Below are 288358 nucleotides of genomic sequence, written 5' to 3' on the forward strand. Positions count from 1 at the left end.
CATCTTTTGAATTCATGTATTCAGTGGGAATTTAACCCATGGCATTTGCATGTTCTCTTTGACCTATGAGCAGGTTATTATGTTGAGTTGGCCGTCTTTCTATTCTTCATCTGTGTCCTTTCTTTGAATTACATCATTCTTTTTATTTTTCCACCAACGGACCGAGGCCAGTAATACGTTAATACGGTTTCTAGCTGAGATATTACAAAGCATAATGCAATCAAATTCACACATGTATCTGCCACTGAACTATCCACTGTCCGACAAATCATGCAGTTTTAATTAGCTATAAACTTTAAAACAGACCTTAGTATTTACATGCTTTACATGCTGTTATGTTCAGTTTTCTCACTGGTATATGTCAAATAATTAATATTTGCTTTGTCTCAGAACTGAGGACATGATCTTCAAAACATTATCTCGTACTTTTCATAAACTTATAGGTTCCACACACAAGAACTTCATTATATACTGTATACACTAGAAGGGAAAAAAAAGTGGAGAAAATAATGCCCTTGATATGGATTTGACCAGTCAGCTATGTGCAGAATGTCTATAGCAGGAAGTGAACTATTTCCTGAAAGGTTAAATGCCTAATGTCTCATCATTATTCTAGAGGGATGACAGGCGAATCTAAACTCTATATTAGAAACTCATGTCAAACACATGCTCCATCACATGACAGAGAAACAATAACCCCAATTCTGGCAACAGCACTTGTTGTGATGCTCTAAAAACATGTGTGTGTGTGTGTATGTATGTATATATATATATATATATATATATATATATATATATATATATATATTCTTCTTTTCTTTTCTTTGTTGTTTGTCTCTTTTAGGAAAGTACAATCAGATTAATTAATACTTGCATAATGCTGACACCACAGGTCATGTGACGTCCATTGGGTGACCTGCTCCAAGTAAAATTAATTATCTTTTTCTAGAAGACCTCATGTGAATGTACAAGTATTAATGATTATTTTCCTAAAGCCCTGTTCATTTCTTTATTTTTAAAGCCTGACTAGTAAAACAAGTGTGTAATTTGCAAAAAAAAATACTAAATAAATACCGAATCCACCTTTAACCCAATAGAGCGTAAGAGACTGACCTACCGTGACTAAACGGCATTAGGACCGAGCGTCAGTTTATCAGGCAGGAACAGTAGCAGAGAGAGAGAGAGAGAGAGAGAGAGAGAGAGAGAGACGATGCAGCATCAGCATCATAATGAATCACAGCAGCTCTGAGGCGCGAGAAGCGGGAGACGGAAGACTGAATTGGAGAGTAACGAAAATACGCTTTATTTGTTATTATTGAGCTTTGTCCCGCGCCAGGAATAAAAGTGGACAGAAATTAGACTAACAGTACTCAGTACTTTATCTCCAGGATCCTTCCTTAAGGAGCCATGGATTATTTTACTCGACAAACTTTTTTAAAACTAGCTTTTTTCATCTTCACAGGTAAGTGTTTGCCACACATTCTGACATGCTGGTTTCTGGCGATGTTAAACATGTCCAAACAAGACGCTGACAGAAATGTATTCAGACTTTGATGGTTACAAATATATTCATCTTGATGTCATGAGAAACAGAATCGTGAAACCGCTAATTTCTCAATTGGCAAACACATGTAAGCGGATTTCCACATAGGCCTAATGCTTTTTAAGGATGGCATGAGATGCTAACCGCGCAGATTTAATCAGCACTTTGAAATTAAGTTAATTTATTCTGAGGCATTAAACTCTTTGACATCCCAGAAAATGCTGGCTAAATATATGGTGTCATACTAATTAAATAAAGTACCCTATAAGAGTTAGTGTATATGGAGAAGAACTAATTGTCCTCAGCTTTGAGCAGGCTTGGGGAGATTCATCTGTTCTTGGCAACCTTTTTTGAGTTAAAGGCAAACTCTCTGTAGTATAAGTTTCTCTTTAGAAATTAAAAGGAGCTTTAAATTGAGGACAAATAGCTATTTACTTTTCAAAATATTATAGTTTATAATTCATGTTCTACATGTGACTTCTAGGAAGCCATTTGAACAGTCAGTCTGAAATCAGAACAGATGTTTAGAATGCATTTCATGTGCAGATATAGGCTAGATGACAAAAAATATAGGAGAAACTGGTGCTAGTTGTCACAATGTTTATTCCCCTAGTTATATTTAAGGGTGTTTATTGTTACAAGCCAGTTTCTGTATGCTCAAGAAATGAAGATGCAGTTAATTAAATATGCTTAATTATTGATTTTGACTTTGTTTTACTTTTATGGTCTACGATTTAACCTGGTTTTAAACAGCTGTTACAGCAAATTCAGACTGTGGAACATTTATGAAACAATTAATTTTGGCCAACAAATATTGTAATGAATCAACTTAATATTCAAATCATGTGGCATCGTTGCCGACCTTATAAAAAAATAGAGATCCCAGTCCACATAAAGTCTACCTTCATTATATAGTTAACCTCTGTCTTACCGTGTCTAACTGTGTTTTTATTATATCCATTTATTCAGCCAATACTTTAAAAGAGATAATTCACAAAATGACTTTGATTTAAGAGGGCTTTGCATATGCTAATGTATCTGTTGGTTTGGGTCTGCGAGATGTGATATTTAATCAAACCCTTCTCATTAGTACCTCATCTGTCCTGCTTAGACAAAATTTCCTCATCAGCATCACAGATTATCAACGCGTGTTTGTTGTCCATTAGGCAGGAGTATGACAAGAGTATGTATGATTTATATAATGCGTGTGTTGCTTTTATAAGGTCATTTCTTATGTAATAGCAAACAGACTTCACTTAATTAGCAATCTGGAAAGAGTGGTCCACATGAGCTGATTTGGTTTGTGTTGGACAGTACGTCATTTCTCTGCAGTGTTCAGCAATCTGGCAATTTAGTATTCAGTATGTACATGATCTGTCTAACATATTTATTTCTGCATTTGTTTGTTTGTTTATTAATATTTTTGGCACACAATGACAATAAGTTGTATGTAATTCTGCACTCTTTAGTTGAGCGGAGCTTTTAGCAAAATTAAATGAGCAGATGTCAGTCTGAGGAAAAACTGAAACCCGCTTTCAAGTAACTCAAGGCACGTACAAGTATGTAGGTGAATAATGCCTCTAGCCTTTTACATTCCCTTTCTTTTTCTATAGTGGTTTCTCTAATCTCTTCTCAGTTTTCATCTATTTATGTTTTTTTTCCAAGCCAAATGAAATAACTTCTGACTGACTCAGGAATTCCCCAGAGTACGAACAACTACAGTATGTAATAATACTAATATGTTCAGCTTTTTTGATGAACATTAAAGAGAGAAAGCAGTTCTCTGATATCATGTATTATGAGTCTACCCTGTCAGCTTGAGGGGTTTTAACCATCTAGGGACCGTGAATGTCACTGTTTTAGAAAAGAAGTAGGAGTTATGATCCAAGTTCAGTCTTGTTCAGATGCATTGTCATTTATTTTACATTTCTTCTGTTGGCAGATTTTCTAACCATGCTGAATCAGAAGATAGATTATTATTGTGGTAGCAAAAAACCACCCAAAAGACATGTATCATGAAAAAAAAAACAGAATTTCTTTTGTTTTACACAGTGGATTTATGTGAAACATTTCACATTAAATACTAATGTAATAGTGAAATATCGGGGGGGGGGGGGGGGAAACTCAACGTTGCAGCAATGTTGGTCTGTGGCTGTATAAAAAAAAATAAAAAAACCTTCCCAAAAATTATTTGGAATGTGTGGAAACTTTACAACCACAGTTTCCATCAACCCAAAAGTACTGATTATTTAATAGGCATAAATAAAGGGAGACAGACTGGTAAAAGCCAAAGCTAGCATAAATCTAGCCAATCACATTACAGCTTGCCAGATCAAGCAACATGAAATATGCATTAGGCCGTCTCAAGTGGATACTAGCAGAATGTTGGACTGCACCCCCCAGATTTCTGATTACGTATTGTCCTAAATGGCAAGGTCGAACCGAGTTTTACTACATTTGTATTCTTACCGGCACTTTAAAGGGTTAGTTCACCTGAAAAATGAAAATCCATCCATCTTCTACTCACCCTCGAAGCATCCTAGGTATACAGTTTGTGACTTTCCTCTTTCAGAATAATCGAATCAAAGTTGTAAAAAAAAAAAAAAAATTGTCCTTGCTCTTCCAAGCCTTTCAATGGGGTAAGCATGTGTTTGTTGTCAACTGTTCAGAAGACGTGAAATAAAGTGCACACATCTGTTATAAAACGTCCCTCACACAGCTCCGGGGGGTGAATAATGGCCCCCTGCAGCGAATCGATGCCTTTTTGTAAGATAAATATCCAGATTTCAGACGTAATAAACACTTTTGTATGCACTGGTGTATGTGTTGTGCGGGCCTCTGGGAAATGTAGGAGCAAAGGAAACAAAGTTACCTTACTTTAGCAAAGGAAAACCAGTCTCCTCTTGGCTTATTTCGAAATCCTCAGACGTTTTTCTTTTCTTTTTTCTTCTGTATAAAAAAAATAAAAAAAAACCTTCCCAAAAAATATTTGGAATGTGTGGACCCAGGGTTTGGGCGCCGGATCTGGCTGATGAGGAAGGAGATAAGGACTGGCCCGTCTCCATACCCTCCGCCAGATCCACCTGCGAACCCACCGCGGGGAATGCTTCTTACACCAGAGATCAGTCTCGAGAGACTGATTCCCTTAGTACATTATTTAGCAGCATGGAAACTACTGCCAAATGTATCTCAATGGATCCTGCACACAGTAGAAAGACGCTATTGGATTCAGTTCGGCCGTCCACCGCCGAGGTTCAATGGGGTTACACTGACAGTCGTCGGCCCCCAGCAGGCTCTGGTGATGGAACAAGAAGTGAATACCCTATTAAGGAAGGAGGCCATATATCGACGATTGGTTGATTTTAGCTCAGTCAGAGCAAATGGCGGTTCGACATCGAGGTGTCGTTCTCGCCCATATGGGGGAGCTGGGTTTGAGACAGAACGCCAAGAAGAGTGTACTTTCTCCAGTTCAGAGAACCACCTATCTAGGTGTAGTGTGGGATAGGACCACGATGCAGGCATGTATGTCTCCTGCTTGGATCGAGTCAATCCTTTCCTCAGTCAAGAGAGTCAGAGAAGGCCAGTAACTCACTGTCAAGCAGTTTCAGAGACTGTTAGGGCTCATGGCAGCTGCGTCCAACGTTATACCTTTTGGTCTCCTACACATGAGGCCCCTACAGTGGTGGCTCAAGACCACGGGGTTTTCCCCGAGGGGAAATCCATTCCGAACTATCAAGGTCACACGGCGATGCCTTCGTGCCTTAGACATATGAAAGAAACTTTGGTTCTTGATTCAGGGCCCGGTGTTGGGAGCTCTTGGTCGCCATGTAACGCTAGCGACAGACGCGTCCCTCACCGGTTGGGGTGCGGTCATGAGTGGCAACCCTGCCCACGGTCTGTGGAGCGGTCGCGATCTGGCATGGCACATCAATTGTCTAGAAATGCTAGCAGTGTATCGAGCATTGAAATATTTCCTCCCAGACCTGAGAGGCCGTCATGTGTTGGCACACACCGACAACACATCGGTGGTCTCTTATATCAATCACCAGGTCTGCGTTCACACCCCTTATACAAGCTGGTATACCAGATCCTCCTGTGGTCCCAGGGCAAACTCCTCTCGTTAAGAGCAGTATATATTCCTGGGAGATTGATTGTGGGAGCAGACATGCTGTCGAGACAGGGGCCGAGGCCCGGGGAATGGATGCTTCACCCCGAGGTGGTGAAGCAGATATGGCAGATATTTGGCAAAGCTCAGGTGGACCTCTTCGCGACTCAAGAGACATCGCAATGTCCCCTCTGGTTCTTCCTTTAGTTCACCCAGCTCCACTGGGACTAGATGCCATGACACAGACTTGGCCGAGGCTTCGCCTGTACGCCTTTCCCCCCATCGCTCTGCTCCCGGGAGTTCTGGCGAGAGTACGCCAGGACAGGGTCCGTCTGTTGCTAGTAGCCCTGTTCTGGCCAGGCCGAGTATGGTTTGCAGATCTGGTCTCTCTCCTCGACGGCTCTCCATGGGAGATTCCGATCAGGACTGATTTACTCTCTAAGGGGCAGGGCAAAATAATCCACCCTCGCTCGGAGCTGTGTAAGTTGTGGGTGTGGCCCCTGAGGGGGCACAGTTCATAGCTTCCGGTCTCTCAATTGAGGTTGTTGAGACCCTCCTCCAATCCAGAGCTCCCTCTACGAGGAAACTGTACGCCCTGAGGTGGAAACCGCCAGCTTGACCCTGTTAACTGCCCAGTTGGTACAGTTCTTGAGTTTCTACAAGCTAGGCTCTCTGTGGGGTTAACTCATTCCACTTTAAAGGTGTACGTGGCAGCCATAGCTGCTTACCACGTCCCTTTCGACGGTCAGTCAGTGGGTAGGCACCCTAGTTACACGTTTCCTCTGCGGTGCACTGAGGCTGAGACCTCCAGTACGGTCCCGTATTCCCCCGTGGGACTTGGTTATGGTGTTAGAGGTTCTCTGTAAAGCTCCATTCGAGCCAATTCAAGATATATCAGATAGACATCTGACCCTTAAGACTGCCCTGTTACTGGCGATTACGTCTCTAAAGAGAGTTGGAGACCTTCAGGCCCTCTCGGTGGCCCCTAACTACTTAGACTTTGCCCCTGGTATGGCCAAAGCATTCTTATACCCTCGAGCGTGTTATGTTCCCAAAGTTCCCTCTGTTACACCACAACCTATCATACTGCAGGCCTTCTGCCCTCCTCCCTTTCGGGAGCCAGACCAGGAGAAGCTAAATTGTATGTGTCCAGTGCGAGCATACGTCCACAGAGCTGCCCTGTGGAGAAAATCTGACCAATTGCTTGTTTGCTACGGTCCTCCTAAAAAGGGTTCCCTTGCCTCTAAGCAGACCCTTAGTCGTTGGATAGTCGAGGCTATCAACGTCTCCTATGAGTCCTCTAGTCTTCCCCTTCCTTTGGGAGCCAAGGCTCACTCTACGCGGAGTATGGCTGCCTCTAAGGCCTTTCTAGCAGGTGTGTCCCTCTTGGACATCTGCATTGCTGCGGGATGGTCCACGCCATCTACATTTGCCAGATTTTACAATCTCGATATGTGAGCCGCTCCTGGCTCTTCTGTCCTCTTGCCTTAGCTGTGCTCTTCGGATACATTCTAGGCAGGGGATTGGTAGTCTGGCAGCGCTGGCACATCGTTCCCCAAAGCGCTCGATACAGCTCGAGTTCCTGAAGAGGAACGTCTCTAGGTTACGAATGTAACCCTAGTTCCTCGAAGGAAAGGGACGCTGCGTCGCAGAGCCATACTCCCGGCATTATATTGGAAGCCTAAAAATGTGTGGGATTAAAGGAATAGTTCTCCCCAAATCCAATTTACTTACCCTCAAGTTGTTCCAAACCCAAAAATATATTTTGAAGAGTTTGAGTAACCAAACAGTTGGCAGCAGCCATTGACTTAAATGTATTTTTTTTCTCGAAAAAATCTGAGAGGCAGCATACATTGACAAAAGTCAAGCTGTTTGTCAAGGAATGTTTTATGTATTTATCTTTTAGTTTCCTGAGTGTGCTCTACCTGAATTTGCAATGATGGGAAAAAAAAGCTCAGCCTTGTCATGTTTTTCATATCAGTTTCTCACATTCTGAATGAGCAATTTCATTATTACTTTTTGTTTTTTGCAATAGGACATATGAGACACCGCTGACACATGAAACCATAGTAACAGTGACGCTATAGTCTTAGGTGACATCATTGTGAAAGTAATATAATTTGTGAAAAGCTTCAGCATTATTTTGACAAATGTATGCTATAAGTACAGTGTTAAATGTCGGCACCATGGTTTCTGAGGAAACTGCATTTTATTATTCCCACACCATGAATTACTGAAATGACAATATGTCGACTTTGACTTAAAGAAGGTTTTAGTTGTGGAAGTGAAGTGGGTGCTTGCATGTATAAGTGCTGCTCAGCATGACTGTGTGTCTGGTGAAATTGACTTTTTTTGCCAAGGTAGCTGCATAATCGTCCAGTAATTACAGGTCTGAATCTCTAAACACAGATCAAAGTGTTTGCTTTTAGCATCAAACATTAAAGAGGCACAATAAGTGTGTTGTAATGCACATCACTAGCAAGCAGAGTATTTGTGCTCATGGCCAACATAAACGGTTCACAGTTAGTTATTTTAAGCTGTCAGATATTATCATCATCTGGCTCATGCCCAAATTGTGTTGATTGTCTGTTCATCTTTTGACCATATGCATGGATAAACAAAAATATGGCCAAATAATACAAATAGAAGCCAGAAACTTTTTTTTATGCTTAACCTCACAAAATCTGAAGAGGGCCTTTAGAAAAACCTCTGGAGGTTACACTAATTTATATAAAATATAAATGCACATGATATATTTTTATGTTTTATTTTCTATTTATTTTCACAGTAACAGAGTATGTAATATATTTTTTTTATTCATGTTTTTAGTTTAACCCTCCTTACAAAATTTAAATGAATAATACTGAACTTAAATATATAAACCCTAAGCTGTATGATTTTATTAAATAAAAAGCAAAAAGCGTGGGAAAGTGATAGAATGGGGATGCAAAATTATATCAAAATTAAACCCACTTTTTTGATCACTTTGATCATTTCTCTCAGTATTTTGATTTACAGATCTGAATAACTGAGCTTAGCAAATTCAGTCAGCACTAGTGGAAAAAAAATGGAACTGAGACTATTTACACCCTTCATGCTGTATAGTTTTAATGTATTTTACATTTTTTGTAAGGGGAGAAAATCGTAACAATATTGCACAAAAATCACATTTGAATGATTTTTAAATATTTATTTTTGTCATGGGAGAAAATCATGCTGTAGCGAGGTTGCACGAAGGCCTTAAAGGGGGATAAAAGTCATTTTGTTTACAACTACTGTCTTTCCATATTATGGTACATTTTTTCTTGCTTGTGGTTCAAACATTGGTTTAAATTGTTTAGTTCTCACTGTACAACAACATGGGATTCGTGCCTCTAAAAACGGGTCACCACCACGAAAAGTGGCAGATACTTGAAGTGCTCCTAAGAGTTACACAAGGTCCATCTAAACAGTCTCAAGAGGGCCAGCGACACACAATTAGCCTGTAATTACTGTGTCCCTGAACGTCTATCACACCTACTACATAATAATGAAACACTTTGATTCCCGTGGAGCAGCAGTCCAGATGGCCTTGTGTATGTAGACATCTCCTCTCTTTGATGCGGTCAGGAGACTGTTTTGACTTTGTCCTGTTGTTGACATTTGGCTTGTGACATTCAGTGACTCAATATTAAGGTGGTTTTAGACCTGTGGAGCAGCAGTTGAATCTGAAATGTTGTTTTTGTACCACTCCTGTTCAGTGAAGATGTGTTGAAATACATCCTTCACATCAGAAAAAAACAGAAAATCCCTTTGGTATGACTGACCCAAACATGGTAACCTTATACGATTAGTCCATGAATCACTTGATGTTTTTGACATCTGGCAGTGTAGATTGTTATCAGCAGCTCAGATATGGTCTAGTTAATGATTGAATGATTATAAGGAACATTCTGTGTCAAGTGATGTTCTCTCAATGGCATTAAATCTGATAAGGGTCCCTGAAGTAATTAGCGGTAACGTTTTTTATAGAGTTGTGAAAAGAACTGCAGTGTATTCAATAATTGGAAAAGGAGAGGTCGGAAGTAGTACAAACGGCACAACATATAAACTTAGAACATAAAAATGGCAAATAAATTAAAATGAAAATTCAGCTTTGCATCACAGAAATAAATGAAATTTGATGTATTATGTATGTGTTATTTAAAATTGGCATAATATTTCTCAATATCACAGTTTTTTTCTTTATTTTTAATCAAATACATGCAGCCTTGATGAGAATAAGAAACTTCTTTAAGAATATGAAAAATCTTACTGATCCCAATACATTAAAAATATAACAATGTATTAAAAAAGAAACAATATTCAGTTATTTATGACAAATATAGGCCTGATGTGATACACAAATATACATTGTTACAATATACACTAAGTTTGGGGTCGTTAAGATTGAACGAAAATTACAAAATGACAATAAAAACTATAATATTGTGAAATATTGTTAAAACTTAAAATAAACCATTTTTAAATGCAGTTTATTCCTTTGATGGCAAAGCTTAATTTTCAGCAGCTATTACTCCGGTCTTCAGTGTCACGTGATCCTTCAGAAATCATTCTAATTTGCTGATTTTGGTGATCAAGAAAGATTTTTTATTATTATTATCAGTGTTGGAAACAATTGTGCTACTTAATATTTTTTCGTGGGAACATGATGCATTTTTTTCAGGATTCTTTGATGAATCGAAAGTTTAAATGAACAAATTTTGAAATATATATTTTTTCGGTAATATTATAAATGTCTAATTGCCACTCTTGATTGGTTGTAAGCATTCTTGCTGAATGAAAGCATTAATATCCTTGTTTTTATGTGTAACACTTGCATACGTGTTCACAACATGTCTGTGAAGATACAGTGATAATTTTTTTCCTTGCTATCTTGTTAATAGTGTGCTATCTATATGCTCCTTACAATAACAAACAGTTGTTTCAGTCGGAATAAAGACTTGAAACATTTGACTTTGATGGATCTTCCCTTATAAATGCTAGAGAGTCTTTTCTGCAGTGATCTGGCAACAGGACAAAAGACTGAATGAAAACAGACTCTCTCCAAAGCGAAGGGACACAACTGCTCTCATGTGTGTTTAGTACTGCTATTTTTTTAATCTTCTAATTGATTTTAGTCCAAGCAGAGCTGAATCCCATGATAGATGGTGTGGGCCTGAACTGAATTATTTTAAAAAGCAAAATGAATGCTGCTTTCAGTTTGTCAGCATCAATGTCTGAACGTCATGTTTTTCCTAAATATGTTTTCATTTTCACAGACAGAAAATGACTTTCTTTTTCTAAGAATTCTTAGTAGAACTCAGTTTGATCTTTTCTCTCTTGAATTCGTTGGTCACTTTTAACATTTGGTGAGCCGCAGCATGTCACTGTTCCTGTTGTGCTGGCCCGTCTTTGCTAAACCCACAAAGATCGGTTGCGCTTTGCTTCACTGAGATACCACATTTCCATGTTCTACTGATAAAGCTGTAAAGTCCTGTGCAAAATTAAATTCATTTTACAGGTACCAAAAGAATGGCTACAGAGTAACATCCTGCTTTTTATCAGTGTCCCCTGCATAATAGAACTTTACAGACAGGAAATGAATGCTGAGGGTTTAAACGGGGGTAGGATGTTTCTCCACGTACTATGTAATATATCTTAAAACCCCTTACTTCTGATAATTTGACCCTAGCTGCAACCAATTACGAGAAAAATTCAATTATGCAATTATTATTGCAAATGCCAAAAGCCTGATTTGCCTCTTATGAATGGGGGCTCAGATAAGTGGGCTTGCATACTCTCACTCTTTATTCTTTAATACAGCTGTCCATATTTTTTGTTAAAAGTCAAATGTTCTTCATTGTAGGGCTCAGTTTGAACATAATGCACATCATTATCAGCTCATTTCCTTTAGGGATGCAGAACGAAACTAAATCTGTGACTAAAAGTCAGGGCTATAATGTCTCATATTGTTTGCAGAGGTGGATGGAGAGTTCATTTGGGCTTTTAACATTTATAATAATAATAAATTGGGCAACAAGGCAGCACATTAAAATGATTTCAGAAAAATCATGAGTAATAGCTACTGAAAATTGAGCAAAATAACAATAATAATAAAATCTTGCATTTTATATATTTAAATATAACAAAATACAAAACAGTTATTTTAAATTGTAATAACATGTCAAAATGTTACTGTTTTGCTGTATATAATGGTCAAATACTGTAAATGCAGTCATGCTTAGCGTATTCAAATCAGAAATTGATCAGATGGTTCTCAGTGTGTCAGATAGAGCAAATTATTTCCATGATTAGTTAAATTGGTGTCTCTTCTATTTACCTAAATAGCAACACATCTTCATGCTCTCAGCACTGCCTCAAAGCCCCAGACAAACCCAAAAGCATGTTCTGTGATCTTCGCTAAGTGCTACAATTAAGCTACATTTATGGAGAAAATATGTGCTGACAGCCTGGTTTAGTGTTGCAGTAGTGGCTTGTGAACGTTGAGAGAGGCGGTTGCTGATACATTCATTGTTAGCCTACATATATCTCTTCTTCAGGTTTTGAAACACATAGTTGCTCATTTGCACAGGCAGCAGTTGTATTGTTGGTAGGAACGTCTCGAAAAAGACTGTAAGATGTTTTTTTTATCTTTAACTGCCCCGGTTGAAAAAAACAGCATGATCGTTAGGTATGTTTTGAAGCATGGCAGCTGGTTTGAGCTGGTTTAAGCTGGTCAGGACTGGATTAAACCAGCTCAAACCAGCTGCCATGCTTCAAAACAGACCCAACCAGCATGCTATTTTTTTTTCACAAGGTCTCTCTCTCTCTCTCTCTCTCTCTCTCTCTCTCTCTCTCTCTATATATATATATATATATATATATATATATATATATATATATATATAAACACACACAGATACTATTAATGTTTAGTATTTGTGTAAAAAAGAAGAAGAAAAAAATTGCATGAAATACCTGAGCTTTATTAAGGATAACGCAATCAGATTTTCAAAAACTTATGTGAATGATTTGAAACATGCCACATAGACATAGACTTATTTGATTTCAGTTAAACCAATGTTAGCAAGTATCTAAGCTCCATGTAGTCAACTCTGAATTTTTGTTTCCCACCCTTTAGAAATGCTAGGATTTGAAAGGGTTTGATATTTTTTCTCTACATACCCTTTAATATGCAAATCAAGACCGTCTGACATAGTTCTGTCCTTGAATGTAGACCAACTACACCCCTGCACCAAAAACTCTGCATACACCTCTTAATTTTAAATATCAGTTTATTTTTAATGACATGCCTAAGCAATTTAAAGAGTGTGTTTTTTTTTTTTGCCTCATTTCACAACTGACTGCTTTGTTCATTATTCTCAATTTGTCTGTTGGCTTTTCTATATACAAATAAATAGTTCCTGTAGCTCAATTGGTAGAGCATTGCGCAAGGTTGGGGGTTTGATTCCCCGGGAACACATGATAGGTAAAAATTGATAGCCTAAATGCTCTGTTAGTTGCTTTTGATAAAAGCGTCTGCTAAATGCATACATTTAATTTTAATTTAAATAAAGCAGGTCGACAACTAGTTATAATAAAAGTTTTATATCAGTTTTAATAGTTGTAGTAGTCTTAACTATACACAGACAATAGATTTTTAACAAGGTAGAGCAGTTACCTCACTGAAACAGAGTGTTGCAGTGACTGTACTGTAGTTACATTGGTCCATTTTCTTCTGCGTCTGGTTCAAACATCTGCAATCTGTTACAACACTTACCATCTTGAGCATCAAAACATGTCACATGCTGTGCATGGATACAGTGCATTGAAGTTCACCAATCACAGAAGTGGCCACTTACTTACATTTCTCCGAGGTAACACCACTTGAAATGGAGTGTTTTTGTCAGAAACTGAAAATAAGGTAGAAAAATTATAATTATTACAAATATCTGAACTTTTTGGGTGCAGGAACTTTGCTTGCTTCATAAGCTGACTCCTAGATACATAATATCAAGATCTGAAAATGTGTGATCCCTTTAAACCCACATTGAATGTCTCCGCTTCTCCACAGCATCAGACATTAGTGGTGAGGATTGCCTGTGCCTCTCAGCTAAAACAGAGAGTATTAAGAGTCGACATTATCCTCTCAGAGGAAGAAAGTGTAGGATAAGGCTTGCGCAGACTAGGGCACTCTCTCAGCACAGATGAGTCAGCTGGGTACACTGTGGTGTGTATCATGTTGGTGAGGAGTGACAGCACTCTTCTGAGAGTGTGCGTGTAACGAAACCCAGCTGTCAGATGTTCCTAAACTGGGCGGAACAGGTAGACCAGATGCCATGCTTCACCACTTGGATAGGGATCAGAGGACTGTCACACATGCAAATCAAGCTCAGAGTGCTCTCCTGGCAGAGAGAAATAAGTGCAAATAAGTTGCTCTTGCTGATGGACGGACCCCCTAGATAAAAGCAGGTTAACTTGAGGTTACAACTTAAATCTTGAGCTTTTATAAATGAGTATAGAATTACACATGAGAGATTCCTTAGGGATTTCCATGTAATGCCTCAGGATTTCTTAGTTTTAGTCTTCACTGAAAAACCAGCATGGTTTACTACTGTTCATGGTTTATTGGCTCCTCACAGTAGTGCAGATATTCATTATTTCACATACATACTTTAATAAATCAGCAAACTGGATGGAAATTCATCTCACAGGGCCAAACTTATGAATATCAACACAGTTCAGGCATATCAGCATAAGTCTGGTCCACATTATATTTGACACTAAAAAACTACGGACTGTGTTGTTGCGTCGTGTTGTGTGCGCCTGGGCTAAAAAATTGCACTTGAACAAACTTCAGTGACTATAGCCAAGTGTCTAACTAGCAAGTCTGTTCTGCGACTGCAGAAGAGCTGAGAGAAAATGTAATAATCAGGTGTTGTTATGAAAATAGACATGTATTAAAATGCTTAAGTTAGTTTATGTAAAGTTAGAACAGCCTTCCGTGTGTCCTCTTGAGTTTATTTGTTCGCTTTCGTTACTTTAGTTTTTTTTCTCATGCACTGGTTCACTGAGCTGAACAGTCAATCAGAGTGATCTGTTTCAGTTCAACATGCTCAATCAGACAATCAGACACTCAATCAGGTGCGGAACACACTGAAAACTGCTGACAGAAACTCATTGACAGCCTAACATCAACCTTTAGTCTGAATTAAAACTCAATGTTTTTTTAATGAATTGGTTTTTTTTAATATATTATTTTTTTACTGTTTGAATATTGGTGAAACGTCTATAGTTATATTGTGGCAACTTGTATATTGTGTAACAACAAGCCCTAATATTGAATGTTGAGTAAAGTAGGCCTAGCCAGTGGCAGACATGTACTTTTTTTTTGTAGTACAGACTTTAAAGTATGTATCTCCACTTTGATATTCACTGAAGTAAATACAGTTGTTCTTGACAGTTGTGTTTGAACTAAACACTAGAATATCTTTCAAAGATTCAGTATCACTGACGTGGCAGAACTTGACAAATCTCTGACAAAAACAATTTCTTCATCAGAACTACGTTATTCAGTGGCAGCCTAGGACTTGTAAACAGTGTAAACATTTTTTTTTTCTTTTACAGTACTAATAGAAACGTTGGCACTTATACTTTATTAGTCAGTATTTGTTGACTAATTATACGTTCAGTTTAAAGTATTTGGGGATTTCTTGTATTTTTCTTTGATTTGCTTAGCCTGTGCTTATATTTAGTTTATTTCTGGGAGTGTGACTAATTCATCTGGTGAAAATAGACCCCTTTTTTTTTTGCTATTTACTGGAAATAGGATGTTCATTTGCAGTTAATTTTAATGAGGCTTGAAATTTAGCTAACTTGCCCATAATGATACTTTTGGCAGCGGCAGTCTGTTTGTATATTTAGCTGTAAATCACATGATTTTATCACATGACAAATTCCCCATGGGCTATATGGCTGTGATTGAGCATTTGTGAATCTTGACCTTTTGACCATTTGAGTCCACACACACACACACACACACACACACACTTGTAGTTGCCTTTGTTGCTAAAATTTGCCTTATTGATTTTTTTTAAGTATCTTCTCAGGCTGTTTATTTCCCTATTTCCAGATAAAAAGGAAGCCTTTGTGTCACCCATGTCATCGGTTATAACATCATCTCTTTGATTTAGAATGCCACTGTTTTTTGCTCTTGTGCAGAATCTACCATGACCATTGATTGGTCAAGGAATTTGTTTTTGCATGACTCATTTGCCATTTTATTGGCTTTAGAAATATTTTCCACATGCTCAAAAGTATGTTTACAGTATTTCAATTTCTCAGGGCTTGCTAGTAAACTTAAGTGCCTCAGCTGTTCACAAGACTGACAGATATTTCTAGAAAGATTGGCATGCTTATCTGTTATGACAAGCGTATCTTCTATTTAATAATCATAAATGTCACAAAATGATGGTTGTGCAGTATTTGGTTCGTCTGTTAACCTGAACATTAAAGTCAGTGATATGTTTTTGCAAATTCTTCTTCATGGCTTCCCATCTTCATTAGCATTCCGTCAGAAGCTTTTCTTGTTAACTCAATACAGTTGACACCATTGAAATCAAGGGAATATTTTAGTGGAAGGAGATTAAACCCCATCTGACAGATCTGGTTTAGGTCGGGACATGACTGGAATAGTGTACACCAGCGATTGTGTAAGTGTGGGTCATAATTGGCAAAGCATATTTATTACAGAGCTGATTTTGGCACACTATAACGAACCATTGCTGTGATAATGAACTATCATTAAATATTTTTGTTTTAATAATGGAACGGGCTGAGTTTTCCTTTTCTTTCTTTTGCTTTTCTATGGCAACCTCTCTAGATCTTGAAATAATAAAATGTCCTGCGGTAAAATGCCTAAAACCAAATGCTGACGATCTTCATGCCTGTTTATGGAAAATTATTATTTTTTCCCCTGCCACTATCTGCAAGAAGAAACATTGACATTTTATAATTTTTCTTTTAAAGTGCTGTTATAATAAATGACATAACTTGAAATGTGGCCTGACTTAGTCAAGTAAAAGTCGAATGCTTATCCGAAAAGTAACAGCTCTGTTGTTTTTGGGAGGCAAACTTTAGAGACTAAGGACTGAAGGAAGATGTTGTTTCAACTATGTCTTATGCAAAACAAGAAACTGTATATAATTTATAAGAAAAAAATCATTCAAATTAATCTGTTGCTAAATGTTTAATTTGATGTTTTATTCTATTAATTTATTTGACACATAACTATGTAGATATGTTAGGAATGTGTGCTGATTGTTAGAACACTGCATCTTGCTGTTCTAAATAAATGCTTCATTGATAAAACGTCATAAAGCTTCCTGGGTCTTCTTTGGCTACTAGCATAGAGATAATCAAGCCCAAATTATTTATTAAATCATCATGTCATAAAAGAACAAGGACTTTCTCTGATGGTGTGTTTGACCTGTATTCTTCTCGTCTCTCCTCAGTTGTCAGGAGCAGTTGTGCTCTTTTGGAAAGAGCAGCAGAAGATCCAGCGCATCCACATCCTCTCGACTCCAGTTCAGTAGAAGACAGTGAGTGTAAATCACTGATTATTTATTTGTTCCGTTTTCTTTCAACAGTTGTTTTGCAGTTGTTTTCTTCCTTTTTGTTTCACCGTATTTTTTCCTAAATGGAGTTTGTCACTTCAGTCACCACACTGTGCAGAGAAGAAACATTGATCTGGTTAAGTATTCCACCCAGGGCACTTCCCGAAGATGTTTCGGTCGAATGTCAGAGGGGCTTTTTGTGGTTTCCCTCATTGCGGTCTTTCTTCATCAATAGCCTTACATGATTCCAAAGACAACTTGTCTGTGTTTTTCCACTGGAATGCCTGATGACAAACAGAAAGCCCTCAAGATATTCCTTCTCTTGTCCAAACAGACATTATTTCATTTTATTAGAAAAGTTTAGCATTTTTGGACCTACTTTAGAGGAACAGGGAGCAAAAAAAAAACAGTTTAATTACATTCTCTTGAGGTCTTTCCAGTGTGATCCTACCACTGAACCCAATTTCTCCAGAATCTGTTTACAAACAGGGTTGCTTTATTCTTTCCCTTTTTAATTATTGACAGATAATATTTGAAAGGGCAATTTTAGGGAAATCATTGTATATGTATATATTATTACTACTTTTTTTCAGCAAGGAAGCAATAAATTGATCTGAAGTGACAGTATAATGCTACGGGAAAATATAAATTCTAATAAATGCTGTTAGTTTGAACTATGTATTTATCAAAGAATCCTAAAAAATCCTAAAAGTCTGTTTCCACAAAAATATTAAGCAGAACAACTGCTTTCATCATTGATAATAATAATAATGAAAAAAAATTACTAAATCAGCTCCAAATCAGCATGTTAGAAGGATTTTTGAACGATTTCCTGTGTTATTGTGAAATAAACAATAACATGAAGTGCATTAAACATTAAATTACTTCAAGGTTTCTCAAACTTGTTTTTGTAAAAGGAACAGCTGGGAGTTTACGAGTTTAATGAAAAGCTAATAATTAATGTTAAATGAAAACAAATAAAGGTGAAAATCAATCAAAATAAAATTTAACATTTTATTTGTTAATGTGCATGTCATGTGACCATAAACAATGGCGGGAAGCCAGGAACACACAAATGTGATACTTTATTATTAAAATGTGCTGTATTTTAAAATCTCAGGGGTACTTCAAATAAAATAGGTTAGGTAAAAGAGCATCAGATGACAAAAAAGGTGGTGAATTTATGAATTATTGCTGATAAATATGTATCAGTCTTTCTCTGTTTTGATTAGTACGTCTATAAAAAGCTGGTCCTGCATTTAAAGATTAAGTCATTATTTTTCCATTGCGTTTTGAGCCCCTTTAACCCCCTAATATAGTGTTACTTCATCCTTCCGCAGTTTCCTTCTGTGATTTCGAATCTCCATGTTCGTGGACGTTATCCAATCAGAGTGCTGGAGGGGACTGGAACGTCACATCACCACAGCAACACAGATCCAATGGGAGGGATGACCAGCTAAACAAAGATTATTCCACTGGAAAATTAGAAGGTATTGATAATAATTTCATTATAAAATAGCTGGTTGATTATTTTTTCAATGTATCAGTTGTCTCACTAATCACTGGCAGTCCAGTAAGAGTTTTCTATCTTCCAACAGGTCATTTTCTGTTACTAAAGCCCACCTCAACTCATTTCGCTGCTGGCAGATGTAGTTTCCACCTGACCAGTCCTGTAGTGCTCAGCAGTGGGCCACTGTGTCGTCTCCGTCTCGCTCGCTTCCAACCAGAACCACATACAGGAAACGTATCTGCCTTTGTGAAACACACCGACCACACCGTCATCAAACCAATAGCCCTTACAGTCAAAGAACAAGGAACTGGCAGGTGACAAATTTATATATATTTCATTAAGATATTATTACTGGGACCTTATTTGCCTACCACCTTTAAACCTGTCTTAATGACCATTGCCTGTCCATAGATGCATGTGTGAAGATTTCTTGTAGTTTATTGAACAAGTATGAAAAATATTGTTTAAACCTTCCATTTGTAAAGCTTATTCTGATTTTACAAAATGTATATACATATATATCACAGCAATATCTAAATATAATGGTAATGTAATGACAGATCTGATTGACAGATCATAAGATGGGAACATACTTTTGCAGTGCCTTTATTTGAAAGTAAATAAAAAAGAGCAATGACATATGCACTTTACTTTCGCACAGAATAGTATAAAGCAGCATTCTGTACCCACAAGAAATGAATGCCAACCAAAAGACTTTTCTTATGGAGATGTAGTTGGTATTGATTTTCTTATGCTAGGCACATCACGCAGAAGATGGATGAAAGCATTTAGTTTCTAAAAGTAAGACCTGATGTTTCTTTTGGCGTAATTGGTTCTGACAGATAGCTAGGAATAGATGGTGATGTAATGCAATTTGGAACGAGCCTGTATGATCATGACGTAGCTAATAAACTTTTACTTTCTGTATTTGGCTGTATGGATCTGAGCCTAATAGAAGTTACGCCATGGAGTGTGGTGTATTATACAAATCAGTCATATACTTAATAATACTATCCACCTCAGAGATCTGTGTATTGTACTGAATGCATTAGCTTTCCACTGTACTTAAGCTCCTGTACATTTAATGAAGCACTCTTACATGTAGCTGAGAGATTCGTATATTGTAATATGAGTTCCACAAAGCCTCTCTCTCGTAGTTATTTAGCTCAATATTCAGACACTACTAAACTGATCTTAGGTCAGTATACTCAAAGCAACTATGTGAAGAATAAAACAAAAATTAACCATAATAATTAAACTCAGTAATTTTTGACACATTTGTTGAAAAAGGTTTAATGTTAAGTTAATGTACATATTAATATAATACAATTCAATATGTAATACAATATTCTAGGAACGTTTTTTTATTATTTTTTTTTCCGGTTAAATAAATGTTCTGTAATAATGTTAGCACAATGCTGTGACATTGAGATATGGTGAGACATAGAATCAAATATGAGCTATATTCTGTATGCTTCTGAACATCGGTTAATTTTTGGTTGTGTAACGCCTGGTTGCCTGCACCACTGTGAGGCTTTAGAGGGCGTTCCTGTGTTTTGTGTTCTTGCCTGTTGTTCTGGTCATGGACTCCATTTCCCATCATGCTGTGCTTTCATTAGTGTCTACCTGGTTCAGCTGTGTTCCATTTCCTCTTTGGTCCAGTGTTTGTGTATTAAGCCCTGGTCTAATATTGTCTGTGTGAGTTGTTGATAAGTGTTATCTCCTGTGTTTCTTGTGATCCTTTCTCAGTCCTGTCATGTATTTTATATCTCTGTGGATTATCATTAAAGGGTCAAATGTGTGTAAATGAATTGCTTATAATAGGCAGGAGGGCCAATATTATTAGTCTAAAACTGGAGAGTTGCTCAGTTTAACAGAGCAGTGGACTGTGAATTTACAAGATTCATCAAATGATCTTTGAGGGGGTGCAGTAGGTTGTGTGCTCCTGTGGCCACGGAGTCCGGCCGACCAGGATTGCCACCATGCCACGGACTGATGATTGCAAGTCCAGTGGTCATCACCACTTCCATGCCACAGCCAGAGCCAATTCCCAAGATGGCTACCATGTTCCAGTCTGAGTCAGCATATGTAGGTCGCCATATCAAGGTCAGCTCCCAAGATAGCTACAGCCAGAGCCCCCATCTGCCAGAGCTGCTTCTTCACCTGCCAACTCATCTGCCAGAGGACTCCATTTCCCATCATGCTGTGTTTTCATTAGTGTCTACCTGGTTCAGATGTGTTCGATATCCTCTTTGGTCCTGTGTTTGTGTATTAAGCCCTGGTCTACTATTGTCGGTGTGAGTTGTTGATAAGTGTTATCTCCTGTGTTTCTTGTGATCCTTTCTGGGTTCCGTCATGTATTTTGGATGGATATCTCATGTATTATCATTAAAGGATCTTTAACTGCATTTGGATCCGCTGCCTGTTTGCCTACTTGTGCTCATTCATAACAGGTTGATTCTGACCTATGAACATTATAGAGTATATTTTGCCAGCAGAAGATTTCGACCTTGTATATCCATTATGTTTTGCATCCTTTGGGCTGATCTAAAATGATTGTTAAAAGCATTTCTTTTTGTGTTTCCCAGGCAGCAGTGGGAGGTGCTGGAGGCTGTTATTGGCCGCTTAGATGAGCCTTTTCATGTGACAGTGCAATACTCTTCCTGTAGCAGCCATGAAGTTGGATTTCTGGCATTTGATTCACTTGAGTTGAAGGATTGTGCCATGGGTAACGACTAGTTAATTATTCTCAAATAGTATCTAATTCAAATGTGTTGTATGTCTTACTTACATCTGTAGAGCATTTCTACTTTATCACAATGAATTTGCCTATTTTAGTATTTTACATTAAATTATTTAAATGGATGCACTAAACATTATTCGTCTATTCTTATGTGACACAAAATCTTTATGGTTTTCTACAGGTGATGATTATTTGGATTTGGGTTCAGACTGTGAGAAATACTCATCACTTCACTGTCGTTCTGGAGGCTGCATTGAGAAGCGAAGAGTGTGTGATTTTCATACTGACTGTCCTCAAGGGGAAGATGAGGGCTTAATATGCAGTGAGTAAAATTAAAGATTTTTAATATTTTATAATCCATGAAGATGCGTAGTTTCTGTTTACCAGGATGTCAGCAATTGTGAGCTCAACATTCAAAATCTGTTCCCTTTTCAAAGTTTAATGCAATCGGTGTTGTTCACTTCAGACCGCTCTTTAGTCTATAAAAAGACAGTATTTTGTTATTTTAAGTGTAGAGAACAGGCTGTGTCTCACCAATCCATTAATTCAGTTTATGATAATCAAAACATTTCTTTGAAAGGTGGCCTTTAAGCTCTAAATCCCTAAGATTTGTGAGATCAGTCTTGCCAATTTGCATTTCGTTGAGAGTGTTCAATTAAAGTATGAGCAGCAGTGTGACAGGGCGATATAAGAGGGTGCCGCTGACTAACTGGCTGGCTGTGTGTCACTCACATTAGCTGTATTAAATCTTAAAGCCGTGATCATTTTCTAATCCTTTCACTGGAGGCGTTGGATTAGCGAACCTGCTCTGTCAAAGCTTTTCACTGAGGAAAGAGCTGCATAAAATGCCTGAAATGCATGAGTGTTTGCTTTCCTCTAGGAAAACTATTTGCATATTTATTGATTTATTTAATCTCCATTAACATTTATACTATACTTAGCTGATTTATAATTATTGTTTGTGTACAAAGAACTTTGTTGATGGTCTATTTGGCACACAGCACTTACATTATAATCCAGTTCGATAAAAAAGGTGAGAACAAAGACTTGTAGAAGAAATCCATATTTACTGTTAAAATGTATTAAATATTTATTTGCTAAATAAATTGCATAAACATTCTTTTAATTATTATGGCATTAACAAAAGATCCATAAAAGGTTGATCAGCTACTCGTTTAGCATTTAAAAAAAAGCCCGTAACAACTATGTGATTATAAATGGTTCAAATTGCAATAAACAAAATTTTATTAATCATTTACAATTTGATTTTGTTCAGGTTTTATTATTTATTTAGCATCTTTTATAATTCATATTGTTATATATTGCTGTCATATCAACATTGGTAGTATAACTTTTTTTTGAGCAGCAAATCAACATATCAGATTGATTTCTGAAGGATTACTGTATGTGACTATAAAGACTGGAGTAAGTGATGCTGAAAATTCAGCTTTGCAATCACAGGAATAAATTAGCAAACCAAACTAGGTTTTCTTGTATTTTTGATCAAATAAATGCTGCCTTGGAGAAAATGATATTGTATACATTATACATATTGGCAAAAGTAATGCCGAAGTATGTAGAAGCATTCTAGCCTTATCTTGAATTGTAGACCAAGAATGTCCCCCCCCCCCCCCCCCCCGATATAGAATATGTGGAATGATATGTGGAAACTACTTTTGATATTATGTGATATCAAAAATAACTCTAACAACATCCTAATGAAGATGATCAAAGGAATATCAACTAAGCTTGTTAATTACATCCATGACATTATAAAGCTTGTCTTTTGTATAATGAACCTGTCAGTTAGTTAAATCTGTCCTAGCCTATACCTGATATCCAGAGACCATATTAAAACACGTTAGTTGGAGTCTTGTCATATCAGCTGTCATTTTAGGTAGTAATTATTTAAAGTGTAAAGCTAACTGAGGCACAATTTGCCTTATGGTGATTCATCTCTGTTAAAACCATACATTTGAAAATGCAATGAAAATGAAATTGGAATCATGTAATACTTGAATTGAATTGAAGCTTTGTTGATTTAGGCATCATAATGACACATTTAAGTGGACTTAATGGATACATAGAAGGAGAGAATGTAATATTTCTCTGATGAGCTGTTCAAGCTCTGCTAATCTTTGCTGACACAGTCTGTTGTATTTTGCGGAAACAGATTTATCAGACATTTCATAATTTGCTTAATGTCTTTGCAGACTCCTTACCTTTGGGCTCATACTGTTCATTTGAGTTGGGCTCATGTGGATGGTCAGTGGTTAATTCACCGTCATCTTGGAGACTAGTTAGTGGACTACAGCTGAATGAAGACTCAGATCTACTGGGGACAACTCTGCAAAACACTCAAGGTAAATGTGAAACCATCTTCTTTCAGTCATTGTATTGGTTACCCATCAGAGTTTCCATTCTCAAGACATCCAAATGTTAAAATGTTTTTAAAAGTGACAGTAAAAATGGTTTAAAATCACAGAAGATTTCTACTTCAAATAACGATGATGATGATTACAGTAATGGTTTCATGATTACATTAATAACAAAGTTTGTAATGTTAAAATGGAAAACAGATTTTCTCTCATTTGCTGTTTGATTAACATGAATGACAAACAACAGGAATATTAGACTGCTGTCACTTTAAGAGCTACCTGGATCCATATATTGTTACATGTCTTCTTTCCCATCTGTTTGCTTTCACTTAATGCCTAAATTACTGTGTTTATGAGGATACTTGTGAAAGACATCCATTTTAACACATACAAGTGTATGTTGAATCGTTCAAGGCCTAGAAAACTGGTTTTGCGCAGCTTGGCAATGAACAAGATGCGCATTAAATATCGCATGTGATTTATCTTGCAGTCCTAAAAAAGACATCCTTTAAATGTCTCTTCGCGATCACTTTAGTTATGAAATTCACCAGTGGGATTTTTTATGAAATGGGAAACAAAATGTTTGATGGGGAACTATTTTCATTATGTCTTAATAGCACCTGTGATTTTAACATGATAGAGAAATGCTACCTTTTTTAAAAAGCTTGTCTGCGCTTGGTTGGGAGACTTTAAAAGCCCATTTTTAAGATGATTTCCAGCCTTGCCTACTACGGTTCTTGACTTGTAAGCAAGCATATCAGAGCACTCTGAGCAGAATACTGATACTTTCTCGCCTCAGGGCACTTTCTTTTTTTAAGGGTCAGAGGTCGTGGTGATGAAGGTGAGGCATTGGTTCAAAGCCCAGCTCTCCCTTCAACTGTGTCCAATCAGGACTGTCAGGTAAGAGTTTATGATGACAGTCAAAGTCACAAAATGTGTTTGAAAGAAGTCTCTTATGCTCACCAAGGCTACGTTCATTTGATCTAAAATAGAGTAAAACTAGCAATGTAGTCAAACCTTTTTACAATTTAAAATATCTGTTTTCTATTTTAATGTTTACTTCAGTCTTCAGAATTTATTTGAAGTATAAATCTTTTGTAATATTGTCTTTTGATCGTTTTAATGCATCCTTGCTGAAAGCAACTTATTAGTAGAAGTGTATGTATGATTGTTCACATAAAATCGTGGTTTGTCTATGCCACAATATTTGGATTCTGAGACTTTATGGGCAGATTTCAAGTTAATTGTCCGTGAAAAATGAGGACACATTTCTACAGCTTCTCTACAAATAGCTTACACAGATTAACAACACATGCAGCCAAAGTTTCAATTTTACACTTGATTGTCCATGAATAAGATATTATTGTGGGACATCTGGTCTTGTAGCAGAATGCTCAACTGCAAATTTTTCTGTGTAGTTGCAGTTCTCTCTGTACCTGTGCGGGGATTTCAATGGAACAGTGCTCCTGTCAGTGGTGGAGAATGGAACGTCAGCTTCTCCACTGATTTGGGAGAGATCTGGACACTGGAAGGACGCTTGGCAAGAGATTGCTCTGCCGATTACAGTGATCTTAAAAGGGTGAGATGATTAGTTGGATGGTTAAACAGACAAAAAAATACTTTTATTAGTCCACAAGAGGAAATATGGGGTAAAGGGAGATCACCCCACCCCGCAAAATCATATAAAGAGACCATCCTGTCCCAGTACTGAGTTAAAAGGATCCCTTATCTGGCGAAAGGCATTGATCGTCTTGTGTGGAGGCGGTGTTTAGTCACACTTTTACATCATAAAGTGGCACATTTCACAGCCTGTCGTTTTGGCAGACTGGCTTCAATAAAAGTGTGTTGTTGTTTTTGTTTTTTTGGACTAATGAAATTAGAAAATTCTAAATAAAACATTTACTAAGTAAATGGGGAATCTCTGACAAAGAATATATCAAAACAGCAGTAAAGTAAAAAAAAAAAAATAAAAATTAAATACAAATTTTGGAGGAGACATATTCTTACCCTGTTTAGAATGGAATTGTTGACCTGCACTTGAATTAGGTTATTTCATTAAATGTCTAAATATACATTAATAAATCTGATTTCATTCTAAAAGAATTTGTGATTTGTTTTGAGCACAGCTTCCATCTTAAAGTGCAGGCCTTCTGGACTTCTGGATCTAAAGCTGACATTGCACTGGATGACATTTCATTGAGCGCAGCATGTTTTGACACAGGTAACCTTTCTGCCTCAAACATAAGTTTGCACCCAAACACTCAACAATAGGGCAGAATAATGGTTCTTTTGTTCATCCCTGGTGTAAAAGTTTATTGACCACACTGCAGACTCGCGATTGCATCCAAGCAATCAGTGATAGGGCGTTTTCAAAAATTTTCAGTATTTAGTAAGACAGACAGAAAATTTAAGATGTGATGCACACACATGATGTCTAACCGCTGTCTCCATTTAGCAGAGGGAGATGGTTCTTATCACGCAGTTGATATAGATTCTGCTTGATTAGTTTTGAAGGAAAAGAGAGCGATAAGAGGACCTCCTATCTCACAATCCGCAAATGTCGTAAAAATGCCAACAATAGTCTTTCTGCTTTTCTAACAAGCATTTACAGATCTTCAGAATCCAGTTTCTTGCCATGAACGGTTGACCGCAGGAGTTAACAAGCCCATTGATTGACATTCAAGACTTGTGAAAATAAAGATTTAGTATCCTCGTTAACTTTGTTTTCCAGGATCTGTGATTTTGAGAAATTCCTGAGCCATCTGTTCACAAAATATCATCTTTAGCTTTCTGTTTAGTCCTCCTGCTGTCATATTATCTTTGACACGGTCTGTCGTCTCTTAACACCTTTAAATCATATCCAATAAAAGCTAGTATTTAAACCCTGTTGAACGAATTAGTTTGGACCCATAATGGTCTAGGCTGGTTTATCCTGGCTTGTGCTGGTTCAGTGGCTTTCTAAATGGTAAACTAGCAAGAATCAGCTGTATCAACATCATTGTCGTAGTGGAGATGGTTGACTGAGGAAGCCATGCTGAATACGCTGGTTAAGATGTGTTTTAGTCAAACCAGCATTTAATACAATTCTGATCTAGGTAACCAAAAGTAAAAATGGCAAGTTCAAAAAAATAAAACTACACAGGGGTTGTAAGAGCCATATTTTCATTTGTGTTCCTTGTTTTCTTTCCATATCTGGTTTATAAGAACTAAATGAACTGCTTCTTGGACAAGGACTACTGCATGATTTAGACTCCTTCAGTCCTCTCCCAGAACCCTTAGCGTCAGGTATGCGTCCTTTCCTGTGCATTACACAAATACACTACTGTTCAAAAGATAGTAAGCTTGTAAAAAATGTCTTGTATGTTCACCAAATTTATTTGATCAGAAATACTACTTACACGGTAATACTGTGAAATATTATTATGATTTTAAATAACGAAATAAAATGCGAATTTAAAATGCAAATTAATTCCTGTGATGGCAAAACCAAAAGCTTTAAAACAAAACCAGGGTCTTTTATTTTCAGAGGCTTCCCTAATGACGTGGTGGTTTACGTCCTGTGGAGCAAGTGGACCTCTAGGCCCAACTCAAGCCCAGTGTGACAGTGCCTACCGCAACAGCAACGTCAGTGTGGTGGTGGGGAAGGAGGGCCATCTCAAAGGTGTTCAGATGTGGAGGGTTCCAGCTACCAATATGTACAAGTAAGTTCAGAAGCTTGAAATCATTCTGGTTTAGAGTTGTTCTTGGATTCAAAACGGGTACTATACAGGTACCTCATTGATTTGGTGGAGAAGTTGTTTGATACTGCCAACAGGGGATCTGTTGTCCAAATACCATGTAAAAGTGAATTTCGCATAATTGGTGCCCTTTAAGCTAGTTAATAAGTCAGGCTTAACCAGATTTCATCCTGTGATCACCCTATGCTTGCAACCAACATCCAAAATTAATACAATTTAAATGTATTTCTGTGAAATGTTTGGTGCACCTTCACGCTGGTTTCATGTCAGTGAAACTACATCGCCACTGCAGCTACAGAAAGTATTCACACTGGAAACATTTGTACAGCATCACTGCAGCAGCTCCACGGCTACATATTTCTTAGAAAGACAACTGTATATTTGTTTTAACAAGTTGGTTATTTATTAGGGTGTCCATATTTCAGTTTTCCAAAAAGAGGAAAGTGGGGCCAGATGGAGATGCAGATTACAAGCATTTAAGTAAAATGTAATTTATGCAGTATTTCATAACCTTTATAAGATCTGCTCCCTTTACACAGAGTGCGTGTGATCGCCAAATCAAAAGTGAAAGTGAACAGCGAGCACTCATTCATAAGAGATTTAAATACTCTGCATATTGATAGCCTGCATGAGCAGGCGGCAATAGTCAGAAATTCAGCAGGAGGGGGATTAAGAAAACAGTCCCACGCAGGGCTTTAATTTTAAAATGCACACAATGATTGGTGACTGTAGAAAGCAAAAGCTGAATCCTGGACATTTTGGGTGTTTTATTAATCCTGGCTGGATGCATTTATTCTTTTTAGGTCCAAATAGAGGATAGTCTTGAAAGTTTGTTAACATGGGGATTCACATATAAACACGGGGTCACATGTAAATAGAAAACCGCAAGGACAATCAAGAAAACAGCTCCGATCCTGTTGTTTCAGCCATACTTTGATATAGAACATGCTGTTTATAATGTTTTTTTTATTTTATAATACATCATACTTTCACCCAAACAAAATAATTAATAACAATTTTAAATTGGTAAGTCTTCTATACATATTTTTGATTCTTCAATTTCTTTTTGACATACTCCAAATCTTAATAAAATGCACTAGACGTGCTTATTCTGAACTCCTGCTTAATACTTATGTGTTGCTCCTGCTGCAGGTATGAATACACAATCTCTTTTAAAGGGGTAGTTCACCCAGAAATGAATATTCTGTAATGAATTACTCACCCTCATGTCGTTCCAAACCTGTAAGACCTTTGTACATCTTCAGAACACAAATTAAGATATTTTTGATGCATTCCAAGTACAGCCCGAAGCCATTTGTTTTGAGAATAATGGCTGGCTGATGAAGTTATTGGCTGGCTAGCCGGCTCAGCCAAAACCTAAATGGCTGCTGCAGCCGCCAAACTTTTCATAGCTGCAAATGGCTGAAGCTGCCACTTCATGTCTACAGATGTCTATGTTATAGTGATTAACTAGATCTCAATCTTTCCAAGCAATGCATGGCTTACACTATATTTCTACAAAATGCAATGCAATGTAATAAAGAAAACACCAGATTTTACTTTCACAACGTATGCGCATATTTATTTTGTAGTCTGTATGCTACTAAACATTTTCAAATAGCCTACAATGCATTTCACAATGCAAATTAGGCAATATCTAATTAAATATCTGCTAATTTGCATATATTTAAAAAAACGAAATCTGAGTATTGGATAAAGCCAGGTTAAAAATATTTTTTCATTGTGTTCACATATTAGATGGGAAAAATTACAGAGGTATTTATGGATATCTACTTTTGTTATCCTGTAAATCAGAATATACTGTCAATAGCCTTAAAAAATTATTTTCGCCATGTTTTTTGGAATAAAATGTTATATATATCAGGCTAGGAATAATATATTTACACATACCTCTGTAAATGTCTTCATAATATAACTAGGTACTACTGAAGTGGAGATTTCGGACTTTGAGTATGAGAGAAAGGTCATTTTGAGAAAACGGGCTTTAAAGATTTATCATCAGCCAATGAGATTGCGCATTCAGTCTTTTTACTTTCACGATTGTTTGCTGATAAAAAGGAAATGACCATATTTGGATCCAACAGGATTGCACAGAAGAGAGAGAGCTTCGTAACGGCGCATGTGATCAGCAGAGATCGCGGAGAAGTATGTTAAGAACGCAAACTTTTGTTGAATTTATGAGAAATCTACAGACGCAAACAGACGAAGTGTAGTAAAATAAAGTCCCAAATGTGTATTTTGGACTTTTTTTCACCAAAAGTCTGAAAGAGGACATGTAATTGAATTGAGAAGTGAGATCAAAATTACATTGCTTGCTTCTTTCCGCCATTTCACCTCAGTGCGAGAAAAAAAATGCATTGCTTCTTCTGTATGGAAAGCAATTTTAATTGGTCATCAATTCACTGTGAGTCTGTGTATCGTAGCAACGAGCACAAGACTGTGCTGTAATGAAACCAGTGGGAAAATAGATCTCGTGTATTGTTTATATATTTCGTGTGTGTATGTCTCTATGTGATAGAATTATTATTTGATGCAAATAATTTTAGCCGGCTCAGCCAAACTTTATTAAATGGCGGCTCAATTTGCCTTAGGAAATTATTGGCTGGCGGCGGCTGAAATTCTAAATGGCGCAAATGGCGGCGGCTTCGGGGTCTATTTCCAAGAGCTCTCTGATCCTCTCATAGACGGCAAGGATCCTTACATGATCAAGGCTCAGAAACGTAGCAAGGATATTGTTAAAATAATACATGTAACATCAGTGGTTCACCCGTAATTTTATAAAGTTAGGAGAATAATAAAATAATAATGACTTTATTCAACAATTCGTCTCCTCCGTGTCATCCTATAGTGCTATCTTGGAGAGTATCACATACGTGAACAACGTATGTATGTGGATACATTATTTACATTCAGATCAAAGCGTAAACAATGTAAACAGCGTATCCGCTCACACAGAAAAGCATAGATTGTTTACGAATGTGATACTCTCCAAAATGGCGCAGGGAGGAGACAAATTGTTGAATAAAGTTATTTTCGTTTTTTTTTGTGCACAAAAATTATTCTGGTAGCTTTGTAAAATTACAGTTGAACCACTGATGTCACATGGGTTATTTTAACAATCTTTCTACGTTTCTGAGCCTTGATCATGATAGTAACCTTGCTGTCTATGGGAGTGTCAGAGAGCTCTCAGAATGCATAAAAAATATCTTAATTTGTGTTTCGATGAGGACTGGAGGTCTTTTCAATTTTGGATTTTCAATTTTGTGTGAACTATCCCTTTAACGTGCATGCCAAACAAATAAGCACTGCTCACAGGCCACTCACGCTTGAGGTGTGAAACGGCCTTAGACTAGTTTTCACTTGTGCTTTCTCAACATAATCTTTGTAGTCTCAAAAGCAAAGATTCTCCCCTCAAAATCCAGTTGCGAGGAGGTACGTCAATACCAGGTGTAAACAGTTCATTACTTTCTTCCTGTGTCTCATCTCTCTCTTTTCCTCTCATTCATTTTTTTATAAGGGCAGAGAGAGGCATGACTCATTGGTTGTAGGCACAGATAAATCTCTTCCTGTACTCTACTTAATCTGGCCCCTGTGTAGTCAAGCCTTTGAACTGATTTACAGTGATTATAGAGGCTAGTCATGGGAGCTCATTAAAAACAACTCCCCAAACTGTCTGTGAAGAAGGGCATGCAGGAGAGGTGCAGGAGACAGGAAAACATGCCAGATAACTATCAGATGAACTTATACAACACTATGTTGTGCTTTTCTTGCATTCAGGGTGCCAGACTGAAATATAGAGATCAGACCCAGGCTATCCTTCATTCGAAAACTGAATTATTTTATATTGTATCCTTTTGTTTTGGTGCCCTAAGCACTGACTGGCTTTAATAACAACAACAACAACAACAACAAAAATATTATATTTGCCTTGAGATAGGAAGTTGTATCTTGTTTGGGAATTAAAGTCTTTCCTTTTACATTTTAGGATTAATTAAGGTTGTATATTCGGTATATTAAAATGAGAGTATAATCACAACTCACTTATGGCTTAATAGTTTACTATGCTATTGTCGTATTAATAGTATATATTAATACAGGGATTTTCTAATTTTGTGATGCCAAGGACTCTGGAGTATGATGATCCTGCTGTTAGTAACCCCCTTTCTAACATATTAAGGCAGCTGTATTTTAATGTATAAAGACTCGTTAATACTTTATTATATTAATAAAATTAAGCATGATATTAAGAAAACATGTTGTTTCCAAATTAAAATAATTTGCTATAGCCTAATATTGACAGTGTACTACAGTGAATGCAAATGATTGAAATATTTGCACCTTGGTCCTTCAGAAATGACATTTCGTTCTTTTGTATACTGTGTATGTGGAAGAATGACAATAAAGCAAAGTTGAAGCTGAAGTTGATTTTCCAGGATTTCAGCTTATGGAGCCGCAGGAGGCAAAGGAGCAAAAAACCATAACAAACGGTCACATGGAGTCATCATCTCAGCTATCTTCCCACTGGAGAAAGGTGACATACTCTACATCCTAATTGGACACCAAGGAGAAGACGCATGTCCAGGAGTGAGTGAAGCAGAAACTCAGACTTGGCCATTGGGTTGCCATGATATATGCAATGTATTTATGTATAGCTCCCTGTTTACATCTCTATTGTATTCAAATATTCACAGAGGAACCCCCTGACCCATAAAATCTGTCTTGGGGAGTCTTCTGTGATAGAAGATGGTTTCGACAGCGATGGTTCAGGCTTAAAGAGGGCAGGGGGCGGAGGTGGTGGTGGAGGAGCCACATATGTTTATCGGGTAAGATCTTTCTTTTCTTCCCATTCTCATGTCTCAGACAAATCTTTAAAAATATCCATCATAGCCTTGTGAGTGCCCTTAAGGGGAACCATGTGGACAGCAGTCGTCGCCTGATAGTGTCAGTCTAGACAAGCATTTTTGAGACATCCTGAAATAATTTGGGGTCGTCTGAATTGGAATACAGATGGAAGTGAAGGCTTGTCTGGAATCATGGGATGCTTTCTTTTTTACTTGATTGAAAAGTACGTCTAATGTTGTTTTTGGGATGCACGGGGGCAGATGGAGAACGGGGAACCAGTGCCTTTGCTGATTGCAGCAGGAGGAGGAGGAAAGGCCTACCTAGAAGACCCTGAGAGCAGCCTGGACCAGATTTTCCTGGAACAATACGAGAATGACACCTCCGCCCCTGGTGTCAATGGCAAATCCGGAGCAGCAGGTACTCTACCAATGACAAAAATATATATTATGTTATTTTTTAATGATATATTATTTCATGGCTCAAAATTAATTCAGTTGATTAGTTCAACAGTGATAAGTTCTTTCAATTAACTCTTTTAAAATAATGTTAACTACACTGAAGTTAAGCTATAGCTGAAATTGTGTCTCATTTATTGAGCCACTTAAAGGGGCAACATCTTTTTAAAGAGGTCATAAGACACGATCTCGTGTTCTCTTCGGAGTGTTACAAGCTGTTATGTGCATATATAAGATCTGTAAAGTTCCACAGATTAAAGTCTTAAACCCAAAGATATATTCTTTCTAAAAATTATTCAACCCCCTTTGTGCAGAATCTTTTATTACTCTTTAAAATCACCAATAAACGCAGTCTGTAAGTGTTTAGAAGCTTCTGTCACCTCTCTACTACAGTTTTGGCCCATTCCACACCTGAAAAAGCTTTCAGATCACTGATAATCTTTGGTTTTCACATTGCCACTGCTTTCTTCAAATTCAACCACATATTTGAAATGAGAATTAAGCCTTGAGACTGAACAGGTCACTCAAGTACATTCTATGACTGATCCCTGAACCAAGCAGTAGTAGATTTGGATGTGTACTTTGGTATGACTGGCCTGCAGGAAAGTCCATTGATCATCAGCTTCAGTCTTTGCACCAAAGGCATCACAATTCTTGTCAAAATGGCCTGACAATTTAAAGAATCCATGATGTCCTTCATACAGTCATGATTTCCACTTCCTTCTACAGTAAAGAAACCCCATGATAGGACTGATCCACCTCCAAGTTTGAGGATGGAGATGGCTTTCTTCTGCTTATGAGCTTTGCCTTTTTTTGCAGCAGACAAACCGCTGATCCATGGGTCCAAAAAGTTCCAGTTTGGTCACATCACTCCATAAAACATTCCTCCAGAGCTCCACAGGTCTACACAAATGAATTTTATCAAGTTCAAGTTGGCTTTTTGTTCTTCTTGATAAAGAGTGGTATTTATCAAGATGTCTCAACATGAAGGCAATACTTGTCTAGTGTTCTTCTTACACGCTGCATTGAAATGGTTTTCCTCCTTCCATCGGGTCATCTTGCAAGTCTTTGCAAGTCTCAGTTGCTCTGATTAAACATTTTATGATATTGTGCTTTTTCTTCCACACCCTCAAAGGTTTTCTGGTAAAACTTTAAGCTAAGAAATAAGGCTGAGAGCTGTGTCTCTAGGAACCTTTAATGTCTTGGAAATAATCATATAGCCTTAGCCTTTCTAAAGTAATACAACATTTCTTCTCTTTTGCTTTTGTGAGATCTCTGTTGAAATTTTTGCTACTCAACTTCAATACATGCATGGGCTAACTGTATGTGTAACGGCTCAAGCTAATTCTGTTTTTAATAGAGTTTCTAAAGGCTTAATTGTGTTTTGAGACTGTTTTATTCCAAAACATGTAAATAAGTGATTTACAAACAGCAATGTTGAATAGGGGTTGAATAATTATGACATAGCAGTATTATTAAAAAATCTTATAACTCAAATATATTACATTATATATTGACAATATCACTTTTAATATGCCAGTGAACTGTAATAGATGCAAGTTTTATTATATCCTGGATCTTCAGAAAAGCTTGTATTTGTAAAGTACTGCAGTCTCTAGGGGGTTGAATAATTTTGAACTGTATGATATTGAAATTACTTTCTTTGAATGCTAACAGTTACTCTGTGGTTTAGATTTGAACAAAGGACAAGTATGCCTATAATTCCAGCGAATTCTTGCTATTCCCAAATTTATGAGTGTTGTATGGGCTCTCTAACTTCATTAACCACCTACCAGCTTTTTCACAACAGCACAATAGTGTCAGTTCAGCCATCGGGATCACATTATCTTATGACAGTCCTGTAAGTCATGAAGTAAGAGTTGTGGGATTTGGCATCTGGAGGATACTTTTTTTATGCAGAACTGTCATATGTAAGCAGTTCTGGGCTCTCACTTAATAGACATATGTGTCTGCTAAAAAAGTAGAAGAGCGGACAATGAGTAATAATTAGTATCTGTAAGTTTGCTGTATTTTGCCTCCTCAGACCAAAGGAATTTCTCTGTGGAACAGTTTTAAACTAAGATGCCCAGCACTGAGTAAACATGTCTGTTTTTCTGTGTGTGTGTGTTTAGGTGGAGGAGGTGGATGGAGCGACCTGTCTTTTCTCGCCTGGGCAGGGAAATCTCTTGTGGAAGGAGGTCAAGGAGGCTCATCCTGTCCTGAGGCTTTGTCAGTGCTGGGGTGGGCTACATTTGGAGGGTTTGGGGGAGGTGGGGGCGCTTGCACTGCTGGAGGCGGTGGTGGAGGATACAGAGGTGAATAATAGATTAAAAACAATTGCAAATATGTCACAATCACAACCAGAAACTTGCTGAGGCTGCATTTATATGATCAAAAAATAAAAAAAAATTCTAACGTATTATAACATTCACCCATTATTCATCCTCATGTCGTTCCAAACTTGTAAGAGCTTCGTTCATCTTCAGAACACAAATTAAGATATTTTTGATATAAATCTAGAGCTCTCTGATCCTCCCATAGACGGCAAGGTTACTACCACGATCAAGGTCCAGAAACGTAGCAAGGACATCAGTAAAACAGTCCATGTGACATCAGGGGTTCAACCGCAATTTTACGAAGCTACAAAAAAAAGCTTTTTGATAAAAATAATGGAGAAATAATGACTTTATTCAACAATTCTTCTCCTCCTCATCCCTGATGCTGTGGCGTGCCGCCATTATCGAGATAGTATCACAACAAGGAAGAAAAGTCTTTATTTTTGTTTCCTCTGTGCTCTAAAAGCATTCTGTTAGCCTCGTAAAATCATGGCTGAAGTCACATGGACTATTATACTGATGTCCAGTGGCGATTCTAGGATTTTCTTTTTAGGGGGGCTCAACCGCCAATAAGGGTATGATTAAAAAAAATATTATTTGACTATTAGAGTAGGGTTGTAAACTACTAACCTTATTGCAATCCACTATTCACTATTCCATTGTATTCCCTGTATTTCATATATGGGAGTAGGAGTACTGACTGAGCCATATACAACACTGAAAAAATTTTTGAAAAATTTAGATGTGACCAGTCACTAGCAAATTTTGAGTTGGGAATATAGATTTTTTTTTTTACAATGAAGACTTCCTGATTCATTATTAGGACATTCATGTTTATTCTTTGATGATACCACTGGTTTTTCTTATGATATGTACGTGGAAATTGGCAGACAATTAAAACAACATAAAGGTTGAATGACTGCAATGAGTCTTAGGAACACAGTGGTATTGTGTGAGATTGGCTGTCTACGTTCTACTCTCACCTGACTGTTGGAAAAAAATTTGTATAGCCATCTACAATGAAATATAATTATTACTTTTTTTTTTTCTTTTTTTTATTTTTTTTTTAGCTTTTTAGCCTTTATAATCAACAATATGATTGGTTATACATCAAGTCACCCCCTGAAAATGTATTTCATTCAAATCAAATCAAATCAAAGTAACCAGCTAATATTCATTAAGAATATAGACAAAGCATGTATTAATGTAATTGTCTATTGGCAACATGTTTAATCTGTTCTATATTTATTTCAATTTATAAAAAATAACAACTGGAATGATAAATTTGCCACTTCTATAAATCAATTACTTAAATCAAAAATCTCTTTACTCTACTCTAACTCTAATATAAGTATCATGATACACTAATTATTCATCATTACAAAATTATATTTAATAATACAAAACAAAATGACTCCACATAATGTTTCTCTTTCGGTGCCATTTAGTGCTTTCAGACAATGATGTGTATCGTTAATCATTTCTGGGCATGGCTGCATAATGAAATGCCGTAATGCACAATAATATGTTTTAAATTTTAAAAAGTAAATTAAAATATATCTTGATCGTTTTCTAAAGTATGTTTTCATGGGTGTTAATCGCTTCATTTTGTTGGAAGATAAAACAACTATCACAATGTGATAAGGGCTGAAGGTGAACACAGCGAAGACGTATTGGCATTGGATGAGAAACCGAACTGTGTATTGGTCCAGTAACATTACTGTATGTAAACTGCCATTACAAGAACTGCACCGATGCAGATGTCGTATCATAGCAATCTATCAATAAATGCACACACACACACACACACACACACACCTTGTACTCTCTGATGTTCGCTCTGCTCGGTTCGTGAATCCATGCAGACTCAGATCAGGGGAAGATCCGAAACTTGCCGCAGCTTGCCGCCGTTTCATAATGACCAGTACATTGCATTATGCTGTAGAATTTGTATATCTTTTTATTTATAGATTTTTTCTGCAAAAGCAAAATATCTTGGTGTTGTAATGGAAGACACATGAGAAGCTTAACACTACAAGGTTTAGATTGTAGTTCAAATGCTCTGTTCATAGTAATTATTGACCCCTTGCTGTGAGTTTTTACTGAAACACACTTTAAAACAAAGATCTGTTGTTAGTTATCACAAAGAATGACTTGCTTTGCGAGGCAGATGTTTCATTTAAAAAGATTAGTGTCCAGCCGTTGTTAAATCATCACATGTGCATTTGCAGCCCAAGTCTTTTTTTCCCCAATGTGGATGGTTTGTTTTAATGACAATTTTTATATATTTTTTTTATTCTGATGTCACCTTTGCCCAGGCGGTGATGCACCCCTTCTTGATGGCATCACAGCAGATGGACATGACGGCGTCTCTTTTGTTCACCCCATGGGAAAGATATTTCTACATCCACTTGCAGGTCAGGCTTTATCTAATCCAGACTATCTATACTGATGTACAGAATGATAGTCTTAAAAAAAAAAAAAAAAAAGATCATAAAAAACCTGTTCACATGCATTTAGTTTTATTACACACATCCAGAAAACAGTCACTAAACTTGCAGATTATAACATTTCTAAGCAGAACTGTATTTACATAGATGTATACACAGACACACTCATGTCACCTAGAAAATATCTGAAATAAATCCTCCAATTGTTTTACTGTTTTGCAATACACCCAATATGCACTAGCACTGATTTCTTTCTCATCGAGGTTGGCTGTATTGAGAAAACGGGCCACGCACACATCTACTCTGATTCAGTAATAAACATGAAACTCGTGGTAAATAATAGAAGACCTTATGTGACTTAATGAAGTTGGCGCCACTGTTTATTACTGCAAGTGTGTTTTGAGTTAAAGGGCCAGAAAAGGCCAAGCACAAAGTTTTGACATTACTTCATGTTAATTTTCATTTAACAAGTCATTAACAAAATTATGTAGCATATATATATATATATATATATATATATATATATATATATATATATATATATATATATATATATATATATATATATATATATATATATATATATATATATATATTTATATTTTAATCCAGGAAGACACCCTAGACTGAAGCACTGGAGTTTTGTGGGAGTACTGATGTATTTGTATGTGTTCTAGCTATGGAGAGTCATGGGGAGGCTGAGATCGAGGTGTATCTAAACTGCAGCCACTGTCAGACCCAGAGTTGTAAGAGAAATGAAGATACCAGACTCATCCTCTGCCTGTGCGACAGCGCCGAGGTTCTTGCATCAGACAACGTCACCTGCCTAGGTACCTAAACAGCCGGTGTCCATTTGCCCTTTAAAATTTGTCTATAAAAGCCTGTTGGAAATATTTCTACTTCACCACTTCCTCTGTCATCTTCCAGTTGTCCCACTGGGCTCTCTGGCAGACGGACCCCCATCTCTGATATTTATCCTGGCAGTGATTGCGTCCACAGTAGTCACGGGTGTCGTTCTGACCTGTGCCAGCCTCACGCTCAGTAAGAGACTCTTCCAGTTCTGTGTCAATTCTGTGCCCTCCACATTCCATCGTCTCTGACATGCTTCTTCTATCTCCCTATGATGTTCCAGGACATCATTTGTCTTGTTAAATTCATTTAATTGAAGAGCAAATTCAGGGGAGTTCAACATCAGTGCTTTTAGAGCTGGTAGGAACAGTAATTATTAGGAAGAGTGGAAAATATAACTAGGTTTTTTTCATACCCACCAATTAATTTTGAAAGTACAAAAAATAACTTAAAACATTGGAGCCACTGGGCATTAGTGTTCCATCATTTAAAAATCAAAAAGAAGTTGCTTACTAAATGTGACATGAACAAAGCTGTGACACCAGGGACGATTATGTGGCCAAATTTCATACAGCACTTAAATACAGTGGGAAAGGGCACATGTAACCGTGTATATGTATGTACTTTAATCATAAAAAAAAAACATTAATTCACCAAATGTTACAGTAAAGACATTTAAATGCAATTAAATACTGTTCATTTGAACTTTGTTCATTAAAGAATGCTGAAAAAAAACAATTTTTTTTTACATAAATATGACGCTTCACAACTGTTTTAACACTAATAATTGTTCTGACACCAGAAGTTGTGAGAAATATTGCAAAGCAGCATTTCTGTAGGATCATGTGACTGAAGAAATGGCTGCTAAAACTTCAGCTTTGAATACATTTCATTTGAAAATATATTCAAATAGCGTTATTTTAAAGTGGTAATATTTAACAAAATTACTGTTTTCACTGTGTTTTTGATCAGATGAATGCAGCCTTGGTGAACATAAGAAAAATATATATATATATATACGTAAAAATCATAGTGACCCAAACTGTTGAATCATATTGTACACAGGCGGATGTGGATGACATGAGACTTTACAGCCCCCGTCCCTCATTTTTATGAACTATAAATGTTTATTACAAAAGATTTAAGTCATACTAAATAAGCCAGCTGTCAGTTAGGCCTCCAGCAATATTCACATATATTCACTTGTTTCTTAATTCCTATCATTCTGTGGTTGCTCTTGCTGTTAATTTCACACTTACTGAAAAAAAAAATTTTCTTTTAATATATCTTTTGTTAGATTTTGAACAGTGGGCTTTTTAATATTTGTACAAATTACTTGCTTGTTTTTTGATCTAACTACTCTTTATAGTGTTGCACAATACCCCGTAAAGGAATGAGGAGGGAACTAAAACAGGGACTGCTATTAACCTTAAAACATGGCCTTTGAAATTAATTTATATAAATAAACAATTAAGCCAAATTACTTTCAAAACTAACTGCAGCCTCACTTATGGGCTTTTTCTAAATGTGTGCAGACCAGTATCTTAATTATAAGTGCTGCTATTTAGCTTGTGTCTTTTTGTACTTGCAACAACATTTTATGCTTAAAAAGGTTTATTTTCCAGTACCGGACAGTGAGGGAATATTGTGGGTGTCATGATGCACTGTCCCTATAAATGTGAGCAATTAATGAGGATATCATTTTTCCTCAAGAATATTGCTTAAAATTCATAATACTTTCATCATGCTGGTGGCTGTCCAAAATACTGACCCTTGAGTTGAATAGGGAAACTAAAGAGTTTGTATATCAAATGTCAAAAGCAGTGACTTTGGGATGCATTGGGATTTGTGATTATATTGACAATTACTTTATTACATATAATCATTTAGGATATTTTATTGGCTAGGCTATAAATAGATAAAAAGGATATGGTAAAATAAATAATATATCATATATGTTACCATATCCTAGCTGATATTATAAATCAATCCAGTTGGCTTTTCCCCTAGCATTACAATTAAAAATCTTATGCTTAAATGAAAACTATAGCCATTAAAACATTATAATATGCAGTAGACGCTTTGCATAGAAAGAGTTTTTTTTTTTAATAGAAGAAGGTAATTACTTGCTTTTATCATCACCTTAATCTGGCCATTGTCAATAAATAAAGAATATGACACTTTACAAAAAGGTTTTAGTGATTATCTAAGATTAACCAACAATGAGCAATACACTTTGTTACCTGTAGTTAATATATAAAAAAGCTGTTCATTAATGTTAGCTCAGGCCCATTATATAATATTAACAGATAGAGCTTTTGATTTTAATAATGCATTGGTGAATGTTGAAATAAACATTTAGTAAGATGTTTTTCATTGTTGTTTGCTTAGTTCCCTCAAATGCATTAAATGTGACTGAGACATGCCATAAACAAACAGTCTGTCACAGTGCTCTAACTTTATGTATATGCTATGGACACTTATTTCTATAAATGCTTTATTTTTTTATTGACCATGCTTAATATCACATATGCTCCTTATGTTTGATTTAAAAACATATATTGTTTGTTTGACCTGTGCACTAACTGTAAAATGCTGTGCCATGACTTTTGTATGTATTTTTAAGGTAAATAAAGACGTCAAAACACAAATTCCCAACGAGAAGTGGAACTGACTTCTTAAAAGTTACTTCTTGTGTCTATTTCGCGGATTGTATTTAATTTTCTACAAGTTATGTGTACACAAAACTCAAATTCAAACAGCTGGGTCCTTAGATAGCAGAGCTCCACTGGACGCTAATTGTGTGTCTTCCCCTGAGCTCTCCCCCATGCAGGTTGGTAGTCTTTGCTCGGGTTTCCCCCCTCTCACCCCTAATACCTGGTCAACTTCCTGCCGGCTTCGCTTCGCGCCACTGCGCCAGCAGCCCGATGGCAAAAGGGGACCTCTCACCTCCATGCAGCGCCCTCCCTAGCAGACTACCAACCTGCATCAGGGACATGGGCAGCCTCCACTGAGGGTGAGTCCACCCTGCCCGATCGCTTGCTGACAGGCCCACAACTTTAGTCCTCACCTGACGGGCTTTTGTGGTTTTAAATTCAAGAAAGATGAAAGTTTTGTCATCTTGATAGAACAACCAAGTGCACTTATTTCTCCCCATGGAATTCTGTTTCTTTGAGAAAATTACCATCATGCTGAAAGCTTTAGGATACATCAATTTCATCGCACTCTGTAACGACCAATAATTCTACAAATTAAGCAGGTGGAATTATTCTTAAATCATGATCATTTTTGCTGTGTTTTTGTCTTTTTGCAGTCTATTACCGTAAGAAGAACCACCTGCATGCGGTCAGGATTCGACTACAGAGCCCAGAGTACAAGCTAAGCAAAATCCGCTCGTCCACCATAATGACGGACTACAACCCCAACTACTGCTTCGCTGGCAAGGCTGCCTCACTGAGTGAGCTTAAAGAGGTTCCACGCAAGAACATCACCCTCCTCAGGTATCTATATGCTGCTTCACACATTCTGTTTGAGGTCTGTAAGAGTTTTCAAATGTTTAGAAAAAAATCTCTTAAACTTAGCATGACTGCATTCATTTGATAAAAAATATTTGGTAAAACCAGTAATATTTTGAAGTATTATTCCAATTTAAAATACCTTTTTTTTTCTATTTTAATATTTTAATACCTTAATGTAATGTATTACTGTGATGGTAAAGCTGAATTTCAGCAGCCATTACTCTAGTCACCAGTCTTAGATGATTCTTCAACAAATTCTAATATGCTGATTTGGTGCTCAAGGAATATAAAAGGTATCTATGTAATAGTTTTTTTTCAGGATTCTTTGATGAACAGGAAGTTCAAAAGAACAATATTTATTTGAAACGAAAATCTTTTCTTAAAATTCTAAATGTCTTTAATGCATCAATGCTGAATTAAAGTATTATTCCTCAAACTACTTAACAGTAGTGCATAATGGATCATTCTGAGACTTTCGAAAGCTACTTTTTCTGATTTAGCTTTTTTTCATTTTTTTTTTCTTCAAGACTTTTTGATCTTTTTGTTAATCTAGGTTAATGTTATTTATAAATATGCTAATATTGTCTAATGTTTATTTATAATACAGTAATGCTAATTTATATAAAGCAAATAAAAAATAAATTGGTTTATGTCTAATAAACTTGGTTAATGTATGAGATGTTATAGAAGATTTTCCATTTTCACTTCTTGATACCTAATGCATTAACTGAAGGTTAAATTGGTTAATATCTGAAATATTGCTTCGTCAGTTTCTACAGTAAGGAAACTGTGAGTCGTCACATGTTACTGTACATTCTGGGAATTCTGCAGAATTTGATTTGAAAGTCCAACACAACCAATGTGCATTGTATGTTTACATTATGTCTGTGCACTACTGTATGTTTTATTATGGCTAATTTGTAATGCTTTCAGCTCCATTTAACACATCACATTTGCATTCATTCTGCAAAATTTCTCAAATTGCCTTCAAAGTTAATGAAAATATAACCCCAGGTTATGCAGGTCCTGTTATTAGTTAAAATAATGTTCTGGGTTAAATACAAGTTGAGCTCTGTTGACAGCACATGCGACGTGCTGTTGAATAAAAACGAGATTTCAGGTTGACTTGTACTTAACTTAAAACAAATTTTAGTCTGGAAGTCTGCTGAATGTATCCCATTCAACCCACAATATTTCTTTAATATTCTTTGATGACATACGAAAATAATTTCCACATTTAAAACATGTGAGAAATGATGCTGTCTTGCATTTTTAACTATAGGGCTTTGGGACACGGTGCATTTGGGGAAGTGTACGAAGGACAGGTTTTGGGTATGAATGGAGAGAACACAGCCATGCAGGTTGCTATAAAGGTGAGTGTTCCCAGATCTGCCTTTCCCTTTGAAACTGGTTTCTGGCTTGTCTTAATTGATCCTGTGTTTTATCTCTTTCCATTCTTCTGACAGACTCTCCCAGAAATCTGTTCTGAGCAGGATGAGATGGATTTTCTAATGGAGGCTCTGATTATGAGGTATGCTTGGCTGTAACATACACTCACAGCACTGCTCTGGCCGCACATGTGTGCCACAGACAGAAAAAGACATTGTCATTCCAATCCTCTGCTCTCAGTCAAACTAACTGTAGGCTATGAAATCTGTTCCTTTCTTTTTAAACGTTTGTTGCGATTAGCGGGTTCACATCTGTTGTTTGTGTTTGAAGGTATGACATCCTCTTTAGTCAAGCAGCAGATGTTTTCTAGTGATTCATAGTCTTCTGAGCAAACCATACTTTAGTTAATGAACAACATCTTATCCTTCATTTGCATGGGCTACATCAGTGGTTCCCTAAAAGCGGATATTCAGATTTGGCCTTGTAAAACTGATCATTTAGGCATTTAAAAATAGCGTATTATATAAAATAATATTATTCTATAAAATAAAATTATTTCAAGTAAAGTTGTTTATAGAAATAAATTCATCAACTTTATTAAACAAAAAGTTTTAAAATATATATATATATATATATATATATATATATATATATATATATATATATATATATAATAAATATATATAATTCATTAACAAATTGTTCCTTTTTAAATGAAGTCCAGTATAATATTAAGAACTATTATATCGGATTTATTGATGGGATTATGGGGATATATACTGTAAAAGACAAAAAATGTTTGAAAAAGTAGCCTAAATAATGCATTTAAAAATGTTATGATATATTGTAAGAAGAAATAGTTAGTGTATTTTAGTAATATGTTGTTAATGTGCCACAATAGGCAAAAAGTATCCCACTGTTCAGTACAGCAGTTTAACATGTTCTCAGAGCTTTGTTGCCATTCAGTTCAAAATTATCCAGTTGGGGGTTCGATGCCTTGCTCAAGGGCACCTAAGTCGTGGTATAGCCAGCCCGAGACTTGAACCCACAACCCTAGGATTAGGAGTCAAACTCTCTAACCACTAAGCCACGACTTCCCTTAATAATAATAATAGTCAACAATGTGCATAGTATTATTAATAAACCAAGATGAACGCTCTTTTGTGTGTGCAGTAAGTTCAGCCATCAGAACATTGTGCGCTGTATTGGCGTCAGTCTGCAGATCCTGCCTCGCTTCATACTGCTGGAGCTCATGACAGGAGGAGACATGAAGACTTTCCTCAGACTAAACCGCCCCAGAACTGTGAGTGTTTGCGTGTGTTAGCGTGTGGAGACATCATACTATCCCTGGTTTCTCAGTTAGCACTCATTTTTGCCAACATCTGTGGAACACACTTTGCAATAGAAAACAACAATTATAATTCCATTTATTATGAAGAGAAGTAAGATATGCACACTTTTAATACTAAAAGAACTTTCAAAATGTAATCTTGCCTTTTCACAGAATCAGCCGTCTTCTCTAAGCATGCTGGAGCTTCTGCATATGGCCAGAGACATTGCACTTGGCTGTCGTTATCTAGAAGAGAACCACTTCATCCACAGGTGATTTCTCAAAGCCAAACCTGACTGAAATTTGCCCTAAAGTAGCCTTCAAGTGGAAACCGCTCTTCAGTCAATATAAAGATGCCACTAACTCACTGTTAAAGTTAGTTGTGTATGTCTGGTGTGTGTTTCAGGGACATTGCAGCACGAAACTGCCTTTTGACCTGTCCTGGTCCAGAGAGAGTGGCTAAAATTGGAGATTTTGGCATGGCTCGAGATATTTATAGGTGTACTTCTTATCTCAAATACATTTTCCTGGTTTAATACCTGTTAAGTATAATAAGGAGCACAGACATTGAATTTTGATTAAGGACTGCTTTGCATTGCAGGGCGAGTTACTATAGGAAGGGTGGCCGTGCCATGTTGCCGGTGAAGTGGATGCCACCTGAAGCCTTTCTAGAGGGCATTTTTACATGCAAGACTGACACCTGGTAATAACAGTTCTGCTTTACTAAATTATCATTTTTTTGTCAGCAATGTCAAGTTGTAAAGGCGTTAAAGAATCGATTTTTTTCATCAGTGATTAGTGCTGCAGAGACCAGAGGCCAGACATTGCAGTTATTACATGCAATTTGTCTCCATCTGCAGGTCTTTCGGAGTACTGCTGTGGGAGATTTTCTCTCTTGGATACATGCCTTATCCATGCAAGACCAATCAGGAAGTGCTAGAGTTTGTAACAGGTGGAGGTCGTATGGATCCTCCTAAGAGCTGCCCAGGCCCTGTGTGAGTAACAATAACAGCTTTGAGAATGGATCTTGGGCCTGACTTGGACTTAAATAAATGTAAATGTAAAAAATGTTACTTAAAATGTAGAGTTGTAAGCTGAAACCGTGGATTAATGATTTAACTCGAGCTGCTTGGCAAAAGTGTAGGAGAGCTGAGCGCCAATGGAAAAAAACATAAGTTGCAGGTATTTTATGATATCCTAAAGGACTGTTGGCGTAATTATCAGAGAACTGTTAAAACTGAAAAGACTAAATACCTCACTGATGTGATCGATAAAAATGGCCATAAACCTCATGTTCTTTTTAGAACAATTAATTATGTTCTTCATATCCCCCCAAAAAATTCCTCCACTATTAAGATTACCACTATTAGAGCTAGCATTTCACCTCCAGCCTTTGATCCTTTCATTTCCATAGAGTGTGCTGCAGTCTTCATTGAGTTTGAGCCTGTTTACATCCTGGCCCTTAATGATATTGTTACAAACTTAAAAAAACGTCAATTTGTCCCACTGATATCATACCACCACGTCTTTTTAAAGAAGTATGGAACACTATTGGGTCAAACATCCAAGCAATTAAAAATAGTAGTCTTACTTCTGGCTGTGTATGTGCCACTTTTTTTAAAAGAGGCTGTGGTGCAGCCCCTTATCAAAAAACAAAATCTGGACACTTCAGGGTGAAGACTCAATAAATAGGCTCTTAGATTGTTTTTACGACATTAAAGCATGGATGGCTTTAAACGTTTTACATTTTAATGAAAGAAAAACTGAAATTATGATTTTTAGACCTAGCAGTTCTACTAGCACCTCCAAATTGGACCTGGGACCTCTGATGCCCTACTTCAAGTCTATGGTAATGAACCTTGGTGTTAAGATGGTAATCTTCAACTAGAGAAACAGATGAATTCTGTTGTTAAAACTAGTTTCTTTCAACTTACCAAGGCTACTTACCAAATTGAAGCCTTTTTTATCTTTTAAAGATTTTGAGAGTTTTATACATGCTTTTATCACCACTCGCCTGGATTATTGTAATGCTTTATATATAGGAGTTAACCAGGCCTCTCTCTCTAGATTGCAAATGGTTCAGAATGCTGCCACTCGACTCCTTACAGGAACTCTTCATTGGCTACCAGTTTGTTTTAGAATAAAGTTTAAGATTTTATTGTTTGTATTTAAATAGATGAACTACTGAAGACGCATACTCCTCTGAGGTCATTAAGGTCTGCTGACCAATTATTCTTATCTGTCCCTTGAACACGGCTCAAAAATAGGTCAGAGTAGCTCCTAGCCTTGACATTTTTAAATCACGACTCAAAACTCACTTTTATTCATTGGCTTTTAAGCCAGCCTGAGAATTTATAATCTGCATTTTAATCTTCTAGTTTGTCACTTGTCACTTGTGTTTTATACTCATGTCATGTGTTTATAATTTGCAGCACTTTGGCTAACCTCGGTTGTTTTAAATGTGCTTTACAAATAAAATGTTATTGTATTGTATTGTATAAGCTATAAAATATTAGTGAAATGTTGGATTTTGTTCTGTTTTAGTTATCGGATCATGACACAGTGTTGGCAACACTGTCCAGAACACAGACCAAACTTCTCGACTATTTTAGAGAGGATCAACTACTGTACACAGGTATAACAGGGTCAATATAGTTATATATATATAGTTATATATATATATATATATATATATATATATATATAGTTATAAAAAAAAGTGTCTGTTATGTTAACAACTCTGAAAAAAAACCCTTCTTTTTCTTCAGAAAACTACAAAACTAAAATGTCATTTTATTTCTTAATCTTAAAAACTTGAGATGCCAACAGAATAAAATGATCACAATTATTATATAAACAATAATGATAACCGCTCACTTACATCACTCGTGTTTACCCTTTTTCCCACCTTTTTCTCCATTTCATCATTCTTCGTCACACATTCTACGATCTCTCAGGACCCTGATGTCATCAACACCCCTCTGCCAGTGGAGTATGGTCCAGCTGTTGAAGAAGAAGGTGGCACTGTGATCCGTCCTGAAGGATCAGGCAGTATGACCCCTCGTCTAGTGGCCCACCCTATGTCCCAGGATGCTTCCCCTCGACTGGGCATCACCGGTGCTGCCCCACAGGCCCTCAAACCTTCAAAGCTACAAAGACCGGTCCATCTCACACAGGAGGTGGGCATGTACCGAGAGACATTGGAGACTTGTTGGGCTGAGCCGGTTCCTGCTCCTGGAGTCTGTCCAGGACAGTGGCTTCAAGTTCCAGAGCACCGGCCGTGCTCCAGGAGTAGTTCATCATCAGGCAGCCAGAAGCTAAAGAACAAGACAAAAAACCTTTGGAATCCCACCTATGGTTCCTGGGTCCTGGAGAGTTTCGGACGAGGGAAGACAGCCCTGTGCCACACCCAGTCCATGCCTCTGTCTTGCAACAACACGTCCATGTCTGTCCCGTCAGAGTTCAATGACCCTGGAGTAGAAGTTAACGCAAATGTCTCAGCGTCTCCACCTCCATCTGCTGCATCCTCCCAAACTGCATTCAGTCCGACAGGGACTTCCTCTCAGAAGGGTTCAGCAGGGGCTACGGGCGGCTCGATTACTGCAGTTATGGACTTGGCAAAACTCCAAAGCTTCCCGTGTGGCAACGTAAACTATGCGTATGATGAGCAGACTTACGAGACTGAGAGTTTGCCTGTAGCTGTGTCTAAATCTGTGGAGCCCAACACAAGCTCTTCAGCTACATCTTCACTGGCTGCCCTCGGCCTGGCCAAAACATTTACCCACAGACCACAGGTTAAGCGCCATGCTAGCTACGGACATGAGGACATAAGGAGGTACACCCAGTCTGAGAAGCCCACGAGGGACAGAGATTCTGGCTTTTCCTTGTCTGAAGACCTCAGTGTCACCCCTGTGTAGAGTTGAACGGTCCAACTGAGAAAATGCCTCATTTCTGGTGTTATTTAGTTTTTGGCACATAGGTATTTTACTGCAATAACTGCAGTGGATTAGCTAGAGGTGGAATGACAGGTTAAAGCTGGAATACGCTTTACGACTTTTGAAATCTGAATATATTTTAAAGCACTAGGCAAACACTAGGTAATTAAAATTCTGTCATTAATTACTCACCCTCATGTCATTTAAATACGTATGACCTTAGCTCATCTTCAGAAAATTAAGATATTTATGATGAAATCCGAGAACTTTCTGACCCTGCATAGACATCAACATGACTGAAACATAGTAAGGACATCATTAAAATAGTACATGTGACATCAGTGGTTCAACCGTAATTTTCTAAAGCCATCAGAATACTTTTTGTGCAAAAAAAACTCAAAAACAACAACTTTATTCAACAATTCTTCTCCTCTTCATCCCCTACTCCACTATTATCAAGAAATAGTGATTTAATCAAAAAATATCTTAATTTGTGTTCTGAAGATGAATGAAGAACTACAGTGAGTAATTAATGACACAATTGTCATTTTTGGGTTTACTGACCCTTTAATGATCGAAGATGCGATCACATTTTTTACCCCCTTTTTTGTTTCCTGCAAACAATTTGATTGTCAATAGTGTCGTAATGTATGAAGCAGAGCTCATACCAAACTCACTTTCAAACCAGGCAGTTAGGTGTTGGTCAACATAGCAAATCTAGGCGATAAACTTGAACCTGCTACAAAATCTGATTGGGGAAATCTTTTTCCCTTGTGTGAAATTCCTGATTGAGTGGACTCATATTGTAATTCACTGGACTTTGCCTGCTTAAAACCTTGCAGAACAACTCCAGGACAGTGTGACCTCACCCTGAAGATCACAAACTATCAGACTTTCAAGTCATTCCAAAAACAACAGAGATTGATGGAGAAGCATGACAAATAAAAACAACGTGTTCTAAAATCGCCTTAAAATCTCAAACAGGTTTGATACTCTTCAGACGGATTGGAATCATGCTCTGAAGCTAAAAAAAATCAGTCTGTATCCATTTTACACTACGCAAATTTCTGCGAAATCTGTGACTGCAGTCTTTCTGTAATTTGTGTCATTCTCGTCCAGATGGTGAATCAGGGCAAAGATCTGAGAAAAAGTTGTGCAGTGTATTCCAGCCTTTAATTACTGCCAGTTGGAAACTATGTGCGAGTGACTACATTATTTCTGTGAGGTACCAAAGACATGAGGAGTTGTAGCTAATTTGCTATCAAGAGGCGACTCTCCTGTAAATGGCTGATGGTTTCTATGGAAACTTCCACTTGGCTAATAGCAGCCCTTTTACACTGGATTCTCATCTACTGTCAACACTGTGAAAACACGTGATGTTCACTTTAAGGACCACATGAAATGAGAAGTCCTTTTCTACTGATTAGTCATAATTAGCAATTAATATATATGTAGGTTTAGATGTGCTTTACGAATTAGCATTTTGTAGCTGGTTTTAAGTGTATATTACAAGAAGATCCAAAGCATGTTCAGACCCAACACAAAAGGAAAGTCATACTCCATGCCACATAACAATCAGTCAAAATCTAGCAAAACTGATTTGTTTAAAGGTGTCATATGATGCAATTTCAAGTTTTCCTTCTTCTTTGGAGTGTTACAAGCTGTTTGTGCATAGATAAGATCCCTAAAGTTGCAAAGACGAAAGTCTCAAACCCAAAGAGATATTCTTTATAAAAGTTACAACTCGTCCACACCCTCTTTAAACGCCTCGTTTAAGCATGCCCCCACGTCTATGTCACTGTGTGGGAAGACTTTGATTCTCGCTCTAGTATTTTTGCTGCCGCCACCATGTTAGACGTGGAGACGCTGTGTGTTTCATTGTGAAAGCAAAACTTTGTTTGGTCTTCCAAAAGAGGACACAACTAAATCGGGTCATTGGTTAAGTTGTATTTACAACACTGTTCCAGAACAGTTAAACCCAAATATTCAAATGTAGGCAGTGCATTTTATGGAGGAGTGTTTTCTGAACCTGGGAAGGCAGTGCACAAAGGCTGTTTCTATAAAGTGGGGCAATTCCAACTTTGCAAGAACAGTCTGGTGCTTCTGATTCACAGTCTCTAAGTACGTTTAAATATATAAAACAATTTGCCACTGACTATTCAAACAAGAGTTTTGAGCAGTGTAGAGTAGCGCTTATTGTTTGTCGTTTCTCCAGTCACAACATGGTTTTATGTTTACGCGGCGCAATACGCAATGCAACTTGTGCAAACACAGTATAAATCATTATAATCAGTAATTATGTCCCCACTGGATACGACAAACGTCTAATTTTTTATGAGTTTTATCGCTTTTGTCTTGTCGCCTGGGGACACACGGCATCGCTGTATGTTTAGGGGCGTAGCATTTCCGTCACACGCTTGAAGTATTTAGCCAATCACAACACACTGGAGAACTGGCCAATCAGAACACACCTTGCTTTTCAGAAAGATGAGCTTTGTAAAAAATCAACAAGTTTCAGAAAGGCAGGACATAGAGGAGCAACAGTAATGTACATTATGTGGAAAATAATGTGTTTTTTGAAACATTAAACTGCATAAACACATTAATGTTCTTTTTAGCAACATCATATGACCCCTTTAAAGTAATTGTCTTTAAGTTATTTGAGTGACTTGACGAACTTTAAAAGAAACAAACAAAAAAAAATGGTTTAAAAAAGGCATGGTTCACAAAAAAAATTAAATTGTCATTATTTACTTACCCTCAAGTTGTTCCAAACATGTATGGCATTTATTTTTCTATTATTTTTAGAGTAGTTTCCATACAATGAAAGCCAATATGTTGTCTTTATTTTAGAAAAGTCATGGAAATGCCATCACAGATTTTTTTCTTGTGATATTTACCAATATCCACCTTATTATTTCCATAAGAGAGGGCACTGCTATTTGTAAATTAAATATCTAGCTTCCTTTTACATTCACTTCCACCTATTTTTACCTGTATAATACAGCTTTATTTTTAATTATGAACTCGTGCAAACAGTTTTACTATACTTTGTTATTCTTTGTGACTAATGAACCAAAAGTCTCATACATTCACAGAAAACGGCTTACTTTCGTGTTCTTGGCTAGAAGTTTGCTTAACAACTGTATGACAGCTTCCGTTTCTGAGAAACCCTGGAAATCAATTGAAAGGAGGTCAATTGAAACACAAAAGTATCTTCTTTTGTGTTCTGCAGGAGAAGAGTAAGTCATATAGATATGGAACGACATGGAGATGAATAAATGATGACACTTTTTTTTTCTCTCTTTTTGGGTAAACTAACCCTTTAAAGATTAGCACTATCACCAGTAACTCAGAGGTACATTTAAAAAGGTGGCAGTGTGTTGCAAAGTATTAGTAATAAAGAAATGCTGGCAGAAAGCACCTGTAATCTCAGATCAGGTGGACTTTAAAGGGTGTTTTGAGTAGAAAGTAGCATCAAGGACCATTTATTTTGACTAGATTTAATGTTTTGTCCTTTGTTATGTCTGCTGTTAGCTTTGAAAAATCATTACATTTAGAAACAGTATGTTGCCTTTTCACTGATGGTGTCTTTTGTGTGCGAAACGTTGAGATAATTGTGAGGGCTTCACAAAGGTGTTGCACCAAATTTGTTGAAAGTAAATGAGGTGTAACTGTCATAGTGGAGATTGTATTGATTTATATCTCAATGCACTCCAATGGGGAGCCGTCAAAAGACAACCCTTTTTTTGCTATTTTTAAGTACCTTTCCCTCTAAAATAAATAAGTATAAATAAGTGAATTTTATCTTTAGCTACCCTATGTGAACTGTGACTATGTTAATCACCTGCAGGCAAATTCTAAGTATAACAGCAAACACAATCACGAACCGCATAACACCTCAGTGTGGTAATATGATGCATGAGAAGTTTGATTTCGAGACTATGCTTAGGTATTACTAATTATTCTCAAATATTTTCTTATATATTGTAGTTATTAGGTAAATGTTTTTTGTGTGACAATATTTATTTGTGTGTGCATTTATTAGTTATTTTAGGCTTGAAAGCCTTGTGCAAATTTAGAGACAAATGAGACTGAAGTGTATTAGCACAATCTTACATTTATTTTTGTTTTGTTTAACCATTTAAAAGTTGCATATATTGACAGCCTGTTTAGGAGCTTTTTTTGTTGTTGTTCGTTTGTCTTTTTTTGTAGGATACTGCATAGAAGGGTAGAAATAGTTTTACTTTAGTCAGGAAAATGAGTGCTGTATTTTGGATTAATATTATTTTCACACTGAACTAACCCTTATGATATGTAGCTGTACTCATTAATCTGTTTTATTGGTGTTTGTTTTATTATTATTATTATTATTATTATTATTATTATTATTTTTGTTGAGGTTATCACTGCCAATGTTCTGCATGTGTCTTGCTTTTTATGGAAGACTTTGCAGGGGTTTATTTCTAACCAGCCAGACTAGAGATGAACCATCATATAAAGTGAATTTTAATGTACTTGTATTACCTGTAATTTTTATGTTAAAAGATGGACATTGCTGCGTAATAGCAAACCTCAAATAAATTTTTTTTGACTATCATCCTGATATGAAAGACTAAAATGATTTTCAGGAATACAGAATTATTTTTGAGCAGATGTTTTATTTGGCATAAATGTACTGCACAGGCAACACTGTAACAAAACTCACCTGCCCCCATAAACAAAATAGTGTTACAAGGTTAAGTTTGTCTGATAATGAAACACTTTCAGTGGTGTGTAGGTATAGAAAAATACAACCCAAGTTCTGAAACCATAAAACCAATACAATATATTCATAAAATCATCTGAAGAATTTACAAGACCACCCTTGATTGATCACTGCAGTCCAAGCGATTAATATCATCCTGTTGTATTATAAATGCACATGTGCTGTGCATTATTCACATTGCATCGCTGTATATTTGTTCTACAACACACTTGAGTGCATGTGCTGCACCTACTGTACACTCTAGTTTGATGGTACTTTAAAAACAGTCAGTTGTGCAACGTCAGTTTGACCCTTCGCCACGACCTGCCCCCTTAATTACTTTTGCTATGTCCGACATGGCATGCTGTTTCCACGCAGTGAACAATAGGCTCCATCGCGGAGAAAAGAGGAAAGCTGACAACTTGCCGACAGACAAGACAGAGCAAGTTACTTTACGCATGAAACAAAGTCTCAGCTTTCAAATTTTGTCACTTCCAAAGAAATTCAAACAATAATTACGGTTTTGTTGCTCTTTGATGTGTCGTGACAGATCACTGTAATGCTTCAGATTAAGCAGCATATGAACCGATCATCTTGTCATATTTACTAGTTAACGCATGAAATAAACATGAATGAACATCAGAAGGTATTTTGTTTCAACCGCGGAAAGACAACAATATACACTGTTTTTCAAGTTTTAGTCCACCGACATTAATACTCTCCTGTCTGGTGAAATGAGCTGATTCGGCGATATGATTGGACAGATCGCCTGTCAATAAAGCTACCTGTGAACAGTCAGTTGTTTGACTAGTGTTTGTTGGGCCCAGACATGGAACAATGTTGCATACAACTATGGTAACCTTGATTCTGTGTTATATTAAGTGCGCTGAAATAAACAATTGATTTGAATACATTCCAGCATGCAAACCCAGCCAAAAGAATTGAACAAGTTTGACTGATTTTGATTCTCATAATCGTAAAAAGTTTGAATGAAAGGTCTATGCTCAAGTGCTTGAATTTTTTTTAGGCAAATAAAAATTGTACTCTCATGTGGATTTCTTTACCAGCTGAATTTAGTTTTCAACCTTTTTTCGCTGGACTTTAGGGAAGAGCAACTGTATAATGCATAATGACAACAAACAAATCATCATTTTCAAAACCATGATCATGGTGAAATGCTTTTACAGCTTAATACTGTAAAGTAATGGACTCTGTCACTTGTAGCCTCCTTATAATGCACTGCAAAGGGTTTATAAGTGTCTATCAGCATGCCATTGCTGTTACTGGGACAGTCAGAAGTTCACAGTAAGAGGGTCACTCCCTGGCCAATGAGGAAAGAGTTTGCATCAGGTTGTCCAGGCCCCATAAGTATCCGTCTTCTCGGTTGCCCTCCTCCCAGGGTCTGTAGTGATCCAGGTTCTGTCCGTCTAGGAGAGGTGTGGTCTTCCCAAAATCAATGAGCCAGACTTCAGCTCTCTCTGTGTGATCATGAATGAAGAGAAGCGAACTCCCAATTACCTTAAAGACATAAAACATTTTTGAGGTGAGCCATATCATACGTTATGTAGCTTTTCTATTAAAAAGAACCATTGGGGACCCTTTTGGGGTCTGTAAGATTTTTTTCTATATTCAAGAAAATCTTTTATGCTTAGCAAGGCAATTTTTTAATACAGTAAATATACAGTAAAAACAGTAATATAGTGAAATATTACAATTATTTTTTTTACATATTTTTTAAAATGACATTTATTTGTTTGATGGCAAAGCTGAATTTTCAGCAACCATTTGGCTTTCAGAGTCAAATGATTCTACAGAAATCATTTTAATATGCTGATTTGCTGTTTAAGAAGCATTTCATATTATTAGCATCGCTAAAAACAGTCATGCTGCTAAATATTTTTGTAGAAAGGACTCAATTAATGGAAAGTTCGACACAACAGCATTCATTTGAAATATATATCTTTAATAATATTATAAATGTCTTTAAAGTGAAGTGAAATGATGTGTGGCCAAATATGGTGTCCCATACCCAGAATTGTGCTCTGTATTTTACCCATTAAAGTGCACACACACAATAGTGAACACACACACACTGTGAACACACACCCGGAGCAGTGGGCAGCCATATTGCTGCAGCGCCCCAGGAGCTGTCACACTGATCAATATAACTACAGTACAATTAAGCATGAATAATTTAGTACATAATAAATCAAATAAATACATTTTCTCAGACATTAATTACGGTAGCTTGAAACCATTTTTGAAAATCATTAAAAAGTCAATACTTTTATGATAACTAATTAGATATTAATTGTAAATATATTGCAGTACAGTACAGAATTAGTCAATAATAAAGTAAAATATATAGTACATTTTCTTGTTAGACAATAGTATTAATTGGAAAATTACACAACTTAAGGTAAGACTCTACAGAACAAAACAAATCTTGTATTTTACCTCATGTTTGTTGAAGAACTCTGAGGCCTTAAGTGCCTGTTTAATGTCTTCAAGCCTTGTAATATAGGAGTTCTGTTTGGGAGATGAAGGAGAGGAACACAACATTGATATTAATTCAACTAGAATTATGCTAGAAGTTATTTTGTCAGTCTTTTTCACTGGAGTGAGACTCAAACAAGACTACCTTGTAAGTGCAATTAATTTTTTTTTTTTTTTTTGGTTTTATATATTCCTTTGCTTGCTTGTTTTAAAAATAAATGTATCAAATGTAACGATCTTAAACCATCCATAAAGACCCTATACTGAACAGATGAGCATTTATGATACGGTTTTTACTGCCTAATGGGAGCATCACAAAGTAAATGACATCTTGCCTTTTAACATAAGACATATATATATTCTAGATACATAGTACTCAAGGTGTTCATTAAGCCACAAAGAGAACATTGTTCCATTGAAATGTAGGTGTGCATGCATTATATCACAGAACAGGTTGGTCAAGTTCTCAAGAACTCACGCACAATTATGTTCTTATTGCCTTCGGCGAAATCCTTAAAGACCTGAATGACGTCTTCCTTTGACTGGGTCTTTTTGAAGTCTGTGTTGCAGGTTTCTCCTCTCTGAAAAAACAAAACAAAAAAACTATGTATTGTATTGAATGTAAAAGGAAAAAAAAGTCAGATGAGGAGCTTTTACCGAAAAAAACAACAACAAAAACAGCAGGTTGAGGATAATACAGTTCCCATAGTCATAGAAAAACATGGAAATAACTGGAAAAACTTAAACCTTGTTAATGTCCATATGCTCTCCGAAAAGGTACAACAGCAGTAATGTAATTCGAAATTACATTACATTATTATTTCATTATTTTCTATATGAATAGTTTAGTTATTATATATGTATTAATTTTGTATTTGTCACACCATGTTTCTGTTCAGACTTTGTTTTCAGTTTGCTAGTTAGTTATTGTTATTGTCTTTTGAGTTCATTTCGTTCAGGTGTGTCTAGTTAATCATCCTTGTTTGGGGTGTGTATTTAAGCTTCTGTCGTTTCAGTTTGACTTTATCAGGTACTGTTAACATCAACATTAACGTGTGTCACCAACCTTCCTCTTTGTGGATTTACCTTTATTGTGTGGATTTATTAATTACTGTTTTTCATCATTTTCACCTTGCGTGTTCATCGACACCTAAACTGTGACAGTATTATTTTATCCATTTACATTTACATTATAAATTAATAATAATTCATATTAATTGTAATTAATCATTTAATATTAAGCTGTGTTATTATTTTATTAATAATATTGAATATTAATAATATTTATGACTGTACATTCATGTATATATATACATTAATAATAAATAATATATATATATATATATATATATATATATATATATATATATATATATATATATATATATATATATATATAACAATGTAGCCTTGGAACAAGTTTCAGTGTCTGATTTTCAGCTGAATGCAAATTCTGCTTTCTGTGAACAAGCAGGCTGTGATTTTTAGGCACCGTGGCTACCTTGATACCCTCAATGCGGAAGCCCAGAGTGTTAGTAGAGCTGAGACTTTCTCTCCACTGCATATAGCGTGGTTTGGTAACAGCCTTCTGTTTCTTCTCCTCCTCTGTAGGAGCTTCACTGTCCACCTCCAGCATCTTATTATACAAGTCTTCACGCAGCTTCGGCTTCACCCTCGCCCGCACCAACTCCTCCTCCAGATATGTCCTGAAAATAAGAAAGACAGAATGTAAGTAAGAAAGAAAGAAGGTAAAAAGAACAAAAACTGAGTTGATTTTTAAATACTCTGCTGGAAAGGTCAATTAATCATGTCTGAAATGTTAATCTAGTCATCAGCATTTTTTTTTTTTTTAGCAAGCTTGAACTTTACTCGACTTCCTGTGTGAGTAGAGGAAGTCACCAAGGGACTCCTTGCACAAAATGTCTCTCAGCGTGTAAAACAATGCGTGTGAGAAGGAAGCCCTCAGGGACGCCCTGTGTCTGCCTCGCTAAGTGTGCATCTAAGTTTTGACTGCATGTGCAAAGGAAGTGGTTATTATTGTTGTGCGAGGGCCTCTCTCTCTCTTTCTCTCTCTCTCTCTCCTCATGAGCTGCACCCATCACCCTCACAGGATGCAGGCCAACAACCAGAACAGGTGTTTCAGCAGGCACAGTCAACCTGCCATGCACTATATATTAGCATGACTAAAAAAAGGAAAGAATTACATTTAATTCTTTCTATATTTAATAAACGATCATTTGAATATATTATTACTAGATTAATAGTATATTTAAATATTTGCACTGCTCTTTCTATTTAAAATAAATGCTGTGACCTTTCTGTTATTAAAGAATCCTGACAAAATGGTTTGCACAAAAATATTAAGCAGCACAATTGCCTTTAAGCATTAATAATAATGAAAAGAACAAATCAGCATATTAGAATGATTTTTGAAGGATCATGTGACACTGGAGACTGGACGTATGGCTGTTGAAAATTTAGCATTGCATCACAGGTATAAATTACATTTTAAAATATTTTAAGATAGAAAACGGTCATTTTGAACTGTAATACATTATATATATATATATATATTTCAAAAATGGAACAAAACAAAAAAAACAGCCTTGGTGACCATAAGCGACTTAAAAATCTTACCAGACCTAAACTTTTAAAACGTATTGTATATCACTAATTTTATAAATGAACATGAAAATATATTTTATTTTTAAACGTAGGTAGTTAAGTTTAAAGGGATTTGCATAACTTATTTGGTTTGCATTTTATTTGATTTGGTGGTTCTGTGACTATTCTTTTAAAATCAAATAAATGGTTTAACCTGTTTTGATTTATCATAAAGAAAAGGTCAGACTTATGAAGCTTTAAATATGTTTTTCCACATGCATTCCCTGCATCACTTGTAAACTTTATAAAATACAAATACATCATAAAGAAAATAAATATATATATATATATATAAGACAAAACCAAAATAAAATAATCTGAGTGTCCATGAAAAGTAGCACCCATTACTCTACCTCACTCCCATCTTGCAGTCCATGACGTTGGGCAAATCAAACTTGGCCAAAAGGTCTTTCATTTTGAGAAAAAGCTCTCCGTCTCTCTCAACCACACCATAGTAGCTGGGCACGAAGGAATGCAAGGCATCCTCTTTCAGCCTCTCAAAACACAACTTCTCATTCTCTGAGAATTTCTTCAGTATGGAGCCCTCATCCCCGGCTTTAAAGCTGCCTGAGCAGAAACACAAACACAGACAAAGGACGACTGGAGTCACTGGAGCACATATAACACTGAGCCGCATGGCCAGTCAGCCAGATCTTAGTCAGGATGTGTGCCTTAATCATCTGCTACTGAATATGAATACTGCATGATGACTGTGCACACATGCATAGTGTTGAAAAGGCTAAATAATTGATGTTTGAGATCTGAAAAATAAGTTAATACGTACACTGTTTGGGGTTTTGGCATGTGAATATGCATGAGTCAAGTGTCATCGCACAACACTACACATAACCACTTCCCTAAAATGGTATCAAATCATTGTACTTCCTCATGTATTGAAAAAAAACTGTGCTGTTAACAATAAAACAGCCAGAAGACAAGAGCTAACTTCAGTGGAGTTATTGCCAAGGAAGCAATCTGATGGAGACGCTTTCTGACAGTACAGAAATAAACAATACATACACAAACTATGCATTTTACCCTATTTTTAATTTGCATACAAAATAACGGCTTTCTAAAATAATAATTATAGAACAAAAAGCATATTCAAGTCTGATTTGGTTTTAATAATTGCTTTCTAAAACAATAAATAAAAAATATACATGTCCGACTTGAGATTAATTATTAAACCATCATTTGATCAACAACATAAAGTTTTAAATAGAAATATTGAATTAATGGTTGCTTTTTGATAGTCACGAACATTGTTAATTGCTGTCCCATATGCATCTACCCCGGAAACTGTGCGAACGGTGTAAATATGGAACTGAAACATAAATTTACATTGGACTAAAATGGTTTACATGCTTTTTGAGGGGAGGGTTTACCTTTATGTCCTGCTAACTGAACCCAGGACAGTCGTCTTCGCTGTGAGGTCAGTAAAGGGCAATTGACAATCGTCTTCAGCTTCCACCAGGCATTGCTTTGCTGGAACAGATTAAAACATAATCATCCATGACTATGGAATAAGTGCATTCAATATTTCAAATACTCTGCTGTAAATACAACTCGACCCTTGACCACCTGACAATAAGTCTGAGATAAAAGAAGCGTGACCAGGCACCGAAACCATCCCACAGTGTTTTTCAACACTGCACAATGTTCCTTAAGTGTGTGAGACTGAGTCATACACACATGGTCTCAGTTGGAGCTGTGAAACTCTGTAATCTAGCACTTCATCCCATAACATAGACGTCTGATTTGCTGCCCATTTCAAACAAGCATTCTAAAAAACATTTCTATTCATTTGACGAGTGAGGTTTGCATAGCATGCTGTCTCTTCGCATACTGTTCAAAGCAGCTTTTACATTGACAATGTGACATTATTCTGATTGAATCAGGTGAACCAGGAGATCCAGTTTTATCCACTTCCAAATATAGTCAATTCATATTTAAGTTTTGATTTTATAGTCATGATGAAACAGAATTAGGAATCTTATCTTCTATATTGTGATGTAAATCGGATTAAAATAAATTAGTGCAAGAAAAAATGTAGAACAGGACATGGCTCTATCTTTTGCTTGTTGACTGGATGGAGGCAGATCTAAGTATAACCTTATAGTCGTGATTGTAAAAGTTGTTTTACCAGAAAAAGTTGTTATGACATTTGACTAAGAATTATGGAGGGAAAAAAAATGCATGGGTGATTTGTTCACCATAATATGAATAACAAAGAGCTGCTCGACTATGGGAAAAAAAAGTATATAAGTTTATGCTTATCCAAGCTACATTTATTTGATTAAAAAAAAAAAAACTTGTGAAATATTATTGCAATGTAAAATAACGGAGTTCTTTCTTAATTTTTATTTTAATATACTTTAAAATGAGAAAAAATTCAGTGATGTCAAGCTGAATTTTTTTTTTGATTCTTTGATAAATAAAAAAGTTCAAATGAAGAAGTAACATGATGCTATTCTGATGCTTTTGATTGGTTCTCTTCTTTGAATTTGAAGCGCATCACATCTCCCAATTACATCATCTGTCGCTGCAAGCCTGAGGCTTCAACCTGTCTGAGATCCGCCACCATGGGGAGTGATGAAAATGTGTTCCAGTGCTGTGATTTTAAATTAAATGATTCAAATCTTGATTCAAGTTATGAAGGATTTTGGAAGTCTGACAGTAGTCGGTGTTGAGTACTACTGTAAGGTTAACCCTGTCTGCTTTAAATTTTTGAAAATATTTAACAGTTAAAAACTTTCATGAGAAATTTAGAAACGTAATCAAAAAGTAATCAAACGTAGTCAGTTACAGTACATTAATAACACAACTGAAATACTTGTTACATTTTAAATAGGGTAACTTGTAATCTGTAACCTATTACATTTCCATAGTTACCTTCCCAACACTGTGCACCTTACTGAGATAATCACCTATCACTGGAATATTAGCAGTATTTTTTGTTACTTATAGAAAATTATAAGTTTTTAACAGCAGTTTCTTATGTCTACTTTGATTCTTCAATCAAAAAATGTTTAATTAATTAAAACAGAATATTTTTTATGTAAGAAAAAAAACCTTTAGGAAATGAATACTGCAGGTGTTGAAATGTTCTGGGTGTAGCTGAAGTGCAGTGTGTGTTCTTCCACTTGATATGGAAAGAAACGAGTGTTACTTTCTTCCTCTGCTGATGTGCTGATGAAGCAGATGAGTGAAGTTTGCCAACATATGTTGAATTCACCCTCAGGTACAAAAGCTGAATGGAAAACCCTTACAATACAGCGTGCAGCAATTATTATTAAGCCTTTAAAATGGATGTAGTTCATAAAACTTTGCTTTGGGGGGTTGGACAAGATCCAGAGAGAACAGAATATATAAAGTCAAGGAGACTGCGTATGGCCCTGTATACATACAGAGGAAAGCCAGAAACCAAAGGCTATGCCCTGCACTTTGTGAAGCTGTGCATACACACATTTTTAACACACCCATAACTAAATATTTAACTGGATAGTCATGCAGACAATTCAAACAGCATAGTGCCAACTCTCAAACAACTACCAATCACGTTTTATAAAACTGTGACACGTTTCTACGAAAACATAAATATCTTTACCTCAAATAAACATATACTGAACCACAAAGAGTCAACACTCATCAAGTTTGTCTCTTTGCTACCAAAAATTACATTTTCAGTAGTAAAAAAGTGAAAATATAAAAGCTTCACATGACTTCCTTGGTATCTTTAGTTAGACAAAAAGACACAACTCAGTTTGACCTACATGTTAAAGCACATTTTTACTACAACAGAGGATTGTCAGTTTTTACACTACCAATCTTCTTTTGTAGTTAGAAGAAGAAAAAAGTCGATATCATTTCAAATATGAGTAATAAAAATCTGTTTTGTTATGACAAGAGTTTATAAAACTGACCTGAGCTGCTCTACCTTCGAAGTGCGTGTGGAAACTTGTTTGTGACACTGTGGCTTCTGCTTAAATGTCAAACGGCAAGGAGTTTATGTTTTGATACAGGCTGATAAAATGAAGTGTTTGTCACTGTATGTGTTTTCCTTTTCCTTTTTCAGAATAGGTGTCTGCAACAGCTCTGCGCAAACATTAAATTCATAAGCAATGGGGTTTTTTTACAGTGTCAGTGAGCTTGACTTTTATTGGGCCAAAAGGAGATGAACATCGATCAGTTCATTCAGTGCAAGATGTGTAACTTTCTGAAAATGAAAGAATAGATGCTACGCAGACACGGCATCCAGATTTACAGAGGCGAAATGTTTAAAGTATAATGACAGCGCTGGCCTTCTATGGCTGCTGTGAAAGAGCTCGAGGACCACAAAACATGAGACATCCATTCAGAATCATCACATGGCAGAAGTGAGAAACAAAACAGAGATGATCGGTTAGAATTATACTAGGCACTTTGTTGAATATATATCTTCTACTTTTTTATTTAGTCCTTAGTCCTTTAATTTACATTCACCCCAAGTCTATTCGAAGTGAGTTTTAATTAGGGGTGGGCGATGTGGAAAAAATATTATATCAGTTTTTATTTTTTTTTGTAGAAGTATCAAGATTCACGATTTTATCACTATTCTTTGTCATGTTGGTTTTGCTATTTTGCAAGTTGTCTGAGCATTAAAGCCAAACTAATTTTAATATTATAAAGACAAAGCCTTTCAGGGAAACTAAAAAAGAATGGCAGATATTTAGGCCAAAGAGGGTGTTGATAAAAATCTTTGTTCTTATTTTTTAACAAGATTTTGACAAAGATACAAACTACAACTACACATATTATACAAATAAAACAAACAGTGCTTTATTTTCAGGTGTAATAGGTGTATTTAGCTGGAGCATTCAAGTAATTGAATGAACAAATATAAAAATAAAACACTAAATAAACTGATTCCTAAAGCAACTGTATTAAATCTCTTCAGTCAAGAGCAGTGAGTGATTTTTCTCTTTGTGTTTTGTTGTTTTATTAACGTTAAAGGAATAGTTCACCCAAAAATTTAAATTCTGTCACACTCTCAAAATTCTGTCATAGTGTTTTATTTTTATACCACCATTTACTCGCTCAAAAGTGGTTTTAAACCTGAGTTTTTTTCGTCTTCTGAACATAAATGCTATTTTGAGGAAGATGGAAAACCAATCAGTTTCTGGTCCACAGTGACTTCCACAGTATTTTTTGCTACTATCAAATTCAGTGTGGACCAGCAAATGTTTGGTTACCCACATTCATCAATATATCTTCTATTGTGTTCAGCAAAAGAAATAAATTAATACAGGTTTGGTACAACATGACAGTGAGTAAATAATGGTAGAAATGAAATTTTAGGGTGATCAATCATTTGACAGTAATGACAGTAGGCTGTGTGTTTAATAGGCCCACTGTCCCTTTAAGACCTGCACACATCTGATATACAGGCACATATACATTTTTCACTCAAATGTTTACTTTCATTTTAGATATAACCAACTTGAGTCTACATGTAAACCTGTGTGTTTTGACAGTATTAGCGCAAAAGATAAGTTATATCCAATAATCAGGCGCTGTTTGACAGCCTTAGCACGCGCGCGCTTCGGGTGTATGCGGCGCTCAGAAAAAGCACAGGTCAGATACAGTCTATGGGTCAGAGCAGGGCTCGAATGAAACATTTAAAAGCACATGCAAATAATGAGAGAGTAACTGAGTTAACACTGCTGTGAATGCATGTGGCGTTGTACAGTATACGAGGAAGGCTCCAGAACTGCAGCTGATAGACTGTGGGCTGCAGCATGATACTATGATGTTTCTTCAAAGCAGATTGTGGAGACATTTTTATCATCCACGATCAGAAATCATCATACTGCACACCCCTAGTTTTAATGTATTCGAAGTTACTTTCCCACCCACTAAAATATTTTTTTTTTAATTAGGAATGTCTTCACTTTAGATTCACTTTTGTTACAGAAATTACAAGCATATGAGTATGTATATGAAAAAAAGGCTTTTGCACGTAGCAGTTAAGCCTGCTGAGCTTGTTATTTTAACACTCACAGTGATGCCAGGTTATTAAAGATGCACGCCTGTGATATTTGCTCAAACTACATTGAAAACGCTTAATGCAAACAAAAAATAAACAATTCCGATAAAAAAGCTTTCCGGAACAGCCTACTTTGTAAACAGTAAAGGAGAAACATATCGATCTGCTATGGATGGATGGATATTTCTGATACATTTTTTAGCTACTTACTACTGTAAATAGGCTATGTCATCAGAAAGAGCATACAAGCACCACCTGATACAAATCTACCCTCAAACACCATGTGTAGTTTCACAGTAGTGTTGAAATGGCAACCCTGTGAACAGACATGCTCTAACGATTAGCAGCAACAAGTACAGACAAACAGACACCCACACAAACATACCATTATCATGACCCTGCATGTGCTCTTTACAGCTATCTACTGAACACAAAGCTGTCATTGGTTATGCAGATTTCAATCAAACGTTTTCTAATGCCTCAGTCATGAGTACAAATGAGATTCCTCAAGATACACAACAGGTATCAGAAGCCTCATTTGCAAGTCAAGAAAATATATATATATATTTAAAGGTTTCATAACTTTCAAAAAAGACAGTTCCTCATTACAAGTCTCTTGTTCTCATGACAGGTTTCGAATTGTCTGCTTTTATTTTAAAAAGAGATCTAAAGAGCCTGTAATTCAATTCACCCAGGTCTCTCCAAAACTATGTTTGTCATTTAATAAATGAATCATAATGAACAAAAAAAAAAAGATATAGATATTATTATTTCTTACATGATTATCAGATATGTAAACCACATAAATTGTATCTCAGTAAGGTTGTGAGTCATAATAAGCCCACTTACTCAAAAATGTGTTGCCCTAGAATTGGTTTTTGTATGTGGGTTTTAAAAAATAAAAGCCATTTTAATAAGGTCAGAGTCCTAGTTTTGGTTGGAAAAATAGATATATTTTTACAAACTAAGCTGACATAATTACCATATATATATATATGTATATATATGTGTGTGTGTGTGTGTGTGTGTGTGTGTGTGTATGTATGTATGTATATATATATATATATATATATATATATATATATATATATATATATATATATATATATATATATATATATATAAACAGTAGTTGCAATAATTGTTGACTAAGACAATGTTTATATTTTTGGTGCTTCATTAAATCTGTTTTTTTAATCTGCTAAAAGTCTCATTACAGGATGTTAAATGTCAGTTTTAAATATGACAACTTGCTCCAGCCTGATAACATGACCTACTACTATTGCACCAGGTTATCACAAAATATCAACATGTAATTAACTCGATTCTTTTTTTTTTTTTCTTATGCAGTAATGGTGGAAGTGTACAGTGGATTTTTGCAGCCAGAGATGCAATGTTGACACATACTAAAAAAGATTAAAAAGTGCGACAATAACGTGTCTGTGCACCCAGTAGTCCCTGCCTTCTTTATTGATTACAGCCCGCGTGAATGACTAGCCTACATACATAACCTACCTCTCCTGAGTCCACCGACTCGCCCAAATGCTCGAGAGTCACGATGCCTTTGCTTTTGGTCTCGTTGTCGCTGAGGATGTCATCCTCCGACTCGTCAAACGCCGTGGAGGAGCCGTTGGAGGAGATGGAGGAGTTGGAGAGTTTGCGGCGCAGCCGTCCGTTCACCTCCTCCTCCAGATCCTCCTCCGTGATCTCCCGTGAGTCCCCATCAGACGTGATGGTCACCTGCGGCACTAGGCACCCTCTCCCCGGTTTACCGTCGGAGAGACAGCCTGCTTGCCCACTGAAGTGTTCCGCCATCTGTGCTTGATCATCACAAATCTCTGTGGATGAAAAGTTTCCTATGCCTCCTCCTCCTCCTCCTCCTCCTCCTCTCCCTGATCCGTCGCAAACAGGAGACGAACGGGAGAACACCGCCACTCTCAGCGACCTGCGTCTCTGTTTGGGCATCGAGGGGACAGGAGGGCTACGGTTATGCCACCTCTGTCCGAGGGGCCACACGCTGCGATAGTGAGGGGGTTGAAATGAATCCAGCGGGTCAGATATGCTACTTTATTTCTAGTAAGTTACGTAACCAACGAGCTCCATCCAGACAGCGTTGTTTGGTTCAGCGCAAGTCCGTGGACGCGCACTCAGAGACAGGGAGCCCCTGTAAACAACCAACGCTCGAGTTGAGTGAACACACATCTTCCGCATTTGAGACGTTTCCCCTCTCTTCCTGACTTTTAATTTGTTTGACTTTTGCTTGATAGCGCATTTCCTTATTCAGTGCAGTATTCGACCATACTGCTGTTTATAACCTTCTCAAAATAACAAGGACTGTAGACTGTTACAAATATACTAGTAAAAGTAAAGGTAAAGTTATTTAAAGTCACATTTATTACTAGATTTCATTCAATATATGTTGAGATAGCCTATATATAAATCAGTGTAAGAAAGCATCGTTTAGTTTATTACAAAGGATTAGCCTATATATCTATTGTTCAACAGATTTATGTTAATAAGGGTATTAAATTGTCAAAAACGGACCTTTACCTACCTAAAATATCTGATTCTCATTTACGATTTTTTTAATGCTGCAATTAATTCATACATGTTGTGGTTGTCAGACGTTTACTGGACATACAGTGAAACAATCATTTTGGTGACTGTATGGAAGCTCTATGCCACTAAATTATATAAGCTACAAACTATTGGAGCTATAGAATCTGGTTGTTATTATAAAATGTGGCCTGCTGATAATAAAGCTGATGCATTAAAGGTCAGATGATGACTTAAAATTTTCCAGTAACTGTGGTCATACAAAAGCAAAACACGTAACATATGGCACAAAAATAATGAAATACTAAATAACACAAAACATTCGATAGTACATAACCAATAACAAAAAAAAAGCAGACAGTTCTTGGAATGGGCATTTTAATTAATGCATACGTTTTTTTATTTTCTTCTAAAACTTTATAGTCAACAATATCTTGCCCTTAAACACGATGATTAATTAAATATACTTTTTTCTGTAAATTTTAAAATAATTGTTACATTTTAATTCTAAACCAGTTTCATGAACTAGAAAACATTGTAAAGTAAAATCACATGTAAGCTGTAGTTTTTTAACAAACTGAGATATTTCCTGTTAAGGATTATAAAATATTATTTCATCTGTTCTGACATATTTTTCAATAATTTTTTACCGAATATGTTAAGGTAACTTGCAGTTAACCAGTGAAGAGTTGTGACTATTATCTTTCACAGTGTTTCGTGATGGCTGTGCTGTAGTTTGTACTCCTCGCAGTAGGTGGCAGTAAAGCTCTAGCGGCAGGTAGAGGTCACGCACAAAGCAAACGAGAAGGACAGCGCAAGAGCATTTGAGTGAAGTTCAGGATTGTTTCCCTGCACCTTTTACCTGTCCAAGTGCTTGCATAATCAACTCAACAGTTTTTTTTCCCCAGTTTGTTCTGCCTTTATTCTGCAATTGCTACAATTCCCAAAATGTTGGCTGTCAGAAGAGCATTGCGTCTCTGTCAAAGAGTGGCCCATGTCAGTGTTTCTCGTCGCGGATGCGCTGGAGCTGTTGCCCTGGACGACATCGTGAACGGTCTGACCGAGGAGCAGATCCAGGTATCACACACCTGCTCACTAAACCTGGAGCCAGAGCTCGTCAAATGTCACCGATTCTTCAGTATGGTTCAAGTGCTAGTCAGCTAGCATACATGATGACCTTTGACACAATTTTAGGAACTTAAGACTATTTTGTTGCCAAGCATTTTTTTTTATTCATCAATAAAATGTACTTATATTAAATTAAATTTAACTCAGACCATCATTTACACTGAAACTCTAACACAGCAGTCGTGCTCCTGATATATATATATTTTAAAAAGAAAAAAATCACACATGAAATATAGATCCAACCTTGAAATTGAAAGATGTAAGTACAGTTAGAAGTTAAATTAAAAGCCTTATATATTTTTGGGATTTTAGTATATGACTTGCGGACATACTGTCTGTGCTTCGTGGGCGTGAACGGACGGCGCTTTTTGATTGGACAGGATCATTTTATAAACCCTTTATTTGCTTTCCTAGAAGCGCAATAGAAAGTCATAATATAACTTACAGAAATCTGCATTGCGTAAGTTTGGACATGGTACTCTCGTAGTGTTTTGGACATGAATCAGTGTTGTGTGGTGCTCTTCTGAAATGAGGAGGCAAATGTCCTTCTCAGCCCAATATAAATTAATGATACAATTCTGTTTTGTTTAATGGTGTCCAAGTTAAATGTGTATTTAAATAACCAATTTATTTATGCTAAACAAAAGTTTATTATCGATACTAACCTTCACATTTCTTAACTGTATATTATATATATACTTTACCTTTACTTTTACTAGTATATTTGTAACAGACTACAGTCCTTGTTATTTTGAGAAGGTTATAAACAGCAGTATGGTCGAATACTACACTGAATATATATATATATATATATATATATATATATATATATATATATATATATATATATATATATATATATATATATATATATAGCACCCCCTATTGACAGAAAAACTGAAATATCACATGTTCCTAAGTATTCAGACCCTTTGCTCAGTATTTAGTAGAAGCACCGTTTAGATCTAATACAGCCATGAGTCTTTTTGGGAAAGATGCAACAAGTTTTCCACACCTGGATTTGGGGATCCTCTGCCATTCCTCCATGCAGATCCTCTCTAGTTCTGTCAGGTTGGATGGTAAACGTTGGTGGACAGCCATTTTCAGGTCTCTCCAGAGATGCTCAACTGGGTTCAAGTCAGGGCTCTGGCTGGGCCATTGAAGAACAATCACAGTTGTTTTGAAGCCACTTTTTGAAGTTATTTTAGCTGTGTGCTTAGGGTCATTGTCTTGTTGGAAGGTGAACCTTCGGCCCAGTCTGAGGTCCTGAGCACTCTGGAGAAGGTTTTCGTCCAGGATATCCCTGTACTTGGCCGCATTAATCTTTCCCTCGAGTGCAACCAGTTGTTCTACCCCTGCAGCTGAAAAACACCCCCACAGAATGATGCTGCCACCACCATGCTTCACTGTTGGGACTATATTGGACCGTTGATGAGCAGTGCCTGGTTTTCTCCACCAATAGTTCTATCTTTGTCTCATCAGACCAGAGAATACTTCAGGTGTTTTTTAGCAAACTCCATGCGGGCTTTCATGTGTCTTGCACTGAGGAGAGGCTTCCATCGGGCCATTCTGCCATAAAGCCCTGACTGGTGGAGGGCTGCAGTGATGGTTGACTTTCTTCAACTTTCTTCCCTATCCCGACTGCATCTCTGGAGCTCAGCCACAGTGATCTTTGGGTTCTTCTTTACCTCTCTCACCAAGGCTCTTCTCCCTCGATAGCTCAGTTTGGCCGGATGGCGAGCTCTAGGAAGGGTTCTGGTCGTCCCAAACATGTTCCATTTAAGGATTATGGAGGCCACTGTGCTCTTAGGAACCTTAAGTGCAGCAGAAATGTTTTTGTAACCTTGGCCAGATCTGTGCCTTGTCACAATTCTGTCTCTGAGCTCTTCAGGCAGTTCCTTTGACCTCATGATTCTCATTTGCTCTGACATGCACTGTGAGCTGTAAGGTCTTATATAGACAGGTGTGTGGCTTTCCAATCAAGTCCATTCAGTATAATCAAACACAGCTGGACTCAAATGAAGGTGTAGAACCATCACAAGGTTGATCAGAAGAAATGGACAGCACCCGAGTTAAATATATGAGTGTCACAGTAAAGGGTCTGAATACTTAGGACCATGTGATGTTTCAGTTTTTCTTTTTTAATAAATCTGCAAAAATGTCAACAATTCTGTGTTTTTCTGTCAATATGGGGAATAAGGAAATGAGGAAAACAAAATGAACTTGAATGATTTAAGCAAATGGCTGCAATATAACAAAGAGTGAAAAATTTAAGGCGGTCTGAATACTTTCCGTAGCCACTGTATAAAGACCCATAGGTATCACTTTACAATAAAACCTCATTATTTAACCTTAGCTAATGTATTACATTCACAATGAGCAATAGCTACATTTGCTACAGAAGTAGTAATCTTGGTTAAAAAAAAACATGTCTTAGTTCATGTCAGCTCATTAAATAACACTTTCGATTTTAACAAGTTATTAAATATTGGAATACCTAAAATTAATGAATGTTCAATAGAATTTTTCATTGGCAGTTTATGTTGACTAATGAAATAACTAATGTTAACTAATGAAGCCCTAATGTAAAGAGAGAATTAACAATAAAGAATCAAAACTCTAAGGCATGTTGTAGGCCAGATTAAAATAATAAAAAAAAGTGAAAAGAAATAGCCTATTAAGTCTAAATATTTAAGTATTTGGCGCTGTGATGAACACAATAGCAAATACACAAATTTGAATGGATATTTAAATATGTTTTAGAAAGTGGTGCAACTGCTTTATTTATGAGCTTTCCAGAGTAAAGGCTGCTTTTTTCCTGCAGTTTAGCGCCCTCTGCTGTCAGATAGTGAATGTGCTTTCATTCAGGGGTCTCTCACGTGTTCCTCCATGTGCTTGAGCATTTTGCCAAGTTGATGGGAATAGTATTCTTAAAATGTATTCCAAATTCTGAATAATTTGTAATTGTAACATATTCACAGTATTTAGAAGTGCCCATGATAACAATATCGTGCACATTAATTACCGTGATATATTGCATTACTGAATACCTGCACATGTCTACTCAGGACAAAAGGTGGGGGTTTTGATAATCTTTGAAGCACCGTGAGAATATCTTAGTGCATGCAGACATTTTTTATTGAATCCATTACTATACCATGCTGTTCCTGCCACTGTATTTTTTTCTTTTTTTGCTAGGGTCTACGAAAGTATACATTTAGCATCATGGAATTGTTTTGTTGAGGTTTTTGGCAGCTCATGTCATTTGTGGACAGTCTGCCCTGTGTTTATCATACATCTTTGTTTTGAACACCAGCTCAGACAGACAGTCCAGAGATTCTGCCAGGAGAAACTCGCTCCCTACGCTGATGAGATTGACAAGACAAACGAGTTTCCCCGCATGAGGGTGAGTTCCCGAACCTCCGTACATGACATTATCTCAGGACTCTCTCTGAAATAATCCTGAGTAATGAATCCTAACAAATTTGATCTGTTTTTAAAACTAGGACTTTTGGAAGGAGATGGGTGAGCTTGGACTGCTTGGAGTGACTGCTCCAGGTTGGACCATTTACAGGCTGTTTTTAAAAACCATCGTTTATGAGCTAACTGTTGTTGATACAGTATTGAGCTGAGTCTGATGGGATTCTCCTGTGATGTTTTTATCCACGTGTGCAGTGGAGTACGGGGGAACAGGATTGGGCTACCTTGATCATGTGATTGTTATGGAGGAGATCTCCCGTGTGTCAGCAGCTATTGCTCTCAGCTACGGCGCGCACTCCAACCTGTGTGTAAATCAGATGGTTCGACATGCAAACCAGAAACAGAAAGAGAAGTACATGCCAAAGGTTTGAGTCAAAACATTTATTCATTCAGCAGAGCAAAACTGCTGTCTGTTACGTTTTCTAATAAGCTAGCTTTTTAAAACTGACCCCATAACATGATGCATTAGGGAAAATCAATTTTGTAAATGCAGAATAATTAAATGTATTTAGGTTATTTATGGATTTTTGGGGTTCAGTTGTTTTTCACAATTATGCATATGTTTGTGCTTCAGTTGATGACAGGGGAGTATGTGGGTGCCTTGGCCATGAGTGAGCCCAACTCTGGCTCGGATGTGGTGTCCATGAAACTGACAGCGAAAAAACAAGGTGACTGGCCTTCTGGTATCACTATAATAAGCATCATGGACTTGTCAGAACTGGTTAGATATACATGCATGCTACAGCATATATGTTGCCTGATTTGTCAGCTGTGTTGTCCTTTTGTTTACAGTACAGTTCAGAAGTTTGAGATCACTAAGATTTTATTTGTAAAAAGATTAATACTTTTGTTCAAAAAGAATGCGATTAAAAATGACAAAGTGACAGTAAAAACATTGGGTCCCCAATAGACCGAGCAGACCCCAAACTTGAATGGATGTTTATTTGCTGATTTATGCATGAATATGTAAGGGATATATCTTAATGTCTAAATTAAAAATGTATATTAGGTGGTGTACTTGAGGCATTTCGAGGGTTAAATAAGTATTGCTAACCATACAAACCATTCCAACGCATGTTTGGCTGTAGTATAACCTTTGATCTGTCATCTTTAAGGGGATCATTACATGTTGAACGGTAATAAGTTCTGGATTACGAATGGACCGGACGCAGATGTTCTGATTGTGTATGCTAAAACAGACCCAGAGGCAGCAGCCCGTGGCATCACTGCTTTCATTGTAGAGAAGGTAAGAGATGATGATTCATTTTTCAGTCTGTTGATCAGGAAGGCAGCAGCTTCAATAGATAAGCATTTCATAGTCATTGTGCTTGTGTTCTTGAAGGGCATGCCAGGATTTAGCACAGCGCAGAAGCTGGATAAACTGGGAATGAGAGGATCTAACACCTGTGAACTCATCTTTGAAGACTGCAAGGTCCCTGGTGTGTCAAGTCTATTATGCATATTTGTGAGTCTGAATATGTTGGCGGTCCAAACAACAGATTAAGATGGTCTGTCGTGCTTTCAGAGGAAAACATATTGGGCCCGTTAAATAAAGGAGTTTATGTTTTGATGAGTGGCCTGGATCTAGAGAGACTCGTCTTGTCGGCTGGACCTGTCGGGTAATTGTCTGTTTTCAGTAGCTTGCATAGAAATTGTCAGTTGTCAGATAGTTATTTTTGACCACTTTCTGCATTCCCTCAGCATCATGCAAGCTGTTCTTGACAATGCGATTCCTTACCTACATGTTCGTGAAGCCTTTGGACAGAAAATCGGTCACTTCCAGGTATGCTTTTCACTCTTTAACTTGTTGGACATGTAACAGGATGATGAGCACACATATAGTGCAACACTTTTAAAGCCTGGGAAACATTTCATATAAAAGTATATGTTAAAAAATGCACAAATAGATAAATAAATGAACCAGGAAATACCTTGGCAGAATGTTTGTTGGCAAACAGAACAGTAATTTAATCTATAAGTAGACCAACATAAAACGTGTTGAACAACAAAACAAATCCTTGTATGGTATATAAAAAAAAAAAAATCTTAATAGGAGCATTTTTTCTTTACATTTTTTGATTTGACAATATTCTACTCTCACATTTAATGAGCAGTGCATCGACATATCAAAATAACACGCATCCTCTTACACAAAACTAAACAAAATAAAAAAAAAAGTATTTAAAGAGCCAAGTAATGCTTTTGTTATAAATAATAAAACTTAGCCTTATTTAATAACACACCCTTTCATAGTCATTTTTATGTTAAGTTATCATGGCAAATGAGTAATTTATGTACAGGACACCAAAAGGCACCCTACAGTGGTATTAACCCACACGTTAAAAAACATATTCTAAAGTGACACCTATGATTTATGGTGAAATAAGGATCCATTTAAAACCATTTTTTTAACTTCGTTCTGTATTTGTTTTTTATTTACTATATTCAGTATTTTAAATGAGAGATTACTCCGTTTTTAAGTGTTTGGATTATTGGTAATAAAAACGTTATTTTTATTTAATAAAAATAAAAAATTATCCATGTCCCTTGAATGGTTTTCCACCCTGTCTCATTGGGGAATCCGCCCCTTTAAGAAAAGGCCATCCCCTTTATTGACGTCAGGACAACTGAAATTTTGGTGACTTGTCAATTGATGAATTTTCTTCATCTGAGTTTGCTAACTTGCTTTGCCAAAGCTTAACATGTCCAGCCTGTTGGCATAAAATATACCAAAATCTCTTCAACAGCCAGACTAAATATTTGTGAGCTAATATGTTAACTGAAGCTCAAAATGTCCACCCTGTCGTTGTTCCAAAATGTCCACCCTGTTGGCCACTTAGTCTCGATAGAGTGGACTTAAACATGACAGGGTGGACATAGTATTCATTTGTAGCTAATATTTCTAAAAACTAAAATAAATGGGGGGGGGGGGGGGGTCTATCAATGTGATTGAAGATGTAATTTTATTATTATTTATTATAATTTTATATTTTTAATAGTGGTGGGCCGTTATCGGCGTTAACGTGCTGCGTTAACGTGAGACTCTTATTGGGCGATAAAAAAAATATTGCCGTTAATCTATTCTCAAAATTGGGTTGGGAGCTGGGTCTATACTAGACGAGCTATGATAACTTTCACCTTGATATTTTAGCGCGGATGTATACCAGTCCGCTACTCGCTATGTAAACGATCGCTCCTGGAATGCACTGACGGACCGCAACCACATGAACGCTGGAATCCGTTAACATGGGTGCATAAAAAAAATACGAAACTCATACGCACTGAAGACGGAGTATGTGTGTAACAGGTGTAAGGTTGTTTGCACCTTGTGCAATGTGGAGTTAGTTTACAGCTTTCTCAAGCACTTTGTGATGCATTTTGGAAACAGGAGATGAGCCTCTGGTCTAATGCACCATCTGGCTTGAGAAACCCATTCTCAAAGACTTCCTTTTAGTCATTATTTTATTTGGGTAGCACACATATTGCCCTCGGCAGAATTCAAATGAGCCATTTTAATCTAGATTAATCTAGATTAATTCCAAGATTACAGTGAGATTAATTTAGATTTTAAAAAATATTTATGCCCACCACTAAGTTTTAATAACCCTGTTTAGGAAAGGGACATCATACATTTCAGAAAATATAATTTGCATCTTAATTTTGCAAAGAAACATACTTAACAGTAATATACAGTACTGTGCAAAGTCTTAGCCCACTAGCATTTTCACCAACAAAAATGGTTTTCTATCTTTTGTTGTAGCGTGTCACTAGGAAATATCAGTTTACATTTCCAAACATTATTTTTGCCATTAATTGTAATTATCCAGTGTGATTCTTGTTTGCACAAGGAGTCTGACAACAGCCAGTGCTCAGTAATCATCATCCAGTCTCTCTGGAGTGACTTGAAGAAACAGAACAAACTGAGCCAGACTCAATCCAGAAGAACTGTGGCAATTTAATAAAATCTATTTATTGCATTATTTTTGACGGCATCCTCACTTTACAGTATTTTTACACAAGTGCTTAAAACTTTGCACAGTACTGTAGCTTTGGAGGTTTCTTGAAGCATCTTGGAGACATTGCCACAGTTCTTCTGGATTGAATCTGTCTCAGGTTGTTCTGTTTCTTCAAGTCACTCCAGACAGACTGATGATGATGATGATGATGATGATGATGAGATCAGGTCTCAGAATGTTGTCAGACTCCTTGTGTAAACAAAAATCTCACTGGATTATTATATTTCATGGCAAAAATAATGTTTGGAAATGTAAACTGATATTTCCTACTGACACACTACAGCAAAACATAGAAATAACTGACTTAAAACAATTTTCTGTTGGTGAAAAAACTAGTGGCCTAAGACTTTTGCACAGTACTGTATATGACCACATGCTTTGAAAAATATCTGGTGATATTAACCCGTGTAAAAAGTACCATATTATTACTACTACTATCTATCATTATGCTTCAGAAGTATAAGGTCTCTTGAAAGAAATGAAAACTTTTATTCATTAAGGATTGATCAAAAGTGACAGTGAAGAATTCAGTTTTGCAATCACAGGAATAAATAAATTACATTTTGAAAAATGATTACTGATAACTGTTATTGTTTTAGTTGTAATATTATTTTTGATAAAAGGACACTCCTTTCCTTTTTTAAACTTTTAAAAAGTAGTGTTTATACACAGTTTTATGCATGTCTTTATGTAAAGTTCTGAAAAGGTATTATACAATTAGTGATGGGTCGTTCTTGAATGATTAGTTCATTTTGAATGAATCTTTAATGTGACTCGGGAAGAATGAGTCGTCTCGGGGAGTGATCCGTTCAGTTGCGCATGTGCAAAATTCTATAGGTTCTGTACTGGAATTAGTCTAGTTTCACCTGTTTCAGTCAATGCAGTCTGAGCTGGGAAGAGAATTGATTAGTTCATCTCAGATTCTTCGGGTTTTTCCAGTCGCTCATTCATCACGTGACAGACCCATAAGCATTACCAATGCAGTCTGAGCCAGAGAGAGTTTTTTTTTAAACAAATTTTTCTTAACAGCATTAAGATTTTTTAAAGATTAAATAGTTTGGATATACTTTTGAACCTCTTTTTTAAAAACAATTTTTAATAAAGGATTTTGATGATTGAATTTACTGCGGTGAATATGAAATTTTACAATAATAATAAATAAGCTAATAATAAAATTTTCATTATTTTTGTCTTTTTGAATATTAAAGAAGCAGTGCATCCTTAGGAAGTAGAGAGAAACCATGAAGAACACTGCGATGGATATGATAAAAGAATTCAATCCAAAATAGCTGTGTATGAGGAAAACCCCAAAAGATATGCATATCAGTTTCATTAGGGTAACCACACAAAGAACAGCTTGTATCTATATCTTAAACCTTTTCAAAAACACTTTAGCTGGATAAAATCTGTGTAACAATTTGAATGAGATTTCTCTAACCTTGTTAGTTATTATGTATTCCAAAGACAGAGTCCATACTTTTTTCCAATCAATAATATGATCAACCACATTCCTCCAATAAGACACCACATATGGAGTTGTTACAAGCTTATTTTGAAAAAGCGATCTAATTTTATAGTAACGCACTGAAAGACGTGACAAAAAACTGTTTTCCTACCGGGATTTCAAATGGGTCTAAAGAAATAGATAAAGTGATGGTTGATCTAACAGAGTCCCTTAAAAGCATAACAGCTCCTTTAGGAATTGCGTCCATGACAATGGAGAATTCTTTGGGAGTTACTGGAAAAGTTTATTTACATAAGAATTCTTCATAGCTTAAAATAAGACCTTCTGAGTTAAATAACTGGGAAACAATCTAAATGTTTTTTCTCAAACCAGTTATTAAAACAGAAAGATTTTCTCTTATATAAAATGTCTTGATTGTTCCAAATGAAATACAGGTGAGGGGAGAAATTGTGCTTAAAAATGAATGACCATGCAAGTAAGCCTGTTTATGAAATTTAGATACATTGTAGGGGATTCTAGCAATATCATATTTACAGATCAATAGGAAAGGGAGACCACCTAATTTAGAAAAAAGTTAATTGGAGATAAAATTTAAGTTTGGACTACATAAAAGCTGTCTAATCCAATACATTTTGAAAGTGCTGTTCAAAGAAGAGAAATCAAGGAAATTCAACCCACCATACTCTTATGTGTTCATTACCACAGACTTCTTAACATTATGGGTTTAATTTTTCCAAACAAAATTAAACTGATTTACAGATTTATTGTCCACATATAGAGAGAGTGCAGAGTATGTAAGTCTTATGTAAGCAGTATTCTGCCTCTCAAAGTCATGTCTCTCTGCAGCCATGCACTGAATCTTCTTTGAGCTTTCTTCTTTGGGTCAAAAAATAATTGATTAGTTCATCTATCGAGTCATCTGGTTTTTTGAGTCATTCATTCACCACGTGACAGACCCATAAGCTTTTTATCCTATGCAGTCTGAGCCTGAAAGAGACTTAATAATAATACCGTAATAACATTTAATAATAACTCTTTATTACCTTTGTTACAACATTCAGTGTATGGAAAATAACCATCATGAAATCCACACATTTATAAAGTAAAAAGCTACATTTTAAGACCAGAAATGCAGTAACTGTAAGAGTATGGGATTTAAATCCTGCCATGATTCAAAACTGAAAATACAGTTCTGAAAGGTTGAAACTAAGTGTTCGAAAACTCAAAATCTTACAAAAAAAAGTTTCGCAAGTTCGAAAAATAAGATTTGCAAGCTTGCAAAATGTAAAAAAAATAAAAATATCTCTGCAAACATTGTGTTGTTTTTGAGATTTCCTTCTTCAGAACTGCAACATTTTTTTACGATGTTGCGCAAAGAATTTTTCAGAGTTTCAAATTTGTCAGTGTTCTCCCACTGTATTAGATTGTTTTCCAGGTTAGAAACCTTGTAAATGGTGATCTGAAAACTGGTGTGCGAATGTGTGAAAAAAAGTTTTGAAACTCTGAAAACAGAGCTTTGCAGGCTTGCAAAGTGGTAAAAAAAATTAAATCTCTTCAAACATAATTTTGTTTTTGAGTTTTCCTTCTTCAGAAGTGCAACACTCTTTTTAATGGTGTTGTGCAATCATTTTTTCAGGGTTTCGAATTTGTCACTGTTCTCCCAGTGTATAGTTTGTTTTCAAGATTTGACACTCTGTAAATAGTGATCTGAAAACTGGTGTGCAAATAGGTGAAAAAAAGTTTTGAAACTCTGAAAACAGAGGTTCGAAAGGGCGAAATTTATTACATGACATTACATTTGCACTCCTATGCAGACTATTTTTTCAGAGCCGAGTTTACAACACCCACTTCGCGGAGATACGCTCACACAGTTGTGAGTTTGCGACTCACGTGATTTGTGGCAGTGTTGTCACGCAGCTCTGCTCTGAAACTCTGAAACTCAGACTGAGCGAAAATGAAGCTTCGCAACCTCGTAACTAAAAAAAAAAGCCTGGAGGGAGGGCCTTCTGCTCTTGGCCAATGCTTTGCTGTCTGCTGACGTACAGTCCAATCACAAGTCGTATTTACCTGAAAGGTGGGATTGACCGACTGCTCCGCCAATGACAATGAGCGCACAGGATACGCAAAATAAACCGTCCTAAAATTTAAAAAAGGTTACCAACTTGTCGCTGGAATTCACCATACAATTGCCAGCAGCCACTAAGTTTACCACTGATAGTCCGGCGGTGCATCAGTATACACACTTTCCTCACCTGGCGACTCACTTTCCTCAACTCAGTTTCTTTTTCGCCGTCACAAACAGCGTATGAGGACAATGGAAGCAATAAAAAACAACAAATATACAAGTTCTATAACAAGTAACAAAAGCTTTTAAATAATATAATAAAGAAATACAGATAACAGATAGAATAGAAACATTACGGAGCAAGCTAGTGTTAGAGGTCTTTTTTTTTTTTTTGCCTTTGTTAATACTAAAAGAAAACCAATAGAATACAAAAGATTAGAAAGCTTAATATTATTCTTTTTTTTTTTTAAGAATAGTGAGTGTTAGAGTTAGAGGGTCAAATACATTTGGAAAAGATCTGTTTTAAGCTGTATATATATATATATATATATAGTCGCGGGCTGAAGAATCACACGGCAGGCTGTGGTGAAAGTTTAAAGCCGCGGAGGGTGTATTTATTGGTGGTTGTGTTTGTAAAGGTGCAAGGGGTGTCCGGTGCTCGTCCTCGGTGCTGCGTGATCCTGTTCGCCGGCCGGCTGAGTGCAAGGGGAATCGGTGTCCGGTGCTCAGGTGGCGGGCTGGTCGGTCACTCGCTTTCTGGAGAGATAAGATACCCACCATTAGCTGGCTTTCTGCTGAAGAGCTTTCTCACCCGTGTCTTCTCGGATGCAGCTTTTGTAGTCGTCCTATGAGCGGTTTCAGCTGGGACCGATCAGCCCACGGTGATTGTGTGCAGGTGGATCTCCTCTGCCAGGGTGACGCTGATCGGTGCCCGGGACACGGCTCACAATATATATATATATATATATATATACATACATACATACATACATACATACATACATATATATATATATATATATAGGCTATACTACTTATATAATATATGAAAATACAGATTATAATTCAGGTTTAATTTTTATTATTTTTACAAAATATAGATTTTAAAATGTCTCAATACATATAGCCTATAGTGATTACAGAAAAAAGTTAACCATGCATTCATAAATTTGTAATAGGCAATTATTTATAATTTTACTGAAATATTTTAATAAAAGTAACATACACTGTACACCTTTCAGAATATTTAAATATAATATCTAAATATTATTTTGGATGCATGAGGAATGCGTGAGGAAAGTGAGTCGCCAGGTGAGGAAAGTGTGTATACTGATGCACGGCCGGACTATCAGTGGTAAACTCAGTGGCTACTGGCAATTGTATGGTGAATTCCAGCGACAAGTTGATAACCTTATTTTAGAACCAGACCGCAAGCCATCCGGGACCGTCTTGTGGCCAGAAATCTGCGCATCCTCTGTTTGCGTATCCTGTGCGCTTTTGTCATTGGCGAAGCAGTCGGTCAATCCCACCTTTCAGGTAAATACGACTTGTGATTGGACTGTACGTCAGCAGACAGCAAAGCATTGGCCAAGAGCAGAAGGCCCTCCCTCCAGGCTTTTTTTTTTAGTTACGAGGTTGCGAAGCTTCATTTTCGCTCAGTCTGAGTTTCAGAGTTTCAGAGCAGAGCTGCGTGACAACACTGCCACAAATCACGTGAGTCGCAAACTCACAACTGTGTGAGCGTATCTCCGCGAAGTGGGTGTTGTAAACTCGGCTCTGAAAAAATAGTCTGCATAGGAGTGCAAATGTAATGTCATGTAATAAATTTCGCCCTTTCGAACCTCTGTTTTCAGAGTTTCAAAACTTTTTTTCACCTATTTGCACACCAGTTTTCAGATCACTATTTACAGAGTGTCAAATCTTGAAAACAAACTATACACTGGGAGAACAGTGACAAATTCGAAACCCTGAAAAAATGATTGCACAACACCATTAAAAAGAGTGTTGCACTTCTGAAGAAGGAAAACTCAAAAACAAAATTATGTTTGAAGAGATTTAATTTTTTTTACCACTTTGCAAGCCTGCAAAGCTCTGTTTTCAGAGTTTCAAAACTTTTTTTCACACATTCGCACACCAGTTTTCAGATCACCATTTACAAGGTTTCTAACCTGGAAAACAATCTAATACAGTGGGAGAACACTGACAAATTTGAAACTCTGAAAAATTCTTTGCGCAACATCGTAAAAAAATGTTGCAGTTCTGAAGAAGGAAATCTAAAAAACAACACAATGTTTGCAGAGATATTTGTATTTTTTTTTTTACATTTTGCAAGCTTGCAAATCTTATTTTTCGAACTTGCGAAACTTTTTTTTGTAAGATTTTGAGTTTTCGAACACTTAGTTTCAACCTTTCAGATCTGTATTTTCAGTTTTGAATCATGGCAGGATTTAAATCCCATATAAGAGTAAATAATTTTTTTAATGATGATAATTATGATAATAATTATTATATATTATTATATATTATATAAACTATGCACCCGTTTGTAAGGAATCTTGTAAATTAATTCCTCGATCCAATGCTGTCATTTGACAAATGAATGAACGATAGGTTACAGGTTCTACTTTTTTATAATTATTATTAAACAATACAAACATTAAAGCATTAAGGCAGTACACTTAAAATCATAATAATAATAATATACACACAGATTTTTTGCCAAGGTAACTCCAGTCTATGGTCAAAGCTTATGGGTCTGTCACGTGATGAATGAATGAATCAAACCCTGAAGAATCATGGGATTGAGATGAACGTATCAGTTCTCTTTCCAGCTCAGACTGCATTGGTTAACTCAAACCCGAAGACTTGTCATTTAAGAGGTGAGGTGAGCTAATCATAGACTGAAGACCCAGGTAAACAATGAATTCATCCTTTCTGATTATTATAGCATTATAGTTTTGCATTGTTTGTAGTGTGATCAACGTTTGCGTAAGTACTAGTAGACATGTTATAGGAAGTAACACGTAAGATTTTAATTATATATGATAAAATTAGCGAAATGACTCGAAAAAAAGATTTTGATTGTTCATTTTGCCGAACGAGACTCAGAGGTCTGAGTCAGTAAAATGATCTGAACTTCTAGTCACTTTACACAATTTGTTCCCTTGGAAATAAAATTAATAAAATGATTTTTCCCATTGACTAGCTAATGCAAGGAAAAATGGCTGATATGTACACACGGCTTAACTCGTGTCGACAGTATTTATACAACGTTGCCCGTGCTTGTGACAAAGGCCATTTCAGTGCTAAGGTAAGAGCTCTTTACCCAGTTTTTGTGAGTTGACTGCTTTGTTTTATAATGTTACATATGGGTCTGGAAATGATGCATCCAGTCCTTGCAGAGTGTGTAGTAGCAGTATTGATTTGTGATGTTATTGTAGGACTGTGCTGGGGTAATCCTTTATTGTGCTGAGAACGCGACTCAAGTTGCCTTGGATGGAATTCAATGCCTGGGTGAGTGCCTAATAGTTAGCACAGCAAAAACTAGAAGAAATAGCTCCCAATGTACCTTAGACAGAGATCAGGGTCAAACCTTCTGTCTTCATTCATTCTTACCACAGCATGGAGTTACTGGGTGGATAAAACGGAAAACAAGTCAAACTTGTACCTGTTGCCATAGATGCTTTGTTTTTTTTTTTTATGTCCTAAGCAACGTGAGATAATTGAGCATTTGTGTGCTGATTGATGGTAAACGCTTAGTGCGACTGTTCTGTTCAAAAATTGAACAATTGAGGATTGTGTTAATTCATCAGCAAATTAAGTCCTGCTAATTCAATAAGCCCAGGTCTTATGACTCAAGTTCTAGTTGACTCACACTTGCGTCTGTTCACAGGTGGAAACGGTTACATTAATGACTACCCAATGGGGCGCTTCTTAAGAGATGCTAAACTTTATGAGATTGGAGCTGGAACCAGTGAGGTCAGAAGAATGGTCATTGGCAGAGCCTTCAATGCCTTGTTCAAATAAGAGCAGCACTTTAACGAATGAGTGTCTGACCCTACACAGACTGGGTCACTGTGGCTAGATATTTCATTTTCATCTGGCATCCTAATTATAACACCTTTATTAATGTGAAATGTAATTGCTAATCATTTTCAAGAGTACATCATGGTGTTTTCTTTGCATGTCAAATGCTGTTATATCTGTGTTGTTCTGTAATACATGTTGAAGTGGTCTCACAAATAAGAATAAATGCAATAGTAAGAAATGCAGAAACCTCACCTTAAAGTCATTTTTGAGGACAGACAGTTGATTTATTTTACATAGCTGAACAGTAAAGTGCAAATTCCCTGAAGAAAAAAAATGCTTATGATGATGGAAACACTTGCAGTTGTCTGTTTTTTCTTTTTTTCTAAGAATATGGTCACTCCGTGTAAGCTATTCTACATGTCATCTCTCCCACACTAACATCTTCATATATGAACAAAAAAGACACACAATTCAATAATTGTCCTCTATAAACTCTTTATAGAGGATATTTATTGAATTGTGTGTCTTTCAGATATTCTTTTTCTCTTTAATTTCTTTGTATTTTAAGATTTGTTTAATTTTAAGGTTCTAAAGAAGTAGCACATTTTTAAATAAGCTGTCGTACTGACCATCATACCTTTGGGTTTTCAGATTCCTGCCTTACTGAATAATCGCTTCATGTATTTAAAGTAAATGATTGTTTAGAATAAACATTGTCTTCCTTTCATCTGATGGTATCAGATTTGTTGTTTCTCTGTTTTTTTTTTTATTAGTTATTTTCAGAAATGGCTTAAATTACTTCGTTATTTTATTATTGTGTGTGAAATTGTGTTAATTGTTTAGCTTTTATTTTCATGTTTTATTTATTTTTTTATTTTTGTTTTAGTGTTCGTAATTTTAGTAGTTCAACTAAAATTGACTTTATTTCAATTAGTTACCAAGGCAACACTTCCAGTTTTCATTTTATGTTGATGTTTTCCATCTAATATTTATATTTTATATTATTTCAGCTTTATTTCAATTTTGAACAGTTTTAGTTATAAATGTAACAACACTAAATTACAGCCTGTTATTCTCTGGAATAAGATGCCTCAGAGCTGTTCAATTTCTTTTATCAGTACATTTCTTTAATTCTTAAAATGTAAAATAATCGAGATCTTACACAACATTGACATTTATTTTTATAGTCTCTACATTAAGCCCCTGGTTTATGCTTTGAGCAGGTGTGAACAATTACCAATTTTTTTTTTTTTTTTTATATATATTTTTTTTTCTTTGGTCTAAATAAATTCTAATCCTATATTATCTACTCCAAGTTGTAGGATAGAACTGTGCTTCATTTTCTTATACTTAATATTCATATGCCTAATTGTGAGAGATAACACTATAGTAGATTAATTGTGAGTTAAAAATATTTATAAATGATTAAATATTTTTTTGTAGAGTACACCGATCATTGAACATGCAATGATCATTTGTGATAATATACATATAAGAAACAAGTAAATAAATGAATGTATCTGAGCACGGTTTCAAAAATTATGTAATTATTGGAATTGTTTGAAGGGATGGTTCAATTCACAAAACATTTTTTTATTAATTCAATAAGAACTAGGCTCAAGCATGAAAACACTTCGAAAAAAGACAATATGGTTTATGACAATCTATTCTGATACTTTCTACTAGTCAAACATACATATAAACTGTATTCAGTCAGTTTAATTAACTACACCTGTGTGGTGTTGAAGGGAACTGACTTCAGAAATTCACTTATTATAAACTCTGTCTCAGAAATTAAAGTCAATTATGGGCTTTAATGTTTCACAACATGTGCCCATAGCCCTTTAAGAAACTCCATGATGTCCCAGCATGCCATACGTCAACACACTGGCAGTGTCACAAAACCTAGTCAGCTGCCTGCCTAGACAGCATAACAGACATCATGGATGAGTGCCTAACCTGCAATTTGACCATTATAGATGCGTGCAACATGTTTTAGAGAATCAAAGGCGCGTCGCGAGTCAATTCAGTTGACCATGATACCTAACCATGCTGTCTATGTAGGCAGCGTTTAAGGTTTTGTGACACCGCCACAGACAGCGGATGGTAGTGTTACGTAAACTCCATGGCAAAAGTGTTTGTGTCAGTTCTGCATGAGTCTGCTCTATTCCAGGTGTTCTCCTCAGGATGACAGTATGAGCTCCTCTGCCCATGTATCCAAGAGAGAAACGACACCGGAGCAGCAGTGCGTGTTACCAATAAACTCTGTCATTTAAACCCACGACACCACTCAAGGTAGGAGAATATGTATGCTACATTTAAAAGAATGAAGTTTTAGGAATAAATCGATATTTTTAGCGTGCTGTCCTCCAACGTTATCATAAGTTTAATTTAAGCCAGTCTCAATGTGAAGCAATTAAGAGGGATTTTAAACAAGAAGTCTAATTCATCGTTTAGTTTCGTTATCCATAATGACAGGATTGTCTGTCTACATCACATTCCGACGTGACGCGTCAAAACTAGAATGCTCCCATAATAATCAACGCATTCATCCGAAGGTTTTTGCGCTAACGAGAGCGTTCAAGTGCGTCGCGTCGCGTCGCTCGCAGTGTCGGGTGAGTTGTTTGTCTAATCTTTTGTTTGTCAGTAACGCAATCACGGGTTGTAGTCTTTACACTGGTTGTTCACTTGCTAAAACACTGGAACTGTTTGCTCTCTTCACCTTGTCTGACTTTTATTCGAGTTGAAGATCCATGTTTCAAATAAGTGAAGTTTGGAAAAATGATGTTATTGCACAACTTGTCCTTTGCTTCTTGTAGCCTATACTTTATTTTATTGGATCATAAGAAGCTTCAGTTCTGTGAATGTCACCTAACAATTTTTTTTTTACCTTGTGTATCTATTTGAACAACATGTAGTGTAGCTTAGTTTGAGATAATGGTGCACTAATATTTTCTGTAATATGGTTTTCATGTTTCATGACATTACTCTGCTGTGGGATGTGTCAATAGTTTCAACTTTTGTTTCTTTCGATAAAGCATGATGCTGCTGTTTATTTACCTGACCAAAGATGAAATTATAGTTATGTTGTAATTTAAAAAGGCATTTTCAATATATTAATTGTATGTTATGTGCTGTCACTAACACTTGAGTCAGTCTCAGGTGATGAAGCACAAGCTTTATTTCTGACATCAGAATATAAACACGTAAAATGTGTGCATGTAAACATATTTTAGGCCACATGACTGATGATCTGGTGAGAGCTTTTTTTGTTTTTCATTTTCATTCAGTACACATTGGTTGGTTTGATCTACTGGCTTGCCAATTTTATGGTCATTATCATATGCAGAACCTCCTTCGTACTGTTGCCATGTTTGAGAAGCAGGCGTATGTTCTGCTGTCCCATTTTCTGATCCAATTATATAGGATTTCTATGATGTAGTCTGATGTTCACTGCAGTTTAATTCACATTCCTTTTGGCTGCCCTTTTTAAGTGCCTGAGTTCTAAAATAATATACATGTTCATGCTGAATTGTTTTGTTTCTACACTTCATTGGTTTTGTTTGACCTAAATGCCTTCATAAAAGAAACTATGGTCTGTAAGTTGAAAATCTACACTTACAAGACAGAGTTCTCCAAAACATTTCCTACTAACCATCCAAAACAGTCAGCTAAAGGTGAAATGTTTTGACAAAACCGACAAGGTAAATATAACCTACGATCTAATTGCTACTATCAAGAGAGGATATAAATAGCGCACAGGTCTGCTGAATATAAAGTGACAGTAATTATTGTGTTGCGTAGATGGAAAGCTTGAAGCTGAAGGAAAAGAAACAAGCGCTATGACAAAAAATGTGCCTGTTTAGGGGCTTCAGGGTCCATTATATTTATTGTTGTCCTCAAGAGTATTACCTTGCTTGTAAGTAATTGGATTGGTATATAGGAAGCACTGTTTCTTGACCATAAAATGCTGCCGTTGAAATAATGGCAGGTGTTTTACAGCAAAGCATTTTTCTTTTGAGTATTTAATGTAAATTATATTCCTAGAAGGTTTATATGAGACTCTCATAAATGGCTGGACAGAGAATGTTTTCATATGTTTTCACAAATAATGACTTGAGTATTGGTTACAGGTGGAAAAACTGTTTTACACACATGGAAACAAATATAAAATCTCATGTTTATTCTGGTCGTTCCTAAATTGTCAAAAGTATTATTAGGGAAGCACTAATATTAAAGGGGTCATGTGATGTCATTTTAAGTTTCTCTTTCTCTTTGGTGTGTTACAAGCTCTTGGTTCATAAAGAAGATCTGTAAAGTTGCAAAGACTAAAGTCTCAAATCCAAAGAGATATTCTTTATAAAAGTTACAACTTTGCATAACGCCACCCAAATGTTCACGTAAAGAAAGAAGGCCTAACTTTGATTCTCACTCTAGTATTGTTGCTGCCCCTGCCATATTGTGCAGACGCTGTGTGTATTCTTGTGAAAGCGAAACAACTTTGTTTGGCCTTCCAAAAGAGCACACAACTAGAAATCAGTGGTTAAGTTGCATTTACAACACTAGCTGCATTTGCATGGACCCTACTTATCCGATTGTAATAAGACTAGAAGCAAAATCAGAATAAAAAAGTAACATGTAAACATGTTAAATGGATTGCATTGGCCAGATCCAACAAAAATTTCGATCGGGTGGTTTATTCCTTTTGTAATCCAAGTGAGAGAACATGTAAACACTTAATCGGATTGAATACCGAAACTGGAAAGTACTGCGCATGCGCAGTGACATATAGAGATACATATAGAGAACGAGCAGTTCTTTCTGGCAAATAAAGTGTCATAAATAAGTTTCCTGTCATAAAACTCCCGTTTCACTTCGCGTCTGTGAAGTGTAGCAGGAAAACATTCCACCAGAGTCCTTGTTTAAGACTCATCAACAAACGACACTGCACAACAGTTCATGTGCTGGTCATCGTTTAATTAGATCCCGAAGTGTGTGCTTTTGAAAATAGTGCATTGTTCATACAGTGTGTGCATGTCAAAAGAGTAAATCCAATCAGAAGCTTGTGACATATAAATGCGCATATCAACCCTATTCATTTAAACACTACATTCAGATTCGTCAATCAGAATGAATGAATTCTGATGGAAGCAAAAAGTGTCCATGTAAACGCACCTACTGTTTCAGAACAGTTAAACCCAAATATCCGTGTGTGTGCAATGCATTTTATGGAGGACTGTATACTGATCCTGGGAGAGTAGACTACAATTCCGGCTGTTCTGACTCAGTCTGTAAGTACGTTAACATATGTAAAGGATTTGCTACTGATGATTCAAACGTGAGTTTTGAGCAGTGTAGAGTAGTGCTTGTTGATTCTCCGATCAGAAATGCAGACATGCTGTTTACATGCCACGATATGCAACGTGTAAAAAGACAGTATGAGTCATTATAATCAGTAACTATGGATTCAACAAATGGCTCAATTATAATGGTTTTTATTGGTTTTGTCTCGTCGTGCCAGTAGACAGCATCACAGTTTGGTAAGGGACGTAACATTTCTGTCACACACTTGACGTATTCAGCCAATCATAATGCACTGGATAGCTGGCCAATCAGAGCACACCTAGCTGTTCCGCATGATGAACAATAATGTACAGTATGTGGAAATTTTTTTTTTTTTTTTACTTTAAACCACATAAACACATTGCATTACACCAAGTACACAAAATAATGTTCTTTTTTAGCAACATCATTTGACCCCTTTAAAACACAGATAAATGGCTGATATTTACATTTTCTGCATTTTTGTATAAAGAAATGTTAAAGATAATTTTATTTCATGTGCTGCAACTGAAACTAGGAATTAAAACAATATAGGCTAATGTAGAGCATGTCTGTCGCAATAATAAATGCAATGTATTGCCCATTATGTTTATGAAAAAATTTATGTCACAATGTTTTTTTTACATAAAAAGTGTGCCTGTGTCTTTTGCAGCTTCTCATTCATAACATGGTGTAGTGAAGAAGTGCTAGTTCAAATTAAAAAAATGCTTCTACGAAAAAAGGTTAATCTGCATATACTGTACTGTATGGCCTTGTTTAGGGATCTGTGCCTTTGTGCGTACGGATATCTGACTGCTAAATAGAGATTGTGTTTTTCAGCAATAGTGTGTGTGCACCCTTAATTTACAAAGAAAAGAAGGCCAGGGAAAACTCTGTAGATGGAAAAATCTCCATACTAGTTCTTTGTGCATTTTTGCACTTTTTGTTAGAAAATGTTTATTCACTATTTATTCAAGTTTTTTTAAGGTTTCTAATATTTTGATACTTAATTTCCATGATCTAAATATTCTTACAAATGTAAAGTTTGTTGTCATTTGAAATTTTGTAGTCCTTCTTGCATTAATATGCTGTTACATATTGATTATATATTCATTGGCATAAAATGGTCTTTAAAACGACAATAATATCTTTTAATGCAATTATTTCTGGGGCAATATATTGCACAACAAAAAGTTGTTATCGTGACAGGCCTATATTAATTTTGAGATTTGCTAAAGGTACATTTAACAGTGTTATTAAATTATTACTATTTTGAAAGCTTTATTTCTGACTATTAAACTAATTTAGTTTAAGCATCCAGTATTGACAGAAACGGATCGATTCAGATGTATCATAATCAAACAGTTTTCAGATATAGAAATAATTTTCTTTTGTGCTCATCTTATTTTCTTTGTCTAATGCACTTAGTACAGCTCAGTCTCTTACTGAATCAATTCAGCTCATGTTTAACATAAATTATCACCTCTTAGGAAAAAGAAATCCATCAAACATGTATGCATGATTAGGATTTTTCAATGTGCAGATCATCAGTGATATCCCATTACAGACGGCAGCTTATGTGCAGCAAATTAACTTTTAGATTAATGGTCCATAACCCCTTTTACCAAATTTGTACAACATGGAGTATAACAGGGCTGCCTCGTCTCCACTCGTTGCACATCAAATAAAAAAATTTGACATGAAGAATTGGATTTTTAAAAGACAAAGTTGTAATGGTTACATGTATTGATATGCATTACAATTGGAGATACAGATGCGCTAGTTTATCTTTAGAGCATTGATTCTTTTGCTGAAACAAACAAGATTTAAAATAATAGCCTCTATTGATTTAATATAGTCGCTTTGCTGCTGATCCTCCAGCACTAATATAAACATCTTCCAGTGGAACTAAGGAACAAAGATAGAATTTGAACTAAGCAAACACTCCAAAAATTTTGGCAAAATTGGCACTTAGGGATGCACTATACATGTATACTGGTATTATTATATAGCTATATTATCGTTTTGATAATATTGAATTTTGTAGCCTATCGTTTTTTGAATTGTTGTATTGTTTGCCATGCTCATTTATCCTATTTTTACATAAAGATTATCTTGAGTAAATCTCCAAATAAATATTTATTTGTTATACTGTACATAATTGCAAAGTGCTGCACAGAAATCTCAGACTTGTTAAAGGTCTTGACATCTTTTACCATTTAAAAATGCTTATTTTTGCATTAGAAAAAATATAATCCGACCAGATGAACAAGTTCTTCATGCTCCGTTTTAAATATTTGAATCATCTCCTTCCTCATGCATATTTAAAGGTTCATTTCCAAACAGTGCTTTGAATTATTGCATGGACCAAAATGTGTACCAAATGTCAGCTGACTAATCAGCGATGACTAATTGTTGTTTTCCCTTGACGGCAATGTACTGAAAGCTGTTGTTGGAAGCCTATATAGAGATGCAGTATCTCACTGGTGACACTATATAAAACAAATGTGTCATTTTTATTAAGATAATTTAGGGTGAGATTTGGGTTATGTGAGTTACAGACACACATGTCCCCCCTTTTATCCCAGAAAACCCCTTCAGGCTGCATCAAAAGTACTCTGATTACAGTATTTCTATTTGAATGAAGACACTGTGGAATGTTCTTCATTACCTTGAGGACATGTGTCCCTGAGATCTCCAGCTCGCACATATGCTTGACGGGGAAGAGTCGTTTCATGTGGCTAATCTTAAACCCATCAGACACGACCTGGGCCAGTGCCAGAGTCACAGCTGTGAAATTTACTGGTGTGTTCGGGGAGAGAACGGGGGTAAGAGTGGCCACCGAAACCAGATTCAGCTGTTTGTGGCTTTGCAGCTGTGGTCCATGTGAAGGGGTTGAAGCTCTCCTGGTCTATTATCACTGCTAAAATGTTTATGCTAAAAGGATGGTAAAACCTGTTCATGAGCCCCTCTAAAATCTTTCAGGCCAGACATTATGCTTTCCCCTGAAGTTTGTAGAGCACATGGTATTCAGAATCACAGATGGCAACACCCAGTGTGCGAGAACACGAGATTGAGCCTCTGTTGTTTGTTCTGGTCGTTACACAGCTGGAAACCAAGTCAGAAAGCTGAAAGCATCTAAAGCAGTCGATTCTTTCACTGTAATCTTAACAAGATTTGTCATACGAGTGTATGAGGAGGAAAAAAAACATCCCTTGCACTTTCCTGGGCACTTTGCCCTGCGTCTTTCTTGCCTTTTGAAGACAAGACTCTTTAACAACTAACAAGAGTTTGACTTCCTGTGTTCTGTCAGTTCAGTGGCAACAAACTGTCATCTGAGAGTCTGAACTTACATCAGCAAACAAATGAACATGCTATGTACATGCAGCATCACATTACTCTTTCTTAAGATGTTTTGAAAGATCTTTAACACTCGTCAGACTATAGGGATATAGCTGCACACACCCATTTGTGCTCAACTTGACATTAGCTTTATATCAAACTACAGTAACTTGATTTAATCGTTGAAATGGGTTTCCTTAAAGGTATAGTCCCCTATAGTCCACCCAAAAATAAAAACGGTCATCATTTATTCACCCTCAAGTCATTTTAAACCTGTATGACTTTCTTTCTTTTGCAGAACATAGGAGAAATATTGAAGAATGTTGTTAACTAAACTGTTTTATCATTGACTTACATTGTATGAACAAAACAGACTGAGATATTTCTTAAATTATCTTAAAAATTTACTATCTTAAAAGATAGTCATACAGATTTGAAACAACAGGGTTGTCAGTAATCACCATAAACAAGTATGATGTATTGCAAGATACAGTATATTGGTGCCTGCATGTTTTACTTATAACCATACTTCATTTTCAAGTCAAAATCTGCTTTGTATTAAAATGTACTCATAACCACCATAAAAAAAACAAGTGGTACAACAAAGCCGCATGATGAATCACTGCAAGTAAAGTAGCCTGTCCGTATAACATCAGGGTAGGGATGTAACTATTCACTCAACTCGGGGTGCGATACGATTCCAGACACTGATTTCACTATATGATAATCACAATTCTTTTTAACAAAATGACATTTAAGACACATTATAATTGAAAAGGCATTTTTCTTTTAATGCTGCACATGAAATTGAAATATGTCAAAAACAAAACTCAATGAAAACGAACACCAAATCAAATAAATAGATAACACAAGAAATGTCTTCATATAAACAAACTAATCAGGCACAATTTGAATCAGGCACATTTTGTATTATTTTAGCTGCTGACCAAAACATATTCAAGTTACCGCTGTATAATAGGCTTAAATGGGCTTAAAGTGCACAATGTGAGCTTTGATTTGAAGGTATTCTCATCAAAATTGGAGGAAATTTTAATGAAATTACAGCTCTTTAATATGTACCTCCCCCCTTTTTCAAGGAAACATAAGCAATTGGACAAGACTCAAAAGCTGTTTCATGGACAGATTTGAGCTATTCCTTTTATTCTACATCAATTAAGCAGGTAAAAGGTCTGGAGTTGATTCTAAGTGTGCCATTTGCTTTTGAAAGCTGTTGGTGTGAACCTACATCATGCAGTTAAGGAGCTCTCCATATAAGTGAAACAGACAGTTGTTAGGCTTCAAAAACGAAACAAATCCATCAAAAAGATAGCAGGAGCATTAGGAGTGGCCATATCCTCTGTTTGGTACATTCTGAGAAAAATAAGAACGCACTAGTGATCTCAGCAACATAAAAAGGCCTGGGCGTCCACAGAGGACAACAGTGCAGTACAAAAGCAAGTAAAGTTGATCGGGCGGCTCTTCATAGTGCGAATGGATGATGATAAAAAACAAAGCAAAAGCAACAAGGCCGTGTTTACCACTGTGTGGTATCCCCTCTTCTTTGTATAACAGTCTGTAAATGTCTGGGGACTGAGGAGACAAGTTGTTCAAGTTTAGGAATAGGAATGTTGTCCCATTCTTGTCTAATACAGGCTTCTAGTTGCTCAACTGTCTTAGGTCTTCTTTGTCGCATCTTCCTCTTTATGATGCGCCAAATGTTTTCTATGGGTGAAAGATCTAGACTGCAGGCTGGCCATTTCAGTACCTGGATCCTTCTTCTACGCAGCTATGATGTTGTAATTGATGTTGTATGTGGTGCCTTTCCAGATGTGTAAGCTGCCCATGCCACACACACTCATGCAACCCCATACCATCAGAGATGCAGGCTTCTGAACTGAGCGCTGATAACAACTTCGGTTGTCCTTGTCCTCTTTAGTCCAGATGATATGTATAAGTTTTCCAAAAAGCCACAGAACAGTTTTTCACTTTGCCACAGTCCATTTTAAATGAGCCTTGGCCCAGAGAAAACGCCTGCGCTTCTGGATCATGTTTAGATATGGCTTCTTTTTTCTAAAACCTATAGAGATTTAGCCAGCAACAGCGAATGGCACGGTGGATTGTGTTCACCGACAATATTTTCTGGAAGTATTCCTGAGCCCATGTTGTGATTTCCATCACAGTAGCATTCCTGTATGTGATGCAGTGCCGCCTAAGGGCCCGATGATCACTGGCCTCCAGTATGGTTTTCTGGCCTTGACCCATACACACAGAGATTGTTCCAGATTCTCTGAATCTTTGGATGATATTATGCACTGCAGATGATGATAACCTCAAACTCTTTGCAATTTTTCTCTGAGAAACTCTTTTCTGATATTGCTCCACTATTTTTCACCACAGCATTGGGGGAATTGGTGATCCTCTGCCCATCTTGACTTCTGAGAGACACCTTCCTTTTTTCCTCATAATTTGTTCAGTGTCCCAACTTTTTTGGAATCTGGTTTGTAACATGAAACACCCTAATATACATTACTGATTTTCATTTTAAATTAAATGGTAATTCATAATTTACAAAACTACATATAATTCAAAGTTACATTATTAAGTGTTTTTCATAAGATATAAAGTGACTTATAGTTAACCTATTAGCAAGTTATTACTGTAAAAATGTTTTTGTTTTTCCTGTGAAGTATTACAAAGCTTTTTTTTTTTTTTTTTGTATATCGTCACTGGGATTTTTTTAATTTGGAGAGGCAAGCTAATATTAAAGCTTAATTTTTTTCACATCAGTAATGAAGAAGGGTAGATGGAATGGAGAATTAGATGGCATGCCTTTATTAGGCCCCATCTTCAGACTTTCTCATTTGAGTGTGATTATATATTAATATGAAGATTTGATTTATTGATATTTTTGATTTATTATATTATTGAACTTTTCGTTGTCTTATGAAGCTGTTCCTTCTACTTATGTTCCTTTTGTTCAGTTTGCATCATGCTGATTCGGTTACACAGATGTCACATACATGTCAATTATCAACTATATTGTTTGCCAGAACAACTTTATACAACCTCTGAATGTATCTTGTATCTTCAAGTACTGTGGAACAGCTTCACTGATAGCATTAAAGTAAAGAAAAAGCTCACCGTATTTCCAAATGCAACTTTCCCAGGTGTGTTTGAGAGATGCTCTGTTGTTTTATTGGTTTGTTGATTAGACATGAGTTTGAAATCTGCAGTAATGAACAGTGATGATTATAATTAGCTAAAAAGTAAACAAAAAAAATGGATTTACCTTTGCAAAAGGCTTTTGTCATCAGCAGGAGATCCACCAGCAACCATAACCAAGTATCAAAAAGCTTGAAAGCATTGCCTTTCTTCTGGTTTAATAAATGAATCTGAAAGTGCCTGTTTCTCTATAGTAATTGTTGTTATTAGCAGAATTGGTTTTGGCTTTATTGGTCAATCTCTGATGGAAAGTTTTTTGAATTTTGATAAAAATGTCTCTTATTTAATTGTATGTGTCTTTTGAAAATGATTATTTTATAAGGCCTGCATAAAAGTGGCTTATAAAACTTTTATAAAATCAAGTGCAAATAAATGGTTTGCTTTGATGTTTGCTTTTGATGCAGTGGGTTAACTTTAATCCTTTTTCAGTCTCTTCTCTGTGAATTCTCTGCTTTTCAAATGCCAGTGTGCAAGTGAACCCATGACACCAGTGTGCTTGTGGCCACCTGAACTGATAAAGCTTGAATTTCAGATTCTTTTGAACATTTCTGTAGTTCTCATAACAGCTTATGTGTTATTTCTATCATTTGAAAACAAGGTTATACTCAAGGAAAAGCCAATAATAGATAACGCAGTAGTTCACCCCAAAATGAAAATTTGCTGAAAGTAAAAAAAAAAATCACTGTTGTCCTCTCACATCAAAATCCAACACTTTTATACAGTTTTTGCTTGAAACATCATTTGATCTTTACATATTTCACTCCAATTTCAGACAGAAATACTTTTTTCACTAGAGAAATGGTTTGCGGTTAAAAACATCTCAATGATAAATTTGTTTATTACAAAGGTGCATCTGATCACTCTACAAGATGTTAATTGATGACTTGAGGATGAGTAATTTTTCAGTACTTTACACTCCTGCATATAAAAGTGTACTAAAACAAATGAATGTTTTAGGTTTTTACTTTTTGCTGTTTGAATTTATCAGTTTTCTAATAGGCAGAAATGTATTGATCTCCAAAGGGAAATTCAAATTAGTAATATCTCTCTTGTTGGCATTGACATATGGACAACCAAGCTTTAATCATACTCCTTTACCTAACCATCTGATCTATCAAAGACAGTAAACATATGTTAAATGAGGCCGAGTTATGTGAATTAAATGGCTAATTTAAAACGTTTTTTTTCTTCTTGTTAAAACAGCATGAAAACTCATTTCGAGTAGCTTAAGATAATTGTGAGAAGGCCAAGCTGAAGACTGATCTGCTAGAAAAACATCTTTACTTTGAGGTTTATGCCATGAGCTTGTGTCAGTGTAAAATGAGCTTTGCTTGCAGTGTTAATTGTTGCCTCTGTTCCTTGTTTTTTTTTTTTTCGTTAGTGTTCTACAATTTTAAAAGTCAAATGGAAATTTGAGATGACAACAGACATTTGCTTTGCTTTTATCATGATTGGTTCATAAAGCAGAAAATCACTGTTTCATTTTCTAAAGCTTTTTCGGCTCAAGATACTAATGGACTCATGCTTGATAGAAGGGTTTTATATTTCCACCCACTTTATTGCTAAGATTTATGCCATAGCTTAGGCTGTGTTTGCCATCCTGCCACACACAGTCTGCTTTAAAGGCTCCCTGATTAAAACTGTGTGATCAACAGGATGGCAGTCATTTTAGGGATCATTCATTAAACATCTCTATTTGATACTCACTCTCATCTGAGACTCTGCTGCCTCAGAGGAAGATTCTTTGAGCATTAGATCCTAGTTAATGTTTCTTTTGTGTGCATTATGATCTGGCCTCCAGCAAGTTTTGTGAAGATTTGTAAGCACTTATCCATTTGATCTGTTGTGCTTTAGTATGCAAATTCCATTCATTTTTCCTAAATTCAATATTTTGTATTTCTGGATAGTATTAAATCCATCGATTTTATATGTTAAAAAATGTAAGCATTTCTCTCAGATTAGCCTTTGAAGGACCTTGAAGCTTTTGTCTTCTTATGTCTCTTGCGATATTGTTTGCTATCATATCATTATGGAGCACTCTCAAGTGTATCAGCTTGGTATGTAGCTTCACATTCTAACACCTGCAGGTGTGTTTTTAACTAAATGTAACCTCTGTGAGTATTTTATTCACATTTCTCTTAGACATCATATCTTCATCAGAGTCACACTTTTGGCTATCTTTAGTTATCTTAAATGTGTCGTTACATAGCTAAGGCTGGTCTATGCCTGTTCAGTGTAAAGACGCAATGCCTGATAAAGGCCAGACTAAATGAGTCCTGTTTTGACCAACCACAGACCATAGTAAATAATACATGTTGTAATTGCTGTGAATGCATTTATGCCATCTCTGAATGGCATTAAACAATCTGTGGAAATACATCTCAGAAGCGCTTCTGTGTAAATGTGGCATTAGAAAGCTAGTGTTTGTGCTGCAGCTGTAAAACTTGATATACTTCCCATTTATTTACAGTGTGGTCTTTATACTCAACTATTTTCCTAACCTGAAAACAAAGCAAACGTACACCAACATCAACGTAATAGTATTTGTTTAGCAGTTTTTAACAGCTTCCACCTGTTATACATTTGTTTTAAGATATTTATACACAAACCATCTGACTTTAAGGCTTAAAGCTTAAAAAGCATTGTGTAATGAGACGTCAGAAGTCAACCGGTTGTTTAAATTAGATTTGAATAAAGGAAGTAGGGCTTGTTCCTGGAAGGATATGTGAGCAATTACACAAACTAAAACTCAGAGCTGTCTAGGTATGATAACCTCATGCAAACTTTTATCCCTTGGCAATTATTCCATTATTTGGTTTCTGAGTATTGCTGATGATCAGATAGTCCAAGGCAGTCCATTATGTAATAGCTGTTGATCCAAGGCACTTGCTCACTGCATGCGACCAAGCACTGACCAACAGTGAGTTTTACGGAGCGGTGGGATCTAAACCTCATCCGACTCCTGTCATTTTTGCATTTTTCATCACTCAACTACCTGAGTGATGCCAACGAGACCTCGTCCCAGCGCAGCAGCGGCTTTCACGAATGCAGCGCATGAATATTATCTCGAGCAGCACGCTACTTCGGAAGTAGGTCACCGATTAAACGTGTCTTGTCAGCTGTGTGTGCTCCCCTCGTTTCATTTCACTGTTGAACATCGATATTATTGTGATAGCTCAACAACAGGACCCTCTTTGCTCGCGGAATGTGATTATTTGACCGGGAATACAGCGGAGTGAGTGGATGACGAGGTAAATGAAGGATTACTAATCTGTTTTATCTTGGTTATGCGCTTTTCTCTAGAGCTCGCGGTGTCGTGTTCGCCCTCGGTGGGGAAATAGCCTGAAACAAGACATGATCCGCGATCATTGCTGTATGAATTCGATTCGAGAGGCGCTTTTTAGTTTGACTTGCGAAACTGTTCTTTCATCGTGCTCAGGATACCATCGCGAAGCTCGGAAATTTTGGAAGGGACCGACCGAGCGCTTTCCGCTTCGGCGTTTGATTCTCACGGTTGGCCGTTTGGTGGCATTTTCAGCGCTGACATTAATTGCTCGGGCTTGAGTTGACCGTGCTAGTTCGGTTTCGCAGTTGGGAGGTATGCGGTGGCAGAAACAGTAGGATGTGAGGCGAACAACGCTGTTTTTTCCTGTTTTTTTTTTTAAAGCGTGTGTGTGTGATACGCCATGCAAGCTCCTCTCATCATCGTAACGTTACACCTCCCAGCACGCGCTTGCCGCCTTTATCCAGGATTACTTTAATCGCGCTGTACATTTCACTCAGATGCGTTTCATTCCTTTTTTTTTCATCTTGTTTTCAGTCCACACCTTCCCGTTCTCCATGTCTGCAGTGTAGGAGGACAAAATAACATCTATTTGTGTACAGTGAGTGAGGAGTAAATTCCAAATTTCGCAAAGGGAAAGGCAACTTATTTCGTCTCTAAACGCCAGATATCACGTTAAACCACATTCCCATCTATTAAAGCGCAGACTCGACGCAGTTTCCCTAACGTTTTCGTTTTCTACGCCCATAACGCCAGATGGCTATCCGGTTATTTGCCAGAAAATCATGGGTTGATTCCTCAACCCGAAAGAACACCCGAAATGGTGGAATTATGGGCAACAGTCCATTTCCCTTCACCATTCCCGAAACTTGAAAGGCAACCTCTAATTTCCCACAATATCATGCCAACAGTTCATCCTTCAGCTACCTTTCATTGGAGTTTGTGTGGTAACTCAATTGGACATGGACATCCCTCCAGATCAGTAAACATTCCCTTTTACATCCCTCCAGATTCTGTGACATTCACAGAATTACAGAGTGTTGATTTAGTTTGTAGTGGCACCTTGAATTTTTTTTAAAGCTTTTCACATTTGTGGAATAATTTGCTGTAATGGTTTTTATACAAGCAGTGGAAGAGAAGAAATAGTCTTTGAAAGTGTGAAATTTTTTATTTCTGGGTTAATGTTGATACTTGGTAAATTAGCGATTTAAGTTTATATATATATATATATATATATGTATGTATGTATGTATGTATGTATGTCTGTGTGTGTGTGTGTGTGTGTGTGTGTGTGTGTGTGTGTGTGTGTGTGTACCAATGGAAATCCAACATTTAGTATTTTTAATGCACATTTGTAATTACAGTAATCATAAAAAATACAATAAATATTGATCTCTGCTGTAATATTTGTTGTTTGCTTATTTTCCTTTTAGTATAAGGGTCAATCTATTTGGTGAAATATTTTAAAATAGTCACTTTTGTGGTTAGTTGGACCACAGGATGATTCCTCTCTTTATCTGGCATGGCTGAATGATTTTAAATGGCAGAGAGCAGTAGGACAGCTGACGAGGATTGTTGCTGAAATGAGAGAATGCTACAGTTGTCAATTATGGTAGATGCCTTTTTGTGTCCATATTTCACTGTTTGGTTTTAGGAATGTGCGTAAAAGTGTTTCTTTCACGGGTGCTGAACTTGCTCTGTGCGTTGCAAAGGCGAGCGCTGCATGCGTCTGAGGTTGACTGATGGTTATGATGACCTCTTTTATTTGACAGATGGAGTATCAAATACAGCAGCTGTCAAACTTAATAACTGAGCACATGTATAAATGAATCTATTCACGCAATCCAAGCAAGCCTGTAGCATTCATACTTTTTCAAAGATTTTCTATCTTTCATAGTGGAGTACAGTGATACTAATGATACAGAACATAAAATGCTAAATCATATTTGAAATTACAGTGATGCATCAAAAAAAATTATTTGAATTATAATAATAGCAACGAGGTCAAACGTCAGCGTAAGCTGGAAAGCCTTTTCTTTTTAAAGGAAGAGGAACTTGTAATAGGTCAAAGCAGCTAATGTTTTGTGTCAGTTAGTGTTAAGTTTCATATGGAGTCCAATTAGTGTCGTATGTCTCAGTGTGCGTTTGACCCCTGACTTGCCTTTAATTTAATCAATCGGTCTTAAGGATACATGTTGAATCTTCAGAATGGGTCATGAATGTCTTTGAATACTGCATTCATTTCTCATCTGCAAGTTTAAAAGAGTTCTACCTTAAATGTCCCACAAAAACTGAAAATCAAATACGTTTTATCTGGAGAACAGCAATTTAAGCGGCACTCAAGAAACTAGAGGCACTTAGACATGTTATTTTTACCAATCAAGTGTCTCTGTTCAACTGTCTCTTAAAGGAATTCTCCAAAATTAAAGTTCTGTCATTATTTACTCAGCGTCTTGTTGTTTTAAAGATATTGGGAGTTTCAGCCATTGTACTTTTTTGGAAAAGGGCAAATAAAAACCAAGCTATGATTTACTTATAAACAACACAAGGGTGACCGATAACAGAATGTTAATTTTTTGGTGAACTTTGACTTTAAATTATGCAGAATGTCAGAGTGTAAATAGGAATAGCTGATCTGAGTTTCAGACAATGTCATAATATTGTGTTCCATGTTCTCTCTGTATATGTTTTACATTTACATAGACATTTTGCAGATGCTTTTATCTAAAGTGACTTACAATTGCGGAATACTTAAAGCGAGCCTTCTTAAAGAGGCAAACAGACACAGGAGGAAGTGCTCGTAATACCAAGTTTTAGGCATTGTTCAAATAAGTACAAGCTAGAAAGAGAAGGAATAAATAAGTGTAAGAATTTATTTATTTTTTTAAATGTAGGATGAAGTCAAGTAGCGTCAAAAGAGATAAAGGAAAATTGACAGGGATTCATAATTCCAGATAGGGGTAGGAAAATCATTCCACCAGCCAGGAATGCTGAACGAGAATGTACTGGAAAGTGATTTTGATCCTCTCTGTGATAGTACCACAAGGCATCGCTCACTACCGGATCTCAGACTTCTGGAGGGGATATAGATTCATAAGCGTGAGTGGAAGCAGGAGGGTGCTGAGCCTGGGGCTGTTCTATATGCAAGCATCAATGTCTTGAAATTAATGCGAGCTGCAACCAGTGGCCAGTGCAAGGAGATAAAGAGAGCTTTGAGAACTTTCTTATGTTGGGCATTCAAACCTGCAAGATTGAGCAGTCTTTGCTATGTGGTCTTTGAAGGTCAGCTGGTCATCAACGTTTTAGCAATTACTACATCATTCATTTGAAAAATGCTCATAGGCTAATTATGGCAGTCTTCCAGGTCTATTATAGATGAATGCAATCAGTTCTTGCTCCCATGATGCCAGTATGTGTTCAAGAAATGATTTGAGTAAATGTCAGAAATGTTACACGCATGCATTTTATGTATTCAAGTTGAAAGATTTTTGTTACAAAAGACCGAAACAGCATATGCTTATTAAAAAATAGTTTATTGCACATACACCGTTTAGTGACCATGTTTGTCCCCATCCAATTAAAATTCTATAATCTCTTGCCTGACCAGCAACCTGATTGAGGTGGCACAAACGGTCACATTTGTGCTGATTTTTCAACATTAGTTCACATTACCGGTCACATTAATATTAATTAGTGGATTATGAAAATCGTAATGGCTTCTGTACACACTCTATATTAAATCACAGTGGCTACAGCTTTGAAATTACAAATTAACAATGCTTTATATTTCATTTATAGGTTTTGCATGGCAAAGTGTGATGACCCATGCACGGCAGAGGAACTCTTTGTGTGGATATAAGAGTGAATCTGTGGACCAAGTGAGTTGTCAGACAACTATGGACAGAACTTGGCCAGAAAAGAAGGCTAAAAGATGTTTTACCCAAAGAGGAAAAGGTAAGGAGATAAAAGGAAAGGCTGCTGAGAGAGACCGGAAGCTGTACCCTCTCAGGGGACGACATGGATTGGGTGAAGTAAGCTCTCTTAACTGCTGTGTTGTATTGACACGCTTGGACGAGAGCGAAACGTGTAGGAACGGCATGAAGGCTCAGGTGAAGGAAATGCATGGGAAGGCGAAAATCTGCAAGTGCCGCAAGAAAACCTGTAAGACTTGCTGGTCAGCGCCTGGACCAAAAAGCAAAGTGAAACCTTATAAACCTGCCTTACACACAGAATTCATCCTTGAACCTCGCCAAAGGCGGCTGGCCTCTCTGAACGCAGAAGCCGTTAACAGTCTGCTGTTGGACAGAGAGGACCCCCAGAAGACATCAAAACACTCAAAGAAGCAGCAACAGACAAAAGGAGACACTTCTCTCTCTAAAGACACAACAAAAGAGAATGATTGTTCCAGAAAAGGCCAAGACAACCGGAAACGAGCTTGCACTGTAGAGACCGAACAATGTCGAAACCCCAAAAAAGCAAAGACGGAGTCTGACGCTATTGATCTGCAGACTTTAAACAGTCCTGCTCCCAAACGTCTGGCAGGTTTAAATGCGGCCGCCCTGCTCAAGCTGACCAGCACGTCCTCGGGAGTGAAGCGCAGGGGTAAAACAGATGGAGCTGTGCGAGGGAAGCAGCTACAATTGAAATCGCGTAAACCGCAGCACAACTTGGCCAGTCAGTCCAATTTAAAAGTATCGAAGCAATGCTGCAGCCTCTGCGAGAAGCAAGCCCTCCACACTGAGGCATTGTGGGATGGGAGCACAGGAAGCCATGGCTTTATTAGCCCCGGATATCAGTGCAGATCCATGCTCGGCTATCCTCTCAAGCCTGTGAAGAAAGAGAAAACAGAGACTGATGTGAAATCATATTACTGCTGTTCCCAGGAGAGATCAGTGGAGTACTGCCATAGACTAGCCCTGTTCCTGGGCCAGAAAACCTTCCCCGAAACTGATGAACATTCTCTGAAGGGATTTATTCCTTCTCCTCACACCCTGACGCATCCAGCAATGCCCATTGGTGCCCATCCTTATCCTTGTTACCCTGGGTACTACGTCCACATCGCTCATCACGGGACTCCGACGCATCCTGTAAGCTCAAATCCAGGGAGCCACACGGCCCCGTCTGTAACCCCGCTGTCAATGTGCACTAGTGGGGTCAAGAGACCCAAACTGTTGCCCTCTTCGGTGTCCCATCCTACGGGGATCCCTCATCCAGCGTACTGTAACTCTGTGGGCACCTGTTATGGAGAGGCCTGTAGGCTCAGCAGCTATGCCTACAGACCCACGCAACCCATCACTAGCAGGGGCTGCTCGTACACCGCAGGATGCTCCAGCTGCGTGCACAAAATGGAAACAGGTAGGATGGAAAATGAAATGAAAGTTTAAATTATCTCCTGCTTTGTCAAATTAGCTCCATAACTGTAAATTTACATGGAAGTTTGAGCCTTTGAGCTTTAAAGATATTGCTTGCTGTTAACTCTGATTTCGGTTCATGTGATTATGATTGATGTACAGAGGAGAGACTTGTAAGCTGTGTCACAAGTTATATTTAAGTAGGGCTATATCTGATACGATTGAAAAAAAAAAAAAACCTTGCAAGATGCCAAGCACTTCTTAAAGCAAGCAAGCATGCACATATGTGCACCAAACAAACCAAGTGCTTCAGAAAGGAAGTGCAGTGAGGTTAACTAAAATATTTTTGTTGTAATATTAAAGGCTTAATTTAGGTTTGAAATAACAGTAACTGTAAGGAAAAAAATAATAATCCATTATTATGCTTTAGAGTTTAGAGATTTAAAACAACTTTATATAACTGTGTACATACTGTTATTTGTAAATGTAATATTTTTGTTGTAACTTTTTGTGCTTAATTATATATAGCATTGTTGAAATGCATACATTACATTAATGCAATCTAATTTAAGTCATTTTTATATACACAAGTTGAAAAGCTCAGTCAGTCAGATTAATACATTTTTACAAATATTTCTATTTCAAATAAATGCTGTTCATTTAAACTTACTATTCATTAAAAGAATGCACAGAAATAACTGCTTTCAGCACTGATTATAAGAAATTTCTTAAGGTGCTCTGTCTTAAGCACCAAATCTCATTGAAATATTTTGTTTTTCTTTCATATCTGTTGAAATATGAGGGGGCAAAAAATATTTTTCACCAAATTACTAGAATAGCTAGATTTAGAAATAATAAATCGTTCTAAAGTTAGTGTGAGAGGAGTGCAGCTGCATAGAAAATAAACAAATATTAACTTTTTTTTTTTTTTTTAACTGCAGATTTTTGTGAAATTTGTGAGAAATGTGTTTTTATAGTTGCCGTTTTGCAAGAATCAACTCAAACCACTTTCAACATTTTACATGACACATTCCCACTGTTTTTGACCAAAACAATGACTACTATAATAATAATAATAATTATCATAACTTTATGATGCTTATTATGAAATAAAAAATATTATATATTCTTCAATTAAGTAGACTTGTTTTCAAAATGACATCAGCATGTAAAATAACGAATGACTGAATTTGAGAAAATGTTTTTCTGCTGTGGATGGAGTGATTTCCACATTCATCATTCTACACCATGTTTGTATCCTCAACCTTGACCCAGTCTCAGCAGCAGACGTCTTTGTGAATGAGCTCATGCAGTCTATGAAAGTGATTGATCTAAAGGTGACTTTAAGGGATGTCGAGAGAAACCCCATCGAGGTCGCATCAATGACTTAAAAAAAAAGATTGGCTTGAATAGGAGTCAAATGAAATGAAATTCCTTCCCCGGTCACGTTATGGTTGTTCACTGCTGGTTCGAATGTGAGTAATTGCCACAGGTGGGGAGGGTGCTGCTTATTTTTGTTGGCAGGAGACTTGAACTGTCAGTTCATTGTGAGGTGACAGCTGTGGTCTCTCAGTCGCTTGTGAACCTCGGCGCAGGCAGGGACCTCTGCAGACATGCTCCCTTGTTGGTTTTTAACCACACGGCTGAGTTATACAATGTAATTTTTCATTTGCCTTAATCTCCTTTAATGAGACAGTAATCTGACTCTCTGCGGGTTTCTCTTTAGGTACATCATGACTTTACAGTGACAAGATAAACAAGCAAAGCAGAAGCATTTTTAGTACTACTTTAAAGCTGGTTAATGTGGTTTGTTATTTAATGAATGTTCAAATTGTGCAATTTTTGAAAGTGCAAAGATTTATACTTGAAGAGATACACAATCTGCAGTACTAAACAATTCAACACTGTGTGCACTGAAAGCTGAGTATTACGAGAGGGTAGTTTGATTAAAGCGGTCTATACTGTAGGGATAAGTGAAGTTTGCTTCCAATAACACTTCCTGTTTGATTGAAGCTACAATGACTGCAAAATTCCTTAAAAGCGATCTCCATACACAAAGGCGAAACCCTGTGAACAAGGTTATCTTAAGTATTGTTATCGAGGTTGATTACCGCTCCAACTGCGTGTAATGGTGTGCACTTAGCCTGAGGGCTGTTTGATTTGTTCAGAATTGGTGTTCAATTTACGTTTGTTGCCTGTTAGATTTTCAGGGTTCCAGATTGTAATAGAATGTCTGCGTTTGGTATTCATTGATGTCAATCCTCAGGGGATGGGTAGCATGATAATGCTGATAGATCTGTCCTGCGTGGCTGATTTTGCATGAGAAGTCCCTGAGGAGAACGTCCTGCTTCAGGTTAAAACCTAACCTTACCAAACAACAGGTTAATCAGCTGTTATAGAGTTATTCTTCTTTACAGTCGGCAGTAACACAGTCATTTAAAAAAGAGAACTGAATTGATTTCAGATAAGTCACTCAGTGCCTCCACTCTCTGACCTCCAACCCTGGGCTGATTTGACCTCATATATAGACTGAACCACATTAAGTTAATGAAAAAGGAAACTCAGCAACCTCACCAGATTTCCAGTTTAATTTAAAAATGGAAAATGTATGATTTCATTTAGAAAACATTTTAAAGGAGTAGTTCACTCTAAAAAGAACATTTGCTCACCCTCAGGCCACCCAAGATGTAGATGAGTTTGCTTCTTTATAAAAACAGAATTGGAGAAATTTTGCACAGTTTTTCCTTTCAAAAGGCATTAAAATGTTAGTTGACCCAAAAATTGAAATTCTATCATTAATTACTCACCCTCGTTACATTCCAAACCCATTCCAAATTCTCATGTCACCCATTCTCTGTCTAATGGTGAGCAAGTGATGTAATGCAAAAACAAACTCATCTACATTTTGGATGGCTTTAGGGTGAGTACATTTTAATGAGTACATTTTGTAGTTTTAAAGGTCAGTTTATGAACTATAAAACTGGTTTTGAAATTAAATGTTTTTTTTTTCTTTTAATTTGACAGTTCCCAACTATACACTTTTAATTTCTTGTAATTGCACAGTTGCATTTCCCACAGTGCATCCCACATCTAGGCAGAGCCTCGAGAGCCAACTCTGCATGCTTCGCTCCCAGGCAGACCACGCAATGACTGTGTGTATACCCATCCGTAATATAACACGGACAGGGAGGAACACACAACCTAAAACACAGTCTGCCCTCGCCCTTCAAATGCTTTGTCTTAGCCTCAGCTTTAGACATAATGGAGCTTATTGGTTGAGACAAAAAACACAAAACAAGACTCACAACAAAGAGTTGACTGACACACACATACACACACACACACAAATCTGTCATTATTTAATCACCCTCATGTCATGGCAAATGCCTATGCAGAACACGAAAGGAGGTCCTTCACAACATTTTTCATACAACAACAAATGATAAAGCCTAATTAAGTGCATGACACACATTGTATTCACTACTTCATGCTTCTGTAGTGCTTTTTTTACATTTAGTAACTTTGGTTACAATAACCATGCCACTGTATATGAAAAATAAAGGTGTGAACGGGAAACCTTTTGTGTTCCATGGATAAATTAGGATACAGTACATAATGGTAGATATTTAATTTCTGGGCTAAGCTGGACTATAAATTTACATTTCTTATCCCTTTTCATGCAGAATGCATCACATGTACAGGCTCAGACCTCAAATGTCCTCATCACTATGGGAACCGCATAGGTAATTGACAGGAGGTTTCCCAAGATTGGCTCATCCACCCTGAAATTTTGGTCATGTGTGTTTGTAGATGCCTACACAAACATTCATCACCCTTGGATCACAGCAATTGGAAGTTATTGGAGTGATAATGCATTGTCATTATGTTGGAAGTTCAATTATATATTAATAATCAAGTGTTTCACTGTTTTCACACTTCTAAATTGATATGTAGCTCCTGTCATAAAATCCAATCCCCTCAAGGGTGTATATAGTTGTGGTAACAGGCTCTTAGCTTTGCATCTGACACACGGACTCATTTATGGCTACATTAGTCTGCTGTGTTGTATTACATGCTATATTGTTTTTGTTTATTATCATAAATGCATGTTGAGCATTTTAAGAACTTTTATTATTTTTGCTGCTTCTGCTCCTGTAGAAGACTACTCTTACCCCCTGGATGACCACAGCTCGTCCATCACTATGCCTTCTGCCCTGCCTCTGTCCATCTGCCCCATATCCAGTGTGCCTCCACCCACCCAGTCAGTGCCCCACCTGCAGACGCCTCTTCCTGATGCCGGTCGACCCCAGGTGCAGATTAGAGTGGGACGGGAATGCCCTCAGAGGGCCAAGCCACCCAGTGGCTCCCGTTCTGGGGTGCAGGAGTCTGCTGTTTGCCCCCACATTAAGGATGGCCAGCTGGGAGCGGGCCATGGCAGCGGCGCTGCCAAGCAGTCGAAGATCAGCCGTCGCAGGGCAACAAACGGCTGGCTGCCTGTTGGTGTGGCAACAGAAAAGGAAGTATTCATCGTGGTATGTGTTTGAGTTGCCCTGTCCTGGGATATTGGAAGTTTCTTTAAAAAACATTTAGGTACTCAGAGCAAGACTTAAAGCAGCCGTTCATTGAAAGAGTTTGCGTTTATTCCTGGCAAATGAAAAAGTGGTGTCCCGGGCATTTTCCTTAGAACAACACTTTTGAAATGTCAGTAGTAAACACTGTGAATTGCATTCATTGGAAATGGCATTATTATTATTTGTATTATTTAATTCCAGTGAGGTGCTTTTAAACAAATATTTCTAAACATGTTTTAAATAGCCAGTGGGCAAACCTCAGACAATGACCCGTTGTGTTTGCATCATATTGCTTTTTCTGTTTCTCCATCTGAGCATTTTTATGAACTAGAACATCTGTATTAAATTGAGAGTTTATGAAATGTTTATACACAACACTTTAGGATTCAGAAGGCAGTCTGTGTAGTCGACCACAATGCTGACTCATGCCTTCACTAGCTCTATGGGCTGCTCTTTAGGGATTTGGATACTAGTCCTAGCCTTGACAAATAGAAAAAAAAAAAGTCATTTTGATGAAAGAGTCTACTGTGTAATCATGGAATGATTACTGAAGGATCATGTGACACTGAGGACTGGAATGACTGCTGAAAATTCAGCTTTTCTATCGTGGGAATAAACTACATTTCAGGGGTAAATTACATTACAGGAATAAATTACAATTATAATAAAATATAAATCATCTTAAGTTGTAATAATAATATTTATAAAATTAATAAATGCAGCCTTGTTAAGCATGAGGGACATTTTAAAAAAATATATCATCACTCAAATTTGAATGGTAGTGGAAACATTTTTATTAGATCTGCACTCAATTCAAATATTATTTTTTTATAATTTTAGTGACTGTGCTGTCCTTATTTATAGTGTGCATTTTTTTATTAATTTCCTTTAAAGTGCCTCTCCTCTGGCCCACATGCTGCATTTGAAAGACATCAGGTGTCAAGTTAAAAATACTTTTTGATATTCATTTTGAGAGTAGTCATTCAGGCAACCCACAGGCTACTTGATTTAGCTTTCTTAAGAAAAACTTTTATTAATCAGGCTGGTTTCACATTGAGCTCTAACTGGAGGTTTGAAAATGTGTAGTTTTTCAAAAATCTGACATGATCCAAAAGTGTATAATAAGATAGAATAGATTGTGTAACACTGTATTTTCCCTTTCGTTTAAGGGTGAGGACTCCACATCCCTGCGCAGGTGCTATGAAGCAGTGCAGAGAGATGGAGAGGTGATCAGGGTCAGAGACACAGTGCTACTGCGCTCAGGTCCCAGGAAGAAGTCCTTGCCTTACGTGGCCAAAGTCTCTGCCTTCTGGGAAGACCCTGAGTCAGGTAAACCTTTTTCTGAACAATGCTTTCTCTAACACATCAATGAAAGCCACAGAAGAGCTCATAATGCTCCTTCTTTCAGGGGAGCTGATGATGAGCTTGTTTTGGTACTACCGCCCAGAACACACTCAGGGGGGTCGCAATCCCAGCATGCACTGTGAGGTGAGTCCAGAATTGTTCATGGCACAGCAATGTGGTCCTCCGGGAACTAGCAATGTCAACATTTGACTTCCTTTGATTATGAGTTTCATAGAGGAAGTAGGCAGCACAAGTTTCCTGTGTTCACTAAACCACTGAAATGGGGACACTGGACAAACAAATGACTCCCAGCACTCTCAAACACATTATGAACACTGGATCTATACTAGAATTCATAAACGGATGTTTTAAACATCCCTGCATCTTCCAACATCAATATGTGATGTAGTACTAAGTTTCAAAAGACTGCTTTTTTTTTTCTCTGTGTATTTGTTGCCATATTTATTTTATACATTTACAGCATGGGTATTCCCTTAAGTTGAATATAATATATTGATGGTGTGTGAATTTTTCCAGAATGAGATTTTCGCATCTCGGCATCAGGATGAAAACAGTGTGGCATGTATCGAGGATAAGTGCTATGTGTTGACATTAGCACAGTACTGTAGGTGAGCGATCGTATTTATCAGCTCATTGCAAGTGTCAAATGTATCAGCGCCTCATATCATTTTGTATAAATGGAATCTGATTTTGAATGTTTCAGATTTTGTGCCTTGGTGAAGTGTCGTGAGGAGGGCTTTCCCAGACATAGCTCCCTGGTCCCTCCTTCCAGCTATGTAATTCCAGCTCATCGTTGCGTGCCCAGCGACATCGACCCCGACTTGGTGTTCGTCTGCCGCCACGTTTACGACTTCCGCTACGGCCGTCTGCTGAAAAACCTGCAGTAGGTCTGAATGGAGCCATACACTGAAACCAGAATCCAAAACGTTGTGACACAATCAAAGCCCCATCACCCGGACGGCCACAAGTCTTTAGGAAGTTGTTGTTATTTTCTGTTTTCCCTTTAGGATAAATGCTATCAGCGTAGCACTTCTGAAAAAACTTTTTAAGCTGTCATCCCTTGTGACTTTGTAGAACGGCATTCTGAGCACAACTACCTTGAGTTCAAAGGTATCGATCGCCAAAATGTGATTTTTCACGCCATGAATTTGAGTATTTATTTTTGCAGTTATCTTTTTATATTTGCTGAATGAGTGAAGAAAGACAAAGAAATTAATGCAGGTACATTAAGAATGACCTTGAATTATGGAATAGAGTTCAAATGTTCTCTCTTTGCAAGTAGACGCACCCTAATCTGTAGATTGAAGGCTAAAAATATTTATTTTTAGATAAATTGAACACAAGCTCCGTCGTTTAGGAGGCACCAATCAGTTTGATCCACAATGCAACGGCCAATCATTCATTCAGTCATCGTAACAGGGTGTGGGGGATCACAGACTTATCGTGGCGGACCAAATATACCAGAATGCATTTGGTTAACTTAACATTCTGTTGATCGACCAATGAGAAACAAGCTTTCGTCCTCCAGTCGCCCATCATGACTTGCCTTATATCCAACACAGATGTTCCCCATTTTCTGCCTTCCCAGCAAACCAAAGGTTATCACGCCACTCCTTAACATCCACCTTCGCGACTCCATTAGTTTGCACTAAAACTTATCATTCACCGAGTCAGCAGTCTGACTCACCTGCTACTGATCTCCAATGCAGGAAAATACTGTGTATTTGTTGTACGTGTACAAAGAGATGCGAGAGAACTCGCTAACTGTCAGTTACAAATGTGAATGGACAAACTTTCTCGCGTGTGCAGGCCTGCTTTCAACGTGTGCCCTTTGCTTCTGGTCCTACATGGTAGCTTTGTTACAAGATCGCTAATTACGATATGAGAAAGCTGTTTTATATGGTCTGTTTGTGCCTTTAAATAGTTAACAGTCTGCTATGTAAAGAATTACTTGGTGGGTGACTGGGTTTCTTTTTCCTCAAGCCTCTTCACTCTTTTGGCCTGCTTGTTTTGCACCACGTTGTTATCTGTGCTAAAAAGCATTGATAAGATTGTCCGATCGCACATGCTGACCTTCACACTTCCCTGTTTTGGGCTTTTTTTGAGGACTTTAAATAAGATGGAAGAGTTAAGGAGGAATATTGTACTCAAAAAAGGTGAAACTCCGATGGATTAGGAGACTTGTTTGTATTTTGTTTGATTTTTTTTTTTTTTTGTCTTAGGTTAACAAGTTTTTTTGTGTTCAGATACGCTTCAAGGTATTCTTGAATCCATTCCTTTCATGTTATTAAGATCTGAGTGAATATTAATCAGTCAGAAAGTGATTTTGTCATTGTGATGAAGATGAGAGATGATTTTTGTAGTTATAATCCCTTTGCATAGCCTATATAAATATATATCATGCCCAACTTCAGTAGTGTTGACCGAAATAGACAAAAAAACAGAAGTGAAATAATCTCGTCCTGATTTTCTGTTGAGTTAAATGTCATCTCCTAGCATCAGATGTGCCAGTTTAGACGTGTTAATGCCATAGCGGTTTCGCGGAACATTTAAGCAGAGCTCGTTTTGCTTCGGTTGGTGGTGTGGTTGAGTAGACACCTTAATGGTTGCTGTTTGTGTGAAAATTATGTATTTTTGAAATGTATACTTCGCTAAGCAGAATGTTCTGTATGGCCGATATAATGTGTACCAAAACAAGGAGAGGAGAGGATTACGTTCATTCCTCTGTATACAAACCTGACCATGAATTCCAAGCTCTTTGCTCCTTTGATGAACGGCTGTTTGTGTGTATGTGGGCGAGCGTATCTATACAAATATATATATTTCAGTGCAGCATGGAAGTACTGGGCATTCTTTGAAATAATAGATCTAGCACAGCGCATTTGTATTATTTAAGATAGAAATGTATATTATAAGAGGAAAATATTTAAAAAGGAATAAATAATATATGAGCATCACGTTGTTTGTCTTTTTTGTTTAGTTCCTTGACTTCTGATGTACTGCCGTCGATCCAAATGAGGCATAAAGCACATAATTACATTTTTAACACTGGTTGTATGATGTTCACAGCTTCTCAAGTTTACCGCAGAGGCATCTATGTCAAAAAAGTCCATATTACATATTGAAGGTTTTCTCAGTTGTGTGCATATTTTTCCTGAAGGCTCTGTGTGCTGCTATCTACATTATTACATTAAATCAATGTAAAATTAATGTGTATTAAAATACCTCATCACTAATGGTGTTGGACAAATATGATGGAGACTGGCTCTTTTCAATTTTTTTAATTGACAATGTATGTAATTTTGGGGTATATTTTTCTATGGTTAAGACCACATAAGCTGCACCGGTGCAGTGTTACCACAGGGTGTCATGCTGTACCTATCTCAACCCTCTTTTGCCTGACTGCACTAACTCATCCTTATGAGAGAAATAAGCCAATACTAGCTGTTGCAAATACTTAATATTAACGGTAAAACATCCACCATCTGCTTGATCTATGAATATTTTCCCCCGTTTCAGAGGGGGAGACTTCTTTCCCTTCATGGTGAAAGCAATGTATAGAGGACTTGTTGGAAGCTTCTCACTTCACTGGTTTCTGTAATTGATAGACCAGAGTAATGTGGATTAGTGTTTTTATCAGCTGTTTTAACTCTCATTCTGACGGCACCTGTTCAATTCAGAGGGATCCACTGGTGAGCAAGTGATGTAAAATGCCAAACTTCTCAAAATCTTTTCAAGTGAAGAACCAAACAGGTCTACATCTTGGATGGCCTGATGGTGAGTAAATGTTCAGCCAATTTACATTTTTGACTGAGCTGTTTCTTCAGTGGTCATCTTAGTAGCCTACTGAACTGTCTACTTCATGACGTCTGAAGTGAATTTTCCTCCTTGACATACTCAAACTCTGACCTTCAAGCATCAATCTCAGAACCAAAGTGTGATCCACTTGTGGATTTATTTTGCTACCTGGATCCTTCAATCCTCATGGAGACCAGTTAAGAAAGTACTTGCAAGCAGATGGAAGAATCTGCTAGCTGTTTATTTATTTCCTCATACAGGTTTCTAGCTGGAAAGGCATTTGTTCTTCAGGTGCATCTTATATTATACTCGGCACACATTTTACAAAATCAAATTTACATGCGACTGACCTTATAGAAATGTGGATTTGACAACAGCCATGTACATCAAATATTATATGGCATTTGATACATATTTTAAGTATATATGAAGTGTACATTTGGTGAATTCTGTGTTTTTGTTCATAAATATACCTTTAATATAGCGCAACAGACTGCTTCAATGGAGTTTACTGCATGAGCTAAATTAGAATCTTCTGCAGTATTTTGTTTGCATTATTAATGATCAATATGAAAAATGATGTTGATGTCTCTGAAGCAATAATGATGTTTTTGGTTTTCATTTATGCTAATGTTATAAGATAAGCACATTTTGATGTTGCCATCTGTCTGGTGAACAAGTGCTTTCATTGGCTCTTACAGAATAATTGCTGTTTACCCTAAAGAGCAACCGTTGCGATCTATTTTAAGCATTTCAGTTTTGTCTGTTTACTAACTGATCTGAAATCATATAGGCATGCTATATTCGGCTCTGGAGATGCAGAAAATATTGAATGCATTTCCACGAAAAAAAATTTTTTCTTAGTCATATACTGTATTTAAATCTGGTAAATTCTCTTAGACGGATTTAGAATTAATGTTACATTTTTTAAATCTATTCATAGCAGGACAATAAATCATTATAAAATGCAGATGTTTAACATGCAGAACCAACACGGATGTATTATTTATTCCCAGTCCAGTGCATAAACAAACCCACAACATATTTAGAAACTGTTTCAGAGCTGTAATCGAATCTTAGATCATTAAAAACAAAAACAAAAGGCAACCAAATCAAATTTTGCAACTCCTCCCTTATCAGCCAAATGCACACAGATTCAAAATGTGGCCATGGCATTTAAATCTGTTAATTAATTGAGAAGGTAAGCATCATTATAAATATTCATGAGGCATCTGATTTATCTGCATATCAGTCGTTGTATTTCATCTCACGTATCACAGTGAGAGACTGGAAGGGTGCACCTTTTGCTCAGTCCCCCAAATGAGATCAGTGAGTGACTCAAAAAAATGAGGCTCTGGATATGAGAAGCGAGAAATAGCCCCATTGCTCACATCAGCAGCTTCACAAATGTGTGAGAGAGTAAATGAAACCAAGCAGCAGTGTTTCTAGCGTTCTAGCTCTGTCTGCTCTTCTTTACAGGCTGTTTACGTAGACGCATAAAAAAACATTCATATGCATTTGTCTGTCCTTTTTTTTCTGACCATTCTTTTTTTTTCAGGCAGAATATCATCAATCATGCATTGATCTTTTAATATCAGAAATATATATGTATTTCACAATATTTCAGAGATGGCAACAGATGCCTCAGGAAAAAAAAAATTTTGTGTGTGTTTTATTCCTGGAAATTCTATGGCACACACTGATTTGAAACCCTATAATATAATCTAAAATAAATACAATATAAAATATGTAGATTTTAAATCATAAAAAGTGAAAGATTATTTTTATGCAACAGTTCAATAAACAGAAAGTTAATACTCAGTCAATTGTTTTACACTCAGTGTAAACTGAGTCTAAGAACAATTAACCATTTTGTGTCTCTTAGCAACCCACAGTATGGTGTTTGAATCAGCTGAACATGTTCAGTCGCTGAAAACAAGTGCAGACCAGTGCAAAGAGACACTGACAGGGGTTACACACACCTGATAAACGTTTTTGTTGCAGTTTGTCTGCATTTGTCAGTGCAGTGTGAAGTTACATTTTGTTTTTGAATGAATCAATGTTTTTGAATGAATGATTCATAAAGAAAGTTGCATGGCTCCACCTGTTTGTTGAAAATGTAACCTGCAGAAAGAGAAACAATCCCGATAGGTTTGGTAGAATGTCCAAACATGGATAATAAGACCACCTTCTTGTCCTCTTTTGTCTTTTGAAATAGCCCAAATAACCCAAAGTTGTTCCTTCACTTCCTTTTGTTTACACACTTTCTTTGACATCTGTCCTACAAAAACACTCATCACCAAATGTAATGCTTTAAAATTCTGTAGGATATGTCCAATTTCAACTGAATCCCTTTTTATTTCTATTGCTTATTGCTTTAGATAGGGCTAAATGTTAAAAGTTAAACAATTTTTGACCATATTGATAAAGACTTAAAAGATTTATTTATTTATGATTTATTTTTTGGTATGGTTTGAATTTGGCCATACAGAAGTCCTAAATCTCTCATTGCTTGCTATAAATGTTCTGAAAGCATGGAAGGACCAAGTGATATTTATCTAAGTGAGGAAAATCAGTACGCTTCTGAAAGCTGGAGAGTGTCTTTGAACGATATGATGGATGTTGCCAGGGAGGAAATGACTTGCAGCTGTTTCACTCGAGATATACTGCACCTGTCTTAGTTTTGAAGAATGACACATGAAAGCCATACTAATGACTAATAGGGAGATAAAACTGAAAGTGGCCCACTGTTCATCTGAACACATGCATTGATGTACTGTAAATATGTATATAAGTATTATATATAGTATAGATTTACTGAAGATTTACTGAAGATTTTGCCATAGTAAAAAGAGATGGGCTAACATGTTGTGCAATAACCAAATTCCAAGAGGCTTACAATATAGGAAAGTCTGAAAAATGACCTTGAAGCAAATTGTTTTATATATAATAAAGTGTATAAATATTTATTGATTTGAGAATTGCACCAATAACCATAACAATTTACAGTCAATCTTGCAGTTGATTTCTTCAGAGTTCATTAAATAATTCAAATATAGATTTTAACAACTCTTATGTTTTATGAAAATAAACAGTGTTTCCTTTGGGGAAATAAGTGGCAGTTCAAGAAAACAAATTATGGACATTATGTATAATTATTGGTCAGTGTCAGACAGAACAGTAGTTATTGGTTTTATGATATATGAAGCTCAGTTCCCAACAAAGTTATTTTTTAACCAAGTATTAATATTACTATAACAGTTGCACCGTTCTGGAATGTTTTTGGACTTTGCAGTAGATTAATTTTATTAGCAGAAGCTTTAAGATAATATACTGAAACATTCTAGAAAAAACTAATTAAAAAAAAGAGCACCTAGGAGGAGTTTTTGACTTTAAGATGATGGCGCCTGTGTAATGCTGTTTTCTCATATTGTTTTTATTTGTCACTTTCAGTGGAGAAGATACTTTCTTTTCTCTGCGGAAAATATATTTGAAGCCTTTTCCCCTGCTGGCTTCTTCTTACCTCATTCAGTGCGGCTGAGAGTGACCAGAGTGTTTGTAAACCAGACACTGTTTTCTGGTGCTGCATGAAAATGAGATCTCCATGTAGTAACAGCTCTACCTTGAACATGAGCTACTAGCGCTGGAGGTCACTGAACTCTTATGAGTCACGCATTTGCATAGTAATGAAATACTAACAGGGTTTTTTCATTTCATTTTACTTTAGCCTGCTGTTGATCAGAAAGAGGGGACAATACCTTATCCATCAATGCTCTCAATGCTACTTAACCACTGCTGTGTCATAGATGCTCAGCTGTTGAGCTGCATTTGTGAATTTAAATGAAAAGTCCTGTTAAAGCTTGTATAATAGTCTCAACTTCTCCATCATTCTCTGATTTCAGATATCACGGTTCAGTGCTTTAAAAACGACCTTATTTTAGTCATAGTTTTTATCTGAAATGACCTGTGACAAGACTATTCCATAGCAACTTAATTGCAATTAAAGGGATTGTTCACCCAAAAATGAAAATTCTGTCATTTATTACTCACCCTCATGTGTCATGGTACAGTCGTGAGCGTGCATTGAAGACCGACATGGAAGAGAAGAAATTGTTGAATAAAGTTGTGATTTCTTCAAAAATATTTTAATTTGTGTTCCAAAGATGAACGTCTTACAGTTTTGGAAAGACATGAGAGGGAGTAATTAAAGGGGTCATATGAGGAGATCTCAAGTTTTCCTTTCTCTTTGGAGTATTACAAGCTTTTCATGAAAAGATAAGATCCCTAAAATTACAAAGTCTCAATCCCAAAGAGATATTCTTTTTAAAAATTAGTTTTTGAGTTTTGAGCAGTTTAGAGTAGTGCTTGTTGCTTGTCTTTTCTCTGTTCACAAATGCAGACATGGTTTTGTTTACGCGTCACGATGCGATGCATAAAAAGAATGTACCAATTTGAGCACAACTCGCTTTTCAGAAAGATGAACAATAATGTACAGAATGTGGAAAATAATGTTTGTTTGTTTTTAAGCTTAAACCGCATAAACACATTTCATTACACCATATACACAAAATAATATTTTTTTTAGCAACATCATATGACCCCTTTAATGACAGAATTTCCCTTTAACTTAAAGCACATACAGTAATATACATTTGGATTTGTGCCGAATTAGAGAGCTATGTGAGCCCAAGTTTATTTGTATGGAGCAAGTCCTTTCTTGGGAAGTTTATATTAGATTTGGGAAGTCATATTTACGATATCAGGTATGTTCGAGTCATTTGGTCGGAGCAAGATTGCGATGTTCCTTTTCTACAAAAAAAAAAACATACATATTCAAAATGATGAATGAGTGTGTTTTTGCATAAATTTTTAACTCATAAATACGATCTTTCCAAAACAACTTAAACACCATCAAATACATGTTTATAGAATTTCAAACATTGTGGATGTAATAGCAAATTGTGATTTTACTGATGCAAAAAAAAAAAAAAATAATTTCTCTCTCAACAAATTACAGTTTAGACCTGGTGTGACTTTATTTTCCAGAAAGAGCTGTGGGATGCCATGCTTTTAAGTATGACCTCTGACATTCTGCTAGTGACTAATTCAAGTAAGCATTGATTGATAAGCATTGCCTCCTGCATTTGGTCACCATTTCATTCTCTCAGCCAACTGTAGGCTAGTCATTAGCAGCCTCCAGCGCTCGCAGATAACGAGTCGGCATAAATGGGTTAGCCACTGGAGCTCAGCCACTCATTGCTTTTCCTAGAGATCTTAATCTAAAGCCATTATGGAGACGTTTTCTTGAATCTGAGGGACTGACTGCCAAGCAGAATCATTGTAAATTGGTATGAGGAGGGATTCATCAAGACCAAAGCCTGTGAAGCAGGAGTGAAACATGTTAATAAAAGCTGCCTGACACTGCAGAAAAAACAGGGCCGGTCAGAAATAGAGTTTGAAATGGCTTTCTGAAGCACACTGATGGCCTCATTTGCATATGGGAATTTGAAGGGAGTGGCCGCTGTCTCTCAAGTGGACAGTGAATTGGGTGGAACAAAAAAGAAAGACAGTAATGCTTTTTGTCTAGCAGAGTGTAACATTTAGCTGACATGAGAATGGACCGAATCAGTTAGTTTCGGTGCACTTAATGTATGAACGCTAGAGTCATTCCTGCCTACTTTTTGAATTAACTTTTAAAAATTGCTCATGTTTATGTATATATATATATATATATATATATATATATATATATATATATATATATATATATATGTATATGTATATGTATATATATATATATATATATATATATATATATATATATATATATATATATATAATAGTATTTCTATAAAATGCTATAGTCATTGTGTAGAGTGATCAGATGCATTTTAAATCATTCCTAAAAGCCTCATTGGCCAACAAATTTACTTTTCACAAAATAACAAATTTCACTTTTTTTTTTGATAATGACACAAAATGCTAGCATTAATTGACTAATCATATCAGCAGCACATGTGAACCATTTATCGGATCATCAAGAACTTCAAGAACCGCTTAAGTAGCTTAAGTAACTTTGCAAAATACAAAATTTATGTCACTGCCAAAACTTTTGGCCATGACTGTATAGCATTTTACCAGTGACACAAATTTTGTGTTTTGCAAAGTTTGCTGCTACAGTATTTGTAGATTATTTTACATGTTTCTATACTGAAAAACAATGATAAGCATATCAGAAGTTTTAAAGGCATCAATAGGCCAAAAATGACCAAAGAAATTCAATATTTTTCCTATTTAAAACTTTTTGTTTTAAAAAATATTGAAACTCTTCTGTCATTTTTGAGCGAGATGCTAACGGTCGAATCTGATTCAATGATCTATGCTAAGCTAAGCTAAAAGTGCCACCACCGTACCCGGAGATTGGCTGAATGGATTCAAAAACAATAAAACTCAACTGAAGAAGTCCAGAAAAAGATATGTAAAGTTACAAATGAACTGCAGCTTTCTCTGGCATTGTCAAGGCTATTAAATAATGATGTACAATAATAATTGATTAAAAAATTGTAAATGTAAAATGGTAAAATAATAAATAAAACACTATTATGTTCTCTTAATTCCGTGATCAAATAGTTTCCTTTATATTTATATTACTTATTATTACCTTTAAATTAAGAAATATAAGAAGGGGGGTAGTGCATGGTAGAAATGAACCAAGGAAAAATTTAGCATCATCATTTCTCAGGGCAATTACTTGTGAGCCCATGTGATGTGTATTATGTGTAGTGTCAGGAAGTAATTTAGTTACTCTCATTTCCTCATATGGTGAGTCATATTAAGTAGATTTAATGAATAAACCATTTTTAGTGGTTCAGCCTTTTTTTCTGCTTGGACAAACAAGCAAATAGCTGTTTTAGCTTGCACTGATTAAGGCAAAGTCAGCGCCCATGAATCTTTGATTGCTTGTTCAGTCATGTGGAAATGAACACGAATGTACAGCAGTTACTGGTTATTCATTCAGTTATCCAAATTTTTCTCCATTCTGTCAAATCCGGCACCATATTTTGGGCAACAGAAATTAATATACTTCAAGTCCATGATTCAACAGATCAGAGAAAGAATATAAAATGATTTGGAGTTCAGCTTCTTATGCAGTTTCAAATACTGTTAAAATCTCATGCAGATATAATCGCTATGTTGACACCTGGCATATACTGCAAAAGACCTGGTATTAGTATGTGTAGGACAATCTGAAGATGCATGTTGCAGGGGATCGAGACACAGGAAACTTGGGGTTGAAGAGAGAGAGTACTTTAGATGGACCATAATTGATGCCCTTTGCTTGTGAGCATCTTTGTTGAGAGGCTTGTTCTTCACTTTGTCAGATGCCAATTTACTTTTCATCTTTTAAACTAGCCAGGCTCTACAAAAAGCCCACAAGGACCTACTCTGTTTTCTTGTAATTAGCCTTGAATCAATTTTCCCTGCACTCAATATTCAGCCCACACTCCCTTTGAATATTCATCCATAAAGGTGCCATTCTGATGACAAGTTTGGTTCTCCTTTCTTCTGAAGCTTACCTGATATACACAGGAGATTTTAGATGGGTGATTAGTAACTCACCCTAGTGGCTTTTCAAAACTACATGGTTTTCTTGCTTTTATTTAAACACTGAAGGAGATGTTTAGGTGGATGTTCCCACTGCTCTTCTCTAAGTGATTGGTGACCAGCTGTTAGGCTCCAAAAATTACAAAAAGCTTGACAGACAGACAGGGAGGCAGATAGATAGACAGACAGACAGATGATAGATGACACACAGACGATCCTAGACAGAAAGACAGGTGATGGCAGATTCAGACAGACATATAGACAGACATTTGTAGACACAGATGGACAACCAGAGATAGACGATGACAGATGATAGTAGACAGATGCTACAGACAGGGAGGCAGATAGATAGATAGACAGACAGACAGACAGACAGACAGACAGACAGACAGACAGACAGACAGACAGACAGACAGACAGACAGACAGACAGACAGATAGATAGATAGATAGATAGATAGATAGATAGATAGATAGATAGATAGATAGATAGATAGATAGATAGATAGATAGATAGATAGATAGATAGATAGATAGATAGATGACAATGACACCGGTGATAGTAGACACAAATAGATAAAGACAGACAGACAGACAGACAGACGGACGGATGGATGGATGGATGGATACTGTAGATAGATAGTGTTTTCTATGGAATAACAAAGGTCACTGGGTTTAAAATGACATGTAGGTGAGTAACTATCCATTTTAAGGCAACATTCACAAGTGAAAGAACACAGTGTTACTTGCTAGTTGGACAGCATGGCTAAACACGAAAATGGAATGGAACAAAGTCACTGAAAAGGACAGAGTCTGAATCATCCTTTATCATCTATTTCTGTTTTGCCTTTCACCTCAAAAGTTTTGGAGAAAATTGTGCTGGATCAACTTCAGCGATTTCTAACTAGCAATTGTATTTATGAGGTTTTTCAATCTGGTTTTAATGATGCAATGTGTAATATTTACAACAATCTATTTACAGAAATGTAATATAATATACATAACTATGTTTTCAGAGGTGTAGAAAGAACTTACTTAATGAGCCGTTATGTTTTTATTACCTTAGATTGAGCAATTTTTATCTACATACACGGCGGGTCCCCTAACATGGAAGGGCACCATGTTTCTACAGTAGCCCTAAATGGACAGACTGCTCTACAGAGCGCGTTTCGTAACTGATTCCGGCGACTCTGTGGTTCTTATTCTTTTACATTTATCAGCTGCTTTTAAGCCCTGAGCTAGAAGTTTATTCGTTTTTAGATCCTCGTTGGTATCATAGTTGACCAGGGTTTAAACTGTAATAAACATATCTCTTCTGTTATTTGGTCCAGTTTCTTTCAGCTTTGTATACTGTCTAAAAGTAAAATCTTTCTCACTCCTAAAACACTGGAAATGTTTGTTCATGCATTTGTTAAGTGACATCTTAGAAGTGTATTTCTTACTTTACAACAAGAGACATTATTTGTCAAGTCCCAGAGTTTATTTTTATGAGGTAAATATTTAATAGCTTGGTGCCTATGAATGATATCGACTGTTTCTGTTTTTACACAGCTGTTTGTCAAACTAAGGCTGTGTGCTGCCATTTTTTATTATTCATTTTATTTTGTCATTGCACTTTGAGATTTAATTATTCAATGTGCTGAGACTGAACTAAATGAGAACATTTACCACTTTTATGTAATGTTGAGTATTTTACCGTGCCGTTTCAAATCTGTGAATGTGCAAAGATTTGATTGGTGTTTAGTGGTACAGCTGTGGGATTCAGAGTTGTTTAAGACAAATGCAAATATTGAGACTGTGCAGTTTTGTGTTGTTAGAGAATGAATGCAATGAATATGTTATGAAACACCTGGCTGATAGCGATTTAATTCCCTCTTAATTACTGTCTGATTTGGCAAAGCTGAAGTGTGTACTTGGCAGAAGAGCTTTGAAATGATCTCTCATCTTGTTAATGTGTGGCATTTATTATCCCTTATACTCCTGTAGTTTACTTGACCAGATACATAATTTCATATGTCTAGGATTCTGAATTATAGGCACTCGGGAAGTTTAAGAAAAGTCTAAAATTGTGTAATTGCACCATTTAGACTTGAACAGATAAAGTGAATGTCTAATTTAGATTTCAAGAGTCAAGGGCAAATGGTGCAGGATTGTTCAAATCCACTTTTCTTTTTCTGACAGAGAATCCACTAGAAAATAAAGGGTTATTGTTACGAAGGCTGATAATTCGATACAGAATAATCGCGATACAATTTACCTCGATAAAACAATATGAACAGTGCGATAAATGTTCGATATAATGTTTATGACCAAAAGTGGAACGAAACCTCACGACTCAAATCGTGCCACACAGACCGTTTATCTGCTCAGATCAATGTTCAAACTCCTGCGCAAGCATGAGCTCAGCACACTAGAGCAGATGCGTTTACCTTGCTATTTAAAGTGATTTAAAGCCAAACAGGAGAAACACTGTGTGCAACGTGACAGTCAGAGGGCTTTTTAATCAACACCTCGCCATCATTTACAGTGGATTTACTGTATTAACACTCACTGCAACATGGTATTGTGGCAGAAATTTGGGATATTCACCCTGAATTGTATTACAGGAGTTGTGTTATATAATTGTAGTATTTATCTGTGTGCTAAAAGGCTACTTAAAAACCATGTAGTTCTATTTTTTACCATGGTATTGAGGTGCTACAGTATATGTGTGGTTTTAACTATATATGTTTATCATGATTTAAATGTATGCAACCATAGGAGACCAATGCTTAATAAAAAAATAAATAAATAAAAAAAACTTGGTTAGAATAAATTTAACTATATAAAACTAGGTTGCTGCGATTTTTACAGATGTTACTGATTTTGATAATGAACAACAATTTACTTCTGCATCTTAACTCAAGCTACTGTAAAATGTGCATTTCTAAGAGACAGAAAGTGAAATTATTATTATTATTATTATTATTATTATTATTATTTATATTATTAGGCAACCCAAACCGGTTTCTTTATTTGAAACAGCTCATTAAAACATGCAGAAATAAAAGATTAATCTATTTTGATATTTATATTGTTAAGGTAAATTAATGGTTTGGTTTCTACAAGTTTCACTTTGGAGCAAAAATCTGGCTTAAACTTTAAAGAAATAAAGATTTGACATTTATCATGATTATTATCAATTTCCACTGATATGAAAAGAAGATTATTGTGATAAGTTATTTTGTCCAAGTCGCCCAGCCCTAGTTAATAACACTCCAGATGACCTCCAATACTGTAAACACAAATGAAACTGCACATTACTTTCAACATACTGCTGATTTTAGTGCAGAATTAATAAATGTAAGTCTGAGGGCAGATTTAAATAGACTTCTGAAAGGGAAACTAAAAATAAAGCTCTTAAAGTTCTTCAGACTTGAGAAAAAAAAATCAACAGAAGGTACAGCAGATGAAAGCACTTTCATAATACAGTAATACAGAGTCCATGGCCTTTTATGCAGCCTGACAGTGTTTTGTGCACTTCCTTTGGAGATGGTGAGCAAAAATGTCTAAATACTGTGCGGTGTACAAAGCACAAACCACACTCATATTCACTAGACTCCTTATACAATTCCATGCTTTTTTTTAAAGTTTAATAAGTTCAATTGCATTAATTAGAAATGAATGTAATCTAAAAGGATATATGGTTTATGTGAGGTCATGAAGTGTGGTGTATGATTTGTGCTTTTAAATGGAACTACTTGTTAATTAGCATTTTGCTCATTTACCATCTGCTACACCAAAGCATAGGACAATCCATATGCATAACAAAAAAAGAAATTATTGCATAGATTCATTAACGTAATTTTGATGAAAAGACATTTTCCATTTTAAAAATCTGTATTAATATTTGAAATATTTTTGTAGAACCGTGGTTACACAGGATTCGAAGTAGAGCTCCTCGCCCCTCAAGTATGTCTCTGTACTCCGTGAGCTACCGAACAAACCTACCACCTATGAAAAAGCTTCGGTTTTATTTTGCATCTCGCTTAAAAGTGCACTCAGGTACATTTATGCCATGAGATCAGGTAGCAAGGAAGAGAGGAGTGACTGATTCACATTAAAGTCCCCATGAAATAAAAAATTTAAGTTTTTTTGCTTGTTGGTATCAATATGTTAGTCTTAGGGTTATCTAAGGCATTGTGCTCCAAAAAAAGGACAACATTTGCATTTAAAGATTTAAGCATTCAAAACTTGCAGTTCGTCACTTCCGGCAAAACGCTCAAAGATTTTTTCGACGTCACATCATACTTCATCTTCTCATCAAATCTACTGACCAATCAAATGCTTTGTAGAATCAAAGCTCCCACCCCCTGCACTTTAAATAGATGCTGAAGTGCCAGCTGAGATTGGTCACTTGTTCACAGTATAGTATTTCTTGCACAGTGAATGACTCGTAGTGCACAATGTAGGCAATAATAGGGAACAATTCACACATTGTTTCAAGGGAACCGTGGCAGCGCACAGTCAAATCCGGACTTTGGCTCCAGTCCAGAGATGTGATCGCACGGAGCAGATCATATATGCAAGTCGGCATTAAAAAACTTTTAAAACTACACAGCCTTAGCATGATTATAACCATTTTTTTTTTGTTTCATATCGAATTTCAGCCCTAAGCTTAGAACGATGTTCACAGAGAAAATCTGATAGCCAAGGGGCAGAAGGGGTGGTATGGCCTGTTAACATGAACTAAGGTTGAACAATACTTCTACAGGATTTATTAATATTAGTTAATGTTAATTTCAGCATTTAATAAAGCATTAAAATAAAAAATGTGTTTATTAACATTAGTTAATGCACTGTGAACATGTTACCAAATGACACCTTTCTGTAAAATGTTACCCTGATTGATAAATGCTTTAGAAGTAATATCATGTTGGTTCATGTTAACTAATATAAAAAATAAAGGTTAATAAAAGGAACCTTGCTGAAAAATGTAACCATTGTTGTATATTTATTTTTTTAAATTGAGTATTCTCAAAGAATATACTCAGAATTCATGCTGTGCCTGCTATACCTTTATTGTGATTAATTTATTATGTGATTAATTACATTGCATTGTATTTTATTGTTTTAAGTAAACCTCTAATGGACACTTGAGTGCAATTGAATGCATCAAGCAGATGGACATACATAATTAATAATACATTACCTTGCAATGCTACTACATGAATGCATTAACACAATGAGTGAGCAGTAACTTTTTCTTTTTTCATTTATACCACCTGCGGATATTCAGAGCTATAAATCCTTGTGCGATCATTTTAGATGTAACAATTTTGGCAAATAGTGCAAAATGATGGTAGCATTTTATTTAAGGTTATTAGGAGTTTGAGGCAAAAGCCATAGTTAATAGGGGTGAGAAGTGGACCTTAAAATAAAGTGTGACCGAAAATAATTTTTAAACATTTTCAAACATGCTTTATTTTCACAGAAATCAGTTATCAACATCAAACAATGCAGACAAAACTTAGGGAATTCAAATGGATTAATAAAACCTTTCTGGAAATAATGCACAAACAAATTTGACAAGGAGCATGCCAAAATGGACGTATGAAACATGGTACATATCAACACAAGCATGACCTGAGGATACATGAGTAGTTTTGACACAACACCACCTACTGGTGAAGATATGAAAAATGTACCTTTTTGCTAATAACATCTGAACAATTTGACCAGAAATACTTGATGCAAATGTTTAAAATTTTCCTCAGGAATCAATTAAGTACATACAGCTTTAAAGGGTTAGTTCACCGAAAAATGAAAATTCTGTCATTAATTACTCATCCTCATGTTGTTCCAAACCCATAAGACCTTTGTTTATCTTCGGAACACAGATTAAGATATTTTTGATGAAATCTGAGAGCTCTCTGGCCCTGTATGGACAGCAATGCAACTGTAATGTTCCCAGGTCCAGAAACATAGCAAGGACATCGAAAAAATAGTCCATGTGACACCAGGGGTTTTACCGTAATTTTACGAAGCTACGAGAATACTTTTTGTACGCAAAGAAAACAATAATAATATAATTTATTCAACAATTCTTCTTCCCGAGTTACCATCTTCCGCACGCTTTCTACTGAATGTAAACAACGCTGATTACGTGATTACGTCACAAAATGGCAGAAGAGAGTAACCCAGGAAGAAGAATTTTCATTTTTGGGTGAACAAACCCTTTAACAATAGAGTGATTGGTTAATCAATTTTATTAATCAATTTTGATCATGGTACAGTATTTATCTGCACAGTTCTAGAACCTAAAGAAGCAACATTTTTGTGTTGGAGAGAAGATTCAATCTTGTGAAATCTTGCAAATAGCCATGGGAATGTCAGCTAGAGTACTAGAGGTATTCAAGCGAAGTATTCGGCTGGAGGTTGTGAGGCTGCTTTGAGAATGATGAGGTTTTCTTTGAAATATGTTCTGGCAAAGATATGACAGAAACTTGTTGTGCAGAGAAGCATAAATGAAAGGGTTGTAGCAGGCCGAGCTCATGGCTAACAAGTGGCACGACACCTGGATCACATTGATGTGATTCTTGCTCAGGATGGCGAAGTCGGTGTCGAGGTCGCGTATGAGGTTGACCACCTGCAATGGAAGCCAGGAGAATGCGAATGACAGAACAGACACCAGTAAGAGTCGAAACGTCTTGCGCCTCTTGCGCCCCCACTTTTCCTGGTTGGAAGGTGTAGGAGCCATGAGCCGAGGCGTAGCTCTGTGTTGCAGGTGGCAGGAGATTGCACAGTAGGATATGGAAACTGCTGCTAGAGGAACAAAATAAGAAAGGAGCAAGAAGAAACATGAATATATTAGACGATTGAGCTCCTGACCATGCCAGAACTCCTCACAAACCACCATTTCATGTCCTGTTGCGCTCAGATCCAGGTAGACCGTGTGCAGAGCGCTTGGGGTGGACATTGCTAATGCGCAGAGCCATATGCTGACCACCAACCATGTGCAGAAGGATCGACCTCCGCGACGGCGAATCGGGTATGCGACCACGACGTATCGGTCCACCGCAATGGCGGTTAATGAAAGAACTGCCGCAAATACAGTCGCAGTCTGCATCAGGGTAACAAAATGACACATGAACTGGCCAAAAACCCAACCGCGCTCATCAAAGGCATAAAACGCAGTCAGAGGAACACAGAACAGGCACATAACCAGGTCAACCAGGGCCAGGTTTCCGATGAGGAAGTTTGTAGTGCTGTGAAGTTTCTTGTTCATTCCAATAAGGATGAGAAGGAGGAGATTTCCAGAGCACGCAACCAGGACAAGCATTGCATACAGAGGGATGAAGAGTGGCTTCAGGTCCATCAGGAGCTGGAGTCCACTGAACGATGAGGCAGATGCATCTAAAGTCATGTTTGTCCACGATTCATTGTGGAGATAGCCCATGTCTGCCATGGTGTGATGACAACAATCTGACACCTGTTTGGAAAAAGTGACATGTAAATACAAGACATTGTAAATAAACTGTGATAGAAACTGAATGTTTATTTTACTGTTCAAAAGCTTGGGGTAAGATTTTTTGGTTTTATTCAACAGGGATACACTAAACTGATAAAAAAAAAAGATCTTAACACTAATAACAAACGTTTTGAGCACCAAATCAGCATATTAGAATGATTTCTGAAGGATCATGTGATACTGAAGACTTTAAGGGAATAAATTACATTTTAAAATATATTAAAATAGAATGCAGTTATTTAAAATTATAGTATTCCACGGTGTTACTGTTTTTACTGTATTTATGAGCAAGTCCAGTTTTGGTGAGCATAGCTTCTTTCAAAAACATGGGGGGAAAAAACAAAACATTAATGTTACCATGACTTCATATAACCAAAACAATATACAACAATTAACCTAACATGAAAAATATAATAATTATGAATATTAATCATTTTGTATATTGTTTGTATACACAAATTTGTATACTAGTAATATAAAATAGGAGTAAACAGGAAATTAATTGAATTTCAATGGTATCATGGTGTTGACAGCTAAAAAAAATACTGCACAAAACCCCCTGTGGTTAGCACTGCATGTTTATTCTCTTGTATGAAAACTTGGATTTAATGTAGTCTGGGTCTACATTACATACATAATTTCTTTAACCCTGTTTTGTCGGAACAGACCTGCAAGACCCTTTTTTTGGGTCACAACCAGCTGATTACGAGCCACTGCTTTAGCAAAAGTAAATTACAATAAATGTACTGTATTGCTGCAACATTTTCCCCTGAAACTCAAAATTCAGTAATTCCTTGGATCTGAATGCCCTTTTTGATATCAGCACAGATCACTAAACTAAGCCACTTGGATTATTTGTGAATGATTTAAAGTAGAGAGGGCATGTACTCTATGCCTGTAGAACAGAAAGGCCATTCCTAATCTACAAAGGAAAGACTTGTGGCCAAGTAATATACACCTTCCATCCAAACTGATTAAATAAACAGACTACAGTGTGCGTAACAGAAAATATAGTAAATGTGTTCTCCTCACATAAGTGGTGTACAAATACCATCTTGAAATGATTCCTAGTCAGCACTGTGCACTATTATTTTTGACTTCGGTAGGATAATTGCAAGATTCCATTGGATAGCAAAACGCTTAAGTCTTTTTCTGCACTTTCTAAAAGCTACAGTGAATTAGGTGTATCGAACAACCACTTTTATCTCTGAGATAAAATTCCATGAATAGCCACTTGTGAACACGATGTCTCTTTGAAATTGGTTAAGACTGAACAACTTCATCAGAAGACATTTTGGCTTCTATCTGTCAGAGAACCCTTACAAGGTGTTAGCTGCTCTTACTTACATGTTTTCACTGTAAAGGATGAATGGAATAACAGTTTATTTATTTTCAGCAAATTTAATAAATAAAATGCATGGAAAGCCATTAACGTGATTTAATTTCCGTTTCAGTTGTGACAACATGCCCCATACTGGGAATGTTTACATAAAATCATTTAATCTGTAGACAGTTATAATGAAACATCTGAATAAACAAACACAAAGGACAAAAATAAAAATGGCCTGTGTTGATTAGTTCACCTAATGCATTCATATTGCTAGTCTAAGTGGATCTCCATTATTAATGAACATTTATGTCTACTCTGAACATGCAGAGAACAGAAAGTCCTGCATGTTGCTTTCTGTCAAATATCCTACAATATGATCTGTTCTGAACATATTGCAGCTCACAGCTCAAACCTAAATGAAGAAGACAGCAGTAATATTACTCAGATCCTTCTCTCCTCAGCACTACAGAGGTCATTTAACCGTTGTAATGGAGGAGCAGTCCCCACAAACCTAACAGACAGATTCAATCCTATACTGTAATGAGAGCTAAATCTGACTTACTTTCTCCTGATGATAAATGAGGAGTTTACAGGACGAAAAAAAATTATTTTTGATGTATGAAATATAATAAATTAATGATTTAATATCAATTATTAAATATAATATCCATTAAACGAACGTTTCCGATTTAAATATTTTTACAATAAAAATACGACTGTAAGTCTGTATAAGTTCACATTTAGAGACACCTATTGATTCTACTATAGACTAGTTTTCTATATCTTGAAAATTCGCTTAATCGCTCTGTGCAATGCAATTAGCGTGCCAATTAAAAAAAATTAAACACACACAGCATTATTTCAGTTTAAGCTAAAACATTTTGCCCACCTTTGTCCTTTTGATCACTTCTTCAGTGGATGCTGCATGATACAAGAACACTTAATTTAAGAATACAGGTAAGACTTCTTCACAGACTGAGTAAATCTCTACGTTGCTTTTATTAAATACAACCCATGAAAATGTCCTCCTCAGAACGATCCCAACTCGTGTTGATTGAGCCTGAAGACCGCCGCCAGACACGCGCACAGATGACTGGAGAGAGTTCCCTCGACGCGTCAGTGCGCACGAGTGTGAGGAACCTTCAGTAACGACCTGCCTTCTTATATAATGCTAAAAAAAACTATTGCATTGTTCTAACATGATTTCACAGACCTCCCAATCGGCTTAATGAATAAATGTAATCAAATAAATAAAACTAATTGAATTAAAATAAGAACTAAATAAAAATTATTTAACAAGGCACTGATTCAATAAAGTGGCAACTACAGAATAGTTGGTCGTTAAACGCTCCTATTTCCAACATGCTTTTTAATTAGACATAGTTTCGTATTATTTAAATATTATTTGTATTAGTAAAGTAACAGGCTAATACATTAATTCGTGACTCACCTAAACTAGACGGTAACCTGTGATTTTTTTCTTTTTCTTTTCTCTCTCTCTCGGTTTGATAATGTATCATGGGAGTGTATGGCAAAATAAACTATTGAGCTTTACCAACTTATGATCTAGAAGTAGAAAACAAATTTGAATAATAAAATGTCAAAGTAAATAAAGCACTCATGCAATAAAAATGAAAAATTTCACATGCATAATACGAAAAAGATAGATATGATAAATAATAATAAAAAATTGACCAACTGTGGAACAAAGCAATGATGCTCGAAAATGTATGACAGGAACACCATGGAGAGCTGCCTCATCCATATTCAACAATAGTGACATCTATTGGTTACTGCTGGGCCAAAATATCAGCATGCATCACAACAAAGGTCACACAAGAATCTCATTATGGCTGCTTCAAAGTTTTTATTATCCTTTCAGAATTAAGTGTACAATTACTAACATGTATAGAGACATAAGCATATTTTATTACACCTAACATTCTGTACTAATGTTTCATTTAGTGACCATCCAGCCCACTGACCTTGAATTTAGGGGACAAATGAAAAGATTTTAAATGTATACAAATATGCATTAAATAATGCATTTATAAAAGTAATGTTTGTATATGTTTGGATTAGTGTATAAACAATACTACAGGAAAGAAGTAAATAGCAATACAAAAAATACAATTTAAATTCAATAGTAAATAATGAAATTCATTTGAGAACATATGTGGAATGTTACATGATAAAATGTAGTAAGGTTTTCATGCCTCTACTTCTCTCAACCAATCAGACTTCTGCTTTTGTTACTTGGCAAGTCAAATTTCTCAAAGAAAGAGATTTTATTTTTTAATTCACACGTGTATTTCTTTCAGTCCTACAAATATGAGGATACAATAATGAATCTTGAGTTGAAACCAGATTGAGAGACATGCACAACCAAAGACACCTTAATAGAAATCTGTGAAACAAGTGATCCCATTAAATGGATCGTAATACTCCACAACCAGACCTCACATATTCTTGATTCCCCCAACACTGCTGGTCAGTTATTGCTGTGATATGGTTATTTCTCTGGGCTCGGGCACTCTTCCTCCTCACATGGCTTGTCGGTTTGGGTCGAGCTGGCAGGAGCCTCACTGTTCTGTGTGGGCAAGAGAAGGTACTCCAGCTCTTCTGCGTTGATGGCCACCCTTTCAGGAGACAGCCAGCGCTTGAACTGCTCCAAAGCACTGCAGGATAGACAAAACCGAATAATTACACACAAACCAAAGAGCTTATTAAATTCATTTAACCCCAGAAGTAAATGGCTTTTTTTTTTTTTTATCATCAGCACAGAGAAAATGAATCTTTTGAAATTACCTAGAGTTTTGAATAATAGCCTAATCAAGGTCATTAATGAATATTCTAATGAATATATTGCAACTTCAGAGAACCTCTGGGCCATCTACAAGCTGGTAAAGTATCATTACCATTCGCTACTCCCACTAGGGTGGGCTTCTTAACTGGCTAAGCAGCTGCAAGCATATTTTCCACACTTGCTACGGGTGATGACAGGTCACAGACACAATCCAAGAGTAAGTCGTCAACAGTGTGGTTCAGCAAGTATTTTAGAGTCCTGACCTTCCCCTGACACGTTATTGTGTAATCTAAAGTAGACCATTCCAGTGAGAAATTGTAGAAAATATAAATATATGCTGGAACATTCTGGTGTGGGTAGAATACTCCTAAAAAGTATAAAAATGCAAAGATAAGAGCCAACATCACAAAATTATTCTCAATGAAAAACACTGTTACTTTCATTAATGTTATATTCTATCATACAAATGTTTGGGGACCATAAGATGGATTTTAAATATATATATTTGAAAGACTTCTCTAACGATTAAGGCTCCTTTTATTTGATCATAAATACAATAATATTGTGAAATATTATCATTTAAAATAAGTGTTTTCTATTTGAATACATTTTAAAATGATTTAAAATGACCCGTGATGCAAAGATTACATTTTCATGAATTATTCCAGTCTTTAGAAATCATTCTAATATGCTCAAGAAACATTTATTTTATCATCATCTGTGTTGAAACCATTTCTTATTATCATCATCAATGTGCTCCTTAATATTTTATGAATACATTTAATCAGGATTCTTTGATAAATAGAAAGTTAAAAAGAACAATGTTTAATAAAAGTTGTGTTTTTATAATACGTGTAGACAATTATCCTGTTTGCAAACATAAGCGAGACTGAATAGTTAAGATCCCTGAGTGACAGATCTCATTCTTACCTCTGATCAAAGTTCCCTTCTTGGAACAATTCTGAGGTTTGGGCATCATGAAGGAATCTATCCCAGCATTCCTTTTTAGCCTGGGACAAGGAACGGAGCATTTCCCTCGATGTTACTTCATTCGATTGTCCCTTGATCCTCTTCAAACGATTTTCTGTAGCAACAAAACATGCTCTTAGAAACCAAACCAACAAGCCGTATTAAATTACATGCTTATCAAATATAATTTCCTGTACCTAAACTGGCAATGTAAACCTCAGAGTCAGCCATAGGTTCCCAGGGGCAGAAAGAAGCTCTGGGAGAGTTGCTCTGAGGGTTTCCTGGGGAGGAAGGCTCAAATGAGTCTGTAAACTGTCCACCATCCTGTACCTGAGGCTCTGGCAGACTGGAGCAGATCTCAGACCACAGATCTCCACTAGATCGGACCGCATGGCTTTCGAAGTCGTCAATCATCACGCTTCTAGTAATTAAAGCATTCATTTTAATGAAGAATCAAATGATTGCTGTGAACACATTATAGGATATCAACATGCATAGTTTAATAATGAAAAGTCAGGCCTGTCAGGTTTCTATAAAGGGAAAAACTGTTTTAACAACGATCCATTGCTCCTTGTTTACATAAGATGGTATCAAAAGTCTTAATGATTGTTGACATTACTAGGTCTCAAGCAAACCCAGAACATTATCAGTCATAAATTTAACATAGTGCTTACCTTAAAGTACAATGTTCTCAGTACACCTCAGATCTAAAAGAATATGTTAAAAAGGGGGAAGTGGGGGTAGGAAATACAAGCATTAGCATGTAAAACTCATCCTTCTCTTGCTTTCTCTTCACTGCGCTGCTGAGATGCACGTAACCGGCAGGGATTACCCACCGAATTTGATTGGCTGTTACACACGTCCGTCATTAATTCCGTGATTGTGATTGGTCGTCGAGATGTGTTTGGAAACGCTATTTCCGTTTACTTCCTCAGCACGCTGACATCGGGTCGAAATTTACGAGTAAGAATTTAGTTGTGTCTTGACAGTTACTTGTAATTCATATACACCCATTTAGTCTCTGTTACCGTTTTAAAACAATATTATGCAAACTTGTACACGCTACGCTGCATGTTATTATTTTTATTCCTCAGGGATATTTATGGTTGTGCGTTAAAAAAAACGACGTATTTTAAAAAATTAAAACCCCAGTTTGTTGCGTATATAATAATATTTTGTTATTTCACTGTCTTTTTGGTAAAAATTTAGGTTAGGTCCGATTCTCCTGACGCATGTTGGATGCTTCAGTGTCTGACATCCAAAGACAGGTAACGTTAGATCCAGATAACATTAAAATGAACAAACACACTGTTGCATGCATGACAAATTCAATGATTTCTTTGATTTTGTTAAGTTTACACATAATTAAATGTATATACTTTTTTATGGTTGTTACAACAATTCACCCTTTTGGGGGGGAAAAAACCATCTTAAATATATTTAGGTTTGATGCTTTACCAGCTTGGTAAGGCTGCTGGGTTTTAAATTGCATTTTAGGGAATTTGAAGAACAGCTTGATAAAGTAAAAGTGGTTTAAGCTGGTTATTTTTCAGTGGGGTAAGACTCAGGACAGGTGTATGTCAAGAGTGAGTTTACAGACTGTCCTAACTTGGCAGTTGTTGAAATCCAGACATCATTTGTTGCAGGCGCAGCTTATTAGGCAATGCAGACAGTGCTCAGACTGGCGGCAGTAGCGGTGCCTATGGGTTTGCTGCTCTCCAGAACCATGGCATGGATCTCAAGTGGCAAAACAAATATAGAACTCATCACCCGCTTAAGAGGTTAGTAGATAGATAGTGATGCAAAAACAATACTTCGATGTTATTTTTCATCTCAATACACAAATGTTATTTACATAGATTCTGTAGTAAGGAGTGTAATGTTGTAATTCTGTGACAGATCATGGAGTTATTCGCAGTGACAGAGTGTTTAATGCCATGCTTGCCACTGATAGAGGGATTTATTCCAGAGATCACCCTTATGCTGACTCTCCCCAGTCCATAGGTGAATTTCACATATCAGCAGGCATATTGGTTTGAATATATATGAAGCAAACTGGAAAAAACAAGAAAACAAATAGTTTTGTATTTCACTCACATTGTGTGTGTGTGTGTGTGTGTGTGTTTGTTTTCTACAAAGGATACAAGGCTACGATCAGTGCCCCTCATATGGTAGGTCAGGCAAGCACCTCTGAAATAGATGCTACTGTTATATTTATTATGCTATAATGAATGATTTGTTGTATAGCATGCACATGCTCTTGAGGTCCTTAGTGACAAGTTAACAGAAGGAGCTTCAGCCTTGGATGTGGGCTCAGGAAGTGGATATCTTACTGCATGCTTTGCCAGAATGGTGAGTGCTGTATTTTTTCATATAATATATGTGTACTGTGTTTATTATTATTTAAATATAAATATACACACATACAGTATATATTGAAAATATTTACTTGTGTGTGTGTGTGTATATATATATATATATATATATATATATATATATATATATATATATATATATATATAATATTATTATTATTATTATTATTATTATTATTATTATTATTATTTTAAATTATATATAAATATATTTAATATATAAATATATAAAAAAATGTTTACTTTTTATTTATCAAAAAATCCTGAAAAAAGTATCAAGGGTCCCAAAACAATTAAGCAGTACAGCTGTTTCCAGCATTGATTGTAAATCAGCATATTAGATTGATTTCTGAGGGATCATATGACATTAAAGACTGGAGTAATGATGCTGAAAATTCAGCTTTGCTTCACGGGAATAAGTTATATTAAAATAGAAAACTGTTACTTTAAATTGCAGTTGTATTTCACAAAATTATTATTTTTTTTTTTCTGTATTTTCTGTATAAATGCATGATGAGCAAGAGCATAATAAACTTATTGAAAAAAAAAAATTTCTACACCAACATGAACGATAACTCAAATTTGACAAAAATACACAAATCTATATAACTAAATTATTTACATTAAAATATGTATATAATATATATATATATATATATATATATATATATATATATATATATATATATATATATATAATTATTTTATTTATTTAGATATTTATACTGATTCCTGTTGTATATATTTGCTATGTTTGTTCTACAGGTAGGGCCCTCTGGAAAAGTAGTGGGAATTGAGCACATAGATGAGCTGGTGCAAGCCTCTGTGAAAAATGTCCAGGCAGATGATCCAGAACTGCTTGCGTCTGGACGAATTAAATTAGTGGGTGAGTGATTCAAATTACTTGTTAAAATAGTTAATAGAGTTTTTGCTTGTTTTTTTCTGACCTGTTTATGACAACTTGTTTTGGTGAAATGTTTTTTTTTTTTTTTCTCCCTTGCAGTGGGTGATGGCCGGTTGGGTTATCTTGATGAAGCCCCTTATGATGCCATTCACGTTGGAGCAGCAGCTCCTACACTCCCTAAAGCTGTATGCACATAATGAATTAGACTTAATAGTTACTCACATAGCCTGCAGTAGTCTTATTTAAACATATGCATCAACAGCTCCTGGAACAGTTGAAACCAGGTGGGAGACTTGTTTTGCCTGTGGGCCCAGAGGGTGGAAGCCAAGTTCTGGAGCAGTATGACCGTCAGAGCGATGGTACTTTCCTCAGGAAAGCACTGATGGGTGTGGTTTACGTCCCACTGACAGACAAACACCGCCAGTGGCCAGGGTATGCATCCAGTCCTTATGAGATAAAGCAGAATAGAGTGATTTCTGTTGCACTTGAGCTTATCACAACTGCATGGTTGTGGATTTGTTTCTCTTCCCAGTGATGAGCTCTGATTGCAGTATGGTTGCCCCTGCAGGAGATGGCGCTGGTGCTGTGGTTCAAAAAGCCCTTAGGGCTGAAGAAACACCTCCCATCCCATCTCCACCTGCTGCCTAGCAACACACTCGTCTCAATCATTCAGATTCTTGACTTAAAACTAAAGTTCAAGTGCAGCGACTGCTAGAGGACTAAAACGAATGCTGTAATTCTCAGGAGGTGTCTCTTCACATACTTAAAATGAGTCTGCAAGAACTTCCATATGTAAGGCTTGTGATCTCAGTAGCTTCAAAAGTGGCCATGTGTTCAGTTTTCGCATACTATACAGCAAGAAGCAATCGAAATAGAATACAGTTATGTGTGGAAATGTGCTATGTATCATTTCGTTGTCTCACTTCTAAGTTATATGCCACAGCTTAAATAAATGGGGAAACAAAATACTTTAAGCTAATTAAATTTAAAAGTTATTTTAAAAACCTATTCTCTTTTTTGTAGTCTCTGTGCATGGAGTCAGAATTTGAGTTGAAGTGTTGCTGTTGTCTAGTCAACTTTGTAAAACAATATAATAATCTACACATTAAATGTATAATCATATGTTAATTGTGTGCAGAGTTAAATGTAAACATAATATAATGCCTTGTGTCTTTTTTTTTTAAATCAAATTTATAAAGCTTGGTATACTATAATATGGTATTTATGAACTACCTTAAACTATAAATTTTTTATCCTTGCCAAGAAATATGAAATGTAAATAAATACATAGAAATGCATTAAAATAAGTAGGAACTAAATGCACATATTTCTTGTGAAGAGTTATGAGATTAATAGCCAGTGTCATTAGAGTATGGCCTTATTTGTGGAAAAAAAAGGTTAATAATTTATTCACTTGTGTAAAGATTACATGTGTGAATACAAGCAATGGGTATTATTGATTTACATTGTTCAATGTTCAGCAAATTTGCACATGAAAATAAAAGATTTATCAAGTTACAAAAAAAAGGAAGGAAAACATACAAAAATGGGAAGAAACAAAAAATGATACAAAGGATTAGGTAATACACTTAATTAGGCCTACATGTGTAGAATAAAAGTAGATACAAAACTTTACACCATAATTCATAAACACATGACATATGTCATCAACCCAAGATGGCTACAATTCTTTCACTGATAGTGAATAGATCTGCTTCAGCAATATTATTGAAAAAGATAGACATTATTCAAGCACCAAGCATTGTGAGTATGTTGTGGTACTTTAAAGACCTCTCCAGTATCAGCAATTCAGGTGGAGATGTGAGAGAAATTGAGTTTGGCATATTGGACCTCTTTAAAAGGACACATTGAAATCCTTCCAGCTAAAAAGATATTGATGGAGTGTCGGGAACATAACTCAAATAATACAGGTTTGGGAGGGACTGATGATATTGGAATGACAAGACTAGATAAGTCCTACAATGGAAATTCCCAAAATACAGCCGTGTTTATTTTTAAAGCCTATAGTAGACCTTCAGACTTTGGAAGAATATAGTCATAAAAGGTGTTATGTTTCAAAGAATGAGATTGCAAAAATGTACATGGATTAAAATTACAGTCATGAAATTAAAATATTTACAAATGGAAATGCATCCATTTCTATTTTCATTCCTCATCTTAAGATTAGTATTGCAAAAAGGACAAGTAATCATTTATCAGTTTATTCAGCAGAATTATATCCATTCTGATGGCTCTTTATTGGGTTGAGGAAATACATTTGCTCAGACTCTTTTTCTATCTTAAATAGTTTATTAATCTAGACAAGACATATTATTTGATATCATAAAAAGTATGTTCAAAATGCACCAATATAGATTAAGCATGTACCACACATGCTGGGATAGAGGGAAATGAGAAAGCTGATCAAATGGCCAAGAAGGCATTAAAACAAACCGATGCAGATATAAACACATCACTTAGTAAAGCAGAAATTAAAAGAATAATCAGAGTGGCTATGATATGAAAGATGTGAAATGTGAAGGTGAACGGTTGGCATCTATACAACATATTGTGAAGCATATGAAAAAGAAAGAGTGCGGTTAATGGTAGAATAAATTGGCTGAATATTGAAAGTATAACAATTAAGACAATAGAATGCTCCAGCACTGTATAAAGTAATGCGATTATTAATTATATGAAAGCAATAGGTTTAATAAATAGAATTTGAAGATCACATAATGAGGTACATAAAATAAATGTATCTTTATGAAATACTCTTTTGGACAAAAGGTTTCCTAAAGGTGTTTTATGTTGTTGTTGTTGTTACCAATGTACGTCATGCTCCACACTCCAGCCCAGTAGATGGCGGGAATGCAAGAAGAAGAAGAAGAAGAAGAAGAGTATTTGTCGCTGAGAGCCGCTGGATGGCATGGTTTACGTGTGTGAAGAGGAAGGTAGCAGGTTTAAATGCGTTACTTTGCGTTGGAAAAAGAGAAAACAGTCATTTTCTGAGACACTTGAATCGAAACGTGAGTGTTAAAACTCTGCGAACGCTACGGACAGCGCAAGTGTCCTTTATAAACTTGAACTTCCCAAAACAAGAGTCCTACACTGCAGCTCACGCCATGGAGACTAAAGATGCCGCGGTTGAAGAAGACAGCTGTGACACGGACAGCACTGTAAGAACAAACTGCGGTAAACGTAAAAACGAGGAGACAGACGAGGCAGCGAAACGAGACAGCCGCAAGAAGCACAAGAAGAAGTGCGTGAAACAGCTGCGTCCCGGAGAGAGGCACGTGCCTCCGCCGCAGAAACGCAACACGGGCGTGAGTTTCAGTCGAGAACATTTTGAGGAAACCTCCTACTATTTTGAAGGCGGTCTTCGCAAAGTGTATCCTTATTATTTTGATTTCACAACTTACTGTAAGGGACGCTGGGTTGGTAAAACACTACTAGAGGTTTTTAAGAGTGAATTCCGGGCGGAGTCTCTGGATTACTACAATAAGGCTGTCAAAGAAGGGCGTATTAAACTGAATGAAACACCTGTGGATGACCTGAATCTAATACTTAAGGTAAGAGATCACGTGACAACACCCATTGACTGTCAGTTTACGTGTGCTAGTTTGTTTACTTGTCTTTTGCTCGTCTAGAACAATGACTTTATGAGGAACACCGTGCATCGTCATGAGCCCCCTGTGACTGGGAGGCCCTTGGAGGTTCTGGTGGATGATGGGGAAGTTGTGGTGGTGGATAAACCTGCCTCACTGCCTGTGCATCCCTGTGGCCGCTACCGTCACAATACTGTCATTTTCATTCTGGGAAAGGAGAAAGGCCTTAGTGGGCTTCACACAGTACATCGGCTGGACCGCCTCACCTCAGGTGTGCTGCTGTTTGCTCGTACACTCGAGGTCTCCAAAAAGCTGGATGCGATGGTTCGTGAGAGACAGGTAAGAAAAACTTTCTGAATGACACACATTTGGTGTACAGTCTTAAATATTGTGTATTCTGTCAGTCACAGTGGGTCTTACAGTGGGTAGTGTAAGGGCTATGCTGACCCACAGACTTAAGGAGAACAGCGTGTCGCTTTAAAAAAAAAAGAAAAAAAAAAATCACTTAATTCATTTAATAATAAAAAAATAGAAATGTTAATGTATCACTTATCAAATAAAAAAATAAAATAAACAGACATTAAATTCAGGTTATTTAATTTGTTTAAATGTGTTGTTAAGTGTAATAACTGCAGTAATTTAAATAGCATTTTTATTAAAAATTTTTTATATATATATATATATATATATATATATATATATTATTATTTTTTTTATTTTTTTTGTTAAATCAGGTTTAAATATGCCATTGGAGAGTTCATACTTGGAAGTAACCAACCAGCTTTATACTGAATTTTACAACACATCCTCGATAAAACAATGCATGACTGCTCGTATAATGTGTGGAGAAAGGTTGAAATAATTGAAATACATATGATTTTCATAATACATTTAGGCTTACGCCTTTTTTAACTGTATAGATTGTATTTAAAAATGGATAGACAAACATTTGGCAAAAGTATAAAGAAGATCAGTTGAAAATGGGTCAAGAAAAGCAATTACACAATGCTTTTCTCGTAATTTTCTAAAAACTTGCATTTAAATATCTGTTATTAATGTTTTTTATATATATATATTCTCCACATGAATTAAAAATTTATTTGTGTATATATTTGTCTGTTTGAAAAGGTATTGTATTGTTTTGATGTTACATTTCACTACATTTTTAAATGTGGATGAAATAAATGGAAGAAAAATTTAATACTAAAACCACAAATTAAGAATCTGCTCCCACAACATAGTTTTTGAGAGCCACATATATATATATATATATATATATATATATATATATATATATATATATATATATATATAACCCTTTTTTCCCCTGCATGTCATGTGGAGGTCTCCATACTGAAATATAAGCTAGAAATTACACAGTGCATGCAATCTCTAAAAGTCTGAATTTTCAGACAAAAGTCCATAATGTATTCAGAAAACAGAGAAGGTGAATTTTAATTGAATGCAGATTTTAACTGAACTGTTCTTTTTCTCAGTTAGAGAAGGAGTATGTGTGTCGTGTGGAAGGGGAGTTTCCAGAGGGTGAGGTGGTGTGTGAGGAACCCATCCTGGTAGTGTCCTTCCGCGTGGGCCTCTGTAGGGTGGATCCCAAAGGCAAAGAATCCCGCACAGTTTTCCAGAGACTAAGCTATAATGGGCACTCTAGTGTAGTCCGCTGTCTGCCTCTCACAGGACGTACGCACCAGATTCGTGTTCATCTTCAGTTCCTTGGCTTTCCAATCCTGAATGATCCCATCTATGGGTCTTCTGCATGGGGTCCAAACAGAGCCAAAGGAGGGCTAGTAGGTATGAGTGATGAAGAGCTTCTAGAAGCTCTTATAGAAGAGCATCGTTCAAAGGAGAGTCTGCACTTGTTGGATTTGCCTGACGAAGAGGTGTCAGGAAAGCAATTGCCCAAGAAAGAGTATAGTGATGGTGCTCAAGAACACAATGACCAAATAAACGCACCTGAGTCAAGTGGTGTTGCATGTGATGACAATTCCTGTAAATTGACACAGGAGGAAGTGAAGGCAGAAGGTAGTCAAGAACTTCACAAGAGCACATCTGCTGCTGAGACTGAGGGGGAGATTAATGGCGATGAAGCCTCCAGAACTGCAAAATCAATTACTTTCATCAGAGATAATTTATGTGGTGAGTGTAAAATTGTGCGACCTGACCCAATGGAGAAGGATTTGATTATGTACCTACATGCATTACGCTACAAAGGACCTGACTTTGAATACTCCACCCAAATGCCTGACTGGGCTAAAGAAGATTGGCTTCAGGATTAAACTAAAATCAGATGTATTCATGCAGCATTCGTTACTTGATATTTCCATGTGTTTACAACGATTGGGTTTAAAAAAAAAGCTTTCCATGATTACTGGTTACTTTTTTTAATTTATTTTCATTTAAACGTTAAACTTAGACAATACTGCGGTGCATTTCTTCTTCGTCATTTTTATTTTTATTCCTTATATTTGAAAAGGACACAATCACATCTGACATGAACATACAGCAATAAAGAGTTTTTTTTCCTTTTTCTTTTGTGAGAATAAAAAAAATAAAGTATATATATATATATATATATATATATATATATATATATATATATATATATACTTCTCCCCCTTTAAATAGTAGGTAAGAACAATTTTAATTAAAATGCCATGTTATGCATATAAATGAACCTGAGGTTTTTAGTAAATTGTTTAATGAAAGTCAATTTTCAACCTGTTGTGAACTAAAAACCACCAGAGAAAGTCAGAAATAGATTGCAATATACCCTCAATTTAAAAATATTTTTATTTTTACTGAACTTCATAGTTTATCTTCAGACAACTTCAAATCTGACTTTACGCACAGGCTATCAACAATAGTTCCACACCAGCAGGTTTTATAATACAGCTGCATAATTTTAGGGGAAAAAAAAACTTTTTGGCACAAAAATCGTTCTTACATTTTGGCACTTTGTTTTTTAAGATGCTTTGAAAATGTCAAGTACACATCCACTGGCCTTAATGAAGTAACATTACATCAATCTGAATATAAAAAGTATGTTCTTTCAAGCAAAACATTTTGCAGTATAACTGACATTTGCTAAGATTCCAGTTTCATCTTTGTGCACATCACAAAACACCACATTTTACATACAACCTTCTGCATTCTAAACAATGAGTATCTTTCAAATACATAACATAGAGGTAACACTCACAGTTTTGTATAGGGTTCAAATGTTGGTATTGTGTTTTTTCATAGATCTGGGATATAAGTGAAACATGTCCACACTCTGAAGCATTCAGATTAAAGAACATTGTTGCAATTGGCCTATACACTGATGGACAGTCATTGTCTTTTTTTCAAAAGGGGTTCTATGGCTCTGGCAATAACAAAAATGATCTTTCCTTACAGCTTTTTTGAAAAGTTAAAAAATATATTATTTTATCATAACATGCAATAAAATATGTAAAACAGTTACAGCCACAGTAGCAAGCACATATATGCCAAGTGTTCCTGGCATAAATTGTGTAAATTTACTGTAGTGGATTATTTAAGAGCTTTGTAAGTGTTTAATAATTGAAAATAGTTTGGAGAACTTAACTGGTTGAGTCTAAAAAAACAGTAAAAGGACCTTGTGAATGATTGTGACCATTGCAAAATTATGGAGTTTAGTTAAAAAGCTCATGGCTTGGATGTTTAAAAGATCAGGCACAATTGTTCTTTAAGTGTTTGTAAGTTTGCAGTTCAAGGCCCCTGAAGAAAGGCTTTTTCAAAGGCTATTGTGGGTGCACATTCAGTGTATATTACATGACATGCAAGGAATCATGCTAAAAAAACAGTCCTCTTAAATTATTTATAAGCACTGTGTATATTTCCAAACAGTTAACTGCTCTTTTTTAATTTTTTATCTGGTATGCATTTTCAGACAGATTCAGAAATGTAATAATATGCTGCTGACTACAAAAGTTAATCCCACCTTATAAAGTACTGGCCATGCTGTGGTTGTTTAGATTTGCTCAGTGTGTTGACAGTATTGATCAGCTGCCACCTTCACCTTTTCCTTCCCTTTTTATCCAAACGTCGGGCATATCAGGTTTGCTGTTGGGCAGTATCACTGGCACATCACTTTGTGTTGTCCTCAACCTACCAGACCCCGGGGAGGCAAGGTCATATACAGTCTCCTTCAAGGACAGACGTAAAGTGTCCCTCTTGCCGTTTAGGTGGCCAGGTTGTAACTCCTCCTCTAACTTAACAGCTTGAGGGACTAAGATAGCAGGTTCTACCTCACTTAAGCAAGTCTCATTGGAGTCTTCGAGTCCCTCCATGGAGCTCTGAGACTGACATGATAAAAGCAGTTTGTGTAAATGACAGCTAGTGGCTTCTTCTATTGAGAGTGACCTCTCATTGACAGTATCAGTAGTCTGAGTGATTGTGATTTCTTCCATGCTAGAGGAAGACGACAAAGACACATTCCAAAGTTGAAGCCCGCTGCTAGACTGGCCTCGACATTTCTTGCACAAAACCTTTTCCTTAGATGCATCTTGTAAAGGTGCAACCACAGGACGCAACATGTTCTCTTTGTACGGAGATGAGGTCTGGAGTGCTGGAGGCGGGTTGCAACCTTTAAGATGTCTGCTACACATTTCTGCGCTGTCAGCCTCAATGCTGATTCGATCATAGTCTTGCCTTGGACTAAGGCCACAGAACTGAATATCATCAGAAAGGACAGAAGGCCTGTTGGACAGCTTGCTGGTGCAAGTGCTATTCTCGAAGCTGTCGCTCAGCTGGCAAGCAAGTGGCTGCAGTTCGTACTTTTCTGGCTCCCTTCCACCAACTGGTTGCCGCTTTCTATGGTTTTGCTGATCGGGGCAAAGAAAGCCTTCGCTTTCCTTATTAAAACTTCTTTGAACCCGAGAGCTTGTGCCACAGCCAAATGCCCCATTAGCTGCGGGATTGGAGGTCCCGGGTTCCGTAGTCGAACAGGACGACAGTATATTTTCAGTGGCTGGCTTTGTAACACAAGGTAGGGTTATTCTCCCGCAGTTCTTCTGGGGTCCAAAGAAGCAGCACAGTGACTGGAAGAAGAAAGTGGCAAAGCCACATGCAACGCACTTCACAAGCAAGAGAAAGATCCCAAGCTTTCTGAAAAGCAATGCAGTTGCGGGTAGCATAATAATGCCCACGCAAAAGTACGCCCCAGCACCAGTAGCTACTGGGCAACCCATTCTCTTCAGGGAATGTGCAACCCTGCCAAGTCTTTCACTGTGTGGGGCCAGGCTGTATGAAATGCAATAATTGGCCACAAAGTCAACAGAAAGACCTGCAGCTGCTGAAATGAAGAGTGCTTCCACACCATTTAACTGCCATTCTAAGAGCACAAGGAGGCCAACAGTAGCAAACACACTTCCTCCCACCGCAACGGACACGTAGAGACTTAATGGAATATTCCATGTCATTAGTAAGAGTAGTACAAATGTGAGAGCTACTGAAAAGCCTGCCACCTCCAAAGTCTCTGAACTTAAACATTGCTGGAAATCATATAATCCTAGTTGACTTACAAACCATCCTTTCTGGAGTCCCACTGGAGCCTTGGAGATTTCCCCATTAAACCACGATAAGATCTCTTGGTAGAATTGAGATATCCTGCTGAAGTTGAAGCTGTAAAGTTGTACAGTCTTGAATATTACAACAAGGGCAGTGATTCGACCCTCTGAGTCAAACCGTAGGCCTCCAGCACTGGGTGAGTGCCCTTCTGCATGCTGCTCTGCCACCATCATGCTAAGGCACTGCTCGAAAACACCTGGGGGGTAAGGAAAGGGAATATTATTGCAGCAGAAGCTAAACGCGTCCTCACTTTCAGAACAGCGACGTATAGAAACCCAGTGAATCAATTGTTCCACAAAACACACATTGTCTTCTACTGTTTCTTGGTGAGCTGATAATGGAGAATAGAAGCTCTGGTTTTGAATTTTTCCACACAGATCCCGCAACCATATCTGGGCTTGGGGGCTGCTCATATTAAATCCTGGATCAAGAGCTAAAGATCCATTACTTTTTGGATCGAAGTGGTCACCATCATCTGATGGAATGATTCCCCAAATTAGAGTCACCGACATGGGTTCATCTTCACCCCGTTTCATTCGCTCAAACATAAACTGGTGGCGATATTCAGCATCATATCTCTCAAAGGGATGACTGGAGCGAAACAGCTGAGTTGTTTTGCTGTCTGAAGTTGGCAGTTTCATGCCAGGGTCCACACATGATATGTACGTCCCTCCGGCTGCAAGCACTGCAAACCAGCAGATCCATATATATCTGAATTTCACCACTCCACAAGGCAGGATCTTTAAAAAAAGCAGGTTTGATGTGTCTGAAATCCCTCGCCCTAATGACCGAAGCTTCTGTCTCAAGGTAAACACACAACGCTTTCTTGAACTTGTCTCCCAGAATCCACCCGTATTTTTGGTGCAGCAGGGCTTCCAAGCTGCCTTCACTACAGGGTTTGAAGCCTGCACAGCATAGCGTTCTTGCAAAATGAGGGTGCACGGAAGCCAAACAAGAGCAAAAAATGTGTTGATTAATGAGGCACTGCCAAGATATACAGCGTAGCATCTCACGGCAGTGATGCTGCTTATGTAGCCTGAGTAAAACGTGATGCTAGATGTCAGACCCGACACTAATATCAAGTATCCCATTTCCTGTAGAACCCTGTTCATTCTCTTTTTAGGGACAGCTGGAGGATTGTGGCTCAGCTGCAGTTTCCAGAAATCAGCAAAAGTTAGGGCTTGATTCAGACAGCTTCCCAAAAGCACAAGGACTGATGCAAGGTTGAGGAGTGGAAAAAATGTCAAGCGAAATGCAACTTTGTAGAAAAAATATGAGGTGGAAAGTGATAACATGACAGCAACCAGTGACATTACTGCTATAAATAGTGATTTGAGATATAGTCCCATTGTGAACAAAAGTGCAAGAGCTGCAAGAACAGGATAGACAGAGTCCCGTGCCAAGTAATACTTGAAAAGTTTTTGTTTAATTCCCAAATCCATTCCCGTTATGGAGGTGTTATTGTATGTTAGTTCATGACCCTCTAAATGGTCCAAATAAATTTTCATGAGTGGATCTCCCTTTTTCACTGGGAGAAATACAATGCTATATTTTAGGGATGGAACCTTGTATTCAACTGTCTGTGGCCCCAGGAAGTCTTTGTCCACAAGGTAATGGAGAATCTGGAAGATGCTTGACAGTTTACAGCGGTGTGGAACGGATACACAGCGGCCAAATTTACTCCTCTCAGTACATGATGCAACCAGTCTTCCATCATGATAGTAAGGGGCACAGAATCTGAGCAGGCTAAGGCTTTCAGATACCTGCTGTGCAGTCAGACTAAAGCAGGAAGAAACGTTGTTAAGAACAGCCAAGTAGTTTCCCAGAGACCAACTTGGACAGCACTCGTTCTTCACCATGGAGCCATGTAACTCTGATCTGACCTGGCAAAGTTTATCAAATTGTGTCCCAGAACGGATCTAAAATGAGTAATAAAAAATAGCATTTTTCAGCTACAATATTTCGATTTGAAAACAGTTGTACTGCAGTTTTCATGCTTATTCATCTCATTCAATTTTGTAGGTATTTGTAGATAAAGTTTTTTGTATCTTTGGATATATGCAGACAAATATTATATATGAATATTGACAGCACCTAAAAAGTACAGGAACCAATAAAACCTTTACCAATCTGTAATATTTATATTAGAAGTACGGGTGCTGGTCATATAATTGGAATATCATAAAGTTGATTTATTTTACTAATTCCATTCAAGAAGTGAAACCTGTATACTGTATTTATTCATTACACACAGACTGATATATTTCAAATGTTTATTTCTTTTAATTTTGATTTTTACAACTGACAACTAAGGAAAATTCCAAATTCAGTATCTCAGAAAATTAGAATATTGTGAAAAGGTTCAATATTGAAGACACCTGGTACCACACTCTAATCAGCTAAGTAACTCAAAACACCTGCAAAGCCTTTAAATGGTCTCTCAGTCTAGTTCTATAGGCTACACAATCATGGGGAAGACTGCTGAATTGACAGTTGTCGAAAAGATGAGCATTGACACCTTGCATAAGGAGGGCAAGACACAAAAGGTCATTGCAAAAGAGGCTGGCTGTCCACAGAGCTCTGTGTCCAAGCACATTAATAGTGAGGCGAAGGGAAGGAAAAGATGTGATAGAAAAAAGTGTACAAGCAATAGGGATAACCGCAACCTGGAGAGGATTGTGAAACAAAACCCATTAAAAAATGTGGTGGAGATTCACAAAGAGTGGACTGCAGCTGGAGTCAGTGCTTCAAGAACCACTACACATAGACGTATGCAAGTCATGGGTTTCAGCTGTCGCCTTCCTTGTGTCAAGCCACTCTTGAGTAACAGACAGCGTCAGAAGCATCTTGCTTCAAAAAGGACTGGATGTTATGTTCTCTGATGAAAGTAAATTTTGCATTATATCAGGGTCCCAGAGTCTGAAGGTAGAGAGGAGAGGCACACAATCCACGTTGCTTGAGGTCCAGTGTAAAGTTTCCACAGTCAGTGATGGTTTGGGGTCCCATGTCATCTGCTGGTGTTGGTCCACTGTTTTTTCTGAGGTCCAAGGTCAACACAGCCGTATACCAGGAAGTTTTTGATCACTTCATGCTTCCTGTTGCTGCCGAACTTTATGTAGATGCAGATGTCATTCCAACAGGACTTGGCACCTGCACACAGTGCCAAAGCTTCCAGTACCTGGTTTAAGGACCATGGTATCCCTGTTCTAAATTGGCCAGCAAACTCGCCTGACTTTAACCCCAGAGAAAATCAATGGGGTATTGTGAAATATGCCAGACCCAAGAATGCAGAAGAGCTGAAGGCCACTATCAGAGCAACCTGGGCTCTAATAACACCTGAGCAGTGCCACAGACTGATCGACTCCATGCCACGCCGCATTGCTGCAGTATTTCAGGCAAAAGGAGCCCCAACTAAGTATTTAGTGCTGTACATGCTCATACTTTTCATGTTCATACTTTTTAGTTGGCCAAGATTTCTAAAAATCCTTTCTTTGTATTGGTCTTAATTTAAATTACTGAATTTGGGATTTTTCTTAGTTGTCAGTTATAATCATCAAAACCAAAATAAATAAACATTTGAAATATATCAGTCTGTGTGTAATGAATGAATATAATATACAAGTTTCACTTTTGGAATGGATTTCATTTGTATAAAAAATGCATTTAGATGCATTTTAGATGTTGTCAGTGCATTCAGTGCAGAAAAAAAAATTGTATGTTTGCCAGAACCAAACTTTATGTACAAATATCTATAATTACTAATGAGATCAAAGTAAATTTTCTAATATTTGAATCAGATTATTACTGTATAGATTCTATCAGACATATCCATCGAACCACTGCATTTAACAAGTTCTTAAGAATATTGTGCCCTTTTGGGAAAAAACAGTCCTTGTTTTACCTGTGTCAGTTCCATCTGGCACATGGAGTGAATTGCCTTTAGACTCCAGAGACTGGCAGAGTTTCCAGAGCGGAAGACCAGCTGAGCATAGCGCTCTCCTACAGGACCACACATTGGGTGACAGAAAACAACATAAAACATTTTGTGCTCCATTTACTGATTTATTTGATTTGGAAATATCTGATAATACATTAAGTAAAATCTCACCTGGGGCATTACAAAAAAAGTTGTGCACGGTGTTATCTCTGCGCAACATTCTTCTTGATCTTTCTCTTGATTGAGGTTCAGATTTAACTGTGTCTTCTCTGTAAGACAAACATGATTTTTTTCTGCCCTTTAGTAATAACAGCAATCTGAATCTAAAAGCAAGCAGCAGTCTGATTTTGTGAAATGATGAATTTAATTTAAAAGTATTTTTAGTATCATAAGTAATACCCTGCTATTCTTTCTGTGAGTTGCCATGGAAATGGGGACAGTGATTTTCCAGGTCCAGTGTTTTGCTGTAACCTCATCCACGTTGCTAGCCGGATACTTATGTCTGTTCCACGAGGTTCAAATCCCTGTGAGGTTCGATCAAAGACATGAACGGTGAGAAGAAACTCTTTGAAGTCATTATAAAAATGAATTTAAGATATTTGAGAGGCTAATTTACAATTCTAATGATGAAAGACCACCGCTGGTCACTTTATTTTCAGAAAGGTATTCATAGGCACAAACCTATTTCGGCCTCAGAGTAAAAAAAAAATTAAATCACACTTTCAGCATTATTACTTGTAAAGACTTTATTACTCTAAGGTGTAGAGCCCATTCCCATTGAAATATAACATTTGTCATAAATTTATAACTGTGAGTTAACATATTACTCAATTCTGAGTTTATATCTCACAAATCAGTTTTTTTTTCCTCAAGTCAGAATTGTGAGGAAAAAATGTGACCGTTATCTGATGGCAGAGACATGGCTTCCATGGTAATCTTATGTTGTAAATCTCACAATTGTAACACTTTTTTCAAACTATAACTTTTTATCTCACAATCTGAGTTTATCTGTACGGAGCCCCGCACATGACATGCAGGAAAAATATTAGGCTAAATCGTGTGCACGATTTACTAAGTCGTAATTGTAAATCGAGGGAATGCAATAGTAATCGTGTGCATGTTTTACATTGAGGAAATGAATTAGTAAATCGTGCACACAATTTTGTTTTTTTCTTGCATGTCATGTGTGGGGCTCCGTATATCTGTTATTCTGGACTTGATCGTACTTTTTTTACTTAATTTTTATGTCACTTTTAGTATATGCCTTATTTACTTTTTTTTCTTGTAGTACTAACAGATGCATAAACATTAAGCATTAAATGGATAGTTCACCCAAAAATGAAAATTCTGTCATTAATTACTCACCTTCAAGTCGTTCCAAACCTACAAGACCTTTGTTCATCTTCAGAATACAAATTAAGATTTTTTGTTTTTATGAAATCCAAGAGTCTTTTGAACCTCCATAGAGAGAAAACACTTTCAAGTCCCAGAAGGGTAGTAAGGACATTGGTAAAACAGTCCATGTGACATCAGTGGCTCAATCCGTAATTTTATGAAGCTACAAGAACACTTTTTTTGTGCAAAGAAAACAAAAATAATTACTTTTTTTTTTTACAAGCAGAGGAATAAACACATATTTGTGTTCCAAAGATGAACAGTTTGGAATGACATAAGTAATTAATGACAGAATTTTCATTTTCGGGTGAACTATCATTATTATTTATCACATATATAACAGAGATCCAGATACTCACCAGCAAAGGGTCAGAGAAGTCTGGCAGAGGACCAGTCAAAATCCCAGCAAGTGAACATGCAAACAGAACTACTGTACATGAGATGAGTACGGTCATCGGGTACTCAACTATAACCTGGGAATAGCTGTAAAATAAATGTTGTTCATATTATTAAGTTTAATCTAATTGCTGTATGGCATATGGATTTATATTACACTGCTGGTATTCACCAAACTGCATTTACATGCATGTTTTGCTCAGTATTTGAATGCTTCTTCCAAATTCCTCTAAATAAATGTTAATGTTCACTACTGTATTACTGTGTATAAAAATCTTAATAATGATTTTCATGTGACTGTTATATAAACAAATAAATATCATTAGTTGCTATAAAAGCATCTCACCTCCTTGGTATCCTATGCAAACCAGCATTCCTACTGAGCAGACAGACATAGTGATTAACATAATTAAATATTTACAATCATTTATGTCCATTACAATGATATTTATACAAAAAGAGTCCGGACCTCACTGTCACCATGTGACGCTGTGCAGGCTTGTGGTTACTGCCATCATGAGATTCATGAAGCCAATGGCACTGTGTTTTATTGTGACACGAAGGAAGGCGTGATGGACTGCAACTATGGACCGTCTTCACAGGACTGGCTGAACAGTCTGCCTGATGGTAAGCATTCATTTGACCTGGACAGACATTGCTTTGATTCGACTGCTGGTGGTCACAGCAGGGGCATCGTTTGCGTTGTGGTGAATGATAGCCAGATCCCTGCGACAATTGATTATGGAGCTGAGTAGAGGAGTGAGACTTGAGTGGACTGCTGCTGTCGGCTTGGTTCTCCTCTATCTTGACCAAACGCATCTGAAATCCTGTGCTGTCACTGTCTGGAGGACACAGCGAAACCTCAGGGACCTCACTGTTAATAAAAGAGTCATTTATCAATCATCAAATATTTACAGTCTATTCCATAGCTGCTTTCACACCACTTCATTTTAGAAAAATGCAAGTCACATTAATCATGTGAAGTGAAGAAATCAAGACCTTTCAATATTTTGCAATGAACCAAGTAGAACTGTTACAAGAACAGCCTTGAATAAATCACTCATTGAATGATTGATTGAACAATCCAGTTGAGTCATTTTGGGAAATTAATTATTTTCACTTTACTAAATGTCAGTTCATAACTTTGTGCTTCACTACACTTAAGGAAAAAAACATGCTGTTCCTAGTTACGTGATTAGATTTGAACCTGCTCTGAGAGGCCGTTATGATGTCAGATTTGTATTGAATTATTCTTTTGAACTGATTCTTATAAAACGTCTGAACTGGTTTACAAATGAACTAACTGAGTTCTAGCTATAAGAGTGATTAAATGACAGAATTAGTCATTTCTGATGTAAATTATAAAATAATTTATATATATATATACACACAGTATTGTAAATGTAAATCATATTTAGAATATTATTGCCAGTAAGTTGTATATGCTAAACGTAAAAGGGCTGTAATTAAACTGCTGATGGTGTTTATGCATATAATAATGCATACTGCATTTAACTATTGCATCTTGCTGTTGATTTCACTTTGTACACACACTTTCAGTTTCCATGCACTAAATGTCTAAATCCATCATACTGACCAACAAATAAAATTAGTTTAAAAGGATAGTTCGAACCAAAAATGAAAATTCTGTTATTAATTACTAACCCCGATGTCGTTCCAAACCTGTAAGACCTTCGTCCACCTTCAGAGCACAAATTAAGACATTTTTGATGAAATCCGAAGAGCAAAAGCTTCAAGAATAATTTTTGTGCAGTTATTTTTGTTTTCTTTGCACACAAAAATTATTCTGGTAGCTTCATAAAATTAAGGTTAAACCACTGATGTCACATGGCTATTTAAATGACTTTCTGGGCCTTGAACTTGTCAGTTCTGTTGCTGTCCATGGAGGGTCAGAAAGCTCTCAGATTGCATCAAAAATATCTTTGTGTCAAAAATTTGTGTTCCAAAGAGATCTATCCCTTTAAAGATTAGTTTTTTTTATTTTGTAATATAAAATAATTAACTCTCCCACTTTTTTAAAAGCTTATGGTTGTCTTGTTTTTTTCTGAAAAATATGACTCTAACATACAGTTTATTTCTGCCAGGAAATGGCCTATAGAGTATTTTTGAGTGCACATCTGAGTTGCTGGCAACATACTGTATATTAGATTAGCATTGCTGTCTAAAAAATGTTTCAGCGAAATGCTTGTAGGCCCAATTAGGCCAAGAAGGAGGGACTCCATTAGCTTACGCTGTCAATCTCATAAAAGCCTGTTCAGATGAGAGAAAAGGGCTCACTAGTGCTTACAACTCAACTGCTGAGGAAGTAAATATGAGAGTGGGACAACTCCTTAAAATGTACTGCTAAATAATATAAATCACCACGAAGAACCAGAGCTTTAAGATTCAGTATTCATGTATTTATTATTCAGTTAATTCACAATAGTAATAATAACATTTATGACTCTTTATTGGGTACCTTTAGTTTTTATTATGCTGAATTGTTAAAGTATGCTCTTAGCTTACTGAGTTCAGAAAAGGTAAAATATAGGGTCATAATATAAACTTTTTTATCTGCTTATCCATTTACCACATTTCAACTATAAAGTGGGCAGGTTTGGTGCAAGAAAACATTTCAACTACTCTCTTAAACATTAACAGGTCCTAATAACGATGAAATCGTAAGCTTTTAACAAGCTTGTTTTTACACAGATGTACTGCTGTCTCTTTAGTAATACCAAGGTGACAAGCTATGCAAACACTGGTACACATGACAGCTGTAAATGTGTTCAAATAACAACTAAGCTGTCTTTTTTTGGATTCTTTAGATGTGCAAACTAATTTAGGCAGATTATAATACGCAAGACCGATCCCCTTTGGCCACTGACAATACAAACAACTAAGATAAATCATGTGCAAGGAAAATAAAATGACCTTTGAACCAGAAGTGTTGGAATAAATGCTACATTTCACCAGGATTAAACAGTACACTTGCTCCTAACCCTCTGCCCTTTTTATCTCCCATTACTGAGCATCTTGGGTGGCTTAAATGCTTAAAATAATTCTTGACACATTGCTTATTTGGATGTGAACTGCTTCATCTCCATTAACTTCATCCTTAAGATCACCACAGCAAAGCAGGGTCTCTTAATTTGCTTCCTTGTGTGAGATATTGCAGAGGTGTACTGTACAAACATACTGTACTTTTACATTTTACTGACTGACAGCGTATATGAATAAAGCATAGCAATCTTCTCTAAACACAGAGCCACAAAAAAAGCATCTGGAAATTTGTGAATGCAATCTAATGTATTTATTGTAATCAGATATAATAAAGTTTTGCTACATTACAAGAGAGTGTGCTTGTTCCCATTAAAAGGCTTTCTGAAGAATTCCTACATAATTTTGTTACATTTCTATATATGTTATCAAAAGCTCAGCAACAGCAGGCATAATTTTCCTGCGATGACCCTTCAGCATCTGATGGAGCTCATGGGTTTTGGTTTTGATGGTTATCAAAAGGAACACAGGCCTAATGTGATTTGACAGCTCTGCAGCTGGTACGCCGTGTCAGACGGTCTGCGCTGCCAGAACTCAGAGGTGATTGTTGTGGCCTGTCAGACTGTAAGGGTGAAATCAGTTCATCTTTTCAGCATCAGACAAGGAAAAACAGCATATTTACTGAGGAGATCCCATCCTGAACCCAGCAATGACTCGAAGATAAGAAAAAATGAGCTTAATGGATATGACTGTAATTTCCAGAGTGAATTTGCTCATAAAATGCCCTATTTAACTACAGACAGCTTAAATGTTTACTGGAGCAAGCATAAATATTCACTAAATACCTAATTTGTTTGCTCCCTTTGCACCAATTGGTATGTGCATATAAATAATATTCTGCAGTTACATTGCTCAGTTCATATTCACATCTCCCCTAAGCTTTTTTACTCAGTGGATCTTGTTTGGTGGGAGTCATGATCTAGTATAAATGACTGGAATGTAACAGAAACTGAACTGACTGAACAGATGCCCTCACAGCATTTCAGTGAATGTCAGCCATGTTGGCCAGAAAACTCTGCCTAATATCATGAAGTATAATGGACACTTATACTGCTTGAGATTTACTTCAGGCCACTGATACCTACGGTGACTCAATCCAGATCAAAAATAATTGGACTGATTCACAAGGGTGAATCAAGTGACACTGCTCACATCGTATTGCACCCAATTGCAAAGCTGCTGCCTTCAAGCTTAAAATTGTATAATCAATTAACATAAATTAAACTCTCCGCACTATAAAATGTGGTAATCTGCAATTGTTACCTTACAGAGCATTATTTTTACCTGATTTAACCCATAATAATTTGTTTTGTTTTTATAAACTAATATATTTAGGTTGATTCAGTGATTCTAAATACTTTTCTATTTGAATGAAACCAGGTAATTTAGATGTTAGCTGAACACATGCAGACTAAATTAAACTATTATTAATTGCCATCTCGGTAGTGTAATTCGTAACTAAAAGATTCAGATTAATGTCTTTGTAACCAGTCTGTAACATCTCCCGGGCTTGTTTGTGACAGTTTTGGGAGATGAAGCACTTGCTTTTGTGTGCAGGATACGTGCAACCATTTTAAGAAACATAAACAACAGATAATAACATGGAACAAAACCTTTGATTAACAAATCAAAGGCTGGTAAGAGGGGCCCACGTGTGAGCGTCGCACTGGAATATAAAGACAAGGCTTCTCTTGAGAGGGTCATACTGAAACATGAGTCACTGCAGCTTCAGCTGGATCTTCTCCACCAAATCTGAGGAACGCATCTCACCATCTGCTCAGCAGTATTTTGATCTACAGATAGATTTCGTCATTAAAGATAACCATTCTCGATACAGAACAGGGAATCTACACCTTGTTATGCTGAAGCAAAATGTCTCATTCAGAGCAGATGAGCAGAGTAACTGTGATTAACAATCTCAGTCAATCGTCTAACACCTCCATTAAAGTCCTAGATCCCTGTGTAGCTCATTATTAGAATTACTCCAGACAAAAAGAAACATGCCTAACTAATGAGGCTAGAAAAAAAAAGATTTACTCTTCTTTTTTGTTTTGCCATCCATTAAAAGAAGTGGAAAAGTGGGATATTTCTCAAGTGCCACTCTGAATAGCAAATGTATTGGTTTTCTAAATATGACATTAAAAAAAATGCTAATACTAATAATTTGCGTCCAAAAACATCAAGATTGTCTTCAGATCAGAGACCACAATGGCATACACATAGATAACAGCAATAAAAAAATAGTACACTACACTAATATACCACTTTAAAGCAGTTCATTCTGTTAGATACAATTATAGATACTGATATGTTACTATAAAACATTTTAAACATAAAAAGTTGACATCATGTCAGTTCCACACTAAGCAACTTTGGCTTTTCATTTCTGACCATTTAAGCATTCTATACATTTCCTCATAATTATGCTAATAATAATAAAGCTATTATACATTAATTTTTATGACCAGATCATATTTATCATATGGTGTACCCTAAAAATACTTCTGTTCATTTTAATATTCAAATTTACTTGTTATCATGTATGTACTGCATAACAGGAATGATTTATCTTAGCCTAATAATATAAAGAATGACTGACATGATGTGCCTCTTATTTTTAAGCTAAATTTGCAAGAGGCAGAATTTGCTGCAGAATATTATTTTGTCATTCATTGCAAGCATTTTAAGAATCCTTTTGAATGTCAGATGTACTGTAGGTCAAATATAAATTAACATGGAGTTTGCCATAGAAATTCGCACATAGGCTTTTGATACCAAACACATCAACTGTAGCATCAAAATCCGCGTTCATGTCAGTTTATGGATAACATAAGGACAAACCCAACTAATTATACGATTTCGTAGTATTTATTCCCTCGTGGTCTCCATATACTTTCAAAATACTATGTGGTTGTTATCCTCAGAGAATAGTATTTTTCGCTTGTAAACAATAGCCAAGTGGGTCTGATATTGGGACACCTTAAAAGCGACGCGTTCGTTATTCCCGTCTATTCGCAAAAGCAACCATTTAAAAGACTTACGTTCACTCACAAACACACTTGCTACAACAATTAGCCTTACAAGCCCGGCATTGAACGTACCTCTGAGGTGCATCCTGAGAAGGTCCCTCTGTCGTGGATGAATCTGTGATTTCAGCATCATCGCGCTCTCTAGAAATGGACACCGCATCCATGGTAGTGAATGTAATTTCCGACTGTCCCTATCAAATGTCTAATTCTTAGCAGGATGCAGTCGAAGCAGGTTGTGGTCGTGCTGTGGCAGGCAAAGCCTCCGTTAGTGAGTGTATGGAGGCTGCTTCATCGTGGCGCTGTGACCTGAGGTGTTGACAGTGAGTTGAGCGCGCGCTGTTCACCCGAGGGTGGTGCTGGAGAACAAAACCACTTCGCCTTAACACTGCAAGTGTATGCAGCCAAAGACATAGCGAAATTAGAAATTATCTGGTATTTTTTTTAGTCAAATGACAAGAAGCTGCAGTGGTTTGCTGCATACAATACAATACGTTTTTGACAGTTCTAATTCGGCTAATGAAATAGAATAGACCGGGGCTAGTTGTCACATGTACGGGCTACATTTAATTAACTCTTGGATTATTGAGTCAAAGGTCAATTACACAAATTTGCTTCTTGGAGTACTTATGTAGCCTATGTTTTAAAAAGGTGGTTTCAAACCCTCCTAATTTCCAATTTTGGTTAAATTTCCAAATTTATTTATTTATTTATTTATTTTTTGTTGTTAGTTGGTTGGTTTGTTTGTTTGTTTTTGGCAAAAACAAGCAAACACATAGGCTACTTGCACACACTGGACATAAGTAAATCATATATACAGCTTGATTACAAATGATATTGGTTGTAAAGAGGGATTGGTCCAGCAGATTCTGATAAACATAACAGAAACCCTTATGAAACAAAAATATATTGCAGTATATTGGAAAATATCATGTAATATATTAGGCATATATTCTTATATATATATATTTTTTCCAATATATTGTAATATATCGAAAGTGGCAGCGATTTGTATATTATGCCATATATTATATCATATATGTATCATCATTATATTATTAAATGTATTCAAATATATAAAATATTAGAAAATAAAAAGGGAAAATAATATATTACAATATATCACATTATATTTTAAGATATATATTGGTAAATATATTTTCCTTTCGTAAGGGTATAGACATATCATTCAACTGTGAGAAAACAACATTATTTTACATTGTTATGAGCTTTATGTCTGACACTCATTGGGCAGTATAGAGAAACATCAAACACATTTATACAAATGAGCTGTGATAAAACTACATAATGAAAGTCATTACAAATTTAAATGGCACTGACTTGATTTATTATTTATCATTCTGACTCACTATTCTCTACAGATAGTGTGCTAGAAAAATACTCGTGCTCACATGCCTTAACTCAGCGAGCTTTGGCATGATGTGTTAGCCTACAGTACAGTTGCCTCTGCAATCCATTCGAGCATGTTTGTTTCAGATCATGGGTGTATTGGCACTTACAGTAATCTCTAGTGGCACATTTCTCTCAGAGAGTGTTGATGTGAGCTACATCAATGTTTTATTTCCTCAGTGCATTTCAAGACAGAAAGACACATTTCCTTAATAAAATAGCAGTGAGAAAATGCTCTCAGTGGCAAGAGATGTGTGAAATAATGTACTGAAAACATTTATTTTGTTAGTGTTTCTAAACTGTTTGCTTTCAAAATAATGTGTACCAGGAGGATATGATTGGTAGAAGTGTCACTGTGTGTGTTTACACACATTATTCCAACAATAGTTTATAGTTACAAAAATGGTTTCAGTAATACTGAAACTATAGGTCACAAATATTATTTCACACTTCATCAGATGCTGTTGAGAGGAGGAAATCACTCTCTGTCTTAAAACTACTTTCACAAACATCAGTATATTTTGGGATTTACACCTTCTCTTGCACCTTGAAATTAATGTAAGTCTTTGTGATGAAATCTCACAGGAGACGCTTAATGTTAATGTCAATTGTAAACTGTGTTTCAAATGATCACTTCTGGCAGGATCACCTACTTACAGGTGTAAAACAGACCAACAATTATATATTTATACATGTGAAGTGCATTTTCACAATTTATGGTATAAATAAAATAGAAAGCAACATCCTAATATTGAAAAAATATATTTGGGATTTATGTTTAATAAAAAATAAATTTTTCATGGTAGGCCTACATATACTTTGCTACCACCTATTGACATAAAGAGGTAAGTTCGCCTTGCAGTTTTTATTAAACTGACGCACATTAACCATCTATTGCAACATTGTATTTCTGTTTAAAATACCATTTCCTTCACTTTGCAAGCACATTCAAATTAGTTATTGAATACAAACATTTTAAAACCTTTACAGTCAAATAAATTATGCTTAAATATGATATCAACTTGAAACATGTTTTTATATAGTTTCCACATATTTTAAGTTTTGAGATTATGAGAAATTAACGTTATCCATTATTAAAGCATTTACATAATTTTCAGAGGGCGTACTTACTTAACATTTACATTTAATTACATTTACATTAAACGTTTGTCTATTTTTTAAGTCATTTCTTTCCATTGTCCAACGATGTTTTTTTATTAGGATAATTTTAATTAAGTTTATATTATTATTGTTGTTGTTTTAAAAAAGTACAAGTACTCCACTAAAATTACTTTCTTTAATAATTAATGTAGCTAATTCTTATTACGTACGAGTTTTACGTGTGAACTTCTAGTTGGAACAAAATAACTCTTTGGCGCCGTCTTGCGACTGTAATAAAACTGCCGTGAAAGGACAATAGTTTTAGCATATAAATGGTTGCAGAAAGAAAATTAAACATTGCTCAGAAGAACAACAAACCGGTAAGAGGCACAAGATGAATGAGAGAGAGCCTAAAACTGATGTTTATTTTCGCTATTTAAATGACCTAGTAAACAGTAAAGAGTAGCCTAGATTATTTATAACAAAATATAGGCTACATTAATATTTAACGTAGGCTACTCTGTGCTGAGATGGACTATTTTTCTTTGTGAAAGCTATTAGGATGATAAAGTAATTGCAACTCAAGTAATCAATGTTTTATTTCAGTGTGTTTTATTTATTTATTAAGATAGAGACAGTCAGGCTGTTTAACCGTGGGCCTGATCATCTTTTCAGGGTTTATTTTACAATAATAATCGCCTTAATGTATGTTATCCTTTACATACATTCTTCAAGAGGTCAATGTTATGGTAAAAGCACATATAGCCTCTTTTGGTTGTGTGTCAATCGAACTTGCATTGTGTGGGAGGTGATTATTTGGCAATGGGCAGTAAGACACGCCCAGGGGGCGTTACTTCAGCTCACAATTACTACACTATAACAGTGCGCACGTTCTGTGCGTGTCAGAGAGAAGCATGACCGAAGAGAATGTGTCGGAGTTTGACAGTTTAAACTCAGAAAGGACCTAAATTAACTTACCATGACCTTCTCAAGGAATCCCTTTTGCGCTTTTTTACTTCTTGCTTTGTTGTTTTTGTCTTTAACAGTTATTCTTAAAAAATGGCACTTTGGTCTCCAGGAGAACAAGCCTTTTGGTGATGCTGCCCGCCCAGATGGTCTAACTCCAGCGCGGGACAGATTGCTTCAACAACTTAAGGAAAGACAACAAGAACTTGAGCTCTTGGACATCACTTTTGATAATAAACAAGGCTTTATGGATCCAAGTTTCTCCACAAATGACAATATAAATGGGAAACTAAGTTCGGACAGCCCAGTAACTGCTAGAACTGATATTGGCTGTGAAGAACTTGGTGGCATCAAAGCTGTTGACTTTCTCGGGTCAGGTTACACTAAAACAGTGTTAAAAGCAGAGTTGCCGCAGGGATTATTTGTGGCACTGAAATCCATAAACCATCAAGGTACTGACATGAGATTGTGCATGGAAGATTTTCAAGATTCCCAAGGCTGTAATGAGCTTGTATCTTTCAAACTGAGGAAGGAGATTGTGTTATTGCAGAGACTGCAGCACCCTAATATTGTAGAGGTAAGAAAAACACCCTTATGCAATAACTTGGACTCACTCTCCAGTTGTGTAATAAATTAGATACGCAAAAGCTTAATGCCACATGTTGCATTTGCATCAGTTTATCCACTAAACTTGTGCCCATTCCAGCTGAAAGGTCAATGTCAGGACAGCACTCTGTTTGGTGGCATCACAGCAGTTCTGGAGCAGGGGATGCCACTTCAGATGATACAGCTCCTGCAGAGCCCCTGGGAAGAGCGCTTTCGGGTAAGAGCACCACCCCCAGGCCTCATGTGGAGTGTTAATCAGAGATTCCCCACCCACAGTCCCCCCACAGGGCATACCTGAGGTGGGGGTGGATGAAATTCTTTGGTTTGGGTGGATTAACTGGAGCCCTATCTCCATACCAACTGATCCTGATCAAATAGTACCGAGGGACAGATGTCAGTCTCAGATGTCCTTCCTTTTACTTTTCTTTACCCTGATAATTTCTCGGCACTGTTTGAGGGAGCGGGTGATACCGAGTTAAACGAGGCGAGAGTATTTTCTTTCATGTTCACTTTGGTATACAAGAAGCAGGTGTTGACACTCTGCACCTTTGATTTTTGATGGGCGCAGATGATGACAAATGCGTTTAAGCTAAAGGGCTGTAATCGAGTGACTCGTATCTTTGACATTCTTGCCTTTTCTGAAACACGTGGTCAAGAGTTTTCCAAAAGGTGTTTGGTTTCATCCTCCTCTGTTTCTGAAGAGATTTAGCTATGCTATCTTTAAGGGTATATTCAAATGTGACTTAAAAATGTTTCTACTTCTTGAGCATAAAAAAGTTACAAACCATAAAAAAATGCGCTTGTACTAAATAAATATTCTATAAAAATAAGCTTTATATATTTAGTTGTTTCTCAAGTAAATGTGTCTTGTTTTAAGAGATTTTAGACATTTCTAATGAAAAGCATGCCTTAGAAACTGCAAATATAGTAGTATAGTAATTAGTAGTATTAGTATAACATGGATAAAATACTGTAAATAAAATAATATATCAATATTATGTTATATATATATAAATATAGTTCTGAATATATAATTTTGTTTTGTTGGTACACAACATAATGTGTACCATTATAATCTAATCTAATATATATAAGTATATATATATATATATATATATATATATATATATATATATATATATATATATATATATATATATATATATATATATATATATATATATATATATATATATATATATATATACTTATATATATTAGATTAGATTATTCACTTGTGAATGTCAATTATTCTAACGATTAATTTATTAATTGGTTATTTTTTTTGTGGTAATAAAAATAGACCTAAGCAAAGAAGTAACTATTAATTGTGTTTGTGCACAGGTGTGTCTTGGTTTAGTGCAGCTTCTTCAGTATCTGTCTCACTCACCGCTGGGTTCGGTAGCCCTGCTGGACTTCCAGCCTCGACAGTTTGTTATGGTGTCAGGAGAACTCAAGTTAACTGACTTGGATGATGCAAGTATTCAAGAACCGTCCTGTCAAGAGGACTCAGACTGCCTGCTGCAGTTTCCCCTCCGCAATTTCACCCTCCGATGCTCCCCCTCTAGAACCTGCGAGGGCTTGAACGAGATGAGGAACCTCTACAATGCCTACAGGTGAGCACTTCCCACATTCCACCTTTATTGTCTGAGCCAGATAATAAAATAGTTGTCGTACAAGAGTCTGACATGGTCAGTCCGGGGAGCTTCATGGCAGCTTCTCCCCTCCTGTGCCTATTGTGATTAATTATCCGCCCCGTTGTGTCTCAGGGCATCAGCTGTAGCATATTGATCTTGCAGAGTGAATCGCCTCTCTATTATTCTTGGCCGAGTTACCGGATGAATGATATGAATTCGTTATTTTCCTCCCCAGGTATTTTTTCACTTACCTACTGCCTCATCAAGCTCCCCCACTGCTGAAACCTCTTATTCACCAAATAATGAACTCCACAGGTGAGGTTTTTTTTGTGTGCAAAATTCATCTTAATGATCTCTGTAGCTTGAAGTGGTTGTATAATAGAAGCTTAAATTATGTTCTTGTCACAGGAGATTTAAAGCAAAGCATTAACGAAACCACGGTCGCCTTCGAAGAGGTTTTGCATATGTACAAATCTGGGCTGCACCTAGAGAATTTGCCGCCATCAATAACCAGAGGTAATGAGTTGATTTTGAATAATGATAATGAATTATACTTCTTTACAGTTTTTTAACTCCCATTACATGCATATTCAATCAAAACTACAGCAAAAAACATCCCAGATAAACGCAGTGCTCTCAGCGTGATGTGTCTCCGACTGCACCTTTAAGAAGATGTACTTCAGTCATAAAACCTGTGTAACTCAATCCATCTTCAAGGGCAAGTTTTGTAGCACGAAAGACTCTCTCACTTTCTCCCTGTGAGCTTTGACACCCATAAATCAATCATACGGCCACAATAAAGCTGCACAGAGGCATTACAACAGCCAAGGACTGTCAAAGAATATTCTAATCTTATGTCCAAACACGTTCACAACAACTCTCGTAGAAAGTTTCCACACATTCCCCTCTATTTTGCGATTTTGGCAGAACCACCGCTGCCTTTTGTTGTCCTCACATGTGCGCGCACACATTTAGTAACATGAGATTCTGCCACCTCTACTGTGAGAGGACTCTTTTCTATTAAAGTCTCTGAACATGGTAATATTTTACAGATGGGTGTTGCAACAGTGTTGAGTGGATCCTGGAATAGTTTTGATGCATTTTTCCTCTCTGTGCAGATTATGCTGTCCTGAAAGGAATGAGGAGTGTTGCAAATATGGAATACAGATGCTGGCCGTCGTACAAGCAGCAGGGCTGCGTGCTGTCTGTGCACGGTGCCAGAGAGGCCGCGCTCATCTGCAGTTCTCATCCACAGTGCACAAGCTTCTCTCTCAGTAGTGAAAAAACATGGACAGGTCAGTGTTTGCTTTGGATTGATTGATTCCAGTTAACATCATTAGCAGCTTTTACTGAATAATCAAGTTTTGTTCTTTGATGTAAAAAAGTGACACAATATACGTAACATATATTTTATAAAACCAAAAACAAGTGTTTTTTATTTGTATGATTTTATAGATAAAGCCATATTTAATTCAAAACAGATCCCAAATTTTTAATCACTATTGTATTTTCATTATGTCTTTCAGTGAAATATCTAAAAATGGTTAAAACAAGATACTATATTTTTAAAACATTTTTGAAAGATTTTGTATATTTTAATAGCTTCGTATTTTGAACATTTTCCTTAGCCCTTTGGCAATATTCTTTTGTTTTATTTAAAACAATAAATCTAACTTACCAAAATGTTGTTAGATTTGTTTAAAACAATGTTTCATTTTTTTAAACAATTCATTTAAAAAAAAGATATATAAAACTTCTAGATAATGTACCTTGAAGGGTTATAATGATTAATGTAATGATTTTTTGAGAAAGAATGTGATTTATATGGAAAATGGTAGGTATAAATCTTCAGTACTGCCTTGCTTTGTCAAAACACAGCACAGAAACCTCTGAAACATCAAATAAATATCTGTCTGATGAGCAGGCCTTCAATAAAGCGGCTACTGCCTCTGTTCAGCATTATAAATCATCTGAACGCATGACTGTTGTGTCTGTTTGGAACAGACTGTGTCTAACCCAAGGCTCTCTTTGCCTTTACTTGTCTCCAGGTCGACTTCTTGCCTCTTTCAGAAGTGGCTTCAGCCATCTGGTTCCAGATGTGAACTCAGCAGTGTACATGAGGAGGGTTAAAGCCTCGGGAGCAGTGCTTTGAGAAAAAGAAAGCCAGAGGAACTGAGGGGGAAGGGGACAATTTTGAGACAAATGAATGTGTTATATTTATAGGCATCTTACTCAATGGCTGTTTGATCTTCCTGCCAATCCTACACGCTGCCAAGGAGCGGTTAAAAGGATTTCCCTTCAGGTATAATTAACCTGAAGAGAAAAAAGCAGCAAGAAAAATACAGCTTTCTAACTGTTCCTCCAGTCTTACGTTCACATGGCACGGTCCACTGCAAGGACATTGAGCCTATTTTTCACTGGCTGGTGCCTGCAGGAGGAAAAAGAAAACAAGCGCTTTCACAGATTTACTTTGATGTTAATGAGGCCAGAAGTTTGCAATGTTTTGCTGGATGCCAGTATGTGCCAAAAGCCGTGTCAATAGGCGGAAAAGTGCTGAAACCACAAAAGCGCAGGAATGTATGGTGAGCGCCATTGTCCTTTCTGCATTAACTGATAGAAAGCGAGATATGTCAGAAGAATGCCAGACTTCATCCCATGGGTGTGTTGGTTTTCTTGTTCTTTCAAAGAAAGAGATTCGAATGTTATTTGTGTGCATATGTTTGTTCTGCGTTCTGTGTTTTATTTTAATACCTTTTTTTTTTTTAAATGCTAAGTAATAAAATAAATGTTTACACAGTTTGTCTACGTGTTTCATTACTAAGCACAGTTTATTTAGCACACCAGCGAAAAGTCACTTTAACAGAAACCTTTCTGCATTAACTACATTGCATTAACATCTGAATGTTATCAGTGCTTTCTGTTAATTCACTTTTCAGGTGTGAAATCAACTGTCGGTCTTTCCATTTTCCTCTGTTTGCATTTTCCCAGCTATTTCTGAGGAGACCTCCAAGCACAAAGTTTACACAAAACCTTTCCACCGCATACCAATAAATCACTTGCAGGGTCATTATAGTTTAATTGTTACATGTAAATGCAGCTTGTTTGAGGGCCCTTTCTCATGGAGGAGTCCCAAAACAAAGGAGCATTAAGAACAATTAAAGTAAATCTGCTCTTAGCACACGAATGGGGCTGCCATCTGCCCTAGTTAGGGGTTTCCATTCATCACTACATAGATATGCACAGATAAGCCCAGCTATGGTTTCAGGGGCAGGGTATGTTTAGGTGGAAGCCATTGTCGCGCTTGCATTGCCCTGGAGCTCCTGGGGTTTGGCCACTGATAAGATCTCATGCAATTATTTTACATTATCTGAAACACTTGACATGAGAATGAGTTAATGCAGAGTACATCAGTACAGAATTATCCAAAAGTTTACTAACCACGTGATGTGATTTACGGGTCAGTGACATGATGGTCACGTTTTGTTTGGGTTTAATTGACACGAAATGATTCAAATACAGTTCTTTTACTGTTAAGGGGACATAAAACATGTCAGGGTGGTACAACTTTCATGATACCATGAAGAAGCAGAAAATAGACTCATTAAAATTATACATTATTTGAAAAGAAAACCTTATTAAGTGGTTTGATGTAATCTTTTAGTAAAATTAATTAGAAATGTGTTTATATTTTAACAACTCAACTTTATTTCTTATTACTGTAATATTTGAAATATTTGTTAAGTCGAAGTCATGTGGTGTGACTAATGTGTAGGGGAAAAACCCCATAAAACAGGAAATGAGATCATAGGACCCTGCAGACCCTCATGACTATGTGTCAAGGTTAATAAATCTAGGATATAATTTCACCTTTTAATGACGACAGATGGTTAGCTTGTGTTACATGATGTCACTCTGCAAAATGTATAATATTGATTAATTCAATCATATATGCCCACTCACATTAAGATACAAAATATTTTTGTGGTTCATCATCGCGACATTTTAAATGTGAACCTTTTTTGTAAATGTTTTTCAGCGCTACATGAACTCAACACGAATAAATTTAGAAAAAGGTGGCACGTGTGTTTTAAACTCGATTTTTCAACGTTTTTTTCCTTTAATTTCTCGTGGAAACACTTATTTGTCACTGACCCGTACAGTGATGCCGCTACACTTATTTTGTGTCTTCCAGTGTGCTTTTAAAGTGGAAAAAAATACAACGGTCATCAAATGGGGTTTGCAACCTTTCAACCCACAATTAAATTTCTGGATTCTGCTGTGTTTTTCTTGGCTTAAACTTTGACACCGTAATGGCAGACATGACTTGTAGCTGTTTTTTTCTCTCACAAATCCATGCATCACAGCACACAGATGGAAACACTACAGTGTTTAAAACACACTCTAGGCTTTTCGAAAAGCGCTACATATGTTTTACAATGTCAAGAATGAAAGAACAAGTTGGCAGCTTGTGGCTGTTTTCTCTTTTTTCTCTCTCTATTTGTGTTGGCTCTTGAATCGCAGTCTGAATCACAGTTGCATCGCCCACACCCCAGCATTACAGTACATTTCTGCTGTTTGTTTTTTGGGTAAGGATACATAGAGATTCCTGTCGTCCTTACCTCCCAGTGTCTCATATATGGGGCTCTGTGCTTCTGTGGTTTTAACTGACAGCGTTGAAGGGGATTGTTATTGCACCCTGCTCTTTCCCTGCCATTTTGTTTCTTTAGTTTCCTGTTTCACTCAACTTATTTCTATCACTCTTATTCATGACCTCCATCTGGAAAGGATATGTAGCCCAAAAGCAAGCCAGAGCTTGTGGTTTAAAAATATGTTGCATTTGTGTACGTAAAGCTGTGAGGAACTTCAAGAGATTTCTGTGGAGGATTCAGTTCTCTGAGTCTTGTGTAGATTGACTCTGTTAATACAGGATAAGCTTCAGCAGTACCAGTTTGAGAGCATAATCAAAGTCCTTTTAAAGCAGTTCACTCAACCATTGTTGGTTCTGCCTCTGGGCAGCTGTTTTCTGTAATAGGTGTACAAATACAGCTCCTGTCTACTTCAGTCTGAATGGTCAAGAGACCATTTTAACAACATTTGAATCTAAAATAAGTAATCAAATCTGATATCAATGGTATTGTTTCGCTTCTTTACACTCTTGTCGTGTAACTTCAAATCTATATAGTATTTTTAAAACTCTACTTGCAGATAATGGAATACTAATGAAATAAAAGGCCACTTAAGGGGTTCGATTCTAAACTTGTAGATACTAATTAAATATATATATTTTTTTTGTTCTTTAAATAAACACAAATACCGAACATTGTTCTTGGAACGTTTAATTGAATGTTACGAGAATGTTTAAAATGAACGTCCCCATAATGTTTACAAAGTGACTAAGTGGAATGTTCCCTTAATGTTTGTTAATTAATTGAAACATTAGCAAAACTTCATCAGAACATATTTTTGTTAGCTTCGATAGTAATTATTGTGTTACTATTTTTTTTTTAAGTACTAATCTGCAACTTCGTCATAAAAAAAAATGTAATTACAAATACAAGTTTTAATAGAATTGACATTAAATTAGCTTGTCGGTACACTTTAACCATATTTCAAAAACAATATAATTATGAAGGTGGACTAAAATGGACTAAATTCCTACTAAAGTTGTACAAAAAAGTGTTCAATAAATTAATTGGAATTAAAATATATGTAAGTATATTCTTTCAAATTATATTATTACCTTAATACATTTATAAAAGTACAGTTTTTCATGCTGGTCCAGTTTGTGCACCACCATATGAAATGGTTTCTTATTCTAGATTCAACATATCAAATGAGATGAGACAAGAAAGATGCTGTCATATGAGGGTCACAGTTTCATAAAAGTATTCACTGGCTGTAGATTTTGTTAACAGGTAACCCCTCTCATTCTTTTTGTTTGCCCTCTCGAGCATATCAAATTTAGAAATATAGCAAAGTCTTGAGATGTCTGCTCGTACTCCCACATGAAGTGCTTCGTGTGCTTTGTGTTTGAAGCTGATGCCCCTCCTCCTCCTCCTCCTCCTCTCTGTCCTCCTCTAATGCCTTTAAGTCATGCCACAGTTAAGGGTCATCCATCATAGTGGGTCCACCAGGTCTTCTTTCCACTGTTGTGGTTTGACACATAGCTTCTGTAAACCATTCTCGGTCCGGCTGGCCTGAAGATGCTGGCAGAGAGCTGGAGGCTCTGGTTCTGGTGCTGGAGAAATCAAAGCTTGGAAGCCTTTTATTTCTGAGGGCCTTCTAACCTCGAGCCTGTTTTACAGTTTCTCAGGGGAATAGAACATGTTTACGTGATGGCTTTGACATTTACAGAGATTTGTTTGAGATAAATCATCACTGAAGTTGTTTTTAGTTTAATTCAATATCTAAGAAAACTAAACATGTCATATAATATTTACTGTACTAATATTTGATCATCAATCAGTTATGATGCAGCTAAATAAAGATTTTTATCAGAATCAAAAAGTGAATCAGCCATGGCAAAATAAGACAGTTTGGACACACTTTATTTTAAAGTCCAACTATCGCCATTAACTATGACTTTTGCCTCAATAAACTCCTAAATTGCTGCTTATTAATAGTTTAGGTTTTGGGTAGGATTAGGGATGTAGAATATGGTCATGCAGAATATGTGCTTTATAAGTACTAATAAACAGCCAACAAGTTAATAATAGGCATGCTAATAAGCAACTAGTTAGTGAGAATTGAAGTGTTACTGAAAATTTTAAAGAAACATCTGAATTCATATTTATTTTTGTTTATTTATTATTAAATTACTCCATATGTTCCAGCTCTACATGATCAGACTGTCACTGATTTATGGCTTCCAAATCAAATACAAGAACTGTGTTCATTTACTTTGACTAGTAAAAGAGTTCAGAAATCCCAGGTAGTTTATTCAATTATCTTATTATCACAGTTTCCATAAAAACTTTCAGACACCAACACAATGTGTTAAGGCTCTACTGTAATTAGCAGATTGCCCCAATATCCATAAAACAGTTAAGGTATCAATCGGGAGACTGTTAAATCTGGCACCATTAGGAGTTCATTAGTCAGCATCATTACAATAGGGCCAGTACATGTCTTTCAAGAATATTAATTAAATGCAAATCACAGCCAAATGAACTAATGAGTCACTAAACTGGCTTTCTGACAGAAGTTCTCCAGTTTAAGACTCAGCTAAGGTGAATGTAATAAACAAATCTCCATATTCATCGGGAAGAAGGAGGCGGGAACCGGCGCACAATCAAAAAGCACTTTAATAATCAAAAGTAAATACAAAACGGCGCACCAGCCCCTCACGGACGACTGGTGCGCATAAATAAAAGCCAAACACATAAACTAATGTCCCAGGCCTGGTCCTCTCTCGTCCTTCACGGTCGTCGCTCCAGTTTTATATCCTTCCATCTCCTACGTGGGACTCGATACCGGCGGTGGGGCTCAGGTGTAGCTCATCTCCAATCACTACACCTGGCCTCACTCCTCGCTCCCACGCCTCTCGGCCCCGCCCCACTCGCCACATACCCCCATCGCCCCTCGCAGGCCGGGGGGTACCCTCGAGACTGCGCTCTACTCCCCCCCCCCCCCCCCTTCCCTCCGGGGGAGACCGCTCACGGGGACCTGCAGGAACCTGGGGGTAGGACAGACGAGGCGAGAGAAAAGGAGATGGAAGGAGGAGCGACAGGGACGAGAGAGGGGAGAGAGGAAAAAAAAAAAAAAAAAAAATCCGGTTCCCAGACGCACTGCTGCTCGGCCCTCCACCGGCTGGGTGATCTCCTCCGCGGTGCCCGGCGGTGGCACTGGACGGCCCTCGGCGGACGGCACGACACTCCTCCGCCGCCCGGTGGACGGCGACGGCTCCTCCGATTTTGGGCAGCGGCAGGAGTCCCCCGTTCCCTGCCCCTCCGGATTCCGTCACGGAGGCGGCAGGCTCCGGCCCCCTGGCGAACGGCGCCGACTCCTCCGCTCCCTCACGGACGGCAGCCGCCCCTCCTTGTCGTGGGCGGTCGGCAGCGAGCTCGCCCGTCCCCGGCAACTCGCTCCAGCCCACCGCCTCGAGCGTCCATGGCGGCACATACCTCGCCAGCTCGAGGGCACCGCGGATTCACCACAGCGGCGAGGGATCTTCAGCAGCGCGTCCCTCCTTCTCCCGGGCTTCGGCACCACTGTAATAAACAAATCTCCATATTCATCGGGAAGAAGGAGGCGGGAACCGGCGCACAATCAAAAAGCACTTTAATAATCAAAAGTAAATACAAAACGGCGCACCAGCCCCTCACGGACGACTGGTGCGCATAAATAAAAGCCAAACACATAAACTAATGTCCCAGGCCTGGTCCTCTCTCGTCCTTCACGGTCGTCGCTCCAGTTTTATATCCTTCCATCTCCTACGTGGGACTCGATACCGGCGGTGGGGCTCAGGTGTAGCTCATCTCCAATCACTACACCTGGCCTCACTCCTCGCTCCCACGCCTCTCGGCCCCGCCCCACTCGCCACAGTGAAATGTTCTCCTTCTTTGTAAATTATGCTTAATATGTAAAGACGTAATTTTTGGTGTGGTAAAATCTGTCCTGTGTACACAGGCCTCTTTAAACACCATTTAGCGTGACTCTCAGACTTTTTATGACCAATTTGTGGTAATGGACACCAATTTTGGGAGTACATTATGGCAGTAAAAGTAATTTTCAAAGATTCCACTGAGAAAACAACAGGTCTGATCCAAACTCTGTGGGGCTGGATGGGTTACTGTTAGAAGTGGGGGTGAAGTAACGTTTGGAGAGAGTGAGCCCCCCATGCGCTTTTGCAAATAAGGAATCAACCATGTGGAGGTCTCAAAGGGTCTACAGACGTCCAGCAGAGAATGGGGACTGAGCCAAAGACAACTGATTCAGAGCCATGTAAATGACTTTCTTATGTAGGTTCCTGACATTATATCCTAAACAATACAGAAAGAGCTCAGAGCTATTCTGGCAACTCTGAAAAACCCAGTTGTAAAATTACCAAGGCATTGATGGGGACCTAAGATTGACCTTCTGTGTTTTCAGAGAGACTCCCCCAAAGCAAACATATTTTTGAAAGTCAAACACTTGGCATAGCTTACAGTAACCTATCGTGAACTTTCTAAAATGTAAAATACATGTGATGTTGATTAGTTAGAGGCAAATCTAAAAATATCGAAACACCTATTAAAAAATTCCAAATAATAAATTCCAAATGGCTATAATGTCAATTAATTCAGTGGTTTCTATCCAGGGGTCCAAATACACTGGAGGGACTAAAGCGGATTCCAAGAAGTACTTGTAAAAATTTGGATTGTACTATGTGAAACTTAAAGTTTCACATACAATATTTAATTTTAAGGAAGGAAAATAAAATGTGTGCAAGTTCTTTAAATGTGCATGGTGTGTCAGTTTTTGACCCACAGTATTGTAATATTTTAATTGCCATTAATGATCATGCTAAGTGATGTCAAGCATAATATAAGTTAAAAGGAACACATTTCAGGTTTGTGTCAATGAAGGAGTATAGGCTATGTGTTGATGGGGTTGTGCTGGTACATTAGATGAAAACGGTTGGGAAGCACAAAATTTATTTGCCCTTTTCACTTAATGTGAATTAATATGTTCAGAACAGCATATTAGTTCGCAGTGTGTTTTCCATTTCAAGGAAAAAATCCAAGAGCATAAAAAAATAAAACAACAACAGAGAGCTTAAATGTAACTTTGCTACAACAGTGACACCTGGTGGTGTACTTGCAAACTGTCCCAACACACCCACTGTATAAAGTGGAAGTCGTGACATTTGCCAAGTATGGTTACCCATTCTCAGAATTGGTGATCTGCATTTAACCCGTCCAAGTCCACACACACACACACACACACACACACAGCAGTGACAAATGAGCACACCGTGAACACACACCTGGAGTAGTGGGAAGCTATGTATCCGGCACCTGGGGAGCAACCTGGGGTTCAGTGCCTTGCTCAAGGGCACTTCAGTCATGAGTATTGAGGGTGGAAGAGAGCACTGTTCATTCACTCCCTCCACCTACAACTCCTGCCAGCACCGAGACTCAAACCGGCAACCTTCGGCTAACTAGTCCAAGTCTCTTACCATTAGGCCACAACTGCGCCAAAAGTGGAGCATCAACTAAATCTGTCAAATAAACTTAAAATTTAAAGGGATACTTCCACCCCCCCCAAAAAATGTTTGGTAACCAAACAGTTGACGGTAGCCATTGACCTCCATAGTAATTTTTCCCATTTTATGGAAGTCAAGGGCTACCGTCCTTAGTGTTGGTTACCAACATTACTTAAAATATCTTCTTTTATGCTCAAAAGAAGAAAGAAACTCAGACAACTCAGCAATGACAGAAATTTTATTTTTGGGTGAACTATTCCTTTAAGATAACATTTTAATTTTTGAATAACTTGATAATTTCCTGACTGGTAAATACCACAAGCTACCACAATTGTTCGTAATAATAAAGGCAACTTGCTTGATTATTTTGAGTCATCATTTTGAATAAACACATTTTGAGTTTTATGTAAACTATGGAAACCGGCAGCCAATGTAATAATAATAAATATAATAATAATAATTCTTATATAAAATAATAATACTAAAAAACAACAACCACGATGATGATGCTCGTAGTGGCGGTGATGATGATTATTCTTTCATCATAATTACCACAATATTCACACTATTAGTGATTTAAGATTACTTTTAAAACTTAACGATACACATGTGACATTGATACAACAACACAGGCATTAAATAAACAATTGTCCTTTTTCTTTGTTTCTATTTTAGAACAAGAAAAGAAACTTCAAATAGCTGTCACTCGTTTGCAGCCACTGTTGAATTTAGGTTTGGATGGGTTCATCTGGTTTCAGAATAGCTAGAGTGACAGCATTTGTAGCCGGTAATGGAGCCTCTCAGTGTAGCAGGCCGGTCAGATTTAATGGATTGCCTCCAGAGGAGAGAGGGAGGGTGTAAACATATTTATCGTCCAATAGTAGCCGGGGCCATGAGTGCTTGATACGCATTCTTTGCATCCCATGGTTCTCAGCTGGCCAGCAAGGGCAGAAGCAGAAAGGTCGGATGGTGTACGCAATCTCAAAGAGCCGTTTGTTTCATCGTCAGAGTTTTGTTTTGGACACTATCCATCCAGAGAGAGTTTTCCACTTTACTTCATAATGTCAGACTGTGAGGGGCTTCCGATGGGTGAGTATCCAGTGTCAGGGAATTTTGGATTTATACAGTTTTGGCCTGGCTCCATGCTGACAACTCATCCTGCAAATATGTTCTCATAATCTGCTTGATGAGAGTGCAAAGGTTTTTAGCCATATATGGCTGCTCTCAGGCCGACCATCTCTGTCATTGGACATCTTACGGGAGAGACTATCATTTTCCAGAATGTGCTTCAGTTCTATGTGTGCGTCTGTTGCAAAATATGTGTTATAGCCTCCACAAATAATTTATCTGGATCATACATCACAGCTGAACACTGCTGCAGCTGTTATTTATAACAGTGTCATGTGGATATGTGCTTCCCGCTTGGGTGTCTACATGGCAGTGCATTTATAACGTATATAAACATAAGACACGCTTGAAGGGATCATTTCCCTCACATAGAGCAGAGCCTAGCAAAGTCAGAACGGTGGCTGGCTGTCTGCACAGTAAAAACAATCAGATATAAATAGACCGTCTCCCTCCTGGTGCGAAGAACAATACTGTTTACCAGGCATTTTACCTAACCCAGTTAACACTGAAGTCTAACGGAAAAATGGCTGTATTCGGTTCTGTTATAGTAACCTCACATATAAAAAGTACATTAGTAGCAACTCAATTCCTAGTGATTTGCAATGAAATGGTTTGTGTCCTTCGTTTTTGTCACGAATGCCTCCAGTTATGAAGATTATGCCATAACAATGTTTAATATTTTAAGGTTTGTTTTAGGAATGAAGTCAATGCATTCTCTTCCAAGATTATGTGGTGGTTATCAGTGGTCACGTGTAGTAACTCACTGCTGTTATGTGTTTGCCAAGGCTAGCTCTATCTGTTGTTAGGAATCTGGCGTGCACAGATATTCACATATATCAGAGTTTAAAAACATAGCTTTTGTGTAGTGTCTAAACACCATGCAGTAGGCCTAAGTGATATATTTTTTTAGTATGTGCTTATAAATAGTCTCAGTAAAGTTGTTTCTAGGATATTTAACTTATTTGTCTTTTCCCATATATGTTATATCAGGAAATCAAGATGTGAGTGAGTTAAGATAATATGATAACAATAACTTAACTATAAAGTGCCCGTGCTTCTCAGTTTTGTTTTTGATTCTCCTGAGAAAAGTTGTGCAGTAATTCCCAGTCATGAGACTGCACTTAAACAGATAACCTTGAGCTGTTTACAGAACTAATTCATTCGGCTGGAATCCCTTTCATAATTGTGAAGAACGTCTTTGTTAATGAAGCTCAGAGTTTAATGAACCCACTTTGTATAATTATTGGGCCTCTGTGTAACAGAAGGCCATTTGTTTCCACTGACTGAATCTTAAAATGTCCCACATTAACTGCAGGCTTTGCACTAAATAAACAGTCTGATTTCGACACACGCACACATAATATCAGAACGAATCTGCTACTTTAATCTGCACAATTGTTACTTCAAAATCAGAATCAAAAGGAATGTAGTCAAATGTTTCAAACTTGGCGAAAACTATTTCATTAAAAATCATCGCTCTAAAAAGTGGGGGGAATATTATTTTAGAAATACATTTATTCAAGTTATTTATTTATTTATTTATGTATTTTTATAAACACGAAGGTCTCCTAGTTTTTGCGTCATTTCCACAACAAACGTTTCTTTTTTTCACCCTGAAAATGTCACTGAAGAGCATGCTTTGGTTAAATAAGACGCAGTATCTGTGAAAATACAGAGAAAAATCAAGGTAAATATAAGTTTTACATTATTATTTTGTCATCTCCAGTCAACGAGCAATAAAAAAAAAACGTGGCAGTATGTATTGTTAATGCTGTATTTATTTCACATATATAAAAACAAATGCTATAGCCTAGCTATGATATCAGCTGTATCGAGACAGAAAACAGGTACAGATTTTTTCCCACAAAAAAAAAAAAAAAAAAAAAAAAAAAACGAAACAATGTCTTTTCCACCATATAATGCTGTCTTAACAATTTGCAAGTGCAAATATTGATAATGTATTAAAAATTATAATTCTTCTGTTGTCCATATCAATTAATTGTTGGTCATTTTTAGTAAACAAACAAGTTTTCTACAGTGTGTTTTAGTCTAGAGTTTGTTTGTAGTCTACATGAACAAAAGTGCCCATATATTATAAATAACACCGATGATTTGTGTTTACTTTACAACGGTATACTTTTTTCTCATAATGACTGGAATACGTGGATGCTGTAAGTGAACCACAAGGTGTCACTGTTCAGCTATTTACAATAACGATGGCGCACACACTACGCCCACCTGCTTAAAGTCATATAATTCATAACAAAGGAGAATTATATTGTAGCAGAATGACTTTCATTTGTCTTTAGTTGAACTGCGTTCCGTACTAATGCATGAAATGACAGAATGGTATGAGTACGACCATGGTCTCTGGTCATCTGAACTCCTTGGGTCAGTAAGGCTTGGGCCTTAAGAGTACATTAACATTATGCGATGTATGATATCCTTTATGAGAGCTGACAGTCGTGAAAATTTGACAAACATCCAGCAGCCTTCATTTGTTTCTATTTTGGCAGGTGAGAAAATAAGCATTTCTCACTGTTTTACTGCCCCACCCATGTTTTGCTTGCCATAAGGGATGAGAAAATAACAAAAATCACTTCAGACTTGGAGAATCCCCAAGTAGTGCAGCTGTGCCGTTACAGTTTAATTCTCAAACCTCTATCATGTTGGCCTTGAGGCACTGTGTATTGTCATGTTGAAAAGCATGCTGTATTTTCCATTGCAAGGGTATTTTTATATAATGACTTAACTCATCTGGTCTGGTCTGGGGAGGAGCATCTCCATCCGTAATACAATTTCAGCTTCATAGTGTTGCTGGGGAGAGTTATTCAATATACTGATCGACCAAAGTAATCCTGACAATCTGAAACTGGTAATGTGAAGTCCCTGTAAAAGCTAGCGGTATGTTTACACTGCGGAGAAAAGTACTCCTACTTTTGATCTACCACATTAAGTTCCCATTAGTGGTTTATGAGCCCTGTATTTTGAACGGCCCACTAATTGGTTTGACCAGTGAACTAGTCGTATCTTATTGGCAGGGATGGAATTTTGAGGGGTGCGGCATTTCACTTCCAACTGGTTAGTTTTATTTGGAAATTAAAGTGATTTCTATATTTTATCCGTTCGAAAGACTGTGAAAGCAATCCCAGTTCCGTACATAAATGTAGCGTTGTGTTTATGGTTTGCTGCATGATGCGTCTTTGGCCTGCAGACTGCAGCCAAGAGAAAAGCTTCTCTATCGCGGCGCGTCCTGCTCCTCACAGCACAGATTGTGAAAGCAGACTGTTTTTGTCATTCCTTGTAACAAACAAAGTGTAGAGACAATAAAAGATTCAGTGTGCAGTGTAATGATTATAAAGAGAGATTGCAAAGGTGAAATTTAATTTATAACAGTTTAAAAAAAAACTTTTTTGATTTTAAACTAAAGTTTATAGTAAGTGACTTTTAGGAACACTGTTGTCTATTTTGCTTTATTTCATCAACAAAAATATAGTTAAAAAACAGTCACAGCCTCTGTGCATCTATAGTCTTTGACACAGCACTGTTTCATTTACGAATGAATCTTTGCTTTTGAACAAATCTAGTGAGTCAATGATTCAATGCCCCATTCATAAAGAGAGTCACTTGCTACATTCCTAAATTGATCAGCTGTATGAACAAATCGATTGAATGCATTATTCTGTTGCAAAACTGCCACCTACTGGTGGTTTCTGTTTCATTTTAAAGCATAAATTGAGTAATTTAAAGGGGTCTTATGATGCAATTTCAAGTTTTCCTTTCTTTTTGGAGTATTACAAGCTGTTTGTGAATGGATGAGATCCCTAAAGTTGCAAAGACTAAAGTCTCAAATCCAAAGAGATATTCTTTATAAAAGTTAAGACTTCCACGTCTTCCTAAAATGCCTCGTTCTAACAGGCCCCCACTTGTCTACATCACAATGTGTGAAGATTTGCATAATGCCATCCAAATGTTCAGGCAACAAAAGAAGTTGCTTCATTATTGTTGCTGCCTACGCCATGTTGTGAAGACATTGTGTGTTTTGATAGAAAAGCGAAACTTCTTTGTTTGGCCTTCCAAAAGATGAAATGACAAGAAATCAGTGGTTAAGTTGTATTTACAAAACTGTTCCAGAACATTTCAACCCAAATATTCAGATGTGTGCTGTGCATTTCATGAAGGACTGTTTTCTTAACCTGGGAGAGAAGACTTAGAATGCTGGCTGTTCTGACTCACAATCTGTAAGTACGTTTACATATGTAAAGGATTTGCCACTGATGAGTCAAATGTGAGTTTTGAGCAGTGTAGAGTAGTGCTCGTTGTTTGTCGTTTCTCCAGTCCCAACATGGTTTTATGTTTACGCGGTGCGATACGCAACGCAATGTGTAAAAAGCTACATCATACGACCCCTTTAATCATTCAGGTTTCTATATTCAAAACTTTATATTTAAAATGTCAGTCTTGTGTTAATTCTACCTCTGAGTTTGATGCCTAAATTCAGATTTTAGTTCTTATTGTTAATAAAATATAATAATAATAATAATAAATAAAGGTAATTAAAGTACAGTAACAACTGCAGTTTCATAGTGCAGCATATGACTGGAAACTAACCATATTCTGCCGTTTAAAGCTCTTATAGATTCTTGAAAATGAATGATGTGATGTATGTGAAAGAAAAGAGTTCTGTGTTCTTGTATAGGTGTATGTAGAGCATTATATATGTTCGTCCATATTCCATATATAGTAACTGGGGGATGGGATTTTCCATGTATCCAGCAACAGAAGTCAGATATGATTAATGTTTTCCCTGCTCCACGGGATACAGAGCAGTGCAAGCAGGAGTACATACTCTTATATATAATCATCACAGATGAAGGAACATTTAAATCACACGTGTCATACAACCCACATAGATTACATGTCAATTCATAAGAACAATATCCAGATTATTATCTTTCTTTATGTAGTTCTTTTATAAAAACTTCATGGCTGGAATATTAGATTCTGCTTGGCCATATGATTCAGCAGAAAATATATCATATTTGGGGGTTGCAGCTCATTTAGTGCACTTTAATCATGCTGGCTGTATGCTTGAGTGAATTTATGAGTGCTGATGTAAGGTTTAATGACATCATCATCTGAATGGGAACAGTAGGGGTGTCAGATAGATGCAGTCACATTCTTCTGTGTCCCTGCTCCCCTCTCCCTTTCTCCTGCCTGTTGGTCCACACTACAGGGACCACGGGAGCAGGGCTTGGGCCAGGTGGTGGTCCGGGGTTTGTGGAGAATAATGCCTCAGGGGAAGCCGCATGGCTGGCTGCCCAGGTCCCCACCCACACCAGCTGTGTTAGGGGCCCAGAAGTGGATAAAAAGCTTGTGGAAATGCAGATCACATGACTGAATGTTGGTCGCCTGGCCTTGTTTGTTTGTTGTGAATATGTGTAATTGTGACCGTAATAATACTGCAAAATTAAATGTGTAAAATGTTCAAATGTTGTGAAAATAAGATGCAATATTTCAGCCTCACTTGAATTGTTACTGGGAAGCTGATTTGCTATTTCTGCAGATCTTTTTCTTTCCACTAATCCAGTATGCTTTCATTGGACAAATTAACCACAGTTGTGTATGATGTCATTTAAATGATGTCACCGTGGCTTGACCAACATTGTTTGACTCATGATGTTAACTGATTAGATTTAGAGCAGTGGTGAGTTGCATTCATATCGATCACAATGTCTGTCTGCAGTTCTGTCATTTGATGCCTGGGTTCTCCGTTAATTCTGGGTCTGAACTGTTTTCACAACCCAGACGATCGTAAGTGCTTTGTCAATCCCAAAAGCAGATGACCCCTGTTCAGGGGCAGATAACTGTAAGATATATAGAAAGAATGAACTTGAGACAGAAAGAGTCACATGAAGAATTATTGAATAAAAGATAGAAAAGACACAAGAATTATGCATTTGCTAGGATAAGTATATATAGTATATATAGGTCCTTGCGAAAGTATTCACACCCCTTCATTTATTTCATGTTTTTATATGTTGCAGCCTTGTTAAACGGCTTTAAATAAATTTTTTCTCCACATCAATCTACACTCCATACACCATAATTCAAACTCCATATACCATAATGACAAAGCAAAAAAAACTGAACTTTCACAATTTTGTACATTTATTAAAAAAAGAAAACTGAAATTAGTACATTGCATAAGTATTCAAACCCTTAACTCATTACTTAATGGAAGCACCTTAACAGCCTTAAGTCCTTTTGACAGCAAAGCTAAATTTTCAACATACCAATAATCTTGTACCTTAATATTTCAAACAAATACTGACATTTCCCCATTGTTTAGCTGAAGGCCATTTCATTGCAAATCAAGCCAACTAATGGTCAGTTACATATTATAGTTTGTTGGTTAATGAAGTATTAATGCAAGTTATTATAAATCATCTTTTCATGCAATTTTTTGCAAGTGATATGGTATTTAATGACAGAAGTATATCTGATTTTGCTGTTAAATGTTCAGACTGATGTCTGTGTGAGGGCTGTGGGGCGATGCTGTTGCTAGGTGGTGACAGAGTCATAATAAACAGGGCTAACCTAACATGAGATTATCCAGTATCCAAAAGTAGCTGCTCAGGGTTTTGTTTCAAACACTAAGAATAGAGAGATTCAGAAAGCGTCAACTTCATTAGACCATTTGTTTTTCAATTGACCTGTACAGAGGTTTCAGTGTCACTAGGGATTACATCATCCTTTCATAAAGAGTCATTATTCAGTCACAATATGTATAATAATAAGTTGTTATATAATAAGAAGCTTGCACATGTAAGATCTTTTAATGAGCTGGTTGAGTCTGCGCGTCATGTGAATGTTAATTCACTAATAGGTATTGGAGCAAAGAAAGGTGCAGATGCTATTTTAGGCTAAACCTCAGGCACTGGCATGGTCTATTACCCTGAGATTATCAACACAACCTCCTGACATTGTTTGTGACATGCCATTAATGCAGTTATAGTTCTGCTGGAGGAGAAAAAATGTCATCTGATTGCTAACATTAATGCTATTTTTCATGTACAGTAGGCAGATTGTTGTATAAGATTATTGTATAATTATTTAACAAATAGTTTGCTTGAACTAAACGCTACGAAATGTGGCTCCTGTGTATGTAGATCTTCAAGGTTGTGTAGTTTTGCATTTGTAGGTTAATTGGCAAATTATTTTCTGGTTTTCAGCATACAATTTTAATTAAAACAAAAATGAAACATAAAAAAATAAACAAATAAAAATGAATAAAACAAAATTTGTACAAAATTGAATAAATGTATTTTATTTTTAGTATAAAAAATTATCTGAAGCAGATGGATACAGTGGATAGATTGCTACTCTTCTTTGTTTGTGTATAATTTTCTTGACTCACTGTAGTTTAGAGGCAGTGCTTCCTTAGTTATAAAGTACTGTGAATATGGACATGCAGGAATGCTAATGTAGTCTTTAGATTATAGCGTATAATTTTCCTTAAAAAAAAAATGGAACTATGTCAGGTGCCGAATATATCTAATCCCCAAGAAGCTCCTTTATGATGCATATGTGTGTAATTTTGTGTTTAAGTGTGTGCATATGGGTTTGAATGAAAAAGGTGCAGCAAACAAAATAGGAGAACAAAAGGAGGGTGTAGCACTGTACTGTTGCCACCCGAGGGATCCCCAGACTTACACAGAGATGAAGAAGTGCTTCTCCCAGCCTCTCTCCCTTCCCCCAGCTGGTGTCTCTCTCCAGGAGTCTGTGCACTCTCTAATCTCACAGCACCACCACTGGACTATATTTGCCTTGATTAACACGCAGGCAGTCGATGCCAAAAAATCATCAAGTGCTTGTGCTGTTCTATAGCAAATTGATAGAATGTCACCAGTAAAACTCAAATTATAAAAAAATGGAATCTTAGAAAATTTTTATTTGAGAATCATAAAATATTAATAGAATTGCAGTTTCACATTTTTTTCTGTATTGCTGATGTTGTTACTATTGCTGTTAATTGTGTACACACACACCATGCATCAAGGATTTTGTTGTAAAAAAAGCTGATATATATATATATATATATATATATATATATATATATATATATATATATATATATATATATATATATATATATATATATATATATATATATATATCAGCTTTTTTTACAACAAAATCCTTGATGCATGGATGCATCTGATGATTTGACATTTCATGTGATCACCGTAACAGGGCAGCTGCGACAGCTCAGAATATAAATCACTATTATAGGCACTGTTTTGTATTTTATTTTATACTGTTTTGTACTTGAATACGATGAAAAAAGTTTTTAGGAATAAAAAAAAAAAATCACTTTGAGTTAGAAATGACTTGGTGAATGACAGAATGACAGAAGCTTGAAATTTCTCAAACCAGACAGCTAATAAGTGTAAATCATTACTGAAGGCTTATCATCATGATTCAGGACAAGACAAAAAAATTTTGAACACTTTATATTGTTATGCACTGCTTAAATGTGTATCTAAATAAAAATTAAACCAGAAATCCTTCATGAACATGCTAAATATTGACTGTTTTTAATTACATTATGTAGTAATGTAGTAACCCATATATAATGTATTACTAGTGCAATGGCATTAAAATCGCAAACTGAATATGAAAACAATTAATTGGCATGATCAAAGGTCCCTTTTTAATGATTTCAGAGGAAGAGACACCATGTAAAAAAAAAATGGAAAAATGGATGGCTGCCTTCTGGGGCTAATCCTTGATTTGATCTTTAGCGGGACAGACAGAAGTGGCAGTGCCTGCACTGTTATGGGGTCTAAGGATAAACTCTCTAGGCTCTCTAATGCCAGATTCAAGTAGCTCTGCTGGCCTTGGGACAAGAGAGAGAAAGAGAGACACCAGTGGGACATGCAAATGTCTCATCATCCACCACTCGGATCATTTCTTTTTTTTAGGCTTCTGAGGCAAAGCCATGGTCAAATTGGACACAGAAACCCCAGAAATCCAATTTAACACAGCTCTCTTCCACTTGCCATCATTTGAGGTTGGGGGATGGGGTAAGGAGAATAATCTTTAAAGAGGCTCTTGCAGCTTTTCTATCCAATTTTTTTTTTAATTTGACTGTGTTTTGTCTGTTTGAAGATGTGTAAATAAAGGCCACGTCATACTTCTTATGCATATTGTACCGTATGCGCCTGTCTCTTTAATAATTTATAGAGGTTTTCCCCTGTGGCGACCCACAGTCAAAACTGAGATACACTCTCATTCTCTTTTTGCCAACCTTTGTTTCTCTTTGATGGTCGTCCAGACTGCTTTGTCTGTCTGAAGGCAGATAAGGGTTGAATAGTCAGTGTTTAGCTCTAATTTTTACTCTAAAAGCTTGTTTGAATTGTGGAATAAAGAGTAGAAATTGAGGTCATGTATTGTGTCTCATGTAGAAAAGTTCCCAAAAACCTTCCTCCTCATATGGGAAGCACTATTTTATTTCTTTACTGTCTGCAGTGTTGGGGTAACTTACAAAAAGTTTCAAATAGTACGACAACGTACGTAGTACGGCTTTTTAAAACAGTGATTACATGTGATTATCTGTGGTGTAGCATGACAAAACTCAAGAGTATGTCACTATTTTTGTTGCGTTGTATTTACAGCTGAGTGAACTGAAATTTTTTTTTATGTGTCCTTGTCACAGAGTAATTGTACATTTAAAGCTGCAGTCAGTAACTTTTGACGCTCTAGTGGTTAATAAACAGAACTGCTTGCGTCTTGCGGAAGAACATCGTAGCCGGAACTACTTCTCACTGTTTATGTCTATGAAGAATCACAAAGGTACTGGGTTTACTCCGCCGCGGTACCCTCGAAGCAATCTACAATAGTCCGAATATAAACACTTATTATAGGTGTACCCTAGTGATTAAGGACAAGCTAAAAACAGGGTTTGGAAAATGGATTCATGGTGTACTCGGTTATTATATACATTTTTCTACATTTTGAACACAAACACACTTACGGACCGCAGCTCTGATTGGTTGTTTCTTACCGGGAGCGGATGACTTTCTGCAAATGGCAATAGGACCACTGGGAGGAGCCAGAGGAGCTTGATTTTTTCACAGATTATCTGTTTCATATTCTACTGTCAGGACATAATGACAGGTTTAACAAATACGTAAAAAATATATTTTTACAGAAGTTACCTACTGCAGCTTTAAGTACAGATTAGTATTGATTAACTACATATGGTGAGGGTCGGGATTAGGATTTGACTTAGGGTTACTTGCATGTAATTATGCATAATTTATTGTTATTATAATAGTACATTTAATGTGTAACAAGGACACCTTAAAATAAAGTGTTACTAAAATATAAATTTACTTCATATGAAGCACTTGGAAATGTGATTAATTTGAGTGAATTTGTTTAAATAGGTCATTCATTTAAATTTGTTGAAACATTTTGTCAAATGTCACAATTAATCACTTCACCTTCTTATATAAATTGTTGTTATTTTTTAACTTTATTGGTTGTTTAAGTGTTCATGTACCTATTTAAGTCATATTTAGTAAGTTTTTTTGTAAGCATAAATAATGCTCTGATTGCAAACAAGAATAATACATCATTATATGAAGATATTTTACTATAACTTCAATGTAACGATGCCTTTTGATAGTAGCTTGTGTAGTTCAAAATATAAATAAGTTTATATGCATATATGTATATGATTTTATATACTATTGCTCAAAAATTTAGGGTCAGTATGATTTTGTTTCCCATTGTAATATTTTAATTTAGGATGTATTAAATTGATCAAAAGTGACAGTATAGACATTTATTTTGTTACAATTTTTTTGCAAAAATAATGTGGTCTTTCTATATATCCGCAGTTAACAAGGAACATTAAGATTTGTTTTCAGCACAATAAAAGATGTAGAGAGAATAATTGAGACTGGAGTAATGATTCTGAAAATTCTGCTTTACCAACACAGAAAAAAAAAACATTTTAATATATATTAATTTAAATAACAGACCTTTTAAACTGTATAATATTTTACAATACTACTATTTTTACAGTATTTTAAATAAAATAACTGCATCTTTTCTGAGTATAACAGACTACTTTAAAAAAACATTTCATTTTTAATTGTACTGACCCCAAACTTTTGAAATGATAGTGTAGATATGTCTTTATATATATATATATATATATATATATATATATATATATATATATATATATATATGTATATATATATATATATATATATATATATATATATATATAATATATAAGTGTTTCACAGTACAGTGTCTTTCCTGCTTCCATTAAAAGATGGAAGCTTATATTTAGCCTCAGTCACAGTCATAATCCTCTTTACTCCAGTGTGCAGTTTAAGTACAACTACATTCTCAATCAGCGTTTAAAAACACACAAAAATACCCTTAATCAATTCTAGCTTTTTACCAACTCTAAATATTGATTCACACCAACTTGTTTCTATTTTAGGACACCTCTAATGCAGCAAAGTCATCTTTTCTTGCTTAATTTCTGCAGCACTGTTTCCTACAGTGTCAGTTGAGTCTCAGTCAGCTGGAGGGGGAGGGTTTATGTTTTGAAGGAGGCTCCACCCCCTGCACTCTGATTGGTCCGTTCTCCATCAGACCGGGACTCACAGACGAGCTCAGCGGAGTGTCCTCGACATTACACAAACACTCACACACTCCCAACACACGCACACACTCCTCTGAGAGCTCAAGCCCTGCACTGGCTTATTTTTCCTATAGAGATCTCACACAGGAAAACACCACAGATAGAACCGGGGAAGAAAAAGTGCACAAGAAGACAAGCCTTTTATAACTTCAGAAAATATTTCTGTCCTAGTCAAGGACAACATCTGAGTTGGCGAGCATGAATGGGTTGTCATGGTGAATGACACTGGCAGGCTGACCCTAGAAGAAAACTGGATGTTGTGTGGACAGAGAGCTGCAGTGGCCAGCCAACGAAAGTAACAGGGAGCTATCGGAGAAAGGGAAGAAGAGAGGAAGAGAATGGAGGACGGCTTCTCCAGCTACAGCAGTCTCTATGACACCTCCTCACTGCTACAGTTCTGCAACGGTAAACTCATCATGTTTTCTGTCTTTAGTCTGAGAGCTTGTCCATCTTATGATCTACATGTTCACGTAAACATGTCGCCTCAGCTGTACCTCAGGTGCTGCACTTAACCTTTATGACCTTCTTCAGTCCCTCAACTTTGAGAAAGTTTGAAATCCTCTTGGCTGTGATGGATCCTTTTGAAAGGATTTGATAGTAGTTGACAGTTTTCTTCCACAGAGATGCTCCCGAAGCAAGTGTTTCTAGAAGGGTATCTCTCAAATGTCATGTTTTTCAGATACTTATAGTGTTTAGGTGAAGCATTTTGTCATTCCTGAGATTGAAGGTGTTTGATGTTGTTTTCCATCAGACTTGTTCGTTTTGAAAGAAACAATGCAGAGAATCATCTCTTACGCCTTTATTACATCAGACCGTTCTCCAGTGAGAAAATGAAACTCAAGAGCTTTCGACAAGCTAGAGGACGAGGATGTGTGTTGTTGTCCTGCCATCCTGATTGCGATCTGTATTCTGTAGTCATGTGTGTGGATGCTGGCTGGTGCTTCAAGGCTTTTGGGTGAGGGCTGATTATAAAAGAGGGAAAGAAGAGAGGAGTTTGGGGTGGTTAGTAAGGGATTTCCTTGTTCCAGGATGAATAGAAGTGCGTGTCACTGTTCTGTCAAACACCATTAATCTCTTGCATTAAGGAACCTCATTTGACATCACAGCGCTAGAGAAAGCCATCTGAAGTTCTCCTTGTGCTTGTGTAGGATGTGATGCTGTGCTGTTGCACGAGTTTTACATTAAAGCTTTTATTGAACTGTAGTTTTAGCATTTATTGGTGAGGGTTTATTTCAGTCTATGCTGAAAAAAGGCATAGTATCTAAGTAAATTTCACAAATAATTACAAAAATGGAAAATAGCAAATTGAAATAAATATACATTTTTGTAGTAGAAAGACTGAAGGAGAATTTTCTTGTAGAACATGCTTCAGTAATCTTTGATTTATGACTTTATTATTGTTTTTTTTTGTTCAGGGTACTCAAATTTCTTGTTTGCTAAATTTAGTCTATCTTTTTACTGTAAATCAGCATTCTAGCTTATAATTCTGTTCATTCTAGACATTCACAGTATTTTCATATTTTAACGTTATCAATTAGAGATTTTATAATAAATCAGTGGATACGGTATACATACTAAAATTAAACTGGATATTTAATTGTGCATGCATGTTTTTTTTAAATCACTAATAATTTCTTTGAATGCAATATTTGCATTTATATTTATTGTTATTATTATTATGGTTGTTGTTAAATAATAATTTTATAATAGTAATGTAATCTTTAGCAAATCTTCCAATGAATGTCCATGTTTCAAACTGTAAATTTTAAGGTTGTGATGCCTTAATTTACTTACAAAATGCATTTAAAATGATTGGTTTCAGTTTTTATTATTTTGTTTTTTCTTTATTTTCACAAAATAGTATTTGATTTTAATATTGACCATTTATCAGTTATCAGCCATGACATGGAAAATAACTATCAACTTATAAGTATTGACCAGAATTAAATATCAGTGTGTCCCTAATGGGTTCACTCCATAATCTTTTTTAAAGTTCATTTTGAAAATCCAACATTAGAGTGATATTTGTTTCTGGGGTCATGTGGCGTAGCAGCATCGGAGGTTGCTGACTTGTTTACACTGAAGCTATGATATGATTGTGTGGTTGTGGTGTAATCTTCTCTTTTATCATGTTGGCAGTCATGACTCAGAAGTCTTCCATTCAACAGAGCCCCTTTAATCTGCTATAGGCCTCATACATCAGTTACACTTATAAACGTCTTGTTTTACAAGTTCTTAAATGAAAAGGGGCAACCGCTCTGCTTTTCTGCATTCACTCTGTTCAGCTGAGTGAGAATGATAGCTGGCCTGTATTCTGGCTTGTCAGGCCAGCGTAGGACTGTGGGTAATTGAATGAGGGTGTGCTGGAGAGCGCTGCGGTGAGGTCATCAGTACAGTGCTCTGCCGAAGCTCTGGATCTGGTATGAAGTCATTTGTTCTTAAATGCTTCACGAGGTTACTGATCGGCAAACTACACTGTTGTAGGGATACTGGGCCAGCAAAGACTCATCTGCTCTTGAAGGGATAGCTCAGACAAAAAAATAATATTATAAAGACATTTTTTTCAATTATTTTGCCTCCACAATCCTTCAGGAAATTACCAAAATGATGATGGTCACATTTTGGTTGAATGAAAACATTAATTTAAATTTAAATCTTAAAAAAAAAACACACACACAAAAAAAAACAATCATCTATTCACCATGTTATTCAAAACCGTTAAACCAAAAAATATAAAAGATGATATGAAATAAAATATATTTAGAAAAATTTCATTGACTTTCATTGTATTGATGAAAACGGTTGAAACATTCCTAATATCTTACTTTGTGCTCCAGGTTTAGAAATACATGAGGATGAGCGAATGATGTCAGAAGTGAACTAATCTTTTAAGACTGACCTTTACATAATTGTTCTCATTCAGCCAAAACGTGTCCATCATCTTGGTTATTTCCTGAAGGATTCTGGAGATAAATCAACCTCATGTCCTTACTCAAATTAAACCTTGGCGGTGAGTTCTGGCAAAGGATATCTGGTGTTCTGGCATCAAGACGTCTACCAGACGTCTCAGTCTTTCTGACTGCTGTTGTCTCATTCAGCTGCTGCTGCCAGAGAAGTGTTCTTGGCACTCGGCTCTCACTTCTTATTGGTCGTCCTTTGAGCCACTGATGGGTGCATGTGCAACAGGATTAGGATTAAAGACCTGCTCACGTTACCGACAGAACCAGAAGAGAAAACTGAAAGTGAGTGAGAATGAATGTCATGAACAAAAGCTTCCACTTGCTTCTACACTTGACCTCTCCACAACTTTAGCAGCAAGAATATAAAACGTTGAAATTCTAATGCAATTCATAAGAGCCACAGTTGGAAGACATTTATTCACTGTTTTCTCATTGACCTCACAAGGCTGTCACTTGAATTTGGAGGTTAATGTTGATATGAGGCTTTCGATTCGTTCAAAGCTAGACATTGATTTCCTTTAGTATCGTGGCTCTTGTGCTGTTATTCATTGAGCTGTGCTCTCATAAAAAATTGCAGACTGAGGGATAAAACTCATCTTCCCCTCAATGGGTGATATTGACACAGCCCTTGTTTGCCTGTTATAATTTAATTAATAATTCATTACATTTATATAGCGCTTTTCTAGGCACTCATAGCGCTTTACATAGACAGGGGGTATCTCCTCATCCACCACCAGTGTGCAGCATCCACCTGGATACTGTAGTGCGCCAGAACGCCCACCACACACCACACACCACACACCAGCTTACTGGTGGAGAGGAGACAGAGTGATTAAGCCAATCAGCAGATATGGGGATTGTTAGGAGGCCATGATGGTCAGAGGCCAATGGGCGAATTTAGCCAGGATCCCGAGGTCACACCTCTACTCTTTTCGAAAGACATCCTGGGATTTTTAATGACCACAGAGAGTCAGGACCTCGGTTTAACGTCTCATCTGAAGGACGGTGCTCATTGATAGTATAGTGTCCCCATCACTACACTGGGGTGCTAGGACCCACACAGACCACAGGATAAGCACCCCCTGCTGGCCTCACCAGCACCTCTTCCAGCAGCAACCTAGTTTTCTCAGGAGGTCTCCCATCCGTACTGACCAGGCTCAGCCTTGCTTAGCTTCAGTGGGAAACCAGTCTTGGGCTCCAGGGTGATATGGGGTCCGGATAATGTGGCAGACCTCAGATGACTTGCATTGGCTCTTAATCTGGCACTCTCTCCCATTACCTTACTGATAACAATTCTGAAACCATGCTTTCTATCTGATAAGACCAAAGTCATTAGTGCTGTACGCTCTCTCTTTTTTCTAAATAATTTACTATTCAAAAGTTTGGAATCAGGGAGATGCATTTATTCACCTTTATAAAGGCTACATTTATTCAATCAAATATATAGTAAAAACTGTGATATTGTAAAATAAATGCAATTTATTCCGGCAAAGCTGGATTGTATTTTTTTTGCAGCCACACTTCAGTGTCATGTGATCCTTCAGAAAATCATTACAATATGTGGATTTGGTACTCAAGTAACATTTTGTATTATTATCAATGTTCTTAATGTGTGTGATGCCTAATATTTTGTGGAATATGTGATAAAAAAAAAATGTAAAGAATGTTTTGATAAATAGAAAGTTCAAAACATTAATTATTTTAAAATATTTAGAATATTTTTAAAGCTTGTTGACACAAAAAAAAAAAAAAAGATTTCCTATGGCAGTCAATTTAGTTTTCAGAGAAAAAAAAGATAACAAGGTAACTGTTGTTTTACAGTTGCAACTTTATTTCTTAATTATGTTATGTTATCTTAATTATTACTATTTTTTTATCTCTCATTTGCAAATGTACTTATATATATAAAATTGTTATTTGTAAACTGTGATTTTTAATTTTAAATTTTTTTGAAACATGCTTCCATAATTTTCAGACTCAAAGATTGACACTCATGAAACTTCACTGTAACCTACCAAAATATGTTTTTTTGTTGGATATTGGATTTTGCCTTTTAGCCATAAGCAGTGCAGCGTTCAAGGTGTCAGCGCATATCTAAAGCATGTCCCACTGAAGGCATAGTATTGTGCTATTTTTGTACTTTAAGGAGGTTTTTGGAATATTCCACTCACTTATTCACTCTCAAGGGCTTCCAAAACAAAGAGGCCTTTGTGGGGGTGTCAAGCAGAGAGGATTATTCAAATTTTGCTTCAAAATATGCTAATGCTTTGCAATGGCAAAACATAGTGCATGTCTTTCATATACTGTGTGTTGTGTTGACCAGATTAAGTCCAACCAAAAGGCTTATTGGGATTTTATATTTGAATTTTTCACTGTTGTTATTGTTTGAGCATCCATTATCCAATGGACATTTTGAACTGTAAGCGTACCACTGCGAATTCACAAGTGAGAGCCATGGCAAGCCTTTCTCGGTTTACGTTTATTCAGAGCAGATTATGCATACATCTCTGGTGAATAAACATACAATCTATACTATTATAGTATTTATGAATACTTTAAATGAGCTTTTATTTTTATATTTTCAGTTTGATTTTAGTTTTAGTAATTTTTTTATGCTCGTCATTTTTATTTGTTTTTGTTTCCTTATATTTCTATTTATTTAAGTATTAGTTTTAGAAATTAAGTTTTATTTAGGAATAATTTTATTTTTTATTCAAATTTTTTTAAGTTAAGGTTTTCAATCTAACATTTGTATTTTATTTTATTTCATCTTGTTCCATTTCAGTTAAGAAAAAATATTTTAATATTGTTTATGCCCTACTTTTAATTATATTAATATTTTGATTTACCTTTTATTTTTAAATTTAAATTTTTCGCTTTTAGTCATTTGATGTGCTTCTCATTTTTTTTTTTTTTTAATATTTCTATTTAGATTTATTTTAATTTAGTTTTAGAAATTTTAGTACTTCTACTTTTATTTTTTTTCAGTTAGCTGCTGATGCAACATTTCTAAGTTTTAAGAAAGTTTTTTTATATATATATTTTATTTCAGTTAAGGAAAAATATTAAATAGTTGTTTTAGTGAACAATAGGAACACTGACACACTTTCTCCTTTCCATCAGCTCAGTTGTTCTGCGCAGGGGTTTGACATATATGATTTTCCGCATGTAACATCCAGGGTCATTAGCGCACAGCATCCGCAAACCCACCCAAAGAACAACACTTCAGTTCATTTGAACCACCCACCACCCGCTGTTCTGGGCTGTTTGTTATGTGTCTACAATGCCCTGGGATCTGAAGGAGAAGAAAGCCCAGGCTTTCACACACGCTGAAAAGAGCATTGTGTCAGAATCGGGAAAGCGGAGCCAGCCATGAGTTAATGCTGCCCTACTTTTCTCCTGCTCTGTGACTCAGACCCTCTGAGACTCCTTCAAAATCCTCAGTCTCCTCTCCTCCTTCCCTGCCTCCTTTGCCACCAGAGCTCCCCACGGTTTGTGCCATTTCTCATGAGAGCATGAGTCAGCACAACCTGCAGTTTCTGCTCTACCCCAGCGTGCCTTTTCCAGGTCGGTTTTGTCTTCTCATCTCTATGGTGACTTTGTTGGAGTGAGAGGGTCTGTCACTGGGTGGGTCCCATGAACAGAGGCCCCGGCTGATTAAACATGGAGACAGATAAGTGTTTTGTTGTTTGGAGAGTTGTGTGTGCCGTTCCTCACTGTGGTTGACAGTAAGGTCACCTGTGACTGAGCGAGTGGGCTTTCTTCATTGATTAGTCTGTCGAAGCATGTGGGTGTGGTGGGGAGCATGACATGATGTGTAGCTTCACTTGTACTGTGCTGAGTCTTTTAGAGCAAACTTTATATCATAAGCAATCTTATAGACAAGTGTGTTTTGTTGTCCGGAAAGGTGTCATTAGCAGCAAGGCTCTCCAGACATGCTAAAATGTAATATTTAATGTTACATAATGTTTTTATGTAATATGTAATATTAGTTTAAAGCACTTTTTAAAATAATAATTTGTGTTCTTAAAAGAGTAATTTAACCTATTTCAAAAAAAAAAAAAATCAGTTTCTTTTTAATTCTTTTACCTAAATTATTAAATGAATAATGTACCACATCTCTGGACATATTTAAGTAATATCATTATTTACTCATCTTTGTGTCATTCCAAACCTTGTATGATTTTTTTTTTCTGTTTCCCTAAATAATATTTAGATAATATTTATCAACTATTGTTTTCAACATTGATTTTAATAAGAATGATTTCTGAAGAATCATGTGACACTAAACTGCTAAAGATTCAGCTTTGCCATCACATAATAAATACAATTTTGAAATATATTAAAATGGAACACAGCTTTTTTGAATTGTAACACAATTTCCCAATATTACTGTTTTATGTTATCTGTTGATCAAACAAATGGAGCACTGGTGAGCAGAAGAGACCCCTAAAAACTAACCAAATAATCAATTTCTTTCATGAAATTTAAAAAGCAAGAATTTATTCTGATAAGTGATATCTATGGCTGATATTATTAATCAGCTGATATTTGGCCATGTTCACTTGACTTATTAACATAATTTTTCTCCTTTCATTATCATTTACAAGTCCTACTCACAACTTTGTTTTTTTTCTGTATCTTTTTAATCAAATTTTATAAATCAAATGTCTGCTCATTCTGCTCATAATTCTGGAACAAAGCACATAAGCTTTAAGAAATATTGCTAGTAAACAATTTAAACATTAAACTGCTAAACGACATCTCTGGCCAAGCAGCTCATTTTTAGGACACCAGCATTTGGCTGTTTTTGATCCCAAAACAACACACAGACTCTGTTTTCAGTAGTCTCATGAACCCATACATCAGAGCATGTTAAGCCTGTGCACTTTCTCCTGGAGCAGAGGGATAACCGCTGATCAGGATCGGCTCAGTCTCCCTTTAATCCTCTCTTAGCCCAACCACTTCCTGCATCCCAACAGTGAGGCTTGGGGCTAGAGCACCGTCATCCCCAAAATACCCCACCTTGTTGGTTTCTTGGCAGTGAGCACTGAGCAGGTTGGTAGTGGGGGGTGGAAAACACCCTGCCTTTACGATTCACACAAAGCTGTTTTCTCTGCCTCCGTGGCTGCCTGGAGGAGATTAACTGGGAACAACACTGCAGGCATCTCCGCATCACTTGTCACTGATTCGGTCCTGTCTGGAGTCTCTCCGTGGGGATGGAGGCTGGCATGATTAATGAACACACATGTAAACACACACATGTAGCTTCAGCTGCCTGTCTTACACGTGCTGGTAAGGTGCTGGCAGCATGCTAACGGCTTTGTGAGAGAGAAGGAGAAAGATGCAAAAAGATGTGCACTTATATCCCAAGAAGCCATTTCCGCTACGTCCTTATTTAATAATTCCCAACATACTCTCATTAGTGGTGCTTGCTAAGGGGCTGTTCACATAGGACACGTTCTTGGATCTATCTGCATTGTTTTTCAGTCACAATGTGATGGAAATGGCAAAAAATACTTTTATTCTTCGATATACTGTATTGTGGATGATCGACTTTCTGTTCAAAATTAAGTTAAATAAAGAAAAGAAAAAAAACATGCATTGACAATTCCTTTACAATAAGATCAATAACATTCATTATTATCAATTTTTGATAATAAAAAACATCAATTAAATTTTATTTAATGCCATTAAATATGGATAGATTGATGTCTTTGTGACTTGTCTCAGGTTTTAGCATCTTGCACTATGAAGATTTTGTGTCAAGTTAAAATAAGTTTTACTCTTAAAATCTTGATTTACCTAAAGCTTGTTGTTTTGTTTTGTTTTCTAGATGTTTTGGTGTGGAAGAACCACCATGAATGCCCCAGCAACCATTGTAAACAATAAATGGCCTAAATAAACCAAACAAAACCAAAAAATCATGGTTACTACAAATTAACCTTGGTTTTCTACACTATCTAGAGTTTAAACATGGTGTTTGTAGTGACATCAAATGGTAAACAATACTTTTTACTATACTGTTCCTACACTTTTACTATAATAAAACCATCGTTCATTTTCGTAAGGGATAGCAACATGCTTTAAGCATCCTAGCCACCATATAGCGACACGAAACACTCAGAACACCCTAGCAACCACATAGCCTCACACTACCAACATTTACACCATGTCTACACCAGACACAACAGTTGCCATATCGTGTCATGCCATGCTGTGCTGCAACAGTTAAAGTCTGTCTACAGTGGATGCTACAACAGGACTGTTGCAACTGGCAGATCAGTTGAACTTTGTGTCAGTATGTCATAAATGGAACAAGAAACAGTCTAGACAGCATCACTGATTATAATCTGATTATAATGGGTTCCCCTGTATTTTGTTGTGCCACGACCCACACGCGTTGTAGATACATTGTTGGAGATGTATAGGTAGATGTCACATTTGATCAATTCAGACACAATAAAAATCAATGAGTTTTGTAAATCAGTGAGATACCACAACTCCAGGTTCAGTATGATGACCAGTCACGTGTAGCAACCTGTAGAAACAGTAATACTAGTAGGGCATCTACCTATATATCTATGAGCTTAACCACTGCATTGTGAAATGCTAAAAACACTCAAAACACTTTAGCAACCACATAGTTTCTTCCTGGCAAACACAACTCCCAAGATTTGTAGTGATACGGCTAAGCGGCCAAGCCCCACTTACTATTCAGAAAATGTAAAAATCTAGTCAATACTGTTAACGTGTAAATATTAAGCCTCAGTTATAAAACCCTAACAAGGGATTTGAGATCAGAATGGAAGAAGGCATTGGCTTTAATAGGTTGATTACAGCTTGACCTGAAGGTGGATTTTGCTGATGTAAGGTGGATTGAAATGCTGGCTCTCTCTTGGGGACAGTTTGGCTCTACTCATCAACTCTTCCCTGCTTTCTCTCTTTCTCCTGTTCTTTCAATGCCAGAGGTCATGGGTGAGGTCTCTGGGATGATCTCATGGGACTATTTTTAACTCCTAAGTACTATTTACTGAAGGCCATCTTTTTTTTCTCATTATGTACCTGTAATCTGGCAGATAGCTTGGTTGCAGACTGTTCTCTTGCTTTGTTTGGGATTATATAACGGTCCAGCCATGCTCTCTGAATCACTGACACCTCGAGACAGCACACAGTTTTACTATCACCAGGGTTTGCAGATGGGTCCTCAGTGAACTGACCTTGGATCTGTGACCTCAGGTTGCAAAAACAAAGCGGTTGGGAAAGCAGGCGGTTGTAATCTTCTTAAAGCACACACAAACCTTTTACTCACTTTCTCTCAGAAATCCTGCCTGTGTCTCTCAGCGTGGACTCTTTATGTAAGAGGCCAGGCTCAAAGGACAGTTGGTTGATGAGAATGGTTTGTGAAAAGCTCTGGGAGGATTCACTTGGATACTTGCTGAGACCAGATGCATTTCGTTTACACAATAGCGCTTTTACAAAAACCAGTGAGCTTGCTTATTTATCCCATATTTTTGGCTTATATTTATTTTATCCAATTTTAAATATATTTTCTTGCCCCTAGTAATTTATTTAATCTGTGTTGTTCACAAAATTAGCATATTTTTGAAATACAGTTTTAAGTTTGCTGTTAACATGTTGTTAAGCTAACTGCTATTATTCTTAAGCATAAAAATTCATTTTTTTTTCATTAACTACCGTGTACAATTTTTTTATTATATTTTTCAGTATGGAATGAAATATGTTTTCTCTCGTACTTGAAGACACAGATGCATGAAGCAGCCAAAAAAATGGTGGTGACTTACAAATAACCTCATTCTGAAGGCTGAGTATATGTTGTTGTTTTTTTAACCTTTTTTTACCTGAGTATTTTGCTTATTGGTGGAGTCACTTCAGCGAAATTTTAGAAAATTTTCAAAGATAAAAAGATCCACTGTAAGTAGGGAAGTGATGCATGACACATTGATCCAAGAAGTCATTTTCAAACCATACAGCTTTCTATTAGTTACTGCAGCAAATGAGTACAACTTGAGAAATCTGCATGTGTAAATCTTTCACACTTTAACGAAATTCCAGACTGTATGGATTCCTTTTAAAATGACTAGATTTCAGCCAAAAAAATTGAGGAACAATGGAAAATGTGCAATGTAATTTGCATTATACGGCAACTCTGTTGAGCATGGTATGGGATATTCCAGATTTTCCTGTCAGCATAATGATAATCCTTACAAATCTTAGCTCCCTGCTGCTGTTAAGACTCATTTCTGGGCAGATACAGGGTTTGAGTGAGTCAGCTAGTAGATTCAGACTCGGGGAGAGACCAGAGATGCATTATTAATCAGCCCCAGCGCTTTGAGAGAGACATTAAAGAGAGTCCGTTTTGCTTTGATAATCCACCAACACTTTCTACTCTGCCCTTCTGTCTTTTTATGTAGCTTTATGCTAGCTAATTATTCTAAGATTTAAAGCATTATTGGTATTATTTTGTGGATATCAGTATATTGAGTACCATTACAGTTATAGTTTATAATTGTGAATTTTTTAATTTTTAATTTTAGATTCTTGATTTATAATTTTCAACTGTTAAATGTATATGTTCAACACAATTGCCTAATGTTACAATTTCTAATATATTTGCGCTTCCTGGACTTTCAACTAGCAGCATGGATTGATACATTGCAATTCTTTCAGCATGGATACATTGAAATTCTTTGCAGTGGTTTTAAAGAAGTGAATGAATGTCTGCGCTTAGTCAGGCCAAGAGGTCAGGAATTGGACTTCAGTTTCAATCTCATTTTATGTGCAGCAAGAGAACAATCTGTCTTTTGGTGGCCATGCTGTCTGTGTGAGATCAGTTCTGTCTCTCTTTCTTAGGAGAATGAAAAAACATTCAGTATTATTAGGATGGACAGGTATTTGACTTCAATTCATGCACTAAACTGTCTAAAGCAAAATGGGGTTTAGCCTCTCCTAGAGACAGGTGTCTGAAATAAATGTTTGACTACACAATCTTATCCTGATGTTAACACATTGAGGCCTAAATAGTTCCTAAAGCAATTTTTTTTTTTTTTTGAGAGCTGGATCATACTGGACATCTCTGTTTTAAGTGTTAGGATTTTCAGTGCTGTTCTGTTTTTAACTGTTCAGTTCTTTTTTTTTTTTTTTTTGCTGTGATCTTCTGTCTGATCGCCAGATAATAGTTAAGAAAGACCTGTTCAGTGTTTAGAGGTTAACCAACAGAAGCTTTGAAGAAGATCTAGTTAGGATAGTGATGCCCTTACAAAACTCTAATTTCCAGTGGAACATGAATCCAGAGATTACCGAACGAGATTAAATTCAGGGGAAGTGGGAGAGAGACCGAGATAGTGAGAGACAATGGCAACGGAAGTGGATCCTCAGTCTGAGGAGTTCATTTGATTTCTGGAACACATTAGAAGATATGGACGCCTGCCAATCCTTCTGTTTTAACACAACGAACGGCAACAAGAATTGCAATTTGTGTCCGTTCATGCTGCACTGATATATTCCTGCTAATGGTTTTTAAGCACAAGCTCTCTGATGCTCACCTGCAGTCATGCGTAGCTGACAAATTCAATGGAGTGCATTAGCGTTTTAGAAGGAATATAATTAAATATGTGTTTAAGTGTGTGTTTACATGCTCTATCGCTGACCATTCAGGTGCACTTTTGTAGTGTGGTATTATGTTGTGCATTTGTCAAATGAACGAGAAGCACTTTTAGGCTATTGAGCAGATGTGACAGTCGTTTATTGTGCTGGTTATTAGCATTATGCCACCAGCGGCTACAGAACGGTTGAAAACTGGGTTTGTGCTTGGAGAAAAGACAGAATAATCTCCCCATGGAGCTTTTGAAAAGATGAATCCATGGGACAGCTTCAATCAATGATTAATTTCTTCCATCAAAGAGGCAATTTCTATGCAAACAGCATGATTTGCGGCTCTAATTATTAGTAGTCATTTTTTATTAGATTTGAAGTGTGTGTGTCTATATAGGGATTCACATTTTATGATCCTTTGTTCGTAATGCACTCATAGAAAGCCTCAGTGTAGTGATTAACAAAGCCTTTACTGATCCAGCAATGGAAAACTTTTGAATGTTGGGATACTGGGATGGTTTTCCCAGTGCAGAGGGCTGAGGTGTGCTGGTCTGTGCAGGTAAGTGTAAATCCAAGGGTTATCTGAATATCCTGACAGGGTGAAATAGTGTTGCATAAAGAGGCTTATCTTCAGGAGGCGATTAATCACCGCTGAACATTAATGACTATGATCGTTTTTGCAGGGTGAGCAACTGAATTTTAAGTGGAATGGCTGGAGGCCATTCAATGTGGTGTGCTGATGTGTGTGAGGGCATAATTATACAGCTCAGTTGGGGTAAGGAAACACTGAGTGATTGAATGTTTGCAGTGGAAGGTACTTATCTAAATTTCACTTTCAAAACTGTCCATTTTTTATTTTGCCTGAAGCTTCCCAACTGCCAATTATTCAGGCTGGTAGGACTCATAGTTGGCATTTTTATAATTCATGTCACACTCACTATGAATTCATATTTTAAATGGTATTACTGAATGTCAGTTTATAAATGAGACTTATTTAGTGTAAATTATTTTACACTATTGTTATTAAGCAAATGCTGGGAACACTGTTTTACAGTAAGGTTCTATATATATATAGTACAGACCAAAAGTTTGGACACACCTTCTCATTCAAAGAGTTTTCTTTATTTTCATGACTATGAAAATTAGAGATTCACACTGAAGGCATCAAAACTATGAATTAACACACGTGGAATTATATACATTACAAAAAAGTGTGAAACAACTGAAAATATATTCTATTCTAGGTTCTTCAAAGTAGCCACCTTTTGCTTTGATTACTGCTTTGCACACTCTTGGCATTCTCTCGATAAGCTTAGAGAGGTAGTCACCTGAAATGGTCTTCCAACAGTCTTGAAGGAGTTCCCCGAGAGATGCTTAGCACTTGTTGGCCCTTTTGCCTTTTGTCTGCTGTCCAGCTCACCCCTAAACCATCTGGATAGGGTTCAGGTCCAGTGACTGTGGAGGCAGCACCCCATCACTCTCCTTCTTGGTCAAATAGCCCTTGATGCCTTCAGTGTGACTCTACAATTTTAACTCTTTGAATGAGAAGGTGTGTCCAAACTTTTGGTCTGTACAGTATACACACACACACACACACACACACATACACACACTCACAAATTAGCATTAATATTCATGTAATGAACCTTACTGAACTTATTTCATGATTATACCTAAACCAATGTTAAAAAATATGTGCAATAAGATCCCAAAAGATGTAGAGTTGTTTAAAAATTACTTTAATGAATTACTTTAACATCAAGCTAATTGAATGGCTTGCTTATAAATCTTATTAAAAAATGCAGTAGCATGTTTTAACTTTATTATTATTATTATTATTATTATTATTGCTTTAATTACCAGCTGCTTCCTCTCAGTGTATAATTAATGAAGACGTTATTCTCAGGGCGTGCTTGAAAGCACTAGTTTTCATTAATGTTTCATACCCCTGATTTTACAAAGCCTTCTAATCACCTAGGAAGCAGTTAACTGCTCTTTCGTATGTGTGTGGGTTGTGTGTCTGAGTGAAAGAGGGAGTAACAGGGTTTCTCCAGGTCAGCAGCTGTTAGGGAAGGTGCCGCAAAAACCATCAGCATGTTTATATGTGATGAAGAGGGACATTTTAGGCTATCGCTCGCTGACTCTTTAAAAGCACCCTGCTGGATGAGGCTTTGTTTTAAATATGATGCTCACCTTGGGTGGAAATAAACTAGAATGGACTGGATTATTAAGTGGGATGTGTGATTAGCCTGATCCCATTTGAGAACCTTTTTACTGAATTTGACATAGTTAACTTTTTATTCTGCTTTCTAAACTGATATAACCCTAATACATCATCCTACTAAGTACTTAAATTTTCTGCCTTTATAATACACTGTTTTGTGCATTTATGCTGTTTTGTGTCGTACATATAAGCGACAGTTATCAAAGTAGCTTTTCAACAATCTGAGGTAAATAGTAATGAATAGAAAGAGTGTGCACTGTCATGCATACCAATACAAAAGGCCATCGTGGCTATAAACATGGTACTAAAATACTGCAATAAATATTAACTTAACATGTAGCATAAATCTGGGGATGTCAATTTAAAGTTTTTCCCTGTAAATTATAAGATGACTTATTTTTCAGTGTCAATATATATATATATATATATATATATATATATATATATATATATAATTTTCACAAAGGAAACTTACAGTTAACCATTTAACAGTTTTGTACTGTATATTTTTTTACTGGCTTTTACCATTAAATTACTTTTTTTATTTACAGTGTGGTTGAAAATAATGAAAATTATTGTAATAATATTATTCTATTGACAGCCATAGTTCTATGGCTTAATTTCAGGTGTATATATCTTACATTAATTCAGTTGTGGGTAAAAATAAAAATACAGCATAATAGGAAGATTTTTTTATATTAATAATATGGAACATAATCATTTAATAATGGTTCTTTGAGGCACATACGGTGAAGCCTATTTGAAGATTCCCCATTTTGTAACAGTGGTACTTACTTATAACTGTTATGAAACTGAAATTTCAGCATTAGATTTCCATATACTTGAAGTTTTTTGTGTGTCATAGATGACAGTGCCTCGGCTGCGAGCAGTATGGAGGTGACGGACAGGATCGCCTCTCTGGAGCAGCGGGTTCAGATGCAGGAGGATGAGATTCAGCTGCTCAAGTCGGCGCTGGCTGACGTTGTGAGGAGACTGAACGTCTCAGAGGAGCAGCAGGCCATGCTCAACAGGAAAGGACCAACCAAAGGTACCACACAGAGCCTTTGTCAGTGTCACCTCGTCTGGTAGAAAGTCCTAGAGTTTCCAGACAGTGTTATTCAGCTTTGCACTTAATCTCAGCTGCTTTTCTAGAACATGCTCTGCATTTTCTTTGAGCCTCACTGGAGAAAAGTTCTCTACAGAAACACATGTGTGCCATTTCTTATTTTTCATCTCCCTCCCACCCCTGCTCAGGCTGTGGTTTTCTCTTCTATTGCTATTTTCATTTCCTTTCTTCTCTACCTCTTATTCCCTTGCCTCAACTGTTCTCTCATACTGTGCGCGTGTTTAGAAGCAGCAGTGAGGAGAGACTCTCCCTCCTCTGACAGCAGTGCTGGGAAGCCAGGTAGGCAGTGGGGCTCATGTCTCACTTGTCAAGAGTTACTCACTAATACAAAGCGCACAGTTTAGTCACATGACTGGAACTGACATCACTGGCTTCAAAAATGCATGAACACAGATGACTGAGCTTTATATGAGTTATATTTCCACTTAGGGATGCACTAATATAGAAATGTTGGCTGATATTTATAATCCGAGATCAGCAGGTTCCATTTTAAATGTTAATTAGATTTGGTATTTGCTTTGGTAGTTGGTATTTGTAACATAAGTATGTTTATATACTAAATGTTTATTCATTTTGCAAAACAGATTTTCAGTCTAATGTTTATTTACATGCTGTTATATACATGCAGGAATTTTAGTGGCTCAGCATCACTTGCATGAATCACGAGCCATGTAACAGGAGCCATGTAGAGAGATTAATGCTTAATCTACTTGATTTAATTTATAGAAACATGCATGCACACACATGCATGTATATATTTAAGATTTTTTTTTTAAGTTTATACATTAAATATATATGTATACAAGTGCTTCTCAATAAATTAGAATGTCGAGGAAAAGTTAATTTATTTCAGTAATTCAACTCAAATTGTCAAACTTGTGTATTAAATAAATTCATTGCACACAGACTGAAGTAGTTTGGTTCTTTGATTCTTTTAATTGTGATGATTTTAGCTCACATTTAACAAAAACCCACCAATTCACGATCTCCACAAATAAGAATATGGTGACATGCCAATCAGCTAGTCAACTCAAAACACCTGCAAAGGTTTCCTGAGCCTTCAAAATGGTCTCTGACAATCATTGACACCCTTCACAAGGAATTTAAGTCACAAAAATTTATTTCCAATGAGCTGGCTGTTCACAGAGTGCTGTATCCAAGCATGTTAACAGAAAGTTGATTGGAACAAAAAAGTGTGGAAGATATAGATGCACAACCAACCGAGAGAACCACAGCCTTATGAGAATTGTCAAGCAAAATCAATTCAAGAATTTGAGTAAACTTCACAAGGAATGCACTGAGGCTGGAGTCAAGGCATCAAGAGCCATGACACACATACGTGTCAAGGAATTTGGCTACAGTTGTCGTATTCCTCTTGTTAAGCCACTCCTGAACCACAGACAACGTCAGAGGCATCTTTTTCCTGGGCGAAGAAGAACTGGACTGTTGCCCAGAGGTCCATAGTCCTCTTTTCAGATGAGAGCAAGATTGGAAACCAAGGTCCTAGAGTCTGGAGGAAGGGTGGAGAAGCTCATAGCCCAAATTGCTTGAAGTCCAGTGTTAAGTTTCCACAGTCTGTGATGATTTGAGGTGCAATGTCATTGCTGGTGTTGGTCCATTGTGTTTTTTGAAAACCAAAGTCACTGCACCCATTTAAAAGTTGGTTAAATGTCCATGGTGTTGGTTTGTTTGAGTGGCCAGCAAACTTATCAGACCTGAACCCCAGAGAGAGAATCTATGGGCTACTGTCAAGAGGAAAATGAGAAACAAGAGGCCAAACAATGCAGTGGAGCTGAAGGCCACTGTCAAAGAAACCTGGGCTTCCATACCACCTCAGCAGTGCTTCAAACTGATCACCTCATGCCAGGCAGTAATTAAAGCAAAAGGAGCCCCTACCAATTATTGAGCACATGTACAGTAAATAATTTGACAATTTTTTAACATAATTTCCAGAAGGCCAACAAATCACTAGATGTTTTTTTTATTGGTTTTATGAAGTATTCTAATTTGTTGAGATTGTGAATTGGTGGGAACCAAAGACTTAAAATACTTCAGTCTGTGTGCATTGAATTTATTTGATACATGAGTTTCACAATTTGAGTTGAATAACTGAAATAAATTAACTTTTCCTCGACATTCTAATTTATTGAGAAGCACCTGTATATAGTATAAATTATATGAATATAATTATATACATCTGAATGCATGTAAATATTTTCTGAATGTATACTGTATGTATGTGTCTTTATGTATACTGTACATAATAAATATACACAGTACACACACACATTATATACTCAAAACTTTAATTTTTGATGTGATTAATCGTGATTAATCATTGCCCAGCACTAATTTTAATATATAATATGTCTTTTTTTAAATACAGCTTTCACGCTCAAGTTAATTTAAAAGGGTTAGTCCACCAAAAAAATTTTTTTTGCTCTTATGTCATTTCTAAACTTTCAAAAATATCTTTCTTCTATTGAACATAGAACATATTTTGAAGAATGCTGGTAACCGAAAATTTTTTCTTTAGAATATCTTCTTTTGAATTCAGAAGTAAGACATTTTTGAAAGGTTTGAAACAACTTGAGAGCGAGTAAATTTGAGTAATTAATAGACTTTTGCACATCTGAAATCATGGATAAAGTTTTTAATTTAAGTTAAGGAAAAGAGTGGAACTCTTTTCTTCCAACCTCAACCTAATCAGACAGATAATAATAAAATAATAATAATAATAAAAATAACACTGATACTCATGGATATATTGTGCATCCTTAACTCCACTCCAGCATGTGTAACATATAGTTATCTCTCACAGTTCTTTGAGTTTAGTGAGATTAACATTATAAGATGCTTGTTAGTGTGCTTAACAAACACTCTAGACTGGCAAGCTACCACATCCACACTGTAATATCTGTCAGAAATGAGAGACCTTTAAAAATCTCAAGAATGACTTTAACTGTGGACTAACAGACATGGAAAGTGGCTTGTCGCCTTAAATATCTTGATTCTTTGGTGACTGTTTAACAAAGCTTTACTAAATCCACATAATCCTTTGAACTGTAGGATAAAGTGAGTAATTAGAGTCACCTTTCTTTACCGTCTCAGAGGTTTGAAACACTTGCTGCTTTGATGTCAGACACTAATTAGCCAGACTGCATGAATATGTGCTACTAAATGTCAAACTGTGGTCCAAGACACCTTAAACTAATAAAGAAATGTTTATTTTCATTGTACTTCAGCTAGCTCATGTTCACTTCATCTATTCCTCTGCCTGTTTGTAGTGTGCGAGAGGAGTCATGCTCTTTGCAGGCTGATCTCTTTGAAACGACAACAAAAAAATCCTCTGCTATTTCTCACTTGCGCTTTTGCCTCAATCTTTCTTTTATTTTTTTTCTACTGTATTTCTGTCCCGCTGCCTACACATTCATCACACATTCAAGCAGATCTGCAGTGATGAATAAATAATAATGCAGACGCATAGGGTAATGTAAATAAAAGCTCTCTAAAATCTTTGCCATCAGCAGTTAGACTGCAGGTGTGGATGCACTATTAAATACTTGAATTGCACAGAGGGATATTCACTAACCGAGACTTCTGTGAACCACAATTGTATTTTAATGGAGTCCGTTCGTGGCTCAACCTATTGCAGGACAGTCTGAATAAGCAAGAAAACCCTACTTTGGTCACTGCTCTGTTCCAGTTATTCTTATATTGATTGAATTTGACATCTGGAAATGTTTCTGTGTGATGCATTAAACATATACTGTTCATAGGTGTGAGGTCAGTAAGATTTTTTAAAATTATTTTTTATTTATTTGAAAGTAATTAATCGTTTTATTCTGCATGGATGCATTACATTAATCCAAAGTAGCTTCAAAGGAATGTATAATGTTAAAGAAGATTTCTGTATCAAATAAATGCTGTTCTTGCGACATTTCTATTCAATGTTTCCTTAAAAAATATAATTTAAACATGATAATAATAAGTAATGTTTCTAAAACACCAAATCGATGGAGTTAAAAATAATTGTAATGAATGACCCCAAATTTCTGAATGGTAATTCAAATTAAGAAGAGTAGAATTAAATTTAGATAAATTTAATATAAAATTAAATGCCATTTGTCCATGTGTGTTAGCTTTGAATTCATCTGTATGTTAATACACCCATAAACTAAATTTACTTTTAGCAGATATATGCACTTAAAATGAATTTAGGTCTTTTTGGATAATGACACAAGAATATTAATGACACATCCTGCACTACACACTTTTTTTTGTCCAATGATCTCTAGATTTAAACTAAAATCATATTCAACTGATTAACAAATGATTGCTCATGACTATGACGTAACAAAGGCTTTTTCGCCATTTAAAACAAAAGGGATAAGTCCTTATATATGTACCCCCCAGACGTCCTGTTTTAATAGTAAATAATTCTAAACAGGAAAAAAAAATGTTCTTGTAAAGTGATTTCATAGAGCCTCTGAGAATGTGAAATTAACTGTTAAAAGCTTGTTTACACAAAGAATGGTAACAACGGTAACATTTTATTATAGGGCCCAATTCTCACTATTAACTAGATGCTTATTATAATGTCTGTTATTAACATATTGACTGTTTATTAGTACTTATAAAGCACATATTCTACATGACCGTATTCTACATCCCTTATCCTACCCAATGACTAAATTAAACAACTACTTCTATCAATAAGAAGCAATTTAGGAGTTTGTTGAGGCAAAAGTTTAAAATAAAGTGTGACCAAAACAACAAGTAATAAACGTCTGACTGCAGTGCTGTGTGTAATTCTGCCCATGTGTCCTTCCATCTTTCAGCTAGACCAATGATTGCAGCCCTGCCCCTGAGACCCATGGTCAATAACGGTACTGTCCTGCCTAAGAAGGGCGGCACACTGCCCTCCCCCTCCAGCTCCAAGAAGGACAACAGCTCACCAGCAACCAAAAGGTAAGGTAACTGATTCCACAAAAACATTTTGTTATGCCTGATGGGTGCAGACAATGTTTTTTTTGCTTCAGACTTTGATTTCATCCAGTATGAGGATATGTTTAATATCTACAAGGCATGTATTCTTGTTGAGTCACAACTTGAAAGCATGTTAGTGTGTGACCCTCAGATTTTTAGTGTATAGTATACACGTTATGGAATGAATATCTGCTTTAATCTATAATTGACTGAAATCTTAGTCCTTTTCATTTTAGAAATAAAGATGAAACTGTTCAAATCATTCTCAGTCAATTTACTTTGGTGTGGAGATAAAATTTAGTTTTATCCTGTGCTGTGCTGAAATATCTTTCCGTATATAACATAGACAGAGCAGGAATATACACAAGATAACAGTGTAATGTTTTGTCTTATAAAGGTCAGCTCACATCTTTCATGATAAGCAAAACTAAACCTGAAAGACACGGGTTCTCTAGTCAACTGTGACTTAGAAAGCAATTGCAGTATGCCTAGGCTTTAGATAATGGTGAGCAAGCCTTTTAAATTTGGTTGCACATAAACTTAAATTCCACATTATGACTTCATATTTTACAATTGCAACTTAAAGGGTTAGTTCACCCAAAAATGAAAATTTGGCTACGTTTTAGGCATCTTAGGTTTATATGACTTTCTTCTTTCAGACGAATCCAGTCGGAGTTGTAGTAAAAATGTTTCTTTGATCTTTTAAGCTGTTATGTGGCATGCAGCGGGTGTTGCATTGCTTCAGTCCAAAAGACATGAAATAAAAACCACCCTTCCATTAAAAAAACATGTCTCACATAGCTCGGGGGTGAACAAAGTATTTTATGCTTATTAATGTTTTTGAAAAAAGTATTTTATGCTTACCAAGATTAAATTTATTTTATTAAAAAAGTAAAATATTGTTAAATATTATTACAGTTTTAAATAGTAGTTTTCTGTTCAATATATTTAAAAATGTAATTAATTCCTAAAATGATAAAGCTGAATTTTCAGCAGCCAAAACTTGTATCATCATTGTCACTTGACCCTTCAGAAATCATTATAATATGCTGATTTGGTGCTAACACAAGTTGCTTGTATGATACAAAAAGTTGTGCCACTTTTTTTTTTCAAGATTTTAAAGTCATTAAAAAAAGCATTTATGTAATATATATATATATATATATATATATATATATATATATATATATATATATATATATATATATATATATATATATATATATATATATATATATATTTTTTTTTTTTTTTTTTTTTTTAAGTATTGAAGTTTTTATTGTCACTTTGGATTGATTTAATGCATTGTTGCTGAATAAAATTAATCATTTTGTTCAAAAACAATTCTTACTGAGCCCAAACATTTGAAGGGAAGTGTATCTCTGTAGTGTAAGAGTAGTGTGATATGTCACATTCCAACTTATTTCCAGCCATATTTTTCAGAAATACAATGTTTTGACCCTAGGAAGCCATGAGTAATACAAATATATTTTTTCTTTCTAGAATCCATAAACCGATACTGATGTAATTATATTCAATAGCTTAAAATGCTTCTGTATACAACTATGAAAATCAAAATTGCAATGAGAAAAAACAGTCTTTTTAATAAATGGACCCATCATGTAGACAAATTAATGAATAAACAGAGGTTTATGATTACTAGACACAAGCTGACAACCCCTGCTTTCCCCCTAAGTGTCTTTGTTTGTGAGTGTCATCTGTATTTGTCATCCTGTGAGACCTGTCTGTCCCCTTCCCTTCTACCCATCTGTTACGTGTTCTAGTCTGTCCCATCTGCCCAGGTTTCTTCTGAGGCCACCTTACAGGTGAGAGTTTTTTGCCTACAGGATCTCCAATCTTCTAAAAAGTGATGTGAACTACTGATATTTTTGTAGTAAAAATGTTTTAAAGCCATTATTCAAGCTTAAAACCTTAGCAAACAGAGTCTGCGGTTCATCTATATTCTGTGGAGGCTGTTTGGGGATCCCACAGGAAGTACCACTGCAATGGGAGATAAGCCTTGCTTTGATTCGTGTGAAACTGGGCACTCTTTTGCTTGGTCATTTGTTTTTGTTTTTTCACGTTCTCTTCAGGCACTCTCTCATTGCCGCCTGTAAAGCTTCTTTTCCCATCATGCCTTGAAGCGAGAGCTTGCTTGTATGCCTGAAGTGCCATTATTGACAAAAAGCCTTACAAAGCATGAAGATCCTGCAACCTATTTAACACGGGATAACACCATCGGCCAATGGCTGGGCCAAATGAACTTTAGCTCTGCAGTCTGGATTAGACTTGAGCCTGGCAACCAGTGGACTGCTGATGGGCTCTTTTCTTTTGTTGACACGTTTTAAAGGGCACCCAGTCTCAATTCACCCCTTTCTAGTACACAAAGACACAGCAAATCAGGGCATGAACATGTCACAGAGAAAAAAAAACTAAACATATAAAACACATTTCTTCTGGAATATGTAATGGTTGTTTGCTGTGTCTCTTTGGGGAAGGCTGGTGCTCAGTGTCTGTTATAATTGGCTGTCACAGTATTATCTCTACATTGCCATTTCCTTTTTTCTGTGTGAATGCTTACATGTATGCTTCCTGTTTGAGGTTCAGAATATTGTAGGAAAAATTGAAGTATAAACTTATATTTGGAGACAGATACAATATTGCAATCTATATATATTTGTGTACATACATAAATGTTGCAGTATTAAGGTTATTTATTTAAAGAATTTAATGCTTTTATTCCAAAACTCATTACATTGTTTAATAGTGACAATAAATGTACTTATATATTGTATTTTAAAGTATTTATTTTTATTTATGAAATAATCCTGAAAAAAATTATACGGTTTACACATATTAAGAGGCATAACTGTTTTCAACATTTATAATAAGAAGAAATGTTTCTTGATCATGAAAACCAGCATATTGGAGTTATTTCTGAAGGATAATGTGATGCTAAATACTGGAGTAATGGCATCTGAAAATTTGGCTTTGGCATCACAGGAATACTATTTAACATTTTAAGAATATTTCTCAGTGTTATTGTTTTTGCTGTATTTTTGATCAAATAAATGCAGCACCAAAGTTTTGAAACTTTTTCTTAAAAAAATCTGAAATAAATGTTAATACTAATTCAAGCAGGATCTTTAATGAATCATTAATTAACATTGTGTGCATCGTATTTAAAAAGCTAATGTCATATTTTCACATTGGCTATGTTTTATATTTTATATGTATTTTAGCATTATCCAGTATTTTGTTTTGCCTTTTCTTGTGAGGAACAAATTGCTATTAATATCTTGCCTTTTGTCATTCATAGCACTGTGAAAAGGACAAGTTCATCTGAGCAAGTCGGCCCCAACAACAGGAAAGACAGTGGTGTGGACTCCAAAAACAATCGCACACGCGCTGGTTCCACAGGGAGCAACTCCAGCGGCAAGAAAGCCACAGAGAAGTATGTAAATTAGTATGTATATATGCTTTTATGCTCATGAAAAAGAGCAACTCATACACTCACATTACACAAGCACATTTAGATGACTTTCTTCCCTTCTCACTTCCTGCAGCAAACAGAGGGAGCCTGTTTTCAGCGCAGGTAAGGGTCAGTTGTCCTGTTCCCGTGTGTCTCTGAACTAAGACTGGATCATACAAGCAATGGTTATACTGCCATTCTTCTTTTGGACCAGACTTTCCAGAAAGTGCAGACTCTTGCCAAATACATGTCCTCAAAAGAAATGGCTGACTAACCAGATGTCACTTTGTTTAGCAGCAGTGCAGCTCAATTAGAAATTGGACAGATGTTACAGGGGGGCTGTGGCGAATTAAGGGAAATTCATTAAACAAAGCGATTTTAGAGATTTCTGCTTGTGTGATCTCCAGTCATGGCTCATGGAAGTACAATCTTTGTTTCAGTTCATTTCACCATTAAATTATCTGTTATTCTTTTGTCAGTAACACATCATCTCTTCCTCTGTTAATTTTGGTGCTTATTTAATTTTACTTATTTTCTATCATTTTATATATTTGGTTGAAAAGCAAATAAAATTTGGTAGTAGAAAAGGATCATAATTAACATTTACTATTATATAAGTATAGTTATTAAGCATAGACACATCAGAATTATGTAAATTATTCTCTCAGTAGAGAGAACAAGGTCTTTCAAAGTGAAAAAACTTGATATTTTCAAGGTCCAACAGGCATTTATAACCATTGTGTTTATCTATTATTCATCGGTTCTTGTCAGAAGCTGTGCAGCTCGTTTTCTGAAAGAGATACAAAGGAATTCAGCAGCAGTTCTTTGGGAACGTCAGAACAAATTTGATTTGGTGTCGGTGTAAAAGCAGAGCGTTCAGTGTGTGCAGCCATATGAGGCAGAATAAAACAAGCCGTTCTGCCTGAAGGCGACATTTGCATGATCCTTACTGTATATGTGTCCCAGTTACTGTATTTAACTGTGCCCAAAATTGAGGTCATAAAGACAGCAATTCCAGATGTTAAATATAAAGTACACCAAATTAACCAGTGGATTTGTTAAATAGAGCACTTGACGAATGAAACGAGTGTCCCGGAGGAGCTTGTAGAGTAATTACCCAGACATGGGGAGCTGGGATCTTATGATCAGGGATCTGTTTCCATCAGCATTTTTATGCCATCTTACGTGATTGTCTTTGTTTCTGTACCTTCACAAAGGGATGCGACGTGTGACGCACTGCAAAGGTAGGCACTGTTTGTCAGCTGTCCCTTGCGTGAGCAGCTCTGTGAACACAACTTAATTCCCGAAAGCCAGAGGGAAGTCAACAACTACAGATTGAGGGCAATTATGACTCCTTGCTTAAAAACGCAAAGACAGCTGGTAGAGTTGAGAATGATTATTTATGAACTGCCAGATAATTTATGAAGCCATTTTTCTTTAAAGACACTTATTAAACAGATTTTTATTAATAAACAGGAAATGACATCATAGTGGGGACCCCTAAATACTCTCATAACTGTGAGTCAATGTTAATAAATTGCTTAAAATATCAGATAATTTGACCTTTATATTACAAGGGAAGGTTAATGTCAGATGTAAAAAAAACAAAAAAACATTTGACTCTATGACAAATAATAAAGTCAGGGTCATAAAATAATAAAGACAGGGGACACCAGTGTTAGTATAGTTAACTGAAGCTAAAACTATAAAAATTTACTTTTTTAGTACAGAATTAAAATAATAATTATAGAATAAAAATAATTATTAACTAAAATGAAAAATATTCATATAAAACATAATATTTTAATATTAAATAAAATTAGTTAATATTTTTAACTTGATGTATTAGAGTCATTAAATGTAAACGCTTTTTAAAATTATTATAATTTTTTTTTAATACTGTATGAAACCAACATCAATAGAGTAAATTCCTAAGAATTGGCGTATATGTTTTAAACTAGACATTTAAATGATTTTTGCCACCAAACTTTGATTTTATTGGGTCTTAAGAGATTTCCTACTCCTTTTTATTATGGTTGTTTCTTGCTGTAATAAGCAGATAATGCCCTGTTATACAGTTTATTCTAACGATTCCAGATGGGACAGTAATCTAGCAGACTTTGATAGCTCTGGCTTCATATTAAGGAATCAGCACACACAGAGCTGTCTTGCGTAAGGGATTGGGTTGATTAGATAAATGCGTGTGTGATAGAAGTTCCCACCCTTCCTCCAAAAAATGCTACCCTTCCTAGTAAACTAATGCACACTCTCTGTAACACCCTTCTGAGTGATGCCAACCTGTGGGTGATTGCAGTGGTGCTAAAACACAGGCTGTTAACTCTTGAGTGATGCTGCTCTGACAGCTCCTGGGTGTTTTGCACTTGTTTTTCACATGCACCATGGGAACCCAACACTCTCCTGCAGTCACACAGCAGCACACTGAACGGCTTTTATTCCAGTAGTTTATTGCTGCTTTTTTCTCCACATACACGTATTTGTTCTTTCAGTCCCGTAAAGGGCATTTATCATTCTTTGTCAGCCAGCTTTATTTCTCTGAAACTGGAATGTGGTGTTTATCATAAATCTGAAGTTAAATGTCATGCTTGTTTGTGTGCGGTGTGTCACAGTTAGTGGAAATTATTTTCCCAAAACTGTTCTCTTCAGTGAATGACTCACTATACCCACTATGTTTTATAGTCACAAAATTCTTGCGAGATAAAAAATAAAAACCAAACCTCACTTGGGTGTTTGGAGTAATCTTTTTTCAGAATACATTTGATCAGTTTATTTCCAGTATTCATGGTTTTCCTTGATCAAGATAATATTCAGTTTTCCATGCGCTTCCCCTTCCCATCAGCACTGCAAAAATCTTTTTCATTAGCAGCATTTTTTGCTTGTTTTTTTTTATATATAAAACAAGCTTAAAAAAAGAATAAATGAATGAATAAAAAACTATTAATGTCATCTCTTTTGTTTCTTTTTTTTTTTAGAAAATGCATTTTGAATAATTTGTTAATTTTATTCATTACTTTTAGTGTGTTTTTATAAATTATTTTTACTCCCTCATTGTTTTAAGGCATAAATGTCTCTAAGTGTAAATTTTTGCTTAAAACTAGAAGAAAAAAGACAATTTGCCCGAATAGTAAGAAACACAATTTATTTTTAGATATATTCTCTGAAAATGTTCCCTGTATTATCTTCTAAAGTAAATTGTTGTTGCTTTATGGAAATGTTACTGCAAATCAAGAAAAATACACACTGAGAAAAAGGTCATTTTGCAGTGTAGTTTCTTAGTTTTGTGGACGCCTTGTCTTCTTGTTATTATGGTGGTATCTAAAGCTATTGGACAATATCTGATGATTATACTTCATCCCACCTCTTCACCCTCTCCCGCACCCGTCCTGTCCAATTTGACCACTTCACCTTGTAGTAACTGTGCAGATCTACCTGCACCGACCGTCAAAAAGGACCAGATCTGCTGAGCCCCCCAAATCTGCATCAGCCGTACCCTCGCAGTCCACCAACACGCCATCAGAGGCCAAGGTTTTGCCTGACAGAGCGGCCCGACTCGCAAGCCGAAATGTCCCTCCGTTTACCCTTCCTCTGAGGAAGTGTACTTCTCAGTTAGTCCACACGCCTCTAGATATGCCCTCTTACAGGACTCCAATCAAATCTCCCAGCCAGTATTTTCAGATATGTTATTAATCAAAACAGCTGTAATATTAAACGTAGTCAGGTGGAGTCTTTTGTTCATTTTTTCTTTTTTTTTTTGATTGTGTCTTTTTGAGTTAGTTTTGTTTCATGTTGTGTATGTTACTCTGTTCACACTTTTCTCTTTTTGCTTTTGAATAGATTTGTTTTGTTCATGTGTGCATTTTAAAAACTGTACATTTCCTTTTCCATTGTGTTTGCATGCATGCCTATCTGTCTATTACTAATTTATCAAACTATGAAACTGCTGCATTCACGTGCTTCTGCATTTGACTTTGCTTGTCTTTTAAATTGAGTGTATTTCAAATACTGTACGTAATAAAATGCATTAAAGCATTTCCTTTAAATCTCACTGATCTAATGAATTATTTTCAGAACATAATACTTCTAAACATTGTTGCAATTCCTTTCTAATCTTCCTTTTGGGATAACAGCTTTTAATTTTTTTTTATTAACATTTAATCACATTTTAAAATATACTAACATTCAAAAATTTGGGGTCACTTAGATTGTTTCATGTTATAAGTCTCTTAAGCTTATTTATGTAATCAATAATACATTGAAACTAGTGTTATTGTGAAATATTAATGCAATATAAAATAACTATTGTGATTTATTGTAAAAAGTAATTCCTGTAATGGCAAAGCTGAATTTTCAGCATCATTACACCAGTCTTTAGTGTCATGTGATTCTTCAGAAATCATTCTAATTTGCTTATTTGCTGCTAAAAAAAAATTATAAAATAATTCTACTTGTTGTCAATGCTGTTAACAGTTGTGCAAACCATGCTACATTTTTAGCATTCTTTGATAAATTGAAAGTTCAAAAGAACAGCATTTATTCTAAATAGATTGTTGTCACTTTTGATGTTCATTGGTGGATAAAAGTATTAATTTATTTCACAAACAAATTAACAGGTGAATAAAATAAATTGTACTGACCCCAAATTGTTGTGTGATTTAATATTGTTTTACTCAAAATTGCATGACATTAACCACAACAGATGTCCCAGCGATCCTTCACTAACCCATGCATTTTCTTCCTCTAAACATCTGCGTTGCTTTTTCTAGATGAAGGGTATGTCAAAATGTATTTGAAGGGACGACCCATCACCATGTACATGCCCAAAGACCTGGTGGACACATACTGCCTGGAAGCGAAGGCTGACTTGCCTCCTAAAAAACTAAAGCTAGACTGGGTGTATCCTTTGCTGCATTTATATTAATTCTTGTATTGAACACTCATTACTGTATAAGATTGAATTAACTGTTGATTTATTATTACACAGAAAATGAGCTGATGAAATGTCATGAGCTAAGTGATGGATATGGTTTCTAGGTCCAAGTTATGTGTTACAAGATGATCCTGCATAATATTAGGCTTCTGAAACATGGACCTAAAAATGTATTATTCACTGTGATGCACTAATTCCATATTTACCATCCAAGTTGAATTTTGAGGCATGAAGGATTTCTCTCTGGCTTTGCTCAGAGTGGAATTGTTTTTTGTATCTTTTACCCATAATGCATTTGGTACATTGCCTAAAAAACAACTTTGTAGACAAGACTGAAGAATTTATGATATCTAAAGCCCAACAAAATAAATTATTAAGTGGTCAGCTGGCACTTTTCCAGAAATAAAATTTTTAACATTTTCCTTCCACTCTTCTTAGCTGAGGTTTGTTCCTGATTTAGCTCATCGACGGTAGTTTTTGCTCTTGACTATGACCCAGCTATGGTTACCGGGGCCGTGACTGTCGATCCAACCTGTATTTGCTCCCGACGGGGGAAACGGTTTACTTCATTGCATCTGTGGTTGTGCTGTATAATGTGGATGAGCAACTACAAAGACATTACACTGGACACACTGATGATATCAAGTGGTAAGACTTATATCTCTGTTCATGTGACGTCCTCGTCTATTTGTTCACCGTAGCATACACTGATCTCAAACTCTGTAAGATCATTGAACCAGTACATTCACCTCAAAACTGCCTTATCTAAAGATACTACAGCTTAAATTATTATTCAGAGATTCTGCATAATTTTTCACATTTATGCTGAATTCACAATATCTGAGCAGTGTTGTTTAATTTTCTGCTTTGATGTGCAATTCTACAGAACATTTATCATTAGCTGTGTTGCTGAAGTTTATTATTCATTCCACCGTCATCCCTCAGTCTGTATTTTGCCTCTGTGTTACACCACATTAGTTTTGGGGAGGTATAAGAGACCTCAAGGACATTTAAAAAATGTAGAATTACAGTTAATGCATTGTCCTTTATGCATAAATCGTAAATACATTAGTGACGTAATGCTTAACATTGAAGATTCAGATTCCTGTTTATTTGTTTTTCTGTTTGAATATCCTATTCACGTTTTAACCTTTGCTTAATAACACCATTTAATCTTCATGAACAGTTATGTCTTTTAAATTAACACTTTTATTCAAGAAGGGTGCATTAAATTGATCAAATGTTACAGTAAAGACATTTATAATGTTACATAAGATTTCTTCATTGTATGTTGTATGCTGTTCATTGTATGTCAAAGGCCTTGAGCAAGAAAAACATAAAGAGAAACCATTAACCAAGATGTTTCCAGTGTTTATGGTCTGTCCTGTGACTCATAATGCTCAAAGTCATAAGAGAAGTCAAAGATAAATAGTGTTGTGACGGCACTAACTCGCAGAGACAAAAATGTGCCATGTCTTCTCACTGCTGTGTCATCGGCTCTTCAACAGTCCCAGCTGCCTACGTCTTTCACCTCTTTTGTCTTTTCCTACAGCCTCGCTGTCCATCCTGATAAAATCACCATAGCAACAGGACAAGTGGCTGGCACATCCTCAGAGGGAAAAGTAAGATCAGTTATTTTAAACCGCTATCAATCATGAACATGAATAGCATATTGCTACTTTAATGGGCTTGATCCAGCCAAAATAAATCTGCTAATTATTGCATGTGCCGCATGGCTCTGTCATAACAAATGTGGTTAAATGTGGTTGAATTGGTTTGACATGCTCGGTGCATCTGTCTGTGTCTGTCAGCTTTTGGCTCCTCACGTGCGAGTGTGGGACTCTGTGAGTTTGAACACGTTGCACATCCTTGGAGCCGGCTTCTTTGATCGAGCTCTGGTTTGCCTTTCCTTCTCAAAGTCGGTAAGAACAAGTCACTGTGTATTATGTTAGCAAACAAACGTTCTCATGTGAAACCTCAAAATACAGCTTAGAGAATCATCAAGCAAACCTGTCTTTACTATGAGTACTGGGTGGTATTTTCTGTAGCCTGGTCAGTTTAAAGGGATAGTTCACCCAAAAATGAAAATGTAGTCATTGTTTACTCCGAAAAGAAGATTTATTAAAGAATGTTGGCAACCAAACAGCATTGACCTCTATACTATGGAGAGAAAAAAATACCATGGAAGTCAACTGTTTGGTTACCAACAATCTTCAAAACATCGTCTTTCGTGTTCAGCAGAAAAAAGAAACTCTTACAGGTTAGGAACAACTTGATGGTGAGTCAATGATGGTGGGTGAACTGTCCCTTTAAATACATCTGTCAAAAGAGGTTGTGAGTGATCAAATTTGAAATTTCAAACATTCAGAACGGAGGAAGCTGGTTGTGTGTTGTGGACGACTCCAATGACCACATTCTGTCTGTGTGGGACTGGCAGAGGGAGGAAAGACTTGCTGAAGTCAAGGTGAGTGCTATTCAGGATAGATATTGAACAGATACATTAGCAATGTCAACAAGAGGTGGGCAGAAATGAACTCTTTCCCTTTTTCTCTGCCCTCACAGTGCTCCAATGAGTCAGTCTTTGTTGCTGATTTCCACCCGACAGATGCTAATATGATAGTAACCTGTGGAAAGTCACACCTTTACTTCTGGTCATTAGAAAAGGGATCTCTTGTGAAAAAACAGGGTCTTTTTGAGGTATTCTGTCATAATCCTTTGTTGTCAAATTCAGTGAATCTTTTTTTCACATTTTATTTAATTAAATTGCATGTTCGGATATAGTGAAATGTGCATGTACATCATATACACTAGCAGTTGAAGGTTTAGACACATCTACTTGTTTTTTATTATTACAGTTTTATACTTCTAAGAATAATGGTGGGGTCATCAAAACTAAAAAATAACAAACTGACGTATGTGAATTATATTGTGTAGTAATCAAAAATACAATTACAACTATTTAGCTTCTGGTGCATAATGGGATTAACTAAAAAAAAATTATAACTAGAATGTTACATTTGTAAAGAAATGTATGCATTGATATTTGTAGTTGGTAAGAATTTGTAATGTTTTTGAAAGAAGTCTCTCCTGCTCACCAAGCCGCATTTATAGAAATTTTTCATGATATATTAATGTCTGCACTGTCAACTTTTAGTCAATTTAATGCATCACTGCTAAATTATACATTTCTTAAAAAAAAAAAAATAAGAGTTTAAGATTAAGCCTTTTATTAATTCAAGATCCTGAGAAACTTAAATTCAGTTAGATGTGCCCAAACATTTCACTGGTAGTGTAGCTGTGGAGTATTAAAATCATGTAATCTCTGTCTTTCTGTGATACATCTATTGCATTTTCTGCTTTAAAAATAAAGTCATATTTATGTTTCTTGCAGAAACAAGAGAAGCCCAAGTTTGTATTGTGTGTGACTTTTTCAGAAAATGGCGACGCCATCACTGGAGACTCGAGTGGAAATATACTTGTGTGGGGCAAAGGTAAAAGAATAAAAGGCTTATTGTTATGGTGTTATTTATTGATTCATTTGAACATCATCCTCGATTGAACTGTATAAAATATCTTCTTTATAAAATACAATTATGAATGCTGTACATCATAACAGCTGTGTGTTTTCTAAGGTTGATCCTGCTGCCAACAAAAGATTTTTTATTAGTGATAATAAGAAACTGTGCTCTGGCTCCATTTTTACACAAAACAATAAGACTCTTTTCATGTAGCCTGTGAACACCTGTGATTGTCTGATATACTGATGACGATGATGATGATGGTTTCCATTTTTGTAACAGTTGGTTTATATAATGCATGTTTTCTGGTTATGATTCACAGGATCTAATCGTATTAGCTTGGCCATTCAGGGAGCACATGAGGCAAGCGTCTTTGCACTTTGCATGTTGAGAAATGGGACGCTGGTCTCAGGGGGGAAAGACCGTAAACTCGTCTCCTGGGACGAAAATTATCAAAAGATTCAAACGGTGGAGGTAAGGTATCATTTTGCAGTGTGCAGTATGCATCTGTATGCTTGAATAGTAGTACCGATCAAGCAGGCAGTCTTAATTTACCAGCTATTTTGTATATTACTCACAGGTGCCTGAGTTATATGGTCCTGTTCGGACTGTGGCTGAAGGACGGGGAGAAACGGTTCTTATTGGCACTACCAAAAACTATGTCCTGCAAGGCAACCTGGATGGAGAGTTCATACCCATCACCCAGGTGAGTTAACCAGTGTAGGTACAATACGCTTATGTGACCAAGTGTGTCCAGAAGTTACTGTATATAATAGACATAACACATGGAATTATAAACATATTAAATTATAGCATAATTATTAACTAATTTCTCATTTCATTACAAAATTTCTCTGTACTGTTTGTTTTTTGTATATAAATTGGATATTGGATATTGATTATGCTCATTTCTCATGATTTGAACATTTAGATGATACCTTTCTTATCCTCTAACATTCAATTGATTTATACTAGAATAATAATAATAATTTAAAACAAAACAAAATACTTTTAGTATATAATATTTAGCATATAATGAATATTTTATATAACATATTTAATAATATATAACAACTATAAATAATATTTAATAAATTTTCTAAATATGTTAATAAATAAATCTGAAATCTTTAGGATATCATTTTATTATGATAAAAAGAATGTCCATTTTTAATACTGAACATTTTAATGTAGTGATGAAATTTGCTATTTATTTTATGTTTCTATGTTACATTTTTTTAATTAAAGGTGTTTTTTTTTAATTATATTTAAAGTATTTTAATTAAATTATTTACAAAGTAATTATTAGAGAAGAACTGATTAGTATTGATCAATATTAGGTATATATTTGATATTTATTATGATGCTTTCTCCCTATTTTTACATTTTTACATTACTTACATAATATTAATATTAATCTTCAAAAGTAAAAATTATTGAAATATTTTTATAACAAAAATTCTATAATAAATAACACTTAAGTATTTAGCAAATCTCAAAACGAACATCCATTTTCATACTGTGCATTATAATGTTGGGATGCCTAAATTCACTTTTGTTGGTATTATATAAAATAACATGAAATAATTATTACCTTATCAGTATGGGCCAGAATATTAATATTAGAGCATCCCTAGCAGTGTTCTCTAGATGTTGAAAATGTTTTTTGTAGAACAAAGTTTATTCCCTTATCTGTTGCAACAAAATGAATCATTTTAGACTAAAAGGCTAATTCAGTTTGAGGTTCTAAAACAGAATGCATTCGATTTCGAAACTTTCTTTCAAACTTCAGTTCAAACCAGACTGATTTCGCCCACACTGATATTTAAGTCTGTTGCCTGTTTGATTGTCAGGGCCACACAGATGAGTTATGGGGCCTGACTGTACATCCTGTGAAGCATCAGTTCCTCACCTGTGGCCACGACAAGCACGTCTGCATGTGGGACTCTGCATCTCATCAGCCCATCTGGACCAAAACACTGGAGGTGAGAGCTTTCACTTACATTACTGTAACGTCATCTCACAGCTCACACATCAGTTTCTGTAATGAAATGAGCTCTGCTGCTCCTTGGGCTGAGATGTAACTGTATTTGTGTTGACAGGATGTTTGATTGATCATGTGTGTGTGTGTGTGTGTGTTTCCCTCACGGACAGGACGCCACTCAGTCGGCCGGCTTCCACCCTTCTGGAGCGACAGTTGCTATAGGAACGCAGACGGGCAGGTGAGGTGATTTCTTTTCATCAATGGGGTCCCTGACACATCATTACAATTCAAAAAAGGGGTCTAATAGAGTGTTACATGGAAGACCCCAACACTTATTATTATGCTAATGCAACACAGGAACACAATATCATCCCAGCGGCATTGTTCAGCTGTCTTTGATTTCTTTTTCTTCACTAAGAATCCCGATAATGGCTTTGGATGGAGGGTCTAACGTTCAGTATGTTTCGGGTTTGTTTAGACCTGTGTGTTTAATATGGTCCTTTCACTCATTATCAATCTGTGCAGGTGGCTTGTGCTCGATACCGAATCGAAGGATCTTGTCACGGTGCACACGGATGGGAACGAACAGCTGTCGGTTATGCGCTTTTCTCCAGGTTCGAGTTAATTCTCCCAGCAGCCTTTTCTCTGCTTACTGGGAAAACATTAGGATGTTAGCCAAAAACTAGCGCTCATTAAAGTCTCTGCAATTGATTAAGTTGAAAACCCTCAGTTATTCTTTCCAGATGGTAATTTCCTCGCGATCGGGTCACATGACAACTACATCTACATTTATGCTGTGGCAGAAAATGGAAAGAAATACAGTAGAGTTGGAAAGTGCTCAGTAAGTATGTGTGTTTATGCAAAGATTTGACTTGAAATAATATACTACCTGATTCTACCCGTGTTTTTTTAGTATTTATATATTTTTTATTTATATTTCAGCTTTTTATTTATTCATCTAAATTATTTTCAATTGTTTTAGTTAACCATAAACGCTGCCACATTATTTTTTCTGAACATATAGACACAAACACACATCTGTCTCCTCAAATTAACATTGTTTTTTAATGTTTGGATCCACTGTCTGTTATTGCTCACAGGGTCATTCTAGTTTCATCACGCATCTGGATTGGTCTGTGGATTCCCAGTACTTGGTATCCAACTCAGGGGACTATGAGATCCTTTACTGTGAGTATCTATAAGTATCTTTACTGTGAAAGCAGAGTGAAATAGACAGTTGCACTGACAGTTAATTCGTAATTCAATCAGTGCATTTGAATAAACATTTGCTTGTCATCATGCCATTATGGCTAATTCAACTTGTGATGTACTGAATAAGGATTTTTACTAATCATTTTTACTCAATTTCTATCTTATAAAATATTAAAATGTAGAAAAATGTGTATTTGTTATTAAAAATATAAAACACTATATAAAAGTGTTATAAAAATGCCCTTTTCAGACTTAACTACATATTTTTCCAGCTCTATAAATTGAACTTATAAAATCCGGCATCCTCATATTTCCATGTTTTCCAAGACTGTGGGAACCCTGATTCTTCAAAGAAAAGTAAAAAACTTGTTGAGGAGTGAATTCTAATAAGTAACATTATTGGCCCTAGTTTAATGGTATTTTTTTTTTCTTCTAATTTTTAAACATTTCAGGTCATCTTGAGGCCTCCCTAGTGGACCCGGCCTCCTGTATGAGAACCACTGAGTTAAATCTGTCTGTTTATACTATAAATGTATTAACTGATACACATTATTGTCTTTCAGGGATTCCTTCTGTGTGTAAGCAAGTAGTGAGTGTGGAGACCACCCGGGATATTGAATGGGCCACTTTCACCTGTACTCTGGGCTTCCATGTTTTTGGTAAGGTTAATGTTTTATGTCATGGATTGCAGTGTAAAATGTAAAAACCAGCTTTATTTGTAATGATACTAAATAAATATAGCTAGACTGAACAAATCACAGTCTTCCCCATGTATCCATAACTGCATAAGAGCGTTAGTTTTGTGTTTTGTGGTGTTGTCTTTTATGAATGTAAGTGTACAGCCAGAAATCCATAGGGAAATGATATACAGTATATTCTGTTCGTGTTCCTCTCCAGGACTGTGGCCGGATGGCTCAGATGGTACTGATATCAATGCTGTGTGCAGTTCAAATGCAAAGAGGCTGCTCGTCACCGGAGACGACTTTGGCAAAGTTCACCTCTTCTCATTTCCTTGCTGTCAGTCCCGAGTAAGTACTAGCAAGAAATCTTAAACATCAGATAGTTAGAGATCATTTTAGTACCAAATAATGCTAATTTATGATATTATTTCTCTCGATCCACCTCTGCAGGCTCCTAGTCACATCTACGGTGGACACAGCAGCCACGTCACCAATGTTAACTTCTTACATGATGACAGCCACTTAATCTCTACAGGAGGGAAGGACATGAGTGTAATGCAGTGGCGTGTGCTGTAAAACGACCACTGTCACACTGGACTTCCTTATTTTTCTAGGATCAAGTGGCTTGGGAAAGCATTAGTGTGGCCATCGACTACAGAGTAAAGTGGGGTCTAGATTTGATTTGCCTTTAAAGTGATCTCAGGACATCAATATTTGAAGTGACTCTCTGTTTGACTGTCTCACGTGTTCCCTATGAAAGAGATGCTTTGTGATGGAAACCCATCTCTTTAGCTTTGAAAAACAAACTAAAGAATCTGATCTACAGGACAAAGTTAAATGTAATGCCAAAGCAAATTGGGGATGAATAGTCCAGTCCAGTTTATCATAACACTGTCTTAACTTCTGAGGTATTGTATAGAGTCTTTAAAATACCATCAATTATACTCTATTCCATTGACTGTGTTTTGATAAATTGCACGTTACCCATCATTTTGTACTAAAATTTGCCGCCATAATGTTCGTTTATTAACTTTTGCTGCCACCGTATGGTACGGTGCGGTATTGCAGCCACCTTCCCACCGCTGAACTTTTTATATCCTCTGTGTAGTCAAATACTTACGGTGTTTCATGGATTTAAACTGTAATAGAAGTACAAAAATATTCAACCAGCCATCAAAATCCTCTCAAGGGCGAAAAATAGCATGAGTTTGCGAAACATAGTGACTGTACTGCAAAATGATCATGGCCTTCACTGACTTTCATTTGCTAAATCACCACAGCCATCAATCACTGATTTAGTCTAATCCTCAGTCTGACATCAAATCTGTTTTGTGCATCAACTAGCTTAACTAAACGCCCTCATGTAGTGCACATTTACATTAGAGTTAAGCTCCATTTTCATAACCTCCGCTTGAGAAACATGATTGAACAGTTACACTCAAATGACTGTAGTATTAATAATAAAACTAAGCATGCACAAGCTTGTTTGTAACTGTCTAACCTATTTTTCCATATTCACTGTCGGATATATGGCATAGCCATAAAAATAAAGGAAACATGTTAGTTCTGTGAAATATGAGAAAGCTTTGTTTTTGACCAAATAGGTTTGTTGGATCAAGGTTGGAGTGATATTTTGAAAGCATAATGCATACAACCACATGACAATATTATGTTATATGAATGTATAATAAAATTGGAAAATCAGTTATTTCACCTTTAAAAAATGTTTTGCAATGATGTGTCCTCCAAACAGCAAAAATAAATAAATAAATAAATCAGGAACAACCACCCAAATGGAACAAGAGTGTCTGGAAGTCATATTGAAAACACATAACCCTTTACACTCTACACTGTGATGCCGTACACTAGTCATCAACATAATTTATCATTAAACTAAAGTAATTTGTTAATGCCCGTTTATATAACAGAACCAAATGAGCATGAATAACAGGAAGAGGAGGAATAACTAACCCAATGAGGCAGGGCTCAGAGGAAGTTGCAATGCGACATTGTGGCCACCAGCAGTCGCTGTTCTGCGCGTTTGTTTTTACACTATCCCCATAAGCTCCTTTCTCATTGTCATAATTACACGGTGGAGGAAAATGGCAACTCCAGTGCATGTTTGCAGACCGCATTTCAGATCGATGTTGTAGGCGCGACCATGAGCTAAACATGGGATATGTTTTGTTCCGCTGTGGTGACAGAGAGCGATATGCTGTAGATCTTTCGAGACATCTGCATTGCTTTTGATCCAAGGTCTGGCTGTGCATCGCTGGATGAGCATAAACGTTCAAGCTGACCATTGTTTTATGGAATAGTAGCCTACACGTGTTGTATTTATAATAATTAAAATACATATTTATGCGCTGATAGCTTTACATACAGCGGCTCGCCTCTGTGGCTTTGCTAAGTTTCTTTTTTCACCTTTTTGAATTATTTATTGCATTCATATATTCGTGGGGATATCATCAGAAAATGAGGTAAGCAGCCCGATGTGTTGACACCGCATGTAAATATTCATTTATACATGAAAATGCATCGGTGTGTATACATATATCTATTTGTTATATACATTTATGTATTATATAGCACTTGACACTGTTAATTACTGCCTTTGGATGTGTGTCAAACCTTGTGAGCTCCCTACAGAGACCGCTATTTTGGCGTCCTGTAAGGTGGGGATTTTGATTCTTTTTTAAGTGATTCGAATCTTTTTTAATCAGTTCATGAAAAAGATTCGTTCACTCATTCGTTCAGTGACTCTTTTGGAAGGTTCACCGTTACGTCAGTAGGTGGCGACAAGCAAACGGCCTTTCAATGTGTAATGCGACTCATGAAATCATTTACTTAAGTAAAAAAAGGCATGTTTGAGATTAAAATAAGTCTTGTTCGCATTTTATCATTTGTAGGCTACAAGTCTGCCAATAAGTCTCTAAAAATAGTGTTCACATAAAGTGACAACTAACCGTTAACGATAGGCCTAACTGTTTTTTTTAATGAGCTGGAGTTACGTTGTCTTGCGCTTAATTTTCATGGTCTTTAAACTAAAGTGATTCTAACCATATTGTTCCTCTGTGCCATTATCGTTATAGATGTGATGTGTTAGCTGTTTAGTCTGAATGTGGCTTAAGCACCATACATTTTTTTCCCGACAAATAATAATAAAACAGATCTATCTGTCAGCCGATTATACAGACGACATATCTTAGTTCATTCAGTTCTTATACCAGCTGTCAAGTTTAGATTCAAAGTGACTAATTTAACTAAGAAATGTTCCTAATCCTTCAGAAAGTCCAAACAATTAAATACTAATTTACTGTGTCCACACTCGAATGCTAGTTGATCCGGTTAGTGCCACTTGAAAATATGAATCAGTTATGTATGGATATTAAGAATCATTCATAAACGTGAAAGATTCATTTGAATCATTGATTCATTCACTAACGATCCTTAGAAAACGCCTAGAAATGGATCCCCAGAATGCTTTCTGAGTAGTCAGCTCATAGGATTTGGCACACAGCCACTGAAAGCTCGAGCTGAGGTCTTTTATGAGTGAGCAGATTCTTCACCTGTTTTCTGTTCTGCTGACGCCAGCGGATGGAGACGGTGTTTGAGTGTGTATTAACGCTCATTCCGTGCCGAGATGCAGAGCATTGCCGATGGCCATGACAAGTTTAACTAAACTGTCCGCGGGAATGAACGTGGCCACATACAATATCTTATTTCAATAATAAAGTGAATGCAAGCTCGTCTCCACCCGTACAGTGAATATTCACTGGGTGTGTTCAGAGTCAACCTGGTAATGACGAATCCGATCATTGTTTCATGCTTCGTTGTGGTTTGGGAAAAAATACATTTTCTGCATTGCAAATGCAAATCACAGTTACGTTGAGCACGACATTTATCACCTCGCAACTGTAATTTTCAAAGTGAAAGAAATGAAAAAAAAAAAAAAAATTATATATACATATTGAGTTATACATACATATATATAAATATAGCCTATATATATATATATATATATATATATATATATATATATATATATATATATATATGTGTATATATTACAAGATTTACATTCATAATTTTAGTTATTAATAAAATGCATTGTGTTGATTTTTGACCGCCTTATTATTATTATTACGTTATTTTTAAATTGAGAATTGTTTAAATATGTAATTTATTCCCTTATTAAGACATTTTGAATTACTAAATTGTGTACATACAGGCTATTCAATATTTTGAGATCCACAAGTGTGTGAGAGTATATCAACATCAGCATGCACATAAGTTTGTGCATTTATTCCAGGCTCTCTGAAGTCTTCTGCATGTGTCCACTTTCGCTTTCCTTTATTCTCTTTTTTCTGTCTGGACTAGAAGGAAGTCTTAAAATGTACTGGCCCGGGTTGCATTCTTGCCAAGAAGAAACTGAGGAACTGATTCAATGGAATGATTTATTCAACCCTTGACTCTCTGAGCAGAAGTTTTTACTTCACAATGTAGGCTATTCTTAGTAGTGCTATAATATGGTATAAGGTTAAAGCATTCACTCCCAGGAAGCAGTGATTGTATGAAATGAGCGGTTTATATAATAGGTATGAGATCAGTTGATTAGGTGAATCGTACAGCCACTGAGAGATTGTGTTGGTTTACATTTTGTGTTGTGTGTCAACAGTACATATGTAAAATCCTGCTTTTGTGTAGACATCTGAATGTTACACATGACAGTTGTCTCCTTAGGTTGAAACACTTCTGTCAGACTTGCTAGGTGTCAGTTATGCTTAGTTTCTTCTCTGTAATCTCAATTTGTGACAACATTTTTTTTGTTCTCTGTAATCTCAATCTGTTATGATATTTTGTCATTTTTTTGACTTGCCGAGCTAAAGCAAATGTATTTTCTTGTAGCGATTCCTCTTGCGTAATTTATCTGAGACCCCAAAGATGTATCAAATCCAGCTGTCATGATCGACTTGTTTTCAATGAACCGAGAGCCTCATCTGTTAGCACAAACACATTTTTACTACAGTGTGGCACAACAGTTTATCGAGCCACAGTAATGTACATGTAATTCTTAAAAGTGTCGTTTTCAAATTATGAAATATATGGTATCTGCAAAAATAAATCCTGTTTTTAGAGTATGTAAATCCTAGAGGTTTTTAGAGTACAAGCACAGCCTCTAGACGAGAAGTTAAAATGATCACTTGCTCCTTGTTCAGGTTTTGTTACGATGCAACCATTGCAGACAGAACAATACAAAACAAAAATACTACAAAGTGGCCATGAATTGCCTAATACAAGGGAACAAATTAATCAAACACTCTAAAAAATAAAAGTGCTTCACAATGCCATAGAAGAACCTTTTTGTCTAAATGGTTCCATAGAGAACCTTTAACATCTTCAGATTATAAAAGGTAAGAAAAAGATGGTTCTTTAAAGAATCTTTGACTTAATGGTTTGCTGTGAAGAACATTTTAAACACTTTTATTTTTAAGAGTGAACATGACCACAATCCAAACAAAATTTGGTAACTAATTAATAAAACATGGCTACAAATGAATGTAGTTGTGGGAAGTGGGAACAAATTCTTAATTGCTGGCCATAATATCTATTTGTATTTTTTGTATGCGATGTACTATTTTAATATGCGTATATTAGTATGCAATACTACTAAGTTATTTGCTTAAAGAGTCAGTTGTTGTACTTTATAAACTCACAGTGTTATTCTTTTTAATCATTTTAATGAATCTTTAATAAATAAAATTATTTAAATAAAAATAATTTTAACTTTACCATGGTGTATGTACTAAACCCACTTTGGACCACATGAAATGTTTTCAATTTGGGTGTTCATATAACAATTGTTATAGTCACACAATTGTTTAGACACACACACACACACACACTCAGGTTTGTTTTTGTGAAAAGTGGGGACATTCCATAGGTGTAATGGTTTTTATACTGTACAAACTGTATATTTTATCGCCCTACACCAACCCTACACCTAAACCTAGCCCTCCCAGGAAACTGTGCTATTTCAGATTTTCAATACAATCTGTTTCCCTGATATGTCCCAAAAACGCTCTCACACACACATAATCACTAAACTGAGTGATTTAACCTAAACAAGACGAATCTGTTTTCTTGCAGTGAATACCAGCAGCCTTCTTGTTTGTTCTGGAAAGCTGTATGAATGAGCATATGTGTGCATCTTAAGGATCAAGTGTTGTGAAGAGAGACTCCTTTAAAGCACAGAACGCCTTCCAATCCTTTGAGTGGATAAGAATGGATGTGAGCAGGACAAGGTGACTGGTCCATATCTGTCACATGCTTCGCTTGCTCTCTCTCTCGCTCTCATTCTCTGGTTTTCTTCTCCTACCCTCCTTCACCCTCTTTTCTCTCTCACACACTCCCTGTTCTTGTATCTCAGGAATGAGTGTGCTCTGTGTTTTACCTAGCTGAGAGGATGAGGGATGAACTAGGCACAGTATTATTTCTCTCTGATCCCCCCTTCTATTCCCGGTTTTCTTTTTGTTTCATCCGACTGTGAGGAATTTTCTTTCTCCTTGGTGTCTACGGAGCCTCAACTTCCCGATATGTATTCTTTTGATGACTATGGGTAAGAATTTGTCCTGTGTGGTTTTTGTTATTACCCTGTTTTCTGAGTTCCTCTGAGGATTACCATATGTTTCGCAAAAAAAAGCCTGTGTTTACTTCATCATGGTTTTGAACAACCCGAGTGGCTTTTAGTCTGTTAACTTTGCGATTTTTGTTCCCTCGGTGGAATGAGTTTATTAATCTACAAAAACATGCTTGAGATCAGTAGCTACAGAGCAGGAGTCCCAAACCCACTCCATGTTTTACTGTTGAGTCATTTAGCATTTTGAAAAAACTTGGGTTTAAATAAGAAACCAGGACACTGGGTTGGAGTTTTCAGTCTGCATTTTTATAGCATTGTGAGTTTTTGTCCTGAAACAGACTATTTCAGGGCAGGATGATATACAGTACAGCATTTTTTTGTGTAGATGTTTTTAAAGTGCATGGAGAAGAGATGTTCGTTGAAATGTGAGCCTGAATATTTTTAGATTCCTTGGCTTAATGGACACTTAAAACCAGAGAAGAAATGAGTTACAGAAAATGAGAATGTGATGTTCCACAACTGGGAAGAGCTCCAGGCAGTCGACATCAGCTGGAGCCGGGTGCCATGTAGGGACAAAAGTGTGGTTAAGACCGAATTTGGGATCGCTTGCATTTGATCCGAAGCAGAGCCAAATTTGTGGTACAACTCTTCCACCAAAGCTCTTTATTTTGCTTCAGAGACAACAACTTGGAAAGTACTGAGTGCCAAGTCATGGTATTAGAGACTGTACACATGGTAACCTATTAGTAACCGGTGAAGGCAAAGCAATCCTTGAATATTTGTTGAAACTAGACTGACTACACAGCTCCTTCCTCTTTATTTCTCCCTCTGGCTGTTTTCCTTCTATATTTGTGTAACCCAGTGTAACCCAGTACAGGCCTATTTTCGCTACTGATTGCCAGTGCGCTGGTAATTCAAAGTATTTTCCTTTAAGGATAAGGATTAGTTAAGAGTGTCCTGCACCTGGTATACAGTGGCCAGGATGTGGGGGAAGGGTGCAGGACATTTGTCCACTTTTCTCATCACCAAGAAAACAGCTTCCTAGCTCAATATCAAGATTTGATGTCTAGGCTTATTTATCTAGTGAACTGCATGTCGCCTGCTTTTAGAAGTTGTCCTTGGACCATATTCACCAAAATCTTAAAGCTAAAAGGTGCTCTTAAAATGAAAATTCAGCAGCAACTCTTAAAATTTACAAGCATGTCACTCCTATTTTAAAAGCTCGTAAACCTTTTATTTTAAGAGTAAATCACCAAACATATTACGCTAAGCTCCAGTTTAGCACTTATCAAATATGAAATTAAAAAATCAATGGACTCCAATGTCTACAACTATTCAAAATAAAGCGAATATCTGTTTTATGTTCTATAGTGAATGGATTGTTCACAGTTACCAGTCCTCCAGAGTCCTGAGTGTTTATCTTTCCATTATGGCTGTTTCCATTTTTTTCTTCTTGGTTAATACAATACTGCACTTTCCATATCTCATATTTCCGCATCTCATATGATCTCAGATGATTTGTGTCATCATTTAACCTAAAGTAGTTTCCAGAGCTGAAGCGTCTCATTTTGACAGTTCTTTGAAAGCCACGCTTGTGTAAAGAAATGCTGAGCTAAGTAGGGTTAGTGTGTGCTCTGGTTTCTCTATAAATGTGTGTCAGTGACAGTCTGGCTGACCGTCCGTTTCGTAACCTGCCACATACATTTCGAATAAGAAGTAAATGTAAAAGCTGTCATGCCTCTCACGCCAGATTCATATGCTGTGTCTCAACTTCCTTTAATAGTGATTTGCCCAAATTATGTTTTCATTTAGCTGACAAGCAAAAATAAAGTTTATCTAATAATGAATTAATTAATTAAATTAATTTAATAATCACGACTCGAGTAAGTCTACAATGTCTATGAACGTCTAAACATTTGAATTGCACACGAGGCAGTTTTTATGCCAAATTTTTAATGATATTTATATCTCTACTACAATTCATTACTGAAATATAAACATTTAAACAGTGTCTGTAATAACAACTTGTCTTCATGACAGAAATATTTAAACATACTTTAAAGGGACAGTTCACCCAAAAATAAAGTTATAAAAATGTTGTTTTGATGCTCTCATCAAAGAGCATCAAAACAACATTTGAATTCTGTTCTAAATGTGAAGAATCTGAAAGCTCTGATTTAGTTTCATATTGAAGTAACGGTGCACAAAGCTTATTGTGATTATTAGATGATAGGTGTGCTACAAATAATGTTTAGTGAGTTCGTTCAACTGAAAACAGCATAGACTAACGGACCTCAGTTCAAAAGATTGATTAAAACGCGAACACAATATTGTCAAGCGAGCCATAGCATCCTAGACACTGACACAGTCAAGACACGCCATTGGAGAAGCGCTAATTAAATGTCACTATTTTAGTCAATGATTTTCGACCCCCTCAAATCATTTGGGTCAATGATTTCGGCTGAATATTGTCGGTTGCCACACTATTTTTAATGCGTATGCTGTCTTTGCTACAAAGAGTAAATGAAATGTGTGTGCCGGCAGTAGCATTAGGAAGCAATGTCTCGTTTTCAATTCCACTGTCACAGCTGGGTGGGGGGTTGGGCGTCATGAGGTAATCCCCCTCAGGGTTAGACAAAACAACACAGTCAGGCCGTCCCTTACAGAGGAAAACCTGATGCTGGGACACCCGAGTGTTAGTTAGTGGGAGCCTACTGTTGACCACTCATTGTTTAACCTGTTTCTGTTTGCTATCTCCTTGCTTTTACTTTCTTTTTCACTTTTTCCTAACAGTAGAGAGATCATACAAACTTATGGATTGTCATTTGCGTTTTTTTTTTTTTTTTTTTTTTTGAGGATATGGGATTATGACGTTTGAAAATGCTTATTTAATCTTGGAACAAATCTCTAGATGATATAAAGCTTGTTTGGTTGGAAGTTCGCATCTGTTGTGCTGTTGTACATCAGGTCTATTTTATATAAGTGTTTGAGATTAATTAAAGCAGGTTTGGTTAGAGGTTCAGTAGGGTGCTACAGATCTGTTTTGTGGATGTGTTTGAGAGATGGATGCTCATTCTGTCCAGTTCTGGCTACCACAGAGCCACAGTGACTCTGGGCTTCATTTAACTGGATGCAAAATCAGGTCAGTGTGATATTCTGTTCACATCAGTAACCTAATGTAAAGTTTAAAATGTCTGAAGAACATGTCTGAAGATGATTCATTTGGCATAAATGTCATCATTTGAATACTGTTGGTTTATGTTTAGATGCTAGCATGGATCTGGAATGAACTGAATGAAGCTGTTTGTCTACACACACACACACACACACACAATATATATATATATAGCATATATGCCTTAATGCTTGTGTCACATATCTAGACCAGTGGACCTCAGATGGTTTTGCTTCACCACAATAAGTGGTGAACCAATATAGTATCAAAATTGTATCACTCAGAAGAAAAAATCTTAAAATGGATTAGTATTAAATATAATAACAGATGAATTCATAGAATATTGTAGTGTTTGTTTGATATGGGTTGCATTCTCTCCTGCCTTTTAAAAGTTGATAGTATTATTTTCCTTAGCATACATTTAAGATGTCCAAATAGTAGTCTAAATTTAATTAACCTGTCCAACAGCGACACCGGCCTCCCCTGAGCCCATTGAGTTTTAACAGACCCCCTAAAACGTGTGGTGAGTTTGGTGGGGGGTAATTAAGAATGAATAGGAAGAAGTCACGTGAGATGAGGCAATGCCTCCATCGTGAAATTATTAGATATGACGGTTTATGATTGGCTATGATTGGTTCATGCGATAAATCTTATCTATTGTGTTTGTGTGTTTTTAGGGATCACAAATCAATCTGAATGAACAATGTAATTCCATTAATAAGAAAACTAATTAAAAAAATTAATTTAACAACTCATACATTTAGATATAACCACTTTGTCAAAGACTTGGAATGTCATGAAAACATGATGCGTGTGAGTTTTTAGTCAGTAATCAGCTTGTGAAATGAAATCACATCTCAGTGTCTGTGACCAATATTTACTAAGCTTTGATGACTGATGATCCGAAAAATGCAAAAATAATTAAAAGTTAACTATTTAAAACAAATAGCCAAACACAAGTTCACAAATAAAATATATTGTTTAAATTGTTAATGCCTTGAGTTATTATTTTGGAATAAATATGAAATGCTTAAAAAAAAACTTGGTTTGAATAAATAGAATATTCATTATATTGTAAATGTAAAAATATAAAATAGAATTGCTGCTTTTCTGATAGTGTAAGGAGTGTTAATGTGAATTTGCATATGATTTTTATTTTTATTTTATTTTTTACTTTGAGGCCTCCTCATTTTTCCCTCATACATACACACACACACACACACACATAAATATATATATACTTTTTGACTTTTAGAACAAACCTGCAACTAATTTTGGGTTGCCTGCCACCAGAGTTGGGAACAAATGAGATCTCTTTTAAGCGATTGCTAAGTGATGCTCACTGATGAATTATTATAAAAGGTTGGTTTATGTGGAAACTCTGCAAAAATGTTCTGTGAGGGCCCATGTTTAATTTATATCATTATTAAAGAAAGAGGTGCTTTAGGGGAGATGTTCACTTTCGGTCCAGTGGCTCTATTGAGAAGATGTGGTGAGTGTTTCTGTTCTAACTCCAGCTCTCAGCCCAGCCTTACCCAGCTTTATTGAGAACATTCCTCAGATGTTATCTTCCTCTCAGTCAAAACCTCATAGGACAAAAAAGCATATGTAAAATTAGCAAGATTTAACCGATTATATCTAAATATATATTATATCTCCTAGCTATTTTTTTTTTTTTTTGAAAGCGTGCAGCTTAGAGAATGACAGATAATGCCACAGTCAATGTTCTGGATAAATCTAGCATTATAAACCAGCCCTGCCTGAAACATTTAGCTGAGCACTTAAGCACATTAATTCAAAGGCAAAAAAGACTATTAGGCCATCAGCACTGCTTTCTGCCATTGTAGCTTTAACGGAGCCTGTGTGTATGGATGTGGATTTTGGGGGAGGGTAAATTCGACATACAATATTGACGTTAAGTGATGTGCTTCAGGAGCTGACACACATTCGTACTTGTAGTGTATGAACACATGGCCAATGCTGCTCTTATTTAGCAAATATCACTGAATAAATCACACTCAAAGTCTTGTTTGCATTTAATAATATTATCATTATGGCCCAGCTTCAATTATTTAATAGGATAATTATCATAATGTTTTTATTTATTCATGTTTTTATAATTATTTTTAATATTGTGAAAAAAAACTAAACATTTCACAGAGAATCATTACATCATATACAATTAAATATAAATTGTGGCACTATTTGCTGACTCTAGTAAGAGTGGTGTCAGACGCTATTATACTCACTTCATCTTGAATTTTTTATTCACCAAGCTTGGAACATTGCATTCTGGGATTGCTTTCATTGCAGTATGATATGTGTTTTGCCTTTCATGGTTTTCAAGTTTGTGATTTTTGATCTTTTTACAGATATATGCTAACTGGTCAAACATTTGCTGTTAGTAAGATTTTTTAAATACAACGTTCTGACATGAAACTGCATTTTTAAAATATATGTATAAAAAAATCTGAATATATGTTATAAATAAACATTCTAAAAAGTTATACATTTTCTAAATACTTCACAATATTGCAGTTTTCAGTATTTATAATCAAAAAGGCCTAAATGTAGCTTTGGTGAGCATGTAAGGCTTCTTTCAAAAACATTTAAAAACATTTTTGAATGATAGTTTAGATTTTATTGAATCGAAAGTCTGTTTAGTCAAGCTAAATATTTGTAACTTCTTGGCTGACTATCATGATTTGTTGATAAAATAAACAAGTTAGTTCTTATTTTTATGTAGTGTAGTTTAGTCATTTATTGTTATCATCAGTGTTTTCCAGGAAATAACAGACTATTGATAGTTAGTTTGATTATGCAGGGGCCAATTTTACTCCTGGCTAAATTCTTCTCAGTGCTCTGTGGCGTTCACTTCCTCGATGTTGAGATTACTGTGTTGGAGGAGACTATAAATCCTCAGTAATTTAGACTGCAGCCTAGAAGTCCTGAACTTTCTGGAAGTCAGCCTGTAATCCAGCTTCTTAGGCCTCAGAAGCTCCCTGAGAGGGGGAAGTGTCTCTCATAGGCAGAGATTTAACTTGGTTCCCACCCTTCCCAAAATGATTACTGGGTTACAAGCTAAAAAATGCCTCCCTATTTCACACAAACTCTCATTTGATTCAGCTCCATCCTCCCACACTAATAACAGGGGACTTCCATATTATACTTGCTTTACTTTGTGTAGCATTTTTGCTTAAAATAACCCCAGCTATAATTTTAAATGCTGCTGTTGAGTCTCATTGTTTCATTCCCTCAAAAATATCTTACAGTAAATAATTTGGCATTCAATATTTACTTTTTATTCACTAACCAGGGGCTATGCGCTCTGAAGTAGTGCAGACATTTGAGTATTTAAATTAATTCATTGCCATTTTCGTCCAATTCACCTTATGTCTGTAAATAAGGGTTATTACAGATCTCCTTACATTGCATTTGGTGTAATTAATGCTGTGCTGTTACCACCCGCAGAAAAAGCAGGCGGTAAAAGTAATTTGATTTAAAAGAGATGTTTATGTACATCTATTATTAATCATGGCAACAGTTTGTCACCAGATGATGATCAAATGATGGTGAGCAGTGTTACATCCAGGCTTATATCCAGATGCAGTAGACTCCATCGGCTTAGAGCCAATTCAGGCACATTCTGTTATTTTCCACTGAAATCTGGCCAAACGAGGCAGTGAAGATCTTGTGACCAGACATAAGCAGAGTTAGACCTTGTGTTTGGCCTTGAGCTGAGACAAAATGTTTTTTACATGAGATTAAAAGGAGCCTAGTCCTGTCAAGCTCCCTCTCTTTATCTCTCGGTTTGGGTGAGTGGAGACCAAGTTCACTGCGGGTGTGATGATGGCAGAAGCCAAATGGGAAATGCCAGGCTTTTCACAGCTTTTATTAATTGCAGCTTATCAACTGGGAGTCTATGGCCGATAACAGCTTTTCTCGCCTTTCTCTTACAGTGTCTTGAATAAACTCAAAATATCTTGGCTTGGAATTTGTAAAACTACATATTTTTTACATTCTAGTCGACTGATGACTAGACTTAAAGGGATAGTTCACCCAAAAAGGGGAATCAGTTCCTGTATTCACTTTCAAGTAGTTCCAGAACTGTATGAGTTGTTTTTTTATTTATATTATGGAAAATAATAATAATCTAAGATATGATGAAATATGTAATACATGTAATAGAAAAAAATATACATTTATTTAAAAACAATTATTTATATAATATCTATCTATCTATCTATCTATCTATCTATCTTTATGTATTTAATCATTTTTAATAAATGAAAAAGTTTAAATGTAATATATATTTATACAAATGTATAAAAAATCCAGAAAAATCACTTGACCTCTTACTGTGCAGTTTTACTTCAGCTGAATCATTCATTTTTGCAGTTTGCTGTTAAAATATTTAATTAAAATATTTTGATTTTAATATATACACATACAGCCAACATGTGTATTAAACACACACGCACACATGCATGCATATATATATATATATATATATATATATATATGTGTGTGTGTGTATTTATATATACACATAAACCAGTTATAAACATTTCTAATTTGTCACACTCATATTTTTCACAATGATTAAAAGTGCTCAGACTGAAGAACAGTCTAGAGCTCAACAAACAATTTCATAATAAAAGGGAAATAATGCTCATTATGCAACAAAGTGCTGTGCAGTGGACAAATGATGGAGTCCGGCCTGTTCCAGCACGTTCAGCAGAACTGATCACCCCAATCTGCCAGGCAACAATGGCTTTGACCATGCCATCACTTAGCAACGTTCATCTCTTCCACACTGGGGTCTTTCCTATGACAACTGTGATTCATCAGAAAACATTCTTACATTATATTGTGCCTGTGACATCTGAGAACTACGTATGCATTCACCAGGAATTCCCATGCCAATCATGAAGTGTGCTTACAAGCTCAGGTCCATGTGGCCCTCTCCATCACACATGCGCTGACAAATACACGTGTTTACTCACATTCATCCACATTGGAGAGCATTCAACTAATGGGGTCATAGCTGGGAGGCTCAAGAGATCCCTGTCTCATAGTGCTACTTTATGAAGTAAAAGCATTAGATGTGTGGAGCATTCAGAACTTCTTTCAGTCATTTGCCTGTCGACCACTAGCAGATATACTCAAAGTGCAAAATGAAATGTTTTAGGCAAAACTGTTCAAACAGTGATTTGGCTAGGTTTTGTTGTGTCTAATGAAGTATGACACTTTGTAAGAATAAACCAACGCAGCACTAGACATCTTAATGCATCACTTTTCTCATCGAAAAATTGCTTTGCTCTAAATTTAGACTGCTTTAAAGCTCAAAAAACAAACCTTTTTTATTTCGTACTTTTCACTTAGTTTACCAAAGAATCAAGGTTAGATTATATAGTCACATCCTCTTTCTCCATTAACAGCCATTTACAAAGAGCATAGATGTATTATAGATTTTTCATGGCAGGCTTGAAATGAACATTCACTTCGCACATAATGGTAGCGCAGTCTGGATTCCCAAACGTTCAAAACTCTTTGACCTACAATATTTACTTTAAATACTGTAAATATTTCAATAATATAACAAAACAATCACATTTTCATTTTACAGATATTTTGATGGAGCTTTCCATTAATTCATGAAGCCCTAGAATAAATGGATTACGAATAAATATGTAAGTTGTGCCATCGTCAGAGTACTTTCGAATGTTCTGTAGTTTCACATTTCGAACATCAAAGCTCTTCTCTGCTGCTTGTCTTGTTAGTTCTGGGAGAGACTTTAAAGCTTTTTAAGTTTTAAATGTCTCTTACTCTGATATTTATAGCTTGCTATTACAAGACGTGTTGGTCTCTGACCCTTTAGAAATGCAGGTTTTGTTGGAAAGTCTTGGCATTCTGATTCTATTTGATAATGAATATTCTGGTTCCATTGGATACAGCACTGACGATTTTTTTCCATGTTTCTTTTATACATAAATAGTAATAGAGAGATGCTTTGCATGATATGTTATTAGGAGAAGTAAACTGAGATAGCGCAGTGTCTAAATATATTGGATGTTTATGGAAGCAAAGAGCCGTCAGGATGTAATTTATGACGACTAAGCATCATCGGTGGAGGAAAGACTGTGTACTTCATTTCAGACTAGCTCTAGGGGGGAGAAATGAAACCGGGAGGACGGGGAAGAAGCTGCCGCGCCGCCCTCTAACCCCAGATGGATGCCAGAAATAGGCTCTGTCGTAAGGCAAGCGTGAAAGACCACAGAATGAAGAGCTGAGAGTAGTGAATGACAGAAATTTTTTTTTGCGAAAGCATTCTGTGTGGAAATATGCTGTTTCAACCATTAAAAACCAGGGTGACTGATGCTGTATTATTGTACCAACATCAGGTTTTAGGTTTAACATATATATATTAATCAATAAAAATTTTAATAAAACTATATTTATAAGAAATTATATATATTTAGGTCATTAATATTGCTTTTGCTAGGTTATTTTAAATTGCCCTGAACTGTGACAAATACATTTACAAATACATGCAATTAATGCTGCATGAATAATACAAAATGCTGTTTAAATGGAGTGTGTGTGTATATATATATATATATATATATATATATATATATATATATATATATATATATATATATATATATATATTCTAAAATTACAATTATATTACAAAAATTACTTTTTATAATATATCCATGACTGAGAAAAAATGAGTTGTCTGCACATCAACCAAATCACATTTAATTGAGCTGAGTCTGTGCAGACGCATCCTTTAAAAAAATGTGTAACTTCTTTCACTTCTCATAAAGGCTTGTTGCTTTATGGTGAGCTCTCTCTTCGGTAATCCAGCCCCCTCTAAACCACTTTTTTAATATATGGTCCATGTACCATTTCTCTGAGTTCAGAGTGAATTTTCTGTTTTGGCATTATGTCACAGAAACGGTGAGTCTGATTTATCTTACTTTCATCCTCAGGTCTATTGTTTCAAATGGCGATATCTTATGAATATGTTTTAGTGTTAGTAAGCTCTTCCAGTTATACAGGCGAGTTTAAAGAGCGTGTGCGGCTGGATTTGGGTGTTTCTGTGGGAGTTGGGTGTGGTGGTTCAGTATGTTTTAGGGTATATAGGAAATCTGCCCAGCTTAAGTTAGCACACCAACAGGAAACCCAATCTCCTTTGTGCAAACCATTGCTTCAGAGTTTTATTTCATTTCAGTCAATATAAGACTCTCCTTGAGATTTTGTGAAAGCCTTGAATATAAGATGAGTTGTTCTGATCACAATGCTTAGTCCAGTGTGCATGAAATGCAAAAAAGATACACAAGTTTGAAGCCCATCTCAGACTCATTTACTGAACCACAGCATTTAAACTGATACAATAACTGATTTTGTGTACTTAAGATTTGTCAAACTTGAACCAGCCAAATCATTTACTGACAATAATCCATATGTGTTAAAAAAACACATTTGTATAAATAAAAATGTTTAAAAAAATAATCAAATATGTATCTAACAAATTAATGAACACATATGGTAATTAAATCTTTAGTTTTATAATACAATTAGTTTATGTTAAAAGGCTTGTTATATAAATGGGGTAATGGTAACATCTGACTCATTTGTTAACATTAATTAATGCATTAAGTAACATGAATTAACAATAAACAATATTTCACAGCAACCTTACAGCGCATTTAATAATGTTAAAAGATACAACTTTGATTTTAGTAATGTATCAGTAAAAGCTGAACTAAGATTAATAAAAATTTATATATTGAATAAATAAACTAAAACAATCCATAACAAATGTATATATTATAATATTATTGCATTACTAAACAATTAGACTTTGTATTAAACATTATTATTAGAAGCACAAAAGAACAAAAGCTAGCAAGGTATATTAATGCTGATCATACAGTCCACAATTTCTGCTCTCTCGTTATGTTAATTGTTCCCTGACAACAGAAGATTTCTATTTAAAGAAGCGGAGAACCTCATGTCTTTAATTAAACCATGGCCTCATATCAAGCAGTCAACAAGGTTACATTCCTGCCTCACTCGTTAGCTGCCTATTACACTATATAATTAGTACAGATAACAAACCCGCCCCTAGCTGAGTGTCTTCAAACTAATTCACTGGGCCATAAGACCACAGTAACAGCAAAGGGCATTTTTGGAAGGTTTGGCTGTTTTAGTTTTCTTGGAATAAGCACTGTTTTATAGAATTTCGACACAATCTTTAATTTCGTAATTTGTAACTAACTGACTATTGTAGAGTGTATTTCACTGAATGTGCACAGCTAAATATCACTCTCAATTACACACATTGCTGCAGTTGCAGCGTCATTGTTGTTGCATGTGTTTTTCATTGTCCCATATCGTGATTTATTGTTGTGGTTCTTGTTGTTGAACACTGTGGATCTTAACTAGCGTTCCTGTTTCTCCCTCATAGTGAACAGAGTATATGTCAAGCCCGAGCCTCTGTGATGATCTATGATGACACCAGCAAAAAATGGGTGCCAGTCAAACCGGGCCAGCAGGGCTTCAGCCGAATCAACATCTACCACAACACGGTCAACAACAGCTTCCGTGTGGTGGGAGTCAAACTACAGGACCAGCAGGTGAGACCACCAACATAACTGAGAGGAGACGCTGTGTGATATGATCTTACTTAGTTTCACAGTCCTATCCAATAAACATTCAGTTCTATTTACATACATCTACACAGATATTTATAATCTGAAATGTTTCTGTTTTGTGGTTTTCAAAAATACCATAACTGACTTGAGAGGGTTTCCCCTTGATAATTGAAAAAGTTTGATTACAGGGAAATGCATAACCACCTGTCATTACGCTTGCAGGTCGTTATAAACTACTCCATTGTAAAAGGTCTGAAATATAACCAGGCCACGCCAACTTTCCACCAATGGCGTGATGCGCGACAAGTTTACGGGCTGAACTTTGCCAGCAAAGAGGAGGCCACCACCTTCTCCACCGCCATGCTGTTTGCGCTCAATGTCCTGAGCTCTCAGGATGCAGGTGATTTTCCTAACAACATGATTGGATTTTTTTTTTTTTACCTCTGTGTCACACTATATGGTGTTTGGTTAGGTGTTACCTGGATTATTTCTGTCATTTATTATCTTTTTTAGAAATTAAGTTTGATATGAGAAGTTATACTTTATTTATGTGAATTGATTGAAACGTTACACTAAATGCAATTATCTATCAAATGAATGCTCTTCTTTTGAAAGAAAGAATCTGAGAATCCTGACAGAAAATGTATTAAGGTTTTCACCAAGATATTAAGCAGCACAACTGTTTTCAGCATTAATAATAATAAGCACTATTTTTTGACACAAATCAGTATATTTAAATGATTTCTGAAGGATCATGTGACACTGAAGCCTAGAGTAATGGTTGCTGAAAATTCAGCTTTTCCATCACAGAAATTGTAAAATATGTTAAAAATACAGTTATTTGAAATTAATGATTTTTAACAATTTTGATCAAATAAATGCAGCCTTGGTGAGCATAAGAGATATCTTAAAATATGAACAAATATCCTAGCGAACCAAACTTTTGAATGGTGGTGTAGGTTTTATCCATTTTTAAACAATATTCATACAATTCTTCTTAATTTATTATTATTATTATTTTATTTTTAATCTGGTCTCCTGGTTTATCTATCTTTAATTACCACTGTGCTGAAACACACTCATATTGCATATATCACATCATGAAAAAATATAATTTTATAAGCAACGGTATGCAATGTTTTTCTCTTATACATTTAAAAGAGATGAGTGCAATGCAGATGCAGCTACATTATGTTCCTTGCAGTATTGTTACAAAAATACAATAATCTAGCTGTAAAAGTGCTACAGAAAAACCGTAAGGAATGTCAACTAGTAGTGAGGAATGTACTCTAAATGCACACTTGAAGATATTGTTGTTTGGGTCTTATACGTGGGATGGTTAAGTGTAGTGTATCTCTTATTTAAGAACAGCACATGGGCCTCTCTGGTTTCAGGCTGCTGCTACTTATAAGACGTAGGAGGGGAGGGGGGTCTTCTGCCATTGGTGCTCAGCCCTGGTTAAAATATCCATGGAGCCAAACAGTCTCAGGCCATGGGTGTTGCATGTTTCTTGTTGTTTGGGGTGGGCAGATTAGAAAGGTTGTTAGAAGTGCTGCTCGCACCTCAGCATGCAGAGAAGAGAGAAGCTGCTGTGCACCTGCCTGAACTCACCTGTACGGAGTCCTGCCTGTTATTACCGGTTCCCACCTGGTAGTGGAGCTCAAACTGCACCATTATAAATATCACTAGAGGCACCTGAGAGGGCCCATGCTTGGACCGGAGTTTTCCCCGGGGCCAGTCCGCCGGATCAGCTCCACAGTAATAAGACTCAGCAGTAAGTAGTGTTAAGGGCTGGGGGATTCAGTCGCATGTGTTAATAATGTGATGTGATGCCTTGGATGGGTCATTGTGGTGTCTTTGATGGAGGATGTGGTTGTAGAAGTTGCTCAGTGGTTTTTGGCACGATGCCTGTCAGAAGCTCGTGAAGAAGTGTGTGTGGGTTTGGGAGGACTAGTGTGTTTGTCGTGACTAATTCTGAACAGTTATCATTAGTGCTTCACTGATATGGCTGTATGGATTTAGATTTTAAGTGAAACATAGCATAATAATGGTAGGACTGGTCATTTTTATTTTTAGTCATGATTTAAATAAAAAAAACAGTAAAGTCTCTTTAAATTTTGACACGCTACTGGAAACGCATATAAACCAAAATTTCCAGTTTGACGTTCAACTACATCAAAGTGAAGTAAATACCATGAATTTGAAAATGTAAAATCACCTAATTATGTGTTTCCTTTTGTGTTGGTGAAGGGTATTATTATCGCAAAAAAGAAAAAAGATTAAAAGAAAAGAAATGGAAACAAAGTGAACATTTATTGGAGAAAATATTATTTTTATAAAATAAATTTTTATTTGCATAATGTATTGAAATTATTGAATCAAAAGACATAATAAACTATAAAAATAACACAAAAATCATAATAATAAACAAAAAAACAATAATATTAATAGTATAAAATATTATTTTTGTTATTGTAATTGTTGTTGTTGTTGTTACAACTAAGATATATTAGTTGTTTTTATTATTAATAGTAATCATTTTTACAGCTGGCATTCATTTTGCTTCATTTAATATATTGTCAAGCTCTTGCTAAAACATTGTAAAAAAAAATATTAAAACCACATCAAAATCAAAAAATTTTGTTCAATTTAAGAGATTTAGGCATTATGCAAAAAAATAAAAAAATAAATAAAAAAAACCTTTCATTCAGCATATTTGATCTAATGCTTATATTTTTTTTATTAAATTTATGTTTGTTTGTTTTTTAAGTTAACATTTTCTAACTGTAATATACACTACAGATGTATATTATGCAAGTGGTGCGTTATAAAAGAAAATGGCAGGATTTATAAAACAAATCATCGTCCAATCAGATTGTATCTGTGTTTCCACTTCTTCTTATCTCAGTAGACATCATCATTTCAGCTCAGTGATCACCAGGGTATGAGTGTTTGGTACAAAGGGACTCTGCTGCTGCACGCAACCACCAATGGTATGATGGTATGTGCATCATAAAACAGTGTAAATATTGACTACACATTACTTCAAAAGCTCACCCGAAGATTTTTGCAAATAAACCTTAATATTTGGTTAGCAATGCCCCTCCAAGGCTTTTTAGGCATTTAATAAATCAAAATAACATCCAGAGCTCCAGATTTGACTCTTGAGAAGCACTTAAATCTAGGAATCCATTAACTTTATTCAGCGTCCGTCGCACCAACCATTTTAATACACTCCAACTGTAGCCATTTATCAGAATGTTGCTATTGCAAAGGATTTAATCAAGTTTATGAAATAAATCACACAGAGTATTACACCTCCACGACCTGCACTAGAAATGGACACGTGATCTGGAGTAATAGCATTGCTTTTTATGCTGTCTGGTTACAAAGTGCACAGCCTAATTGATATCCAGAGCACACAGAATTATATTTGCTTAGTAAAGTCTCCATAGGAAGAGATTTTCATGCAAGTCTCAGTCTAAACTCCTAAACTCCAAGTGGAAAGATACTTGCCGCATTGTCTCGCTTCACCAGTGGAGCAAATAGTTTTTATGCATTACCCAGAATGCTCAGCAGGGTTTGGATTAATGGTTTATGGTCTGCAAATTGACATTTCGTAAATGATGGTGAGTTCTTTTGAATTTGCGTTTGGAGTTTTCCCCCTTTTTCCTTGACTCATACGTATATCAAGTTCTTTTAGATGTTTCAAGAGTTTTAGTAGTCGTGTGGTGTTTATTATAATAGGGACAGATGACTTGGAACCATCTGCTTCAGACAGGACCTCAGGTGGATTGCATGTTTGGGACACCGTGTGAAATGCTGCTTTCAGCTGACGTATGAACATATTCTCCTTCCTGTTGCTCGAGGGACTTGAAATTCAGTCCTGCTGCAATTATTCCGATTTTTTGAGGCAATCTGTTTTCCCATTAGATGTTGAAACAGCGTGAGCACATACTTTAATACAGCTATTCCTTTTCGTAAGTAGGCCTATTGAGCTATGACAGGAATATTTTTGTACTTTCATTAAAATGTGGATCTTGTGATAAGGTTTTTGTTCAATTTATTTGGAAGTCATTAACATCATTTTAGGATGTGACGCAGTATACTAGCATTAAATTCAGTGTGATTTCAGCTCCCATAATCACCTTGAGGACACAGATCGTTTAATCATGAAATGTGGATGCAGAATCCCACCTGTCATCTGCTTCATCTGCCGCTGGTTTAGATCCAGACTGAGCTTGCTGACAACTGCTAATGCAGAGGTCTCTGAGCTGGGTCATTTATCAAGCTTATTTTCTAAATCTGCAATACCTGTTCAAAGAAACCACGTACGTTACTCCCTGACTTATTAATAAAGCAGAACTTAGTTAGTATCTTTTATATAATACGAGTTCCTTGCACTGTGAAGTAGTTTGTGCTGTTGCTGCCTGAGGTTTTCTGTTTAAATGTCTTGCTTCTTTCAAGTCGCATTAGGTCTAGTATAAAAAACATAATCTGTCATTATGATCAGTGTGTTTTGTGTTATTTCAGGACATCCGCTGGTGCTTTTTACTGCTTATTATTGTTTGTTTTGTCTCAGTTAGCAGATGATAGACCTTCAAAGATGAAATAATGTTTGTTGTTGTTTTTTTTTGGTGTTGCAGTAATGTCGAGATGGCATTTTTAATGCTAAAATGGTTCTAAGACGGTTAGCAAAATAATTAGAAATATATGTTGAGATTTTAAGATCTGTACAGAAAGCATTCTTGTTTTTTTTAACGTTGCGATATCATTGTGGATTCAATCTGCGAAAATGAAAAGTGTGATTAAGAAGATGCTGTTAATACTTGGCTTTAAGGTCTATTCACACAAGATAAAAACTATCATATTAATATTATCACCCACACCAGTGCATGTTAATGTTTTGTTTATTTGAAGTGTGTTGCCATTTAAATGCAGATTTAAATGCTCAAACTTTTTAAATGTTTATTCTGATTCGCTGTGAATATTTGTATCATTCATCAGCTGAAAACAATATTATTATGAAATAGTTTGCCTTGTCTAGCTGTGTGAACAGCTCATTATTTTTCAGTAGATAGATTTTGACGTTCTGAACTTAATTATGTTTGATGGTGCCTAGCAACCAAAGATTATCAGCCACATTAGATATGGCCAGACTAAGGGTCTTTCTCTGAACAGAGGGGGCTTCCTTCCTCCCTTGAGCTTTCATGCCCCATACTGAGTCCCTGAATGTCATATGACATAAATAGTCCTCATCTCAGTAACCCGAGAGCCGTGTTTACCATTATTAGCAGAGCTCATTCACACCCTATAACAAATTCAACAGAACGATTATGGTGTCTTACGAATAACAATGAAGTGTCAGGTATGAGGGTGATTGTGACATGGCCAAATATGTTTGTTCTCCTGCTGGATTTATTGGACTATAATAGATCATTGATCATTTGGGACTTAGATGTCTTGTATATATATATATATATATATATATATATATATATATATATATATATATATATATATATATTTTTTTTTTTTTTTTTTTTTTTCAAAGGCCATACTATGTCCAATCCAACTCATTCATTTCTCAATTAGTGCTCAGATTAGGACGGGGTTTTTTTGTGTCTTGGCCTGATTTGTGAAACTCACAAGTGAATGTTTGTGAGGTAAAAGAAAGCATGAAGCATTTGTACTGACCAATGTCGTGTTTTGTTTTCTAAATTATACTATACAGTGAAGAGTATAAGACGTCACTTGACACAAACCAGCTGCCCTTTGTCAAATCTGGGTCCTGAAACAAAACCAGTTGAGAAGTGATGTACTCAAGTCTGCCATAAGGTGTCAGAATATATTAACGCAATCCGACACGTTTCACAGTTCCTGAGAGACAATTAAATAAAATATTTAAATTATGAGGTGCAATTATGTTCTTGTTCTTCAGGTCCAGGAGCACATCGTCAGAATGGACCGGTGACAGATGATGCCGAGGCTCCGAGGAGGTGCGGACCGTCTATAATGACACTTACTACTCTGAGACAACTGTCAAATGTTAATCAAGCTTTTAAACATTGGACACTGGCCTGAATTACAGTATGCTCTCTTTTTTAAGTGAAGTGTCTAACGTTAATGTTTTTTTTTTTATTCCCCTGAAAAGTCTAAACACTTTTTCATGGTTATATCTTCAAAATGGTCCTGTTTAAGCATTCCAGCTGCAACCGTGACTCAACCAATGGCATGAGTTTGGGGCGGGACTATCTGCTTGTCCAACCAATAGTAGATGGTGTTTGGGAAACCAATTCAAAAAACAAATTTCATTTGATACTGCTAAAGACGCTGAAATTAATCACTTAATTTTTAACATTACGGGTCAGAAAGTGTAGTGTTTATTGTATCACTGTTGCAGAAATTATTAATCGAATCATCGAATTTGAACTCACTTCTGTTTTTTTTTTATCACTTCATGTGTTTCTTGTTATTGATTGATTGATTGAGAACGTTTCTGAACTGCTGTCAAAATACAAGTTTAGATTGTGTTCTGCCCTCTAGTGGACAGACTCTCACTGTGCAGCCTAGCATTTTTAAAACCCACGGAGCTGAAAAGATCAATGTGTGAATACACTACGCTCCAGTGAGCTTGTCTTTGTGTCCATTGAGAGTATTTAGATTTCACTTTGCCCAACATAATTTTTAAGTGAGTTGACATTTGTTTCTAGGCAAATGATGGACCAGCATCAGATGCAGATGGAAAGGGAACGACGAACATCGGGCTCTGCAGGTAGACTAAAGACCCCACACCTCTGTGGAATATGATATGAGACTGCACACTGTGCAATTAAAAGATACACAAACACACACACTCATTAAACCACCCACAGAGTAGCCCTGCAGACTTCATTGTCTGCTTGGAAATCTGTTAGCTAAGGAATATGAATTCCCTGGTCACAGAACAGGTCCCTAGTCCAAACAGCACAAGCTGCCCATCCTCTCTCATTCATATGCACACACACACAAACACACGCTCTCTTTCTGTTTCCACTCCTGCTTCAGCATCAGTTCAGAGAAGACAGTCGCCATAAACAGCATTTCTAAGTTCTGTTTTGGTGAATCTCATGAAACATGTCAAGTTTTGCTTATTCATTAAAAATAAATAAGCATGTTTTAAGGACTATTAAGATTTTTTTTCTTTGTGCATTATTTCTTTGATTTTCTATTGTCATTACTGTTATAAAGATTCAGTAATCCAACATAACAAGAATAAAAATAATCTTAATAATAATAATTTATAGTTTAATTATTTAAACTGACAAGTAATATCAAATTAAATTGTATTTATTACATTTTGTATATTTATACATTTATAAATATATATAATGTATTTGTTCTGTTAATTTACATTCAATAAATGATTTCAGGATATTTTTATTATGTTATCACATTTAGTGAGTTTTTTAATCAGGGTAATGTGAATCTAGTGAGAATCCCCTTTGAGAATAAGTAGAATTATTTTAAAACATGTCAAAAGTGAAAGATCCAGATTCATTACTGTAATGAGAATTTGGGAGGGCGTTGTTTAATTGTCATTAACATAGTGTTACAATGAAGCAAAATCTTGGTCATAAAATATGCTTAATTTCAATTGTAATTTCTCCATTTCTTAATTTCATTTTTTTCTGATACCTTCTGATCTAGATGTTTTTGTGAGATTCATCTGCTTGCAAGGCATATGACATGCTATTTTGCCCACATTTCATCTTTTTAAGTTCCTTTGTACACGTTGATGCTTGATTTTCATCACTGTCACGTTTCTCTCTTTTCGTTTTGTCATTTGTGTTGTCTTTTCTCTGTTTCTCAGTCTCCACCCTTCAGTTTAAAGTAGCAGCGTCCGCCTCTCAGTCCGAAACCACTCTGCATGACCTCAGACAGTATCGGGCTAACACTCTTCCCCCTTCCTATGCTCACTTTAACCCCACGCAACCCTCCTCCCACACCTCCTCCTCTTCCTCCCAGGAACGAGAGAGTGGCTACCGCACTGTAGACTCCCCTCAAAAAAAGGCACAGCAGCTTTCCCAGCTTTCCACCTCTCTGGCTTCTGCTTTCTCCCCCGTGCAGCCGGGTGTCCCCCCTCCACCTCGCAATGTCAAGCAAATCCCCCTTTCCCCTCCAACGGCCCATCAGGACCCCGGACATGCCACATGGTCCTCCACCCACATGTACGCTCCATTACCCACAGCATCGCCACCTGTCATAATGGCTGTGCCAGTCAAACAACCTGCCCTGCCTGTCGCCCTCCCCTTGCCACCCCTGAACAACGGCCCAAACTGTGGTCCCAAAGCTCCTGCTAACATGTCCCACTTTGAGCCTCTAACACACCATCAGCAGTTGTTCAGTGGCCCGGCAGAGGAGTACTGCCAGTACCAAAACCCTCCTATGCAGGTCACCTCTGGAGCTCCGTCGCACCCACATTATCCCATACAAGAATCATCTTGCCCCCTGCCCCTTCTCATTGGCCAGCCCACCCAAGGCCCCGCCCTCCACCAGCAGCAGCTATACCAGGCCACAGCCCAATTCAACACCACACCCACTTCTCACTCTACTCTGTGTGAGGGGGCAACGCCCAAGACGTCTCCCTCACCTGTTTATCAGAACGCCACAGCATCCAGCAGTAAGTATTTCAGACCCCCATCAGCTGCCCCCTCTGTAGTTTATTGCCCCCACCAAAAGACTTCACGCACCTGTCCAGTGGCACTGGGCTGATGACATGTTGATCTCAAAAGCAGTCTAAAGAGAACAGTACGCTCTTTGTACTGAACCCAAATGCAAATACTGGCCTGCCATGATTGTCAATGAGGCTGTTGACTTTTGTCTGTGTTATATGACAAAATCACAGCAGCTCATCTGAACAAACGGCAGCTGTCTCACCTTCTTCGTTCTGAGGAAAGATGATTCAAGATTATAAAGTAAACATTCATATATTGCAGTGATGTTCTTGTGTGTTTGCTCAAAGGTGATTTGTTCATACTGTTTAAATGGTGTGTCATACCTTAAACTAACCACTTAATGTTCCCTTTTTGCTTTTGCAGATCATATTTTCCAAGTTAAAATGCTTTGCTCTGTCTCACATAATTATGTAGATGCAAGTTTAAGCAGGGCTCAACTCTAATAATGGCCTGCTGATCCAGGACCAGTGTGAGAGAGTTTTGGGCCACTTGACCATTTAACATTCATTGATCTCATACATCTACTTTGCAAATTTAAATGTTTGGTTTTCTGTGATGTATTATTATGCAAACTCTCCTGATTTGTCTCCAAGATAATATTATCTAGCTGGCTGACATGGATGAGGTTTTGTCAAATTTGCAAACACACCCAGGAGGCATCGATAAGAATGTGCTGAAAACTACAAACCAACAGTGTGTTTGTGAATTTATGAAATTCTTTTCAGGTAGAAATAAATACTGTGCAAATGTTTGGGGTTGGTAAGATTTTTATTAAGTCTTCTCAGTCATTACAATCTCTTATGCTCCCCAAAGGCTGCATTTATTTAATCAAAAACAGTTGTGCTGCATAACATTTTTGTGGAAACCATAATGCTTTTCCCCCCCAGGATTCTATGACCTAAATAAAAAGTTCAGAATGTATTTGCAGTATAAGTCTTTTAAAGTATTAACAATGTTTTTACGGTGACTTCTCAATTAAATGCGACCATGCTGAATAAAAGTGTCATTGAGCCCTCACTTTTGAATGGTAGTGTATATTAAACACTATATTGATAAAACAAAACACATTGAAAAAACTAAAACAAAACGAAAAATTACAAAAAAATAAAAATGTATCATTCTTTTGGAAGTACTAATGTGAATAATACATTCAAAAATACTAGCCCCACCGAACCAGCAGAAGAAAAAAAAAACCTTTCTTCTGAGCCTATTTGTAGGTTAATTTTCTCTGTTTGTAATTCTTCTTTCTAGAGTTTAGGTAATGATGCACAATTCCACCCTTATGTCAACACAATTGTGATATTTCATTGCATTTGTAAGCAAACACTGATTCTTTCCTTTCTTGCAGCAGGTCCTCCCGTTCCACCAGGTCATCCCTCCATGCTCTCATCCACCCCTCCTGTTCACCCTCCTACCTCAGCATCCATGGCTGGTCCACCGGCCCCTCCGCCCCCTCCTGGGCCTCCCCCACCCGGGCCGCCACCACCAGCCACAGGACCCCCTCCTACCCCGCCTCCACTGCCGGCTGGTGGAGGTCCTGCTTCGTCAGGTCTGGCTGCAGCTATAGCTGGTGCCAAGCTGCGAAAAGTGCAGCGGGTCAGTGGCATTTGTCTTTCTCAAACCTCAATATGTTTCACATAGTTCTATTTTTTTATGCAATAAGTTCAATAATAGTATGATTATGGCTGATTATTCCATGTTGTATCTTTTTTAGCCAGAGGAAAGCAGTAGCAAGAATGATGCCAATCGCTCCAGTGGAGGCAGTGGAGGTGGTGGAGAGGGTCTCATGCAGGAGATGAATGCCCTTTTAGCACGAAGGTCAGAACATATCCAACTAATGATCCATGACTTTTGGTTATACAAACTTTGATTTTTAAATATGATCATTCTGCAGGAGGAAGGCCTCAGAGAAACCAGAAGACGGTCAAAATGTATGACTTTTGTACACTATTTTGTCAAAACACACAGAGATTGTATATTTCTCTTCAGTTCTATTCATTGTATATCACATTCAGTCAGCCTGACATCTCTTTCTTGCAGGAGGAGTCTAATGGATCCCCTTCATCATCCTCTCGTGGACAAAATTCAGGTGGTGTTTTCTGTTAAATTATTACAAACCTTTTTTTTATTATTTAGCAATGTATTCTGTATATACACACACACACTACAATAAAAAAAATCTAAGTTTAGTAAGTTTAGTAAATTGTAAAAGTTTTAAGTTTTAACAAATATACAGTAAAAACTATTAGTGTGAAATAATGTAAATTTAGGGCTGTCAAAAAGATTAAATCTCATCCAAAATAAAACTGTTTATGTAATATTTGTGTGTGTATTTGTAATGTTTATATAAATACAAACACACAATATACATTTTGAAAATATTTCCATGTAAATATTTATGTTCATAATTTATATTATATAAATAATTTAAATATTAATTATAATTAATTTATAAACTTGATAGGTAAAAATGTAAATCCTAAATGCACTGTAAGTCCCTTTGGATAAAAGCAACTGCTAAATGCATACAATTTTATTTAATTTTAAACAAAACATTGTTAAATATACATGCATGTGTGTAATATATACATAATAAATATACACTACATAATATACACACATATATTATTTAAACAAAAACTTATTTTGGATGCAATTAATTGCGATTAATCTTTTGACAGCAAATTATTATTATTATTATTATTTTTTCTTTATGTTTATAATTGAATTGTATTCAGTGTCATATAATCCTTTACAAATTCTAATATGCTGATTTGATGCCCAAGAATCGTTTCGTATTATTACTTTTCATATACATTTGGCTTAATATTTTTGTGGAAACCATGATAAAAAATTCAGGATATTCAGAAAGTTAACCTTTAATTAAATTAATTTATATTAATTATGTATTTAAATATTCTTCTCAGATCCTGTGAAGAAGCCATGGGAACGAGCCAACTCTGCAGATAAGTCTTCAACTCTGTCAAGGTACATTTAACAGGTTTAATGTGCAGTAAACATTTAATTCCTATCTGTTTCATGCAGTGTGCACAGGGCCTGGGGTCGTTTTAAAAACGACTCTTTTAAATGATTCCGTCTCGACTCTTTTTTTTTTTTTTGAGAGACAGTAACTTTTTACATGGTGCACTTTCAGATTTAAAACTTTGAAGGCTGTTTTCATTCACTTAGAGCTGTGTTACACACTGAATGAAAGGTAATTTTAAAAAATCCATAATAGGGGCACTATAAAACATTTGGTTCCTTTAAAATTTGCATTAGTTGAGGTGTTCCTTGATGGATTGTAATAGAGCAATGAATGGTTTTTTTTTTTAGCTTAGAGTTTGCATATGCGAGTAAATGCCTGCTGCTCGGTTGCCAATACAAATGGTCGTGTTTAGGAAGTAAAGCCCTGGGCAACATGAGCCTGCAATGACCTAAATGCAAACAAAGCCGGTTCTGCTCGCTTTCTGACATCTAGAAAATTTAGGTTTTGTGTAAGCTTTCATTGAATGGTTGTGTAAACACACAGAAAAAGGCCTCTCTGAACTCTGAAAATGAACCGGTTTTAAAAACTGAGATTGCATCAGAAGGCAATATAAATATGTAATATATCTACAGTTTTTTTTTTTTACCACAAACATGACTTGCAGGTAAATTTTTGATTGTTCAAATTGCTTTTAAAATATTTATGATGAACATTGTACAGGGCAAAACCAATTGGAAGCACCAGTGATGCCGAGTCATTCGACTTTGACCGAATGAAACAGGTTAGTTCAGAATATCTTTCAAAAGCATATTACTGTGCTGTGTTTTGTGCAAAAAATAAGGATAGACTGGCCTGCTAACGATGATCAAATCTGTTGCCATCAAAAGGAGATCTTGGAGGAGGTTGTTCGGGAATTGCAGAAAGTTAAAGAAGAAATCATCGATGGTAAGTTTTAGGAGTTAACAGAAATATGCATCTTCTCAGTTCTTGAGAATATTAACTTTTTCTTCTTTTTTTGTTTAGCCATTAGAAAGGAACTGCTGAGAATCGGCTCCACATAGTCTTAAGAAAGTTCAACGACGACGACTGAAGGTTCGGAAAGTACATGAGAACGTTCTCGCAGCATGTCTGCAACAGTATGGATAATTCAGTTGCAGAAATGTTGTGCAGATACACGGCTTCAATGATAAGGACAAGGAAAAGCTGAAGAACAGAAGGAATTGGATTGAATGAATGATTGTGTGTATGGATGAGTGAATGAACGAGCAGGTGGAAATGTAGACCTTCACACTGAATTTTCTATTTCCTCCAGTATGAACGTTGAGACAGTCCACTGTGCAGCTTGCTGCTCTCGCTCTTTTAAGTCTTAAAGTCACCAAGTTGGAAATTAACGAAGATATTTTTGTTTTCTAAGTTTATATTGTTTCATTGGTCATTGTTATTGTTAAGAATTGTATTATATTAAATGAGAGAGATACAAAGTTGCACGACAGTTATTGTCAGCCTTTTATATTTTATATTACTGCTCTTATTCTTTGGTTTTAATAAGTAAAAACTTTACATATTTGTGCTAACTGTCAGCAAACTACTACCGTTGAAATGGTTTGAGACTTTTTCTTTTGTTTTTGTTTTTTGGCCAATGCAGAAGTTCAGTAGAACTGTGTTTTAAATTGATTTGGAGGTATGAGGGTAGATGTAGACGCTCTTTTAATGAGCTCAAGAGATGGACATGGAAATATATACGTATATATTTACACACACACAACGGGAGATGAATTCTTGAAAGTGGCTTAACGTATTGGGTGAATTGATTGAACATACAATGTATTCTGGTTTAATTAGGTTGATCCTGATTTTAATGTTGAGATTTCGCAGAATTACAGTTAAATTAAACATGTTGAGAGTGTGAGATTGATGGAATTAAAAGAACTTTAAAAGCTTTTCCCCCTTTTAAACGGTCTCGTCTCATGCTTCCTTAATGGAACTCCACAAACAATCCCTCAAGAAACCTCTCTGCCATTATTCAGATTCATCATGTAAGACTAGGAAGTTTATTGAAACTTTGTTTATCATCACAATTCAGAGTTAAACTGGTCACAGTGCAAATGACAATGTCAAAATATCTAAAGACTTAAAGTTACACTAATAGCGCACAAAATTAAATATTCAGTTTTCAAAAGGGCCTCGCTGATAAAAAGGCATTTTAAGTTCACTTAAACATCCCATCTCAGCACTTCTTTCCTCAGGTACATCTTAACTGGCATCTCAGCAGTTGGATTTAGTTGAGAAAGTGGCGATAATAAACACAAATAACTGCATTGATGATGAACATGGATACCATAAAAACAACATCAGATGTTTTAGTTTGGAATGAGTGTATGGAAAGATTTAGAGAATTAGCTGGGCTTTGATACACCCAAACAATTCCTCACAAATCACGTAACATGGTCCCAGGCACAGGGAATGTACATTGTACAGATCGATCTATAAGATGAAATGCTGTGACAGAATGAAAAAGGTATGCAGGTTCATGTGTGAAAGGGTTGGTTCCCTTTTAACTAACAGCCTTCGAGTGCCTCACAGATTTGTGTAAATACCTTGTAGTATTTGTTGTTTAGATCAGTAGTCTAACACCTAATTCATTCATTTTTGCCAAGTTCGTATCGTCTCTTGATTCTGGCGTAGGGGCCGATGGTGTCATCGAACACAAAGTCCCAGAGCACTCGCATCCAGGAAGTGTGTTGAGGGAGCGAGTCATAGTACTCCGCTGCAATCCTCTTGACCTGAAATATGGGAAAGGTCCATCAAGGATCAAATGTTAATGAGATTGCGGTTTGCATACACCTTGAAATGCAGTATGTGTACCAAAGAACAAGAACAAAGTACAATGCAGCTAACGTGTTTAACATGGGTGGGGTGATGGTCCGTTTACTGTCAGTCGTCATACTTGGGTTTAAATATTAACAAATACAATGCACTGCATAAGTAATCAGCTAACAGACATGCATTGGGGTTCTTTTAGACTGATGGTGTGACATCTATAAACTATAAAATCCAGTAAAATCGTCTTATGAACACTGATGAAGCATGAAAAAGTCTTTCTAGTTAGTTCCACGGCACTAAATGTCTTAATCAGTAGCAGTGTCAAAATAAAGAGAGCATTACATTACCATGGCACTTGAGCTCTAGCCTGAAAAATAAACTTCCCTAAAAACCTGATTCACAAAGATCTTAAACTTAGGAAGATTCTTAAGAAGAAAAACTATTTCAGATTTTCTCTAACAAACATCTTGGAACTCATCTTAAGAACAAAATGACAAGCTCCAGTGATATCTGATAGTTTGCCAACTTTAAGCTACTTTTTATTAGAAGAAAAAGTCCAATAGGGATTTACAATAAATTAGTTATTAGCCGTTATTCACAATATATTTTTTGTATTGATCAGACATATTGTATTTGGTATTTAAATTTTTACATGCTCATTTCCTCTAATTTTAGATTTATATTACCATTGCGGTCATCTAACATCTTTAAAACGCTGAATTAATATTAACGAATGCTTAAATATTCATTTTAATACTACCTTGTGATGCCTAAATGTACTTAAGTGACTGATTATTTTAACATCTGCCATAATTATAATCGTATCGCATTAGCCGGAATTGTAATGCCATGTATTTCTAAAAACAAAGGAACACAGCCAATCTCGTACCTCAGGTAATTTGCTGCCTGGAATGCTGGGGAAGTCATGGTGCTCCATATGGTATCCCACATTGAAGGTTATCAAGTTGAGAGGACCGTAATAAGAGTAGGTTTCATGACCTTTCATAAACATGTAGTGCTCAGCGATGAAGTGTCCAGAGATGGGATGCAAGCCCATACACAGTATAGAGCCAGAGATGAGGTACACTATGGGCTTGAGACCCCAAAAATAGTAGATGATAATGTCTACCACAAACTGTACGACTGCATTGAGCATTTCCAACTTGGTCACGGGCTTGGGGTTCACCAACAACGGACGGAGCGCATAGAACAAAGGCTGGAGAAAGAGCCAGAGCACCTTTCTGGCTGGGGTGCAGAAGAACCAGCCCTCAAGGTCAGTAGGAATATCCACGTCCAACCCATCTCCTCCGAGATAACGATGGTGGTCGATGTGGTACTTCTTGAATGATGCGGAATAAGGCAAGCCAATCGGCAGATTGGCAAACATGGCGAACCAGCGGTTCCAGCGTGCCCTTTTGGTGCCGAAGGCCACATTGTGTGAAATGTCATGGATGGCTAGGGTCAAAGAGTGGTTGATGCAGCCACCGAACGCATACGCCCAAAACAACACCCACTTCCAGGAGAGCTCATGGACCATGTAGCACGCCAGGAGCTGGGTGAGTACCATCCCTGACACGACCCACTTCAGCTGGGGGTCATGACCCATCAAAGACTTGATCTCAGGATACTTTGCTGAAGAGAGAGAACAATGTTAAGAACATGAGATTATATAGTTTAAATAATAATTGCATATGTACATACAGGCTTTAAGTTTTGGATGTTTTTAAAATGTTTTGCCAAAACATAAAAAAATAATCAAAAATACGACAATATTGTGAAATGTTATTATAATTTCAAATTACTTTTCTATTTTAATATTCATTCCTACGATGTAAAGCTGAAATTTCAGCAGCCATTACTCCAGTCTTCAGTATCATGTGATCTTTCAGAAATCATTATAATATGCTGATTTGCTGCCAAATTATAAATAATGATCATTATTATTATTATTATTATAAGTGTTAAAAAAAGTATAAGAAAAGTCACTTTAAATTGTAACAATATAACGGTTTTTACTGTATTTGATCAAATAAATGAAGCCTTGGTGAAACTTTTGATGGTACATACACAAACAGATATTCATACGTGTACGCATGTATATACATATAAATGTATATTTATCTGCAGATACTGCACATAAAAAAAAAATGCATTTTATCCTAGAAATTTGAGAAGACGAAAAAAAAAAATACACCTTTGAATGAAATATTTTTATTATGCGATGAGCAGAAAAGTCTGCAGAGTGATATGAGGAAAAAAAAAAAAAAAAAAAAGAAAAATATATATATATATATATATATATATATATATATATATATATATATATATATATATATATACAGTATGTCTACACTTATAGTGCCTTCTGCATTAGTGCAATAATCCTTCAAACCATTACACCAAAACTGCTGCTTGAGCACTTGAAATTAGTTTCTTGTAACCGAGGTTATACATCTTTCTTAAAGCATTAATACCTAATATTAAAGTCTTACTTCAATTAAAGACCTTCAAATCCCACTTAAGTAGCACTCACAGTAGTTATGCCGGTCTCACTTTTAAAGCTGATTTTTGTTTTTTTAATTAAGACTTATTTAAAATAAAAATAAAGATTACCACTTTATTGTAGTTGCTAGTGGTAACATATTAAACATGTTAAGGCATGGTGTTGCGTAGGTAGTCAACCAATCACTGATTCTCCTCCACAAGGGAGAAACACTCCCCTGGCGATGTGCCTTTTTAATTAGCAGATTTGTTTGCCCTGCTAATATTCTGTTGACACATCATTCGCTGCTGCAGAATCCCTTTGTACAAGTTCCCCAAAGCTCTTTTTCACCTCTACAATTACAGGTGACCAATACACGCAAATCTGCCATTACACTTTTTCATGCAGTTTGCATAATGTCTGTATGCAAATGATCTATATTGCCAGGTTTTCTACTAGTTTATGCTTAAGTGTATGGTTACATGTGTATCATATTTTGTTTTTCGTCAAGGGCTATTCACAGTAAGGCAGGTGAATTGGGCACGTCAGCCATCACTGAACAAGGAAATTTTTCTGGATCAGTTCCATATGTCAGATTATCGGTGTATTTGTTTGGCCTTTACATTTTACATATCGGTCAAACAAATAGCCTTCAAAAAACAAGCAAAGCTGTGGCTGCTTGCACCACTATAAGGCTTCACGCGCAGTGATGTTCTTGTACACAAGTAGGTGGAGATTATTGAATGTGCCTCTTCCTCCCCCTTGAGTCTCCTCTACTCTGAACAAGATCACACCTGTCATGGCTTTATGTCACGGAAACACACAAACAGGTTTATTCTGAACAAGGTCGTTATGTTTCAGCTTCTATAAGTCATATTTAAGCCTAAAATATCACAACAGACAACCAATCTTTGTGAACATTGGACAAGTTCACCGGTGTAATGAGTAGCCAAATGCTATAAAGTGTGTAAATAAAATAGCCACAAACTCCAGTCAGATGCTAGTAAAACCCAAGGTGACCATGGTGATGCTTTGGTAAAAAAAAAAAAAAAAAGATTTTTATATCAATATATTTATTATGTTTTGTATATAATATTATAAATAATTGTAAAATATTTCATATCAGTTTTGTTGCTTAAAATATATTTTATATAATCCATTATCAACTTTATATATACACCAGAGTTTGTAAATGGCATCCTCATCCTTTCTGGTATAGTTAGAAGACAACAGAATACATTATTAATATTTAAAGAACTTGAGGTATAAAACTACCCATGCATTTTCACAATATCATATCAGTACCAAAAGTTTTTTTCGAGGACTATTTATGAAGAATTACTCTAAAGGGTCAGTTCTTATAGTTCAATGTATTGTCAAAGGAACATCAGCCTTTTAATTCCTTATACTTCTGCACACAGAAGGAAAGATAATAAGAAAGAAAAAAACACTGGCCATCTATATTGTGATACTTGTGGTGAAATCTCAAAGTTGCTCATAAACGTGTTTTATGGTGAACTTAGCTCGTGACGTGACATATTCACATTTAGCCCATGGTCATAAGACTAGAATGTTGTTACCATGCAATACCCACTGCTATTGTGCAAATAATGCATGGAATCACTTTACACAAATTATCATCCCCTGAAGCTATTGTCTGATAGATGTGAGGCAGGTAAAACAAATCTATGTTTCCCCTGTCTACTACACCTGTTCTTATTCTCTAACTAGGCTATATCATACTGAACACATGGCAAAGTAAGCTTGATCTCAATTACAAGTAAAAAAAAATAGTGTAGTTAGTATGTAGTGTATGCATATGAAACACGACGATAGAGTTTGTAAAAAAAAAAAAAAAAAAAGGAAACATTCCTCACGCGCCCTCTTCACACATATGCACTTGCGTACACACGCACACTCTTCCGGAGAACTAGTAGGATATCAAGAATGTATATATATACTGAATTAACTTTTTTTTTTCATCTGAAATTATTTCGGGAAGATATCCACTAGGATTAAAATGTCATGTTAATTTTCCGAGTTCCTGTATAATCAATCATCAGAGTTATGCCTTGACAGCCACTTAACATAAAACATACAGTTGAGCTTATAGCCTGTCTTTACCAACACAAGATAAACAGAAAGATAACGAAATCTAACACGTTTCCAAATGGTTAAATGGATATTTAAATTCAATTCAAGTCATTCTGCTAATCGAAATCATATCACGTCTACAGTAGGCTATGTTTTAGCAAATTCAGCTGACGTTATGTGTGTTCCTGTAACTTAATTTGTAAACTCACCTAATATTTCCTTTCTTCTCCATGTGTGTGGCTGTTCATTATAGACCCATTCAAAGTCCCAGCGTCCAACTGCTTTGCCCATTTTTACACCTGTGTGCTGCTGGTGTAATGAGCTCAGGTGATTCCTCGCTTACTAGACTAGTTTGGGACACGCCCTCTTAGATAAGAAAAAGAGAAGAAGGTGTGCCTGAGAGTGAGTTAATGCCAACGCCACGGTGAGTTAACTTACCTCAACCGAAACCCTAACGAAGTAACGAGATCAAGTTGTTCAGAGTGCAGCCTTGCCCTTACAGTCCGCCTCGTCCCACTGACAAAACCGTGCCTTGCCTCATACAACAGTCGACTGTGGAATATGTGGCAATGAGATTTGAATTATATATACAGTTGAGACTGAATTATATACATTTTTCAATATATTTATTTATTCGTTGTTTTGTATTTTAGCGATTTACTTGGGCAGTTTTCAGTGTCACTTTCCTGTAATTCTGGTCTAGACAAGTTTGCTTACCGCGAGAGGGCGTTTTAACACCCTTAAGAGAGTTAAATAACAGACTAATTTAAATGCACGTGTGATTTAATTTATTTAATATATGATTTAATATACAAGATGCATATGAGATAAATGAAAATGAAAAAAAAAAATTAAAAGGAGATATAACATTTTATAACTAGTTAAATAATTTAAGCAAATATAGACAAAATCATTATACCATAAATGCCTGAGTATAAAAAAAAATGAAAATAGTAAAATTGTGCCATTTCAGCATTTTATGTATTAATGTATTCATTTATTTATTAATAGGTACCTAATAATATTAAATCTGTAATATATATATATTTTTATTTACATTGTACCACAAATGCAAAACATTACAGCAGTGGTTTTCAACCTGTGGTCCGCGACCCTCTAGTGGGTCGCGATGGTATTGCAGGTGGGCCGCCAATTACTATTAAAATTTATTTCATAACATAATACCATAATTTCATATATATAATTAAATAAGAAAAATTAATATTAAACTGTAACTATGCTTCCACTATTCGAGCTCGCTGATTGGTTTAAGAATAAACTGCCAATTATTTATCTTAGATATTTTAAGCCAAAGTTATTTTCTGTTCATTGCCAGTTCATTCAATAAAGACAGTTAACAATCTAGCTTCTGAGTACTAATTTATTAACTGAGCAATAGCGGGGTCACTTAATTTGTTTACAGTGGGCCGCGCAAACAATCTGACTTTGCTGCAGCCTGGAATTGAACTACTAGTTTCATCTGGTCAGAGGAGAACTGGCCCCCATCTGAGCCTGGTTTCTCCCAAAGTTTTTTTTCTCCATTCTGTCACTGATGGAGTTTTGGTTCCTTGCCGCTGTCGCCTCTGGCTTGCTTAGTTGGGATCACTTCATTTACAGTGATATCATTGACTTGATTGCATATAAATGCACAGACACTATTTAAACTGAACAGAGATGACATCACTTAATTCAATGATGAACTGCCTTTAACTATCATTTTGCATTATTGACACACTGTTTTCCTAATGAATGTTATTCAGTTTCTGCAATGTATTTTGTTTAAAGCGCTATATAAATAAAGGTGACTTGACTTGACTTTGGGTTGTGTGGGCCGCGAGCTGAAAAAGGTTGGGAACCACTGCATTACAGAATTGTGAACGTTATGTATTAACAGAAAATATGAAGTAGACTTATGAGCAGGCTTATGTGGAACTTATACAGTATATAACTTCCACCTAGTTGTAAATCTATAGTTTCCTCTAAAAAATCATATATTTTTCAATTCAAAACATATTTGCAAATAAACAAATTAATGACAGTTTCCTTGTTATCACTACATATGTAAGTAACCCATATATTTCTTCACATTCAAATTAAATTACATATTTTATTAATTCGAATTCAAATTAAATGTTGTTGATACATAGTTTATCAGCTATTGTCAATGAAGAAAAAAAGAAAAGAAAAGGGAAAAAAAAGCACTCGCTGGTTTAAAAAGTTTACTGGTGTGAATGAGGTCAAACACGAAGACCAAGATCTCGCGAGATTTCGTACGTCTGATTCTCAGGCAGAGTTCGTGAGCGGAGTCAGTCAATGTGGGACGGAGTTTTGCTGGTTTGTTAGCGGAGTAGGAGGAAGGACGAGCCGTTGACTTGACACGGGGCTTGCGTGAAATCAGTTCGGAGAGCAAGGAAGCCAAGAATGGCGTCGGGTGAGACACTGTACATCGAAGCAGACGGCTCGGAGATGCCGGCGGAGATCGTCGAGCTGCACGAAATCGAAGTTGAGACCATCGAGACAACCGTGGTCGGCGGAGACGACGACGAGCACCAGCCGATGATCGCGCTGCAGCCGCTGGTCACAGACGACCCAAACCACGTCAACCATCAGGAGGTGATTCTGGTCCAAACTCGCGAGGAGGTCGTGGGCTGCGATGATTCAGACCTCCACGCAGACGACAGCTTCGAGGACCAGATCCTCATCCCCGTCCCTGTCCCCGTGGCAGAGGAGGAATATATCGAGCAGACTTTAGTGGCCGTGTCTGGCAAGAACCCGTCGGGAAGGATGAAGAAAGGGGGAGGCAGCGGGAAAAGAGTGGTCAAAAAGAGCTTCCTGAACTCCGCCGAGGCGAGCGGACGCAAATGGGAGCAGAAGCAAGTGCAGATCAAAACACTGGAGGGGGAGTTTTCCGTCACTATGTGGGCTTCGGGTAAGTTTTGACATCGCATCAAGTGCTTTGTTCTCGCGCAGGCCTCGCGTGGGCCGTCTTCCTCTCGAGCGCGTTATAAAACTGTCGGATAGTGCAGTGTCAGAAACGATTTTCGGACCCGAAAAGTCACTTAAAAGGGTGGCTCCGGTCTAAATGTTTTTGTTTTGATGGGAAGCCATGTTTTAAGTGTAGATGGGCGCCGCCATATTCCTCCAGACCAGTATGGCGGCGGCCCCGAAACATGGCGGTTGTGTGAGCGGGGAAAGATGGCGGCGCGAGCGGAGAGAGGCGCTGTGAGTCCGCGCGCTGCTGCAGGCCGCGATGGCGCAGCTCCGTTTGAAGAAGGGGAGGGACCTAGACACTCGAGCTGCTGCTCGACTCAAAACTGTCCGTCTCACGGCTCTCCAGTCCCTCAATAAACAAATGAAACCGCGTATTTAAATCCTCTAACGTTAACTGAGAAACTCTGAGAGACATCTAGCAGTTATCTGTGCCGTGCGTGGCACAATGTTTCTAGTTTAGTTAGACGTGATTGCCATTTTTACACAGTTATCAGACAAATGCGTTTTACGTAGGGATATTATTAATGCCTAACGTATTGCGCATTTTTGAATCAATACGTATTCAAATGTTTATAGTGGATGGAGTTTTTTATGAAATACAGAAGTATCTATTGGTACCTTTTTGCAATCTTGAAATCTTGGCGTTTAATGTCACGGTATAATCTGAAAATGTCGTTCACTTTAAATATGGTATTATTTAATACATGATGTATTGTTTAAGACGTTGAAAAACAAAAAAAAAGAACATAATGTTTTAAATGCCGAAACATACAAATATTTAAGCTATGTTGTAAAACATAAGGAAATTGAAATATTAGTAAGTTATGTTTTTGTGGGTGTTGTGTATTATTTCTTAAATTCTCCGATTTCATTTTAAGTGAGTATGGCCTGTAACAACCAAAAATATTTGCCAGTACTTGAATATTAAAGTACATGAACGTAGTGCAGGTTGAAACCTTGTTTGTATGTTTACGAGAATGTGCACCGTGAACAACTACAGACTGCGCATGCGCTTCAGAGGATTTTTTTTTTTTTTTTTTTTTTTTTGAGGAACGCTCACATTAATCCATAGAAGAAAAATAAAGAAAACAAATAAAAAACGTGCATTCTAGTTTGATGCCGAATACTTAACGGTGATTTAATTTGCACTACAATACTAGTTTCTTTTTAATATATTCTCTGAGACAATTAATATAATTGATTTATTCGTAAAATTAATCACTTGTGTCTAGAGCGTTGCTTCAGACGTCAGTTCATTTACGCTTTGCTTGCTTTAATTGTCCTTATAACGTTTAGCTCTTTGTAAAATACAGGGTGTGTGATTTGATTAAGTACTTTGTTAAACGTTTAATCTTGTGTTTTGTATAGATGATAAGAAAGATGTCGATCATGAGACAGAGGTCGAGGAGCATGTGATTGGAGAAAACTCTCCTCCGGACTACTCCGAGTACATGACGGGCAAGAAACTGCCCCCTGGCGGCATACCTGGCATTGACCTGTCCGACCCCAAACAACTGGCAGAGTTTGCCAGGTGGGGATTCAGCCAAAAGCTTCAAACTTTATTACAGCATTTATTGATTTCTTTGGCGTAGAGCTTTATAGTAGGCTGTAAGCTTGAGCTTTAATGCATATTTTAAACTCCACTGGTCCCAGAAAATAAAATTGATCAATTTATAGCCATTTAGCATTTTTATGTATTCAATAGCAATACATTTGATTTGCTTCACTTATTTGATTCATTATTTAGCTTTTTGAATTAAGCATGCATACAAATGTCTTCTCCTGAATGTTGTTCACAGAATGAAGCCCAGGAAAATAAAGGAGGACGACTCTCCAAGAACGATAGCATGCCCTCACAAAGTGAGTTTTTTTCCTTATTTAGGATATTGTTCATCAACTTAAAGATTTTAACCAATTAATCCAGTCACGTTCATTATTTTAATATTTTAGTTATGTGTTCTCACAGGGTTGCACAAAAATGTTTCGGGACAACTCGGCTATGAGAAAGCACTTGCACACCCATGGGCCACGGGTTCATGTCTGCGCTGAATGTGGGAAGGCATTTGTGGAAAGTTCCAAGCTAAAACGGCATCAGCTGGTTCATACTGGTGAAAAACCCTTCCAGGTATTTTTTTCTCCCTTTGTATTAATGTTTTAAAACGTTTAATGATGCTGTTCAGATTTTTGAAAAACTGAAATATGTTAAATATAAATAATAAATGTGCTTTTTAATCTTTTCCTCCCCAGTGTACATTTGAGGGATGTGGAAAGCGCTTTTCGTTGGACTTTAACTTGCGCACTCATGTGCGGATTCACACTGGAGACAGACCTTACGTTTGCCCGTTCGATGGCTGCAACAAGAAGTTCGCTCAGTCCACCAACCTGAAGTCTCACATTTTGACACACGCGAAAGCTAAAAACAATCAGTGAGATTGCTCACTGAAGAAAGATCCCTTAAAGACTCTGTCTGACCACAGCTTCCTGCTCCAAAACCCACTTTGTATGTCGTTTCTAGAACCATTCTTTTCTAAGAGAATCTCAGCGCACATTTTGATGGGAATTGAAATGTGAATGAGGACCTGACACCAAACTATTCCGTTCATCCTTCATGAGTTAAATAACTTCCCGAGTTATGAGAGTTTCTTCTTTTGAAGATGTGATTGTTTTTGTGGACCCTCATTCACAAACAAGATGCTCACTATCCCGAGCCCAAAGAAGCAAATTGCCCATCGGTGTGTCTGTTTCTACCAGTTTGCAAAGACTGCTTTTTAGATGTCTTCAAAGTGTGCATATTGTACACTTTTTAGAGCGTAGAGCTGTCATAATATGTATGTGTGTACGTGTGTGTGTGTCGTCCCTGAGACTTAAAACCTGTGAATGCTTTTCTTCAAGGAGAATGAGATGCCGTTCAGCTATTTTCAATGTAAATACAGCTTTTCTTTGTGAGGTATCCTGCGCAGGTATCTCATTTTGTATACCTGTCCTGTACAAATGTTTTGAAATCATGTAGATAATAGAGATGTTGATTAGATTGTGTTTAACCAATTAAAACCTTTTATCCAGCTTCAGGAAATACTGCTACATACACATGCCTTCTTTTGTAACAGTCTGCTCAGTATGCGAAAAGACACTTTTCCTTCAAATTCTCTAATTTATTTAATGATGTGGATGGAATAAAGCTAAACTCCCCTGTACGGTTCCCAAGAGCCTGGAGTTCATCATGCTATTCAGTCTTGCTGCTGATTTTAAAAGCAAGAATTTGGGAAACCTTTTGATATGGTCTGATTAAAGGTAAAATTCACATAAAGAGTCATTTTCTGTAGTAGACAAAGGTAGCAAATAGCAGTGATCCTAAAAATCTTGAGTTTAATCCAATAAATAACATGTATTGCAATGTCATTGCAATTTCATATGCCATTTTAAAATCTATCCACTGAACTGCATTACTTGCCACCAATTTTGTTAAAAGCATCCTAACTTAGCATATGCACAACATTTAGTCATAAGTTATAAATTACACAATTCTTGCAGTTTTAAAATATGTACTGTTTTAATAAAGTCCTATTAGAGATTGTGCTTGCGGACACAACCTCATTTGTTCTTATATATCAAGACTTGCAGTGTTTTTAGAAACTAGTCATCTTTGCATAACCCTAAAATGTGTAATGTACATCCTATATCTGTCTTAAGTTTGCATTTAAAAAAAAAACATTTTAATTATTCAAACTTTTCTCTCATGTATGTTTTGTAAGCAGAATGTTGTCATCTCCAATTACAGTTAAACAAATTACAATTCCTTCTCAAAAACGTATATTCTTTTGTATGTTTCCTGATTACATTAAAAATAATTAAATCCAAAACTGTGAGCACACAAATGCATTTATTAAAAAGTTTAATTTGTAATTTTCAAGCAAACAAATGAAATGCATCAGTCTTCAGAATATCCTATCTTTATTTAAAAAAAAAACAAGTTGGACCAGTTGCTCAAACAACATTCAGTGCACCAAACGTCTAGTAGAAAAACATTCTCAATTGTACCAAAGACCTAGTAGTTCCAGAACAACAAATCCATTCAATATTTAATTCCCTGAGGATCTTTTCACAACATCTGTGGAATCAACTCATTAAAAATGTCAAAAACTGGCCATTGGTTTATGCAGCTCTCAAGTATGTTCAGTAATTAGGCTGGTTTGATTAAATGCTACATTTTAACCTTGGAACAACCTAATGTTTATGACTAAAGGATCTATTTTAATTATTTAAAAAAGAAGCTGAAATTTATTACTAGCGAATATTGCACTTCTCTTGAGAAATCTATAAATGTTCTGTCACAATGATTTGCTTAAACCACAAGTTTGTTAAACATGTGGTCTATACCTGGAAACCTCTGATCCTTTACTCTGGGAAAAATCAACCTCATGTGAAAGAACTGAAGTGGTGTGACCTGTTGGACAGGGAGAAGCGATGTGGGAGGGTAAATCAACTAGTCAAAGGTTCAGTTTACAATGAAATTCTCTTGCCAGCTATGATATGTTGATATGATTACACAAGGCATCGTCATTTAGATGCATCAACAAACATGAAAAACTAACACATTTCCTGTGCAAAGGGTGGATATTTCTTTTGCAATCTGACTAAAAAGGCAGCAGCTCAATCCATAAGTGCTTTTAGAAGAGCAGGATAATTTGGTGTTCCCCATCCCGTTACTGGATCCCATGAAGGGGAGGCACAGAAACCCTTCCCTTTAACTTTATCATCCCGACAACTCATGTGACATCCCTGTGTTACCTAAGAGGAGGAGAAAATGCTGTTTAAATCAATTTAACAGATACATGAACAGGTTAATTAAAGCTTCTAGTTACACAAGCTCAATTTCACACAAAGCTGCATTCTGAAATGTGAGCTCGCTGCATGGAGTTGCCGCAAGGGACACTACAGCGAGTATTTCCATATACTGCCTTTTATGATCATTTCATATGTTGAATTCTTTTAGGAAAGCATGCATTAGAATTTTAAACGCTGACATTTTAAATATGGATTTCGTAGCCATAGTAGTTCTGAATACAGGGAAAAAGCTGAAAGGGAGGCGTTTAAATGTTTTTAAACACTTACATCATAAAGACCTTTGCCTTGCAGTTTGTAAAGGCGAGGGTTGATGAATCCTAGTGAGGGAAGACCCTTCAGAAAGCGCTGGTCATTTATGAGGGACAGGATTCCACCCACTACTGGAGTTGATGCCTTGGAAAAACATTCAGATTATTAAATATCAGACTTTAATGGGTAAGGTGTTGTAACTTAACCTGTACTTTAAATTGTTACTAAAAATGGTAAAATGTGCAATGTTTTTGCATTTTCTACCTTACAGATGCTTGGGGTCGGTAAGATTGTATTTTTAAAATAATGTCTTATGCTCGCTAAGATTAAAACACTGTTTAAACAGTTATATCATGAAATATTACCATTTAATAACTTCATCAGAAATTATTTCTTATTAATAATGTTTTGCTGCTTATTTTTCCAGAAACTGTGATATCGTTTTTTGTTCAATGAATGTAAAGTAATACACGTAATATAAGTGCACTTGGAAACAAAAACCCATGTCTTTGTATTATTTACTAACCGAAGTTCCAGAAACAGCTGCTACGGGCTTCAGGTTGGTAACAACCCAGTAGTTGTCAGAGAGCGCAGCTAAATCTGGATAGGCTCTTCCAGTGATGTTGAAATATGTCTGAGGAGGTAGAGGCTGAACACTCTTCAGATAAGCTTGAACAGCACCAACCTACAGAGAACAAAACACAACAGCCTGGTTTGGCAGAACGGAGCAGATAGATGAAGACACTGTCACTGAAAAACTGACTTACTGGCTGAATTTCAAGGCATTTGCTCCTCCCAAGAGCAAATTAATAAACTGATTCATTTCTCAACTCATTTTGCCAAATTATATATAAAAAAAAAAATTCCAATATGACAACTGTATTTTAATTGCTGGTTTCAACCATAGACTGTATAAAAACATGGACGTAGTGTCCGTGTCATCAACATAGACAGTAAAAGAAGTGATGGCACTGTCAGCAAAGAGTGACGGCACTGTCAGCAGCGGCAAACCACCTGTCACTCAAGTGGCCACGCCCTTAATTATGCAGAAATTTAAGTCTTAATATAATTTAAACAGATGAGTTCTAAAAAAAAAAAAAAATTATATATATATATATATATATATATATATATATATTTCACCCCCCTACAGTTCTCATGAAGGGCAAAATGAGCTATATATACTAAAATAATTTTTTTGCACCAGGCTGTAAACATGATTTTTCCAGCTGTAAAGTTGGGCATTTTAACATGGGTCTATGGGATTGACTCCCTTTTGTAGCCAGCCTCAAGCGGCCAGTCGATGAAGTACAGTTTTAGTCACTTCCTTGTTGGCTTCACGAGAGAGAGCAGGATGTTGCCCCTCGGTTTCAACATGCAACATTAGGTCATGGGGGGTGGGGGATCATCATGAGGTCATGTGACAAAGAGCAGTTCAAAAATAGTGCTGATTTCAGCTACTTAAATAGACTCTAGGGACATTCTGCACAGTTATTATTATTAAGCAGCAAGACAGTATTCAAAACACAGCAAAGTGAGTCATGGAGCTTTACCTGATAATCTGGCATCGCAAACACATTACTGAAGCCACCGCCACTGATGCTGTCTGTGACCTCATAGTTGAATTTTAAGGGGCTCTTGAAAGAAGTCCCACCAACCGTGGTCACATAGGGACTAGATAGGAAAGGGATTCATTTCACACATCAACTATTTTTCAGTATAAAAGGTATCATTACACAGATTATTTAGAGAGCTGGATCTACCTGGATGCAGGAAAACTTGGCCTAAATGTATTTTTCTTGGTCAGGTGTCTACAGCCTGCTCCACTGTCACCTGCATAAAAAAAAAAAAAAAAACACACACAACACAGACCTATTGTATAAGTGTGGCTTTTTTTGAGACCTTAGACCAAAAGAAGAAAACAAAAACAGAAAACTAGTATATGTAACCAGCAGTTAATCAAATTTCAAAATAAAATGCACAAAATAAAAAAAAAATTATTTTCCTGCAACATGATTTTCTTTATCTTACCAGAAGCAAAAAGCAAGGAAATTCCTCTGAGGCCAGCTTTCATGAACTCGGTGTTGATGCGGTTCATATAGGCATCAGAAAGGCTGTCCTCATCATCTCCATAGCTGATAGTGTGGACCCAAGGAACTTCAGACATGTTGTTGAGCAGCAGCATCCACTGAAGGAACGGCTCCTGAGACTCATGACGACCTGGAACCAAGACCAAGGTAAAGATGGTGATCTTTACAATGCATGAAGTAAAATAATTATTCGGAAAAAGAACCAACTGATTATGTCCAGGAATCAGAGTTATTATAGTTTGAGAGATATATTGTTTTGACTTAATGTACTACAATGTACTTAATGTAATGAACTTAATTTACTAAAACCAAAATAAAACTGCATAAAACCTATAAAAGACAAATATGAAATAGGGCTGCATGATTAATCGAAATGGAATCAAGATCCCGATTCGACAGAAGCTACGGTTGTCATGCATATCTTTCAGTGAAGCATGGTTATGTGATAAGCAGTAAATCTCCATCCAAAAGCCAGAGGGCGCTCTCGTGCTGAACATGCAAATACACCACAAAGAAGAAACTCAGGAAATATCAGTAGCTGGATAAACAGAAGATTTAACTGCTTTTATTGATTCAACATGGCTAATAATCACACAATTATGACAATATATGGTTTATCTGAGTTATTTCTATTATAATTTTCATTAAAATAAAGTAAACTTAAAATAAAGTTTACAGGGAAGTCGTGGTTAGAGCGTTGGACTCCCAATCGAAGGGTTGTGAGTTCGAGTCTCGGGCCAGACGGAATTGTGGGTGGGGGGAGTGCATGTACAGTTCTCTCTCCACCTTCAATACCATGACTTAGGTGCCTTTGAGCAAGACACTGAACCCCCAACTGCTCCCCGGGCGCCGCAGCATAAATGGCTGCCCACTGCTCCAGGTGTGTGCTCACAGTGGGTGTTCACTGCTCTGTGTGTGTGCGCGCATTTCGGATGGGTTAAATGCATAGCATGAATTCTGAGTATGGGTCACCATACTTGGCTGAATGTCACTTTCAATCACTTTCACATTATATTCATAATGTAATGCCTTTATCACTGCTTAGAATACTATGAAAAATCTCACGTGCCATATTCTAAAAAAAAAAAAATCACATCATCTCACAGAAGGATTTATTTCAAACACTTGACTGAAGTTATGAAGAGAGTAAAAGCTTTATTAAATGTGGTATTTTCACATGCTTTCAGATGAAGCAGTATTTACTACACAGAGCCGTAATTAACTGAGAAGCAATGCAAACAGCTGTCATTTTGCGAAATATTGTATAATCGCACAATAAAATTGCTGCATTTTTTGTTTTTGTTTTTGCATAACTTGTCAATGAACTACGGCTCTGTGTAGTAAATGCTGCATCTGAAAGCGAGTGATGATGATATACTGCGGATTACAGAACCGGCTTTACTAACAAAATGCGCACGATTAATCGCATTCAGTTAATCATGCAGTCCTAATATGAAGTATTAATAAATAAATAAAAATGACAACAAAACTATTCAAAATTAAATGAAAACCAACTCAAAATACCAATAAAAACTAACAGCATCTGTTACTAACATAATGCCTTCAAGGGCCACATACCTGGATTAGTGAAGACCCATGTAGAAATGTTTGCTCCACTGCTCATGATGTACTCCACATCCAGACTGGCCTCAGTGCCAGCTTCCCCACCACCCTGAGTGCCCACGACCCGATCTACTGCAGACATGTGTGTGAATCCTCCAGCAAACAGACGCATAAACTCAGCCAAGTCATCAGGGTGGTAGTACTCCTCCAAGAACTAGTTAGTGAAGATATTTACACTTCAGAATTCTGCTCATATCATTCAATTATTGGATTTAATCACTGAAATTTCCAGAGTAAATAGGAGAGTTGTACCTGTGCCACTGCCTGACTGTTATTAGTGGCAGTGCCCACATCTCCTGCTGTAAGGTTGTAGCGAGCCCTAATGACTGAGGGGGTGGCACCCAACTGATAACTTAAAGCTGACTGTCTTGCTCCTTGCCAGCCTTTACTGATATTCTTTCCTTTTGGTGGAAAACGGTGAATACCACCCACTAAAAAGATTTTAGAAATTTGAAAAAAAGACTTCATGTGAGAGTGATTACTTCATAGATTTTCCATTAGAAATGTTTTTAATTGATCCACATTTATGAGATCAAATTAATGTAATTACAATTACTGAAAAGCGAAATGCAGTATTGTTTAAAATTAAGTTCTTTAACCTATAAGATCAGATATTTTTTATTTTTAGGAAATGGTTTATAAATTATATATATATATATATAATAATCTAAAAATAAATAAAGGTTGCAATAAGGTTTGATACACTAAGAGTACAGCAAACTACTTACATAAACTGCATATAAATACCAGATGTCATATCTTCTAATAAATTTGTATTATTAGGAAGATATTTAGATAATTAAATTTTATAATAAAAAATCTGCAAGGTAAAACATACACTGCAATGTAACAACAATGACGAATGAGAGAGTTGATCATGTTGATAATTTAGAGGCATTAGACATCTTTACAGTAGGCATATAGGTTCAAAACAGATTAACTAATAGTGTCAGCTACTCACCAAAGTCTAGATGCCGATGTACATCTTTATGAACCGAGTATAGAGATGTTGACCTCAACACAGTGTGTGAATGTCTCTTGTAGCGGTGAAATTTAGCGCCAGGGAGTAATGCTTCAGCCACCCTGAGAAAGACAGACAGAAGATGAGAAACTGAGCTTTAATTTTTTTTTTGTGGTCTATTGATACTATAAAATGCACTCAAAATGTGTGCTTACTGCACGGTCATGACACATTGAAGGAAGTCCCTTGTTACAACTGTGTGACAGTTTTTGACCCCATGTCCCTGGAGCCAATTCTGTACTAAATTCTCAGTCAGCTTTGAAGGTTTCACAAGAGCCGCCACTTCTTCCAAACTCAGGTACTTCCCTAAAAAATAATGAGAAAATTAGAACTTCATTTCTTTATTTGATAGTTTGGATTATAACAAATGAGAGGCTCAATACCATATTGATGTGAGTCAGGGTCTGACACTAGTTTCAGTAACTCTTTCAGCTGCTTAACTTTCTGCTGCTTCAATGCAAATGTAAGTTCCACTTCCTCCAAAGGTTTAACCCCTTCAACTAGAGTCCAGTCCTCAGGCACGCTAAAACATTGAGAATAACATTGCTCAAGGGCTGTTTCTAGTGTAAATAAAATATAGAAGTTACATCAGAAGTTTCCAATATACTTCATAATTTATAATTATTGCTAGACAGAAGCATGCGTGTGCTTACGAAGAATCTTGGTCATCCTCAAGCAGCTCCCCACTGACGAGCCAAATAAAGCTCAGGACAAAAACAGCAATCCTGTAAAAATAAAGTGTCACTTTAAGAACCCACTTTAATGCACAATGAATTATTTTATAGCCAACGCACAAGAACAGGAGGTTGCTGACTTTTGTCATTTTAATTCTAATAGTCAACTTGAGTAATGAACACGCTAGGAAGCAGTACACGAGGGAACACTTTTATGTGAACTGTTTGTCCTGACTATCTGAACTCATGAGGTGAGCTGCTGTCTGTGAGAAACAAAAAGTTTCTGCAAATGTGATTTATAAACTATGATCAGCGTAAGATAACTCTAACAACATAATACTCACCGCATTGTTTTCGCGCTCTTGTACCGATATCTGGAAAAACAATGCCAATGCCTGTTTTAAATGTACTGATCATATGATAGTCACGTGACCATCAGCTGATATTTAAATTAGTTTGAGGAAGTTAACGTCTAGGATTTGTCGGCAAATAAAAACTTGCAAGAAAAGCCGAGAAAGTCTTAGCCTGCGTCCCAATTAGCATACTATCCATCCTAGATGTGATATTTATTTTCAGTATTATTTAGGACAGATAGGGTGGATAGTATCTAGGTGTGTTTTCAGAACGAGAATTTGAAAAGTTGAAATCGAATGTTATCGACACAAAAATAACCACGGTAAACACAGTTTTCACCCAAATTCCACAATTACTATGTGTTATTTGCCTTAAAAGAATGATAAATATAATTAATAAATTGAAATGTAATTTAAATTAAATATATTTATTTTAAGTGTAACACCTACATTTGTGTGACACACACACACACACACACACACACACACACACAAACACACACACACAGGCCTATGTGTACATCAATCAAGAATACCAATACCAGTCCTTGTGGGGAATTTTTTTTGTCCCCATTAGGAAGACAACTTATAAGTCGTACTATATTCATTAAAACAACAACAACAACAACAAAAATCTAAAAATGCAGAAGGTTTTTTTTTTTTTTTTTTTTTTTTTGCGTGGGGAAGTTTGTACAGTATAAAAATCATTACATCTATGCAATGTCCCCATGAAACATTGAAACCCAATGTTCGTGTGTGTGTGTGCATGTGTGCATGCATGCTTCAGGTACTTCGTAGTGAGCTGGTGGAAGTTTATTTACAGTAGTTTCAAGGGAATGATGATCATTATACTCAGTTGTAGAAACAAAAGGCCATAATCTTTCAGAATATATAATCATTAGTTATGTTTTGAACTTTATGATAACACTTTTTATGTATGTCCATTTCATCTTATATATAGCCTACATTTACAAAATCTTTGCAATGACAAAAGATCTGTAATAGGTGTCTAATGCAGGGCAACTGATCACAAGTTATTGAAATGCCTGAGTGAAAACATACTGTAGTCAACATACTAGTCAATTGTTATGAGGGGTAAAAATACAATTTTGTCACCAAGATAACCTTTCACTCCAAGATAGTGTGAGCTTAATACTGTTTCTTTGGCTACTAGAATGTATTAGTTTACTGAACATAAGTTATTAAAATGACAAGCATGGATGAGGTCAGGAGAGAAAAGCAGAAGAATTGAGCTTCCTGGCGAAAACTCCAGTTAAACATGTTACCTATATTATAGCAAAGTGTTGGTTAATCCAGGCACCAAATCAACACACAATCAGCTGCATGCTGACATGTTGAATTTATATAAATTAGGTGTTCAGGTAGTACCATTGGAAATGTGCTTTACCTCAACATTGTGATCCAAAGTTAAATCTCCATGGTACCATATTTTCAGCTGGACATTTTCAGCTTAAATTGAGCATATGTTAGCTGTAATGAAAAATGTAATGGATTGTAATGCTCCTTCTTTGATTCCCGCAAGTGACAAGTGAAAAGAAGCATATGTGTGACTGATTATGTATATGATAGTATTTATTTTTTGGTAGTTGACAAGGTGTAAATTAGCAGAAAAATGAACAGCATGAAGAAAGAATCAGATCTAAATCCCTGCCATTAATCTGCACGAATGCATTCACTAATGGCATGCACAGCAGAGGGAATATCATATAACGTAATGAATGCCTTCAGTGGCTTTATAGTCATACTTATGTAGGTTGTATTTTTGGCCACAACAGTGATTTGATATATAGATTGACTCTTAAAAAGAAAACTACAATGAGAAATATTAACCTGAGTAAGAAGTGTGACAGCTCTGTTGCCCCTTAGCATATAGTATAAGAAAGGCAGTATTTGTACTTAAAAGCATGGACTACTATTCCTGCAGTAAAACTGATTTTACTATTAGCGGTTTTGTATTGTAATTTAACTTTCATAAACTTTGCACGTGTATTAGTTAATTGTTGTCAACGGTAGATGGCAGTGCGCGCGCATTAAACGGGGTCAATTACGCAAAAGATGTTACAGCATGAAAAGCAACATTTCCAAATCAAAATATTGACTTCCAATATGCCTATTTTAAATTATTATGCTTATTTTGAAGATAAATGTTCATAGCAAGAGAAGAGAAAATTCATAGCAAAGCAGAATAATTATTTTAATTTTTTTTGTTTAAGCTGAGTCTGTTAACTATAATTGTATTTATTTAAAAATGACAAAATTGCCAATAATATCAGTCCACTACTAGAATCCTGACTTAAAACCCACATTACCAAAGGTTGCACATTACCGCTTGCAAAAATATTTCCAAAGGAGGGCGCTATCTGAACACAGAGCAACAGGCATTCAGCGTTACTCACATTCAAGATATTAACACTATCTAAAGAGCAAAGGGGAGTTTCCAAAGTCATCAAGTCCATCCAACTTTGCCATTTTCGGCCAGAGACCACTGAAAATGACTCCCAAGAAGACTGCCGCTCCCTTCCTATGGGTTTCTTTTTGCTTTGGGAATGTTCTTGAGGCAGTGGTGCTGGGATCGGTGCAGTACCCCTCTGATAACGGGCTCCACTCACATCTGGATGCGCGCGGTCCTGCAGAAGCCAGCGCGAGCTCTCGGAGCGACTTCACATCTGTTCATGTTCCGTCTTACATGATCTCTCTGTACAGGACTCTATCGGAACTGGACCGACAGGGAAGCAACGGCAGCCAGACGCGCTCCAGGAGATATGCCAATACAGTGACCAGCTTCATTGACCTGGGACAAGGTGAGTGAGATTGATCCACCGGTGAGACAGACAGACAGATAGATAAATGGGCTGTAAGATGATCTGATTGAGGCCATCGGTGCGGACCTCGTTCCTTCAGATTGGGCCTGAAATGTTTATTTTGATATATTATGCTTGGCACATAAAATCATCATTTGTAATGAATGGCATAAGGTCCACGCTTCAGTAATAAATCATGCTTGTAATATGACAGCTGACACTGTAAGATGATTCATCTCGGTGTGACTGATAGTAAGACTTTAAGTTTATACATGTAGAGTATATTTCACACATGAAGTAAAGAAATTAGCTGATGCTTTGGATATTATTATTATCGAATAATATTATTTGTTGCCGACAACATTGTTACTAATATTAATCATTACAATTACGAACCTTTATTATTATAATTATTATTATTATTGATTGCACATCATTATGACTCCAGAAAAGAAAAGAAAAACAGATGGCAATAAAAAGCATAATTTTGGTTTGTGCATAAATTGGAGACATGTATAGGTTTGCGTCAATTGGAATTACGCGGATAGCCGGTCCTTTGACCGTTCAACTTGTAAAGAAACATAATTTAGTTATTAAATACTCTGCCTCAGTGATGGATTGTCATAATGTAAATGCGCCATCCCATATGTACGGCTCAAGTTTAATTTCGTTCAGGATCATCTACTTCTCAATAATATTTTCGAAATACATAAAATTCCCTAAAAGAAATATGAAGTCAAATGTCTCAAATTTCCAACATCTGTGACAAATAAACTTCAGCAGCACCTTGAGCTTGAGCTAAAGTCTCTAAAACGGAGCACGCGTTCTCCCCTCCAGGTGTTGCTGATAAAGATAGAGAAACATTTTAATTTAAAACTTATGTTCAAATAAAGATTGTCACGTAAAATACAGGATTTGTGAAATGCAGCATGCAGCTCTCCTCCCGACCAAATATATGGAGATATGCGTGGAAAACACTTTTCTTTTCTTTTTTAGTATTCAAAAAGGTTCATCTGTTCAAGCTATTTAGGGTAATAATTAGCAATTTATGAATTCCAAGCATTATTTTTCCACTCATATTTTCACACATTTTGCAAATAGTGAAGAGTAATAAAATTTTATTTGAATCCTATCAATTCTTATAAAGTAAATATAATTTTTACTTTATAAAGTAAAAATAAAATAAATAAAGAAATAAATTGGGCCACCATGGTAGATACAACATCACAATCTTATTTAATATATTAATTGAGCAATGTAAAAAAAAAAAAAAAAATTTAAATCACCTATTTCAATATCATTTTTTCCTGACATTAATCTTAGACAATTGGATAAGGTAGCAGTCATTCTGACGAGTTCAAGTTCTAAAATGAACTGTGACATGTTATATATAATATTTAATTATATACCTTCATATATACATCTGGTGCTTATGGGTCCAGAATTTTGTTGCTGGTTCAGTGGTAATGTATTTGGTTTGAATATGAGTTGTTTCTAGATCAAATCTGGCTTGGGAATGCAGCATGGCTTTGTGTAAAGATTGTCCCGCCAATGCAAAATGTTAATGTAAAAAAAAAACCCCAAAAAACTCTAAACTAAATACAACATAGTTTGGTGATCAAAGTATGACTGTGCATCGTCTGAAGCCAAAAAACAGCAAATACAGACACTAGATGTAGGACCAAGGAACTTGAGTCCCTGCCTGCCTCGGCTCATTTTCTAGGTTATGTCATTGTTTAGTCTGGCAAGCGGATATTAGCTTTGAGGAGGGTGCTTTACTCTACACCCTTCCCCTCTGTTCACCTTTCATTTTTATAGCATTCCTTTATCTTAGAAAACAGATAAATATATAGTGCTTTTCTTTCAAAACATTTCTTTTGGATGCTCCTTCTCATGTGGCACCACAGGACAGGTACATCATTTGTGGCAAAATTATGTTGGCTCGAAACAGTTTACAATTACCATTATTCTCAAGGATCTCTTGTAATGTAACATCAATAAAATATGTTCTAATCTGGCCTTGGGTTTTTGTGCAGCCAGTTCATATCAGAAGAATCCTCTTCATGTTTACCCCATGAAACTGTGGTCTCTGTATCAGGTTGCATAGTACTCTGGGTTCCATTTCTTGAACTGGATGTCAAGATGTCAACATTGAAGCTTGTTTTAATCTGAGTGTAAAGTCTGGTCTCTCTTAGCAAAGATTGGTTCTGTATCCTCTCAGTCACGGATGAGACTGAGTACTGGTTGTGTTCTTTTAGCCAATTTCTTTCTCCAGACAAAGAAAAGGAGAGGACAACATCTTCCAGTCAGAGATTTTGTTCCCCGCAGTGATTCTAAGTTAGCTGTGCGAATAATGAAAGACCAGTTCCAGTTCATGGTGGCCACAGAATACTGAGGTCCACCTCAGCTTGAAATGTTACCTAACATTTAATTACACCCTTAAGCCACCCACCTTTAAAATTTACTACATCCTCCTGAGGACATATAGTGGAAGAAGGAAGGCTGAGCATTTCCAATGTCCTGCCAAACCTTCTTCTCACTCAATCAGAGTAATTAGCAGATGCTGCCAAAGGCAGACACAGTCTGACAGGTCAGCCAAATGCTCTCCACCTGGTCTCCGTGAGCATGCTGCACCTCATGTTTGGAGAAATCATTCAGGCCCTTGAATGTTATTCTCATTGTGTAGAAAGACTGACAATTTGTGTATGCCATTTTCTCAAAAGCCATATGTAAGACCGTTTATAGTAAGGTGAGGAAACGCATTCGTATCTGCCTCTTGCTGCATTCATTCTTAAAATTCCTTCTTCTATTTCTTATTTCAATGCTAATCAATCCTTTTTCTTATACCTTCAGATGACCCTTCTCTAAAGTTCCACCAGCAGTACACATTCGACCTGTCAGGTCTCTCAAGACTGGACGAACTGATGGAGGTGGAGCTGCGGATTCTGAGGAGGCCACCACCTGATGTCTTAAGTTTACTCTCCACTGGTGGGAACCTGTACCGACTACTCCTTCACACCTGCTCCCTCCCGGGATCCTCTAACCAACCTCTGCTCCTCACTTCCAGGACCATTGATCTTCTAGATACCGCTTCAGCCACATGGGACGTGTTTGACGTTGGCACAAGCGTGAAGACCCACCTCAAGTTGATCAGGGCCGCAGAAGGCAGCCGGCCATTGTGCTTCAGCATATCTGCTGTTTCTGATTCAAAAGAGGAGGTGGTGCATCCCGGCATGCTGGGTCTGAGCCATGAGGATCAGCAGACCCATGAAAGGGCCTTACTGGTGGCTTTTACTCGAGCTCGGAGGAAGGAGAACCTCTTTAGGGAGATCCGTGAGAAGATAAAGGCCATGAAAGGTCGTAAATTTCCTCATCCTGCACCGGAGCATGGTATTAAAGTTCATCCGAGACATCGGCGGAGGAGGCGGACCGCACTAGCAGGCCGTTCTGGTGTAGGACACACAACAGGAGGCGGCGGTGGAGGAAAGGGTGGTGGCAGACGGAGAACACGTTGCAGCCGGAAGCCGCTTCACGTGAACTTCAAAGAACTGGGTTGGGACGACTGGATTATTGCGCCGCTTGATTACGAAGCTTATCACTGTGAGGGTTTGTGTGACTTTCCCTTGCGCTCACACCTGGAGCCGACCAACCACGCCATCATCCAGACTCTCATGAACTCCATGGACCCGGAGTCCACCCCTCCCAGTTGTTGTGTTCCTTCTAAACTCAGTCCCATCAGCATCCTGTACATTGACTCTGGGAATAACGTGGTTTATAAACAGTATGAGGACATGGTGGTGGAGAGTTGTGGGTGCAGGTAGCAATGTGAGTGAGGGGTGACCTACCCCTGGACACTATCCGAATGCTGCCGCTGCCTCATATGCAGAGGCCTCATATGTGGGCAAGATGAAGGAGACAGAGCCGGTGAGATGGACAGTGTGTAAATGTGTGACAACGAGCATGTGTGTATGTTCAGACGGCCACAAGACATTGAGTTGTGTTTCAAAAGTGAGAGGAGGATATGTGTGCCGAACATCTTCAAATTCCCTTACAACACCAAATAAACAACTCCTCAACGGAGAATAAGTGAAAACATAGGCTTCAGCAGAAATTATTTTACGTCCTGTTAATATAAACTCAATGATAGAGTGTTGAAGTATCCTTGCAGCAGCGGTAGAAATGTTGGTCCCGTTAAGACTCTGTCAGCGGTAGCACGCAACTATAACATGTATAACAGTTAATGGTGCTTTGCATGACAGTCAGCTTATATTCAAGATTAAATAGCTAAGAAGAATTTCGATAGTGTCTCTGAAAATGTTTCTCTGTGAAGTCAGCTGGTCTTAATTAAATATGGCATTGACTGAGTGAGAGTTTGACTCCATTCTAAATCTAAGGGGTCAAAGTTTAGCTTGTTAGCATTGCCTCATTAGCCCCTGCTGGTAGATGTCATAACTACACCATGTGCTTGCAAAAAACATCTTTATCAACTGACAACCGTTCAAAATAGCTGTATTTTATTTACATGTTTTACCAGAGCACAGGGCCTTCTTATACATGTAAAATTTACATTTGTCATAGCTCAGGATAGTCACTAGGAAAGGATTGGGCACTGTGCATGTGTGGTTTCATCAGTCCATCAGCACTGTCATGATTTCATTTTCCTGCAGCTTTGGAGTGATTAGTCAGTAGAAGTCAACAGTAGGGTGTGTCCTTTTTGGAGCTTTAGATGCTTCTAGAACCAACAGACCAATGTAATAAACCATAACATTATTAAGCACATCATTTTATATTCTTAAAATAACATAGTTAATGCTAAAACTAAAATGAAGCTATTTGATGAGAATGAGAACCCAGGCGTTTTATGTTGATGACACCACATTTGGTTTCGGTCAGACGATAGAGCTGCATTATAGTACATGATGTGTACAATATGTGCAAGATAAATGACTTCATTGCATTGAGCGACCCAAGACCTTATTTTGTGAAAGGCATTGTGGAGCCAAAATCAAAATGATTGTTTTGTTTTATTCTGACACCAGATTTGGCTGTTTGAAGACTTCAGTGTTCACCTACATTTACGGAGAGGGTTGGTTTACTTGAGCTGGTAATTCAATTAGATTACTTTAATGTCATGTTTTACTATGGATTATCACACAGTAAAAATTCACTGTGATTCCTCAAATTCTTAATTTAAATTGTTTATTTATGAATGACAGCCACAAGGTAAAAAAAAGCCCATAATATAACATAAACAAAAAGGAAACTAATTTATGCCCAATTTAAATGGTTCGTCATTTATTTACCCTCATGTCATCCCAAACCTGTATGATATATTTTTAGTTGAACATGAAAGATGATGTTCTGAAGAATGTTCAAACTGTCCATAGACTTCCATTGTATGGACAAAAAAATAATAATAATATATATTTTATATATATTTTCCACAGAAGAAAGAAAGTTGGGGTGAATTATCTCCTTAAATTCATGTTAGTTTATATGAAAGTTTTAGATATAACTTCTTCTTAATGGCATCAGGCCACAAGAACAAAATGAAAATAAGCTTCTAGCATTCATTAATCTCAGTGTCAGAGCAGAAATATTTGCCTGCTTACTGTTTATATAACATCAACTGTTTCCTCTATGAAGAAATACAAAGCAGATTTTTAATTCAGAACAGCAATTGTTTTTCTTTTTTTGACATTTCTCCATGGTAATTCCCCTCAATCAATGTTGGTCTCATTGTATGGGAATGATAATCACCCAGATTGTCCACGGTGGCAGTATGAAAGTTACATTCCTAAATCAACAGACCACAGAAGAATTAGCCAGAGCATCTGTGCAGTTCAGAACAATATAATGGCACGAAATCTGATGAAAACTTCCTGTGTGGTTTTACAGCACATTACTGTCGTGACCGTTAGTTTACAAGCTTGTTGTTTTGATTGTTTGTAAGCACTTCTGCAGAAGTAAATTCAATTCGCCCTTTCCAATTATGTTGAAAACAGTTGCATCTCTCACGGTATTTCTCGATTTCCCATTCAAATTGTGCAGAGCTGTTTTTGCTCTGAGGCAAAGTCTTGTTCTGCAGGACTGAACAGGACTGTTTGGAAAGATAAAGCAAAAATGAGATCTTCAACATCCATTTCAAACAAATTGATTTCATTTGGCCCGACAATTCCAATCGTATGTTCGCTTGCTCCTTAATCTAATTCCTCTCAAGGCAGTTTCTCCAAACAATCTGATTCTTTTTATAAGCAGCCTTTATTTCAGTATTGACATGATCATGATACCACACCTAGCTGGAAAAGAATAACATTTGGGGACGCCATCTTTGGTTCAAGGAGATAAAGCAGCATGAAGAGTGCCTTTGCCGCGTCGGTTTTCGGAGGTCTGGAGGTTATCAGCTTAAGCGCTGCATGGGTTACCTCAGTTGTGCCTCGCTATTTGACTAAAGTGAAAAGCCTCAGGAGACATTAAGTAGAGAAGGAGTTTCAATTTACTATGCCAAGTGCTCTCAGAGAAATGAATGCAAAGCCTGCAGGACTGTCATGGTTCAGTTAAGGGGTTTGGCACCCCTCGAATATACATGCTGATCAGTGCTAAGCAATGTTAACTTACCTTCACCGACATCTGTTTTACTTTACTGTACTTAAGCTGGTAAAATATATGTTGCTTAAAAAAATATGGAGGGGACCATAAAGCCGTGACTGATTTGTTTTATTAGAACAAAGGGTTCAAATATAAGTGTAAATTATTGTACACATGCCAAAGTGCTTTTCTTAATTTAATGCATTTAGTGTATTTATCTGGCTAAGAAAATTATCATTTTATACTACAAAAAAAAAATGGGAGAATGTCTTTTTTTTATTGACTTTTTATTGTAAATGCACTGTGTATGTGAGAGTATGTATACTGTTAGATAAGGAAGTGTACATAATTCAAATGTAAATATCTGCAATATATTGCTTTCTTTTCTTTTTCTTTTGGATATATTGTTTACTGGTTTATATATGAAATAAATATATAAAAAAACGAACTGTAATGTAAAAACAAAATGTAAACACACTTAGTATCTTTTCACTGTCTTTCACTGTCATTTGTTGTTCAGATGATAAAAAAAAAAAAAAGTGTATTGATGGAAAGAAAAAAAAAACAGTCCCGCACTCCCGCAGCAAATCTTCTTTCCCAGACATCCACATGAAAGTGAACCCTCAGTGACTGTCTGACTCACCCACGGTTCCGGAATCATTGTTGGGTTTGTATTTTGTCTCATTTTTTTGCCAGCAAGTATTCAGGAAGTTTCCAGGTGATTGTAAATTCCATACAACACCGGGTGAAGAGGGGGATATGGTATTGTCAGGCGCTGGTAGGGGAGCTGTGCTGAACTCCAGGAACTTTTTTTAATGAATGACTTTGTGCCCTGCAATTGAGCAAATGTCCAGAGAAGGTTATAATGTAACAGCAACTAGAGGAGATGGATCATCAGTCATTTTTATTACAATACCTCCAATATTTAAAAAGGAGTAACAGAGATAACTTATTCAAATGCCGTCTGCTAATCTGTTTTTGATGGATAGCATAACTAATCTAAATCAAGGTCACTAATATTTCCTTTGCTGTGTCTACAGATACTGCAATAATACACTATATCAAACAATTATTAGGGACAGAAAATAGGTGGCCTCTAACCAAGTCCATTTCTCCGATGGTTTTAAATGAGCGCTGACTCCCAAATATTTGAACAACTGCCTGGAGTCCATGAGAACAGGGGATGCAGTTTTTCTTTAAGAGAGGAAGGATGTTTTTAAACACGCTTGTTTCTTTTTTACTGAATCATGTCACAGTCACAATTGAGACCAAAAACAGCACTGCAGTGTCCAGACTTTGACATCTGTCCAGACGTCTTTTCCTGAGAGCCACTTTGGTCATATAAATTCTCATTCAGGTCAAAAAGTTGATAGACATTTTGAGATGGAGGAAATGATGAGGCTTTCATCCAAATGTTTTCTTGGCATTTGGAACAAATACAGTCTGATGCTGTAGTACTACTGGCCTGAATCTTTCATTTAGAAATCAAGGCTTAACATTTGAAAGTGGGTACTAATGCTGTTTTTAAAGATAATAAATATATATGACACAATAAATATTTTAAACTCAAAAACAAAAAAGATTTTTGAAAAGCTGCAATATATTGGTCATTTATTTGTTTCTACATGATTTTTATTGAAATATTTGAAAACAAAGCAATCCTTTGAAAAGTTTAAAAGACTATAATTTCAACAAGTAGTGAAATGTCCATTGCGCGTGCATGTCTTAACTGCATATATCAAACAGGTTCATTATAAATACAAAGGGGAAACTGTAGGATCACATGCATTCATAACGGTTTTCTAATAGGATACATTTTAGTTTGCACTTAAAATACAACTGTATAATGAAACCCATGTTCTTTCCAAAAGATTTGGGCATTTTACTATTTTATAAAGCTTTTCCAGAACTGTGAATCAGCTTGCCAAATTTTTCACACCTGTTTCATGCGTCCCTTCTGAATGTACGATATGCAATATGCAGCATTACATAGACCTTAATTATGAAACTAGCGCCCACAAAATACTAAAGACTGGTAAAGTAGTAACTGAAGCATTTCATACACATGGTTATCAGAACTTTAATATTAGCTGAATACAAAGGCAGGTCATTTCATCAAACTCAGCATTGGCCGGCTTGTCTTATAGTGTGTTTTTCCCATTAAGATTTTCATACATTTCTGCTCATTGTATTTCACTTCATCTTCAAGCATATGATTCCACTGTTACACTCTGACGTTAATGTAAATACTGCATTAAAACTAAACTAATTCCCCTAAACCGAATCAATAGCAATGATGGGCCACCGTGGGGGACAATTCTGGCTCTCTGTAAGTTACACAATCTGAAAAACATTTTCAATACTCCCGTGAGAACAGGCTTGTGGGATGGGATGCACTGTTTGCTTTTCATACACTCACAGTTTGTGTCATTGTAGGAGAATGTGGGACCTGAATTATATATATGCATAGGAAATGGCCGCAGTATTGTTGCTGATAATAAGAAAATACTGTTTTGGAAGACAAACCTTACAACACCACCAAATGCAGTAGGCTTACATATAGTAGAAAAGATCTATTTCGGTTTTATCCCCAGATCAGTGTGTATCAGATGATGTGAAGTTGGTACAAAATTGAGAGAGAGGGGAACAAAGAGTAACTATTGCCATGTCAAAACAAAACATAACACAAACCAGGGGAAAAGAAAACGATCTATTGCAGATGATATTTGGCAGGAAAATACCAGAATATCTCTGGAATGATTCTTCATCACCACAAGAGAACCCAAACCACTCTGGAGACATAAAACAGTAAAGCTTGTTTGCTTTGCCACAATTCAATCCACCCGGGCAGGATTACTCCATTTCCTTCTATGAACTAGCCCTGCCTCCTGGTTTAAATCAAGGATAAGCAAATTAAGGGGCTTTGTCATTCTTTTTGAGAAGCCTGGAATGGAAGATTAAAGAGACCTGGGCTTACACGGAGAGTCCCGACTCTCCGAGAGAAGGGGAAACGGATCAGCTGGAAATATTTATTCTCCGTTTGCTGAGCCGCTTGGATGCGCCAATCACTGCCAGAGCGTACAGGACGTCCTGGTACTGAAGAAGACAGATTTCAAATCAACTGAACAAGTTGGTGTGGAAGGGCCATGTGGCGATGCTTGTTGAGGATCAGTATGGTGTTGTACCAAAGCCTGTCCCCATTTCTAAATAAATAGCTCACCCATAAATGAAAATGCTGTCATCATTTAATGACCCTCAAGTGAATTAGAATAGCCACGTTTTGACATATACTTAAAGCACTTGTGCTGTTAAGCTCCAAAGTGGCAAAAAAAGCACAATGAGGGCCAGTTCACACACTGAAAAAACTGTTGATGAAACCATTTTCACTTAGAAACGGCTAGTAAATTTCATAAATAATTACAAAGAAATGGCAAGTGATACATTGAATGAAGTTTCTTATAAAACACCAATAATCATGTACTATGTAATAAACAAATCAACTCAAAAATATAAAAGAAAAAACATTGTTAAAAGTGCAGAACACTACTTTGTTTCACTGTGTTGCTTTTAAGATGCAATATCTGTAATTATTTTAACATGTGCTAGACTTATGTCTTTGAGATCGAGTCGCACCTCACTTACAAAGAAACGAGTAGAAATCCTGCCTTGATTTCCAGTAAACAACATTGCGCCTCTGCAGTTGGACCCTATTTTAAAATGCAAAAATGCATCTCTGTAAACAGACCCTAAAAGTATCACAAAAGTGGTCCAAGTGACTCATGCACTATATTCTAAGT

The 288358-nt window shown here is 36.4% G+C and overlaps 16 protein-coding genes across 40 annotated transcripts; 10 read left to right on the plus strand and 6 right to left on the minus strand.

Moving 5' to 3' along the window:
- Window positions 1–1271: 1271 nt before the first annotated feature.
- Window positions 1272–53377, plus strand: LOC127975921 (tyrosine-protein kinase receptor-like). The gene is made up of 29 exons (XM_052579980.1): window positions 1272–1462; window positions 17183–17269; window positions 18625–18774; window positions 18883–19108; window positions 21383–21522; window positions 21719–21859; window positions 23751–23900; window positions 24715–24815; window positions 25334–25494; window positions 26042–26136; window positions 27120–27200; window positions 27442–27616; window positions 32107–32257; window positions 32365–32496; window positions 32776–32932; window positions 35103–35285; window positions 37625–37723; window positions 38434–38586; window positions 38684–38797; window positions 41919–42105; window positions 43406–43496; window positions 43590–43654; window positions 44686–44815; window positions 45017–45114; window positions 45249–45341; window positions 45444–45545; window positions 45703–45837; window positions 47387–47477; window positions 47800–53377. Exons 1-29 carry the CDS (start codon window positions 1408–1410, stop codon window positions 48757–48759), a joined length of 4503 nt encoding a protein of 1500 aa, XP_052435940.1. The 5' UTR covers window positions 1272–1407; the 3' UTR covers window positions 48760–53377.
- A 41-nt stretch (window positions 53378–53418) lies between these two features.
- On the minus strand, window positions 53419–66674 carry LOC127975905 (inositol-trisphosphate 3-kinase A). Its single transcript, XM_052579952.1, has 7 exons — window positions 66225–66674; window positions 60070–60169; window positions 59038–59251; window positions 57522–57726; window positions 56503–56601; window positions 55982–56053; window positions 53419–55042 (listed from the first exon to the last, which is right to left on the minus strand). Exons 1-7 carry the CDS (start codon window positions 66672–66674, stop codon window positions 54839–54841), a joined length of 1344 nt encoding a protein of 447 aa, XP_052435912.1. The 3' UTR covers window positions 53419–54838.
- Window positions 66675–66747: 73 nt separating this feature from the next.
- Window positions 66748–84175, plus strand: LOC127975908 (isovaleryl-CoA dehydrogenase, mitochondrial). 2 transcript variants are annotated; one of them, XM_052579958.1, is made up of 12 exons: window positions 66748–66894; window positions 71710–71799; window positions 71900–71951; window positions 72069–72238; window positions 72448–72541; window positions 72989–73119; window positions 73216–73312; window positions 73399–73492; window positions 73575–73656; window positions 82625–82729; window positions 82860–82932; window positions 83312–84175. In XM_052579958.1, exons 2-12 carry the CDS (start codon window positions 71794–71796, stop codon window positions 83443–83445), a joined length of 1038 nt encoding a protein of 345 aa, XP_052435918.1. In that variant the 5' UTR covers window positions 66748–66894; window positions 71710–71793; the 3' UTR covers window positions 83446–84175. The 2 variants fall into 2 exon arrangements, with proteins under 2 accessions (XP_052435918.1, XP_052435917.1); XM_052579957.1 differs by lacking the exon at window positions 66748–66894 and adding an exon at window positions 68033–68342.
- Window positions 84176–85418: 1243 nt separating this feature from the next.
- LOC127975895 (bromo adjacent homology domain-containing 1 protein) lies at window positions 85419–112858 on the plus strand. Of its 4 annotated transcripts, none has more exons than XM_052579932.1 (7): window positions 85419–85743; window positions 102416–103972; window positions 108127–108500; window positions 109709–109868; window positions 109948–110027; window positions 110421–110512; window positions 110608–112858. In XM_052579932.1, the coding sequence occupies exons 2-7, from the start codon at window positions 102436–102438 to the stop codon at window positions 110789–110791; spliced, it is 2427 nt and encodes an 808-aa protein (XP_052435892.1). In that variant the 5' UTR covers window positions 85419–85743; window positions 102416–102435; the 3' UTR covers window positions 110792–112858. The 4 variants fall into 4 exon arrangements, with proteins under 4 accessions (XP_052435892.1, XP_052435896.1, XP_052435895.1 ...); XM_052579936.1 differs by lacking the exon at window positions 85419–85743 and adding an exon at window positions 86012–86063; XM_052579935.1 differs by lacking the exon at window positions 85419–85743 and adding an exon at window positions 98021–98423.
- A 13815-nt stretch (window positions 112859–126673) lies between these two features.
- Window positions 126674–128769, minus strand: LOC127976677 (prolactin-releasing peptide receptor-like). The gene has a single exon (XM_052581274.1). The coding sequence runs from the start codon at window positions 128751–128753 to the stop codon at window positions 127641–127643; it is 1113 nt and encodes a 370-aa protein (XP_052437234.1). The 5' UTR covers window positions 128754–128769; the 3' UTR covers window positions 126674–127640.
- A 3224-nt stretch (window positions 128770–131993) lies between these two features.
- LOC127976583 (coiled-coil domain-containing protein 32) lies at window positions 131994–134763 on the minus strand. Of its 2 annotated transcripts, none has more exons than XM_052581117.1 (4): window positions 134596–134763; window positions 134119–134342; window positions 133883–134036; window positions 131994–132824 (listed from the first exon to the last, which is right to left on the minus strand). In XM_052581117.1, the coding sequence occupies exons 2-4, from the start codon at window positions 134333–134335 to the stop codon at window positions 132659–132661; spliced, it is 537 nt and encodes a 178-aa protein (XP_052437077.1). In that variant the 5' UTR covers window positions 134336–134342; window positions 134596–134763; the 3' UTR covers window positions 131994–132658. The 2 variants fall into 2 exon arrangements, with proteins under 2 accessions (XP_052437077.1, XP_052437079.1); XM_052581119.1 differs by lacking the exon at window positions 131994–132824 and adding an exon at window positions 132854–133319.
- Window positions 134764–134794: 31 nt separating this feature from the next.
- LOC127976582 (protein-L-isoaspartate(D-aspartate) O-methyltransferase) lies at window positions 134795–138361 on the plus strand. Of its 2 annotated transcripts, none has more exons than XM_052581116.1 (10): window positions 134795–134884; window positions 135131–135189; window positions 135568–135702; window positions 135821–135925; window positions 136061–136092; window positions 136169–136273; window positions 137062–137182; window positions 137300–137385; window positions 137463–137632; window positions 137733–138361. In XM_052581116.1, exons 3-10 carry the CDS (start codon window positions 135585–135587, stop codon window positions 137743–137745), a joined length of 750 nt encoding a protein of 249 aa, XP_052437076.1. In that variant the 5' UTR covers window positions 134795–134884; window positions 135131–135189; window positions 135568–135584; the 3' UTR covers window positions 137746–138361. The 2 variants fall into 2 exon arrangements, with proteins under 2 accessions (XP_052437076.1, XP_052437075.1); XM_052581115.1 differs by having other exon boundaries at window positions 137769–138361.
- A 1738-nt stretch (window positions 138362–140099) lies between these two features.
- LOC127976637 (pseudouridylate synthase RPUSD2) lies at window positions 140100–143115 on the plus strand. The gene is made up of 3 exons (XM_052581222.1): window positions 140100–140772; window positions 140851–141147; window positions 142305–143115. The coding sequence occupies exons 1-3, from the start codon at window positions 140125–140127 to the stop codon at window positions 143097–143099; spliced, it is 1740 nt and encodes a 579-aa protein (XP_052437182.1). The 5' UTR covers window positions 140100–140124; the 3' UTR covers window positions 143100–143115.
- Window positions 143116–143595: 480 nt separating this feature from the next.
- LOC127976636 (protein dispatched homolog 2) lies at window positions 143596–158546 on the minus strand. 2 transcript variants are annotated; one of them, XM_052581221.1, is made up of 8 exons: window positions 158302–158546; window positions 152610–153014; window positions 152487–152516; window positions 152104–152227; window positions 150749–150873; window positions 150521–150618; window positions 150314–150411; window positions 143596–148331 (listed from the first exon to the last, which is right to left on the minus strand). In XM_052581221.1, the coding sequence occupies exons 1-8, from the start codon at window positions 158391–158393 to the stop codon at window positions 144846–144848; spliced, it is 4458 nt and encodes a 1485-aa protein (XP_052437181.1). In that variant the 5' UTR covers window positions 158394–158546; the 3' UTR covers window positions 143596–144845. The 2 variants fall into 2 exon arrangements, with proteins under 2 accessions (XP_052437181.1, XP_052437180.1); XM_052581220.1 differs by having other exon boundaries at window positions 152487–152519.
- Window positions 158547–161641: 3095 nt separating this feature from the next.
- LOC127975979 (extracellular tyrosine-protein kinase PKDCC) lies at window positions 161642–166704 on the plus strand. Its single transcript, XM_052580068.1, has 7 exons — window positions 161642–162280; window positions 162410–162526; window positions 163654–163925; window positions 164182–164261; window positions 164355–164462; window positions 165065–165241; window positions 165995–166704. Exons 1-7 carry the CDS (start codon window positions 161717–161719, stop codon window positions 166096–166098), a joined length of 1422 nt encoding a protein of 473 aa, XP_052436028.1. The 5' UTR covers window positions 161642–161716; the 3' UTR covers window positions 166099–166704.
- An 8349-nt stretch (window positions 166705–175053) lies between these two features.
- LOC127976751 (echinoderm microtubule-associated protein-like 1) lies at window positions 175054–225521 on the plus strand. Of its 6 annotated transcripts, none has more exons than XM_052581377.1 (24): window positions 175054–175221; window positions 202659–202841; window positions 203145–203198; window positions 207761–207890; window positions 211228–211362; window positions 211475–211503; window positions 212598–212624; window positions 216162–216291; window positions 216824–216973; window positions 217878–217947; window positions 218137–218247; window positions 218694–218789; window positions 218888–219022; window positions 219717–219816; window positions 220166–220317; window positions 220424–220549; window positions 221697–221828; window positions 221998–222065; window positions 222353–222441; window positions 222571–222668; window positions 222928–223015; window positions 223603–223698; window positions 223937–224067; window positions 224170–225521. In XM_052581377.1, the coding sequence occupies exons 1-24, from the start codon at window positions 175056–175058 to the stop codon at window positions 224293–224295; spliced, it is 2622 nt and encodes an 873-aa protein (XP_052437337.1). In that variant the 5' UTR covers window positions 175054–175055; the 3' UTR covers window positions 224296–225521. The 6 variants fall into 6 exon arrangements, with proteins under 6 accessions (XP_052437337.1, XP_052437338.1, XP_052437339.1 ...); XM_052581381.1 differs by lacking the exon at window positions 175054–175221 and adding an exon at window positions 186998–187399; XM_052581378.1 differs by lacking the exon at window positions 212598–212624.
- Window positions 225522–225782: 261 nt separating this feature from the next.
- LOC127976752 (ena/VASP-like protein) lies at window positions 225783–255861 on the plus strand. 13 transcript variants are annotated; one of them, XM_052581388.1, is made up of 14 exons: window positions 225783–226199; window positions 242017–242185; window positions 242426–242603; window positions 248145–248202; window positions 248917–248978; window positions 250056–250865; window positions 252269–252516; window positions 252635–252738; window positions 252815–252851; window positions 252961–253009; window positions 253848–253908; window positions 254627–254687; window positions 254794–254851; window positions 254930–255861. In XM_052581388.1, exons 1-14 carry the CDS (start codon window positions 226195–226197, stop codon window positions 254965–254967), a joined length of 1938 nt encoding a protein of 645 aa, XP_052437348.1. In that variant the 5' UTR covers window positions 225783–226194; the 3' UTR covers window positions 254968–255861. The 13 variants fall into 13 exon arrangements, with proteins under 13 accessions (XP_052437348.1, XP_052437355.1, XP_052437347.1 ...); XM_052581387.1 differs by lacking the exon at window positions 225783–226199 and adding an exon at window positions 229917–230024; XM_052581386.1 differs by lacking the exon at window positions 225783–226199 and adding an exon at window positions 230097–230338.
- Window positions 255862–255934: 73 nt separating this feature from the next.
- On the minus strand, window positions 255935–261678 carry LOC127976755 (sphingolipid delta(4)-desaturase/C4-monooxygenase DES2-like). The gene is made up of 3 exons (XM_052581400.1): window positions 261515–261678; window positions 257619–258361; window positions 255935–256689 (listed from the first exon to the last, which is right to left on the minus strand). The coding sequence occupies exons 1-3, from the start codon at window positions 261594–261596 to the stop codon at window positions 256546–256548; spliced, it is 969 nt and encodes a 322-aa protein (XP_052437360.1). The 5' UTR covers window positions 261597–261678; the 3' UTR covers window positions 255935–256545.
- Window positions 261679–263549: 1871 nt separating this feature from the next.
- Window positions 263550–267522, plus strand: LOC127976754 (transcriptional repressor protein YY1). The gene is made up of 5 exons (XM_052581399.1): window positions 263550–264234; window positions 265665–265827; window positions 266096–266156; window positions 266263–266421; window positions 266544–267522. The coding sequence occupies exons 1-5, from the start codon at window positions 263727–263729 to the stop codon at window positions 266724–266726; spliced, it is 1074 nt and encodes a 357-aa protein (XP_052437359.1). The 5' UTR covers window positions 263550–263726; the 3' UTR covers window positions 266727–267522.
- Window positions 267523–268230: 708 nt separating this feature from the next.
- LOC127976753 (tripeptidyl-peptidase 1-like) lies at window positions 268231–275236 on the minus strand. The gene is made up of 13 exons (XM_052581398.1): window positions 275143–275236; window positions 274778–274849; window positions 274508–274647; window positions 274280–274430; window positions 274065–274186; window positions 273356–273534; window positions 273059–273257; window positions 271422–271610; window positions 271154–271223; window positions 270944–271064; window positions 269917–270075; window positions 269409–269534; window positions 268231–269084 (listed from the first exon to the last, which is right to left on the minus strand). The coding sequence occupies exons 1-13, from the start codon at window positions 275145–275147 to the stop codon at window positions 268947–268949; spliced, it is 1671 nt and encodes a 556-aa protein (XP_052437358.1). The 5' UTR covers window positions 275148–275236; the 3' UTR covers window positions 268231–268946.
- A 1952-nt stretch (window positions 275237–277188) lies between these two features.
- Window positions 277189–284965, plus strand: gdf7 (growth differentiation factor 7). The gene is made up of 2 exons (XM_052580085.1): window positions 277189–277973; window positions 280827–284965. The coding sequence occupies exons 1-2, from the start codon at window positions 277664–277666 to the stop codon at window positions 281792–281794; spliced, it is 1278 nt and encodes a 425-aa protein (XP_052436045.1). The 5' UTR covers window positions 277189–277663; the 3' UTR covers window positions 281795–284965.
- The last annotated feature ends 3393 nt before the right edge of the window (window positions 284966–288358 follow it).

This window comes from Carassius gibelio, chromosome B17 (genome assembly GCF_023724105.1).
Source record: "Carassius gibelio isolate Cgi1373 ecotype wild population from Czech Republic chromosome B17, carGib1.2-hapl.c, whole genome shotgun sequence".
Classification (NCBI taxonomy): Eukaryota; Metazoa; Chordata; class Actinopteri; order Cypriniformes; family Cyprinidae; genus Carassius; species Carassius gibelio.

Coding starts and splice junctions, on each gene's coding strand:
- LOC127976637 (XM_052581222.1), top strand. CDS start 140,125: ATGGCATGGTTTACGTGTGTGAAGAGGAAGGTAGCAGGTTTAAATGCG. Junction 140,773..140,850: donor ACCTGAATCTAATACTTAAG/GTAAGAGATCAC, acceptor TTGCTCGTCTAG/AACAATGACTTTATGAGGAA. Junction 141,148..142,304: donor CGATGGTTCGTGAGAGACAG/GTAAGAAAAACT, acceptor TCTTTTTCTCAG/TTAGAGAAGGAGTATGTGTG.
- LOC127975908 (XM_052579957.1), top strand. CDS start 68,214: ATGTTGGCTGTCAGAAGAGCATTGCGTCTCTGTCAAAGAGTGGCCCAT. Junction 73,657..82,624: donor AGAAAATCGGTCACTTCCAG/GTATGCTTTTCA, acceptor CCCATTGACTAG/CTAATGCAAGGAAAAATGGC. Junction 82,730..82,859: donor AAGGCCATTTCAGTGCTAAG/GTAAGAGCTCTT, acceptor ATGTTATTGTAG/GACTGTGCTGGGGTAATCCT.
- LOC127976751 (XM_052581377.1), top strand. CDS start 175,056: ATGGTTCTCAGCTGGCCAGCAAGGGCAGAAGCAGAAAGGTCGGATGGT. Junction 211,363..211,474: donor GGCAAGAAAGCCACAGAGAA/GTATGTAAATTA, acceptor CACTTCCTGCAG/CAAACAGAGGGAGCCTGTTT. Junction 221,829..221,997: donor TCTGGACCAAAACACTGGAG/GTGAGAGCTTTC, acceptor CCTCACGGACAG/GACGCCACTCAGTCGGCCGG.
- LOC127976583 (XM_052581117.1), bottom strand. CDS start 134,335: ATGATTGACGACTTCGAAAGCCATGCGGTCCGATCTAGTGGAGATCTG. Junction 134,037..134,118: donor GGTTTACATTGCCAGTTTAG/GTACAGGAAATT, acceptor TTGTTGCTACAG/AAAATCGTTTGAAGAGGATC. Junction 132,825..133,882: donor GAAGGGAACTTTGATCAGAG/GTAAGAATGAGA, acceptor TCTATCCTGCAG/TGCTTTGGAGCAGTTCAAGC.
- gdf7 (XM_052580085.1), top strand. CDS start 277,664: ATGACTCCCAAGAAGACTGCCGCTCCCTTCCTATGGGTTTCTTTTTGC. Junction 277,974..280,826: donor CTTCATTGACCTGGGACAAG/GTGAGTGAGATT, acceptor TTATACCTTCAG/ATGACCCTTCTCTAAAGTTC.
- LOC127975895 (XM_052579932.1), top strand. CDS start 102,436: ATGACCCATGCACGGCAGAGGAACTCTTTGTGTGGATATAAGAGTGAA. Junction 103,973..108,126: donor CGTGCACAAAATGGAAACAG/GTAGGATGGAAA, acceptor CTGCTCCTGTAG/AAGACTACTCTTACCCCCTG. Junction 110,028..110,420: donor ATCCCAGCATGCACTGTGAG/GTGAGTCCAGAA, acceptor GAATTTTTCCAG/AATGAGATTTTCGCATCTCG.
- LOC127976755 (XM_052581400.1), bottom strand. CDS start 261,596: ATGGGCAAAGCAGTTGGACGCTGGGACTTTGAATGGGTCTATAATGAA. Junction 258,362..261,514: donor GAGAAGAAAGGAAATATTAG/GTGAGTTTACAA, acceptor CTCTCTCTTCAG/CAAAGTATCCTGAGATCAAG. Junction 256,690..257,618: donor CAGGCAGCAAATTACCTGAG/GTACGAGATTGG, acceptor CCCATATTTCAG/GTCAAGAGGATTGCAGCGGA.
- LOC127976582 (XM_052581115.1), top strand. CDS start 135,585: ATGCAGACAGTGCTCAGACTGGCGGCAGTAGCGGTGCCTATGGGTTTG. Junction 135,703..135,820: donor ACTCATCACCCGCTTAAGAG/GTTAGTAGATAG, acceptor ATTCTGTGACAG/ATCATGGAGTTATTCGCAGT. Junction 137,386..137,462: donor CTCCTACACTCCCTAAAGCT/GTATGCACATAA, acceptor ATGCATCAACAG/CTCCTGGAACAGTTGAAACC.
- LOC127976677 (XM_052581274.1), bottom strand. CDS start 128,753: ATGGCAGACATGGGCTATCTCCACAATGAATCGTGGACAAACATGACT.
- LOC127975921 (XM_052579980.1), top strand. CDS start 1,408: ATGGATTATTTTACTCGACAAACTTTTTTAAAACTAGCTTTTTTCATC. Junction 32,933..35,102: donor TGGCAAATCCGGAGCAGCAG/GTACTCTACCAA, acceptor GTGTGTGTTTAG/GTGGAGGAGGTGGATGGAGC. Junction 47,478..47,799: donor GGATCAACTACTGTACACAG/GTATAACAGGGT, acceptor ACGATCTCTCAG/GACCCTGATGTCATCAACAC.
- LOC127976636 (XM_052581220.1), bottom strand. CDS start 158,393: ATGGATGCGGTGTCCATTTCTAGAGAGCGCGATGATGCTGAAATCACA. Junction 153,015..158,301: donor TCTCAGGATGCACCTCAGAG/GTACGTTCAATG, acceptor TTTTATTAACAG/TGAGGTCCCTGAGGTTTCGC. Junction 152,520..152,609: donor CGTCACATGGTGACAGTGAG/GTCCGGACTCTT, acceptor CTGTCTGCTCAG/TAGGAATGCTGGTTTGCATA.
- LOC127975905 (XM_052579952.1), bottom strand. CDS start 66,674: ATGCCCAAACAGAGACGCAGGTCGCTGAGAGTGGCGGTGTTCTCCCGT. Junction 57,727..59,037: donor GACTGCAAGATGGGAGTGAG/GTAGAGTAATGG, acceptor TCTTATTTTCAG/GACATATCTGGAGGAGGAGT. Junction 56,054..56,502: donor AAGGCAATAAGAACATAATT/GTGCGTGAGTTC, acceptor TCTCCCAAACAG/AACTCCTATATTACAAGGCT.
- LOC127975979 (XM_052580068.1), top strand. CDS start 161,717: ATGACCTTCTCAAGGAATCCCTTTTGCGCTTTTTTACTTCTTGCTTTG. Junction 162,281..162,409: donor AGCACCCTAATATTGTAGAG/GTAAGAAAAACA, acceptor TGCCCATTCCAG/CTGAAAGGTCAATGTCAGGA. Junction 165,242..165,994: donor TAGTGAAAAAACATGGACAG/GTCAGTGTTTGC, acceptor ACTTGTCTCCAG/GTCGACTTCTTGCCTCTTTC.
- LOC127976754 (XM_052581399.1), top strand. CDS start 263,727: ATGGCGTCGGGTGAGACACTGTACATCGAAGCAGACGGCTCGGAGATG. Junction 264,235..265,664: donor CGTCACTATGTGGGCTTCGG/GTAAGTTTTGAC, acceptor TGTTTTGTATAG/ATGATAAGAAAGATGTCGAT. Junction 266,157..266,262: donor CGATAGCATGCCCTCACAAA/GTGAGTTTTTTT, acceptor GTGTTCTCACAG/GGTTGCACAAAAATGTTTCG.
- LOC127976753 (XM_052581398.1), bottom strand. Junction 274,187..274,279: donor CAATGTGTCATGACCGTGCA/GTAAGCACACAT, acceptor TGTCTTTCTCAG/GGTGGCTGAAGCATTACTCC. Junction 269,085..269,408: donor AAGGCAAAGGTCTTTATGAT/GTAAGTGTTTAA, acceptor TCCTCCTCTTAG/GTAACACAGGGATGTCACAT.
- LOC127976752 (XM_052581384.1), top strand. CDS start 233,422: ATGGATGCTCATTCTGTCCAGTTCTGGCTACCACAGAGCCACAGTGAC. Junction 233,502..242,016: donor TTAACTGGATGCAAAATCAG/GTCAGTGTGATA, acceptor TCTCCCTCATAG/TGAACAGAGTATATGTCAAG. Junction 252,517..252,634: donor AGCTGCGAAAAGTGCAGCGG/GTCAGTGGCATT, acceptor TATCTTTTTTAG/CCAGAGGAAAGCAGTAGCAA.